A 288,358-nucleotide genomic window follows, 5' to 3' on the forward strand; every position below is an offset into this window, starting at 1 on the left:
AAAACAAGGTGACAATGAGTGTTAAATGTCGAGGAACTGTCGTTATGGTATTAGCTAGAAACTGCGGGGAGACCCGGGAATCAGGCACGCTCGATAGGGGGGCCTCGTCCCTCATCGGGCTAAGGCGTTTCCCGAAGTATCATCTGTAACAGAAGAGGAATCACTACAACCTATAACTTTTTTAGGTGTGGTTGGTTTAGAGGAGCATTCCCGAGCAAAATGCCCAGACTTTCCACAATACAAACAAAGTTTTAATCTACGTCTACGGTCTTTTTCTTCTTTTGACAACGGCCCCCTGATCCCACCGATTTGCATTGGTTCAACACCTTCAGAAGTAGAATGATTTACTTCTTTTCTTTCTTGCTTAAATACCAACACTCTAGGAGCATCGGTTTTGGTTTTTTCCCCTTTACGTTCTCCTAACTGATGATCTAATCGCACCACTAGGTCCATAAAATCGGAACAATCAGTAGGGAGATCGACAATTTGAGCTAAGACGTCTTTAAGGTCATCCCTAAGTCCACGATAAAACAAAGATGTTCTTTTTTCTTCAGGCCATTCAGTTTCAGCGATGAGACGATTGAAGGAAGTCATATAGGTCAACAAATCCTTCGACCCTTGACGTAAATTTAACAATTCGTTATCACTGGCCTGAATAAACTGATGTCGAGCAAACAACTTACGCAATTCAGTCCTAAAACGTGAAAAGTTGTGTAAAATAGGATCATCTCTATTTACAAAAGGAATTGACCAATTTGCCGCGACACTACCCAAATATGATAACACAAAAGCTACCTTAGCTTCATCATTTGGGAAAGCCGCCGGGCGACACAGAAAGTGTAATTGACATTGATTAAGAAAAATATCAAATTTGGAATGATCCCCAAGGAAACGTTCTGGAGGAGCTAAAGGAACAGACGGTGGGGTGGTGACAGAGACGTTAATGGGTGGTACAGAAGGTGTCTCAGAATTTGTAGTCTGCGTAAACCGAGGTGGTTGTAACACCCCTTTGGGCCGAACTGAAGAATCCCAAGGATTATCTCGTGGTTTATAACGTTGTAAGTCATTTCGTAACTGAGAATTTTCGTGTTTCAAATTAGAAACCTCTTGTCGAAGGTTCTGTAGAACCTTTGACACTTCCTGCATAGACAGGGTATTCTCATCAGTGGAAGACTCCATCGCTCAGGTCAACCGTTAATTTTATGGCTTGACTTTCTGTCGGATTGTCGAACCACTCACCTGAATTCCAGGTAGTTGACAGGAGCGATTGAGATGAATGTTCCCAACCCGTCTGGACTATTTCTCAACCTCACTGCTAGTAACAATGACGCTGTCAAATACTCCAAAAGGGAAGGGGATTGGGACCACAAACTACACAAAGAAAAGACACTGCAACTCTTCTCCAGGACCAGCCGGGCTCTTACTAGAAGATTGATTACATGCGTCAACAGCGAACTGAAGGAAAAACAATAACACACCCTTACTGAAGTGTATCAATATGACTGAACTATAATGTATCACTCCTTTTATCATTAATCACAATCACCATAAGAATAATACCTTTCACTCTCAGGTCTTTCACTTCCACGATGCTCAATCTTCCTTTTCTGTAGACAGCACTCTGAGGGGAAAAAACCTTACGTACACCCTAAAACATTGACCAGTAAATAATACCTCTCAAGCCCTCAATGAGTTCTTTATCTAAACACAAGCATAGTAAAATATGAAGCAACTATGAGTTTTTGCCTCAATACTTTTTTACCAACTGAGCACTGAGCACTGGGCACTGATTAAACACACATAAATGCAAGCGCTTTACAGAAACACTGATTACACATACATTAGTGCAAGCGCTTTACAGAAAATAAAACCTTTGTTTACAAACACTTGCACTTTTTTTAACTGAAGACTAGAAATCAAGCGCGCCTACAATTGGAAAATTCAATCTGTCCCTGAACGCTCCATGTCATTCTTTAACGCGTTTAACTCTGCACGCTTTTAAAAAAAAAAGAATCAAGTTCCATTGAATGCTCTACACGTTTACAACAAACAGTCTCTATGTACGCTCTAATGCGTTTACAACAAACAGTCTCGGTACGCTTTTAAAGCATCAAATGTTTAACTCCTCGTTGAGCGCTCGAAGCAGTAGAAATAAAACAAAAAACTCGGAACTTAACTTGGTTCCTCCTCACGATGCACGGAAGCTGACCGGTAACCTCTGTGACTGTAACGACGTCCCTGCTCTCGAGGAATCCAGACACCGAAGACTTCTATCCGCTGAGATGAAAAGACGAAGTCAAGCACAGGGAGACCTCGTGCGTGTTATTTATAGAAACACCTGGGCGTTCCCTGCTTACGCACGAGTAACTAAGCAAGTGGTAAACATTCCCCCGTGTGTCTGACAGACACGTTCCTGAACAACGTGTGCCTGATAGACACGAGGAACGTTTTCTACACATACTCTGACAACACGTGATTTAAGATGCCAATACTAATTAGAGTAGGTGCATGTACAAACAAGCATTGCTTAATGTAAGTCACAAACTAAACAAGCATTGCTCAGAGCAAACGATGTTTTCTAAGCAAACAGATTACTCAGGTTTTTCTGGTAAACAAGGAAGACATACATGATTGCAAGAATGACGTACAGAAGTACAGATGACACAGTTTGAAAAACCCCAAAGACCACAAGCCTGTTGTTTCCTGACACTGATATACCTGGTAGAAATCTAATAGAGCCCTGGCATCACAAAATGGATGCTGCAGCCACAGACACGGGTCTGGCTTCCTGCTGCTGATCGAAACTCCGGCAGGGGAGGCCTGGACAATAGGTTTCCTGTCACAGGGAAGTGTAACCACCTCCCAGTCAGGCTTATGTGTATTGGGGCTGGGTGGGAGCACTCTCAGAGTTCTTTGAAGTCCTGCACTGGGGGCACATTTGGTGTCCCTGTGCATAGTCCAGTTCAAACTGGTTCAGGAGCTTCCAGCCCCTTCTCGGGAGGCCAACCCGAGTCCCCAGCAATGCTGAGACCCGCAGCCCTCGTGAATAGCGTGGATCTGGAACTCCTCGTCACTGTGCACTTTTGCAAGTGCATTGACTTCTCAACGTCTCTTGAAGTCGTGCTTGGTGTTACTTGTAGCCCCCACCTCGAGCAGAGAATACACTGAAGATTGTCGGCCTAGTCAACCCGAGTGACCCATGGGCCTCCATTTTGTGTTTCCTCTTGAGGTCTCTTTGTGATCACTGTACCGTCGACTGGTGGGTCCCTGCGGGGGCAACTTTGATTTTCCTTGGGCTTCCCTGGTTGCTCCAGACGTGCAGCGACTCCCAACCAAGTGGTGAGTCCCTCAGTCCTTGCTGGTCTGCACCAAAGCATCTTTCTCCTTTCTGTGTGGGTGGCTGTTGCCAAGGCTTGTTGTTTCCAATCCGGGCACCGACACTGCAGCACTCAACATCATTTGTGGGACAGCTTGAATCCAGCTCCTGGTTGTCCTCGATGCCTCCTGGTCCTCGTGGCTGAAGAGTCAAGCTTCACCTTCTTCACCTGAAATTACCCGACATCGGTGGGCATCCGCCTATCATCCTCCTGGTCACTGGCAAGTGACCCAGACTCTGTCCCCTCTGCTTTCAGGTTCTTCTCGACTTCGATCCAGGCTTGGATCTCTTCGAACACTTCGCATCTTCCCGGCAGCAGCACTTCTTTGCCAGCTCCCATTGAAATTGATGACGCGACCCGACACCATTTGACACCTATACACCCGGCTTCCCTGGGTGAGGTAACATGAGTACTCCATTGTTCCTGTGGGTGTTGACCCTGGAACTTCCTAAGTCCTAAAGGGTTTGGTCCTGACTCATTTCTAAGTGTCCCTAATCTTTAAAAATCTAACCGCGATTTTCCCCATAGAAGCTAACGGGAGCTCGCGGCTGTGTTCTCACACTGCACACGGCCCCCGTGGGTCCCCTGTGTCACTACCTTGGTCGGTTCCTTGGGGTCCCAGCGATTCTACAGGCTCTAGGCCTTGTGTCTAGTTAAGTCGTGGTTCTTATACCACTATTTTAGTATATGGTTTGGCTTGCCCTTAGGGCCTGACGTGTATTTGTGCTATTTTATTGTCATATTTGAAGTGTAACTTATGTGTTTTGACCTCTAGTCTCATAAAGAGACTAGGAGGGTGTGTTTAGAAATAAATACATATATTTTATATATATACCTGGTGTGGTTGTCTTTCATTTAGCCATTCAAGAGATTATAGACTGGTAAAACAAGCTGCTTTACATTCCTTCAACACTTAGCCTGAAGGCTATTCTCTATAGCTACCCCTAGGATAGCTTTCAATAAAGGTTGTCTTTAACCTATAACCAATAAGGGGTTGTTTGGACTGGTACAGGGTGCCCACTATAACTAGTGGACAGCATATACCAGGCCAACTTCGGATGTATGACGTTACTACGCACATCTTTACAACGCATGCACTTACAACGCATTTTTTACAACGCATAATCCATTACAACGCATGATATTACAACGCATGACACTACAACGCATTTTTAAAAAATACCTTTACAACGCATTTCCATTACAACGCATACTACCTTTACAACGCATACCATTACAACGCATAATATTAAATTACATTTAAGGTAAGTATTAGATAGTATAGGGGTAAAAATTACTATTCTAACTCCAGGGGGTGCAACAGTGGGGTAAGTGTTGGATAGTATAGGGGTAAAAATTACTATTCTAACTCCAGGGGGTGCAACAGTAGGGTAAGTGTTGGATAGTATAGGGGTAAAAATTACTATTCTAACTCCAGGGGGTGCAACAGTAGGGTAAGTGTTGGATAGTGTAGGGGTAAAAATTACTATTCTAACTCCAGGGGGTGCAACAGTAGGGTAAGTGTTGGATAGTATAGGGGTAAAAATTACTATTCTAACTCCAGGGGGTGCAACAGTAGGGTAAGTGTTGGATAGTATAGGGGTAAAAATTATTATTCTAACTCCAGGGGGTGCAACAGTAGGGTAAGTGTTGGATAGTATAGGGGTAAAAATTACTATTCTAACTCCAGGGGGTGCAACAGTAGGGTAAGTGTTGGATAGTGTAGGGGTAAAAATTACTATTCTAACTCCAGGGGGTGCAACAGTAGGGTAAGTGTTGGATAGTATAGGGGTAAAAATTACTATTCTAACTCCAGGGGGTGCAACAGTAGGGTAAGTGTTGGATAGTATAGGGGTAAAAATTACTATTCTAACTCCAGGGGGTGCAACAGTAGGGTAAGTGTTGGATAGTATAGGGGTAAAAATTACTATTCTAACTCCAGGGGGTGCAACAGTAGGGTAAGTGTTGGATAGTGTAGGGGTAAAAATTACTATTCTAACTCCAGGGGGTGCAACAGTAGGGTAAGTGTTGGATAGTATAGGGGTAAAAATTACTATTCTAACTCCAGGGGGTGCAACAGTAGGGTGAGTGTTGGATAGTATAGGGGTAAAAATTACTATTCTAACTCCAGGGGGTGCATCAGTAGGGTAAGTGTTGGATAGTATAGGGGTAAAAATTACTATTCTAACTCCAGGGGGTGCATCAGTAGGGTAAGTGTTGGATAGTATAGGGGTAAAAATTACTATTCTAACTCCAGGGGGTGCAACAGTAGGGTAAGTGTTGGATAGTGTAGTGTAATATTATGCGTTGTAATGGTATGCGTTGTAATGGTAGTATGCGTTGTAATGGAATGCGTTGTAAAGGTAGTTTTTAAAAATGCGTTGTAGTGTCATGCGTTGTAATGTCATGCGTTGTAATGGATTATGCGTTGTAAAAAATGCGTTGTAAAGGTAGTGCGTTGTAAAAGTTGCGTTGTAAAGGTTGTTCCCCGCCAACTTCTCACAAGCTGGTCCCCTGTTGTGGAAACTCAGGAACATAAAAGTTTCCAACCGTGTCTCAGCGACGCTTGGTGCATGGTGCTTTTGCATGCACGAGACTGCCGTGTGGTCCGTGGTACTGTTTACGAGGTGCCCAGTGATCACATTGCCTCTGCAGCGTGAAACATCATCCACGCTGCTGTATTGCTATTTGTGGCCTGAGCCGTTATCGTAACTGAGGCTGTGAGTAAAGATCGCCGCTGGCAGCCCAAGCCGCAATGTGCTAGTGGCTGACTTGAAACTAAGGACTGTGTCTCAGTGACGCTGTGTGCGTGTGCTTTTTTGCATGCCTGTTACTGCCGTGTGGACCGTGGTCCTGTTTACGAGGTGCCCCGTGACCGCATTGCCCCGCAGCGTGAAACATCGTCCACACTGCTCCATTGCTGTTTGTGGCCCGAGCCGTCATCGTAACTGAGGCTGTGAGTAAAGATCGCCACCGCAGGCCCAAGCCGCAACGTGCTAAAGGATTTCTTGAAGCTAAGGAAGCTACAAGGTGAAATGGATCGTGTTTGTTGTTCGTCAAAAGGAATCTGCCCAAGATCATCAACGAAGGAGAAGGCAGTGCCGTAACCCGTCCGGCTACAGCATCATCTAGCAACAGACCCGCAATGTGATCAGGATCGCCCAGCAGGACGTCCGACGAGCGACGAGAGGGAGCGTACCCTCCCAGGTAAGACTTGGACTCCGGTGGGAGCCGCAAGCGTGTGGGGCCTGGGGAGGCATGCAGGAGGAGTACACCAGTGCTCCGCTCTCTCTCCCGCTGCACCGCGTTGGACACGCAGAGTCCCCGAGCAGCCCGTACCTGCCTAGCGGTACCGGGCCACCCCTGTAAGCTTACGACCATTGTCTCTGCTGGTGGGGCATAGTGGGGCCCGAGGTGACCGCGCTGATTGGCTTGCCGCATTATTATTGCATTACGAACCGCATTATTCTTGCATTACGAACTGCCTTATTACTACATTACGAACTGCATTATGAACTGCATAAAATTGCATTAGGACTGCATTAGAGATCGTGAATTGCTCATTAATACCGTAAGAACCTACAAGTGATTGCTGGCCTAATAACCGGCCAAGTGAAATATTACAAAGACGCATATGTTGGATTTCTATTGTTTGGTCTCATCGTATTCCTTTTTATAAAGATACTGCTATTTTTATGAAACCCTTGTGGTGTCCATTTTAGGTGTTATCACTGTGTTACTGGGAGTGTGGTTGCAAATACTTTACACATTGCCTTGGAGATAAGCCTGGCTGCTCGTGCCAAGCTATCAAGGGGTGAGCAGGGGTTATCTAAGGGTGTGTCCCTCCTTAGGCTGACTAGAAGCAAGGGTCCCTATTTGGACTAAGGTACCTACCTCAGCCAGCTAGAGACCCCCAGTTCTAACACTTACCATAACCATTTAGGGGAGAAAGCTGAGAGACTGGGGTCTTGATTAGCAGGATCCCAGTCAGACTAGTCAGAAACAGCATAGCACCAGGCAAAAAGTGGGGGTAACCATAAAAGCAGATCCTACAACATACCTTCTGTGGCACTTATTTGCAGGAATAGGCACGTGTTCTACACCTACCTCTACTACCAGCCAGACAGTCTCAGGACTAGGGATGTAAAGTAAACACACATACTCAACACCCCTCCTACACTCACCCTCTACTACATACTCTAACAGGACCAGGGACAAATACTACACATCCACCCTCTACTTCATATTCTTGCAGGACCAGGCACAAAGATTACACTGACCCTCTATTGTGCACTATCGCAGGACTAAGGAAATATTCTCTACACTTACCCTCTACTGCATACTCCCGCAGGAGAAGGAACTAAACACTCACCACCTACTGCATACTCTTTCAGGAGGGAACTAAACACTCACCCTCTACTGCAAACTCCTGCAGGACCAGGGAACTAAAACACTCACCGTTTACTGCACACTTTTTCAGGACTAGGGAACTAAACACTGGCCTAATAACCGGCCAAGTGAAATATTACGAATACGCATATGTTGGATTTCTATTGTTTGGTCTCATCGTATTCCTTTTTATAAAGATACCGCTATTTTTATGAAACCCTTGTGGTGTCCATTTTTAGTGTTATCACTGTGCTACTGGGAGTGTGGTTGCAAATACTTTACACATTGCCTTGGAGATAAGCCTGGCTGCTCGTGCCAAGCTATCAGGGGGTGAGCAGGGGTTATCTAAGGGTGTGTCCCTCCTTAGGCTGACTAGAAGCAAGGGTCCCGTTTTGGACTAAGGTACCTACCTCAGCCAGCTAGAGACCCCCAGTTCTAACACTTACCATAACCATTTAGGGGATAAAGCTGAGAGACTGGGGTCTTGATTAGCAGGATCCCAGTCAGACTAGTCAGAAACAGCATAGCACCAGGCAAAAAGTGGGGGTAACCATAAAAGCAGATCCTACAAGATACCTTCTATGGCACTTATTTACAGGAACAGGCACGTGTTCTACACCTACCTCTACTACCAGCCAGCCAGTCTCAGGACTAGGGATGTAAAGTAAACACACATACTCAACACCCCTCCTACACTCACCCTCTACTACATACAAATACAACACATCCACCCTCTACTGCATATTCTTGCAGGACCAGGCACATAGACTACACTGACCCTCTATTGTGCACTATCGCAGGACTAAGGAAATATTCTTTACACTTACCCTCTACTGCATACTCCCGCAGGACCAAGGAACTAAACACTCACCGTCTACTGCATACTCTTTCAGGAGGGAACTAAACACTCACCGTCTACTGTATACTCTTCCAGGAGGGAACTAAACACTCACCCTCTACTGCATACTCTTTCAGGACTCGGGAACTAAACACTCACCGTCTACTGTATACTCTTTCAGGACTAGGGAACTAAAACACTCACCCTCTACTGCACACTCCTGCAGGACCAGGGAACTAAAACACTCACCCTCTACGGCATACTCTTTCAGGACTAGGGAACTAAACACTCACCGTCTACGGCATACTCTTTCAGGAGGGAACTAAACACTCACCGTCTACTGCATACTCTTTCAGGAGGGAACTAAACTCTCACCCGTTACTGCATACTCTCTCAGGACTAGGGATGTAAAGTAAACACACATACTCAACACTCCTCCTACACTCACCCTCTACTACATACTCTAACAGAACCGGGGACAAATACTACACATCCACCCTCTACTGCATATTCTTGCAGGACCAGGCACAAACACTACACTGAACCTCTACTGCATACTCCTGCAGGACCAAGGAACTAAACACTCACCGTCCACTGCATACTCTTTCAGGAGGGAACTAAACACTCCCCCTCTACTGCATTCTGCTGCGGGACAAGGGAACTAAAACACTCACCGTCTACTGCACACTCTTTCAGGAATAGGGAACTAAACACTCACCGTCTACTGCATACTCTTTCAGGACAAGGGAACAAAACACTCACCGTCTACTGCATACTCTTTCAGGAGGGAACTAAACACTCACCCTCTACTGCATACTCTTTCAGGACTAGGGAACTAAAACACTCACCCTCTACTGCACACTCCTGCAGGACCTGGGAACTAAAACACTCACCCTCTACGGCATACTCTTTCAGGACTAGGGAACTAAACACTCACTGTCTACTGCATACTATTTCAGGAGGGAACTAAACACTCACCGTCTACTGCATACTCTTTCAGGAGGGAACTAAACACTCACGCTCTACTGCATAGTCTTTCAGGACTAGGGAAATAAAACACCCACCCTCTACTGCACACTCCTGCAGGACGAGGGACCTAAAACACTCACCGTCTACTACATATTCTTTCAGGAGGGAACTAAACACTCACCGTCTAGTGCATACTTTTTCAGGACTAGCGAACTAAACACTCACCCTCTACTGCATACTCTTTCAGGACTAGGGAACTAAACACTCACCGTCTACTGCATACTCTTTCAGGAGGGAACTAAACACTCACCGTCTACTGCATACTCTTTCAGGAGGGAACTAAACACTCACCGCCTACTGCATACTCTTTCAGGAGGGACCTAAACACTCACCCTCTACTTCATACTCTTTCAGGACTGGGGAGCTAAACATTCACCGTCTACTGCATACTCTTTCAGGACTAGGGAACTAAAACACTCACCCTCTACTGCACACTCCTGCATGACCAGGGAACTAAGACACTCACCCTCAACTGCATAGTCTTTCAGGACTAGGGAAGTAAACACTCACCCCCTACTGCATATTCCTGCAGGACCAGGGAACCAAAACACCCACCATCTACTGCACACTCCTGCAGGACCAGGGACCTAAAACACTCACCGTCTACTGCATACTCTTTCAGGAGGGAACTAAACACTCATCGTCTACTGCATACTCTTTCAGGAGGGAACTAAACAATCATCCTCTACTACATACTCTTTCAGGACTAGGGAACTTAACACTCACCGTCTACTGCATACTCTTTCAGGACTAGGGAACTAAACACTCACCGTCTACTGCATACTCTTTCAGGAGGAAACTAAACACTCACCCACTGCTGCATACTCTTGCAGGACTAGGGAACTAAACACTCACCGTCTACTGCATACTCTTTCAGGACTAGGGAACTAAAACACCCACCCTCTACTGCACACTCCTGCAGGACGAGGGAACTAAAACACTCAGCCACTACTGCATAGTCTTTCAGGACTAAGGAAGTAAACACTCACCCTCTACTGCATATTCCTTCAGGACTAGGGAACTAAAACACCCACCCTCTACTGCACACTCCTGCAGGACCTAAAACACTCACCGTCTACTACATATTCTTTCAGGAGGAAACTAAACACTCACCGTCTAGTGCAAACTCTTTCAGGACTAGGGAAGTAAACTCTCACCCACTGTTGCATACTCTTTCAGAACTAGGGAACTAAACACTCACCGTCTACTGCATACTCTTTCAGGAGGGAACTAAACACTCACCGTCTACTGAATACTCTTTCAGGAGGGAACTAAACACTCACCCTCTACTGCATACTCTTTCAGGACTCGGGAACTAAACATTCACCGTCTACTGCATACTCTTTCAGGACTAGGGAACTAAAACACTCACGGTCTACTGCATACTCTTTCAGGAGGGAACTAAACACTCACCCTCTACTGCATACTCTTTCAGGACTAGGAAACTAAACACTCACCGTCTACTGCATACTTTTCTGGAGGGAACTAAACACTCACTGTCTACTGCATACTCTTTCAGGACTGGAGAACTAAATACTCACCATCTACTGCATACTCTTTCAGGACTAGGGAAATAAAACACTCACCCTCCACTGCACACTCCTGCAGGACCAGGGAACTAAAACACTCACTCTCTACTGCATAGTCTTTCAGGACTAGGGAAGTACACACTCACCCCCTACTGCATATTCCTGCAGGACCATGGAACCAAAACACCCACCCTCTACTGCACACTCCTGCAGGACCAGGGACCTAAAACACTCACCGTCTACTGCATACTCTTTTAGGAGGGAACTAAACACTCACCGTCTACTGCATACTCTTTCAGGAGGGAACTAAACACTCACCCTCTACTGCACACTCTTGCAGGACCAGGAAACTAAAACACTCACCCTCTACTGCATAGTCTTTCAGGGCTAGGGACGTAAACACTCACCCGCTACTGCATATTCCAGCAGGACCAGGGAACTAAGACACCCACCCCCACTGCACACTCCTGCAGGACCAGGGACCTAAAACACTCACCGTCTACTGCATACTCTTTCAGGAGGGAACTAAACACTCACCGTTTACTGCATACTCTTTCAGGACTAGGAAGCTAAACACTCACCGTCTACTGCATACTCTTTAAGGAGGGAACTAAACACTCACCGTCTACTGCATACTCTTTCAGGACTAGGGAACTAAACACTCACCCTCTACTGCATACTCTTTCAGGACGGAACTAAACACTCACCCTCTACTGCATACACTTTCAGGACTAGGGAACTAAATTCACCATCTACTGCATACTCTTTCAGGAGGGAACTAAACACTCACCCTCTACTGCATACTCTTTCAGGACCAGGGAACTGAAACACTCACCCTCTACGGCATACTCTTTCAGGACTAGGGAACTAAACCCTCACCGTCTACTGCATACTCTTTCAGGAGGGAGCTAAACACTCACCGTCTAATGCATACTGTTTCAGGAGGGAACTGAACACTCCCCATCTACTGCATACTCTTTCAGGACTAGGGAACTAAACACTCGCCATCTACTGCACACTCTTTTAGGACTAGGGACCTAAAACACACACCCTCTACTGCACACTCCTGCAGGTCCAGGAAACTAAAACACTCACCCTCTACTGCACAGTCTTTCAGGACTAGGGAAGTAAACACTCACCCTCTACTGCATATTCCTTTAGGACCAGGGAACTAAAACACCCACCCTATACTGCACACTCCTGCAGGACCAGGGACCTAAAACACTCACCGTCAACTGCATACTCTTTCAGGAGGGAACTAAACACTCACCGTCTACTGCATACTCTTTCAGCACTAGGGAACTAAACACTCACCCTCTACTGCATACTCTTTCAGGACTAGGGAACTAAACACTCACCGTCTACTGCACACTCTTTCAGGACTAGGGAACTAAAACACTCACCCTCTACTGCATAGTCTTTCAGGACTAGGGAAGTAAACACTCACCCTCTACTGCATATTCCTGCAGGACCAGGGAACTAAAACACCCACTCTATACTGCACACTCCTGCAGGACGAGGGACCTAAAACACTCACCGTCTACTGCATACTCTTTCAGGAGGGAACTAAACACTCACCAAATACCGCATACTCTTTCAGGACTCAGGATCTAAACATTCACCGTCTACTGCATACTCTTTCAGGAGGGAACTAAACACACACCCTCTACTGCACACTCTTGCAGGACCAGGAAACTAAAACACTCACCCTCTACTGCATAGTCTTTCAGGGCTAGGGACGTAAACACTCACCCGCTACTGCATATTCCAGCAGGACCAGGGAACTAAGACACCCACCCCCACTGCACACTCCTGCAGGACCAGGGACCTAAAACACTCACCGTCTACTGCATACTCTTTCAGGAGGGAACTAAACACTCACCGTCTACTGCATACTCTTTCAGGACTAGGAAGCTAAACACTCACCGTCTACTGCATACTCTTTAAGGAGGGAACTAAACACTCACCGTCTACTGCATACTCTTTCAGGACTAGGGAACTAAACACTCACCCTCTACTGCATACTCTTTCAGGACGGAACTAAACACTCACCCTCTACTGCATACACTTTCAGGACTAGGGAACTAAATTCACCATCTACTGCATACTCTTTCAGGAGGGAACTAAACACTCACCCTCTACTGCATACTCTTTCAGGACCAGGGAACTGAAACACTCACCCTCTACGGCATACTCTTTCAGGACTAGGGAACTAAACCCTCACCGTCTACTGCATACTCTTTCAGGAGGGAACTAAACACTCACCGTCTAATGCATACTGTTTCAGGAGGGAACTGAACACTCCCCATCTACTGCATACTCTTTCAGGACTAGGGAACTAAACACTCGCCATCTACTGCACACTCTTTTAGGACTAGGGACCTAAAACACACACCCTCTACTGCACACTCCTGCAGGTCCAGGAAACTAAAACACTCACCCTCTACTGCACAGTCTTTCAGGACTAGGGAAGTAAACACTCACCCTCTACTGCATATTCCTTTAGGACCAGGGAACTAAAACACCCACCCTATACTGCACACTCCTGCAGGACGAGGGACCTAAAACACTCACCGTCAACTGCATACTCTTTCAGGAGGGAACTAAACACTCACCGTCTACTGCATACTCTTTCAGCACTAGGGAACTAAACACTCACCCTCTACTGCATACTCTTTCAGGACTAGGGAACTAAACACTCACCGTCTACTGCACACTCTTTCAGGACTAGGGAACTAAAACACTCACCCTCTACTGCATAGTCTTTCAGGACTAGGGAAGTAAACACTCACCCTCTACTGCATATTCCTGCAGGACCAGGGAACTAAAACACCCACTCTATACTGCACACTCCTGCAGGACGAGGGACCTAAAACACTCACCGTCTACTGCATACTCTTTCAGGAGGGAACTAAACACTCACCATCTACCGCATACTCTTTCAGGACTCAGGATCTAAACATTCACCGTCTACTGCATACTCTTTCAGGACTAGGCAACTAAAACACTCGCCCTCTACTGCACACTTGTAGCAATTGAAAACCCTTAAATCCAGTTGTATAAAAATAAGTTTGATTTATTGAAGTTTAGTTCCAGGTTAAGTTAATTATAAGAATTAAGTAGATGGAAGTAAATTCCCCACCAGGAGCAGTTTCCCTACTGCTCAGCCTGCCTGCCATCAACTGCCACTCCATACAAAAGCCACATACCAAACATTCCATGATGTCATCAGGCATTCTACTACACATACTAGCTGAGCAATAGGAAAGACATTGCCAGGGAAATGAAAGATACAAGTAAGATATAACAACACTCTCGCAGGACCAGGGACTCAAATGACCCGAAACATTGCATGCAACAAATGTAACACATTTTTCCTGACTATCCCTCTCAAAATGGGATTTTGGATACAGAAAGAGATTTGCCATACTATCAGTGTAATAATGATCCATTTTTTTCAAACCTTATACACATACACCCTTTCAACACACAACAGCACATCTGATACTGTCCCCAAAAACAAAAATAAAGTTGTCTCCATCGTCGAGCAACCTTTCAATTGACATAAATAAACAGCTAATATAAATAAAGTCATCACCGTTGTCTCCATCTAGGTAGCCGGAAATACACAGATGTCAGTCATAGAACAATTTGATGCCGGACTACTTCATTCCCCAAGCCATCATTGCCGCCAAATAACCATACTTCCTTACTTTATACAACAACTTAGAAGGATAGTCTGTTCTCTATTTCAACTATTCTTGTAGTTACTCCCAGGTGGCAGGCACAAACTTCGCTCCTCTTCAAGAAATTGATGGCCTGCGGGGGAAGTAAGGTCGCAGACCAGTCTTCCCCCAGGGTTTTTCACGCAGGAAGGACATGCTGTGGGGTCAAGGGGTGGTGTTGGGGAGGGGTATAAGGGTGCTGGGGAGCGAGGCTCTTCCTCTTCCTGTATGCAGCACCATCAGGGAGGGTCGTTAAGAATTAATTGGACCACCTGCCCACCCTGCAATTTGGGGATGAGGTGACGGGCTGGTTGGAGTATGCCAGTTTAGGACAGGATGTAGGTTTGGGGGCAGTACTTTGGAGGAGTGGGACAGTCACTGACGGGCACACCCACTGCTCGGGGTAGGAGGGGAAGGGTGAATGATGGGAGTATGGGATGCATGAGTGCGATGGCAGGATATACAGAGGAGGATGTTCGAAGATAAGTGAAGAAGTGGATGGAGAATTGAAAGGGGTCACGGATTGGAATGGGAAGAGAGATTTGGAGCAAGGTGAAATGGTTTGAATGAATGAAAAGTTGATGTTGGGGATTGTTATGGTTAATTGATGTTGGAGTTAATTATCGTGTTTATATAGCCTTGTCCTAATAAATGGCCGTTTACCCTTCAAGAACAGTGTGGAGTGTGTTTATTGCGTGATGAACCACACAGTAAGGATTCACCAGTTCTTTTTTAGGTCGAGGACTACCGGTCTGCCGAAGGCAGAACCGGAAGTTGGAGATTTAATGTTTTCTAGAGTGGCTATTTAGCCCGCCTCTCTTTTTGCTTCTCCTCCATTGGCTGGCTTCCTAAACGGAGGCCAGCCATTGGAGGAGAGAGCCGTCCCTCCAAATAGGGTCCGTCTTTTTCAGATTCGGGGGCGTGTTCGTGCTGTTCTTTCCACTTTTTAGCCACGCCCTTTTTCGAACAGCAGGAACACGCCCCCAAATCCGAAAAAGTTTGGAAGCTCCCATCCGCCATTTTTTATCGATCGTCTGGCCCTGAGGATCTTCTTGCTGTTGCTCTCTCGCGCTGCCCGCCTAGTTAGGCCCTGTATCTTAATTAGTAACCACGTTTCACATTTCCATCTACTACTCGTGTGTCGCCCCAGCGCTGTGTCCTCCTTGCTGCCCTGCACACCGGGTTTTCACGCCGTGCCTTTTGTTTGCGGTGAGTGTAGTTTCTTTTGGGCACCAAAGACCCCCTCCCCCCCCCCCCATGCATCTCGTACAAGGTGCAGCATTGAATAGTCCTCCCTATTTCGCCCCGGGCTCTCCCGGTTTAGCCGTGTGGCTGCTGGCAACGAGCTGTGGGTGTTCCTTCCTCCCTCCCTCCTAGCGGCAGGGGAGGAGTGCGCAGGACTCCGTGATTGTTTAAGCTCACCCTGGCATTCCCTTCTGCAGCTGCGGGGAGATTGCGTAGGACCAGCCCCTAGCGCCCTACCTCCCGGACGCGCACACCGGCAACAGAAACTGAAACTTCTCTATCAAGGGGAAACATCACTGCCAAAGTTCAGAGCTTGTGAAAAAGCGACCAGCGAAATCACTTGCTAGTTAATGTTCGGGGGGGCGCTAAGCAAAAATTTCGGGGGGGGCTGAATCTTTAAACAGTAGGCAGAGTGGCGCTGATTTCGGGGGTGGGGGGGCTGAATCTAGGCAGAGTGGAGCTGCGGGGGTTCTTAGAAGGGGTGAACCAACAGCGAGGCCTCATTAATATGCAAATGGTCTTTTTAAAGACCTGTGAAGTGCTCGGGCGCGGCTTTGTGTCTGCCCGGGAAGCGGTCTCATCCCGGGCTGCCACACACGACGGGGGGGGGCTGAAGCCCTTTGAGTTCAATGGGTGTTGCGCGCCTGATCACAGGTAAATGCGGGAGAGAACGGGGTTGTTGAGCAGGGCCGGGCTGACTTGCCCGGGCATCGGGCGTTTCCTGTAGCAAAAGTGCTTCACAGTTAACCTCCCCCATGACCCTCCAGCTGGTCCGACATAATTGCCAGGCCTACTTTGGGGTTCCAGTTCGGCCCTGTTGTTGAGTATCCTACCCAGGGCTTTAAGTGGGATAAAAAAAATGGGTGGGGGTGGGGGGCGGTGTTGCGCGGGGTCTATACGACTTGTATTTTGCTGTCTCTTTTGTCATTGCATCCAGGCATAATGATACAACAAGTAACATGATACCTACAACAAGTTAGGACTATTGGCTTTGTCAATCGTTGTTAGTTGCATAAGATAAATTAGCAGTAACTGTGGCTTGTATATAATATTGAAAAAGCATCCACTTGAAGCCCTAGTGACACCACGACAATGTTACTGCTCCTGAGTTTCAAAAAGAGACAACAATATAATCATGCAGTGGCTGAACTCGACAGATTAAGAAATATATCCCAAATTATATATAACAGTCGGTAGACGTATGCCTCTACTGTGTTCTCTTATATTTTGAAACCAGAATTGGTCAAGTTCGTATCCTTTCAAAGTTCCCTTTTCAAACAATCATTATCAACGCCAACTCTGGCCCTGGCACGATAGTGCGATTTTTGTTTAGTATTAATAAAATTTGACACTTCAGATAGCAGTTTCAGCAGAGAGGACAAAGAAGGAATGGGCATGGAATCCAAATACAGAAACTGAATCTTCTCTATCAAGGGGAAACATCACTGCCAAAGTTCAGAGCTTGTGAAAAAGCGACCAGCGAAATCACTTGCTAGTTAATGTTCGGGGGGGGGGGGCTAAGCAAAAATTTCGGGGGGGGGCTGAATCTTTAAACAGTAGGCAGAGTGGCGCTGATTTCGGGGGTGGGGGCTGAATCTAGGCAGAGATGATGCTGCGGGGGTTCTTAGAAGGGGTGAACCAACAGCGAGGCCTCATTAATATGCAAATGGTCTTTTTAAAGACCTGTGAAGTGCTCGGGCGCGGCTTTGTGTCTGCCCGGGAAGCGGTCTCATCCCGGGCTGCCACACACGACGGGGGGGGGGGGCTGAAGCCCTTTGAGTTCAATGGGTGTTGCGCGCCTGATCACAGGTAAATGCGGGAGAGAACGGGGTTGTTGAGCAGGGCCGGGCTGACTTGCCCGGGCATCGGGCGTTTCCTGTAGCAAAAGTGCTTCACAGTTAACCTCCCCCATGACCCTCCAGCTGGTCCAACATAATTGCCAGGCCTACTTTGGGGTTCCAGTTCGGCCCTGTTGTTGAGTATCCTACCCAGGGCTTTAAGTGGGATTAAAAAAAATGGGTGGGGGTGGGGGGCGGTGTTGCACGGGGTCTATACGACTTGTATTTTGCTGTCTCTTTTGTCATTGCATCCAGGCATAATGATACAACAAGTAATATGATACCTACAACAAGTTAGGACTATTGGCTTTGTTAATCGTTGTTAGTTGCATAAGATAAATTAGCAGTAACTGTGGCTTGTATATAATATTGAAAAAGCATCCACTTGAAGCCCTAGTGACACCACGACAATGTTACTGCTCCTGAGTTTCAAAAAGAGACAACAATATAATCATGCAGTGGCTGAACTCGACAGATTAAGACATATATCCCAAATTATATATAACTGTCGGTAGACGTATGCCTCTACAGTATTCTCTTATATTTTGAAACCAGAATTGGTCAAGTTCGTATCCTTTCAAAGTTCCCTTTCCAAACAATCATTATCAACGCCAACTCTGGCCCTGGCACGGTAGTGCGATTTTTGTTTAGTATTAATAAAATTTGACACTTCAGACAGCAGTTTCAGCAGAGAGGACAAAGAAGGAATGGGCATGGAATCCAAATACTAATCATGCATATTAGTCTGGGCCACTGGCATTTTGCGATGCTGCAGCGTTTTCCTCATAATTATGGATTTGCCAAACTTCCCAAATAATGCTCGCATAATAAATCTCGCTTTTGAGAGTGATTAAGCTATTGACATTGTAAATAACAATGCTGTTTCTTTAAATGTTTTAAAAACAAAAACATAAACAAAAAAAATTTGTCATGAGCAATGCCAATAGCTCTAACTTTAACAATGCCGAGACCGTGTCATTATCCACATCAAACCTCTCCTTGGTCGGTGATCATGGGTAGTTCAGACTTTATGGGGCAGATTTACAAGCCCCTTGCGACACTTGTGCGTCACTTTTTCCATGTTAAAAGTGATGCAAAAGTGGCAGAAGGGGCTTGTAAATATGCCCCTTTGTGTCCTACTATCTCACTACCTCACTCTCTATCACTACATCACTATCTATTTCTATCTCACTCTCACTACCTCACTATATCACAACACACTCTCTCAAAACTTCACTACATCACTCTGTCACTGCCTCACAACTTCACTCTCTCTTTCTAACTCACTAATTCACTCTCTCTATCTCACTACCTCACTCTCTCTCTCTCAAATACACTAAGTCACTTACACTCACTCTTTCACTACCTCACTCTATCTCACTACTTCACTACATCACTCTCTGTTTCTATCTTAATACCTCACAACATCCCTCACTACCTCGCTCTCTCTTTCACTACCTCGATCTTTCTCTATCTCACATCACTCACTGTTTCTATCTCACTACGTCAGAAAATACCTCTCACTCACTAACTCACTCTTTCACTACCTCACTCTCTATCTACCTCACTCTCTCTCACTACATAACTCTCTATACATCACTACTCCCCTCTATATCACTATCTCACTACTTCTCTCTCTAAAAAGATCACTACCTCACTCTCTCACTACCTCACTCTCTATATCACAACTTCTACTCTCTCTAACTCTCTACATCACTCACTCTCTATCTCTCTACCTCACTCTTTCTATCTCAATAACTCACTTTCACTGTCTCTTTCACTACCTCTCTCTATCTCACTACATCACAACACCACTCTGCTTACATCTCACTACCTCACAACATCCCTCTCCCTCACTACATCACTGTTTCACTACCTCACTCTCTCTCACTACATAACTCTCTCTACCTCACTACTCCACTCTATCTCACTACCTCACTATCTCACAACTTCTCTCTCTCAAAACATCACTACCTCACTCTCTAGCTCACAACCTCACAACTTCACTCTCTCTCACTCACTACCTCAATCACTCTCTATCTCACTACCTCACTCTTTCTATCTCACTAACTCACTTTCACTCTCTCTTTCACTACCTCTCTACCTCTCTCTATCTCACTACATCACAACATCACTCTATGCTTATATATCACTACCTCACAACATCCCTCTCCCTCACTACCTCACTCTATCTACCTCACTCTCTCTCACTACCTCACTCTCTATTTCAATACCTCACTCTCTCTATCTCACTACCTGACTCTCTCTCTGCTAATGCAATAGGCATCACATATGCAAAAAAAAAAGCTAATGCCAATAGAAATGACAATGCCATTTATTTAGGGATACAATAATGATAAAAAAAATAATGAGCAATACCAATAGCTCTACCTATAATATTGCCGAGACCATTGCATTGTAAATGCTTGTTTTCCTTTCAGATTGATGTTTCTCACTGCCACGTGTGGATCATTTCACGCATAAATTGACCACAGCCTTCCTCAACCGCATCTCGCCGCCGGGCACTGGCTGCCCTGCTATTTAGCTCAGTTTCGTTCTAGTGCAGCGCTCCTCAATCGCTGCACACTCCTCCCTGACAGCGGTAGTTGCCAGGAGTTGCGCTGCTTCACGCTGACATCCAGTGTCTCGCTAGTGGCTTCACGGTAGTCTCTATAGGACCCGCATCACTCTGTGTGCAGTGACCCTCCGCAGCCGCATTACCACTCGCTAGTGCCCGGATGAGCACCTCGGCCTCTGCCACACTCAGACCGGCCTCAACAGTGAGCTCAGGTCACCCTTCCCCATAATACGCCTTCCTTTCAAATCGTGATTTCGCCTGGTTTGAGATCGCGCTGCTTCGCACTGGTCCACTTGAGTCAGGCCGACGGTTGGCAATGAAGAACAATTCAAATTATCGATCTTGCTGTAGTTACCCACCTCCCCGAGGGATGTGCAGGTCTCCTTTCCCCAAAAGAGTCCTCACAAGCATCAAATGTAGGTTTTCTTGTCAGGACAAACAGGACGTCCAAAATGATCACCAAACTCCAGGACTTTCGAGGCCAGGGGTTGTGAAATTTGAACCCGGCACTAGGTCGATTATTATCTTAGTTTGAGTTCAGCAGCTTTTAGTTTATGGGTTCACTGTCCACAGACTGTCTCTTGGAAAAGACAGTGTCGGGGTACAGGACATCTCCTTTCTTTTCCTATGTCTTCAATCTGCTTTTTAGGTCTCGCCTGACCAGCGCTTTAGCGCTGCTCTGGCGAGACTTATAGTAAGCGCGTTTTGGAAGTGCAAACAGTGGCTTTGCAGGCCTCCAACTACAGTGCATGTGACCCGTCCGGGCGCGCGCACCATTTGGAGTCCTGCAACCACTTGTTTGCTTTCACTTTAGCCGTGATTCATCGCACCATTTGGCAGCCTGCGTGCCCGCCCCCACTCCCCCCTCCCACTTAGTCAGCTTCAGTGCGCGCTTGTTTTTTTTTGCACTCCGTTACTTGTTTTTTGTGTGTGTTTGTTTTTCTTTTTTTGGTCTTGGGCCCCGTTTATGCCGTGCTCTAAATTAAAATCCAAGACTAAATGACGGTCTGGTCTGGACACCTGGAGATCATGGCAATCGAATTGCGATGTTTATTTATGCTACGCACCAGCCGTGGTGAAACTGCTTATGCAGGCCTGCATGAAGGAAACCACTCTCTCTGCATTTTAAATGCTTTCCTGCAGAATAATCATTAAACAAAACAGTCTCAGCAGAAGGAATCCCTACAGTGATAGAAAGGCTCACTGTACCCACTGCAGAAAGTAAACAATTTGCCTTTCATATTGTGTAGTGTTTGCCTTCTGAGGGTGGGCAAGGACGGAAGCGCCCCCCCCCCCCTTCCCCCAATTGTTGCACACTAGTCGCAAACACCAGAAAGGGTCTAATGAACGCCTAATTGCATTCGAAACACAAATTACCAGGAGTGTGTGGAATGCCTGTCTCGCTGTTGGGGCTCGACACAGGCTTGAAAGACAACTGGCAGGCGGTGTCCTGCTGTGGGTGGTCAGCTTGCACAGACCCTCCAGTGTTCCTTACACTCCGCCCCGCCCCCACCCAACAACATTCTCCAGGCAAGCCCATCAACTTCAAAGACTTTGCAGTGTGCGTTGGATTCTCCGTAATCTACAAACCACTGGCAAGACACCAGTCAGTGTGGGGTGTGGCGTACGGTACGTGCATTGAATTAAAGCGCTTCAAAGCCTCGTCAGGGGCAGTGAGCGCTATGTAAATGCAATTACAATACATTTACGTAGAATCTGGTAGAACAATTCTACGTTGTTTCTGCCATTTTTACATGTACCGTAACGTCGGTCTGCGGATGTAAATTATAAAAAAAAAGTCTTTAGGTTACAGGGCACTTGTTTCCGGGTTGCGAGCCCTGTGAGAGGGCCTTTATGCTCGGGTTGGAAGTTAGCTGCCCAGTTAAACGAAGGTATAAAGTGAGGCCATTCATTCGATACTAGCGTGTTATTACCCACCTCGCGCCCACCGCCTTAGGCGCACAGTATAGTTGTGCTGGTGAGCTATCTGAAACATCTAAGCTAGCCACACACATGCTTCAAGAGTGGCTGCAGCGGATGTGAATTTTAAGCATATACTGATGGCCAGAACTGGAGTTGAGTTTTAGCCATGAAACACAAAACAAAGTCAAGTGGAAAATGCCTCATGGCTATATGCAAGGGTGAAATGGCCATTGCGGAGAAAAACCTGACAGATGGCTTCTATTAGTTTTAAATAACTCTGCTTTTGGCATTCCTTCTTCAAACCTGTTTATGTGCAGCAGTTATGCATTAATTAAACATGGAAACCATGGAATGCGCTATGCTATGTAAGGTTGTCCCTGGACTTCTAATTTTTATTTAATCATCGGTAAGAATCTGGTAGTAAAGGTTGATAATCCACTTTCTTTTCAGACTCCCCTGCCGCATAATTCCAGTGGCCCTGAGTAAACTGGCTCATAATGATGGCCGTTGTAAGTGGAGAAGGCAGTCAGATTGCTAATATGAAGCATGTTTATGAGGCATTAGCTGAAAAGTGGGAATTGTGCAAACAGTAAACCAACTTGTGTGCTCGAGGAGGTGAGCTGTATGAGCCAGAATAGGACTTAAATGCACCTAGAACTGAAAGAATCTGCAGCCCAATGATGAGAAATGAGATTCCATCATTCTATGGATCAGCTGTGTTCTGTATATAAACCGCTTCACCATTAAATGCAAAAGCGATTTGGAAAATAGTACATTTGTAGTTTATAGATCCACTGAGTTGTTAACAAATACTCAGCACTGTAACATACATGCCAACAGACACGATTCAGATGGGAGTCTCTCGATTTTTGAAGCAAAAATGCCTTTTTATTTTTTTATATTTTTTTAAAACTTTTTTCAGCTTAAAATTGTCCCTGCTTCAAAAGAGGTCAATGGAGAAAACACCCCCCCCCCCCGATTTGTCTTTCTTTTCTTCAAAGTCTCTTGCTTTTCAGTTCTAAAAGGTTGGTGTGTATGCTATAAAGTGATAGGAAGGGCACTTTCAAAGCCAGGCAAATCTACCAACAAATAATCCGAGGTTCTGGGTGTTCACCCTCGATTCTGTATTTGCTGTGGTTGACTTTTTGTGGGATAATTTGAAGATTTCCTGCTACAGTTCTCACTTACTAAGCGGTTACAGTGAAACGCAATTCCCTAAGACAGTGGGTTGCAAGAAAAGATTTAGGGTAGAGTTGATCTTGTCTTACCTGGATATTGGAGAACACTTTATGTATGTTATAAGCCTCAGCTCTGTTACAAGCCTCAGCTCAATGTGTATCCGCTTTTAAAGATAATTTAAGGTTCCTCAATGCTTTTTCATTGAATTGAGGAGATGTTCCAGAATTTAGTGGTATCTGCTAATTAATTAGGCTCTATATATATTCAGATCTGTTGCATTTCATCGTCCACTTAATTGTTGCAATTTCTGCTGTCATTCTGGGTGCATACAACTTAATCGGGCTGCTTAGTTTTTGCACCACTTTAATGACCATTTTCCCACACAGGCACCTTCTGCTTTTTGCTAGCATGGGGATTCTCTTATTCATTTGCTTTGGCACATTTGGTTCAAAATAGAGAGTTAACAAAGCAGAAGTTGTGCTTTCTGAATGGTGGATTTCTGTGCATGACAGAGTTCAGCATAATGTGGGTCACCTTGGTCTGTTTTTAGGTCAAGCCAGGGTAGCGCATGAGCTGTTCTGCGAGGCATGCTGTATTCAGTTAGGGAATTGAAGCTCTGCCCACTCTCCGCCCATATTTTTCATTGGTGTGTGTGATTGTCCACTATAAGCTGTGGCTGTTCATTGGTCAAAAGGCTAAGTAGTTCCTCCCTAGTACTGCATTGTCTCAATTTGTAACCTTCCATGGCGACACACCCTGTTAAGTGTGTTATTACTTACTTACACCCTCTGAGCACTATTTTTTCAAATAGCTTTGTCCTGCCTGCAAGCAGGACATGCTCTCTTCTACGACTGTTTAAAGATTTTTATAGCGCACATTTACAATGCAATAGGTCTCGCATTTGCGAGAGTTCAAGCTATTGACAAATGTCTTTTATTTATATGTTTTAAAAAGAACACATAAATGAAAGGCATTGTTATTTACAATGCCATTAGCTCAAACTCTCCTAAATGCGAGACCTATTGCATTGCAAATGCTTGTTCATCTTTGTTCTTCAGTTCCCCTCACATGTAGGTTCGCTTTGTCTTCAATCTATCTTTTCTTCTTTATTTTCATCTGTATTCTCTCTTCGTAGGCAGGAGTCAAGTGGCCAGTTCAAGTAGGATAGCAGGTTGTAGGTTTATTGAAGAAGTTATAGGTTAGGTTACAGGTTACATGGTAAGAACCCCACCAGGAGCAGCCTCCTTTGCTCAGCCCACTCTCTCTAACTGACACTCCTCCAGGTGCTCATCAGCATTCCATGACATCACACACTGGCTGAGCAGCAGGAATCAGAGAATCTATGAAGAGAATGAGTAACAACTAACAGCAGGTTATAACAAAATGTATATGTTTAAATATATATTAAATAAACTTTAAAAGAATACATGAAAAATATGCTAAACGTCTTTACTCTATGAAAATATGGTAATAAAAATTGTATTTATAGAAACATACAACTAACATATTTTTTAATTATGCTTCTAAACACCAATACTAATTAAATGACAAAAACTACTCCTACTACATAGAAATGCAATTTAACATAGGTATTTTACACCAAAATGCTTAAATTAAATATTCCCACTCCACCATATTCCGTTTTGAAGAAAGTGTTGGACACCAAAGGGGTCACACTTACTATTCACACTCTAATCTAAACAAATTTGTGGAAGGCGTTTGCGGGAGCCGGCCTCGTGGCGTGGTCCTGTTCCCCCTCGCCAAGCCGCACGAGGTCCCATGCACCTCGGGGCTCCTCCATTTTGGATTACACGTCACTCCACGTGAACACCTGCGTGACCCCGCTTCACCCGGCCTCTGTCCCAGCGAGGCCCGACATCAAGGCGCCAACCCCTGGCCCGGGGCATACCACGTGAACCCTTCCCACTACCGGCGGAGGGCAGTATCGATGGGACCCCCAACCGTCCTTCCACACCTAGGTGCGATCGCCCCAAAGCTCTCTGGGGCCTGGCGCCTCTCCTGCTGGGCGTCTGGCCGCTTCCTACCCGGCCTCTCCTCCCCCTCCGGGCGCAAGGGTCCGGACATCAAAGGGCTCCAGTCCTATATCTGGGGCGACCCGACAGCAGGACAGTAGTTGTATCCTGGAGTCAAGAGCCCTGCTGATCGGATCGCGGCTGACCCTACGGAAGAAGACTCATCCTGAAACCACCCTCTGAGCCCTGCTGACGACGTCGCGGCTCCATCGTGCTTAAAGACCTTCACGAACCTTTGGGGCCCTGCTGACGCTGTTGCGGCCTGACCTTGTTGAACTTTACCATCAGAGCCCAGCTGACCTCGTCGCGGCTCGACCGAAGCGGACCTACCACCGGAGCCCTGCTGACTGTGTCGCGGCTCGACCGAAGCGGAACTACCACCCGAGCCCTGCAGACGCCGTCGCGGCTCTCCACGTCCAAGCCGCTCCGAGACCAGCACTCAAGGTCTGGCGCAGAGCCTTCCCGTACCTGGCTGGTACTAAGACTGTCCCGCTACCTTATCCCTCTAAAGACATTGAGACTCTTATTGGATCCCTCGATCCCACTGTAAATATTGAACGTACTACTGTTGATAAAGAACCAAGTTAAGCAACTGATACGGAGTCCTGTGTGGTGGTATTACTGGGCCTAGTACGAACATAGGAGAAGGACCTCCCCTAGGGGGCTTCTCAGCGGCGCTCGGCTATAATTTTGCGGTAGGAAGGTGCCCCGGAGTAGTCTCCCCGACGCCCCGGTGGTCCTCCCTCCAACATTTGGTGGCCAGCGACGGGATCCGAGCCAGACGCAATCGTACAGGCCAGTAACGCACCCACTACCTAACCAGACGGAAAGAAAAGGGAACCATGGACGGCCAAGAGGCAACCGTGGCCGCAACCTTCCAGCCGGAAAGGTTGGAAGAATACACCCACAAAGAACTGAAACAATTCTGCAAGGACAAAGGGATCCCAACCACAGGATTGGGGACCAAGGAGGAAATGCAGAAAGCCCTGAAAGCCTGGGCAGAACCCGAGACCACTCCACCCCGAGCCAAAGGGACCTCGGCCCGGGACGGAAACCTGCCAACCCCAACCCCGACAGATGGGGGGCGAACCGTCCCAGAAACCAGCCTTTCCCCTGAAGAAATGCGAGAACGGGAGAGGGTCCGGACACACGAAATGGACCTCGCCCGACTCCGGCTGGACGGTGAGCTCCTACTGGCGGAGAAGAAAATAGCCTTGGAGCAACTACGACTGCAAGAGGAAATCGAGGAAAAGAAACGGCATCGGGAACTAGAGGAGAGACGGCTAACCCTCGAGCACGAGAGGAGCCTCAAGGAACTTGAACTAAAAGCTAAAACGGGGGAGACCAGCACCCCCGGAGCCCGGGACGCTCTGCCACTGACCGAGCCAAAGGTTCACATCCCCAAGGATGTCGTCAAGGAGTACTATAAAAATGACGACATCCAGCAATGGTTCCGAGCGTACGAAGTAGCCATGACCTCCCATCGGGTACCCCGGAAGGATTGGGGTGCCGGCCTATGGAGGAGGTTCCTCAGCGAGGGCCGGGATACCCTGCTGCAACTCCCCGACGCGGTGATGACATCATACGACCACATGAAAGAAGCCCTACTCACACGCTACGGACTATCACCCGAGATGTACCGGCAGCGCTTCCGGGACTGCAAGAAGCTCCCCGGTACCACGTGGGTCGAATACGTGGACTTCTTCAGCCGAGCATTGGAAGGATGGATCAAGGGAAGCAAGGTCACCTCATACAATGAACTGTTCGACCTCATTGTCTGGGAGCACCTCGCCAACAACTGCTTTGTTGAACTAAGGCAACACCTCCTGGACAGTAAACTGACCGAGCCCCGGAAGCTCGCCGCCAAAGCAGACCGATGGGTCAACACCCGGGTCCCCCAGAACCCCGTGGGGGACTACCAACGGAGTACCACGGGACCTCCCCGCCAGCGAGGCGGAGGAGGGGGGTCCCACCGCAGTCGAGAATTCCCGGCCGGGCCGCCCAGAAGCCCGCCACGAGGCCAAGCCACCAACCACACGTCCCCGACCATGGGCCGAAGGGGCACTCCTATCGCGCGGCCTGGACCACGACCGACAGTGACCTGCTTCGGCTGCCAGCAGACCGGCCACTATGCGAGCGACCCGGCCTGCCCCGTGAACCGACGGAACGGGACCGCTGGGCCCCCTCCCCGGCAAATAGCCGCCGCAGCCCTGGGGGAGGGAGAAGACGAGGAGGAAAACCACGATGGCGGGTCCCCCGAGTGGGAACCAGCTGCCATGTCGCTTGTCTGCCTGGGCTCCCGAGAAATGGTGCCCCGAGCTGCCATCCCAAGCAACACCCAGAAGTACCAACAGTGGGTCACCATCAATGGACGACGGGCCGAGGCCCTCCGGGACACTGGGGCCAGTGTGACCGCTCTCCGCTGCCACCTGGTGACCCCCAAACAAATCCTGCCGCATGTCCTATGCCCTGTCCAGACCGCGGACAACACCGAGAGCATGTGCCGGATGGCCAGGATCCCCTTCGAGTGGGGAGGAGTGTCCGGCACCCTAAAAGTGACTGTCCGCGACGACGCCCCAGTAGACTGCCTCCTGGGGAATGACCTAGAGAGCTCCCCCTGGGCCCAGGTGGAACGCCGAGAGCATCTGGGGATGCTAGGACTGCCCGAGTGGGCCTGCGCCACCACCCGGTCCATGACCGCCCAACCAGCCGCTGCCACGGCCCCCGACAAGCCGACGGGCCCCGAACTATCAACCTCCTCTGGCACGGAGGAACCTGACGAGGAGGCCGGGCCGTCCGAACTTATTACCGACGAGGCCGCCTCCCTCAGCGAGATCCCCGAGCTGGCCCAGTGGCGCCACGACGGGGGCCCCACCCGCGAACAATTCCAGCAAGAGCAGAAGGCCTGCCCGTCCCTCGAGGGGGCCCGACAGCAAGCGGCCGCCCAGGCTGCGGGGGACCCCACGGGAACCCACTGGGTCTATTGGGACAATGACTTATTGTATAGCGAGCAGAAAGTCGCCGAACTAGGGGCCGGCCGGGTGTTGGTGGTCCCCCTCCGTTTTCGAGAGTTCCTCCTGAACCTGGCACATGACGTGCCCCTCGCCGGACACCTCGGGCGGGACAAAACGTACAGCCGCCTAGTGACCCATTTCTATTGGCCCCGAATGAGAAGAGACGTGGACCATCACTGCCGGTCCTGCCCGACCTGCCAAGCTAGCGGGAAGACTGGGGGTCGAGTGAAAGCCCCCCTACAACCATTTCCAACCGTCAACACCCCGTTCGAACGAGTGGGGATCGACATCGTGGGGCCCCTCGACCCCCGAACCGCCCTGGGACACCGCTTCATCCTGGTACTGGTCGACCACGCCACCCGATACCCCGAGGCCATCCCACTCCGCACCGTGACAGCTCCAGTGGCGGGTCGGGCCCTGATGGGCATCTTCTCCAGGGTGGGGTTCCCCCGAGAAGTGGTGAGCGACAGGGGTACAAACTTTATTTCAAGATACATGAGATCCCTCTGGCAACAATGTGGGGTCACCTATAAATTCACCACCCCTTACCACCCCCAGGGGAACTGACTGGTCGAGCGGTTCAACAGAACCCTGAAGGGGATGATCAAGGGCCTGGAAGAGCCCCTGAGGAGGAGATGGGATGTGTTGCTGCCCTGCCTTCTGTTCGCCTATCGGAAGGTACCACAGAAATCACTAGGCTTCAGCCACTTCGAACTATTGTATGGGCACCCCGTCCGAGGGCCCCTCAGCCTGGTCAAGGAGGGCTGGGAGGCGCAAGTCCAAGATGCCCCTCCCGACGTCTACCGGTACCTCCTGACCCTGCGGAACCAGACTCGGAAGTTCCGGGCCCTGGCAGAAGCCAACCTCGAAGCCAGCCAAGAAGACATGAGACGCTGGTATGACGAAAATGCCTCAACCATCGAGTTCGAGCCGGGCCAGCAAGTCTGGGTCATGTCAACCGTGGACCCCTGCGCCCTGCAGGACAAGTGGACCGGGCCCTTCAAGGTAGTTGAGAGGAAGAGCCCCGTCACGTACCTAGTCGACATGGAGTCCCCGAGGAACCCCCTCCGGGTCCTGCACACCAACCGGCTCAAGCCCCACTTTGCCCGAACTGAACTAAGCCTGCTGCTGGCTACCGACGATGGGGGCGAAAGTGACTCCGAGCCCCTACCAGACCTCCTGGGGTCCTCGGGCCAAGACGGCTCCTTGGAGGGCGTCCGCCTCTCCGCCACCCTGACACCAGAACAGCGCCATGACTGCCAGAAGCTGCTGCAACCCTTCGCTGCCCTCTTCTCTCTCACGCCCGGGGTGACCCCCTGGTGCGTCCAGGACATGGATACGGGGGACAGCCCCCCTGTGCGACACCGCGCTTACAGAGTACCTGACCGAGTCCGAGCCTGCATACAGACCGAGGTCGCCAAGATGCTCGCCCTCGGAGTCATCGAGCCGTCCCACAGCCCGTGGGCCAGCCCGGTGGTCTTGGTGCAGAAGGCCGCCGCCCCCGGCACTGCCCCGGAACTCAGGTTTTGTGTCGACTACCGGGGCCTGAACGCAGTCACCAAGACCGATGCCCACCCCTTGCCACGAGCAGACGAGCTGATCGATCGCTTAGGGGCCGCCCGCTACCTAAGCACCTTTGATCTCACCGCTGGGTACTGGCAGATCAAGCTCACTCCCGGCGCCCAGGAACGATCCGCTTTTTCCACCCCCGATGGGCACTACCACTTTCGGGTAATGCCCTTCGGTATGAAGAACGCCCCAGCGACCTTTCAGAGGCTCGTGAACAAGGTCCTGGCCGGACTAGAAGCCTTCAGTGCGGCCTACCTCGACGACATTGCCGTCTTCAGCGACCACTGGGCCGCGCACCTAGGACACCTCGGGGAAGTCCTGGCCGCTCTCCAAAGAGCCGGACTCACCATTAAGGCCAGTAAATTCCAGATCGGTCAAGGATCTGTGACCTATCTGGGCCACCAGGTGGGGAGTGGCCAGGTGGCGCCCCTCCAGTTAAAGGTCGACGCCATCCAGGCATGGGAGCCCCCCGCAACCCAAACCGCTGTCCGGGCCTTCCTAGGCCTCACAGGCTACTACCGATGATTCATCAAGGATTATGGCAGCCTTGTGGGCCCCCTTACGGAGCTCACTTCCAAGAAACAGCCCAAGGTAGTGCACTGGACGCCCCGCTGTCAGACCGCTTTTGAGGCCCTCAAGGCGGCCATGTGCGCTGCCCCTGTGCTACAGGCCCCTGACTACAGCAAGGAATTTGTAGTCCAGACCGATGCCTCGGAGTACGGGGTCGGGGCGTTCCTCTCCCAGCTGGACGCCAAGGGCCTCGACCGACCTGTGGCCTTTATCAGCCGCCGACTGCTGCCGCGAGAACAGAGGTGGAGTACCATTGAGCGGGAGGCCTTCGCCTTGGTATGGGCTCTCAAGAAGCTCCGGCCCTACCTTTTCGGCACCCACTTCAGGGTCCAAACTGACCACCGGCCCTTGCGGTGGCTCATGCAAATGCAGGGCGAGAACCCCAAGTTGTTGCGATGGTCCATCTCGCTGCAAGGGATGGACTTCACTGTGGAACACCGGCCCGGCAACGACCACGCCAACGCTGACGGCCTGTCCAGATTCTTCTGCCTCGGCGAGGAGAACCCCCAAGGAGATGGGTGACTCTCCCTGCCTTCAGCTGGGGGGGACGCGTGTGGGAGCCGGCCTCGTGGCCTGGTCCTGTTCCCCCTCGCCAAGCCGCACGAGGTCCCATGCACCTCGGGGCTCCTCCATTTTGGATTACACGTCACTCCACGTGACCACCTGCGTGACCCCGCTTCACCCGGCCTCTGTCCCAGCGAGGCCCGACATCAAGGCGCCAACCCCTGGCCCGGGGCATACCACGTGAACCCTTCCCACTACCGGCGGAGGGCAGTATCGATGGGACCCCCAACCGTCCTTCCACACCTAGGTGCGATCGCCCCACAGCTCTCTGGGGCCTGGCGCCTCTCCTGCTGGGCGTCTGGCCGCTCCCTACCCGGCCTCTCCGCCCCCTCCGGGCGCAAGGGTCCGGACATCAAAGGGCTCCAGTCCTATATCTGGGGCGACCCGACAGCAGGACAGTAGTTGTATCCTGGAGTCAAGAGCCCTGCTGATCGGATCGCGGCTGACCCTACGGAAGAAGACTCATCCTGAAACCACCCTCTGAGCCCTGCTGACGACGTCGCGGCTCCATCGTGCTTAAAGACCTTCACGAACCTTTGGGGCCCTGCTGACGCTGTCGCGGCCTGACCTTGTTGAACTTTACCATCAGAGCCCAGCTGACCTCGTCGCGGCTCGACCGAAGCGGACCTACCACCGGAGCCCTGCTGACTGTGTCGCGGCTCGACCGAAGCGGAACTACCACCCGAGCCCTGCAGACGCCGTCGCAGCTCTCCACGTCCGAGCCGCTCCGAGACCAGCACTCAAGGTCTGGCGCAGAGCCTTCCCGTACCTGGCTGGTACTAAGACTGTCCCGCTACCTTATCCCTCTAAAGACATTGAGACTCTTATTGGATCCCTCGATCCCACTGTAAATATTGAACGTACTACTGTTGATAAAGAACCAAGTTAAGCAACTGATACGGAGTCCTGTGTGGTGGTATTACTGGGCCTAGTACGAACATAGGAGAAGGACCTCCCCTAGGGGGCTTCTCAGCGGCGCTCGGCTATAATTTTGCGGTAGGAAGGTGCCCCGGAGTAGTCTCCCCGACGCCCCGGTGGTCCTCCCTCCAACAGCGTTATACACTACAGGTGTGAAATTTGCTGTTCCCACTCCAAGCTAAACCAATCTGGGGTAGGTATTGGACACTAAAGGGGTGGCATTTACTATTCCCACTTCGATCTGCACCAGTTTCCCCCACAGTTCTACCCGCAAGACCATGTGCGGGCCTGTTTGCCCCAAATGATTAGATCTGAGGTTTTCAGACCTGACAATTTCACACCTGGAAACAGTGGGAAACTCATAGTTGCCCTTCACTTTATCCCCGCTGCGGATACAGCTCCTGGCAGCTCATAGTGGGGCCAAGATCATGATCATAGCACCACAAGACAGCCTAAAGGGCATATTTGTGAAAATGTCACCCAGTGCAGCAAGTCACCCTGCTGCGCTGCACTGCGTGGCAGGGAAAGGACAGGAATGCAACGTAGTCAAAAGAATACGGCACCTTTCTGCCTTTTTCCCTGAACTGGTGCCATTTTGGCTGCCTAGCGCCAACGCAGGCACCCTTGAACCGTGGTGCAAGAGCGACTGTGTTGAATGCAAGATTGTTTTTGTGCAGGAAAGGGGACCTTCCTGCACGACAACAATCTTGAGAGGTATATTCCTCAAATACGTGTGCTGCAGAATTTAGTACACATAGAAAGAGGAAGTAACGAGGAGAAATAAAGATATTTCTCCTCGTTACGCCTCTCCTAGGAAGGCGTATCTTTTTGGTGCATTCCCAGGTTTCTCAGTTTTGGAAAATCTGGGAATGTGTCAAAAAGCATGGGAGTTGTGTGGGAACATCCACGAAATGACCATGGAACGCCTCCCTTGCACAGATTAAGGCAACGCAACGATTTGCGCTGCGTTGCTTTAATCGATATTTATGAAACCATTCAGGGCCGTGCAAGGTGGCGTTGTGTGGCTTCATAAATCTCATTTTTGAGTTGTGTCGCTCTTGCACCCCACCACTTGCGTCATAAATATGCCTCTAAGTGTTTCTTGACACTGTGTCACAAGAAAGTGGATCAGGTGTAGGTGAGAGGAGTTGGCCTAACAGCTAGGGAGACGACTGAGGAACCGGGTTCGAGTCTCAGCAAGGACGTACAACATCCTGTGATTCTGGGCAAATCACTTAATCTCCCTGTGCCTAACAAAAAATATTGTGTCCTCATGCAACACAACTGGTGCTCATGTAAAGCGCTCTAATACCCAATACCTTCGGGTCAAGTTCGCGCTATATAAAAGTGTGCATGCGAATTAGAGAGCGCAAACCTAGCTAGACCGCAAGGGGGCGCTGTACAGAAGGATATTGCAACCAGCTCATATCCACAAGGGCATTAAATTCCCAGATGTGCGGGTGATGCAGGGTGGGGGGATGGGCTGCGGCGTAAAGGACATGAGAGGAGGGAGATAGCCAGGAAGGAGCAGTGAGGGGGCTTTGACTTGGGAGTGCGCTGTGTCTGTAATCTGCTTCTGTTTACATTGCCCATACCTTGTTTCTAGGACAGCACGGGCGCAGCAGCAGTCCACCAACAACTGTTGATATCTGGACTCATGACGTCACCTATGACGAGAGAAGGGAGTGCAACCCTCAGCAGAGCTGCCTGATTATCTCAATGCGGTTAAGTTATCTTCAGCAGTGGCTCGATTCCAGGTCCGGCCTCCCCTCCACCCCCTTTCCAGCCCCGGCCTCCCCACCACCCCTGTTCCAGGCCCGGCCTGCCCTCCACCCCCGTTCCAGGCCCGGCCTGCCCTCCACCCCCGTTCCAGACCCGGCCTGCCCTCCACCCCCGTTCCAGACCCGGCCTCCCCTCCACCCCCGTTCCAGACCCGGCCTGCCCTCCACCCCCGTTCCAGACCCGGCCTGCCCTCCACCCCCTCTCCAGCATAAGGCAGAGCTCAGCCACCCGATGCAGATTCACTCATTATTTTTTATATCAACCAGGTAATTCATCAGCTGTCCCAGAACCTGCAAAACAAGTTGAATCAAGTGTAAAATAAAAATTTCATTAGTAGAAACAGAATTCATGTTCAGTCTTTACATCTCGAATCCAGTACATTTTAATACACATGGAGGGTTCTGAAGGGTCTCATGGAAAAGTCCTGAGGCGGTTTTCCATTGGAGAATTACACTACAGAAAGTGCCCTGCTTATGAGGCAGGGGTAGGAAACTCCAGTTTGTGAAGGTTAACAGCCATGCCACCTCTGCCACCTCCCTGCTCTCTGGCTCTCCTTCTGTGCTCTTTGATCTGGAGAGTCGGTCAGGCTTCCTTCAACCTGCAGGGGTGTCCAACTTGGGTCCAGGCGGCCCAGATCGATGCATTATTTGCAGGATAACAGATGAGTATGTTACATTAGATCCAGTTAAGTTAATTGCATCTACATTTATCTTATGTCTTGAATGTGCCGAAAATCTAGCATGGATCTGGCTCTCTTAGACCTACGTTGGACATCTTGGCTCCAGAGAAAGAGTTTCAGTGTGGGGGCGGATAAGTGCAACTATAAGCAACCCCACCGATACGATTAAAACTGAAAATATGTGTGTCTGGAAAATTCACCCAGGACACAACAAGTTATGTTTGGAGAGCCGCAATCTGCACCCAAGATGAAAACACAAGTCAGCTGCTGGTGTCTAATCAGCTTTGTGGGAGAACTGATAATAGGGCTGGAACGGGATCAAACAGCCCCTCTGAGGCCGAACCTTGGCAACACGAAAGCATCTGATTAGGACGTGTCTAATATTTTTTTTAAAAGGTGCCTCAATGAAAAAATAAAACGATTTCTTTTTCTACACAAGGCATCTATGAGGGGAATAATTTAATGTGTGATGGTTCAATGCAGTTTTGAGATGTAATACTGTCCCTCGTGCACCGCAATGAAAGCACTCCCTGGGAGGTGGCATGAAACAGCAAGCGGCGATAGCAGAAGATGAGAAAAGAAATACATCTCTGGGAAGAGACAAAGCTCACTATGGGCCATGTCTGTCAAGGATCAGCGTCACTCTTGCACCATGCAACGTGGTTCAAGAGCGACACAACTCTTACGTTTGATTTATCAAGCCGGGCAAGGCCACATTACGCGGCCACATTACGTGGCCTTGCCTGGCATGATGACTCTAGTGTAACCCAATGCAGCACAATTCGCCGTGTTGCGTTCCTCTGCCCTAGGGAGGCGTTCCATGGGTGGAGCGTGGGTGTTCACACGCATCCACCCGTAGATTTTGCCGCATTCCCAGATTTACCATCAGTGGTAGTCCTGGGAATACGTATAAAACCTACACCTTCCCAAGTGAGACGTAACGAGGAGAAATATCTTTCATTTCTCCTCGCTACTTAATCTTTCTGTGTGCTCCATTTTGCAACACACACAGAAAGAGGAAAATGCCTCTCAAGATTGCTTTTATGCAGGATAGCGTCCCTTCCTGCGCAAAAACAATCCTGCTTACAATGCAGGCACCCATGCACCATGGCGCACAGGTGCCTGTGTTGGTGCACGGCAACACATTGTGGTCAGAGCAGGGAAAATACAGAAATGCACCATAAAATGTTAAGTACGGAGCATTCCTGCCCTTTTCCTATTAAACTTAGTAAAAGCACTTACCAATGAGTGTAAAACTCTAAGCATGCGGATCAACAAAACTGCGTCATCTGCGTAAAGTAAGGTTGGCCCTGTTGCTCCATCGATCCTAGGGCTGTCTAAGCAGGCTTCACTTAAATGGGGACTGAACTTGCTGATATGTAATATAACTAACAGAGGCACTAACACACACCCCTGCCGTACGCCTAAACACATTTTTAGGTCTCGCTGAGCCCAGTTCATGCACTGGCTCGGAGAGACATTTTGTATGTGAGTTTTTTAAGTGTTGCTGGCTGGCCTAGCGCTTGCGTGCACATGAGCGTGCATGCGCGCAGCCGCCATGCGCTAGGCCAGCCAGCAGCACTCATGAACGCCTTTCTGCGTCATCGCGATCACTTTTGCTTTCACAGCGATCATGATGATTTTCACTTTTACGGCCGCGCGGTGCTACTTTTACTGCCGCGCGGCCAATGCTTGTCTTTATACCGCCCCATTTCCTTTTGTTTCCTCCTAATGTCCTTCTGTTTTTACAAGCCATTCTTTTATTTCTCTCCACTATTTCCCTCTACTGCTCCACATCATTCTCAACGGTTGCCCTCCGCTATTTCCACTCATCTCCTTTTTCTCCTCAAATGCTCCCTTTATTTTTCCTGCTATCTCCCTCTATTTCTTCCGGTTCCTCTAATTTCTCCTGACTATTTACTGTTATTTCACGCCTCTGTACGCAATTCCTATTCCTCTCAGTTCCCCACGATTTTGGACTACTCTTGTCCCCTCCATTCACCTGGGTATTTTTTTTAGTTCCTCCCACCAATTCCCTCGTTCCCCTCGGCATTTTCACCTCTTCTCACCCATTTGCCTCTTACTTCCCAATACATTTCCTCTATAACCTACAACCCATAATACTTGTTTAACCCCACCACGACCTTCTATTGTTCCCCGTAACTCACCCGAGCCTTCACTTACGACCACCCTGGTGTTCTCCGTGGTGGCCAGAGGGCCTGTACCCCAGGCTGTGACTTCTCTTCACCGTAGTCAATGAAGCCATGGTTCCAGGACTGACGGCTGCTGGTGCCTCTATCCCTGGTGGTCACGTCCTCTGAGCCCCTTTAGGATCTCAGCCCAAGTCCCTGATGGTCTGACTCTTCGACTACCGGAATGTCAGCATCTAAACGGCTTCCGTCGCCACCGCCACCCGGGATGCCTTTCTGCCTGTGCATCTCTCTCGATCTAGCTCAATCTCCCTGTGTTTTCCAAGGTACGCACCGCCTCCATTCCCTCCTTGTTTTCGAGAGTCCCACCCCTCGCTACGACCGGCGTCATCTTAGAACTTTCATCTGGTTCTAGAATAAACGAGTCGTGACTGAATCAAATTGTAAGGTGCGGGTGTTATTTACAATCTCATGTGAAACAGTATTGGTTAAATATGAATGTATATTTTATTTTCCAAATTAAGAAGAATAAACGTTAAAATACAGGATTCTTGATTCTTTGGTAGGAGAAAAATAGTTTACTTGTTTTCTATGATTTCCTTTTTACTTAGCTGTCTTTAATACGTCTCAAAAGTTTGCAATAACATTCCAAGATCGCTGCGCCATTTCCATCGAGTTTTTGACTACAACTAGAGGATGTACTGCCCCTTCCATAGTCTGTCTTTTGGTCTAAGTTTATACATTCTAATCGATCTCGTGTGCAGTGTGTGAATTGATCAGTCGCTAGGCTGGCAGTTCGGGTTCGAGTCGAGGGTAAATGCCGTCCACACACTATCAACAGAGGGTAGACGCCGTCTACCCTGCTGCAAAGCTGGCAACTTTCAGTGGAGTGGCATGTTTCTTCCCTACTCTCACTGAGTAAGGTTTCACCCCCTCAAGCAGTAACCCAGTTTCCAACATCATATATTTAATTCTTTGTGGAATTCCAAATTCTATTTTTAGTAGCTAATAAGTGCACAAAATGTGCTGATTGTGTGCCTTAAAGCAAGACTGTCACATCTCTGCAATCCTAATGCCAACAAAAATGAGTTCAGCAAAAAGAGGGGAGTGAAGGGAAAGAATACGGGGGAACACCACACGAAGCGTGTCAGGTCTAACAATGCTCAAATAGCATTGTGAAGCCAGCGCATTATAACGTTTGGGCCTGTGATCAAATAGCATCTCAACATGTCTGCACAACCAGCAGGGTGAGGCAAAGAGCTCTCAATGTGCTGCATTCCAAAGGTGAGCGGTTTATCAAGTCGAGTTCTGTTTATGCTTTCGATCATTTGTCCAACCGTACCTTTGTAATTGTCGCTCTATTTCTTTTCCTCTCTGTACGTCTCCATAAATGGCGCTCTCTTCATATCTGTCAATATTTTTTTATCAGTAGTAGGATGCATTGAAGAATAGTTACATACTACCTGTATCATATGCACTTTCTTTGACTGAGGTTAGAAGAAGGAAGTGCACACATACAGTTGGATACTCACCATGTATGTGATACTTATATGAATCTTAGCTTACATTTATGCTTCCTTTGCTCCAAAAATGCTCTGAGTTTCCTAGCCCCAAAAGCATGGCAAAAGGATCATTATATATGAGAAAAACAGCTCTCAACTGGGATATAGCAATGATGGTTTTGCTATTCTTCATTCCCATTTCAGCACCGGGATACCCTTGATTAGACTTTCAACTTACTCCCATCTCATACTGCTCATTTTAGTGAACAGTTCTTGTGGTAATTCTGTTTGTTTGCTGTCCAGTTATTCAGCACCAGGACGTTGGTGGCTCTTGGAATCTGCATTGCAATAAACAGCAAACTTTCATCCATCCAACGGTCAGCTCTTACGAATGCGACCACAGTCACCTTCAATAGAACGTGCCTACTGTCTCTGCCAATGCTTTTTAAAAATGGTGGCCGCTTTAACCTATCAGCGGGCTCATCTGGAACAGGAGAATGGGCCGCTGTATTAGTTTAGAGACTGTGGGCTTCATCGGTAACCGCGCACGCTTCTTTATCGCTGTCGACCTTGCTTTAATGGAGCCAGCTTTGCAGCAAGCATGGGGATGCTTTGTTTTTGACAGCACTTGCTCAGCTTTATCCTGGGAAGTGGTGCATTCGACCCGCATTGTTCTCCTTTGCTGGCAGGATGGAAGGATGTAAAAAGGCAAGGTGAAGAGTGCCGGCTCAGTGGATCCTCACCAGCCAGATTATAATCAGCTGCTGGTAGGAGAACTGACCTGGAGTGACTCAGTCAATGGGATCCAGCTAAGAGCAGGACTCTGCTCGTCCACTTAAGGTCTGTACATTCTTATGTTTTCAATAAGCATAGAGACTTTTGTTGTTTCCCTGATGTCTTAGTGGTCTTTGTGGCTTGTACACTTTCTTTCTCCTTTGAGAAGAGAACAAAGGGAATGTATCCCAGGTTTGCATTCCTGCTTTTTCTCAACATCTTGGGATTCTGGGAAAATCACTTTACCTAATTGTGTTAAAAAACAATTGTAACCTACTCTGGCTCTGTTGTGCCGTGCTCTAGCGCCTTTTAGACTAATTTCCTGCTAGAAACAACAAGCATTGGCATAGCCAATAGGTCTCACCTTTGGGACCTTCTAAGTGTTTAGCCATGCAACAGTTGATGTTGTTGCACCAACGATATTGTGCTGCATAACTCAAAACTTATAAGGTCCCAAAGGCGAGACCTATTGGCTATGCCAATGCTTGTTAAGTCTCTGGTTAATTCTCCATTTGGCTATACCTAATTTTGGTGCTCATGCTCACATGGAGAGCCGTCAGGAAATGTACAAGCTCTTGTCCAAACCCAAATTGAAAAGAAAAGTCCACAGCTTAGAGTTAAAAGATGTGTTCTGGTTCATAATGCAAGGTTTAATGGGAACATTTAGCAATGGTGTACATACCGATAATTAAATTTAGATTTAGGCATTGCTCGATTGTCCCGACTCGTTCGCTGTAGTCACACTGGCATCTATGTAATATCGAGTCCTCAGCAGTCCATATACTAATCCTATTATAAACCCCCCTAAGATTTTAACGGAGTTGTCATGAAGCGAAATTGGGCAGTATCAACTGGGGTCTGAGCGATCCCCTTTCAAAATATCAGAACAATAGTAGAATGTCATCAATTAGGTATAGAAGTAAAATTCAGGCTATTGACGACGTTTGTCAATAAGGGCGGCCATAGGTTGGGATTTCAGGTTATCAGATCCATTGGGACACCGTCCGGCCCTGGTGCCTTCCCATTAGTGTTCTGCCAGATAGAGTCCTCAACCTCGCCTAAGGTAAGCCAAACACTTGATTTGGTGTTACTAGAGAAAGCAAAGTCATGAGTGGTGGAAGTCAGAGTATAAATCCCAGTGTTTGTCTTTTTCTCCTTCCTTTGATCATCTCGGGCGCCCCTGCACCATGGGTTTACGCCTATCCGATACTTACCGTTCCATGGAATCCCTCCAAGATGGCGATCTTTGACAGGGTTCTCTCTGCTGAAAGTGGTTGTGGACCAGTCAAACCAGACTGGACGGGTCATCCACCGCCATGTTGGACAGGGTTAAGTTCAGATATTGCCTGAGACAATTTCCATTACTGCTATGATCTAAATCAGGCCATGCTTCTCTCCACTTAAGTCACTTCTATGTTTTTTTACAGAATTGATCAGACACACATCACAGAGCTGTAAAAACAAAACCAGAATATAGAAAAAAACAAAATAAAATTCAACAGGGCAGGAGGATCTTAATGTTTAGCGATAAATAAATACCTAGCAACGTAATACCACATGCGAAGAAGAATTTTCCTAAAACTGTCACTCACAACTAATCACATTGTGGCAACACATCACATAGGGGGTTACACCCCCTGAAGGGGGTTACTCCCTTTTGTGCTTTGATAGGTATGAACTCACAGGATTGACTGTGTCCTGCTTGGTTGGAGAGATTGAGAAAGACGGTCAGTATCAAGACGGGAATTGATTCTGGGTGTGATTATGGTCAGCTTGGTAAGAATATAAAGGAGAGAGTGGTACAGAGTCAGAGAAAGAGTAAAGTCAGATTTGATTCCATAAAGAGGACCAAAATGAGGAGGTTTAAAAAGATGTTGTGTTGCAGATGAAGTTACCGAGAGCTAGGGTGAAGACAGGTAGTTTGAGGTACATCCCTACTTACAAAGTGGAGGATGTGAGCGAGGATGCGAGTGCTGTGAAGCTGGCAAATGGGCAGTGGTGGATTTGTGAGAGGGTTGTGAAGGTCAGTGGTGTGAGAGCAAACTAGAATTCAATCCTGTTCCGAGACGTCTGTGCTGTGGTCATCATCAGCCAGAATTGTGGTGTCATCACCCTGTTCCTTAAAAGCCATCAATTAGTGCTCAATACGAGCGGGGTCTGAAATCCCCAACGAGATATAAAGACTGTGTCGGGTGTACCTGGTGTGTGGGTGCTGGTTCCTATTCCTGGGATGTATAACTACTCCAGGTTTAGTGCTGTTGGAAGTTTTATATTTTGTTTGGTTTTTATCCTGTTATGTTTTACTTATTATTTTTATGTTTTCTTTGGTTGGTTTTGGGAAAAGGAGATGTGTTGTGCTGATTCCCCCATTCCTGCTGTTGTTGTGGGGGGATTCTAGATTTGAATCTGGCCGTATGGTGCGGTGTGAGAGGCCAGGTGGATTGCAGAGGCAGCGGTTGGCAGGAGCAGTGGCTCGGACACAGTGCTAATGTACAAGTACTTGTTACTACAACCTTGTGGAGTACAGCCTTTGATTTGTCACACGGCTATCACCTTGCGGTAGCCTCCAGGTGCGTTGTGGCAGAGACCCTGAGAGAGTCCCTAGTGATCTTGTTGATGGCTCAGTTACCCAATAGAAAGGCAGAGGGGTGGAGTCTGCTGGTGAGAGCCCTCCCCCAAGTGTGCTTATGCATGATGGCAAACCCTTGGAGCGGAACCGACACTGTCCTGGTGTGGTCAGTGTTCGGCGTCTGATTAGCTCGTCAAGTGGCTACAGCACCTTGAAGATAGCCAAGAGACCTCTTGGGTATATAGAAGTGCCTTTGTTGCTATGAAAGTGCAGTCAGTCAGTCCATCGAGAGGAGCACAGGCGGGTCAGTGTGGCCTCTGCTGTGCTGATCATATATCGAGGGTTTTGCAAGGGGCCAGTGACTGCTGTAGGCAGGACAGGTGAGCTAAAGAACAATGATCGATTCAACCTAGATCTGTGACTGGGGGTGAATGTCTGAAAAGTTTCAGCGCTCTGTCCATCATCTACGGACCTTGTATTTGCTTTGTTCGCCCTAAGTTGGCACTGTATGCCCAGACGTGGGTCCCTTGCTCACTTTGCCACTGGATTCAAGCTAGCCTGGCTGATGACGGCTGATTAGCCAGAAACAGGTCCCAGGATGCTTGTTTCCGGTCCAGGGAAGACATGGCTTGGCAGTTCGGGCTGGACTGTTCCCATGAGGTGGTGCAGATCGGAGCTTCCGAATCCCCTCTACTTCCACGGACGGAGTGATCTCACAGTCACACACGCACACACACATCACACGCTGGTGGGGCCCATTACACCAACATTCATCCTACCATTCTATCCGTGCCATGTATAAGGGGAAGCACTTTCAGATACCTAACCAATCTGCATGTACCCTGAGGTCAATGGCATCCACTAGTTGCTATAGATCTGGCGGAAACATTTCTTTACAATATGCAAATAAATTCAATAAACATGACAATAAAATAACCACCCGACACAGAGATTCAAACAGAATATTTGTTTATCTAAAATTGTAAGAAAAGCCAAATAAATGCAAATTCATTTCTCTCATATTACCTATTCTGGCTAAATGTCAGATCCTAAGTCAGAACCGGTCCTCAGTAAAGACAATCAAAGTTTCTAGCCGTCATGTAGAGTCACCGTCCTCTCCGTCAGCATCGGGACCTCGGATCATCAGTTCGGGAAGAAGTGGCGCTAGACCTCTCTAGTCTACTAATATTTATACTAAAGTTACATTCACAATTGTAACAATTATATGGTACAAAACGGATGAATGGCGGAAAATATGTCGTCTTGGTACATTGGGATACTTTAGAATATTTTCACACACATTGATCATCTCAAATAATGAATAGAAAATAAGGGGTCCACAACTAAATCGTTACTTTTACGGATGTCTCTTCCGGATAAATTGTATCCCCTTTGTGGGATCATTATAAGTTCATAACGTCAGTATTTTATTTAGCAACAAATTTTATGTTCAGGGGCACTTGGCATCACTCCTAAGTTTGTCGTCATGATCATGGCTTTTCAGTTCGTCAAGGGGACAAGGTCACAGGCAGCACGAAGCCTCCTTGCAAACAATTTCCATCAACTCGAATGCAGGCTGCGGGTGGTAGCCATCTTTTGGTAGGCCATATTGGTCAACTTAAGTGAAATAAGACATAAAACAGAATTACTGCACGGAAATGATTATACAGTGTTATTCCCCTGCTAATACCCTTATGTGTATGTATTTATCTAGCCATTTGCGACATCAAAAGCTATTAATGCATATTAATTATAAGCGCAAAACACAATAACATCACATAAGCAACATCTATTTCGTCAATTTGCTCACCAACTTAGTTCATTTATTAATTTAGCCATGCAATAGCGTTCCCACGTGTAATTCTTCTGTTAATAAGATTGATTAAACCAGACTCGACAAACTTTTAGTAGTTATTAATTAATCAGTAGTACTTTTAATTATAACATGCGGAAATGAAACAGGTATTCGGTTTAAAAGGAAAAACCCTGCTCCATCTGCACACTCAATTCTCCTCCACATATGGTATGTCTCCACTGATTTTCTCTCGTTCTCCATTGTGTTTCTCCTGCTCTCATTTCTGCCTGCTCTGGAGGAACAATCAATCTATTGCCCACATATGGTACTGTCAAACCACTTTCGCCCGTCCTCTGCTTGTCAAAAATCGGCATAACCGGACCTATTGTCACAGGCACCGTAACTGCCTCAAGATTCTTAGTCAGTTCCCTGATTTTCTCCGTCAATTCAAAGGTAGTCCTTGCTAGTTCTCTGGTCTTTTCATCCTCAACTTCATTCTCCCTTTCATTCTCTCTTTCTCTCTCTCTCTCTCTCTCTCTCTCTCTCTCTCTCTCTCTCTCTCTCGCTCTCTCTCTCTCTCTCTCTCTCTCTGTCTTTCTCTCTCTCTCTCTCTCTCTCTCTTTCTCTCTCTCTGTCTCTCTCTCTTTCTCTCTTTCTCTCTCTCTTTCTCTTTCCGCCAGAGAACAACTGCTTTTCAACCGAGGGGTGGTACCCTCTGTTTTAATAATTCGCAGGGTGTCTCTCATTGGGGTCACTGCTGTTCCTACCTCTGGTTCTCGTCTATACGGGGTGGTCTTTTGTAGAGCATGTCCTCTAGGACATCGTCATCAGACTCATTCGCCCCATATCTCCTTGTTTCTACATTATGTTCTTTTTCTGTACACTTTCTCCCTTCCATCTCCTCTGCTGTTCTTACAGGATATAATCCCTCAGTCATGCTGGCATCACGCCATCTTCTCATCCGGTCATGATGGGTTTCGCGATCATACTTCCGCCCAAACATATACCTGTAACTTCCCCCACCCCTCTGCTTTTCTCGTTCATGCATTTCATCTTCCCATTCAGTCAATGCCTCGAACTGTGTCGGCCTAGGCCGAGGCTCTAGACTCATCATCCGTTCCTGTAAATTCCTCAATATGGCGAGATTAAATGAACCATGTTCCGGGAAAGCTAAAACTCCATCCTCTTTGGTATACTTCACCCAGTAATCTAACCAAATACAGGTATGATACCCATACTTTGCAACCATGAAGGATGCGGGGGTCCTTATCGGGGGAAGTAACTGTCCTTCCCTAGTCACAATATCCTTATCCTTGTCAAACCAGTTCTTAACCTTACTAAACAAGGATTTCTTTTTCTTTTCCTCAGCGTGGTAATACATTTTCTTATTTTCTGCAAACTTTTTGTCCTTTCTACAACTGTACGATCTCCTGTCCAATTGCAGCGCGACTCACACTAACACACCAATCCCGGAGCGTCTACGTCACTGACTCAGTCCACGAATCCCAGCGTGACTCACACCAACGCACCAATCCTGGAGCGTCTACGTCACCCTGTATGTCTCCCAATCCAAGCGCGGCGTGCACTATCGCACCAATCCCCGTGCTTCCACTATTCTAACCCACTGTCCAATCACAGCGCGGTCTCCCTGACGTCAGCAGTCACTGCAGCAGCTCCTGCTCCTGTCTCCTGTCTCTCTCGTCTACCCCTCCTTTACAAAACTACTCGGTAGACTTTGTTTCAACTTTTACGAGTCTGTTAGTTACAACATACAAACATCTCCATTGTCTGCTTCGCTAGCCACAGAACAGTAAAAGATCTTTCCCACGAGAATTCTGCCTTTCCCGAGAGCAGCGCTTACCTCTGCCCTACTTCAGAATCGTTACTTCCGTTGATAAAGTAGCACATCCCTCTACTCTACCCTTCTAACAAGCACCAATTAACTGTTTTCTCCGGAATGCTCCTAAGAGTTTTACAATTAACCAGAATGCCTTCTCATTCATGCACTTCACACCAGAAAATGTAGTACATTCACACAGAATTCTGTCTTTCCCGAGAACAGCGAATAGTCTGTCCTACTACAGAATTATATCACACGTTAACAAAGTAGCGCTTACCTCTGCTCTGTCCTTCTAACAAGCTCAGAGAATACCTATTACCTTTCTAGTGATAAGCGATAACGGAATGCCATAAGGATCCCTGATACCTAAGACCAGAACTTCACAGATAACCTTCGCTATCATATACACCTCTCTCACACAGAAAATACGTTTCTAATGGCAACACACGGCGATGCTACCTCATCGAACCCAGACAATGCGACGCGCAACTTCAGTTGTCACACGTTTTTCCCTGTCTACATACAGGGCCAACAATACCGACTTTTCCGAGAGCAGCACTCCCTCTGCCCTACTACGGAACTGTCACCGACTCCCTACGTCCCAGAAGCCATACACAATACATAAAACTCAATACAACTTCGACATACAGTGTTAGTACAAATATCAATCAATAATCAACAAGCCTATATACACGCAAATTCGCCAGATCAAGACAATAGTTAACCATCATTCTGCTACCAAGAAACTGGTGCAGATCGGAGCTTCCGAATCCCCTCTACTTCCACGGATGGAGTGATCTCACAGTCACACACGCACACACACATCACACGCTGGTTGGGCCCATTACACCAACATTCATCCTACCACTCTATCCGTGCCATGTATAAGGGGAAACACTTTCAGATACCTAACCAATCTGCATGTACCCTGAGGTCAATGGCATCCACTAGTTGCTATAGATCTGGCGGAAGCATTTCTTTACAATATGCAAATAAATTCAATAAACATGACAATAAAATAACCACCCGACACAGAGATTCAAACAGAATATTTGTTTATCTAAAATTGTAAGAAAAGCCAATTAAATGCAAATTCATTTCTCTCATATTTACCTATTCTGGCTAAATGTCAGATCCTAAGTCAGAACCGGTCCTCAGTAAAGACAATCAAAGTTTCTATCCGTCATGTAGAGTCACCGTCCTCTCCGTCAGCATCGGGACCTCGGATCATCAGTTCGGGAAGAAGTGGCGCTAGACCTCTCTAGTCTACTAATATTTATACTAAAGTTACATTCACAATTGTAACAATTATATGGTACAAAACGGATGAATGGCGGAAAATATGTCGTCTTGGTACATTGGGATACTTTAGAATATTTTCACACACATTGATCATCTCAAATAATGAATAGAAAATAAGGGGTCCACAACTAAATCGTTACTTTTACGGATGTCTCTTCCGGATAAATTGTATCCCCTTTGTGGGATCATTATAAGTTCATAACGTCAGTATTTTATTTAGCAACAAATTTTATGTTCAGGGGCACTTGGCATCACTCCTAGGTTTGTCGTCATGATCATGGCTTTTCAGTTCGTCAAGGGGACAAGGTCACAGGCAGCACGAAGCCTCCTTGCAAAAAAATTCCATCAACTCGAATGCAGGCTGCGGGTGGTAGCCATCTTTTGGTAGGCCATATTTGTCAACTTAAGTGAAATAAGACATAAAACAGAATTACTGCACGGAAATGATTATACAGTGTTATTCCCCTGCTAATACCCTTATGTGTATGTATTTATCTAGCCATTTGCGACATCAAAAGCTATTAATGCATATTAATTATAAGCGCAAAACACAATAACATCACATAAGCAACATCTATTTCGTCAATTTGCTCACCAACTTAGTTCATTTATTAATTTAGCCATGCAATAGCGTTCCCACGTGTAATTCTTCTGTTAATAAGATTGATTAAACCAGACTCGACAAACTTTTAGTAGTTATTAATTAATCAGTAGTACTTTTAATTATAACATGCGAAAATGAAACAGGTATTCGGTTTAAAAGGAAAAACCCTGCTCCATCAGAGGCACAGGGTCAGACTGATTTGCATATGGCCATGTCTGAACTGGGGTGGCGGAGTGAGCTAAAGAATGATGATGGATTAAACCCAGATCAGTTGACTGGGGGTGAGTGCTTGCAATGTTCAACACTCCGTCCATCATCCTCTTTGGTTTTGCGATGTGGTTCTCACCCCAGCTTCTTGACAACAGAGAGGGAGTTCACCGGGAGTGGAAGGCCATAGGTGAGCCGTCCCAAGAACACAAGCACCGACACGGCCTGTGTGTCCATGTCACAAATGCTGGTGTCAGCTTCAGTGTGTTCAGATCTGTAAAACAGTCTTTTGAATTGGCTGGGAGGTGGCTTTTAGCGCTATATAAAACATCGTCACCACATCAAAAGGTAAACACTCGTGTGGATGTTGATCATCTAGGGACCCCCCTCCCAGCATCACTCCGATGGTGACGTAAATGTGTCATGATTTACAAGGGCGTAGCTGACTGAGTAAGGGAGATACAGTCAGTGTGAGCTCTCCGACCAACACTAAGGAGAGACCAGCTGAAACAAGTATTTGCAATGCAATAGGTCTCACATTTACACGAGTCTAAGCTATCGGCATTGTAAATGACAATGCCTTTTATTTATGTTTTAAAAAACAAAACAATGCCAATGGCTCAAACTTGTGAAAATGCGAGACCTATTGAGTACCTTTACTGGTGCAAAACGCATTGGTATCAGCATGATGCACAGAAGATGGACGGGGTTGGTTGTGATTGGTGTGCAAGGGGGGATAGGGGGCTTTAGACAACATGTGCTTACCACAAATTCGGTCCATTAAACCAACCATCTCTTTAAATAGCAGCAACCGAAATAAAAATAAAATCTCCCAAGTCGCACACGTATTATAGTCACAGCGTGAATCATGGCATTAGTAAAGCTGTTGCCAAGGGAGTATGGCTACTAACAGTCAACAAGCGCGAGTTTTTCGCTTTATCACTAGGAACAGCAATTTGCGAGAAAAAGTAATCACGTTTACAACTTTAACTGGATAACAAAACAGGCTGATTAATACTGAAAGCATTTCCGAGGTCGGGAGGGGGCTGCGGACGGCAGGTGCCATTGTTGTGTGCACATATCATGTTGATTTAAATTTAAAAAAAACAATGTTTAGGTGCCAGGTGCACAACAAAACAAAGGCGCGAGTGCGCCGTATTAAAGCTAAATCGCAAATCACGTTTACAACTTTAACTGAATAACGAAACAGGCTGATTAAGACTGAAAGCATTCTCAACATCCAATTCTGTACCGTGCAACCATGATTAGGATTCTGCTGAAGTAGAGCAAGGGAGAAAAGCAAACAACCAGATAAACTCGATCACGTCTAGAAACACAAGGAGTTACACCAGAGAGAAGCCAGGAACATTTCCCCATTGAGAACAAATGCCACTCGTGATGGCTCAAAGTGCGAAGTTTGATGGATAGCATTTAAAAATGTGCCCATTTCTAGAGCCTCCCAGCCATTTTAGTGCCTATTTAAAACAGTTCAATTCACACGTATACTCATGAGCAAAAAATCAAAAATATTTAAGGGCACAGCTGTCCTGAATGATATAATAAAACCGACAATAAACAATTCTCCCTCACGCTTTATAAATATTAAGCCGTTCCCTGTGCCCCCCACTCCGCAGTGCTCTATCAAGTGTTTTCTGTCCTGTATGAAGGTGAAATCAGTGAGTAAAGCACTGCTCCCGAGGGCGGGAGGGGGCTGCGGGCGGCAGGCGCCATTGTTGTGTGCACGTCATGTTGATTTAAATTTACAAAAAACAATGTTTAGGTGCCGAGTGCACAACAAAAGAAAGGCGCGAGTGCGCTGTATAAAAGCTAAAGTGCACAACAAAAGAAAGGCGCAAGTGTGCCGTATTAAAGCTCATTCGCATTGTGTAAGGAAAAAAAAGTATATTTTACTTACACTGCATCATCCGCTATGAATGTAACAAGCACTTGTATGACAAACACTGAGCGGCGGGTAGGTGGCGCTGGGGTGGGGATGACGACACAGACATGCACTGACACAAGCATAAAGCAATTCTATTACAGGACCGGAGGCTTCGTATTATGCTTCTCTTTCTATTTATTGCTACTCACAGCAGCCAATGAAAACTTTTCTTATGTAAAACAAACTACATTTCCCATGATGCATATACCACATCACTTCCTGCAGGGCCCCATAAGAGCCAGTAACACCGGAACCAGTCCTCTTTCTTTGCTGCTCACGCAGACAGTTAAGTTGAGAGCTCCGTTTTTTGGCATTATTGATGATTTGTGTTACGATTATGGCAATGTGATTGCGATGTATTTGCATTTTCAGACTTGTTGCGCAAGCGGTTAAAGTTGCGTAGTTACCGCGCTTGCTTACAGTCCCCGATTTCTCCCTTCGAGTGACGCGCTGAGGCGCTACGAGACCCCGGTCATAGCGGGAGTGTCAGGGGCATTGGTAGCAGCGAGGGCTGCTTGGTAACAGCACTTAGTCCTGCCGTTGTGAGTGGCGGCGCTCGACCGCATCGCCGGTCTCCCCGAGCAGCGCGTGAGCGCGCGCTCGGGATTAGGCATGTTTTCAGTTCTGGCACGGTACCGCCCCGCCTTCGGCGGGTGATCTTTCATGACAAAGTGGCGCTCAGGCTTCCCTTATCTGCCAGTGACGCCGGGAGCCTTAATTGTTTATTCATTTCGGTTTAGATCAGGTTTCCACGTGCGTAGGCCAATTGGGCTATTTTGGTAGGATTTGGGCTACGCATGTCGCAACTGTCCGGTTTTAGGTGTTTTGCTTTCGTTTTTTACCATTCAGGCTGAGTTTTTCATCAGAGAGCACTGTTGACGCCTGGCTGGCTGCAAAAACGACCTGGGCCTGGAGGGAGCACACCTCCTTGGATCTGATTCTTGCTCTTTGGCTCCACTACGCCCTGAGGGCTGTAATAATTGGTCTACAGCTGCTGCTGAGGAGCTAGGTACCGGTGCTGTTGTGCTGTGGGTTGGCTCCCCCTTTGGATCACCCCTCCTTGTTGTTGTCTTATGAGTAAATACATTTACAAGTTTGGTTCCACTATGGAGGATTGGGTGCATTACGAGGAAGATGATACCTTGTATGAAGAGGAGGTAGGGAGACCTGCCATTGAAGATAATATTGTTGAGGCCCTGGATGCTTCGGTACAGAAGTCGGTCAACAAGGCAGTTCCGGGAACTGTGCAGCAAGCTTTGGCGACTGCTTTAAAGCCTATTACTAAGCAGCTGGAGAGATTTGCAAAGAAGCATGGCTTCACTAACCAATCAGAGGGGACGTCAGGAGAACCCCGGGCTAAGTCTTGGCCGTATTCCGACCCTCTCGGCTAGGGAGCGTGAGAGGGTACAAAATACTGACTCGGAGTCTACCTCCACCTCTTCTGACACCCCTGACGACTCCCCTCCCAAGAAGAAGTCTCGGAAGGTTAAACATGTGGAGACTTCTCCCCCGGCTCCCACGCCCTTTACATTCAACCCCTCGGATATCGTTCACCCCTGATCCTCGGACTGGTTGCCTGCCCCGGAGGTGGCTGCGTATTTACACGAGAACTTGCGCAAGTGCTTCGATAAGGAGGTGCGCAACAGGCTGCGGTCCGAATGTCCCAGACCGGATATATCGGACAAGGTGGCGGAAACGCCGGACATTGATCCTAGTATGCTTACATTCCTGAAAAAGTTAGCCAAAGACCCCAAGAAAGGGATAGATCGCGCTTGGCGAGGGTGCCAAGATAAGCTCCTGGACGTGGTCGGACCCCTAGCGAAAATATTGGAGATGGCTCTGGAGGCACAGCAATCGGGGAGCACGATTGATTCCCATGTGCTGGCAGGCTGGACCCAACGGGCTATCTGCCTGCTCGGGAATGCCAACTGCGCGATTTCAACGGAGCGCAGGAAGTCAATATTGATGCGCATGGACTCTAACCTTACAGAGATGGCTGCGGCGGACCCTGGGCCGTTGGCGGACGGCAACCTTTTTGATGACCGATTCGTCAAGGACATTGCAAAGTACGTGGGCAAGTTCACGACCCTGGACAAGGCTCAGGCTGGGATCAAACGCGTTTTCCACGCCGGTGTTTTCAACAGGGCCGGACGAGGTCGGGGACGCTCGTTTGGCCGCCAACATTCCCAAGGTCCTCCGCGAGGAGATTTCGGACACGGCAGAGAAGACTGGGACTCCACCCGCGGTGGCACCTTCTACCCCACCAGGCAGCGCTTCAACAAGCGGCGCTTTAACAAGGGATCCTATCGTGGAGGATTCCAAGCCACCGAGTCTTCAGGTGAGCACTCCAGAGTTACTTCCTCTTCCCTTGGGGGGGGCGTATTCGGCATTTCTATCACAATTGGGTTCAGATCTCACAAGACGCATGGGTGTTAGACAGTTCAGGGGTTCCACCTAGAGTTCTTTCAGACTCCCTGTCAGGTACATCGTCCCAGACAGCTTTCTTTTTCCCAACTCGAGTGCGATTTTATAGATTCAGAAATAGAAGAGTTGCTGCGGAAACGCGCGATAGCTCCTTGCAACGAGGGCCCTCGCGGTTTCTGCAGCAATATTTTTCTGGTGCAGAAGAAAGGCGGTGGTTACAGGTTGGTACTCAATTTGAAAGATTTCAATCACTTTCTGACCTACAAGCACTTCAAGATGGAGGGCATCCATCTGCTGGCAGACTTACTAAAGCAGGGGGACTGGTTGGTCCGGCTGGACATGAAGGACGCCTATCTGTCCGTTCCCATATATCGCCCCCATCGCCACTTCCTTCAATTTCAATGGCGGAACCGATGGTACAAATATTTGGTCCTTCCTTTTGGACTTTCCTCAGCACCGTGGTGCTTCACCAAGGTTCTGAAACCGGTCGTTGCTTACCTCAGAGAACAAGGGGTTCGCATGATTGTCTATTTGGACGACATGCTCATCATGGCACAATCTCAGGAGTTAGTAGCGCTCCACTTGCGCATGACCATTCATAATCTGCAGAACCTGGGGTTTGTGGTCAACGAATCGAAATTGGTCTTGTCTCCCACACAGAAGATAGATTTTCTCGGGTTCGTCATAGACTCGCGGACGGCCCAACTCAGTCTCCCAACTTCCAAGCTTCGGGATATAAAGAAGGAGCTTCGCTCGTTCCTGACCAAACAGATGGTCTCGCTCAGGGGGATTGCCCGGATAGTGGTACTTCTTGCATCGTCCATTCAAGCGATATTTCCGGGTCCCCTGCACTACAGGGCCCTTCAACGACTCAAAATTCAGCACTTACAAAAGGACCTTTCCTACACGGACGTAGTCCCTCTTTCTCAAGAAGTGAGGGAGGAGATGCAATGGTGGTTAGCCCACGTCGAGGCATGGAACGGCAGAGCAATTTTTGGCACTCTCCCAGAGGTAGTCATAGAATCCGACGCCAGCCGTTGGGGTTGGGGAGCGCGCTGCGGAAATATTTCCACAGGGGGACGTTGGTCCCTAGGGGAGTTAGATCTTCATATAAATTGTCTAGAGCTCCTGGCAGGTTCGTTTGCGATCCGGACGCTGGCTCCCAAACGGATCTCATGTTGCATCCTTCTTCGGATGGACAACATATCGGCGGTACGGTACATCAACAAACTGGGGGGCACGAGGTCCTCAATGTTGGTGGAGATAGCGAAAGCCTTTTGGCATTATTGCCTGAACCAGCAGATCTCGGTGATAGCGGAATACATTCCGGGTCAGTCCAATGTGGTGGCAGACTGGAATTCACGCCACCTCAGGGACTACAGCGATTAGCAACTTCTCCCACGAGTGAGATTTGGGGGATTTGCGAGATAGACCTGTTTGCCTCCAGACTGAACCGTCAGATGACGCGTTTCTTCAGCTGGAGGCCGGACCCTCTGGCGCTGGCGACGGATGCCTTTGCGCAAGAGTGGACTCAGAAATTGAATTACGCGTTCCCACCATTCATCCTCATTCCGCGCGTATTCACTCAATTGATGCGCCAGAAAGCAGAAGTGATTTTAGTGACTCCCTTGTGGAAGTCGCAGCCTTGGTTCCCATTGTTGCTGGAGGCGAGCTGCGACTTCCCCAGGAGGATCCCATGGTCCTCGACGATGCTCCAGGGCCCTCAGGGGGAGAGACACCCGATGGTCCTATCGGGGCACCTGTCCCTGATGGCCTGGAGACTTTCAGGCAACGTTGGCAAATGCCAGGATTTTCGGACCAGGCTGCAAGCTTTATCAATCAAGCGTGGGCCCCCTCTACCAGGAAGCGGTATGCTTCAGCCTGGGGAGGCTGGGTTCGTTGGTGCATGGGACAACATGTGGATCCCGTGGGGGCAGGATTACCCTATATTGTAAATTTTCTGTCAGAAAAGGCGGCGGAGGGTTTGGCGTATCGCTCGGTTAATAACTTCCGTTCCGCCATCTCGGCAGGCCACTCTCAGATTGAGGGCAAACCTGTTGGAATGCATCCTTTAATATGTAAACTTCTAAAGGGTATCAGAGTAGCTAATCCACCTAAACCTAAGTACACTTCATTGTGGGATGTTTCACTGGTTCTGTCTCTGTTTAATAACTGGCCGGACAACAACAGGTTGTCCAGGAAACAGTTGTCGGAAAAACTGGCCATGTTGCTTTGCTTAGCGGCTTGCAGACGTTCCTCAGATGTTAAAGCACTGGATATTACAGGTAGAGTATTTACTCCGGAGGGAGTTTCGTTTTCTATTACGGCTAGGACTAAAACAATGTCACGTAGTGTTGATTATCATGCTTTTCCCGATAATACTAAACTTTGTGTGGTTCAATGCCTCAAGGCTTATGAAGATTGTACCAGGTCTATTAGGCCTGATGGTGTGGCGCAATTGTTAATAGCTCTGCAAAAACCGTACAAACCTGTGACTGCGGCTACCATAGCCAGATGGCTCAAAGATGTTATGCATGAAGCAGGGGTGGATACCCAAGTGTTTGGTGCACATTCTGTTCGAGGCGCCATGGCCTCTAAGACTTTCATACTGGGTTCTACGGTGCAAGATATTATGCATTCTGCAGACTGGTCGTCTGAATCAACGGTTAAGCAGTTTTATTATAAACCGGTGGGTGATATATCCTCTGTTGTTTTTAATCAGCGTTAAACTAGCATAATACGAAGCCTCCGGTCCTGTAATAGAATAAAAAATTAGCTAGCATTCGCGCCAAGAATTTTCAATTCTATTAAGGACACGGAGGCGAGGATTATCCCTCCCGGTTAAATTACTGTAATGTAATTTTTGCCCACCCGTTGTGTATATATTCTGATTATACAGAAGTTACAGGTTGTTTTATCTCTGTTCTTTCAGGATCTGACAAGAAGATGGATTAATCCGGTGTGCAGATTGACGTTCTTCCCAGCTGGTCTGGTGTTCTTCCACGTTGGAAGCTGTTGTTGAACTTTAATACTTATTGGACTTTTGTTCGGAGCAAAGAAAGAGGACTGGTTCCGGTGTTACTGGCTCTTATGGGGCCCTGCAGGAAGTGATGTGGTATATGCATCATGGGAAATGTAGTTTGTTTTACATAAGAAAAGTTTTCATTGGCTGCTGTGAGTAGCAATAAATAGAAAGAGAAGCATAATCCTCGCCTCCGTGTCCTTAATAGAATTGAAAATTCTTGGCGCGAATGCTAGCTAATTTTTTATTCAATACAAAGAAAAGAGCTCTCCAAATAACCGCCGTGTGCGCGTAAGAAAACTCTACTTGGTTCTGCGCTTGAAATAAAAAACTGAAGTGACGTTAACTGCCTAAGCCAGTCACAAGGCAGCAAAGAAGACAGACCCTGCGCTGAACAAATGGCGAGCAGCAGGCAGGAGCTACCTCCTTTTACTGAATACTACAGGTCTTCCAGACAGCGCATGCGCGCTGCCTAGGCTCGACCTAAAAAGATGGTGTGGGTGTGAGGCGTAGTTGAGGGGGGCGACCTGCGGTTACTGGGGTCATAGGGCTTTAGGTGTGTTCATGGCGCCAGTAGGAGGGGGGACAACATTCTGAAAAGTCAAGACCTTTTTTGAAGCCCTGCAGATCTATCCAATGATTGAGGTGTGTGTGTCTTATAAAAGAGTTTGAGGAACGCTGTCAGAACCTTGATGAGTTGAATAGTAGGCGTGAAAACAATTACCCGCAGGGTTCACAATCCAGTCCCTATGTGATAGCTCTGGGGGTTGATTGTTAGCTACAGTGATGTTATGTTATGCTACGTTATGCATGCTACGCTATGCTGGCTCTGCTATGTTATGCTATGCTATGTTAGACTCTGCTATGCTATGTAATTTTGTTTTATGTTAATCTGATTAACACTTATGTTCTGTTATGTTATCTTATGCATGTAATACTATGCTTGGCTCTGCTATGCTGTGTTACTTAAAGCTATGCTATGTTAGGCTCTGCTATGCAATGCTATCTTGTGTTGTGTTAATCTGATTTGCATGCTGTGTTATGCTATGCTATTTTATGTTTTATGTTATGTAATGCTATGCTAGGCTCTGCTATGCTATGTGACGCTATGCTTTGCTAGGCTCTGCTATGTTAGGTTATACTATGCTATGCTATGTTATATGTTATGCTATGCTAGGCTCTGTTATGCTATGTTATGTAACACTATTCTATGCTAGGCTACTTTATGCTACATTATGCTAGGCTCTGCTATGTTATTTTATTTTATGTTATGTTATGTTACGCTACGCTAGGCTCTGTTATGTTATTTTACGCTATTCTATGCTACGCCACTTTATGCTACATTACTTTATGCTTCATTATGCTATGCTATGCTATGCTATGCTATGCTATGTTATCCCGAAGGAATATCCTTGCCAGTCTAGTTTGATATGAAGAGAAAACAGACTCCAGAAGGGACAGGGATTTAGAGCTAAACCAGCCACGGTTTTAGAGCCCCCCCTGAAGGTGAGAAGCTGAGGACAAGTCTCAGCCTGGGGTTTAGATAATCCCCGAGCCTCGCTGCCCCCGGTTCTAGCTCTGCGGATTCAGAGGGGCTTAATAAGGGTGTTTTGTCTCTTAAGGCCCTCATGGGCTGATCATTTATGATTCTGTTGCTCATGTAAACAGGGCCGGTAGAAGGCACGATAAGGATTTGTAGCCTGCAGGTTACAGGTTCTAATGCACGTGAGATAGCTTGGTGGGTTAATGCAGGTACATGCATGTTTTAGGGGTCAGTTTCAATGTTAACCTAACTCCAAAGAGCTGTGGAGGACTGCACAGAGAACATTTTAATGTCAGCAGTAGTGTTTCAAGCTCGGGGTGCTGAACATAGCACGTGTGTGGGCTTCAGACAAACCCTGTTTACAAAGGGCAGAGAGTGACGAGGATGAGAAGACGGTGAGCAGTCAAAATATCGAAAATTAAGTATCTACCTACACTAATATCGAGTTGACAATATCGAAGGGACAGAATATCGCTGTTAATAATATCTATGGACAGAATATCGACCCTAAGGTAAGTAATATCGATTTTTTTTATATCGATGTTAGTAATATTGAAGTTAGTAATATCGATATCAAATATATTGATGTTACTAATATTGATGTTACTAATATCGATACTTATAATATTGCCATGTATTTTATTATGTATTTAATATGTATGTGTTATTTGTTTTTTGTTAAGTATTCTACTGGTTTTAAAATATATGTATACAATTTGTATATGTTAATAATATTTTTTTAAGTCAATTTTGTGTTTTAGTACCGTAGCGGGTTGTGGGTTTATAGGGGAATAGGGTGGGAAGTAATTTAATTATATGAAATTAATTATACATTTTTAGTAATTATAAATTAATTTTAATACATTTTTGCGTTTAAATTATGTAGCGGGTTGTGGGTTTATAGGGGAATAGGGTGGGAAGTAATTTAATTGTAATTAAGTAATAATTTATTTTCATTTATTGGTATTGATAATTATATTATTGTTAATTAAGTATTAATTGGTAATTAATTTTTATTAATTGGTAATTAGTTTTTATTAATTCATTAATTGATAATTATGTTAAGTGTATTATTTTATTATTGGAGTGTGTCGTGCGTTTATAGGGGAATAGTGTTGGAAGTAATTGAAATCTAATTAAGTAATTATTAAATTTGTTGTTGGGTATTGATAATTAATTAATTGGACATTAATTATTAATTGGTAAATATTTCGAATTATAATATTTTGGTTATGAAAAATAACTTATTGTTGATTAATCATTAATTGGTAATTAAATATGATTACATATAATTTATTGATATTTCTAACTAATATACTAATAAGTAATTATTAATTGGTAATTAATGTTTAATAATTATTATTTTTGGGTATAAAAAATATTTAATTGTTCAATATTTTTTAATTGGTAATTAATGTTTAATAATTATTATTTTCTGGTATAAAAAAAGTAATTGTTCAATATTTTTTAATTGGTAATTAATATTTATTAATTATTATTTATTGGTATTTATTATTAATGTAGTGTTAATTATTCATTGGTAGTTATGTTTTTAATAAATATTTATTGGTATTTGTAAATAATTTTGAGTTTTTAATAATTAAATCACTAATTATTTTAAATAATTATTTTATTTATAAGTATGTTATTTTTAACTTCTAAGCTATCCAACACTTTCCCTACTGTTGCACTCTCTGCAGTTAGAATAGTCATTTTTACCCCTACGCTATCCAACACTTTCCCTACTGTTGCACTCTCTGGAGTTGGAATAGTAATTTTTACCCCTACGCTATCCAACACTTTCCCTACTGTTGCACTCTCTGGAGTGGGAATAGTAATTTTTACCCCTACGCTATCCAACACTTTCCCTACTGTTGAACTCTCTGGAGTTGGAATAGTAATTTTTACCCCTACGCTATCCAACACTTTCCCTACTGTTGCACTGTCTGGAGTGGGAATCGTAATTTTTACCCCTACGCTATCCAACACTTTCCCTACTGTTCCACTCTCGGGAATGGGAATAGTAATTATTACCCCTACGCTATCCAACACTTTCCCTACTGTTGCACTCTCTGGAGGTGGAATAGTAATTTTTACCCCTACGCTATCCAACACTTTCCCTACTGTTGCACTCTTTGGAGTTGGAATAGTTATTTTTACCCCTACGCTATCGAACACTTTCCTTACTGTTGCACTACCTGGAGTGGGAATAGTAATTTATACCTCTACGTTACCCAACACTTTCCCTACTGTTACACTCCCTGGAGTGGAAATAGTAATTTTTAGCCCTACGCTATCCAACATTTTCTTTACTGTTGTTTTTTTTGGAGCTAGAGTAGTAGTTTTATTCTCTCTGCTATTTAATATTTTTTGTATTATTTTAGCTAATGTAATATATAAATAATTTTAACAATATTCAAATTAAATGCAATTTTTTAAATTTGTTATACATAATTATTTAATTTTTATTCATGTTATTGTTTTATGTGTATGATTTATTTGCAATTTATAATATTTTTAAATAATTTATAAGTTATTAAAATAATTATTAAAACATTATTAAGTAAGTATATATATTATATATTATATCTATATGTTTAATTAATGTTTTATTAAATTATATATATTGGATTATTAATTTAAAACATTATAAAATATATTTAATTATGTTTATTTTATTTATAAGTATTATTTGGTTTATTTTACATATTTGTTTAAACTGAAAAATACCCGATATTTTTAATAACGATATTTTTGACATCTATATATTTTTTTCGATATTTTTGTACTTACCATGTTGTAGATAGGATGTAGATATTCTTGACATCGATATTTTCGCTCCGATATTTTTGTAGGTCGATTTTTTGACCTTCGATATTTTGTCAGTGATCCTGAGAAGACACCCACATGGTATTGACACATTTCTCCAGCTAGGAGGCAGAGCGTTGGAGCCTGTGCTATGTATTCCACCACTCCAGTCTCTGACAACAGAAGTAAGTGCGACAGCGTTAGGCTGAGGGATTTTGTAGAGTAAAAAATGAGTGAAATATACATAATTCGGTCAAATGTAGTTTGGACGTTGCTGCAGAGGGACCGTTCAGAAGTATGAACAGATGTATGAGCAGATCCCAGCAGACCCCCTGCCTCCAGCAGCACCCAGAGAAAGACCCCAGCAGGCTGAGGATGGAGGACGTGCTCATTGACAGCTGCTCTTAAACATTCTGCTTGTTGGTACTCTCTGCGAACCAGAAGTGACATTTCTTTTGATCTAGCACATATATTGGAAACATAATATTGTAAAATGAATCCTTAAGCTCTGAGTTTATTTCACATTTTCTTAATGAGGGAGCCCAGTCCTTCCTGTGGTGGGTCGGTCTGCCTTGCTGCTCACTCAGTGCACTTAGCAGCCAAAATTAAAACGAGTTCCAGGGCTGGTTTTAGCTCACAGCAGTGAGTAATCTGTAAAACAGAGAGTGCCAGGGCTCTCCCCAGGAGGCCACTGCAGCTTGCACCATCCATTGCCCCTGACAGACCTGCCAATGGCAGCACCAACACAACTACTAACCATCCCACTCCTACAAGTGTGGAAATTCAGACTATTCCAGGCACCCAAAGCTGCAACAAAAGTTTGGGTGACTGGTATTAGCCATTTTATTGTATTTTGAATGATAAAACTGTTGTGCTCATTTCAAAATTATACAGACAGCACCACCATGTGGAAGATTGTTATAAGTGCCGATGCTGAGCACCGGAAACCATCAGCTCAAATTAGGCACTGACTCAGAGTGCTGGAGCCGTATCCTGCTGGGCTGCCCCTCTCAGCGTCCATGGGCCATATCATCCAAGGCAACTCTGCTTAGCATCCAGGGTCCGTATTATGAAAGGCAGCCCCTCTCAGTGTCAAGGGGCTGTATCATGATGGGTTGCCAACTCAGCTTCCATGGGTTATATCATGCTGGGCTGCCCCAGTGGCGCTTTGTGCTGGCCCATATTTACAAGGCCATGCAAAGCCACTTTGCGTGGCTATCCTCGGCCTTGTAAATATGGCCCTCTTTTATGCAGTACTCTGCATTAATGGGGTGTGTCATGGATGTTGCTGTGGGTGTTCCCAAACAACACCCATGGCTTTTTGACACTGCCCCAGATTTACAAGCATTGGTAGCTCTGAAGCTGTGCCAAAAACGAATGCCTTTCCAGGGGAGGTGTTAAAGTGCCACAATGAGGAGAAATAACTATATTTCTCCTCGTTTTTTACTCTAGGAGAAAAGTGCCATTAATGATTGTTTTTGTGCAGGAAGGTGCCCCTTCTTTCACAAACACAATCATCCCTGCATTACAGGCATCCCTGTACCATGGTGCAAGTGTGCCTGCATTGGTGCATAAAAGGGGGTGGGGATAGATATGGCAGGGTATGCTCAGACGTGAGTCCCTTGCTCACTTTGCCACTGGATTCAAGCAAGCCTGGCTGAAGACGGCTGAAATGCCAGAAACCGGTCCTAGGAAGCTTGTTTCCGGTCCAGGGAAGGCATGGCTTGGCAGTTCGGGCTGGACTGTTCCCATGAGGCACAGGGTCAGACTGATTTGCATATGGCCATGTCTGAACTAGGCTAAAGAACGGTGATGGATCAAACCCAGATCTGTTGACTGGGTGTGAGTGTTTGATTGGTTCTGATGCTCCGTCCATCACCACCCCCTTTTGTACTGCATTGGCGCATGGCTGCTGTTTTAGTGGCGGCGCAAGGGAGAGCACAAGGGGTGTGCTGTATTCCTGTAAATACGACGCATCCCTGCGTTTTTTAAATGACTCAGCTCATCGCAGTAAAATGGCTTGAGGCGCCGTGCCATTTCATTGTAAATATGCCCCTACCGGGCCAAAAAAAGCGCACGGCTGCAGTGCTCAATGACAAGCTCTCAGCTGTGCACTGAGCCAGAGCAGCTCTTCTTGATACAGCACTGCTCTGCCATATAAGGCAGGAAAGTGCAAGAAGGGATGTGGTTTTTTGTGCTGTTCTCCCACTCTTCACTCCCACAACAAAAGAACTGCCAAAAAGAGGACCATTGCTATTTAACCTGCACCCCTCTTCACCCCACAACAGAGACACTTTGACATTAAATAAAGAAGTGAAAACCTCTTCTCTTAGGGAAACAAACACTGACAAAGCCAGTAGGTCAGGCTTTAATATTCATACACATTTAAACACAGGCATGTACAATTGTACAGAGACTACTTTTGCAATGCGGTAGATTCCTCACCTATTCCACCTAACCTCTAATAAGGGCCTTTAAGTGGCGACGCTTCACATGAACTGATGGTTTTGTTCATGTCAGGACTAAGCCATAGTCCTGTGGTGAGCTCTTACAGAGGATGTTATCACTGTCACCATCGGTGATCCAAAGTGCAAAACTGAAGGTGCAAAGCTGAAGGAACCAGCAAGGTGCACATGGCCAGGGTGCAGGAACCAGCGAAGTGCACATGGCCAGGCTGCAGGAACCAACAAGGTGCACAACGCCAGGCGGCAGCAACCAGCAAGGTGCTCGAGGCCCGACTGCAGGAAATAGCAAGGTGCACATGGCCAGGGTGCAGGAACCAGCAAGGTGCACATGGCCAGGCTGCAGGAACCAACAAGGTGCACAACGCCAGGTGGCAGCAACCAGCAAGGTGCTCATGGCCAGACTGCAGGAACCAGCAAGGTGCACATGGCCAGGCTGCAGGAACCAGCGAGGTGCCCATGGCCAGGCTGCAGGAACCAGCGAGGTGCACATGACCAGGCCGCAGGAACCAGCGAGGCGCACATGACCAGGCTGCGGGAACCAGCAAGGTGCACAAGGCCAGTAATTCTGTAACACATTATGTGGAGGCAGTGGCATCAACGTGGACCACCAGAAGTGGTAAAAGAGATCCCTGCTTGGAATCCTCTTATCACCTTACAACTCCACACCTGCGTTTCATTTCCTTCTGTAAGGCTCTGGCGTTATTTATTCTTTCTGCACTTGAGTTATTTTATTGTACGTCAAGTTATTTAATCAGGGAAACAGTGTATTGAGATGGCATGGGGGAGCTCATGTATTATCCCTTCCTATGACGTCACCCGGGATTCAGAGGGTATGTCATATCACTTCTCCCCACCCCTTCCATTTCGGTGAAATGTGATCACTGTGGGTTCACGAGTTGCTTTAACCTATTCCATGTGGTCTACATGAACCTTAGATCCCAGTAGTGTTTTTTGATTAATATATAAAGAAGGATGCACAAAGCAATATGAGACATTTTTCATAAATCAATTCAAAATTCTTGGCATATAATGCATGATTGTATTCTGGAGGTGCTCAAAGAATTCCCAGTTTTCCCATTCAGTCTCTTTCCGGCTCTGTCCCTCTTCATTCAACATCTTACTCCGAAATAGGACCAATCGTAAAGGCCATGTATCAGACGGGAGAGTGGAGATTGAGCAAAGGCCTAAGGGAAAAAACTTCCCAGGCTGCATGAGTAGCCAATGACACGAGAGGGGAGTTATTACCAGGGGTTCCGTCACTCACTTGTTACAAAGTTGCAATATAAGGAAACCACTGTTGTTCAGCCATGAAACCCGCCTTGCATGGGTGGTTCACTTTTCTTGACTTGTGTGACTATGCGACTAAGCAATATAGGGTCTTTTGAATTCGCTGCTTCCAAAAGATTTTCCTCCAGACATTTCCCCATTTTGTCTTTTTATAGTAAAAGAGTTCTTTAGAGCTCTTCCTAAGTTCGGAAAACGTTGTCATCAGCGAGCCCTTGAGGACGCAGTGAGAGAAGGTGGTGGAGCCCAAGCCAAACGCTGTCTCCTTCTCTCCCAACAGCAATTGCTCCAATTACTTACGAATGAGGCTCAGCAGACGTGGCAAGTGACCCAATGTAGACCATATCAATGGGGAGACAAATCGAGCAAGATGCTGCACCGCCTGTGTCAAATGGTGTAGTCGCCAACCCCAATGCCGGCACTACAAGATGTGGAAGGGGGCCTATGTACTAACCCTCGCGCAGTTGCTCAGGCGTTTGCAACTTATTACTTGAGTATATATATGAAACGTTTAGTCCTGTCCCATGATCAAATTAGTGAGTTCTTAGGGAACATATAAATCTGTCCCTGATGGTATACGGGAACAACTCGACACACCGATTATGGTAGAGGAACTCACTAATGCCCTGTCAGGCCTACGCCCTGGCTGAGCATCGGGACCCATGGGGTTCCCTAGTGAATTCATAAGATTACATATGCCCCAACTAGGCGCACACTTGCTAAGAGCGCTCCAAGAAGTCCTTGAGCATCAGATCCTCCCATCGGACGGGCGACACGCAAAAATTGTGGCGTTCCACAAGCCGGGCGCCCTCCCGAGAAACCTTCCTCATATCGCCCTATTTCGTTACTGAAATTTGAAGCTAAACTCTTGGGTAAGGTCCTGGGGGATTGCCTTCTCCCACACATCTCTGACCTCATCCATTCTGATCAGCCTGGCCTCATGCAGCAGCGATCCACACGTCACAACATCAGGCATGTTCATAATGTCCTCGCAAAGGCGACAGAACTCGGTCGACCCACAGCCATTTTATTAGCTGATATTGACTCGCTCAACTGGGATTACTTATTTCTTCTCCTGCAAGCTCTCAACTTTGGCCCGAGGTTCCTGTCATATATCTGCCTTCTCTACACAGACCGCTCCGACTCGGTAGGCATGACTAGGGTTCTCTCAGACCAATTCCCAAACCATAGGGGTACCAGGCAAGGGTGCCCGCTATCCCCGCTATTAGTTGCACTTGCGCTTGAGCCATTAGCCACATGGGTGAGGCAGGACCTTCTAGTGCGTGGGTTCGAATGATCCACTGAGACGTTGGACAGGATTGCACTATACGCAGATGATACCTTATTCTTCCTTTCGGCCCCAGGGTTCACAGGTCCGTGAATCCTGCAAATACTTTGAGTATTTTGAGAAATCTCTGGATTATTCACTGACCCGTCGAAATCAGTGCTGTTCCCGGTTTGTGGGGATCAGGGTAGGGGTATGTGGGCAACTCATCAAGGTACTGGAGACCCCCCATGCCACGGGGGGTCTCCAGTACCTTGGTATATATGTATCACCCTACCTGACTCTCTTCTGGTCACACAACCTTAATTCCCTATTACCACGTATCCGAAAAGAGGTGAAGGCGTGGTCACCCTTACCCCTATCCTTATTCGGTCGGTCTGCCATTTTCAAAATGGTCTCATTGCTGCGACTGCTGTATCTGCTCCAGAACTTCCCCTAAGATATCCCACAATCGTGGATCAAACAGGTCAATGCAATTCTGAATCATTTCCTGTTTGGGGGGGGGGGGGGCTGGTCAGAGTCGTCCTTCGGACCAGTACACAGTCCACCTATTATGGAGGAATCGCTGCAGCGGATATATACGCCTACTACTCGGCTTCCCACCTACTTATTATAAACGAATGGTGGTACCGCACGCAGATAGACCCAGCATTTGCAGTTGAGAGAAGCGCGATGGGAAATCAATGCTATTAGACCATCTCTATAGTCAGGCAAGTATAGACCATCTACCCACAGCAGCCAAAGTAGTTATCCAATTATGGGGACGTACGGTCTGGCGGATGGGCTGGGGGGGACGGTTGACCCAGGCGACCCCACTGTGGCGTGGAACCTATGTTCGGCAGGTGGCTGCACTGCCTGTGTTCCGTGCTTGGGACCTCATTGGACTATCCACACTAGGAGACATTATGAAGGGGAGAGTGCTCAAATCCTTTCAACAGCTGAAGGAGGCCTATCCACTCTACCGTAGCTGGTTTTACAAGTAGTACAACTCAGACATGCATTGACACCTCTTATCAAGACTCTGACAGACCTACCCGTATTTAACCCACTTGAGGGGCAACTGTTAATGAGAGACTAAGGCGCCCACAAGATCAGGCAAGTTTACCAAACCTTAGTCATGCACAGTCAAACCACGCTGGGCATGCTGGGCACACTGCGAATGGTGTGGGAGGGTGGCATTATAGACGGAACTGATGTTAACTGGACAGGGGCCCTGGCAAGTCCTCGTGGTGCCACCATCGAAACATGGTACCATTAAATCCACTTTAAATACATCCACCGTGCATATTACACAAGGTCCCGCCTCTGGCGCATGGGCGGATATCGTCCCCCACATGTCTCAGGTGTGGCGGGGAGGAATGGACTTTCCTTTAAACAGTATGGAGTTGCGGCGCACTCTAGCCTTTTTGGCACAGGGTAACCTCTTGCCTGGCACAAGTTATGTCCTGGCAGCTCCCCTTCGAACCCAAACTAGTCCTCTTGCATAGCACAGACGGGATAGGGGGAAATAGATATAAACAACACCTCCTGTTTTTAGGGCTCACACTGGCCAAGAGAGAAATGGCCTGACACTGGAAAGGGACCTCTCCACCTTCGGTGGGTGGGTGGAAACGCACCATGAACAGATGCATGGGGATGGAATTGGCAGTATTCCAGGTGCGAGGATGCCCACAGAAACATAATAGAATTTGGAAGGGATGGGCTGAATACAGGGGCATTGATCTGTCCCCTGAGCAACCCCCAGAAGTCCTCATTGAGCAAGAAATACAGTCATGTAGGCATTGACCCACCTTTAGCTCGTAGCTCTTGCCGTTCAAATGCTTTAGTTTGATGTACTTTGCGGATCGCGGTGTTACTTTTGTTCGTGCCTGGGTTTTCTTTTGGTTTTTTTTTGTTTAAGGTCCAAAATACTGGTACTGCTCAGAAATGTACTGTATCTTGATGTTTGTGTATGGACCTTTTAGGCTGCGCTGTACCATCAATAAAACCTCAATAAAATTTGTTCTAAAAAACAAAAAGAAATCTTTGTCATGGTGGCTGCATAACCTAATGTAAGAAGGAGCTCTTTCTTGCATTCTCTACTGTCTTTCTCATACCAGGGACAAAGGTTTTGTCCGGGGAGTCTTGCCCATATGTGCCATGGAATAAATTCTCTTTGGATGATAGTCTGCTCAAAAGCCAGATAAAGTATTGAGATCACAGACTCCAAAATCTTTGGGATGGTACCTAGGTGATTTATAGAATCCTCTTTGGTCCTCAAGCAGCCGCCTCTAACCGGTCACCTTTGGGTACCATGAGCAGCAGGGGCAGTCACTACAAGTGAGACAAGTCACTACTCTTGGGGTCTGAATTACCCAAGGACGGTCCTTGCTCAAGTGATGTTCTTGCCTCTTGTTGAGACGGCTTCTTGCTTGACTTGCCCTTCTTCCCCTTGTCCGTTAGATAAACTTGAGAGAGATTAAAAAGTGGTCTGAGGACACCTGTGGACGTGTTGATATGTTCTTGGTTCCTATGTTATATGTGAAGACTTGGTCTACTGTGTGAACGACTACATGGGTTTGGTAAAGCATTGCTTGGGTGAAACCTAAGTCCTGCATAGTTTCAATGAAGTCCGAGACTGGTTTTGATTCTTGTCTGTCAACCCATGGGTTGACGTCAACCAAAGTTTGGTGAGGTACAGTCTATTATACAAGAAGATGGTGTTCCAACATAAAGTCAGGCACGTTGTAAACTGCAAGGTTATGCTTGCAGGAGGTAGAAAAGCATTTTAAAGCTGATAGGTGGGAGACCAGTTTGAAAAGTGTAGTTCTGCCCTTTAAGTTCATAAGGTGAGTCAGAATGCAAATTAATAAGCAACTTGGTACAAATATGGCAAGGAAGAAGCAGGTAACAGCAGTGTCAGATCACACCTAAATGAGCAAATCTTGCTCCTCTGCTGGAGTTGATGGGTTTCAGTGGGTCACTTTGCCTCAGGCTATAGAAATGGCTTTGTGGAAGTTTTACACTTCAACAAATTCAGGAGGCCGGTGTCATCTCAAAGTAGAGCTATACCATCCCCAACCCTTGTTGCAATTAGTGTACCATTTTACTTTCGATTTTGAAATTCCAGACTGGGTGATTCTAGAGCAACACCCGTAGGGTGGGGGAGTGGCCCACGAGTCCTCTGCATAGGTCACCTGCGACTAGATCAGAGGGATAATCCCATCCTGCCGGGATCCAGGAAAATGTGGACCCCGGCTCACAAAACCCTCAAACAAAATCTGAGCTCCCCTCTGGAACAATGCCGCCTACCCATTGCTGGCAAGACACTTAATTTGGGCAATATGGGTTTCGAAGACCATCATGTCCATCAACCATATGTTCTCCAATGGACTCTTTAAACCTTTCATTGACTTGTGAAGGAAATTCCAATTAGACTCCCCCCAAGGCTTGTGCTACTTGTAACTCAAGCACTGCTTGTTAGGTTAATTGGGTAATAGTCTATCCTCTCAGGGCCGGATAGGACTTTTATTCCACCAGGCATTTTCCCTGTAAGCGGGAGTCCTTGGAGGCTGGTTTTGAAAGCCCAAGGACGCTCTTGGTGCCTCTGCCACTTTCCCCATCTCTCCAAGGTTAATTGCAGCAGGCACAGGGAGGCTTCAAGAGAGAGGGAAGTATGGAGGCCCTAGAAAGAAAGCAAACATAGAGAGAGAAAAGAGAGAGAAGAAAAGGAGAGAGAGAATGGATGGATGGCTGGAAAGGAAGAGGCTGCGCAAGGCGACAAAAGAGGTGGGGAAGGTTTGAGCATTTTTGCCAGAGCTCGTTTAGATTCCCCAGTCTGGCCCTGTATCCACTCGGACACATTCTATTCTGTACTCTTACCTAGAGCATTGGAAAGCAAGAGAAAACTGGTTTCAGGCCTCTATGAGATGTTAATTACGGAAATGAACGTCAAATCAATAGCCACACATCTTCAAAATAAATGGCAATCACCCATTTACCAAACTTACACTAAAGCTGACTGGTGTGATCTCTGGGCTAGTCATGATAAAAGCCACTGTGAAGACAGACTGAACATCAGCTACTTTAAAATCATCCATAATTGGCATTGGTTGCCATATGAGCTACACAGAACACAGTTACTACCTAACTCGAGCTGTTGTAGATATGACCACACAGGACGAACCATGGTACATATTCTATGGTCTTTTCCAGCCCTGCAGGAGTTTTCGAACTCTATCTGGTGCCAACTGGAAGAGTACAGTGAATTAGTTAATAATTCAATGTAGGAATTAGCACTACTTCATGAAATGCAAAATATTATTCGATTTGCTAAACACAATAAAAGATGGTTGGCTTCGGCTCTCGCAGTGGCTGTGATCTGCATTTTAAGACACTGGAAACAATATGTACCTCAGACAAATGGTGAAAGGACAGATGGCATGATGAGAAATGCATCACATGTGCAAGTGATTTATAGACGAAGGCCTATAATTATTAAGGTTGTGCATCGACCTTGCGCCACGCAAGGGGACACAGTGTGATGCAAAACCTAAGTGAGATTTATCAAGCATACTTAGAAAGAGAGAAACAATTCTGAGGATTGGTTTGTGCAGGAAGGCCCTTCCTGCTCAAAAACAATCCTGTCTACAACCTACACCATAGTGCAAGGGTGCCTGCGTTGGCGCTGGGCAGATGTTTGTGCGCCAACGCAAGCAAAGAGCAGGAATGCGCCGTATAACGTTAATATGGCACATTCCTGTCTGGTCCCTGTCATGCAGCGCATCAAGGTGGCTTACTGCGTTGCGTGAAATATTTATAAATATAGACCTAAGTGAGCAGCTGCAAATATTTGAAGATATCTAGGGATCTTGTGTTTCCAAACTTCAGATGACTGCTGAAGGGGCCCTTCTGGTCAATTTGTAGTATGATCTTTTTGCTCATCTTCTTTTTCCTATCTATCGGACTGGACACAGGTGTACGCAAGAATCCAAGTTTGAAAGTCTAGTTATCCTCAGTATTCCCTGGTAGAGATGCCGGGGAGTTATTAGGCGCTGTTTGATGCGCTGTCAATATCATAACCTTCATCTTCTGTTTTGTTAAACTTGTTTTTGCTGTTATGCTGAGCAATGTCCCCTTCCTTGTGGGTAGGAACCAACCAATAAAAAGAATAAAAACGAGATACAAATGCATGCACAGGACCATGTTATTCTCAATAAATACCGGCTTTAGAATAAACTGAGTAGTACATGGGACTTACGTAGAGTACAAGAGGGCAGCTATGGGGCTGAAACACTGCACTACGCTGAATTATTGAAGGACCCATGGAACCCTTGAAGGGAGAGAACCTCTTCAGCCAATCAATAGTAGGAACACAATGTCAGCAGCCAATAACCTCTTCAGCCAATCAAAAGTAGGAACACAATGTCAGCAGCCAATAAGAGTCGAAAGATACCTTTCAGACACTTCCACGGCAGCTGATTACTTAACATGACAACAAGCACAATATGGAGTGATCTCTGACGATATCCTCCTTTCAGCCACAGGAAACATGTTTAAACCTGAGTTTTATAAAAATAAAAAAAAACCTTCATGAAGGGAGGGCCCAGATGTTGCTGCCAGGGTCATTAATTATTTATTTCTTCTTTCGAAGAGGACTGAGTTCACACACTAAAGATTTAGCGAATGTGGGCCTTGTTTAGGTTTGGGTGGTAATGGAACACTTCTCAGTGTAGTGAAGGTGGTACAAGCTCCTACTGGGAAATTCACCTCAACCACAGAGAGATCATTTGGAGGAGGGATGTGAGGACAGACTGCGGCAGAGGATTCTGTGATTGTGGATTTACCAATTCCTACAGAGTTTGCTTTACAACAAAGCCCTAAATCAATCCCTCTGTAGCCTAATTCGCCTCCCTTCCTACTGGGCGTTGTGTTAAACAAACTGTTGCCCATTTTGATTCCTGATTCAGACAGGACTGATGCCCATGTCATGTCGGCTTTCTGAGAGCCAGCCAATCACTGCTCAGTGAACACGCGAATAAAGTGCTTCTAACTGAATTAACAGATTCTAAGCACTAGGAAAACTTTCTTTGGTCTTATGAAAGGGAAAGAATCCTGCTCGTTTTTTGCGCACGTATCCTCAAGGCTGAGAACCGGCTAAAATACGTTTCTCATCCTCTTATGTTAAAAATGTAAGAGATGAGGGAACAGTGGACGAGGTTATCCGGCCTGTGGACGGATTTATGACATTAGCCTTGGGCAGTTAGATCTTTCGCATGGACCCGGAGTCCATAGCTCTGCGGAGATAGCCAGTGCTTGGCAGAGTCTCAAGACACGCGGCATCTGAAGAGTGCGCAGGCGCAGAGAACGAGTGACGTTGAACGGCTCAAGACCTGCAGATGGTGGAGAGTGCGCGGGGGCAGAGGTCCAGTAGCATCAAAAGGCTTAACACTTCAGTGCAAACTGCGCATGCGTGGTGTTCTCTTGGACCAGCCGTCCTCATGTACGGCCCGGGTGCCGCATTCGGCCTTCCTGACCTTTAAATGCGCCCCCCTGGTCAACCGCAGCACTGGGCTGCTGTTTTTTCTACTCAGCACAAACATTGAGAAATACTTTTTATTTTGTGGGGGCGAGTTTTATATAGCGCAAACTCGACCTGAAGGTATCAGAGCGCTTTACATGAGCATTAGTTGTAGCAGATAGACACATTAATTTTTGTTGGGCACATGATTAAGTGATCTGCCCAGAATCACAGGATGTTGAGCATACCTGCCAAGACTCAAACCCATTCCCCTGCTTGGTGGTAGACCTAGCAGTTGGGGCACATCCTTAAATGAACAGGCAGGACTTTATTTAACAGCTAATTGAAGTTAAAGAAAGGCAGTAACTAGGTTAACCTGCACCACCTAACTTTAGAAATACCTTTATTTTTAAAGACATCTTGCAGCAAAAGTGTAAAAATAAGATAAGGTCTCTTCAAAATTTAAAAAGCATTTCACCTTAATACATCACATTATATCAGTGCATTGGGAAGTATTTTCTTTTAAAGCAATAGTTTTCAAACATGAATTTACAAACATTAATTCTTCCCACCACCCTGACAATATTGTTAATAATGAAGGAAGATGCAAGTCAGTTGTTAAGTGCACTCTTTGGGCTGGGATCCTATTATACACGAAATACATAGTTTAATAAATCAAACACAAAGAAAGTTCTGTGCAATGCACATCCAGAAGGCATGCATTTTTACGTCAATTTATATATAATAATGAAGAAAAAGGAGGGAAAGTGAAATTAATCAGTTGCCCAGGATCACAATATTTGGTAGAGAGGGGAAGGCGGGATTAATCTCAGTTTTCTGATTTCACATTGTGCAATTCAGCCACTGGATATATATGCTTTGCTCGCTTCCCCTGGCACCACCCCTGGCACACCCCACCCTGACCACCACCCTGTTGGTATCAATGCGGTCCACAGTCACAACACAGCCAAAACCTTTTGGCCCCTGGGAAAATGTTTGTGAGTACCCATGTCTTGGACTGAGGAGCGGTGTCACTGCAGCTCTTTAGTGGGCTAACCTGACAGGAAGTCTTCTTGGTTTTATCTCATTATATGGATCTGTAGGCCTTTAACTGACTTGCCTCGCAGGTGCGAAGACCTGGCAGTAATTAAAAACTTACTTTTAAACGAGTTCCTACTGGGCCCTATATTCATATCTTTTACAGGCAAAAACAATGATCGATTTTTCAACCCTGACTGAAAAAACCCATAGGGTAATCCATGCCAGCGGTGCAGTGCTTGTTTACATTTCATGTTTCTCTTCATCTTGCTTTTTCCAGATATTTCAGTATTCTTGTAGTATTTCCTCACACATCATGACTTGTGTGGCACATACTGTGAAATGGTAACCTTTTGCTGTCTGGGTGATATCAGGGTGCGAACGGGTCTTCGTGGCAGCCACGACTAAGAGCACTGGAGTTGAGGCTGACATAGTGGTGTAGGTTCCATTGGTGCAGCAGGTGCAGGGGCACCAGTGCTCATAGACCTGAGAAGCCCACTCCACCCTGATTATTGCAGTATTTTTCAATTCAAAGAGCAGCTAGGGGCCAGTGGTGCTTGGTGTCTCTCGAAAATGGGGCATTCATAGTGTAAATTTTTGTTTTCCATTTGTTATGTACCAGGAACCTGTCACAAGCCCTTTAGAGGCATCATGCTGCTACATTAAGGTGCCGATTCCGAACCGGTAAAAATAATTTGCGTACGACCCGTATCCGTATTTTTTTACGTACGAGTCGTACAAGTACCGTACAAACTGGCAAGTACGATCCGTCCGTGACAAATAACTACGATTAGCGTCGGGAAAAGTCTATGAGAGTGCGTCGGAAAGTGTCCATGTCCAATATCGTCGGGAAAAGTGTACGAAAGTGATCCGGACAGTTTCACGTACAAATCGTAAAACACAAGTCCGAGCGCGCAAGTACGATCCCGACCGTCCGTCCAAATACAGAATCGCATGAAAAAGGCCAGTAAGGAGCCAACGCAGTAGCACACATGTACACGGGTAAACTCATGCCCGTGTACGAGCCGTACAGCCCCCCCCACCCCCCACATATGTCAGCACCGTACACCACCCTGTCCGCACTGCACACCAGCCCCGCAACTGTACGCGCCGTACCCCCCCATGTACGCACAGCACCCCCTCATGTACGCGCCGTACCACCACATGTATGCGCCGTTCCCCAGGGCCGTACGTGTACGCACCGTACCCCCACCACACGTACGCACTGTACCCCCAGCCCCCCCAACGCATGTACGCACCGTACCCCAGCACAGCATGTACGCACTGTACCCCCAGCCCCCCACCGCATGTACGCACCGTACCCCCACCGCATGTACGCGCCGCACACCAACACCGTACCCCAGCACCCTCACCCAGCATCGCGTATGTACGGATCGTACCTACGCGAAAAAGACTCATACAGAACCAGGACACTGTAAAACAGCACAAGGAGGGTCAATTCGACTCGCACAACACCACAAAACACGTCTACATGACAAAATACATCTCAATGACTGACCTGGCACGTCCAAACAGGCAAACAGAGGCCCCAAATGACAACCACCACTTATAACACACCCACCAAAATTCAAACACAGCCACACCCAAAAATGGACCAATAAAAAGGGCCCACACACACAACCCATGAGCCTTTGCAACAGACCCACTGCTGCCAGACCTCACTGACAAACAACTCCACAGAGAAACTACTCCACATCACTCATACCTCCACTACACCTTCACTCACACACCTTCACACAACCTCCTCCACAAACATCCCCCTCTTCACATTCACACACACCCACACCCCACACCATGCCCACAGACAAGAATCCAAAGTTCACAACGGCGTAGCTGGACCTCCTTGTCAACGAAGTCATCAGAGTCGAGCCACAGCTGTTTGGAACATTGGTAATACAGACCAGCATAGCTGAAAAATCTGCCATGTGGCAGAGGATTGTCGATAAGGTGAATGTTGTTGCGCCCATCCAAAGGACCAGGCATGAATGCCAAGCCAGGTGGTACGATCTGCGCAGGGCGGTCAAGAGGAAAATGAATGAAGAACATGCCCAGACTAACATCACTGGAGGTGGGCCGCCCCGCAGACCCGTACACTACCATCCCTGGGAGGAGAAGGTGATGGCCATGCTACCGCCGGTGGGAGTACACGGAGTCGAAGGAGTCACAGAGCCTGGTGAGTACACAAACAACTTCCGTAACATGGGGGCAATGGGGTCCACACCACATACACACCAAATGCAGGCACCTACCCCCAAGCACTCACTGCACACAACCACACTCAAAAACCATGCCCATGCCACTAACGTCACCATGCACCCTTCACAAATCAAGGCAAGGCCATGTCCAAGGCTACAACAACCACAAACAAAAGACTGGATGTCCGGGAGGCTGAGAGGGTGGGCCCCACACAACACATTGTGAAAATGAGACGCAGACAACAATGCCCTCAGCCCATATGGCATAGGTACATACCCATGCACAATGCACAGGGACTGGCAAACTACTAACAAGGTAGCTGACACTGGGCCCTGCTGTATGCAGCACAAGGCCCTCCTGGGACCACTGTACACTCAAACACCAACTCTACAAGCACAGGTATCTAGCACAGAAACTCACACTCACTGTCATGCCAGCATGCACCATGAGGGGACACACACATCACCTGGGACACCCAATGACAACTCACACTACACACAACAGCACGCCCGGTCACACCCCCCCTAACACAAGCACACACCCCCGGGGCAGGCAACGGATTCACACACTCCCACAATGGACATGTGACACAACAAGACCAATCCAGAGCCAAGTAAGCATCAGAGCCAACTATCTACAGGTCAAACACTCAGGAGAACATCCCAATCTGTCCCCCGCAACATACCCATCCCCAAGTAGACACTGAGAGGAATGCTAGGGACATCCAACTACCTGGAGGAACTGTGTCAACTTGAATATGTATGACACACGGATGTGGCATGAAACAGCATTAACATTGTCTCTCTCTCACACACAGGGCAACGTCGACGATCTCCCCCCAACACTGGGGGGGAATAATCACAGTCCCAGGCACCGCGTGAAGACGATCCCACCGGCAGCGACGACTCTCACCACTCCGTGGATGACCCCGACCAACCTGGCCCCTCCGGTGTCCAAGCCCCTGCAGCACCTGCGTCAGGTACATCTGTGCCAACCCCCACCCCCATTCCTGCTACATCCCAGGAGACACCCAGGAGCCCTGCTCTCACTAAACAACACAGCCAGTCTGACCAGGAGGGACAAGGTTCCTGCGGGCACCCAGGAGGATGCAGAAAACCCTGCAAATGCCATCCCTCAGGGGTCCCGTAGACCCGATGTGCCCACAACGGCAGGCCAGGCTCGTGTGGGCAGGGGTGGTGGGAGTGGAGGCAGGCAGAGGCGCGAACCTGACCAGCCAGCTCAGGACCCCGGTATGTCACACATACGCAACATCCTGGACTCATACCGGCGTGACACCAGAGGCATCGACCAGGTCGTGTCCAGACTTTCCGGGATGCAGGGGACCCTCGATGAGATTAAGGACCTGCAGGTCTAGCATCATGCCAGTCATCAACAACACCAAGGACGGATGGAGGCAAGACTGGCTGAGCTCCTGGCGGTGCACAGGGACGTGAGCCAATCACTCCGTCAGATCGCCCAAAGCCTGGCAAACCCTCCCTGTACCACCAGGCATAGACCAGCACCAGACACAGGGAGGGAGGAGGATTTATCTGACGGAGCGTCCCCAGCATTGTCAAGGCCTGCATCTGAGGGTCCCCGGAGGAAGGTGGGTCGTCCACGGAAAAGACCGTGAGAGTCAGCGGACCATCCCCATCTCCCAGGTCACCTGGCCTGGCACCTGGCCCTCTGGCGCAACAGCAGCACCTCATCCAATGACATTCTCTGCCACATGGACTTGCTGGTCACAGTCTGACCAATGATGACCAACACTGTGGTCTGGACTCTGATGACTCCATCTGACAAGGATGCCATCTCCCCCTGTGAACTTTGGATTCTATTCCCCCGGTAGAGCACCTTAGCACATCTACCAAAAGAATCACCCCACCAAAAATAAATTCTTATTGTTCTGCACATGAGATGTTGCTGTCATTTGGCATTATTCAACGACATATGTGTGTGGAAATGTCTAACTATGCCTGAGTGTTGAACTAACTCCAGCCATCCATACCCTGGGATCAGAGTCTGGTACAGGACACACATGGGTCACAAGGTATCATTCAATGTAGGCATGGAGCACAACACTCATCTGTGATGGCCTCTGGCTGCTGAGGGGGTGCTTGCTAAACTGTGCGGACAGACCTATTTGGGAGATCATCATCAAGGCGTAGAGGTCATGGCCCATGTGGAGGTACCCGGGGAGGGAGTCCCAGGTATGTGTGGCCAGGTGGGAGAACAATGTCCTGTATGCTGGAGTACGGTGGATGTGAAGAACGGTGGCCAGGGCAAGGTTGAATGCACAGAGATGGACCAACGGGTTCTAGGATGACAGACGTACAAGGTTGGTGTGGGGTCGGGTTTGTGGACTGCCTCCTGAGTGTGGGTGGGGAGTGTGGAGGTCATCCTGCAGCAGACAGTGATCCATTGCAGCTATCTATGGTGGACGGTGAGGTGGCTGGGGCGCAGGGTGTTGAAGCTGAGGTGTGCAGATGCACCCTGGAAGTGGACCAGTGTACTTGGAGTTTGGATGTACTTGCTCTGTAGAGGGCAGGGCAGTATATGAGACGGATGTTGTCATGGACCTGGGGGATAGTCTGTCGTAACTTGGAGTGGATCTATCTGTGGATCATGTGCATAATGCAGAAGGCGTTGCAGCATGAGGTCCAGATGCTGTGGACTAGCATGGCATATGTGAGCGAGCCAAACATGATGCACACCATCTTGTGTGTGTGGCCACTGGGTGCTTGTGCAGGGCCCGCAGCAGCAGGCGCCATCTCCCTGCAAAATGCCCCATTTTGCACACAAAGACTAGGATGTCAGAAGGACAACTGCAACAGGCGCGTGTGTAAAGTAAGGAGTGTCCAGTGTCACATGGCACACCCAGAGACAATGCATGCACAATCACCAAAGAGCCATTACACCGGATCAGGAAACTGAAGGGCGACCTGCGCACAGGAGACACACCCTCAGCAGCTGTTGATGGCCCATTGTGTGGTCGACCTTGCTAAAAAACATACACCACCATGTACTTCATGCCCAATAGGGAGCCTAATCCATGAGCAACTGCATGCATGTCGCTAAACTACACATGGACTCCTATACATAATCTACAGCAAGTATGCCAGAGATGCCGCATGCCAAGTGGCAAGAGACCTGCATTGACAGAGATGAGACACCTTGGAGTGTGACGAACACCTTTATTACTCAGCCTCACACTAATGGAAATGCATCCATTGGAACAGACTCACAGGTCATTTGGCTGAACATGTGTGACCTACACTGGACACCCCCTTCAACACACAGATGTGGTAAATCCTACTGAGCTGGCACACAAGTGAAGGGGTTGAGCCTCACACCCCTTGCTGCACACGAGAGGCTGCAATTCCCCATTGAGGCTGTCATGGGGATGTCCCACACCATGTCCACCATTGGCATCCCGTATGTTCCTGAGGGATGTTATACACACATTGATGCCTTCATCAGAATCCACAATCCATGACAGATGACTGTCAGGAAGGGTGACTATCAATTCATGGGAGCCATGCAACACGTCATGTGGCCCATGGTGAGTCGACATGTATGCATGGCAACACAACAGGAGCAGTCCCCACATATCACAAACACCTACCACCCACAAAACGCCTTGCTGCACTCCTTACCCAAAATGACTTTTCACCATGTCTGTGCATGTAACTCTGATCCAGCACACGTTGCAATACTCATGAGGAATAGCAGGAGGGCAATGATGACATGAGCAGACGACAGCCGCAGGAACCTGGGGAGGACAGACACACAACAAGTCAGCGAAGAGCTAGTAATCCGCAGACATGTACATGTACTCTACAGGAATGATGTTGTCACCACGCTATTAATGAATTTTGTGTTCCCGAAAAAATTGTGGAATGACATCATCACTTGAATGACACATCAGAACACACCTCCAAGTCACTTAGCACACAGTCAGCTCGACACACACATTGCAACACATGCCACACAAGGCTCTAAGCGTGCACACTCAGACACAGGGACTCACCATCATGAGAAGAAGTTGCGGATAAGCTGACTCCGGATGTCCTCATCCTCATCCTCACTTGCCCCGTGCCCAAGCCCTTCATCCTCCATGGGTGGATGATCTTGCTCATCCGGATCCACGATGAGTGGCACGGCCTTCTCCACTGCCATGTTGTGCAGCATGCAGCACACAAGGAAGATTTTGCAGACCTTCACCGGGGCATATGGGAGGGCGCCGCCGGTCTTGTGGAGGCACCGGAATCTGCTCTTCAGGAGTCCAAACGTCCTCTCAATCACGCGCCTCGTCTGCCCATGGGTGTCGTTGTACCGGTGTTCTGCAGCAGTTCTGGGGTTGCGGAGAGGCGTCATCAGCCATGGCATGTTGGGATAGCCAGCGTCCCCTACATGGAAACATCATGGACAGAAGTGGGTCAGGAGAAGCAGTAAGATATTAAGATACCGCTAAATACAGGACTAACAGAGTATACCCACCAACAAGACATGCACGTTCGTTGCGCAGCTGCAGCATCATTTCAGGCAACCTGCTACGCCTCATGATGTAGGCATTGTGTGCTGATCCTGGAAAACGGGCACAGACATGGGATATCAGCATGTTAGCAAGACATACCACAAGGGCATTGATGGAGTGGTAATGTTTGCGGTTACGGAAGGCTACCTCCTGTGCCTGTGGTGGTACCAAAGCCACATGTGTCCCATCAATGGCCCCAATGACATGGGGCATCCCTCCCAGGGCATAGAACTCACCCTTGACACCTGTCAACTGCTCACGAGTTGGAAAATGTATAAATTCATCCAGGTGTACCAACATGGCCTCTAACACATCATGCAGGACACAGCTGAACATGGTCTGGGACATGCCACCTACATCAGCTATGGTCAATTGAAACGTACCTGTGGCAAAGAAATGTAGGGCTGCCATCACCTTCATCTTGGGTGTCAGTGCAGTAGGATACCTGTGTAGCGGTTGGAGGTGTGGTGCCAGCCTTGCGGTCAAGTTGTCAATCAACGGTTGGGAGAAGCGGTAGCGGCGTATACAGCCACTTTCCCTCATGGCAGCCAAGACTGGCATTGGTCGGGGGAGAGGCGGTGCCCTGCAGAAATTTGGAAGGAATAACGAAGATTGAGTACAGCACTACACCAATGTCAATGAACTGAGCACATGTTCAACAGCTAATACACATATGCTACATACAGAGTCTGTTCGGTGCAATGCATCCAGGACACGTATGCCAGCCAGGTGATACCCCTACCAAGAGTCAGCTACACACGTGGGTGCTCAAGGTCAACATGACATGCCATGAAACTAGCTGTTGGCCAGTGTAAGTGAACAGGCAGACGCATTACAGGAGTGACAGACATCCACATATGTGCAGAAGAAGGATGTTTTATCATACAGACAGGTTGCGTAACACTAGAGGCACAGGTCACATGTCCTTGAAATAGGACAGTCCACACACCTTGCCATGAAGGGGTACATGTCAAGACTGATCACACATACATTGAGACTACGCAGATATGTCCTTGTCTCGCAAGTCCATGTGCAATGCATACATACACCCATTACGTCTGATTCCACATGTGGCCTGGTGTGCGTAATCGTGTGCCATGCCCATCGACACGCAGACACATGTTGGATGCAGCAACTGCAGATGCATGTCACGGAACAACTACAGCAAGCTCATGGGAACACATGACACACACATGACATAGTCACATCGTGCAACGCCGGTAGTTACATGTCAGGTGTCATTATCCGTGTCCCTGGCATCAGGGGACAGTTGCGGGTGTAGGTGACTGTGCCATGCCAGTGATGCAGTGCTCGACTGTCCCCAGAGAGTAGCTCCTCTGTATAAATTGATATCAAGTAATTTGCTGTTGTGACATACTCCCCATTGTTTCCCAGTGGCATGGTGGGTAAACCAACTGTGTGGTGCAGGGCCTACATATGTTTGTAGTATTGTAGATGTTACTCATGTTGCTGTTCATGCTATGCGCTGTGTCCTATGTAGTTTGGACTCATGTGTCATATGTATACAGGTGTCTGATCATTTCCTGTCTCTTCACCTTGCCCACATCATCGTCGGGGGAAACCGAGGAAGACACTGGCACGGACGTGGGGGAGGGATCCAGCACCGGGGCCACCAGTGCTGGGGAGTCTGGTGCAGCAAGTGGCACGGAGGCCGAGGGGAGTCAGGCGACGGACCTGTCCAGTCCCAACACCGACTATGACGCTGACGGGTCCGAGGCAGAGCTCCCAGAGGGGACGGAGACTGCTCCCAGAGCTGAAAGCAGCACTCCATCTCTCGCCACACCCTCCATTCCCATCACCACCCTCCCACTTGCTCGGGTCCCTTCTGTCCGTGCTAGGCGACAACAGGTGGGTGAGAGACGGCAAGGAGGCGTATTTAAAAGGTGAAGTCTGCACTTCCACTCCAGATCATTCTGTGGTGTGTAGGCACATTCAATTGCATGGTGCTTGTCATATACACGCTCATAATTTAGCTTGTATTCTGAAAGGGATTCGTGTGCCAGTTATGACCCCTACTTGTACGCTGCTTGCTAACGGTAGTTATGTGCTATTCACTGATGAAGCTTGCTGTGGGATGCTGGTAGGAATTCCTCACATCGTGACTGTATCACTACGAGTGGTTTTCTGTAATAACGTCCTTTTCCCACCCCCGCATGGCCGGCTCGATGTATCCATCTGGCCTTCCATTCCAACTTTGAAAGCAGAGTTCAACAAGATGAGCAGAATAAGGGCTCTATTGTCTCAAAAACAAGTCGTGTTGACTTCATCCCGAGAAACATTTGTCCTTCACGTAGCTAACACGCGCACAGAGGTGCAAGAGCTTTTGGACACTGATCTCCCACTACATTTTGGGACTCGGATTCAGACTATCTTTCATGCATCGTCAACAAGTGGCCTAGCTGTTTTTTTCTAAATTGTGGGCTCCGGCCTCGTGACCTCCTTCCAAACTCTGTTTGGCGTGATCCCCGCATTTCATCATTCGATATTCGTCTTCGGAGGTCTCCCTTTGCTTCTCGCCCTCGTAGCTGGGGTGCTATTATTGATCTGCGTACTACACTATGGCTGCACAACTTGCGTTACAAGACAGCATGCACCGGCTGCTCCATCTTCGGAAACAGATGCTTGAATTCTACGGCACTCTGCCGCTGGCGACCTTAAGCATTGCCTATGGATTGTCCTTCCGGTTTCCCTTCTTTACCTGCGTGCAACCTGTCTTTCATTGCCTAGATTGTCCAATCGAATGGGCTCTGGATTTGTGCCTGTCTAACTCGGTGTCTCCTGACCCGGATTATGATCGACTGATGAGCCCCTTAGTGGCTCATGAGTTGGACTGTTCTGGCGTCAGGATTATGGCCTGTGCTGCAGCACATGGAGTCCTAGGGAATTGGGACATCGGAACGGCTGCAACTGAATTCTTATCCAGAAGTTATCTTGATGTCCCCATCTGTTGTCCACAAATGGTGCTGGATGCCCCGATTTTTGAGGAATACGTGTGTTCTTTCCCCCTGCTGAACTGGATGGCAGATAATTTTGCGGAACGTTCAAATGATTTCCTCTTGGAAGCTGTTGCAACTTATTGTGTTTATACCTTGATGGATTGAATTTAGCCCTGCTCATTTCATGGTGCATCCATCGATGTTATATTTTTTGCCCTTTTACATGGTTAATTTCCCTGCAACATCGTTCATTATTGAAATTTCTTTTCTGACTTTTTCGCTTCCCTTCTATGGACTTCCAGTTCATGCCCTTGGTTCCGTTCTATCAAACTTGAACTCTGCGCCCCTAGTGGTTAGTGGTACGAACAAGGGGGGGTGTAGTGATGATTCCTATCTCCCTATGTACAATGCTAAATTGGCACCACCGCGTTAGTTGTTAGTAAGCCATCGTGCCAATTTTGCTGCTTTTGCACGCGACACTGTAGTTGCGTGTTATTAATTGTAAAATGCCTACTCGAGTTTGCTTCACATGAGGACTGTCTGTTGTTTGACATCCTTCACAGTGAGCTTGTACTGTACATTGTGTACACAAACAGTCTGGGTGACTAGACGGTGCATGTTGTTGTGTGCAGGTTGATCGTCCCACTATTTAGCCATTACATGCACGCAGCTGCAGATACCTGATAGACGAGTGCTTGCCATATTGCAGTGCAGCACGTTTTAGTTTCATTGTGATGGAGAACTCTCGCAGGAGACGAGACTAGATGATCCTGTGATGTGATTCCACTGAGCTGATCTGTACGGTGGGGGTCCCCCATTCAAGCCTTATGATTGCTCCTTTCATTGTCTATGATATTGCAACAATGCTGATGCTTCTGAGCTTAACCATTTGTCTGCTTATGTTAGCCACAGTACTGCATCTTAGGACGCGACGTTCATTGAATGAACTCTTTAAAATTTACTGTGTCTTTGTCTATTCTGTTGTGGACTGATCGGAGAATAATGACGAACAGGTATGTCTGATTCCCACCATTCCTGAGAATATTGTCAGTCGCTTGTTCTGGGTTGTCTATACATTGGGACCGCCGAGCTCAACCTCGGCTAACGAATGGGACACTAAGCTAGTCGGATAAGGGGTTCTGGGTTCTGAGGGGAGTTTGTGGTACACCAAACATGTCTCCTTCGTGCCAGGCACCGCACCCCCTGCCCCTGCCCCTGTCTCCCCTGCTGCCGTCAATGCAGAGTCTGTGGACATTCAGCGCCAGTTGCAGGTTGGTCAGACATCGCTGGTGCGTGTCCTCCATGGCCACACCAGACTGCTGACACGGATGGTGTCGTACATGGAGGGCATGTCATCAGCAATGTCTGACCAACGGATGTTGCTGAGGTCCATGGACTCGTCGCTGACGGCAGCAGTGGGGCTCCTGCAGCGCTCCGTCCCCCCCCTACCCCGGCACCATCCACACTTCCCACTCCCATGCCTGTCCCATACACACCCAGACGTCCCCATGCACGCACCCCACTAGACACAGGCAGCACACCACCAGGGAAGGCCAAGCGCACACCTCCTGTCACGCACACACAGGGGGAGAAGGCACAGCCACTGGTTCGGGGTGCAAACAGCAGCCATGCTGTCACAGTAGGAGTCCGCAGTCCTCACGACCCACTGCCTCCAAAACCACTCCCCTTGGCTCTCCTGCCCAACAGTCGGACAGAGAGTCCTTCATGGCCAGTCTGTCCCTCAGCCCCAGTGTGACACCACCCCGCAAGCGTTTGAGGGATTCCCCGGGCAGGGTAGTTGAGTCCCCCCCCTGTCCACACCCTCCCCCAGTTGCGCTGCGACCCATCCCTCCGACCCCCCCCCCTCCTTGGGGCCTGTGGTTCCTTCGGGTGCAGGGGAGACACTGGAAGAGCTTGCGGGCGTGTGCAGCGCCATACTGACCTCCTCCTTTGGCGCTGCCCCACCCCCTGTGGTGGAGTCGTCTGTCCCTGCACCCACGACACCTACCCGTGCCCCTCCTGTCCCTGCGGTGCCTGGTTCTTCCCCCCCACATGATGCCCCCCCTTCTGTGGATGATATGGTACAGTGAACTGTGCAGGCAAGCTAGGGGAGACGCGTCCCAACGTGTCCCCCCCCCAGGACTTCACATCTGGCGTGGCCTATGGGCTTGGTGAATAGTGTACTGTAGCTAATTTTCTTCGAAATGCTGAATGTGGTTTTATTTTTTACGTTTGCACACTATTGCTTTTCTGGTATTGCTGTTGGTGCTGCTGCTCCCTGAGTTGGGGTGGTGATAATGTGTTGGGTGTCTGGGAAATGTTGTAGTGTGCTGCTCATGGGGTGGACCCTGGTTTCTGCATGCCGTCACAAGGTGCCTGCATATATTCGTAGGTCATTTTAGCTCTTACTGCATGGTGACATTGTCCTAAGGTGTGTTCCTTCCTCTGTGGCACCTGACATCTTCCCTGCAGGGTGTTTCCCAATTGTTGTGCTGAGCTGTGTCAACATTTCCTCGGTGTGTGACACATCCCTTCGACTTTGGCCATGCATGCTCTGCAATGTCTCCACCTGCATCGTTTGTGGCATCCTTGCTGGACACTGTACTTGTGTATGGAGTATATTGACATGACTTCATGTGGACATTTTCCCTTTTACGCACTATGCATGTGTGTACTCCCTGCCTCACACACATGTGTTACGTGTTCTGCAGGGTATTTGGGCACCTGACTGACAATTCTGGGCATTGTATCTGTGTGTACTCCACCCTTTTCCTTCCATGGGAGGCTACAACTTGTTGGCTGCCCCGGCACCTGTACATTCATATCAGTCCTGGAATGTGGGTGACAGTGTGTGTTCCCTTAGGCTCTCTTAGTTTAGTGGTGTTTGACATGAGGATACAGTCTTGTTGCATGATCTCACTGTGTGTATTGTGCTGCCTCTGCCAGGGGTGGGTATGCATGTGTAATTTGTCATCACACCCACATGTGGTGTGTCATGCAGTGGGGGAAGGACATCCATCTTCATGGGAGTGGGACACTGCTGTCAGTGATGTGTTGTCATGGCACTCTCAACATTGTCACACATTGTGGATGCCTTCATGCACCCATGGAGTTTTGCTCATCGGAGGGTGATGTACACATCCCCATGTCCCTGTCCACTGCTGGGAGTGATAGGCACCCACCCCTCATATGTCTGGGCACTGCTGGGAGTGATAGGCACCCACCCCTCATATGTCTGGGCACTGCTGGGAGTGATAGGCACACACCCCTCATATGTCTGCGCACTGCTGGGAGTGATAGGCACACACCCCTATGTATCTGTCCACTGTCGTGGTACGAGCCGTACCCACACGCTGATGGCCTGGGTACAGCCCGTACCCCTACGGCACCCCAACTTTGGGGGTGCGGGCCGTACCCATGCTTTTGGGACGTGGGTACAGGCCGTACCGCCATTGTTGGTGTGACGTAGCGGTAGGCGTGGTATGTGCCGTACCCACATGCTGATGGCCTGAGTACGGCCCGTACCCCTACGGCACCCCAAATTTGGGGGTGCAGCCCGTATCCATGTCTTTGGGACGTGGGTATGGGCCGTACCGCCATTGTTGGTGTGACGTAGGGGTAGGCGTGAGGGGCGTGGGGACGTCCCGTACCACCATTGTGGTGGTGACGGGTACGCGTCCACGTCCACTTCCGTTGTGGCGGGACGTGGGATTGGTGGACACGCCCCCCGAAGTGACCAGACCATGGAGGTAATTAATGTGCAGGATGTTTTAGTGATTTGTGGGGTGTGGGTTGTGTTTCCTGCCCCTTGCACACACCCCCCCCCTTTGCCCCTGGGGGTTGTTCTGACCTTCTGCGGCGTCTGCGTCGGTTTCTGTACACGAGGTGGTAGGCTATGAGGGCCGGGATGATGCGTAGGTTGGGGTCCATCGCTGTCCGTCACATACCGGGCTCCTTGTTCGCGTCGTCTTCAATTTCCCGGCAGTTGTTGGCTCCCATAAAAACTGCTGCGTGCGGAGTGACGTCGGCACGAATCGTACTTGCTGGTCCGTAGAACGCTGCCTGACTTCGTCCGGACGTCGCGTATGCGCCGTCCAGAATCAGATTTGTATGTATTTTTTTGCCGGTCGGTGTTTTTTACGACTCGTACGGAAATGGTAGTTCTGTGCGAATCGTAGTTGCAAGTTTGTAAGGTGTTTTTCCCGGGTACGAGTCGGACGGAAAAAACGCTCCGTACGACCATTCGTACCCGGGTTTTACCAGATCGGAATCGACACCTAAATGTTTATTGGTGTTTGTCAGTATTTACATTGTGCGAACTCGACCTGACTGTCAGAGAACATTGTACATGAGCACCAGTTACATTGCACAGGACTGGATATAATAAAAAATACTCACTTTACTTCACCGGTAGATCTTCTTTGCACACTCGTCGGTCGACTCTTTAAAATCCATAGCGCTGTCTGCTGTACTGAAGAGCTGTGCATGCCAGGCACGGGTAAACTAAGCACCATGCACCACTGCCAATGAAAGCACTGCTCTCATGCTGTTTATAAGAGTAAACAGCATAAGAGCATTGTGAGGATTGGCTGGGACAGGTGACAAAGAGCTCCATCTGAGACCGATGGGGCTGTGTCTTAGGTTCCCAATCTTCCTGACAGCGATGACTGGGAAAACCTGAACTGTGCATATTGGGCTACAAGCAAAATACCGGTCAACCTGACATGCGCAGTTTAATTTCACAGCCCCAGCTGGTTGATGCAATAAACCACGCCTCGTAGCACTACACCTCCTGTCTGCTGGGATAATGTATGAGATGTATTAGCTCGCAATGGTTTGCAGGCTGGAGAACAACGCCACCATGCCTCTAAACTGACTCTGCTAAGGGGCTTTTCCTTCTTTCTACTGGGGCCCATGACCAGGGCCACTAGAATTATGCGATTCAGTGGCGATTTTTGCATAATTATACATTTGCTGCATTTGCTACATAATCCATCATCTGCTGCAATATCTGCAGATGTTGCCAAAAAAATCTGTTTCCAACTCAAATGGTTCAAAAGTTACTAAAAATGCAGCGGCATGTGTTGCCGTGTGGTGGAACGGCCTTTGCAAAGCTGGAATGGTCAACTTTCTGTTTCTTATTGCTAAGTTTGGGTGTTAAGTTGGTACTAATGGCTTGCAACCAATGCCCATTGTTACCAAGTTTGAAAATGGCAAAAAAATGAAGTAATACTATTACACAATGTGCCGCATAATTTGCCTTTTTGCCGCATAAGTTACTCAACCCTGACGCATAATTTGGCCCTCTCCTGCCGCGTAATTCCAGTGTCACTGCACATAACAAACTGGCTATGCCACTACCATTTTGTGTTAGAAGTGTGTGTAGACAGCTATGGAATACTGTCAACACCAAAGGAAAAGAAAATGCTGAGTTTGTAGGTGATGAGAGCATGTGAAAGACAAGGGCTGGTGAAGGGGAGGCGGCACAAATAGGTACAAGCAGAAGGCCCAAGGGAAAAATAAAGACGAAAAGGAAGAAGATAGAGTGTGAGACATGCAGAAGGAGGGACAACAGAAGCGTGGGAAGAAAAAGGGCTTAAGTAACTAACAGAGTAGGTGATTGCAGTGGTATGTATTGTGAAGGGGAGATCTGGGGCGATTGAACACTCAGAAGGCCACCACCCATTCCACAGACCTGAGTAATGTTTGATTCACAGTTTCATATTTTCAAAATTGAATCATTTACAGTTCTTTTCATTTTCTACACTGTCATTAATCATTTATCTAAAACTGCTATCAAACATTGCTAAAGAAAATAGTTCTGGCTTGTCTTAGGTGTATGTTCATTGTGTGATATGTCTGGATTCAAAAACAGAAAACTCATAGAGAGGCACCCAAATACTGGTCAGGTGGCAGGCTGTGTCAAGCACAGGATTATACTTCAGGGGCTTCAATCAGGCCCCCCCTTACAATTATTTAGCCCACCAACCATCTTTTCATAACCTTTAGCCACCCCCATAAATGTGTAAAGGCCACACCACACATTTTGCATCTCACTTTGTGATTGATTGTTACGTTGTGTAGGTGTACATAAAGGTATCTGTAAGAAATATGGCAAAGACAGTAGGACTCACCTTATAATGTGTTACCTGACAGTTTGGCTTTGCCATTGGTTTTTGCAAAAACAAAAAAAGCTTATTTGCAGATGCAATGCAAGGAACATCAAGCAAAAAGTCTTACCAACACGCTGAAGGTAGATTATCACCAAAGCGCTTTGAGGTCAAACATCAAAACAATATATCTGTGACAAAGAGTGTTGCAGAGAAGGCTACGATGGGCACTGAAGGGTGTAAGCAGTCTTAGGAGAGCTACTTACCAGTGCAGTTCTCCATAAGTAACACTGCAGCAGTGAACAGCAGCTTGAAAAGATGATGAAAGATTGTGAATGATATCGAAAGTGGGTCATGTCATCTAAGATTCTTGAGAGACTGGAGCAGCACCAACAACATGAATTATGATTTTTAGTTAAGGAAAACCTATTATATTAGCCTGAATCTCATAGAAACACTTGTGATGTATTTGTTCAAAACTAATTTCATTAAACAAATTACAGTCAAATTAATTTCCATATGTGCCTTAATGCTTGCATTTATAGTATGGAATTACAAATATGCATATGAGCCTTAATGTAGGCTGTTACATTTTATTGATCAATTGCTGTTTCATTTTTGTACTTGCCTGAAGCCCGCTAAAGCCTTTGGGCCTGATTACGAGTATGGCGCTCCATACTCGCGGTGGCGGTCCAAACCACCGCCATCACTGTGGCACCGCATGCTGCATTCTGAGTGTTTGGCGGTCGGACTACCACAGGAACGTTGAGCAGTGGCGGTCACCGCAAAAAATATGCAGCACTGCTGAGCATATTCAGAGTTGCCTTTCAGCGCCCTTTTCATGGTGATGAGCCTGCAATGAAAAGGGTGGTGGAGAGACAATTAAGTGGTCCCTAACAGTGTCCCCTGCAGCTCCATGGCCTGGAGGTGCATGCATGAGGGGGCATGTTGTGCCCCACTGTAAATTTGAACCCCAGTTCCTGCACGGTGCGGCATGAACCACATGGTGCTTGCTGCACCGTGCATGAAAATGCAGTCGGCTGACTTACGGCAGCGATCTGCATTTAAGGCTCTCTGATAAGCCTTACAGACCAGTGCCTCTAGAGTGCCACCGTGCCACCCTTTGCCAAGGATTACAATCGCAATCCGGTGGGTGGCCGCACTACGGGCTTGTCAGTCCTCCTGCCGGCACGGCAGTGGTGGGCCAGTAGGAGGACCGCCAAACTCGTAATCAGGCCCTTAGACTTATTGTGCACTTACACATATTTAAAACAAGTTCTCATTTTGTTAAACCTTGTGGACCATTCTGGTAAGCATAACTTAAATCAGCATCGAAGTGAGGATTTCAGAAAGTATTAGAGTCAGCTCTTGCTGGTGATACAGGTATCTGTTCTGTAAAGGTTTTCTTGCAGTCATCCTCTGAGATGAGTCTGTCACCCACTCATTAGTGGTTTTCTGTAGGTTTTGATTGTATCACGTCCTCTCACTTCCATTCACTTGCAGAGAGAAAAAGTGTATAAATTGTTCTGCTGACCAGTGTTGCTAGTTTTTGACCTCTGCACACTGGGGCACTGCTGTCCCTGCTATGACCCCTAAAACATGGTAACATTTGCTGATACCTAATTGACATAGTTAACTCCACAATACATAGTGCACAATAATACATAAACGGCAAAGAAGTTAAATGTTACCTCTGAACTACAGCACATATTGTGCCATCCAGTACAGGTACAAGAAAAACATGGTTTCAGGCCTACATGTTTAGCCTGACTGTTTCAGCTTTCAAACCTGCAGATTAACCTATCAAAAAACCTCTTCTCACAGGAAAGAACCCCACTTTTAAATATTAAACAATTCAACTTCAAATAGGCCTTTTTGCCCATAAGGTAGGGTGCTTAGTATTTAAAAGTCGTACATGCAAGAATTTAGAGACTCATTACGATGGCGGTCAGTCCACCGTGGCTGCGGTCCAAATCTGACCTCAGGGGCCGGGAAGCTCACCCTGCTGTATTACGATGCAACCGCTGCTGCTGCGGCGGTCGCAGCTACGGCGGAACATATATCCCCGAATATGCCACTGCAATAGCGTACAAAAGTCATAGAAAACATGTGACTTGTACACACATGCATGACATATGTGAGTATTTGTCTTGTGAACCATGTACCCCATTGCTGGGGTGTGATGGGATGTGTATAGTCCAGTCAATGTGGCTACATACCACAGAAGGACTTACCTGGATTCCAGTACCCACAGGATTGAAGTCATCGGTGTTCAGCTGCACAGGTGTACGGAAGACCTGGAGGAAGGGATCCACTGCAGAGACTGCTGGACAGACACGGATTTGGGTGTGTATGCACCCCAAATCCTCCATTTCTGACAACTTGAGGAAGGCGGTCAGACCGCCACGGTCGGGACTTCGGAAACCCACATCATAATCTGGATGGTGTTTGGCGTTCCCTGTACTGGCCTATGTATGCTATTTTTCTCAGACCGCCATCTCGACAGTTGGAGAAAGGCTGTCGGAGACTGCGGTATTTCAGCATTTGGTCGGAGTACAGGATGCATGTATAGTAATCTGGCAATCGGACCGCCTCCTACTGCAAAGACCGCAGCAGTCCGATCGCCTCCGACAGGACCGTGGAAGTCAGTCCGACCGCCATCGTAATGAGGCCCTTTGAGCCTGATTGATAGACCGCCAAACTCACGGTAGCTGCGTGAGCACCACTGCACTGGCGGCCTGACCACCATGTTATGACTTTGACGGTTAGACTGCCAGAGGATTGCTGCTAGCGCCAGGGATCTGTGATCTCTGGAGGTCTTGCAGCGGTCTGAGGCCCGTATTATGCTGGTGGTGCCCCTGAGGCACCGCCGCGCATATTACGACTTTCCTCACCACCACAGTTTCCATGGTGGTGAGCCCACCATGAAAATTGTGGTGGTGAGGAAGGGCCCCTGATGCCTCAGGGCCAGGGGATGCATGCATGGGGGCACATGCTATGCCGCCTGTCTGCATGCACCCCCAGTTCCTGCATGCCATGGACTTCACAGTCCATGCCATGCAGGAACACGCATTGGCAGTCCCACGGCGGTGCCTTTCAAAGGCTCTGCAATAGGCCTTACAAAGGCACTGCCATGGGACTGCCGGCCCAGGACCTCCCACCGGATTTTGACTCGTAATCTGGCCGGTGGTGTGCGGAAGGCTTTGGTGGTCTTTGAGTGGGGCGCTGGTGTGGTAGCCCCCTCCAAGACCGCCAAAGTCATAATCAGGCCCTTAGTGTAGGCATGTAACCACAGTGACTATCCCTAAAACCTATTTTCAATATAGGAGGCTGTATTTCTCCTATGAGAAAAACTAAAGTTCAGAATAATATCATAATACTGCTTTTTTTGGGTTGGGACAAGGTACCGGAATAATTTAAACACTATTTTTAATGTTTATTAAAAATTCAATTCAGTGGTGAAGCCAGATTTTTAATAACTATTTTAGGAAAACTGACTTATTAGACTTTGTCTGCCTGGACACCCAGTTGCCTACCGATAATGGACTAGCCTTTATGACAGTTTCACCTGGACTGTAGAGACCTTATGACCTTGTTATCTATTTTCACGAGTAGGATGTTTCTGTACAAGAAACTACAAAGATAGGCATATTGTGAAAGTTATCCCAATTCGAGACCCTCTTTTGCCTACCGGCCTGCTTGATACTCCGCATGTGGGATGTATAATTCCTGATCCAATTAAGCGCTTCACTCACTACAATATAAACAAGCAGACAGACCACCTTTGCTTGACCTTTCTTTTTTTCTGCTACTGGCAAAACAATGACTATAACCACATAAATTGGAATTGAAAAAGCCCAAGGCCTGCACGCTGCACAGGGGAGGAAACATGTGCTGGTTGGCCCAATATTGAACACTGAATTTAAAATTATTTCTGATTTCAATTCTTTTTTGAATATTTAAGATGTATCTTGAAATTCAGAACATTGTTATCTGTCTATCATACCCACCTAAAAGTGTTCTTCTCTGTTATGGGCTTCAGGGGTATCACCCACTTCCTGTATATAACAGTCTTCCTTTGAAATTCAACTATTTAGGAAAAGCGTAGTCCCCGGTTTAGTACCCCATTCTTTTTCTTGCTTATTAGCATTAGCTTGGTAGCGCTGGTCGATTTCAGTGCTTACTCCTAATGCAGCGTGAAAACTGCTCCCAGACGAGAAACAATGGCTTAAGTCTTTTTGGCAAGAAGATCGGTGTATGAGGTATGAGACTTCTATCAGCTCAGGAGGGCAGCTGGGGGTAGGGGGTTCAGAAACTTCATTAACTTGAAAAGGGGCACGTGTGGGACCTGTCCATTTATAGTCTAGTGTAAAGGGAGACCTGGAGAAGAGAAACCTTTTGTTTCCTGGGCTATGTGTAGTCTGTCTAGCGCCATCCCAGTGAGATGTAGAGCTGGTCCAAGAACTAGTTTGGTGTAACAGAGGACAATGGCACTGCTCATTTCCCTAAACATGCCTGACTGCCACAGCCAAAACCTCCAAGGGCAAGAAGGTGCTGCCATCTTGGAAGTGCCTCAGGATCTTGCACTGTGGGATCGTTTGACAAACTGGATGCACTGAAAATGTTGGAGGGGTTGCCCTTGGTAACTTACTTCTCATTAGTTTGCCAGTACCCAGGGGTGACTTCCACCCATTGGCTAGTGAAACTTACAAAAGTGGCACCTCGTCCACAGCTCATCAGAACACTCTGTACTTGTAGATGAACAAAAGAGGACTGGGCGTGTGGTTTGAGACGTGCATGTAGACCTGAAGTGCTGGACCTGCTCTCACTTGCACCCAGGACAAAGAAGTGGATTCCAGGGCTGACATCCTGTGAGTCTACAGAGACACAACAAGCTGCAAGAGATCATTTTTCTGAAGTGCCCAGCTGACTAGTAGCAACCGGACGGAAGTGGACCCTGCTGGTGGCCCCTTTTGGAATGAGTCCTTGCCTCTAGGTGCTGTCCACAAGGTCCCTCTTGCCTTAGAAGTGACTAATAGGAGTTGCCCTAGAATGTCTGAAAAGTTGGGACTTAGAAAAATTTTGAACCTCAAAGAACTCTGGAGAGTCAGCAGGACCTCACGATAAAGGCATCTAATTTCGAGTGGACTTCATTGGATACAGATTCAGTATTGACCTGCTGGAAGATTTTGAGCTCTATAAAAATGACTGTGGGCCTAATTTTGAATACGGCGGTCCGTAGGACTGACATACTCAATGGTGGCGGTTCAACTACCGTCACACTGCGGCATCGTGTGCCGCATTCTGAGTGTGGCGGTCAGACCGCCACAGGACCACCACCACCGTTGGGATCTAGGATCCAGCAGGGGATGAGTGGCGGTCATCACAAAAAATATGCTGGCGGTGCCGCTGCGGCACTTTTCACGGCGGTGAGTCTGCCATGAAAAGTGTGGGGGAGAGGCAACTAAGAGGGCCTGCTCCTAGGCCTGGGTGTGCATGCATAGGGGACACATGTTATGTACCCCTGTAAATTTGCACCCCAGTTCCTGCACGGTGCGCCATGCACCATATGGTGCATGCACCACCACGCAGGAACATGCAGTTAGATGTTTCATGGCAGCGGTCTGCATGTAAGGCTCTCCTATGAGCCTTACAGACTGCCGCCGTGAGAGCACTGCAGTGCCACCGCCTGCCACAGATTACAATTGTATTCCGGTGGGGGGGTTGCACTGGGGGCATGGCAGTCAGCCTGCTGGTGCGGCGGTGACTGGCCGGCAGGAGGACCGCCAAACTCGTTATCAGGCCCTAAGCCCAAACGTTGAAATTTTGACCAGGTGAAGGCATGAAAAGTATCCATCTGAAACTAGCACTTTGATGGGAGTGAAATTTGAATTTCTCCCTCTTTGAGCTTTTCCCGCCAAGAGCAACAGCTTCACCATGACCTTGTCCAATGAGAGCACTTCATCAGATATGTAGCGGCTACCCCAGCCTGGGTACCCACTAATGAATATGCCACACACGGAGCTTATATTGCACATCATTATTCTTCTGTGTGTAACCACTAACTCAACATTCTAAACCAAGCTTTCAGTGCATTTTGCTCTGACACCTACGTCACAGCTCTACAGAGTCCAGTAGGAACCAAAAGGGTTCCATCATAAAAACTCATAACACCCCACAGGATACAGCCTGTAACCTTGTCCCACTGAAGTATTTCATCTTCCATTTTAGAAACTGCCAGAAAGTAACATTTTTGCAAGGGATGATCTGCTTGGTGTATCTGACCCACACTTCATCGTGGTCGGCTGGAAATCACACCTAGGCCATGGTCAACCATGAAGAATTACTTCTGATTACCGCTTTACTTTTTCTTGTTTTTGTTTGCCATACACCTTTAAAAATTGGTATCTCTGATTCCCTTTATTGGATTTTTGTCCGTTTTGTGTCATTTTGCTTATTACATTTTATCTATTTTTAAAAACTGGTTGTGGGATTTTTATTATGTTGTGTTTTTACTTTTTAACTGTTTTCTTACTGCTAAATACTTTAGATGTTTTCCTAAATTAAGCCTGTCAGCACTGAGCCATAGCTACAGGGGCACTGATCCTGGGTTTAAATGATTGAAAGTGTGTTGTGGAAGTTTGTTGCCTAATTCCTCGTGGTGGATTTTCATCCACCCATATTATTATCCCCCTTTCTTACAAATGCTCTAACCAATCAAGGACAAAGCTCTGGTTTGTTGAATAAGCAATTGCATTGCTTATTTTGAGTGCTTGCTGACTACTTTTGCATTAAACGCATGTCAGATCTTTAAGTGCTAACCCAGGTGTCCGTGTTTTCTAGTGCAGTGTTTGCTGGGAACCATCTCCATTCAAGCAGGTTGGGCCCTGGACCTGTACTAAACTTCACACGACGAACCTAGGCACCAAAGTTAAGAAACACATTTCTCCAGAGGAACTGGGGAGGACGACAGATTGGGCTAGACAGTGTACGCGGGTTGAACCAAATTTAGGTGAACTGTGTTTGCTATATTTTGCTTACTTGTGTTGCATTAATTGTCCTTCATTATTAGTAATGTGAAAAAAATGCATAAAAGATGTTGGGGTAGGAGACAAGGGGAATTTGGACTGGTTGGAATGGGAAGAATCCATGGTATAGACACTTTAATGTTTAACATGCTTGAGAATGAGGCCCCCTGATCGGGCCACCCAGCTCTTTCGTTAGCCCATCCGGGCACACATCCGACGGACAGCCACACACTACGAGATCTCTAGGTGTGAGTGTATGATACCTTCTTTCACCCCCCAACCCCTCAAAATCTTTTTGAAATATTTAACTGAGGGAGCCTTTACCATATTTTCCATTTCCTTTCTGCCCTCCCTTCATGGGGTAAGCTGCAAGCACAAGGCAGGCAGACCCTTTTGTGGTTTTCTGTGTGAGCAAAGAGCAGTGATGGGGGCTACAAAATCTAAGCACAGCAAACTCCCACTGAAAGAGATTCCTGCCCACACTGTGTTCCACCACCATGGGGAAACCTTCTATAAGTATCTGAAACAGTGGGTGGAGCTCACTAACAAGGATAGGAAGAAACATTTTCATGAACATGGTACCTCTAGTATATGGAGCCTAGGGGACTAACTAAGGAAGTTAAAGGAGTCTAGGTACAAGATGTGTGCTAAACAGTGAACACTGTTTTTGCAACTGCACCTCCTCCTCCATATCTATTTCTCCAGAAGACTGTAAAACAAGAGAAAGAGAGCGAAGACCCAATGGAGGAGGATCTGTTAGACGGTTTTCCCATGCTGGCCTATGGCGGTTGTGGGCGCAGCCGCTGATGCACCTGGAAACGGATCACTGACGCAATATTGTGGTAAAAAATACAGTTGACAAAAATATTGTGTTCCGATACTTAAAATGGTAAGTTAAAAAATATCAGAAAAAGATATTGTGGACACTAATATCATCCAAAAACATAAAAAATATCAATTTTAAATATTTATACAAATTATAGTAGCACATCTTTAAATTTTATAATATATAACATTAATATAATGTACATTAAATACATTCCATTATATTAAATACTGTATATCATATATATACTTTTATTTACACTTATAGGAGTTGGCCTAACGGCTAGGGCGGTCGACCTCAATTCTGGGGAACCGGGTTTGAGTCTCGGCAAGGATGCGCAACATCCTGTGATTCTGGGCAAATCACTTAGGGGCATATCAGCAAGGCGAGGCGATAAAATTATCGCCGCTTTTGCGTCCGTTTTCGGCCGAAAAGCAGCGATAATTTTATCGCCTAATTAGCAAGCTCACGCTAACGCGTGAAAAATTGCGTTAGCGTAGGAATTTCTAACGCCCAGCTTTGCATCTCTAATGAGATGCAAAGTGAGCGTTCCTGACCTGACATGACAGGAGAAATGTCGCTAAGCGACATTTCTCCTATCATCAAGCCCCACGCTATGAAGCATAGCGGCAAGAAAAGTAGCGATAACCCCTGTTATCGCTACTTTCCTTACGCCTGCTTGAGTACTGACTTAGCCATAATATCCTATGGAAGGTGGATATCATGGCTAAGTTTGTGAATCCCTATCATCAATCTAACGCCACATTGCGTGAGATTATATCTGGGTTTCCAGCGATAATCTCACGTTAGGCAGTTAGCGTGAGGATTTTATCGCTTTTGAGATAAGCATTGCTGATAGCACGCTATCTCAGCGATAAAAATCCACGCTAGCCGGCGATAATTATCCTAGCGCTAAGTGCGCTTAGCGATAATTATCGCCGGTTGTTGCTGATATGCCCCTTAATCTCCCCGTGCCTAACAAAAATGAATGTGTCCTCATGTAACGCAACTGGTGTTCGTGTAAAGCGCTCTGTTACCCGATATCTTCAGGTCAAGTTTGCACTATATAAAACTCTGTTAAAAAAACAATACACACACATCTGTATGTTTATATATAAATAGATATAGATATACACAATTATCAATAATATTGAATATTGATTTTCCATTACAATATATAAATATCTTTTCTAATATTTTACCTTTTTTTCTACTATAAAAAGCATGTATATTCATAATGCAGAGTGGCAGTAGCCACTCTGTAGTTATAGCTAGGATTCCCAGGAATTCCTCTGATATTTACTCACTAATAACTTTGCTCCCGTGAGATAAATCTCTGTAACACTGTGCGGACCTATTGCTTCTATATTGGCAGGCAATGCAAAGTTGTGCTCTGATTCGTCAATGAGGTGTAAAGAAAAAAGGAGTGTCCCAAAACACATTACCTGCCAATGCATTTTTGTACTGTTTAGTCAAATGTTGCGCCAAAACATCTGAAAGTATTTTCATGTAATTTGGCAGGAATGTAGATTATGGTTTGGAAAGGTCCTTATTTGGGTTTAATGTCAATACCTTCAGCTGTTTTGAATTTACACGGCACTAAAACTTAGTAATTTACGGGCTGCTGTATACCGGGATGGTGGACCTTTGTTCTGCCTTCTTCTCCATCCCTATATACTTGGAGAGTCAGTTCCTCTTCACGTTCTCATTCGGTGGGTCAAAACTTTCATGCTGGATATTCCCTCAAGGCTTTCCAGAATCCACGTCAATCTTATCTACAGCTTTAATTAAAGGTATGGGCATTTTGGTCTTTCCGCAGGGGTCTACTCTGATGCAGTACATTGAAAATCTAATTTTGGCATGTGTTACTTTTAAATCAATGCCAGGTTGATTCTCTCTTCCTCCTCAATGAAATGGCCAAGAATAGGTACAAGGCTTAAAAGGAGAAACTGCAGTTTGTTTTCCTTTCTTGAGCATGATACATTGGTGATGAACTCCCAGCTGGTGAGTGCCAACTGTCTTGAAGCCATTCGTAAGTTGTCCCGTCCAGGAACCATCTCCAAGGTTGGGTATGGCTGGGTACAGGAGACATGGGATCCTGGGCTATGCCACTATGGGAATGCCCTTGTACGATTATGTCAGAAAAGACACCCCTGAGCAGTTGCAGTTGGATAAGTGGCCACAAATGCATTTGTCAAAATCAAACACTGACTTCTAAACCCACTTCGGAACTCCCTGGTTATGTCAAACCCATGGCTCTGTATTGTCAAGAACGTGTTTTGTTCCTCGGTGTATTGGTCCAACATCACAGGAATCAGAAAAAGCCTGTAGCCTATTATTCCTGAGTCCTGGACACAGTGGTGGCTGGGCTCCCAACATGTCTCTGCCCTGTAACCGTTGCTGCCCATCTTGTTGAAGCCGCCGAAAACATTGCACTGAGCACCACTCTAATTGTTGTCATGGCGCATGCTGTTATTGCTCTCCTTCTCACTACCAAAACTCAACACCATTATACCTAAGATTGCCTAAATTTGAATTTGTTATTGTCTGCCTCCTATATTACTCTCGTCCGCTGTCCCACTTTGAACCGTGTATCTCTGATGCCCAGCCTCAAACAAGGAGGGCCTCATGATTGTCTTTTTGGAACCACACAAGTACTGAACCCTGTGATGATTTCACTGACGCACCCACACCGAACTGTGAATGAATGTATTTTGTGGATGGATGATATGTCAGAAATGATGACCGTGTTACGCCGTGTGTACTGTAGATCACATTGGTTAAAGCTGCCTCCTGCCCGATGTTAAGGCTGTTCAGGTTGCTGAACTCATTGCACTCAATCGAGCTTGTATCCTGGCAATGGAAATGAATGTAATCCTGTACATGGACTCAAAGTGTGCGGTTAGAGTGATGCCAGACTCTCTCTGGATAAAAATGGGACATCTGCTGGAATGCCAATCAAACAATGGCCAATATGTACAGAATGTATTGCATCCTTGGATGTTGCCCAACACGGTCCCATGGTCAGGTGTGCTGGCCACCAGTACCCACATGAGGAGGTGCTCTGGGAGCATGCCCCTGCTGACTTGGTTACCAGAAAGGCAGCGTTGTCACAAACCTCTGATTCTGCTATGTATGTTGCACAGACTGACTTGTGAGAAGAAGCCTCTGATAGCACAATTGCACCAAAGAGGGATCAATGCACTTGACAATGAACAGGACAGGATTGTACACATAATAAATACATTTCCAACCAGCGCTTTGTCTTATATTAAGAAACGTACATTGTTCTACCCACAGCAGAATATTTCAGAACCACAGATTGACTCAATGGCGGCTCAAATTGGGCAATCAGAGGATTGAGGCTAATGGCAGTGGCCATTCACAAATGGTGTGAAGACGTCCCTGCCTCTGTGAGAACAGCTCTGCTCTGTTTTAGGACTGTCTTGTTTTGGGGAATGTGACGTCCCTTCTCAGGAACTGCTCTGCCATGAATCTATTGACCTCCAGATCTTATAGGAAAGGAAGGGCCCTGTCAGGGGAGATTAGGACAAAGGCTCAAATGAAGAGCTGTCCTTCCCTACCTGACCACTACAAATGACTGTCAGCATCACACCTCTGGGGAAGAGGGGAAGCAGACAGGGGGCTGTGTGCTCCATTGAAGTTTAAACAGAAGAGGCCAGTCAACACTTCCCCTGTAAAGGAGAAAGGTGTGCCCTTCCACTGTGATCAAAAAGATGCCATCACATCAGCCATTTACATCCACAGCACATGACAGAAGCAACTCTCCAAAATAAAGTCTGCACTTTGGGTGCCCTCCAGGCCACAGAGAAACACTCTGTGTCTCAAGCCATTTATACAAGATGCTAACAGTGAATATACATGACACAGTAATGCACGCTGCAGCGAGAACCAAATTCCTATAGTGAATTTGTATAAAAGAGAGCTTAGGGTGGGGTGCACGCTTCCTGAGCCATGCAAGGGACCTTCCCCGACTATGGACACTTCTCTGGGCCAAGTATCAGATTCATGGTCAGTCCCTTTCTTCAGAAGGAAATTATCCACATCCATCTCAGGAAAATGGCCCTAACACCATTGCTGAGCCAAAGGCACCGCTGCTCGATAAATAAATAGTGGCTCTACCCATTATAAGGAACATACCGTAGAGGATATTCAGCATCCAACTGCATGAGCACCCGAACTTTTAGGGGAACGCAGCTGGTCAGATTTGCAAATGGGCTATCGGACCGAGCTCGATGTCTTGTATTCTGTGGACTTTATCTGTATCACAGCGATGAAGGAGGCCAGTGCCTTGTGACGCTCCTGGAGCTGCCGGTGGCATTTGACATGGTGGATAATAGAGTGCTTCTTGCATACCTGGCAGAGATGGGAGATATGAGGGCATCAGGATTATCCCTGTGCCACTCTTTCCTATCTGTGGGGTTTTGGACAAAAGAAGCGGGACCCTATCAATCAATCAATCTGGATTTGTAAAGCGCGGCTAATCACCCATGAGGATATACAGGTGCTGAGAGTGTTTCTGCGGAGGCTTACCTCAAGGTATTTAAGATGTGGGGTTCTACTGGGCACACCCCTTTAATAGGTATTGTTTAATTTATATATCCATCCTCTCCTAATTATGATTAGATGCTGTGGACTGTAATTTCAATCAATAAAGCATTTCCCCTAAGCAATTGTCCAGTTCATTAGCAAGTCCACAAATATACTCTCGTAGAGGTCTACTAAAGTTTTAAATCTTGCTTTATTCCAAGTTTTCAATCTTGCTTTATTTCAAACTCAGCTTTATTACAGCCAGTCCATGAAACCAAAACTTCATAACATGTGTTTCGTCTTGTGGAAAGTTTCCCACCGACTTCCTCAGGGCAAAACAATCATAGTAAGGAAAAGTTCTCAAAACAACTCCGAATTATTATCTCATAATCATCTTCCTAATCAAGGTTTGCAACAAACAGAGCAGTAGTGCATTTGCTCAAAACTTCCCGGGAGACAGCTCCTCGTAAATCAATGGCGTTTCGTATATCCAGTCCTTTGCGGGTTATGCTCAGCTATAGATCGAAATGAATGGTAAGAGGGTCCATTATGAAAGTCCCAAAAATGCCTGACCCAAATCAGCTCCTGCATGAATTCCTGCTCGCCTCGGTTGAATGGAGCTAGGATAGAGATCACATTCTGCTTCCTGAAAAATAGAGTCTTCAGTCAGATGAGTAGAGGCACAAGACCTGACCTACTCGGCCAGTCACTTGACTCTAGCAAAAATGTTTCGAATATTGATAGTAAAGCCAGATACTGTACATACCATGAATGGTGGAGCCAGAGAAATCATACATACTATTTGCTTCCAGCAACCTTTACTTTGATGTGCAGACAAAATATCAGCGAAAAATATCATGTGGACAAAATATTGTGTGAAGAATATTGGGGGCAAAAATATTGTGAAGCTAAGTTTCTGTAGGTATGCAAAGTTTTACCACACGTAAGTCTATATATATGTACCTTGATGATATAAATATCTTCAAGTTATGTATATGTGGCTTTATGAATAGTAAATCTATACTTACCTATTTGCACTTACCTTTTCGATATTTTGGTTCTCAATATTCTTGGCACAATATTCAGTCCACACCATATTTGTGTTTCCAATATTCTGTCAGTGATCCCTTTACTACGGATGATTATTCTCTTCCTTATCCCACGTTATTGGCAGATGGTGGTTGGAGCCATAGTTAACTCAGGGTTGGACTATGCTAATGCACTTCTCACAGGAATTTATCGCATCTTATTGATAACTTGCAACTGGCTCAAAATGGCGGGGGAGGGGAGATGGCCTTGGTCATCATAAACCTGCCCATATCTCACAGTGATGGCGATACCTACACTAGATCAAAGTTGAAGATCATATTAATTTGAAAAATTCTGCATTTGGTACATGAGACCTTACACTGTAAAGGGCCTAAGCACGTCACTACTGAAATCCATCCCCTGGCCCACACCAGCCAATCATGTTCTGTAGAGAAAAAAACCTACTGACCACTATAAAATGTCAGAGAACGGAAGGCAGGGGGTTTTCCTACATGTGGCCAAGATATTGGAACGCACCACTTGAGGCTAACAAACAGGAGGACCATTATTTAAAGTTTCACTCCACTGTTGAAACACTAAACTTCAAATGATTGATTTGTTTACGGAGCACTGTCACTCTTCATCTCCCTCCTGAAAACTCTTGAGGCAACTAGTGATCACAGCAGCAAGAGACACAGTGTGTGGTGTGCACTGTATTAATGCACAACCATAACTAATCCATCCAGCCATCAAATGTAAATGAAGAATGTCAATGTGTCAGTAAGAAATTGGGTTTCTGGCTGAGGAGGTGAAACTTTTCTTAAGCAACAACTAAAATTCTTCTTAGGGCGAAGTCACAAGCAAATGTTAAATTATCTTGTGTGCAACCCTCGGGCAGCTTGACTCAGAACAGTCAGTCTTAACAGAGGCACTGGGTAAAGTATTTATGCAACACTTCAATCAGTAACACAGTGAAAACACACCACAAAAGGATCCCACACCAGTTTAGAAAAGCAGAAAACTTCTTAATGAATAAAACAACACCAAAACGACAAAAATCCAATCAGCAGAACGGGAAATATGCAGCTTTAGAGATTTAAGTAACAATAGCGCCAGAAGGTCAAAGCACCAACTGTAGATATCTGGTCACACCGGACTGGGACAAAGTCACAAGTTGAACCTAATTGCAATTGAGCGCAGGCTGGCTTTAGGGACCCACTTAGGCCAGCTGAACAGAGTACCTTAAATCCTGGTTTGGGGAGAGTTGTGAGGATCCACGTTGAAGATGCATCATGCAGCCAAAGAGATGCATCGGCTCTGAAATACGACGAGGCTGTGTGCAAGGTCCTGCATCGGCGTAGAGGATCCTGTTGATGAGGACTTGTGATGTGAAGTCCGGCATCGAGGATGTGTCGCACAGTCACAGCAATGCATTGGTTCTGAGGAGCTGTGAAGCTGAGATGTGGAGTCCGGCGTTGTTGTCAAGTCTGCCGTCGATGAGTGATGCGAGGGCCTGTACTGAGGATACGTGGCGCAGCGACAGTTCAGATGTGGCAATGGGTTGCGATGTGATGCAGGTTTTTATGATTGTTCTGATTCACCCAGCAGCGGCAATGCATCCGGTCAGCTCAGGGTTGCACCACGCAGCAGAGGAGATGCTTCAGTTCTGCTGGATACACAGAGGCTGACAGAGCACCTTAGACCCACTCCCAAGGGTCCATGACAGAGGTGGCACTACTTGGTAGGGTAGACTCACAGATGGCAGGATCCAGGTGCTGGGTTCAAGATTGTTGGAGCCTTCTGACCCTGAGGCTCTAGTCAGGAGGCAGCCAATAAGCCCTTGGAGTCACTTTTGTGTCCTGGGTTCAATGGGTGCAGATCCAGTCCTTCTCACCCAGGCAAGAGGGCAACAGGTAGCAGGTCAGCACAGCAAGGGAAAAGTCCAGCGAGGCAGGAGTGCAGCAGGGCAACAGTCCAGCAGAGTGGCACTCCTTCAGCAGCACAGCAGTCCTTCTTGCTGGTGGAGTACCAAAGGTCCAGAATTGTGCTAAAGAGTTGGTGTAAGAGGTCTAGTATTTATGCCCAGTTGCTCCTTTAAAGTGGGGTAGAAGCTTCTAGAGGTTTCCTTTTGAAGTCCCCAGGTACCAGGCGTCCTGCCGTCATTGTGCTGGCTCCAGACTAACTAAAAGGAGTATGCAGCCCTTTGTGCAGGGACAGAACCCACCCTATTCAGGTGTAAGTAGGGCAGGGCCGAGCTCCTCCCTCCCTTCCTGACAGTGATGGCCCATCCAGACACACCTTAGCTCTCTATTGTCTATGGCTGTCTATGAGGAATACACAAAGCCTAACTGGCAGCTAGCCCAGTCATGTGACCCAGGGACAGGCTATAGGCACTAAATGGCTATGGCATTAAAATGACAACTTTCTAAAAGTGGCATTTTCAAAATTGTAATTTAAAATCCCCTTCACCACAAGTTAGGATTTTTCATTAGAATCATTAGCATTCCAAAGACCCACAATGAGCTGGTTACCTGCTCCCATATGGAAATTACAGCTTATTAAATGTAATAAGGTAACTCCAATGCTATCCAATGGTAGAGGTAGGCCTCGTAGTAGTGAAAAACTAATGTAAGAGTTTTTCACTGCCAGGACATGTAAAACTTCAAAGTACATGTTCTATTTTTTAAATACACTGCACCCTGCCCTCTGCATTGTCCAGGACCTGCACCAGGGGTGACTTAGATTTATTAAAAAGGAAGATTTGGGCCCAGCAAAAGGTCTATTTTTTCAGGTCGCTGTGGCAGTTTAAAACTACACACAGAGGGTGCAATGGCAGGTCTGAAAAATATTTATAGGGCTACTTAAATTGGTGGCACAATCAGTGCTGCAGGCTTAGTATTAGCATTTAATTTGCAGACCCTGGGCACATGTAGTGTCACTTTACTAGGGACCAACATGTAAATTAAAGATGCCAATTGGGTTTAAGATAATGTTACCATGTTTTAAGGAGTGAGCATATGCACTTTAGCACTGATTAATAGTGGGCATAAAAAAAACACGTATATCATTCTGTTAGGAACACATGTAGTTCTCTATCCACATTTATGCCCTTTTCTACTGCACACAGTTTAAGCTTTAAGGAGCTTATCATGGTCCCCACTTTGGCTTATAATACGGTTTGACTACTTAGTCTCTCACCTGGTAAGATATCTGTGAATTTGATGTCCTGATTAACACTCCATTAATTACCTTGCACTCAGGAATGACTATAAGTCCTAGCTTAGCCAGCTGCTTGGAACGTGTATGTCTCTTCATTTTTCATTGACATCTTTGTAATTTACAATTTTTCCGCCTCACTACTATCAATCTATGATTTTTTTAGTCGTCCATGTCATATAGGACATGGTTAGTCTTATGTGTGCTACATCGATTTTGTTTCATACCTTATGTATTTATTTAAACGAGAACTTTTATCTTAATAATTTTTTTCTTAATTTCCCATGATAGTTATTGTGACTTCCCCATTACTGGTACCTTTTCTTCCTGGAATTTTTATCGATATGTACTTATGTGCTCTTTTTCTTCTCATCAGTTGTCCACAACACTTTGGAGCCGTTTTATTTTACTTTTATCAGAAGATTTGCTGTCCACTGTAGATTACGCACCTTTTGCCTAGTTTATACTGTTCTCTGCTGTCTACATGTGAGTGTTCCAGTCATTACCATATTGGAAGTACACAGGAGGGACCATGGGCTTTTACTACTAGCATCAGTCTTAGTATTTATGAGGCCTGTCTCTTTTTGTTTCTTCCTTAATACTGGCTTTTTTCATCACAGCAGCCTATGGCCATCCACCAAAGTGCTGCCCTCCGAAATACAAGAAATACCTGTTGCTCCTTGGTACGACATGCTCTCCGAGTGCCAGGAGTCTCAGTACCAGTCAAGCTTGGACACTACATTGTATCCACTGTGCACAAATGGCCACTCATCTTTGCATGCTTCGAATCTAATTTCTAGGATTTGTATTTATTTTACGCTGACATCTATTAATGCACTATGGGTCTTGTATCATACATATATTTTTTCTGATACAGGGTTTGGGCAAACTTTCACTGCGTACTTCTCTTTTTTAAGTACATTTTCTTCTTGACCTATACTTACTACAGGTACAGGTCCAGTCATGTACTACACATGTTTACTTTGGATCCAGCAGTTCAGGGCAGCGTCACCTTCACTCTCTATCAATGAAGTTTAATGGGTATCTCTTTTTGAGGCCTGCCTCTCTCTCTTTAGGTCTCGCCTGACCCAGTGCATGCGCTGCTCTGGCGAGACTTATTGGGAGGGCTCCAAAAAGTGCTACCAGGCCAGCCTAGAGCTACAGTGCATGTGCGCGGGCGCGCGCACCACGCTTTACCGCAATTACTTTCACTTTCGCTTTGATGTTTGATCGCAATCACTTTCGCGGCCGCACGGCCGCTTGGCATAGCCAAAAGGTCTCGCTTTTGGGAGCTTATAAGTATTTAGTTATACAACTGTTGCATGGCTAAACACTTATAAGGTCCCAAAGGCGAGCCTTATTGGCCATGCCAATGCTTGTTTTCTTTGATATTGTTTTCTCTTTCTCTAATGTACAATTCTGTTTACAAATGTTTCACAGCCTTGAAAGAGTCACTGCGCCATGAAACACGTGTCGGCTGTCATCACCCAGTATTAAGAACTGAAGAATTTGAATTATTGAAACATGAATGTACTGGGGAACACTTAAACGTACGTATTTCTACAGTAAAAAAAACTTCCTACTCAACACAAGTCCCTACTGTTTGGACCTTACATGTTTTCTTGGAGTGCGATGGTTTTCCCTTAGTTTTTTTTACGTTGGTTCATTATATCTCTAGGTCCACCGTGAACTTACTCCTTTGGGAGTAAGGTGTGGCATAACCTCAAAAGCACCATCCCAAATTAATTTTTGGTAAATTGTACTCATTACTGTATGCTCACTACAACTTGTACATTAGTACGAGGTGCGATTTTTAGTCCACCCCTACCCTCTTATACCAGGGCTCGTTTAATAGTCGAATGCACAGGCCTAGGTTTGCACAACGACAGTTATCAATTGTTTGAAACAAGTCTGTCTTGGTGCGGGTCGGTGAACGGCACGGGCGCTACCACCGCAGGTCTGGGAGGGGTACCCTTGGGAGCCTGTGCACAAGTGGGAGGTGTCTTTGACAAGCCTGGTTCCAGTGCTCGAGTCCGGATAAGTGTGGCGTCTCATTGAACAGGCTGGAGTAGCACACCTCGTAGGTAGGGCCTGCCCAGCGCGCACAGTGCCTCCCCCAGGGGGTTGCACCTGCCAGGTGCTCCCCGGTTCGACGGTGAAGCAGTTCTGGCTCCTTTATCTCTGGGCAGGCCTGGTTCGTCATCCCTCCCAGAGGCCAGAACCGCTGGACGATGCAGGCCGGAAGCGCATGGGAGAGCCGGTTATCTCTCCACCTCGCTCTTCCACGTGCAGCGCCAAGAAGAGGGCGTTCCGGTAGCGTGGGATGGCTCCCCGGACGAGCAACAACCACCCCTCGTTCCCTCATTACGCGTCTGGAGCAGATAAGGCGTTATTACACGGCGCTCTCGCCTCTCGCTACCCACCGCCCGGAGGTGCCGTAAATTATCCCTCTGGAATCCTCTCGGAGTCAGTTGTTTTCCGTTCCTAATGAGCACACGAGGATGTTTGGTTGCCGTGGGATGGTTTAAAGGGCCCGCTCCGGGACGGTGCGCGGCCACTGCCTGGGACCCCGTGCGTCGAGCGCACCATGGATGGGGGCTTCGGAGCCGCGGGCTGCGGAGGCCACGTGGACCTGCAAGGATGGGACATCTTCGCCAGCCCACCTGGGTATCCTGGCGAGGACAGAAGGGAGCGAGGCGGCCAGGACCGAGGCCTGCAGCCCCAAAAGAGCCAGAAGAAAGCGGTGAGCGAGCGCAGGGTCTTAAGGTCAACAACTCCCTCTCTCGCAGATAACACGGCCTCTGCGGGCCAGCAAGGAAGGCGGGCTCTAATGTAACGTTTTCTACTTTCGGTATCACCATAGCGTGTCAGCAGGGTCTTCGAAGCACACACGAGGCGGCAACCACCACAGTATGTGTCCAGATGCAGGGCAGCACCTGTCACGTGCTTCTGTAGCGTGCGCGCTGTTAACACCTGTACAGCAGATCTGCGCGTCACTAGCGTGCGTACACCATCGACGCACCGTGCCCCACATCACTTATATATAGCATGCTTCTAGTACAGTTGCCATCGCTGAGCATGCGCTCGTCATGCGTGGTCGCTGCCATGAACGAAGTTTGTCTCTTACAGACTTTAAAAAAACACGTCATTAATGTGTCTAAAACATGTCACAAGCTTCTATTGAACATATCACTAGCATCTGTGGAGCATGTCACTATCATGTGTGGAACACGTTCTGAACATCTGCACAGAATGTTACTTCATCTACAGAAAATGTGGCTAAAATGTCTAGAACATGTGAATAGGACACGTGGAGCGTATCAGAGATAAATGTGTAGGCTGTCCCCAACATCTGTATAACATGTCGCTAACATCTGTAGAACGCAGGATGCCACAAGCCCGCGTCCATGGCCTGTAGAGTTTATACTAGTGTTTCTAAAGCATTTCACAAGCATGGGTGGAACACGTCACTAGCATCCTTAGGGTATATAACTAGAATTTGCTGCTATTGATACTGACGCCCCACAGCACCATGCTGGTATCTGTACAGTGCCGTACAGCACCAGTGTCTGGAGGGCACACCACTAACGCATGTAGTGCACAGTACTTCGCTAGTAACAGTGCAACATGCTCATGGCACCGGTCCTGTTCAGTACGTCACTAGCATGTGCAGGGCTAGCCGTTTGTGTATATTTGATGTATGTCATTACTACTCTCTGGCATATGTGGTTGCCATTTGTCAAACACATAATTAACATGTTTAAAACGTGTGTCTGTGAAACATATAATAAAAACCGCAAAGAATGGCATATAAATAAGGCACGTGCGGCGAGTCACTAGCACCGGAATAACATGCCCCAAGAATGTTCAGTGCATGACACGGATATCCGTAGACAACAGTATGTGACTAACTTCTGTAAAGAATGGATTGACAGCCTACACTACCATGTGCCACAAGTGATTCTAGTTTTTTGAGCAAGACAATGGTCCTTGATGGAGGAAAGATAGAGGCAAAGAATAAATATAGAACGGAATCAATTCTATATGGCTTCTATCCAGCCGGATAGTAAGATTTAATCACAGACATTTTTAAAGAAAATACCATCAGAACACGAATATAATACACAGTGGGACACAGTCCTGTATCCAATTAGCACATAAATAACCAAAAGAGTGACAAGGTGACAGTTTTACAAAAAACACAACAATCAGGCGAAACAAAAGGGGGTTGCTTGTACTGAATTGTGAAAGATAAGACAAGCGTGATAAATGACAACCGTTACACTTTGTATCAAAATAGTTTGTGTGCACGGGGTTTCTAGAGCACGTGGTTAGCACTGGGCAGTACCACTTGTCATGAGTGTGTCTAGAGCATGCGGTTAGCACTGGGGCAGTACCACTTGTCATGAGTGTGTCTAGAGCATGTAGTTAACACTGGGGCAGTACCACTTGTCATGAGTGTGTCTAGAGCATGCAGTTAGCACTGGGGCAGTACCACTTGTCATGAGTGTGTCTAGAGCACGTGGTTAGCCCTGGGGCAGTACCACTTGTCATGAGTGTGTCTAGAGCATGTGGGTATCACTGGGGCAGTACCACTTGTCATGAGTGTGTCTAGAGCATGCGGTTAGCACTGGGGCAGCACCACTTGTCATGAGTGTGTCTAGAGCATGCGGTTAGCACTGGGGCAGTACCACTTGTCATGAGTGTGTCTAGAGCATGCAGTTAGCACTGGGGCAGTACCACTTGTCATGAGTGTGTCTAGAGCATGCGGTTAGCACTGGGGCAGTGCCACTTGCCATGAGTGTGTCTAGAGCATGTGGTTAACACTGGGGCAGTACCACTTGTCATGAGTGTGTCTAGAGCATGTAGTTAACACTGGGGCAGTACCACTTGTCATGAGTGTGTCTAGAGCATGCAGTTAGCACTGGGGCAGTACCACTTGTCATGAGTGTGTCTAGAGCATGCGGTTAGCACTGGGGAAGTACCACTTGTCATGTGTGTCTAGAGCCTGTGGTTAGCACTGGGCAGTACCACTTGTCATGAGTGTGTCTAGAGCACGTGGTTAGCCCTGGGGCAGTACCACTTGTCATGAGTGTGTCTAGAGCATGTGGGTATCACTGGGGCAGTACCACTTGTCATGAGTGTGTCTAGAGCATGCGGTTAGCACTGGGGCAGCACCACTTGTCATGAGTGTGTCTAGAGCATGCGGTTAGCACTGGGGAAGTACCACTTGTCATGAGTGTATCTAGAGCATGTGGTTAACACTGGGGCAGTACCACTTGTCATGAGTGTGTCTAGCGCATGTGGTTAACACTGGGCCAGTGCCACTTGTCATGAGTGTGTCTAGAGCATGTGGTTAGCACTGGGGCAGTACCACTTGCCATGAGTGTGTCTAGAGCACGTGGTTAGCACTGGGGCAGTACCACTTGTCATGAGTGTGTCTAGAGCACGCGGTTACCCCGGGGCAGTACCACTTGCCATGAGTGTGTCTAGAGCACGTGGTTAGCACTGGGGCAGTACCACTTGTCATGAGTGTGTCTAGAGCATGTGGTTAACACTGGGGCAGTACCACTTGCCATGAGTGTGTCTAGAGCACGTGGTTAGCACTGGAGCAGTACCACTTGTCATGAGTGTGTCTAGAGCACGTGGTTAGCACTGGGCAGTACCACTTGTCATGAGTGTGTCTAGAGCATGTGAGTATCACTGGGGCAGTACCACTTGTCATGAGTGTGTCTAGAGCATGCGGTTAGCACTGGGGCAGTATCACTTGTCATGAGTGTGTCTAGAGCATGCGGTTAGCACTGGGGCAGTACCACTTGTCATGAGTGTGTCTAGAGCATGCGGTTAGCACTGGGGCAGTACCACTTGTCATGAGTGTGTCTAGAGCATGTAGTTAACACTGGGGCAGTACCACTTGTCATGAGTGTGTCTAGAGCATGTGGTTAACACTGGGGCAGTACCACTTGTCATGAGTGTGTCTAGAGCATGCGGTTAGCACTGGGCAGTACCACTTGTCATGAGTGTGTCTAGAGCATGTAGTTAACACTGGGGCAGTATCACTTGTCATGAGTGTGTCTAGAGCATGCAGTTAGCACTGGGGCAGTACCACTTGTCATGAGTGTGTCTAGAGCACGTGGTTAGCACTGGGGCAGTACCACTTGTCATGAGTGTGTCTAGAGCATGTGGGTATCACTGGGGCAGTACCACTTGTCTTGAGTGTGTCTAGAGCATGCAGTTAGCACTGGGGCAGTACCACTTGTCATGAGTGTGTCTAGAGCATGCGGTTAGCACTGGGGAAGTACCACTTGTCATGTGTGTCTAGAGCCTGTGGTTAGCACTGGGCAGTACCACTTGTCATGAGTGTGTCTAGAGCACGTGGTTAGCCCTGGGGCAGTACCACTTGTCATGAGTGTGTCTAGAGCATGTGGGTATCACTGGGGCAGTACCACTTGTCATGAGTGTGTCTAGAGCATGCGGTTAGCACTGGGGCAGTACCACTTGTCATGAGTGTGTCTAGAGCATGCAGTTAGCACTGGGGCAGTACCACTTGTCATGAGTGTGTCTAGAGCATGCGGTGAGCACTGGGGAAGTACCACTTGTCATGAGTGTATCTAGAGCATGTGGTTAACACTGGGGCAGTACCACTTGTCATGAGTGTGTCTAGAGCATGTAGTTAACACTGGGGCAGTACCACTTGTCATGAGTGTGTCTAGAGCATGCAGTTAGCACTGGGGCAGTACCACTTGTCATGAGTGTGTCTAGAGCATGCAGTTAGCACTGGGGCAGTACCACTTGTCATGAGTGTGTCTAGAGCATGTGGGTATCACTGGGGCAGTACCACTTGTCTTGAGTGTGTCTAGAGCACGTGGTTAGCCCTGGGGCAGTATCACTTGTCATGAGTGTGTCTAGAGCATGTGGGTATCACTGGGGCAGTACCACTTGTCATGAGTGTGTCTAGAGCATGCGGTTAGCACTGGGGCAGTACCACTTGTCATGAGTGTGTCTAGAGCATGTGGTTAGCCCTGGGGAAGTACCACTTGTCTTGAGTGTGTCTAGAGCATGCAGTTAGCACTGGGGCAGTACCACTTGTCATGAGTGTGTCTAGAGCATGCAGTTAGCACTGGGGCAGTACCACTTGTCTTGAGTGTGTCTAGAGCATGCAGTTAGCACTGGGGCAGTACCACTTGTCATGAGTGTGTCTAGAGCATGCGGTTAGCACTGGGGAAGTACCACTTGTCATGTGTGTCTAGAGCCTGTGGTTAGCACTGGGCAGTACCACTTGTCATGAGTGTGTCTAGAGCACGTGGTTAGCCTGGGGCAGTACCACTTGTCATGAGTGTGTCTAGAGCATGCGGGTATCACTGGGGCAGTACCACTTGTCATGAGTGTGTCTAGAGCATGCGGTTAGCACTGGGGCAGCACCACTTGTCATGAGTGTGTCTAGAGCATGCGGTTAGCACTGGGGAAGTACCACTTGTCATGAGTGTATCTAGAGCATGTGGTTAACACTGGGGCAGTACCACTTGTCATGAGTGTGTCTAGCGCATGTGGTTAACACTGGGCCAGTGCCACTTGTCATGAGTGTGTCTAGAGCATGTGGTTAGCACTGGGGCAGTACCACTTGCCATGAGTGTGTCTAGAGCACGTGGTTAGCACTGGGGCAGTACCACTTGTCATGAGTGTGTCTAGAGCACGCGGTTAGCACTGGGGCAGTACCACTTGCCATGAGTGTGTCTAGAGCACGTGGTTAGCACTGGGGCAGTACCACTTGTCATGAGTGTGTCTAGAGCACGTGGTTAGCACTGGGGCAGTACCACTTGTCATGAGTGTGTCTAGAGCACGTGGTTAGCACTGGGCAGTACCACTTGTCATGAGTGTGTCTAGAGCATGTGAGTATCACTGGGGCAGTACCACTTGTCATGAGTGTGTCTAGAGCATGCGGTTAGCACTGGGGCAGTATCACTTGTCATGAGTGTGTCTAGAGCATGCGGTTAGCACTGGGGCAGTACCACTTGTCATGAGTGTGTCTAGAGCATGCGGTTAGCACTGGGGCAGTACCACTTGTCATGAGTGTGTCTAGAGCATGTAGTTAACACTGGGGCAGTACCACTTGTCATGAGTGTGTCTAGAGCATGTGGTTAACACTGGGGCAGTACCACTTGTCATGAGTGTGTCTAGAGCATGCGGTTAGCACTGGGCAGTACCACTTGTCATGAGTGTGTCTAGAGCATGTAGTTAACACTGGGGCAGTACCACTTGTCATGAGTGTGTCTAGAGCATGCAGTTAGCACTGGGGCAGTACCACTTGTCATGAGTGTGTCTAGAGCACGTGGTTAGCACTGGGGCAGTACCACTTGTCATGAGTGTGTCTAGAGCATGTGGGTATCACTGGGGCAGTACCACTTGTCTTGAGTGTGTCTAGAGCATGCAGTTAGCACTGGGGCAGTACCACTTGTCATGAGTGTGTCTAGAGCATGCGGTTAGCACTGGGGAAGTACCACTTGTCATGTGTGTCTAGAGCCTGTGGTTAGCACTGGGCAGTACCACTTGTCATGAGTGTGTCTAGAGCACGTGGTTAGCCCTGGGGCAGTACCACTTGTCATGAGTGTGTCTAGAGCATGTGGGTATCACTGGGGCAGTACCACTTGTCATGAGTGTGTCTAGAGCATGCGGTTAGCACTGGGGCAGTACCACTTGTCATGAGTGTGTCTAGAGCATGCAGTTAGCACTGGGGCAGTACCACTTGTCATGAGTGTGTCTAGAGCATGCGGTTAGCACTGGGGAAGTACCACTTGTCATGAGTGTATCTAGAGCATGTGGTTAACACTGGGGCAGTACCACTTGTCATGAGTGTGTCTAGAGCATGTAGTTAACACTGGGGCAGTACCACTTGTCATGAGTGTGTCTAGAGTATGCAGTTAGCACTGGGGCAGTACCACTTGTCATGAGTGTGTCTAGAGCATGCAGTTAGCACTGGGGCAGTACCACTTGTCATGAGTGTGTCTAGAGCATGTGGGTATCACTGGGGCAGTACCACTTGTCTTGAGTGTGTCTAGAGCATGCAGTTAGCACTGGGGCAGTACCACTTGTCATGAGTGTGTCTAGAGCATGCGGTTAGCACTGGGGAAGTACCACTTGTCATGTGTGTCTAGAGCCTGTGGTTAGCACTGGGCAGTACCACTTGTCATGAGTGTGTCTAGAGCACGTGGTTAGCCCTGGGGCAGTACCACTTGTCATGAGTGTGTCTAGAGCATGTGGGTATCACTGGGGCAGTACCACTAGTCATGAGTGTGTCTAGAGCATGCGGTTAGCACTGGGGCAGCACCACTTGTCATGAGTGTGTCTAGAGCATGCGGTTAGCACTGGGGAAGTACCACTTGTCATGAGTGTATCTAGAGCATGTGGTTAACACTGGGGCAGTACCACTTGTCATGAGTGTGTCTAGCGCATGTGGTTAACACTGGGCCAGTGCCACTTGTCATGAGTGTGTCTAGAGCATGTGGTTAGCACTCGGGCAGTACCACTTGCCATGAGTGTGTCTAGAGCACGTGGTTAGCACTGGGGCAGTACCACTTGTCATGAGTGTGTCTAGAGCACGCGGTTAGCACTGGGGCAGTACCACTTGCCATGAGTGTGTCTAGAGCACGTGGTTAGCACTGGGGCAGTACCACTTGTCATGAGTGTGTCTAGAGCATGTGGTTAACACTGGGGCAGTACCACTTGTCATGAGTGTGTCTAGAGCATGCGGTTAGCACTGGGGCAGTATCACTTGTCATGAGTGTGTCTAGAGCATGCGGTTAGCACTGGGGCAGTACCACTTGTCATGAGTGTGTCTAGAGCATGTGGTTAGCACTGGGGCAGTACCACTTGCCATGAGTGTGTCTAGAGCACGTGGTTAGCACTGGGGCAGTACCACTTGTCATGAGTGTGTCTAGAGCATGCGGTTAGCACTGGGGCAGTACCACTTGTCATGAGTGTGTCTAGAGCATGTGGTTAACACTGGGGCAGTACCACTTGCCATGAGTGTGTCTAGAGCACGTGGTTAGCCCTGGGGCAGTACCACTTGTCATGAGTGTGTCTAGAGCATGTGGGTATCACTGGGGCAGTACCACTTGCCATGAGTGTGTCTAGAGCATGCGGTTAGCACTGGGGCAGTACCACTTGCCATGAGTGTGTCTAGAGCACATGGTTAGCACTGGGGCAGTACCACTTGTCATGTGTGTCTAGAGACTGTGGTTAACACTGGGACAGTACCACTTGTCATGAGTGTGTCTAGAGCACGTGGTTAGCCCTGGGGCAGTACCACTTGTCATGAGTGTGTCTAGAGCATGTGAGTATCACTGGGGCAGTACCACTTGTCATGAGTGTGTCTAGAGCATGCGGTTAGCACTGGGGCAGTATCACTTGTCATGAGTGTGTCTAGAGCATGCGGTTAGCACTGGGGCAGTACCACTTGTCATGAGTGTGTCTAGAGCATGTGGTTAGCACTGGGGCAGTACCACTTGCCATGAGTGTGTCTAGAGCACGTGGTTAGCACTGGGGCAGTACCACTTGTCTTGAGTGTGTCTAGAGCATGCGGTTAGCACTGGGGCAGTACCACTTGTCATGAGTGTGTCTAGAGCATGTGGTTAACACTGGGACAGTACCACTTGTCATGAGTGTGTCTAGAGCACGTGGTTAGCCCTGGGGCAGTACCACTTGTCATGAGTGTGTCTAGAGCATGTGGGTATCACTGGGGCAGTACCACTTGTCAGTATCTGTACTCCTGAGGCACAGCCGGGAGCTTTGCTAGAAATTGGTTCGTTTTTTATACTTATTTAAAATTGTTTTAAAACTTGCGTACTTCTCCCTTACCTGTTAGGCTGGTTGGGGCATCTATCCGGCACCTAATTACCCGCGCAGCCCATCTGAACGCTGCCACGGGGTAGGGAACTCGCAAGCACCACCATCAGCGACCGAGCCTGTTCACAGGCCACGCCCACTTCTCCAGGCCACGCCCCCCCCTGACTATATAAGCACCGACGCCCAGCCCTTCTTAGTATCTGTACTCCTGAGGCACAGCCGGGAGCTTTGCTAGAAACTGGTTCGTTTTTTAAATACTTATGTAAAATTGTTTTAAAACTTGCGTACTTCTCCCTTACCTGTTAGGCTGGTTGGGGCATCTATCCGCCACCTAATTACCCGCGCAGCCCATCTGAACGCTGCCACGGGGTAGGGAACTCGCAAGCACCGCCATCAGCGACCGAGCCTGTTCACAGGCCATGCCCACTTCTCCAGGCCACGCCCCCCCCCTGACTATATAAGCACCGACGCCCAGCCCTTCTTAGTATCTGTACTCCTGAGGCACAGCCGGGAGCTTGCTAGAAATTGGTTCGTTTTTTTAAACTTATGTAAAATTGTTTTAAAACTTGCGTACTTCTCCCTTACCTGTTAGGCTGGTTGGGGCATCTATCCGGCACCTAATTACCCGTGCAGCCCATCTGAACGCTGCCACGGGGTAGGGAACTCGCAAGCACCACCATCAGCGACCGAGCCTGTTCACAGGCCACGCCCACTTCTCTAGGCCACGCCCCCCTGACTATATAAGCACCGACACCCAGCCCTTCTTAGTATCTGTACTCCTGAGGCACAGCCGGGAGCTTTGCTAGAAATTGGTTCGTTTTTTATACTTATTTAAAATTGTTTTAAAACTTGCGTACTTCTCCCTTACCTGTTAGGCTGGTTGGGGCATCTATCCGGCACCTAATTACCCGCGCAGCCCATCTGAACGCTGCCACGGGGTAGGGAACTCGCAAGCACCACCATCAGCGACCGAGCCTGTTCACAGGCCACGCCCACTTCTCCAGGCCACGCCCCCTGACTATATAAGCACCGACGCCCAGCCCTTCTTAGTATCTGTACTCCTGAGGCACAGCCGGGAGCTTTGCTAGAAACTGGTTCGTTTTTTTAAATACTTATGTAAAATTGTTTTAAAACTTGCGTACTTCTCCCTTACCTGTTAGGCTGGTTGGGGCATCTATCCGGCACCTAATTACCCGCGCAGCCCATCTGAACGCTGCCACGGGGTAGGGAACTCGCAAGCACCACCATCAGCGACCGAGCCTGTTCACAGGCCACGCCCACTTCTCCAGGCCACGCCCCCCCTGACTATATAAGCACCGACGCCCAGCCCTTCTTAGTATCTGTACTCCTGAGGCACAGCCGGGAGCTTTGCTAGAAATTGGTTCGTTTTTTTATACTTATGTAAAATTTTTTAAAACTTGCGTACTTCTCCCTTACCTGTTAGGCTGGTTGGGGCATCTATCCGGCACCTAATTACCAAGGCAGCCCATCTGAACGCTGCCACGGGGTAGGGAACTCGCAAGCACCACCATCGGCGACCGAGCCTGTTCACAGGCCACGCCCACTTCTCCAGGCCACGCTCCCCCTGACTATATAAGCACCGACGCCCAGCCCTTCTTAGTATCTGTACTCCTGAGGCACAGCCGGGAGCTTTGCTAGAAATTGGTTCGTTTTTTTTTAAATACTTATGTAAAATTGTTCTAAAACTTGCGTACTTCTCCCTTACCTGTTAGGCTGGTTGGGGCATCTATCCGGCACCTAATTACCCGCGCAGCCCATCTGAACGCTGCCACGGGGTAGGGAACTTGCAAGCACCGCCATCAGCGACTGAGCCTGTTCACAGGCCACGCCCACTTCTCCAGGCCACGCCCCCCCCCCTGACTATATAAGCACCGACGCCCAGCCCTTCTTAGTATCTGTACTCCTGAGGCACAGCCGGGAGCTTTGCTAGAAATTGGTTCGTTTTTTAAATACTTATGTAAAATTGTTTTAAAACTTGCGTACTTCTCCCTTACCTGTTAGGCTGGTTGGGGCATCTATCCGGCACCTAATTACACGCGCAGCCCATCTGAACGCTGCCACGGGGTAGGGAACTCGCAAGCACCGCCATCAGCGACTGAGCCTGTTCACAGGCCACGCCCACTTCTCCAGGCCACGCCCCCCACGTCCTCTTTCTGCATAAAACTATGCACAGTACTCGGACACGCAGCGGACGTGCGCAGCGGGCGCCATCAGCGCGCCGAAGGCGCGCCAAAGGCAAGCCCGTCTGGGCCCGTCCGGGCCCAGCCGGACCCAGGCCCAGGAACCCTGCGGGATTTGCTGCAGGATCGCCTGGTGTACACAAGTGACATGCTTCGGGCCCTTCACCAGAAAAAAACTCAGGACTGCCACTATGTCCAAGCCGAAGGTAAACCCTTTGTCAATTGCGCACGATGTAACTCAGCCGAATACGGCCCGGGAAAGCCGGGACTACAGATGGGCCTCCTTAACTGCCGCTCCCTCCCTAAGCATGCGCACGAAATCAATTTGCTGATACAGGATTATGGCCTGGCCGCTCTGTTTCTCACAGAAACCTGGCTCTCCACCAGCACGGACTCGGACATTGTCAATGCCCTACCCCCAGGATATCTCATTCAAACCTTACATAGACCTAAAGGGAGAGGAGGAGGGCTGGCAATCATCTACAGAGAACATCTGGCCTGTAGGATTAGCAATGCCAACATTGAAGACTGCGAAAGCTGCTACTTTGCCCTTCAAATTTCCCCGGCACACTCCCTTTCAGGACTGTTGCTCTACCGCCCTCCGGGGACACTAGGGAATTTCCTCAACGCCCTCACTGATATCGCGTCACAATCAGTCTCCTCCGCCTCGAACTTTCTCGTCGTGGGCGATCTTAACCTTCACCTTAATGACCCCACAGATTCCTCAGCTTCGGATCTTCTTCAGGACCTTAGATCTTTCAATATCCGACTGATCAACAACGAACCTACCCATGACAAGGGTCACCTTTTGGACCCCGTCCTGACCAACATCAGGGATATCACCTCGGGTCCCCCCATCCCTCTCCCCTGGTCAGACCACTTCCTTGTTCCCTTTTTCTGGCACCTTACCATTGCACGTCCCCAACCCCCCAAAATACGAGTGACAGACCGACGTTGGCACAAGCTCGAACCGGTGGAATGGGCCAGTTTGCTCTCAGATTCTACACCTATCCTCTCCACGGACCCGGTCACGGCCGACGAACAGTTCAATTTTTGGCTCACATCCTCACTGGATAAACTCCTCCCCAATACTATCACCCTTAAACATACCAAAAGAGTGACTCCTGCCCCTTGGTACACTCCGGCACTCAAATCCCTTCGACAGGAATGTAAGAGAACAGAACGCTCCTGGAGAAAGGATAAATCTAATGAAAAGAAGGCTGCCTATCACACCGCCTTACAAAACTATAAAACCACCCTCCGCAATACCAAAACTCTATTCTTCCAAGAAAGAATAGAACAATCCGCTAGCTCCAGTAAGGAATCTTTCACCATCTTAAACGAACTCCTCAAAATCCCGGACCCGAGACCGAGAGACCCCCCAGATCCCAAAGTTGATGAGGAAAAGTGCTACAAATTAGCGAATTTCTTCAAGGAGAAAATCCAAAAAATACGCGACTCCATTCCATCCATAAGCTCGAGCGAGGAAAAAGAAGCCCACAACTCTCTTACCCCCCCATGTCTCACTTCCTGGGGACAAGTGACGGCAGAAGAGGTCATAGATACGCTGAACATCATTAAAAGCGGGTCTCCCAGGGATCCGGCCCCCTTACGTATTCTCAAAAAGGTAGCACCCACGATCGCTCGCTCCCTTACCCACCTTATTAACGCCACCCTTCAACAAGGAATCGTCCCCCCCAGCTGGAAGGCGGCAGTCGTCAAGGCACTTTTAAAAAAACCTTCCCTGGATCCTGCCGACCTAGCAAATTATAGACCAATCTCCCTCCTCCCGGGAACTAGCAAGATCGCGGAAAAGCTCGTGAACAGAAAACTTTCACAATTTCTGGAGTACAACAACCGTCTAAAAAGTTCGCAGACGGGATTCCGCCCCGGGCAGGGCACCGACATCGCCCTCCTCGTGGCGGTGGAAGAGGCCAGAGCACTCTTAGACGAAGGAGGATCAGTGGCAGTGATCCTCCTCGACCTGAGTGCGGCCTTCGACACCGTCAATCACCAGCTTCTTATCCAACGACTCAGGAGCGTCGGTGTTGAAGGAACTGCCCTGTCCTGGCTATCGTCCTTTCTGAGTCAACGCTCCTTTCAAATCTGGGAGAATAACACCCGCTCGTCCGACACTCCCCTCCAATGTGGCGTGCCTCAGGGCTCCTCCCTTAGCCCCACATTATTTAACATATACATGTCCCCATTGGAGGAGGTTGTTACTCCATTCGGGGTGAGCATCGTTAGTTATGCTGATGACACACAGTTAGTGGTGTCCCTTTCACATCCCAGACAACAACCTGCGGACCTGTACAACTGTCTTACACAGATACAAGGATGGATGAACAGATCGTCTCTGAAACTTAACGGTTCAAAGACTGACATTCTCCTCCTTGGTCAGAAGGGACCCTCTCCACTACTTAACATCTGGCCACCCAGTTTAGGCCCGCTCCCAGACCCCAAACCAGAGGTAAAAAGCCTGGGTGTTTGGCTTGATAAGGACCTCTCATTTGCAACACAAGCAAAAAAGGTAGCCGGGACGTGCTTTGGGCTGCTCAGATCAATTCGAAAGATCTTGCCCCTGCTCCCCCACAAATCCCAGAAACTGTTGATTCAAGGCCTGATACTCTCCAGGCTCGACTTTAGTAATTCCATCTACTTAGGGGCCCCAGAGGCAACCATGAACAAACTACAAAGGGTCCAAAATGCAGCTGCCCGGATCCTCACTAACACCCCTGCCAGAGCTTCGGTCAAACCAGCTCTGAAGCGTCTCCACTGGCTCCCGGTGAGAGAACGTGTGAAGTTCAAGGCCCTCTGCCTGGCACATAGACTGCTCCAAAACAATGGCCCCCCAAGCCTGGAAAAATTTATCAAACCCTACAAAGCCCCTAGATCCCTCCGCTCCGACCAGGAACGTCTTATCGTCACCCCCAGAGTGAAGAAGGCACGAACAGGAGGAAGACGCTTCTCGGTTCACACCGCACGCCTCTGGAACGCCCTACCTCACCTCCTGAGAACTGAACCTAATTACCTACGGTTCAGGAAGCAATTGAAAACCCACCTTTTCCCCTAACCAACCTCCTTCCCTGCCCCCGCTGACCCCCCAGTTGTACTGATCTTAGCGCTGGGATACCTACGGGTGACTACGCGCTCTATAAAAATAAATAATAATAATAATAATAATAATGAGTGTGTCTAGAGCATGCGGTTAGCACTGGGGCAGTACCACTTGTCATGAGTGTGTCTAGAGCATGCGGTTAGCACTGGGGCAGTACCACTTGTCATGAGTGTGTCTAGAGCATGTGGTTAGCACTGGGGCAGTACCACTTGCCATGAGTGTGTCTAGAGCACGTGGTTAGCACTGGGGCAGTACCACTTGTCATGAGTGTGTCTAGAGCACGTGGTTAGCACTGGGGCAGTACCACTTGTCATGAGTGTGTCTAGAGCATGTGGGTATCACTGGGGCAGTACCACTTGTCATGAGTGTGTCTAGAGCATGCAGTTAGCACTGGGGCAGTACCACTTGTCATGAGTGTGTCTAGAGCATGCGGTTAGCACTGGGGAAGTACCACTTGTCATGAGTGTATCTAGAGCATGTGGTTAACACTGGGGCAGTACCACTTGTCATGAGTGTGTCTAGCGCATGTGGTTAACACTGGGCCAGTGCCACTTGTCATGAGTGTGTCTAGAGCATGTGGTTAGCACTGGGGCAGTACCACTTGCCATGAGTGTGTCTAGAGCACGTGGTTAGCACTGGGGCAGTACCACTTGTCATGATTGTGTCTAGAGCACGCGGTTAGCACTGGGGCAGTACCACTTGCCATGAGTGTGTCTAGAGCACGTGGTTAGCCCTGGGGCAGTACCACTTGTCATGAGTGTGTCTAGAGCATGTGGGTATCACTGGGGCAGTACCACTTGTCATGAGTGTGTCTAGAGCATGCGGTTAGCACTGGGGCAGTACCACTTGCCATGAGTGTGTCTAGAGCACATGGTTAGCACTGGGGCAGTACCACTTGTCATGTGTGTCTAGAGCCTGTGGTTAACACTGGGACAGTACCACTTGTCATGAGTGTGTCTAGAGCACGTGGTTAGCCCTGGGGCAGTACCACTTGTCATGAGTGTGTCTAGAGCATGTGAGTATCACTGGGGCAGTACCACTTGTCATGAGTGTGTCTAGAGCATGCGGTTAGCACTGGGGCAGTATCACTTGTCATGAGTGTGTCTAGAGCATGCGGTTAGCACTGGGGCAGTACCACTTGTCATGAGTGTGTCTAGAGCATGTGGTTAGCACTGGGGCAGTACCACTTGCCATGAGTGTGTCTAGAGCACGTGGTTAGCACTGGGGCAGTACCACTTGTCATGAGTGTGTCTAGAGCATGCGGTTAGCACTGGGGCAGTACCACTTGTCATGAGTGTGTCTAGAGCATGTGGTTAACACTGGGACAGTACCACTTGTCATGAGTGTGTCTAGAGCACGTGGTTAGCCCTGGGGCAGTACCACTTGTCATGAGTGTGTCTAGAGCATGTGGGTATCACTGGGGCAGTACCACTTGTCATGAGTGTGTCTAGAGCATGCGGTTAGCACTGGGGCAGTACCACTTGTCATGAGTGTGTCTAGAGCATATGGTTAGCACTGGGGCAGTACCACTTGCCATGAGTGTGTCTAGAGCACGTGGTTAGCACTGGGGCAGTACCACTTGTCATGAGTGTGTCTAGAGCACGTGGTTAGCACTGGGGCAGTACCACTTGTCATGAGTGTGTCTAGAGCATGTGGGTATCACTGGGGCAGTACCACTTGTCATGAGTGTGTCTAGAGCATGCAGTTAGCACTGGGGCAGTACCACTTGTCATGAGTGTGTCTAGAGCATGCGGTTAGCACTGGGGAAGTACCACTTGTCATGAGTGTATCTAGAGCATGTGGTTAACACTGGGGCAGTACCACTTGTCATGAGTGTGTCTAGCGCATGTGGTTAACACTGGGACAGTACCACTTGTCATGAGTGTGTCTAGCGCATGTGGTTAACACTGGGGCAGTACCACTTGTCATTAGTGTGTCTAGCGCATGTGGTTAACACTGGGACACTACCACTTGTCATTAGTGTGTCTAGCGCATGCGGTTAACACTGGGGCAGTACCACTTGTGATGAGTGTGTCTAGAGCATGTGGTTAACACTGGGGCAGTACCACTTGTCATGTGTGTCTAGATCCTGTGGTTAACACTGGGACAGTACCACTTGTCATGAGTGTGTCTAGAGCATGCGGTTAGCACTGGGGAAGTACCACTTGTCATGAGTGTGTCTAGCACATGTGGTTAACACTGGGACAGTACCACTTGTCATGAGTGTGTCTAGCGCATGAGGTTAACATTGGGGCAGTACCACTTGTCATGAGTGTGTCTAGAGCATGTGGTTAACACTGGGGCAGTACCACTTGTCATGAGTGTGTCTAGAGCCTTTGGTTAGCACTGGGACAGTACCACTTGTCATGAGTGTGTCTAGCGCATGCGGTTAACACTGGGGCAGTACCACTTGTCATGAGTGTGTCTAGAGCATGTGGTTAACACTGGGACAGTACCACTTGTCATGAGTGTGTCTAGCGCACGTGGTTAACATTGGGGCACTACCACTTGTCATGAGTGTGTCTAGAGCACGCGGTTAGCACTGGGGCAGTACCACTTGTCATGAGTGTGTCTAGAGCATGTGGTTAACACTGGGCCAGTACCACTTGTCATGTGTGTCTAGAGCCTGTGGTTAGCACTGGGGCAGTACCACTTGTCATGAGTGTGTCTATAGCATGTGGTTAGCACTGGGGCAGTACCACTTGTCATGAGTGTGTCTAGAGCATGTGGTTAACACTGGGGCAGTACCACTTGTCATGTGTGTCTAGAGCCTGTGGTTAACACTGGGACAGTACCACTTGTCATGAGTGTGTCTAGAGCATGTGGTTAGCACTGGGGCAGTACCACTTGTCATGAGTGTGTCTAGAGCATGCGGTTAGCACTGGGGCAGTACCACTTGCCATGAGTGTGTCTAGAGCACGTGGTTAGCACTGGGGCAGTACCACTTGTCATGAGTGTGTCTAGAGCATGCGGTTAGCACTGGGGCAGTACCACTTGTCATGAGTGTGTCTAGAGCATGTGGTTAACACTGGGACAGTACCACTTCTCATGAGTGTGTCTAGAGCACGTGGTTAGCCCTGGGGCAGTACCACTTGTCATGAGTGTGTCTAGAGCATGTGGGTATCACTGGGGCAGTACCACTTGTCATGAGTGTGTCTAGAGCATGCGGTTAGCACTGGGGCAGTACCACTTGTCATGAGTGTGTCTAGAGCATGTGGTTAACACTGGGACAGTACCACTTGTCATGAGTGTGTCTAGAGCACGTGGTTAGCCCTGGGGCAGTACCACTTGTCATGAGTGTGTCTAGAGCATGTGGGTATCACTGGGGCAGTACCACTTGTCATGAGTGTGTCTAGAGCATGCGGTTAGCACTGGGGCAGTACCACTTGTCATGAGTGTGTCTAGAGCATGTGGTTAGCACTGGGGCAGTACCACTTGCCATGAGTGTGTCTAGAGCACGTGGTTAGCACTGGGGCAGTACCACTTGTCATGAGTGTGTCTAGAGCATGTGGTTAGCACTGGGGCAGTACCACTTGTCATGAGTGTGTCTAGAGCATGTGGATATCACTGGGGCAGTACCACTTGTCATGAGTGTGTCTAGAGCATGCAGTTAGCACTGGGGCAGTACCACTTGTCATGAGTGTGTCTAGAGCATGCGGTTAGCACTGGGGAAGTACCACTTGTCATGAGTGTATCTAGAGCATGTGGTTAACACTGGGGCAGTACCACTTGTCATGAGTGTGTCTAGCGCATGTGGTTAACACTGGGCCAGTGCCACTTGTCATGAGTGTGTCTAGAGCATGTGGTTAGCACTGGGGCAGTACCACTTGCCATGAGTGTGTCTAGAGCACGTGGTTAGCACTGGGGCAGTACCACTTGTCATGAGTGTGTCTAGAGCACGCGGTTAGCACTGGGGCAGTACCACTTGCCATGAGTGTGTCTAGAGCACGTGGTTAGCACTGGGGCAGTACCACTTGTCATGAGTGTGTCTAGAGCATGTGGTTAACACTGGGGCAGTACCACTTGCCATGAGTGTGTCTAGAGCACGTGGTTAGCCCTGGGGCAGTACCACTTGTCATGAGTGTGTCTAGAGCATGTGGGTATCACTGGGGCAGTACCACTTGTCATGAGTGTGTCTAGAGCATGCGGTTAGCACTGGGGCAGTACCACTTGCCATGAGTGTGTCTAGAGCACATGGTTAGCACTGGGGCAGTACCACTTGTCATGTGTGTCTAGAGCCTGTGGTTAACACTGGGACAGTACCACTTGTCATGAGTGTGTCTAGAGCACGTGGTTAGCCCTGGGGCAGTACCACTTGTCATGAGTGTGTCTAGAGCATGTGAGTATCACTGGGGCAGTACCACTTGTCATGAGTGTGTCTAGAGCATGCGGTTAGCACTGGGGCAGTATCACTTGTCATGAGTGTGTCTAGAGCATGCGGTTAGCACTGGGGCAGTACCACTTGTCATGAGTGTGTCTAGAGCATGTGGTTAGCACTGGGGCAGTACCACTTGCCATGAGTGTGTCTAGAGCACGTGGTTAGCACTGGGGCAGTACCACTTGTCATGAGTGTGTCTAGAGCATGCGGTTAGCACTGGGGCAGTACCACTTGTCATGAGTGTGTCTAGAGCATGTGGTTAACACTGGGACAGTACCACTTGTCATGAGTGTGTCTAGAGCACGTGGTTAGCCCTAGGGCAGTACCACTTGTCATGAGTGTGTCTAGAGCATGTGGGTATCACTGGGGCAGTACCACTTGTCATGAGTGTGTCTAGAGCATGCGGTTAGCACTGGGGCAGTACCACTTGTCATGAGTGTGTCTAGAGCATGCGGTTAGCACTGGGGCAGTACCACTTGTCATGAGTGTGTCTAGAGCATGTGGTTAGCACTGGGGCAGTACCACTTGCCATGAGTGTGTCTAGAGCACGTGGTTAGCACTGGGGCAGTACCACTTGTCATGAGTGTGTCTAGAGCACGTGGTTAGCACTGGGGCAGTACCACTTGTCATGAGTGTGTCTAGAGCATGTGGGTATCACTGGGGCAGTACCACTTGTCATGAGTGTGTCTAGAGCATGCAGTTAGCACTGGGGCAGCACCACTTGTTATGAGTGTGTCTAGAGCATGCGGTTAGCACTGGGGAAGTACCACTTGTCATGAGTGTATCTAGAGCATGTGGTTAACACTGGGGCAGTACCACTTGTCATGAGTGTGTCTAGCGCATGTGGTTAACACTGGGCCAGTGCCACTTGTCATGAGTGTGTCTAGAGCATGTGGTTAGCACTGGGGCAGTACCACTTGCCATGAGTGTGTCTAGAGCACGTGGTTAGCACTGGGGCAGTACCACTTGTCATGAGTGTGTCTAGAGCACGCGGTTAGCACTGGGGCAGTACCACTTGCCATGAGTGTGTCTAGAGCACGTGGTTAGCCCTGGGGCAGTACCACTTGTCATGAGTGTGTCTAGAGCATGTGGGTATCACTGGGGCAGTACCACTTGTCATGAGTGTGTCTAGAGCATGCGGTTAGCACTGGGGCAGTACCACTTGCCATGAGTGTGTCTAGAGCACATGGTTAGCACTGGGGCAGTACCACTTGTCATGTGTGTCTAGAGCCTGTGGTTAACACTGGGACAGTACCACTTGTCATGAGTGTGTCTAGAGCATGCGGTTAGCACTGGGGCAGTACCACTTGTCATGAGTGTGTCTAGAGCATGTGGTTAGCACTGGGGCAGTACCACTTGCCATGAGTGTGTCTAGAGCACGTGGTTAGCACTGGGGCAGTACCACTTGTCATGAGTGTGTCTAGAGCATGCGGTTAGCACTGGGGCAGTACCACTTGTCATGAGTGTGTCTAGAGCATGTGGTTAACACTGGGACAGTACCACTTGTCATGAGTGTGTCTAGAGCACGTGGTTAGCCCTGGGGCAGTACCACTTGTCATGAGTGTGTCTAGAGCATGTGGGTATCACTGGGGCAGTACCACTTGTCATGAGTGTGTCTAGAGCATGCGGTTAGCACTGGGGCAGTACCACTTGTCATGAGTGTGTCTAGAGCATATGGTTAGCACTGGGGCAGTACCACTTGCCATGAGTGTGTCTAGAGCACGTGGTTAGCACTGGGGCAGTACCACTTGTCATGAGTGTGTCTAGAGCACGTGGTTAGCACTGGGGCAGTACCACTTGTCATGAGTGTGTCTAGAGCATGTGGGTATCACTGGGGCAGTACCACTTGTCATGAGTGTGTCTAGAGCATGCAGTTAGCACTGGGGCAGTACCACTTGTCATGAGTGTGTCTAGAGCATGCGGTTAGCACTGGGGAAGTACCACTTGTCATGAGTGTATCTAGAGCATGTGGTTAACACTGGGGCAGTACCACTTGTCATGAGTGTGTCTAGCGCATGTGGTTAACACTGGCACAGTACCACTTGTCATGAGTGTGTCTAGCGCATGTGGTTAACACTGGGGCAGTACCACTTGTCATTAGTGTGTCTAGCGCATGTGGTTAACACTGGGACAGTACCACTTGTCATTAGTGTGTCTAGCGCATGCGGTTAACACTGGGGCAGTACCACTTGTCATGAGTGTGTCTAGAGCATGTGGTTAACACTGGGGCAGTACCACTTGTCATGTGTGTCTAGATCCTGTGGTTAACACTGGGACAGTACCACTTGTCATGAGTGTGTCTAGAGCATGCGGTTAGCACTGGGGCAGTACCACTTGTCATGAGTGTGTCTAGCACATGTGGTTAACACTGGGACAGTACCACTTGTCATGAGTGTGTCTAGCGCATGAGGTTAACATTGGGGCAGTACCACTTGTCATGAGTGTGTCTAGAGCATGTGGTTAACACTGGGGCAGTACCACTTGTCATGAGTGTGTCTAGAGCCTTTGGTTAGCACTGGGACAGTACCACTTGTCATGAGTGTGTCTAGAGCATGTGGTTAACACTGGGGCAGTACCACTTGTCATGAGTGTGTCTAGCGCATGCGGTTAACACTGGGGCAGTACCACTTGTCATGAGTGTGTCTAGAGCATGTGGTTAACACTGGGACAGTACCACTTGTCATGAGTGTGTCTAGCGCACGTGGTTAACATTGGGGCACTACCACTTGTCATGAGTGTGTCTAGAGCACGCGGTTAGCACTGGGGCAGTACCACTTGTCATGAGTGTGTCTAGAGCATGTGGTTAACACTGGGCCAGTACCACTTGTCATGTGTGTCTAGAGCCTGTGGTTAGAACTGGGGCAGTACCACTTGTCATGAGTGTGTCTATAGCATGTGGTTAGCACTGGGGCAGTACCACTTGTCATGAGTGTGTCTAGAGCATGTGGTTAACACTGGGGCAGTACCACTTGTCATGTGTGTCTAGAGCCTGTGGTTAACACTGGGACAGTACCACTTGTCATGAGTGTGTCTAGAGCATGTGGTTAGCACTGGGGCAGTACCACTTGTCATGAGTGTGTCTAGCGCATGAGGTTAACATTGGGGCAGTACCACTTGTCATGAGTGTGTCTAGAGCCTGTGGTTAACACTGGGGCAGTACCACTTGTCATGTGTGTCTAGAGCCTGTGGTTAACACTGGGACAGTACCACTTGTCATGAGTGTGTCTAGAGCATGTGGTTAGCACGGGGGCAGTACCACTTGTCATGAGTGTGTCTAGCGCATGAGGTTAACATTGGGGCAGTACCACTTGTCATGAGTGTGTCTAGAGCATGTAGTTAGCACTGGGGCAGTACCACTTGTCATGAGTGTGTCTAGCGCATGTGGGTATCACTGGGGCAGTACCACTTGTCATGAGTGTGTCTAGAGCATGCGGTTAGCACTGGGGCAGTACCACTTGCCATGAGTGTGTCTAGAGCACATGGTTAGCACTGGGGCAGTACCACTTGTCATGTGTGTCTAGAGCCTGTGGTTAACACTGGGACAGTACCACTTGTCATGAGTGTGTCTAGAGCACGTGGTTAGCCCTGGGGCAGTACCACTTGTCATGAGTGTGTCTAGAGCATGTGAGTATCACTGGGGCAGTACCACTTGTCATGAGTGTGTCTAGAGCATGCGGTTAGCACTGGGGCAGTATCACTTGTCATGAGTGTGTCTAGAGCATGCGGTTAGCACTGGGGCAGTACCACTTGTCATGAGTGTGTCTAGAGCATGTGGTTAGCACTGGGGCAGTACCACTTGCCATGAGTGTGTCTAGAGCACGTGGTTAGCACTGGGGCAGTACCACTTGTCATGAGTGTGTCTAGAGCATGCGGTTAGCACTGGGGCAGTACCACTTGTCATGAGTGTGTCTAGAGCATGTGGTTAACACTGGGACAGTACCACTTGTCATGAGTGTGTCTAGAGCACGTGGTTAGCCCTGGGGCAGTACCACTTGTCATGAGTGTGTCTAGAGCATGTGGGTATCACTGGGGCAGTACCACTTGTCATGAGTGTGTCTAGAGCATGCGGTTAGCACTGGGGCAGTACCACTTGTCATGAGTGTGTCTAGAGCATATGGTTAGCACTGGGGCAGTACCACTTGCCATGAGTGTGTCTAGAGCACGTGGTTAGCACTGGGGCAGTACCACTTGTCATGAGTGTGTCTAGAGCACGTGGTTAGCACTGGGGCAGTACCACTTGTCATGAGTGTGTCTAGAGCATGTGGGTATCACTGGGGCAGTACCACTTGTCATGAGTGTGTCTAGAGCATGCAGTTAGCACTGGGGCAGTACCACTTGTCATGAGTGTGTCTAGAGCATGCGGTTAGCACTGGGGAAGTACCACTTGTCATGAGTGTATCTAGAGCATGTGGTTAACACTGGGGCAGTACCACTTGTCATGAGTGTGTCTAGCGCATGTGGTTAACACTGGGACAGTACCACTTGTCATGAGTGTGTCTAGCGCATGTGGTTAACACTGGGGCAGTACCACTTGTCATTAGTGTGTCTAGCGCATGTGGTTAACACTGGGACACTACCACTTGTCATTAGTGTGTCTAGCGCATGCGGTTAACACTGGGGCAGTACCACTTGTGATGAGTGTGTCTAGAGCATGTGGTTAACACTGGGGCAGTACCACTTGTCATGTGTGTCTAGATCCTGTGGTTAACACTGGGACAGTACCACTTGTCATGAGTGTGTCTAGAGCATGCGGTTAGCACTGGGGCAGTACCACTTGTCATGAGTGTGTCTAGCACATGTGGTTAACACTGGGACAGTACCACTTGTCATGAGTGTGTCTAGCGCATGAGGTTAACATTGGGGCAGTACCACTTGTCATGAGTGTGTCTAGAGCATGTGGTTAACACTGGGGCAGTACCACTTGTCATGAGTGTGTCTAGAGCCTTTGGTTAGCACTGGGACAGTACCACTTGTCATGAGTGTGTCTAGAGCATGTGGTTAACACTGGGGCAGTACCACTTGTCATGAGTGTGTCTAGCACATGCGGTTAACACTGGGGCAGTACCACTTGTCATGAGTGTGTCTAGAGCATGTGGTTAACACTGGGACAGTACCACTTGTCATGAGTGTGTCTAGCGCACGTGGTTAACATTGGGGCACTACCACTTGTCATGAGTGTGTCTAGAGCACGCGGTTAGCACTGGGGCAGTACCACTTGTCATGAGTGTGTCTAGAGCATGTGGTTAACACTGGGCCAGTACCACTTGTCATGTGTGTCTAGAGCCTGTGGTTAGCACTGGGGCAGTACCACTTGTCATGAGTGTGTCTATAGCATGTGGTTAGCACTGGGGCAGTACCACTTGTCATGAGTGTGTCTAGAGCATGTGGTTAACACTGGGGCAGTACCACTTGTCATGTGTGTCTAGAGCCTGTGGTTAACACTGGGACAGTACCACTTGTCATGAGTGTGTCTAGAGCATGTGGTTAGCACTGGGGCAGTACCACTTGTCATGAGTGTGTCTAGAGCATGCGGTTAGCACTGGGGCAGTACCACTTGCCATGAGTGTGTCTAGAGCACGTGGTTAGCACTGGGGCAGTACCACTTGTCATGAGTGTGTCTAGAGCATGCGGTTAGCACTGGGGCAGTACCACTTGTCATGAGTGTGTCTAGAGCATGTGGTTAACACTGGGACAGTACCACTTGTCATGAGTGTGTCTAGAGCACGTGGTTAGCCCTGGGGCAGTACCACTTGTCATGAGTGTGTCTAGAGCATGTGGGTATCACTGGGGCAGTACCACTTGTCATGAGTGTGTCTAGAGCATGCGGTTAGCACTGGGGCAGTACCACTTGTCATGAGTGTGTCTAGAGCATGTGGTTAACACTGGGACAGTACCACTTGTCATGAGTGTGTCTAGAGCACGTGGTTAGCCCTGGGGCAGTACCACTTGTCATGAGTGTGTCTAGAGCATGTGGGTATCACTGGGGCAGTACCACTTGTCATGAGTGTGTCTAGAGCATGCGGTTAGCACTGGGGCAGTACCACTTGTCATGAGTGTGTCTAGAGCATGTGGTTAGCACTGGGGCAGTACCACTTGCCATGAGTGTGTCTAGAGCACGTGGTTAGCACTGGGGCAGTACCACTTGTCATGAGTGTGTCTAGAGCATGTGGTTAGCACTGGGGCAGTACCACTTGTCATGAGTGTGTCTAGAGCATGTGGATATCACTGGGGCAGTACCACTTGTCATGAGTGTGTCTAGAGCATGCAGTTAGCACTGGGGCAGTACCACTTGTCATGAGTGTGTCTAGAGCATGCGGTTAGCACTGGGGAAGTACCACTTGTCATGAGTGTATCTAGAGCATGTGGTTAACACTGGGGCAGTACCACTTGTCATGAGTGTGTCTAGCGCATGTGGTTAACACTGGGCCAGTGCCACTTGTCATGAGTGTGTCTAGAGCATGTGGTTAGCACTGGGGCAGTACCACTTGTCATGAGTGTGTCTAGAGCATGCAGTTAGCACTGGGGCAGTACCACTTGTCATGAGTGTGTCTAGAGCATGCGGTTAGCACTGGGGAAGTACCACTTGTCATGAGTGTATCTAGAGCATGTGGTTAACACTGGGGCAGTACCACTTGTCATGAGTGTGTCTAGCGCATGTGGTTAACACTGGGCCAGTGCCACTTGTCATGAGTGTGTCTAGAGCATGTGGTTAGCACTGGGGCAGTACCACTTGCCATGAGTGTGTCTAGAGCACGTGGTTAGCACTGGGGCAGTACCACTTGCCATGAGTGTGTCTAGAGCACGTGGTTAGCACTGGGGCAGTACCACTTGTCATGAGTGTGTCTAGAGCATGTGGTTAACACTGGGGCAGTACCACTTGCCATGAGTGTGTCTAGAGCACGTGGTTAGCCCTGGGGCAGTACCACTTGTCATGAGTGTGTCTAGAGCATGTGGGTATCACTGGGGCAGTACCACTTGTCATGAGTGTGTCTAGAGCATGCGGTTAGCACTGGGGCAGTACCACTTGCCATGAGTGTGTCTAGAGCACATGGTTAGCACTGGGGCAGTACCACTTGTCATGTGTGTCTAGAGCCTGTGGTTAACACTGGGACAGTACCACTTGTCATGAGTGTGTCTAGAGCACGTGGTTAGCCCTGGGGCAGTACCACTTGTCATGAGTGTGTCTAGAGCATGTGAGTATCACTGGGGCAGTACCACTTGTCATGAGTGTGTCTAGAGCATGCGGTTAGCACTGGGGCAGTATCACTTGTCATGAGTGTGTCTAGAGCATGCGGTTAGCACTGGGGCAGTACCACTTGTCATGAGTGTGTCTAGAGCATGTGGTTAGCACTGGGGCAGTACCACTTGCCATGAGTGTGTCTAGAGCACGTGGTTAGCACTGGGGCAGTACCACTTGTCATGAGTGTGTCTAGAGCATGCGGTTAGCACTGGGGCAGTACCACTTGTCATGAGTGTGTCTAGAGCATGTGGTTAACACTGGGACAGTACCACTTGTCATGAGTGTGTCTAGAGCACGTGGTTAGCCCTGGGGCAGTACCACTTGTCATGAGTGTGTCTAGAGCATGTGGGTATCACTGGGGCAGTACCACTTGTCATGAGTGTGTCTAGAGCATGCGGTTAGCACTGGGGCAGTACCACTTGTCATGAGTGTGTCTAGAGCATGCGGTTAGCACTGGGGCAGTACCACTTGTCATGAGTGTGTCTAGAGCATGTGGTTAGCACTGGGGCAGTACCACTTGCCATGAGTGTGTCTAGAGCACGTGGTTAGCACTGGGGCAGTACCACTTGTCATGAGTGTGTCTAGAGCACGTGGTTAGCACTGGGGCAGTACCACTTGTCATGAGTGTGTCTAGAGCATGTGGGTATCACTGGGGCAGTACCACTTGTCATGAGTGTGTCTAGAGCATGCAGTTAGCACTGGGGCAGCACCACTTGTTATGAGTGTGTCTAGAGCATGCGGTTAGCACTGGGGAAGTACCACTTGTCATGAGTGTATCTAGAGCATGTGGTTAACACTGGGGCAGTACCACTTGTCATGAGTGTGTCTAGCGCATGTGGTTAACACTGGGCCAGTGCCACTTGTCATGAGTGTGTCTAGAGCATGTGGTTAGCACTGGGGCAGTACCACTTGCCATGAGTGTGTCTAGAGCACGTGGTTAGCACTGGGGCAGTACCACTTGTCATGAGTGTGTCTAGAGCACGCGGTTAGCACTGGGGCAGTACCACTTGCCATGAGTGTGTCTAGAGCACGTGGTTAGCCCTGGGGCAGTACCACTTGTCATGAGTGTGTCTAGAGCATGTGGGTATCACTGGGGCAGTACCACTTGTCATGAGTGTGTCTAGAGCATGCGGTTAGCACTGGGGCAGTACCACTTGCCATGAGTGTGTCTAGAGCACATGGTTAGCACTGGGGCAGTACCACTTGTCATGTGTGTCTAGAGCCTGTGGTTAACACTGGGACAGTACCACTTGTCATGAGTGTGTCTAGAGCACGTGGTTAGCCCTGGGGCAGTACCACTTATCATGAGTGTGTCTAGAGCATGTGAGTATCACTGGGGCAGTACCACTTGTCATGAGTGTGTCTAGAGCATGCGGTTAGCACTGGGGCAGTATCACTTGTCATGAGTGTGTCTAGAGCATGCGGTTAGCACTGGGGCAGTACCACTTGTCATGAGTGTGTCTAGAGCATGTGGTTAGCACTGGGGCAGTACCACTTGCCATGAGTGTGTCTAGAGCACGTGGTTAGCACTGGGGCAGTACCACTTGTCATGAGTGTGTCTAGAGCATGCGGTTAGCACTGGGGCAGTACCACTTGTCATAAGTGTGTCTAGAGCATGTGGTTAACACTGGGACAGTACCACTTGTCATGAGTGTGTCTAGAGCACGTGGTTAGCCCTGGGGCAGTACCACTTGTCATGAGTGTGTCTAGAGCATGTGGGTATCACTGGGGCAGTACCACTTGTCATGAGTGTGTCTAGAGCATGCGGTTAGCACTGGGGCAGTACCACTTGTCATGAGTGTGTCTAGAGCATATGGTTAGCACTGGGGCAGTACCACTTGCCATGAGTGTGTCTAGAGCACGTGGTTAGCACTGGGGCAGTACCACTTGTCATGAGTGTGTCTAGAGCACATGGTTAGCACTGGGGCAGTACCACTTGTCATGAGTGTGTCTAGAGCATGTGGGTATCACTGGGGCAGTACCACTTGTCATGAGTGTGTCTAGAGCATGCAGTTAGCACTGGGGCAGTACCACTTGTCATGAGTGTGTCTAGAGCATGCGGTTAGCACTGGGGAAGTACCACTTGTCATGAGTGTATCTAGAGCATGTGGTTAACACTGGGGCAGTACCACTTGTCATGAGTGTGTCTAGCGCATGTGGTTAACACTGGCACAGTACCACTTGTCATGAGTGTGTCTAGCGCATGTGGTTAACACTGGGGCAGTACCACTTGTCATTAGTGTGTCTAGCGCATGTGGTTAACACTGGGACAGTACCACTTGTCATTAGTGTGTCTAGCGCATGCGGTTAACACTGGGGCAGTACCACTTGTCATGAGTGTGTCTAAAGCATGTGGTTAACACTGGGGCAGTACCACTTGTCATGTGTGTCTAGATCCTGTGGTTAACACTGGGATAGTACCACTTGTCATGAGTGTGTCTAGAGCATGCGGTTAGCACTGGGGCAGTACCACTTGTCATGAGTGTGTCTAGCACATGTGGTTAACACTGGGACAGTACCACTTGTCATGAGTGTGTCTAGCGCATGAGGTTAACATTGGGGCAGTACCACTTGTCATGAGTGTGTCTAGAGCATGTGGTTAACACTGGGGCAGTACCACTTGTCATGAGTGTGTCTAGAGCCTTTGGTTAGCACTGGGACAGTACCACTTGTCATGAGTGTGTCTAGAGCACGTGGTTAGCACTGGGGCAGTACCACTTGCCATGAGTGTGTCTAGAGCACGTGGTTAGCACTGGGGCAGTACCACTTGTCATGAGTGTGTCTAGAGCACGTGGTTAGCACTGGGGCAGTACCACTTGTCATGAGTGTGTCTAGAGCATGTGGGTATCACTGGGGCAGTACCACTTGTCATGAGTGTGTCTAGAGCATGCAGTTAGCACTGGGGCAGCACCACTTGTTATGAGTGTGTCTAGAGCATGCGGTTAGCACTGGGGAAGTACCACTTGTCATGAGTGTATCTAGAGCATGTGGTTAACACTGGGGCAGTACCACTTGTCATGAGTGTGTCTAGCGCATGTGGTTAACACTGGGCCAGTGCCACTTGTCATGAGTGTGTCTAGAGCATGTGGTTAGCACTGGGGCAGTACCACTTGCCATGAGTGTGTCTAGAGCACGTGGTTAGCACTGGGGCAGTACCACTTGTCATGAGTGTGTCTAGAGCACGCGGTTAGCACTGGGGCAGTACCACTTGCCATGAGTGTGTCTAGAGCACGTGGTTAGCCCTGGGGCAGTACCACTTGTCATGAGTGTGTCTAGAGCATGTGGGTATCACTGGGGCAGTACCACTTGTCATGAGTGTGTCTAGAGCATGCGGTTAGCACTGGGGCAGTACCACTTGCCATGAGTGTGTCTAGAGCACATGGTTAGCACTGGGGCAGTACCACTTGTCATGTGTGTCTAGAGCCTGTGGTTAACACTGGGACAGTACCACTTGTCATGAGTGTGTCTAGAGCACGTGGTTAGCCCTGGGGCAGTACCACTTATCATGAGTGTGTCTAGAGCATGTGAGTATCACTGGGGCAGTACCACTTGTCATGAGTGTGTCTAGAGCATGCGGTTAGCACTGGGGCAGTATCACTTGTCATGAGTGTGTCTAGAGCATGCGGTTAGCACTGGGGCAGTACCACTTGTCATGAGTGTGTCTAGAGCATGCGGTTAGCACTGGGGCAGTACCACTTGCCATGAGTGTGTCTAGAGCACGTGGTTAGCACTGGGGCAGTACCACTTGTCATGAGTGTGTCTAGAGCATGTGGTTAGCACTGGGGCAGTACCACTTGTCATGAGTGTGTCTAGAGCATGTGGTTAACACTGGGACAGTACCACTTGTCATGAGTGTGTCTAGAGCACGTGGTTAGCCCTGGGGCAGTACCACTTGTCATGAGTGTGTCTAGAGCATGTGGGTATCACTGGGGCAGTACCACTTGTCATGAGTGTGTCTAGAGCATGCGGTTAGCACTGGGGCAGTACCACTTGTCATGAGTGTGTCTAGAGCATATGGTTAGCACTGGGGCAGTACCACTTGCCATGAGTGTGTCTAGAGCACGTGGTTAGCACTGGGGCAGTACCACTTGTCATGAGTGTGTCTAGAGCACGTGGTTAGCACTGGGGCAGTACCACTTGTCATGAGTGTGTCTAGAGCATGTGGGTATCACTGGGGCAGTACCACTTGTCATGAGTGTGGCTAGAGCATGCAGTTAGCACTGGGGCAGTACCACTTGTCATGAGTGTGTCTAGAGCATGCGGTTAGCACTGGGGAAGTACCACTTGTCATGAGTGTATCTAGAGCATGTGGTTAACACTGGGGCAGTACCACTTGTCATGAGTGTGTCTAGCGCATGTGGTTAACACTGGCACAGTACCACTTGTCATGAGTGTGTCTAGCGCATGTGGTTAACACTGGGGCAGTACCACTTGTCATTAGTGTGTCTAGCGCATGTGGTTAACACTGGGACAGTACCACTTGTCATTAGTGTGTCTAGCGCATGCGGTTAACACTGGGGCAGTACCACTTGTCATGAGTGTGTCTAGAGCATGTGGTTAACACTGGGGCAGTACCACTTGTCATGTGTGTCTAGATCCTGTGGTTAACACTGGGACAGTACCACTTGTCATGAGTGTGTCTAGAGCATGCGGTTAGCACTTGGGCAGTACCACTTGTCATGAGTGTGTCTAGCACATGTGGTTAACACTGGGACAGTACCACTTGTCATGAGTGTGTCTAGCGCATGAGGTTAACATTGGGGCAGTACCACTTGTCATGAGTGTGTCTAGAGCATGTGGTTAACACTGGGGCAGTACCACTTGTCATGAGTGTGTCTAGAGCCTTTGGTTAGCACTGGGACAGTACCACTTGTCATGAGTGTGTCTAGAGCATGTGGTTAACACTGGGGCAGTACCACTTGTCATGAGTGTGTCTAGCGCATGCGGTTAACACTGGGGCAGTACCACTTGTCATGAGTGTGTCTAGAGCATGTGGTTAACACTGGGACAGTACCACTTGTCATGAGTGTGTCTAGCGCACGTGGTTAACATTGGGGCACTACCACTTGTCATGAGTGTGTCTAGAGCACGCGGTTAGCACTGGGGCAGTACCACTTGTCATGAGTGTGTCTAGAGCATGTGGTTAACACTGGGCCAGTACCACTTGTCATGTGTGTCTAGAGCCTGTGGTTAGCACTGGGGCAGTACCACTTGTCATGAGTGTGTCTATAGCATGTGGTTAGCACTGGGGCAGTACCACTTGTCATGAGTGTGTCTAGAGCATGTGGTTAACACTGGGGCAGTACCACTTGTCATGTGTGTCTAGAGCCTGTGGTTAACACTGGGACAGTACCACTTGTCATGAGTGTGTCTAGAGCATGTTGTTAGCACTGGGGCAGTACCACTTGTCATGAGTGTGTCTAGCGCATGAGGTTAACATTGGGGCAGTACCACTTGTCATGAGTGTGTCTAGAGCCTGTGGTTAACACTGGGGCAGTACCACTTGTCATGTGTGTCTAGAGCCTGTGGTTAACACTGGGACAGTACCACTTGTCATGAGTGTGTCTAGAGCATGTGGTTAGCACGGGGGCAGTACCACTTGTCATGAGTGTGTCTAGCGCATGAGGTTAACATTGGGGCAGTACCACTTGTCATGAGTGTGTCTAGAGCATGTAGTTAGCACTGGGGCAGTACCACTTGTCATGAGTGTGTCTAGCGCATGTGGTTATCACTGGGGCAGTACCACTTGTCATGTGTGTCTAGAGCCTGTGGTTAGCACTGGGCAGTACCACTTGTCATGAGTGTGTCTAGAGCATGTGGTTAGCACTGGGGCAGTACCACTTGTCATGAGTGTGTCTAGCGCATGTGGTTAACATTGGGGCAGTACCACTTGTCATGAGTGTGTCTAGAGCATGTGGTTAACACTAGGCAGTACCACTTGTCATGAGTGTGTCTAGAGCATGTGGTTAACACTGGGGCAGTACCACTTGTCATGAGTGTGTCTAGAGCATGCGGTTAACACTGGGGCAGTACCACTTGTCATGAGTGTGTCTAGCGCATGCGGTTAACACTGGGGCAGTACCACTTGTCATGAGTGTGTCTAGAGCATGTGGGTAGCACTGGGGCAGTACCACTTGTCATGAGTGTGTCTAGAGCATGTGGTTAACACTGGGGCAGTACCACTTGTCATGAGTGTGTCTTGCGCATGCGGTTAACACCAACGCTTTCCCTACTGTTGCACTCTTTGGAGTGGGAATAGTAATTTTTACCCCTATGCTATCCAACGCTTTCCCTACTGTTACACTCACTGGAGTGGGAATAGTAAATTTTACCCTCCCGCTATCCAACACTTTCCCTACTGTTGCACTCTCTGGAGTGGGAATAGTAATTTTTACCCCTACGCTCTCCAACGCTTTCCCTACTGTTGCACTCTTTGGAGTGGGAATAGTAATTATTACCCCTACGCCATCTGACGTTTTCCCTACTGTTGCACTCACTGGAGTGGGAATAGTAAATTTTGCCCTCGCGCTATCCAACGCTTTCCCTACTGTTGCACTCTCTGGAGTGGGAATAGTCATTTTTACCCCTATGCTATCCAACGCTTTCCCTACTGTTGCGGTCTCTGGAGTGGGAATAGTGATTTTTACCCCTACGCTATCCAACGCTTTCCCTACTGTTGCACTCTCTGGAGTGGGAATAGTAATTTTTACCCCTACTCTATCCAACGCTTTCCCTACTGTTGTACTCTTTGGAGTGGGAATAGTAATTTTTACCCCTACGCTATCCAACGCTTTCCCTACAGTTGCACTCACTGGAGTGGGAATAGTAAATTTTACCCTCCCGCTATCCAACGCTTTCCCTACTTTTGCACTCTCTGGAGTGGGAATAGTAAGTTTTTACCCCTACGCTATCCAATGCTTTTCCTATTATTGCACTCTCTGGAGTGGGAATAGTAATTTTTACCCTCCCGCTATCCAACGCTTTCCCTACTGTTGCACTTACTGGAGTGGTAATAGTAAATTTTACCCGCCCGCTATCCTACGCAAAAAATATTGAATATTTTATATTACGTTAAAATATGTATTCATTTTTTTTAACTTAAATTAATTATTTATTAATTTTAAAGTTATTTAAGTATTTTTAAGTATGTTTTAGTTAATTATATGTATTATTTCATTAATTTTACATTACTTTTAAGACATTTAAAAAATTCGATATTTTGACCAACTATATTTTTTACAACGATATTTTGGATTCTATATTTTTGTACTTACCTGGTTGTAGATAGGGATTCAATATTTTGGCATTCTATATTTTTTCCTCGATATTTTGGCAGGTCGATATTCTCCTTCTCGATATTTTGTCAGTGATCCACTTGTCATGACTGTTTCTAAAGCATGTTATTTTAGCATTGGTGCAGTACCACTTGTCATGACTGTTTCTAAAGCATGTTATTTTAGCATTGGTGCAGTACCACTTGTCATGACTGTTTCTAAAGCATGTTATTTTAGCATTGGTGCAGTACCACTTGTCATGACTGTTTCTAAAGCATGTTATTTTAGCATTGGTGCATTTTCATTTGTCATAAGTGTGTCTACAGCACGTGGTTAGCACTGGGGCAGTACCACTTGTCATGAGTGTGTCTAGAGCATGTGGTTAGCACTGGGGCAGTACCACTTGTCATGACTGTTTCTAAAGCATGTTATTTTAGCATTGGTACAGTTCCACTTGTCATGGCTGTTTCTAAAGCATGTTATTTTAGCATTGATGCAGTACCACTTGTCATGACTGTTTCTAAAGCATGTTATTGTAGCATTGGTGCAGTGCCACTTGTCATGACTGTTTCTAAAGCATGTTATTTTAGCATTGGTGCATTTACTTTTGTCATGAGTGTGTCTAGAGCATGTGGTTAACACTGGGGCAGTACCACTTGTCATGAGTGTGTCTAGAGCATGTGGTTAGCACTGGGGCAGTACCACTTGTCATGACTGTTTCTAAAGCATGTTATTTTAGCATTGGTGCAGTACCACTTGTCATGACTGTTTCTAAAGCATGTTATTTTAGCATTGGTACAGTACCACTTGTCATGGCCGTTTCTAAAGCATGTTATTTTAGCATTGGTGCAGTACCACTTGTCATGAGAGTGTCTAGAGCATGTGGTTAACACTGGGTCAGTACCACTTGTCATTAGTGTGTCTAGAGCATGTGGTTAGCACTCAGGCAGTACCACTTGTCTTGAGTGTCTAGAGCATGTGGTTAGCACTGGGGCAGTACCACTTGTCACGAGTGTGTCTAGAGCATGTGGTTATCACTGGGGCAGTACCACTTGTCTTGAGTGTGTCTAGAGCATGTGGTTAACACTGGTGCAGTACCACTTGTCATGAGTGTGTCTAGAGCATGTGGTTAGCACTGGGGCAGTACCACTTGTCATGAGTGTGTCTAGAGCATGTGGTTAGCACTGGGGCATTACCACTTGTCATGACTGTTTCTAAAGCATGTTATTTTAGCATTGGTGCAGTACCACTTGTCATGACTGTTTCTAAAGCATGTTATTTTAGCATTGGTGCATTGCCATTTCTCATGAGTGTGTCTAGAGCATGTTGTTAACACTGGGGCAGTCCCACTTGTCATGAGTGTGTCTAGAGCATGCGGTTAGCACTGGGGCAGTACCACTTCTCATGAGTGTGTCTAGAGCATGTGGTTAACACTGGTGCAGTACCACTTGTCATGACTGTTTCTAAAGCATGTTATTTTAGCATTGGTGCATTGCCATTTCTCATGAGTGTGTCTAGAGCATGTTGTTAACACTGGGGCAGTCCCACTTGTCATGAGTGTGTCTAGAGCATGCGGTTAGCACTGGGGCAGTACCACTTGTCATGGCCGTTTCTAAAGCATGTTATTTTAGCATTGGTGCAGTACCACTTGTCATGAGAGTGTCTAGAGCATGTGGTTAACACTGGGTCAGTACCACTTGTCATTAGTGTGTCTAGAGCATGTGGTTAGCACTGAGGCAGTACCACTTGTCTTGAGTGTCTAGAGCATGTGGTTAGCACTGGGGCAGTACCACTTGTCACGAGTGTGTCTAGAGCATGTGGTTATCACTGGGGCAGTACCACTTGTCTTGAGTGTGTCTAGAGCATGTGGTTAACACTGGTGCAGTACCACTTGTCATGAGTGTGTCTAGAGCATGTGGTTAGCACTGGGGCAGTACCACTTGTCATGAGTGTGTCTAGAGCATGTGGTTAGCACTGGGGCATTACCACTTGTCATGACTGTTTCTAAAGCATGTTATTTTAGCATTGGTGCAGTACCACTTGTCATGACTGTTTCTAAAGCATGTTATTTTAGCATTGGTGCATTGCCATTTCTCATGAGTGTGTCTAGAGCATGTTGTTAACACTGGGGCAGTCCCACTTGTCATGAGTGTGTCTAGAGCATGCGGTTAGCACTGGGGCAGTACCACTTCTCATGAGTGTGTCTAGAGCATGTGGTTAACACTGGGGCAGTACCACTTGTCATGAGTGTGTCTAGAGCATGTGGTTAACACTGGGGCAGTACCACTTGTCATGAGTGTGTCTAGAGCATGTGGTTAACACTGGGGCAGTACCAGTTGTCATGAGTGTGTCTAGAGCATGCGGTTAGCACTGGGGCAATCCCACTTGTCATGAGTGTGTCTAGAGCATGTGGTTAGCACTGGGGCAGTACCACTTGTCATGAGTGTGTCTAGAGCATGCGGTTAGCACTGGGGCAGTACCACTTGTCATGAGTGTTTCTAGAGCATGCGGTTAGCCCTGGGGCAGTACCACTTGTCATGAGTGTGTCTAGAGCATGTGGTTATCACTGGGGCAGTACCACTTGTCATGAGTGTGTCTAGCGCATGCGGTTACCATTGGTGCAGTATCACTTGTCATGACTGATTCTAAAACATGTTATTTTAGCATTGGTGCAGTACCACTTGTCATGACTGTTTCTAAAGCATGTTATTTTAGCATTGGTGCATTGCCATTTCTCATGAGTGTGTCTAGAGCATGTGGTTAACACTGGGGCAGTCCCACTTGTCATGAGTGTGTCTAGAGCATGCGGTTAGCACTGGGGCAGTACCACTTGTCATGAGTGTGTCTAGAGCATGTGGTTAACACTGGGGCAGTACCACTTGTCATGAGTGTGTCTAGAGCATGTGGTTAACACTGGGGCAGTACCACTTGTCATGAGTGTGTCTAGAGCATGCGGTTAGCACTGGGGCAGTCCCACTTGTCATGAGTGTGTCTAGAGCATGCGGTTAGCACTGGGGCAGTACCACTTGTCATGAGTGTGTCTAGAGCATGCGGTTAGCACTGGGGCAGTACCACTTGTCATGAGTGTTTCTAGAGCATGCGGTTAGCCCTGGGGCAGTACCACTTGTCATGAGTGTGTCTAGAGCATGTGGTTATCACTGGGGCAGTACCACTTGTCATGAGTGTGTCTAGTGCATGCGGTTAGCATTGGTGCAGTACCACTTGTCATGAGTGTGTCTAGAGCATGCGGTTAGCACTGGGGCAGTACCACTTGTCATGAGTGTGTCTAGAGCATGTGGTTAGCACTGGGACAGTACCACTTGCCATGAGTGTGTCTAGAGCACGTGGTTAGCACTGGGGCAGTACCACTTGTCATGAGTGTGTCTAGAGCATGCGGTTAGCACTGGGGCAGTACCACTTGTCATGAGTGTGTCTAGAGCATGTGGTTAACACTGGGACAGTACCACTTGTCATGAGTGTGTCTAGAGCACGTGGTTAGCCCTGGGGCAGTACCACTTGTCATGAGTGTGTCTAGAGCATGTGGTTCGTATTGGTGTAGTACCATTTGCCACAAGTATTTCTAGAGCATGTCGTTAGAATTGGTGGAGTAGCATTTGTCATGAGTGTTTTCAGAGCACATGGCTAGAAAAGGTGGAGTACCATCCGTCATTAGTGTTTCTAGAGTATTGGCATTGGTGTAGTACCATTTGTCATGAGTGTGTCTAGAGTATGTGGTTAAAATTAGTGGAGTATCATTTTTCATGAGTGTGTCTAGAGCATATGGTTAACATTGGTGCATTGCCATTGTCATGAGTGTGTCATAGAGCATGTGCTTAGCATTGATGCAGTACCATATGCCACAAGTGTTTTAGAGCATGTGGTTAGCATTGGTGCAGTACCATTTGTCATGAGTGTATCTAGAGCCTGTGGTTAGCATTGGTGTAGTGTTATTTGTCATAAGTGTTTCTAGAGCAGGTCGTTAGCATGGGTGTAGTGTTATTTGTCATGAGTGTTTCTAGAGCAGGTCGTTAGCATTGGTGCAGTGTATTTTTCATGAGTGTTTCTAGAGCAGGTCGTTAGCATTGGTGTAGTGTTATTTGTCATGAGTGTTTCTAGAGCCGGTCATAAGCATTGGTGCAGTACCATTTGTAATGAGAGTATCTAGAGCCTGTGGTTAGCATTCGTGCAGTTCCATTTGTAATGAGTGTATCTAGAGCCTGTGGTTAGCATTGGTGTAGTGTTATTTGTCATAAGTGTTTCAAGAGCAGGTTGTTAGCATTGGTGTAGTGTTATTTGTCATGAGTGTTTCTAGCGCAGGTCGTTAGCATTAGTGCAGTACCATTTGTAATGAGTGTATCTAGAGCCTGTGTTTAGCATTGGTGCAGTACCATTTGTCATGAGTGTATCTAGAGCCTGTGGTTAGCATTGGTGCAGTGTTATTTGTCATAAGTGTTTCTAGAGCAGGTCGTTAGCATTGGTGTAGTGTTATTTGTCATGAGTGTTTCTAGAGCAGGTCGTTAGCATTGGTGTAGTGTTATTTGTCATGAGGGTTTCTAGAGCAGGTCGTTAGCATTGGTGCAATACCATTTGTAATGAGTGTATCTAGAGCCTGTGGTTAGCATTGGTGCAGTACCATTTGTAATGAGTGTATCTAGAGCCTGTGGTTAGCATTGGTGCAGTACCATTTGTAATGAGTGTATCGAGAGCCTGTGGTTAACATTGGTGTAGTGTTATTTGTCATAAGTGTTTCTAGAGCAGGTCGTTAGCATTGGTTAGTGTTATTTGTCATGAGTGTATCTAAAGCCTGTGGTTAGCATTGGTGCAGTACCACTTGTAATGAGTGTATCTAGAGCCTGTGGTTAGCATTGGGGCAGTACCATTTGTAATGAGTGTATCTAGAGCCTGTGGTTAGCATTGGTGTAGTGTTATTTGTCATCAGTGTTTCTAGAGCAGTTCGTTAGCATTGGTGCAGTGTTATTTGTCATGAGTGTTTCTAGAGCAGGTCGTTAGCATTGGTGTAGTGTTATTTGTCATGAGTGTATCTAGAGCCGGTGGTTAGCATTGGTGCAGTACCATTTGTAATGAGTGTATCTAGAGCCTGTGGTTAGCATTGGTGTATTGTTATTTGTCATGAGCGTTTCTAGAGCAGGTCGTTAGCATTGGTGTAGTGTTATTTGTCATGAGTGTATCTAATGCCTGTGGTTAGCATTGGTGCAGTACCATTTGTCATGAGTGTATCTAAAGCCTGTGGTTAGCATTGGTGCAGTACCTTTTGTAATGAGTTTATCTAGAGCCTGTGGTTAGCATTGGTGTAGTGTTATTTGTCATGAGTGTTTCTAGAGCAGGTCGTTAGCATTGGTGCATTACCATTTGTAATGAGTGTATCTAGAGCCTGTGGTTAGCATTGGTGCAGTACCATTTGTCATGAGTGTATCTAGAGCAGGTCGTTAGCATTGGTGCATTACCATTTGTAATGAGTTTATGTAGAGCCTGTGGTTAGCATTGGTGCAGTACCATTTGTCATGAGTGTATATAGAGCCCGTGGTTAGCATTGGTGCAGTGTTATTTGTCATGAGTGTATCTAGAGCCTGTGGTTAGCATTAGTGCAGTTCCATTTGTCATGAGTGTATATAGAGCCCGTGGTTAGCATTGGTGTATTGTTATTTGTCATGAGTGTATCTAGAGCCTGTGGTTAGCATTGGTTTAGTGTTATTTGTCATGAGTGTATCTAGAGCCTGTGGTTAGCATTGGTGCAGTACCATTTGTCATGAGTGTATCTAGAGCCTGTGGTTAGCATTGGTGCAGTGTTATTTGTCATGAGTGTATCTAGAGCCTGTGGTTAGCATTGGTGCAGTGTTATTTGTCATGAGTGTTTCTAGAGCAGGTTGTTAGCATTGGTGCAGTGTTATTTGTCATGAGTGTTTCTAGAGCAGGTTGTTAGCATTGGTGCAGTGTTATTTGTCATGAGTGTTTCTAGAGCAGGTCGTTAGCATTGGTGCAGTGTTATTTGTCATGAGTGTTTCTAGAGCAGGTCGTTAGCATTGGTGTCGTTCCAATTGTAATGAGTGTATCTAGAGCCTTTGGTTAGCATTGGTGTAGTGGTATTTGTCATAAGTTTTTCTAGAGCCTGTGGTTAGCATTGGTGTAGTGTTCTTTGTCATGAGTGTTTCTAGAGCAGGTCGTTAGCATTGGTGCAGTGTTCTTTGTCATGAGTGTTTCTAGAGCAGGTCGTTAGCATTGGTGTCGTTCCAATTGTAATGAGTGTATCTAGAGCCTTTGGTTAGCATTGGTGTAGTGGTATTTGTCATAAGTTTTTCTAGAGCCTGTGGTTAGCATTGGTGTAGTGTTCTTTGTCATGAGTGTTTCTAGAGCAGGTCGTTAGCATTGGTGCAGTGTTCTTTGTCATGAGTGTTTCTAGAGCAGGTCGTTAGCATTGGTGCAGTGTTATTTTTCATGAGTGTTTCTAGAGCAGGTCGTTAGCATTGGTGTAGTGTTCTTTGTCATGAGTGTTTCTAGAGCAGGTCGTTAGCATTGGTGCAGTGTTATTTGTCATGAGTGTTTCTAGAGCCTGTGGTTAGCATTGGTGTAGTGTTATTTGTCATGAGTGTATCTAGAGCCTGTGGTTAGCATTGGTGCAGTACCATTTGTCATGAGTGTATCTAGAGCCTGTGGTTAGCATTGGTGCAGTGTTATTTGTCATGAGTGTATCTAGAGCCTGTGGTTAGCATTGGTGCAGTGTTATTTGTCATGAGTGTTTCTAGAGCAGGTTGTTAGCATTGGTGCAGTGTTATTTGTCATGAGTGTTTCTAGAGCAGGTTGTTAGCATTGGTGCAGTGTTATTTGTCATGAGTGTTTCTAGAGCAGGTCGTTAGCATTGGTGCTGTGTTATTTGTCATGAGTGTTTCTAGAGCAGGTCGTTAGCATTGGTGTCGTTCCAATTGTAATGAGTGTATCTAGAGCCTTTGGTTAGCATTGGTGTAGTGGTATTTGTCATAAGTTTTTCTAGAGCCTGTGGTTAGCATTGGTGTAGTGTTCTTTGTCATGAGTGTTTCTAGAGCAGGTCGTTAGCATTGGTGCAGTGTTCTTTGTCATGAGTGTTTCTAGAGCAGGTCGTTAGCATTGGTGCAGTGTTCTTTGTCATGAGTGTTTCTAGAGCAGGTCGTTAGCATTGGTGCAGTGTTCTTTGTCATGAGTGTTTCTAGAGCAGGTCGTTAGCATTGGTGCAGTGTTATTTGTCATGAGTGTTTCTAGAGCCTGTGGTTAGCATTGGTGCAGTGTTCTTTGTCATAAGTGTTTGTAGAGCAGGTCGTTAGCATTGGTGTAGTGTTCTTTGTCATGAGTGTTTCTAGAGCAGGTCGTTAGCATTGGTGTAGTGTTCTTTGTCATGAGTGTTTCTAGAGCAGGTCGTTAGCATTGGTGTAGTGTTCTTTGTCATGAGTGTTTCTAGAGCAGGTCGTTAGCATTGGTGTAGTGTTCTTTGTCATGAGTGTTTATAGAGCAGGTCGTTAGCATTGGTGCAGTGTTCTTTGTCATGAGTGTATCTAGAGCCTGTGGTTAGCATTGGTGCAGTGTTATTTGTCATGAGTGTTTCTAGAGCCTGTGGTTAGCATTGGTGCAGTGTTCTTTGTCATAAGTGTTTGTAGAGCAGGTCGTTAGCATTGGTGTAGTGTTCTTTGTCATGAGTGTTTCTAGAGCAGGTCGTTAGCATTGGTGTAGTGTTCTTTGTCATGAGTGTTTCTAGAGCAGGTCGTTAGCATTGGTGTAGTGTTCTTTGTCATGAGTGTTTCTAGAGCAGGTCGTTAGCATTGGTGTAGTGTTCTTTGTCATGAGTGTTTATAGAGCAGGTCGTTAGCATTGGTGCAGTGTTTTTTGTCATGAGTGTTTCTAGAGCAGGTCGTTAGCATTGGTGTAGTGTTCTTTGTCATGAGTGTTTCTAGAGCAGGTCGTTAGCATTGGTGTAGTGTTCTTTGTCATGAGTGTTTCTAGAGCAGGGCGTTAGCATTGGTGTAGTGTTCTTTGTCATGAGTGTTTCTAGAGCAGGGCGTTAGCATTGGTGGAGTACCATTTTTCAGTACCGCCTGCAGAGTGCCATTTGTCAAACGTTTCTGTAGAGCAAGTCAATATCATCGGTACACTAGCATTTCTGATGAGTGTTTCTAGAATTGTATTGTTTTATTTTGCAATGCTATTACGTAACCAATCAATAAAGAATCTAATCATTCATTCATTATGCCTCTTCACCAAATATATGCACAGGTAGCTATGAAACCCAAAGAATAACCATGCAAAATGTTATGAAGCCTGTGTTTTAAGGCTGATTTTGAATTCGTATTATTTATATGAAATGTCCTATTTTATGCCATGTAGTTCAAAAAATCACAAAACATATCACCCACCTCATAACGTTTTGCTCTCTGACAACTATTGTGCGTGCGCCTTTTAAGGAAAGGGACGCCTCAGGTAATGTGCAGTTGTTAAATAGCAGCCTGTTGTGTTCTGATTCAAAGTTGTCACATATAAACCTGGCAAAACAACAGCCTTTCCCAAACTAATAACAGGAGGTGATGGAAGGAGAACAATATTCGACAGAGACTAAAACCTGCGCTACCTCCAAATAAATACCACAATCTGTAAACAAGAATTCACAAACAATCTATACACCGTTCTCAATCACATTTTATAAATATCAAAAATACACCTTCATTTTTTTTTTATTATTTGATTCCTCCCAAAACACATACAATTCTTACCACTCCAATCCATACAAATAATCAAAGCAAACTCCTACGCCCTGTCAATCACACTCATACACTTCTATCATACAAATTCACAGAATGCAGCTGACAGTTATTCCCATCAGTACACCCAGTACCTTGGCGTAATTGAGTTTATTGCAGGCTATATGGGATCCTAGGAACTAACTATATTAATTTGTGCCTATAGTTTTGAGCTTTCAACATTTGTTTACCACTTTCCAAATAGGGGTCCAACTACAGTTTTCTGTAATCCAAAATATCGAGGAGTGAAGCGATTGACAATTATAATTCTTTTAACTGTTTCAAGATGACGATTACAATTTAGTGAATTAAGAGAGTATTTACATGGTTTAAGTGAGTTTGTGGCATAGCAAGTGGGATTCTATGATAGTTACCTTTAACAAAGTTGTGTTATATTCTTTCTTTGGTTTGCCGTATCCACCGGCACTGAGGTTTGTACATAGCCTTTGCTATTCAGATAAAGTAGTCCCTCAGATTTCAAAGATGGTGACTGGTAGTAAATTCGGGTGAAGGGCCTCTCCACCAGTAGCAGTGTGTTCATCCCACTTTGGCGCAGCAGTTTCCAAGCATGGGATAAAGGTTGAGTCAATATTAAGCTTGGTTTCTTTATATTTATTTATTGTCTCCATTGGAGGCAGCCATGCGGCAGAACAGGGGTAGCTCTCAAAGAAAGGAGAATAACAGGTGATTATTTAGTTGGTGTCTAGTCGGAATAGTATTGATTTTAAATGAAACCAATTTGATCCCCAAATAAGTGCTAGTTAAAAAATGAGACAGACCACAATCAACAAAGAGTAACCATGCGTATTTGTGTTTCTACTCCAGTAGTAATAATATTGGGATAAAAGTAATGGAAGAAGTATCATCTGCCCATAAACAAATCCCTAGCTAAATGAGTTTTTTAATAAGGTATATTAGTTTGAATAAGATGATGGCAGCTACCTTAGGATGTGAGTGTTTTTTTTCAAGGTGCCAGGATGAGGTAAGCACGACAGATTGTCATATTAAGCAAGTGATATTTCGTTTTGTCGAGCGGAAATAATCCCTGTACAATTGACAGGTAGAAGCGCAACTAGAGCCAAATTTCGGGTGGGGGTACTAAAAATTTCGGGGCGGGGGCTAATTCTTCCAGCAATAAACAGAGTGGAGATGCAGGTGCTCTCACAAGTGGTGAAAAAACAACAAAGCCTCGTTAACAAGTAAATGGTCTTTTAAAGACCTGTAAAGTACTTGGTGCGGCTGCGATAAGACGGACGCCAGACCAGCCAGCCCACAGCAGCTCAAAAACTGTGTGTGTACCAGGTAAGCTGTCTCAGCCCGGGCTGACACACACGATGCGGGGAAGGGGGCTGAAGCCCTTTGAGCCCTCTGGGCATTGCGCGCCTGTTGCCAGGTAGGTATTTTTCTTAGCTGAGGTCCAGATAGGGTCCTCACCCCCGTCCCATAATCAAGTTCCAAAAAGTTATGTTCTGGACATTTCTTGTTTTTAGAACTATCAGTGAAAACTCAGGGCCTTTGACATGTAAGCCAAGATTATTTAGAAGAAAGTAATAATACATGAAGGAAATTACCCTATTAAAGGGGAAGGATAATAGAGTAAGGTCCTATTCTTGAATTGTTGTAAGGGTGCACATGAGGTTTAATAGACAGGGGAAAGGTTTCACTTGATATGATCATGTTTCTTTTAGGTTTTAATCGGTATGACACGTGGTGATGGTTTTGGTTTCACATGCAGACATCCATTCGAAATAGTGTATTGTATGGAAATTGATAATACTCTATATGCCCAATGGCTTAGTAACTTGATAAATTAGTTTCTTTGTTGATATTTTCTGATATCCTTTTTATAATGAAATTGTCCTTAAGATGTTGGTCCTGAGGAAGGTGTTTTCTAATCAGCATAACACCGAAACGTCCATCAACCGACTTACTCTCTATGTTCAGACAGACCTCATGTGTATTGAAAGCCATAACTGCACATGTTAGAGGACTGATTAGGAATTGGCAAGAACACTTTTTAATTGCATGTTGTGGATTTGTATGATAGAAGTGGATGGGGTAATTTATAGGATCAAGGAGTTTGTTTTGGTTATTCATATGGATTATATTGGTATGTTTTTTATGTGTATTTTGAGGGAAATAATGTATTAAAATGATTGTAGATGTATTTTTGAAATTCATAAAATAAATGTGAATAAGAAATTCGTATGGATTGTTTGCGAATTATTGTTCAAATTAAGCTGGCACCAGCACAGTTTGTTGGGAATTCTGTTTCAAAGCATGCCGTGAGTGCATGGGATGTCCTTGTGAACCCCCCGTGTCCACCATTTAGGCTTTAAGAAGTTACGAATGTTTTGCCTCCAGCGTTTATGGGACTAGAGATTAGAATGCAAATTAAATTCCTTCAAAATATTAGAGAAGTAACAATCTATTGTCCCACTCGGGTGACAAATGCAAAAAGAACAATTGATGAACAGAATGCTGCACAATGTCAAACATTCACCCCAGTACAGAGATCTGGGCCTAAATCCATTGTTTTATTGCTCCCCATTCCTTTCCAGTTCCTACCCAGCCATATGCAAATCAGTCTTGACCCTGTTCCCCATGGGAACAGCCCAGCCTGAACTGCCAGGTCAGGTCCTCCCTGGACTGGAAACAAGCGTCCTGGGACCAGTTTCAGGGCATCACCCCTCATCAGCCAGGCTAGCTTGACTCCAGTGGCATGAAGACCACGTGACCCACATCTGGGCAAACCCGTCTCGCTGGGGGTGACAAATGCAAGAAGAACAATTGATGGACAGATGCTGCACAATGTCAAACATTCACCCCAGTACAGAGATCTGGGCCTAATTCCATCATGTTTTTGCTCCCCAGGTTTGAAACATAAAAATATATACATTACATATCGGTTAATTGCAAGCATTTTGCCACATTTACCACATTTACATATTCAAAGGAATCAACACTACCTCTGTCTCACCTCGAATATTCCAATTCATTTCCATATCTTTAGTGGGTGAAGTACACAGCTCCCCCCGATACATGTTCCAGTTGCCCCTTTTTTTATCCCACTTCTTAAGACAGCCCAAGGATTTGAACATCTCCTTTTCCGCTATCATATATTTGTCTAGGTCCTTTGCCTAGCCTCTCGGCAATGGCTCCATCCCCACTCCCCACTTCATTGCTATTGCTGGCTTTACTAATGTGTATCCTACTGTATGCAAATCGGTCTTGACCCTGTTCCCCATGGGAACAGACCAAACCCGAACTGCCAGACCAGGTCCTCCCTAGACTGGAAACAAGCATACTAGGACCGGTTTCAGGGTATCACCCCTCATGAGCCAGGCTAGCTTGACTTCAGTAGCATGGAGAGCAAGGGACCCATGTCTGGGCATACCCATCCCACCCGGGGTGACAAATGCAAAAAGAACAATTGATGGACAGAATGCTGCACAGTGTCAAACATTCACTTCAGTACAGAGATCTGGGTCTAAATCCATTGTTTTTTTGCTCCCCACGCCTTTCCAGTTCAGACGAAGCCATATTCAAATCAGTCTTGACCCTGTCCCCATGGGAACAGTCCAGCCCGAACTGCAAGGCCAGGTCCTCCCTGGACTGGAAACAAGCATCCTGGGACAGGTTTCGGGCATCACCCCTTATCAACCAGGCTAGCTTGTCTCTAGTGGCATGGAGAGCACAGGATCCATGTCTGGACATACCCATACCACTCTGGGTGACAGATGCAAAAAGAACAATTGATGGACAGAATGCTGCACAGTGTCAAACATTCACTTCAGTACAGAGATCTGGACAAAAATCCATAGATTGTTTGCTCCCCATGCCTTTCCAGTTCATACACTGCCATATGCAAATCAGTCTTGACCCTGTTCCACATGGGATCAGTCCAGCCCGAACTGCCAGGCCAGGTCCTCCCTGGACTGAAAATAAGCATCCTGGGACCGGTTTCGGGCATCACCCCTCATCAACCACGCTAGCTTGACTCCAGAGGCATGGAGAGCACGGGACATACACGTCCCACTCGGAGTGACCAATGAAAAAAGAACAATTGATGGACAGAATGATGCACAATGTCAAACATTCACCACAGTACAGAGAGCTGGGCCTAAATCCATAGTTTATTTGCTCCCCATGCTTATCCATTTCAGACCCAGCCATATGCAAATCAGTCTTGACCTTGTTCCACATGGGAACAGTCCAGCCCGAACTGCCAGGCCAAGTCCTCCCTGGAAACAAGCATCCTGGGATCGGGTACGGGGCATCACCCCTCATCAGACAGGCTAGCTTGACTCCAGTGGCGTGGATAGCACAGGACCCACGTCTGGACATATCCGTGCCACTCGGGGTGGCAATTGCAAAAAGAACAATTGATGGACAGATTGCTGCACAATGTCAAACATTCACCCCAGTACAGAGATCTGGGCCTAATTCCATCATGTTTTGCTCCCCAGACCTTTCCAGTTCAGACCCAGCCATATGCAAATCAGTCTTGACCCACTTACCCATGAAAACACTCAAGCCCGAACTGCCAGGCCAGGTACTACCTACACTGGAAACAAGCATCCTGAGACCGGTTTCGGGGCATCACCCCTCATCAGCCAGGCTAGCTTGACCCCGTTGGTACGGAGAGCATGGGATCCACGTCTGGGCATACTCATCCCACTCGGGGTGACATATGCAAAAGGAAGTTGGCAGGGTATGCCCAGATGTGGGTCCCTTGCTCAGTTTGCCACTGGATTCAAGCTAGCCTGGCTGTAGAAGGGTGCTACCCCAAAACCGGTCCCAGGATGCTTGTTTTCGGTCCAGGGAAGACCTGGCTTGACAGTTCGGGCTGGACTGTTCCCATAAGGAAGAGGGTCAAGACTGATCTGCATATGGCTGTGTCTGAACTGGGATGGCGAAGTCAGCTAAAGAACGATGATGGATTCAACCCAGATCTGTGACTGGGAGTGTGTGTCTGAAAAGTTTCCGCACTCCGTTCATCATCTCCTTGTGTTTTCTTTGTTTGCCCTAAGTTGGCAGGGTATGCCCAGACTTGGGTCCCTTGCTCACTTTGCCACTGGATTCAAGCTGGCTTGGTTTATGAGGGGTGTTACTCCGAAACCAGTCCCAGCATGCTTGTTCCTGGTCCAGGAAAGTCCTGGCTTGGCAGTTCAGGCTAGACTGTTACTATAAGGAACAGGGTGAAGGCTGATTTGCATATGGCTGGGTCTGAACTGGGGTGGTGAAGTGAGCTAAAGAACGATGATGGATTCAACCCAGATCTGTGACTGGGAGTGTGTGTCTGAAAAGTTTCCGCACTCCGTTCATCATCTCCTTGTGTTTTCTTTGTTTGCCCTAAGTTGGCAGGGTATGCCCAGACTTGGGTCCCTTGCTCACTTTGCCACTGGATTCAAGCTAACCTGGCTGGTGAGGGGTGTTACTCCGCAACCGATCCCAGGATGCTGGTTTCAGGTCGAGGAAGACCTGGCTTGGCAGTTCGGGCTGGACTCCCATAAGGAACAGGGTCAAGACTGATTTGCACATGGCTGGGTCTGAACTGGGGTGGAGAAGTGATCTAAAGAACGATGATGGATTCAACCCAGATCTGTGACTGGGGGTGAGTGTTTGAAAAGTTTCAGCACTCCGTCCATCATCTCCTTGTGTTTGAATATAAATTGTAGCCAGAGGACAAAAAATATTTAGTGCTCATAGCAACAATAGCGCAACTCCACCTTTTATTCATGCACTATCTTTAAATGACATAGACTACTATAAATCAAATCAGAGCTACATATTATTCTGAAATTGTAATGATGACAGGCTTGGTGGGCCCATCTGAGGTTCAGACTTTTTACCACTACAATGAATAAACCTTCCGCCAAGTAGTTAAAACAAATAAGCCATCCAAGTATATGTTCCTTCTTATCCTGTTTTTCCAGTGGCCAATCGCCACTCACTAAATATATTTCAATGTTTAAAAATAGTTCAAAATTGCATTTCTTTTTAGTTTGAACAGACTTGGAGTTCAGGTCAAAAATGTATTGTCAAGATGCAACACATTTTCAGTGCCATACTCTATTATCCACTCACTAACTGGTCATTCAATAGAGTATTTAGTTGAACCAAAAATTTCCTCAGTCACAGTTTGTAAGAAAAAGATTTTTATTTCATTACTATTTCTGATTTGTTTTTTTTATATACTCTACATGAAAGGTAAACATTTTTAACTGCTAGTACAGAACTACTGCATCGGAAAAATACAAATTCTTTATACATTTATCTCAACCCTCCTTCTCCTCCTCTAAAGATTCTGTCCACTCCGGACGGTCTGATGCGTCCTGGCACTGCTGGTATTCTGAAACCAGATCGTTCATGCTGCTCTCGGCCTCCACGAACTCCATCTCATCCATCCCTTCCCCCGTGAACCAATGGAGGAAGGCTTTCCTTCTGAACATGACCGAAAACTGCTCAGCGACCCTTTTGAAAAGCTCTTGGATTGCTGTGTTGTTCCCAAGAAAGGTGGCAGCCATTTTCAAGCCCCGCGGTGGGATGTCACAAACCGCAACTTTGACATTGTTTGGGATCCAGTCGACAAAATAGCTACTGTTCTTGTTCTGTATGTTCAGCACTTGCTCCTCAACCTCCTTCATGGACATGCGTCCTCGAAAAACAGTGGCCGCTGTAAGGTACTGCCCATGTCTTGGATCACAGGCCACCATCATGTTTTTGGCATCAAACATCTGGAGGATGAGCTCTGGCACAGTCAAAGGCCGATACTGTTGGCTACCTCTGGATGTCAAAGGAGCAAAACCAGGAATGAAGAAATGGAGGCGTGGAAATGGTATCATAGTGACAGCTAACTTTCGGAGATCCGTGTTGAGCTGGCCAGGAAAGCGCAGTGAGGTAGTCACGCCGCTCATGGTAGCACTCACTAAGTGGTTCAGATCACCGTATGTTGGACTGGTCAGCTTCAAGGTTTGGAAACAAATATCATAGAGAGCCTCATTGTCAATGCAATAGGTTTCATCAGTATTCTCAACCAAGTGATGAATTGAGAGAGTGGCATTATAAGGTTCTACAACAGTATCTGAAACCTTTGGAGAGGGAATGACACTGAATGAACTTGTAATCCTGTCAGGGTATTCCTCTCTGAATTTATCGATGAGCAGCATTCCCAAACCGGAGCCTGTTCCTCCTCCAAGGGAGTGCGTGAGCTGGAACCCTTGGAAGCAGTCACAATGTTCACATTCTTTTCTCACCACGTCCAGGATGGAATGTATCAGCTCAGCTCCTTCTGTGTAGTGACCTCTGGCCCAATTATTTCCTGCCCCTGTGTGTCCAAAGATAAAGTTATCTGGTCTAAAGAGCTGACCAAAGGGCCCAGATCTCACACTGTCCATTGTTCCTGGCGCCAGGTCCACTAGTATTGCCCGGGGAACATATTTACTGGAGGACGTCTCGTTGTAGTAGACATTGATTCTCTCCAACTGAAGATCTGAGTCGCCAGCATAGCTTCCCGTTGGGTTAATGCCATGCTCATCGCTTACACCTTCCCAGAACTTGTATCCAATTTTGTTCCCACACTGGCCAACCTGAATATGCACAATTTCCCTCATTTTGATGTTTGTTTATTTTTTGAGTTATTAACTTGTATTCCTTTGAATCCCTAGTTCAATGTATCAGATGTAACTTGGGTTGATTGTCTTCAAAAATGTCTTGGGTGATCTACAGGGCACTATATCCTTTTAAACAAAAGCATTCTAACTGCTTTGCTTCCTGTCTCTCCACTTGCTCAGTCTGGAATGTTGGATTGTGTGAGGTCAGATTGCCAGAAGCTTATCTTGGAGAAACCTTTCCTTGTGAAATTCAGTGAAGTTGTCACTGTTCTTAATTTCTGGAGACACTTTAATTACTCCACACCAAAGTAGCAATCACATCAACTGATACCACGCTGATGGCAAAGGATATATAATCTAGTGACAGCGGTCTCTAACCTTTTCAACAGTGAGAACTACTTCTGATCAATGAAACCCACCCTGAGCTACTGCCTAATGGTAACTTAAAGCTCTTGATAAAAGGAAGGAGAGAAAGAAAGAAAAAAGAAAGGGGAGGAGGAAAGAAAAAAGAGTGAAAAGTGGAAGAAAGGGAGGTACACAAATCAATGAACAGAGGGAAAGGAGTGAAGAATCTAAGGCAAGAAGGGAAGGAAATTAGGAATAAAGGAGGAGGAAAGGAAAGCAGAAACAAAGGAGAGGAGGCGGAAAGAAAATAAGGACCAAAAAAGAAGGGACAAAGGTGATATGGAGGCAATAAAAGAAAAGGGGAGGAAAGAAAGAAAGGAAAGAAAGAATTGCGGAAAGAAAAATGTAGGAGAGAAAGAAAAAACAAAGAAAGAAACAGCAGGTATGAAGGTGAAAAAGAAACAAACCATACATGAAAATGAGAGGTAACAAAAAGACAGAAAGGAGACTTAGAAATAAGTGGAGACAAAAAAAAGAAAGATAGAAGCAGAAGGTAAGAAGAAAATAGCAAGAAAAGTTGAGACGATAAGAAGAGAAAGTAGAAGAAAAGAAAAATAGAGGACGGAAAAAAGAAAGAAAGGGGAAGGTAAAGGGAGAAGGAAAAGCGGAAAAAAAAGTAAAGGAATGAAGAAAAAAGGAAAGAATGGAAGAAAGAAACGAAGAAACTAGGAGATAAAGGAAGAGAGAAATAAATTGAGAAACGAGAAAAAAGAAGAAGGAAATGATGAAAGGCAGAAACAAAGGAGGAAAGGAAGAGAGAAAGGAAGAAATGAAGCAGGAGAGATAAGAAGAAAGGAGGAGAGAAAGGGCAGAGAGTGACAGAGAGAGAAAGGGTAGATGAGGGAAAATATGGGAAAGAAGAGAAAGAAAGAAGGATAGAGGTTAAAGGAAAAAGAAAAAAGAAAGGAACAGCAAAGAAAAGAAAAGTAAATGTAGTGCAGCCGTGAAAAGTGCATTTTGGGATGTTATCTAATAATCCTCCGAATATTTTACATTGAGTTTAACAAAATAGACGTTCATGTAAGGTAATATGTTTCAGGGTGAAGGCTTTCAAAATGTATGGTTGTATTCATTCTTCACAGGCAGCAGCATGGCATTGTTTATTTAAGGTAAGGGGCTGTGCCTGTCATCTTTCACTAGTGCACAAGTTTTAGAAGGCAGCATCTGCAGGGAGGCAGCAGCATGGCATTGTTTATTTAAGGTAAGGGGCTGTGCCTGTCATCTTTCACTAGTGCACAAGTTGTAGAAGGCAGCATCTGCAGGGAGGCAGCAGCATGGCATTGTTTATTTAAGATAAGGGGGCTGTGCCTGTCATCTGTCACTAGTGCTCAAGTTTTAGAAGGCAGCATCTTCAGGGAGGCAGCAGCATGGCATTGTTTATTTAAGGTAAGGGGCTGTGCCTGTCATCTGTCACTGGTGCACAAGTTTTAGAAGGCAGCACCTGCAGGGAGGCAGCAGCATGGCATTGTTTATTTAAGGTAAGGGGCTGTGCCTGTCATCTGTCACTGGTGCACAAGTTTTAGAAGGCAGCACCTGCAGGGAGGCAGCAGCATGGCATTGTTTATTTAAGGTAAGGGGCTGTGCCTGTCATCTGTCACTGGTGCACAAGTTTTAGAAGGCAGCACCTGCAGGGAGGCAGCAGCATGGCATTGTTTATTTAAGGTAAGGGGCTGTGCCTGTCATCTGTCACTAGTGCACAAGTTGTAGAAGGCAGCATCTGCAGGGAGGCAGCAGCATGGCATTGTTTATTTAAGGTAAGGGGCTGTGCCTGTCATCTGTCACTAGTGCACAAGTTGTAGAAGGCAGCATCTGCAGGGAGGCAGCAGCATGGCATTGTTTATTTAAGATAAGGGGGCTGTGCCTGTCATCTGTCACTAGTGCTCAAGTTTTAGAAGGCAGCATCTTCAGGGAGGCAGCAGCATGGCATTGTTTATTTAAGGTAAGGGGCTGTGCCTGTCATCTGTCACTGGTGCACAAGTTTTAGAAGGCAGCACCTGCAGGGAGGCAGCAGCATGGCATTGTTTATTTAAGGTAAGGGGCTGTGCCTGTCATCTGTCACTGGTGCACAAGTTTTAGAAGGCAGCACCTGCAGGGAGGCAGCAGCATGGCATTGTTTATTTAAGGTAAGGGGCTGTGCCTGTCATCTGTCACTAGTGCACAAGTTGTAGAAGGCAGCATCTGCAGGGAGGCAGCAGCATGGCATTGTTTATTTAAGGTAAGGGGCTGTGCCTGTCATCTGTCACTAGTGCACAAGTTGTAGAAGGCAGCATCTGCAGGGAGGCAGCAGCATGGCATTGTTTATTTAAGATAAGGGGGCTGTGCCTGTCATCTGTCACTAGTGCTCAAGTTGTAGAAGGCAGCATCTGCAGGGAGGCAGCAGCATGGCATTGTTTATTTAAGGTAAGGGGCTGTGCCTGTCATCTGTCACTAGTGCTCAAGTTGTAGAAGGCAGCATCTGCAGGGAGGCAGCAGCATACTCCCAAACTCAAGTTACAGGCAGCCAGTGACTACAAGGCAGACGTCGAGTCACTGATAGCTCGCGATCAGCCTGTTGGAGAATCAGTGGCCTATTTACTAAGATTTAACGCCGTGACTGCGTCGGAAAAGGGACGCAATACGAAGCAAAATCTTTTTTACTAATTTACTTTCCAGCGCTAAACTTGCTTAGCGCGGAAAACCCCATGAAAGTAGTGCAAAGCAGCAGATAGCGCTGCTTTGCATTACTTAGCGCCAAGAGGCTGTACCATGGGTGGTGCATGGGCATTCCATGCAACCCCCCAAGGTTTCGATGCTAAACCCATATAATTAAAAAAGGTAGACAGGGTTTAGCGTGAGAAAATAGCGCCCATTTCAATGGGTGCTTGTAGGAGAACTGCTTTCATTTCTCTTTTCTTTTCCTACTTTGTATGTGTGCTGCACAGCACCGCACACATACATAGTGGGGAGAGGTTTCAAGTGAGTCAAGCGTGGTATTTTGTACTGGAAGGGTTCCCTTCCGGTACAAAGCCTATGCTAGACTCACGGAGACACCCTTGCACTATAGTGCAAAGGTGTGTCCATGGCGCACGACCGCACGTTTCTGCGCCGGCACTAGGGAGAGGGGAGGAGAGCGCCATATTTCTGTGTAACGCTCGCCTGCTCTCTCCTTCTAACAGCGCAACATTTGCGGCTGCTGCCCTGCGCTGCGTGATAAACGAGTAAATCTGCCCCTCAGTGTCCAGTGGTCAAGATAAACTTTGAACCTTCGGACCTAAGTGAATATCGCCCTGGCACCTGAGCCAAAATTGTGGTATTCGGAGGAAATCCCTTATGGGGTCACTTAGATTTTTGGGGAGTAGGAGTCCCACTGTAAATCAATGCTGTTCAAGCCCTACCAAACTCATGGGCCCCCTGCTCCGGTCATTGTCACGCTAAGCAGAGGGGTTTTACCCTCAGAGGCCCTGCTGGGCTGGACCCTCAACATGTGCTCGCACCGTGTAGATTTGAAACCTGTGAGGTCTCAGTGATGGTCACCCAGCCTGTTTAGACAAGGAAAACCCTCACTTACTTTTTGTACCCAGAAGCACCATGCAAGGCACTGTGGTCCCAGGCAGGGAAACCCTACAAAAGCCCCCACATGCGGGGCGCAGCTTCAAGTCAATGCCAGTGTTTTACTATTTTGTTGTCTGAAAACAAACTACTCCTTCAGGAGGTTTTTCTAAGGAAACGAGACCCTCTGCCCAATGGGTGCATTAAACGTCGCACCCGCTCAGCATGTGACCAGCAGTGCACTGGAAGCTGCACTGGAGGGGGGGTCTCTAAATATGGAGGGTGGTCCTCCTCCTGGTGAGGGGATGCAGTGCCCTCCATTGACCGGGCAGGCTGGGGAGCACCCACTAGGCTGTAAGTGACCCTCCTAATCTCTTGGGCCAACGAATGTGACATATAATTGCGATTTGCCCCTCTTAAAAATGGCGCCCACAATTACTTTCAAACCAGAGTTGTGGCATCTCACTTCTTTGTTTCTAAACATGTTCTAATGTGCTTTTCCTCGGGCTTTGGGTATTTGAGATGTCCTAGATTGTTCTTAAAGTTGGCCTAAAGAATATCCCAGTGATTCTAAAGGGCATGCTAGTGGTGAGATGTATAGGGCCAAACAGGCCAACATTCATTGCCTTGCATGTGACACATATTGGTTTACGTCAGCGTTTCCAGTTCACATAATAAATATTTTGGTATACATTTAAAACATATCGGATGCGCCTCTGTGCACGCTCTACTGGGTCACACGATGTATGTTGGTTTGTAAGCAATATGCTGGATTCATGCAACAATGCTGGTTTGCATTATTGACACATTGGTTAATGCATAGTTAAGCTCTTGGTACGCATATCAAACCAATGGAAGTGTGTGAGAATCATATGTTTCTTAAAGTTTATGGGCCATATGTAGGAAGCCAAATACCGGTCGGTAACGGCCGATTTTCGGTAAATATCCCGTTACCGACCGGTATTTAGGCCTTTGCTATGTAGGGGGCATATTTCAGGATTCGGTAATTTACCGAATCGGTAAAATTACCGAATCGGTAAATTTACCGGTTCGGTAAATACCAAATCCTGAAATGATATGTAGGTAACACTCAAATGAGTGATGACTAGGAAAAAGAATTCGGTATTTACCACCAAATATAGGTTGGTGATAAATACCGAATACTTAGCAAAACGTGATATTTTGCTGATGTCAAAGTGCCATGTGGCAGACATACATGCCCTTAGGGCATGTATGTGCGCCACATGTGCACACATGGACGAATCAGGGGTGCAACAGGGTGTCAATGTGACACCCTGCCACCCATGATACTGCCTCCCCCATTACCGATTCGGTATTTACCGATTCGGTAATGGTAACTGGCTTCCCATTCATTCCTATGGGCCTCCTGGCCCTTAGGAATCAATGGGAAGGTATGCATCATTACCGAATCGGTAAATACCGATTCTAAATTACCGACCCTTTCCGAATCGGTAAATATTACCGATTGATTACCTACATCACATTTACCGATTCATAAATACCGAATCGGTAAAATTCGGTATTTATGAGTCAGTAAATGTGACCCTACCTACATATGGCCCTATGTGTTTTAAATGCAATCGTGCGGGTTTTGTTTCCAGTATACTAGGTACTCATCATCATCATCAAGCTTTATTCGGACACAAAGACCATAAAAGCACAACAAAAACACAGTTTAAAACCATCAAATCGCAATAAAATCATGCACATTTCAAATGTCAACCGTCCCCCACTTTTAAAAGAAAAGTAAGAGTACTTAAAGAACCCTTGTAAAATACCAGAGAATTACAAGATGTCATGATAGCTTTTTGGGCTCACATTTAAAAAAGTCTTTACAAACTCATCACCTTGAGCTAAGTGCGTATCTCCTTCTCAGTTTCAGTGCTTTTAAGACTGCGCAGCATATAGTTTTGGACTCCAAGCGCTGGAGGAAGCACACCCGCTCCTGGTGATTATTAAAAAATCTCCCTCTTAAAAATGGGCACAGAAACCGTAACCTGAGAGAGGAATATAGCGTGCAGAGAGCATAAAGTGCTTCATAGATTGATGATGTGATTTCCCTTGCAGAGCATAAAGTGCTTCATAGATTGATGATGTGATTTCCCTTGCAGAGCATAAAGTGCTTCATAGATTGATGATGTGATTTCCCTTGCAGAGCATAAAGTGCTTCATAGATTGATGATGTGATTTCCCTTGCAGAGCATAAAGTGCTTCATAGATTGATGATGTGATTTCCCTTGCAGAGCATAAAGTGCTTCATAGATTGATGATGTGATTTCCCTTGCAGAGCATAAAGTGCTTCATAGATTGATGTGATTTCCTGTCACACGAACAGTAAGTCAATGATGGAAACCAAGTACCCGGCAATGGGAAAGGCGACATAAAGGGAATCTTATTCCCGCATAACCTAGTCAGGTAGAACCTTAGCTCGGGTTCATTTACTCACGTCAAATAGGGCTCCATACCCTTAGATGGAGAAAGTGACACATATGATTGAACCGTGACCAGGTCTAGTACCGTCATGAGTTTAGCTTCCTCACTATATGCAATATAGTTTTCTTATAGTAAATTCTTTGCATTTAGGGGTATTTTATCTGGTTCTACAAAAAAGACACTCAGTCCCAGGTCACAAAAAGTGTTCTTAATGTACTTGAGCCGCGGTTTTGCAATCATATTACTCTGCACAAGGCAATCTTTTATTATATGACGGGTTAAGCCCAGTTCCTGTGTGTTCCAAATTTTGCACCATAATTGAAGGGGGGCCATGCCTACCTTATCTTCCAAAAAACCCATGCCCAGCTCATTATGAGTAATAAAACTTGGGGTGGTCTTTGGGGTCCCTAATAATCTATTAAAAATATATGTTCTGCTCCTTGTAGGGCCTTAGGAAGAGAATATCCCCGTACCCCCGCCCCGGATACCAGGTATAGTTCGTGCATTGGTGTGCGGAAACTAAATACTGGTGTGCATGAATGACACAACGGTGCCCTCGCACAATGTATCAGTTTGTAAGCACATCCTATTGGTTTTCTCTCATAATATATTGGTTCTTAAGCATAATGTGCCTGTTTGCATGCATACCCTGCTGCTCTGCATGCATACTATACTGACACGCATGCGACATATTAGTTCACACCTATAATGCATTGCTTTGCCCTCATATATCACTGGTCGCATGCAAAGGTCGCCAGTTCGTGTGTATAATTACACTACTTTGTGTAAGTAACACACATATTTAATGTACCAATTACTAAGCGTAATGTGTTATTTCATCTTCGTAATGAGCTGATTTGCATGTTTAATATATTGGCCCAAATCTACAGCCCATGGATGTAAAAGTATTGCTGACGTGAATGCATGATGCACTGGTTCCCATGGTCGACTTTTGCTTTGCATGTATACTATACTGATTTGCAAGTACAATCTATAGGGAGTCATGCATAATTCTATGGTTTGTGTATACAGTATGCTATTTTCTGAACACTTCCTATTGACTTGTACATATAATATACTTGGACATATTTTTTGTAAGGCTGTTTGTATTTATGCCAATCAAACTGGTTAATGAACCTTAAACAACACACAAAAGCCACCCGAGTGAGTTACTCACTCAGGTGGCTTTTGTGTGTGAGATATGATTTGATTGGAGGCCAGCTCATCCTTGAGGGCCTATAGCCTCTAGTGCCCCACCATGGAAAGGAGCCATGGTTCTTGTGGTTTAATGAACCCTAAAACCTTGGATTGGGTGGGTTTTAAAAGAAGCCTGCAGCATGCATTGATTGCCTTCCACAGTGCATTGACTCGGGGCAGGGGTGGGGGGTGGGGAGGCAATGGCAGGAGCGACAAGGTCTCTGGGGCTAGAGGCTCTCTTGTCTTGGTAGAAGCTACTTTCTGTCAAGTGCTTGCTTTTAGTATTCCATACAGAGACTAGACCGGCCCACAGGGAAAGGGGGCGGATAGCTATTATCTATAAAAACTGTTTGACCTGTCGGATGACTAGCAGCTCTGTTCCAGACTGTGAGAACGCTGTCTTTTCCATTGAATTTTCCCCAGCGCTCACTTTCTCAGGTATATTAATCTATCGGCCCCCGGGTCCCGCAGTGGAATTTTGTAACTCCCTACCCGATCTGGCAGCTAATCTGGCTAGTACATCGGCCAATTTCACTTTAATGGGGGACTTTAACCTCCACTTTGATGACCCTCTGCAGACGGCGGCAAATGAAATTACAGAGGATCTTGCGGCCTGTCAGCTCCAACAAAAAGTCAGTGAGCCCACCCACATAAAAGGGCATCTACTAGATCCCATCTTCTCAAACCTGGAGGACCTAATGGGAGAGAAACCTACCCCTGTCCCATGGTCAGATCACTTTCTCATACCATTTACCTGGTCCCAGTCCCCCATGGTCCTACACACGAAACCCATCTATTCAAAATTGAACATTGGACCACAATATTAGAAGAAACTAGACCGGTGTCTTCTTCGGATGTTGTCACTGCCAATGAAAACTTCAATAACTGGCTCCAAGAATCACTAGACTCGCTCATTCCCGTAAAAAGGACTCAAACTAAAATAGGAAGTAACCTGAAACCATGGTACTCAGCCAAACTTAGGGCCTAAAACAAACATGTAAGAAGAGACTGGAGGAAAAGTGTCTCTAGTGATAGGAAACTTAAATATAGAGAAGCTATCAATTTATACAAAGCCGAAATCAAACTACCCCAGGCAGCCTTCTACGAAAATAAAATCTTATCAGCAGCTATCTCGGCCCGTGAGATCTTTCGTATTGCCAAAACTCTCTCCAGAGTTCCCCCTCCACCAGCTATCCCTGACACCTCAGGCGCACGTTGTAACAACTTAGTGGAATTCTTTTTCAATAAAATTGAAACTATTTTAAACCTCATTTCCCCCCATTAAAGATTGTACATTATCCCTCCACACTCATAGCAATCAGCCTTTTTTGGAAACTATTCCGTTGATGGAAATGCCAGTACTAGAAAGCCTCCTGACTCAGGTAAAAAGTGGGTCGCCCAAAGATCCAGCCCGTCTAAAGATACCGAGGCAGGTGGCAGGAGTTGTTTCCCCTGTCATTTTAGAATTGATTAATACCTCATTTTCTACTGGAGTGGTCCCTCCCCTATGGGAGGAAGCTATTGTAAAGGCACTTTAAAAAAAACCTAGCCTTGATCCTTCGACTCTGGGAAACTACCGCCCCATATCACTTCTCCCGGGGGTCAGCAAAATTGCTGAAAAATACTTCAATTCGGTACTGTCCTCTTTCCTAGAGACCCACAAACCTCTCCACCAGTTCCAGACATGCTTGCGACCTCTCAAGGAAACTGAAACAGCTTTGCTATCAGTCATGGAAGAGTCAAGAAAGATAGTGGACTCCGGAGGCACCGCTGTGGTCCTTCTCCTTGACATTAGCGCAGTCTTCGACACAGTAAACCATCATATCCTGGTCCATAGACTCAGAAAACTGGGAGTTACCGGAACTGCTCTGTCATGGCTACAGTCTTTCCTGAGTAACAGATCCTTTCAGTTCTTTGACAACGAGGTGAACTCTAAGCAGATGCCCCTTTGTTGTGGAGTACCGCAGGGATCATCCCTGAGTCCCACCGTATTCAACGCTTACACGTGCTCCCTAGCAGAGGTGGTATTACCTTTTGGGGTACACATAGTCACCTACGCAGATGACACACAACTTGTGATTGGGCTTAATAGAGCCGAAAGTTCCCCCCCTAGTCTGCGCCCATGCTTAGAAGAAATTGCCAACTGGATGAATGAGTCCTTTTTGAAAGTGAATGGGGAAAAAAACGAGGTAATGATCTTGGCTAATCGTTCCCCCCTTGATCTAAACTCAATCTGGCCGACTACTCTCGGTTCAGCTCCCACCCCTAAGACCCAGTTAAAAAGGCTGGGTGCCTGGGTCAACCAAGACCTCACCTTTAAGGTACAAGCACGGAAGACGGCGGCCACGTGCTACGGTATCCTGAAAATGATTCGGAAAGTTATTATTATTATTCTGAGTTTTATATAGCGCCTGGTTACCAAATAGGCATCCCAGCGCTTGCCGGCACATACCACTACTGCAGGAATATAGGGACTACACGAGAAACAGAAAAGTTTTTAAAAGTTTACGGAACCGAAGAAGACTGGCTTCCGCGCGCAGTTGTAAGGGCAATGAATTCCACAGAGAGGCCACATTTATAGAGAACCTTATGCCACCGGTTCTTGCCTTTTTCACCCTGCCGACCTGAAGGAGATGTTGATGGTCAGAGCGGAGAGAACGAGAGGCCTTGTAAGGCTGGACCATTTCCTCCAAAATAGGTGGACCTACCCCATGCAGAACTTTGTGGGCGATGCAAAGTGACTTGAATTTCACCCTGTCCCTCACCGGGAGCCAGTGCAATGCCCTCAACGCCGGGCGGGCAGATTGACACCTAGGGAGACCCGTCAGAAGCCTAGCAGCCGCGTTCTGCACTTGCTGCAGTTTATTCAAGGTAGCTTCGGGAGCACCCAGGAAAAGCGCATTGCTGAAATCCAGCCGCGAGATGATAAGTCCCTGGATGAGAAGCCTACGAGTGGCTACTGGGAGTAGAGGCAGAATCTTCTGGGCTGAGCGGAGCAGGCCAAAGCACGCGCCAGCAGTCTTTTTGGCATGGGTTTTAAAAGATAGGTCCTGCTCCAGCCATACCCCCAGGCTCTTGATCTCCCGCTTGGGGGGGGGTACCGGTCCCAGACAGTCTGGCCAGCTGCTGGGGGACAGAGATGGAGAAGAGTTCCCCAGCAGCATCAATTCCGTCTTGGAGCCATTTAACTTTAGGGCTGAGCTGCACATCCACGTGTAGATCTTTTCAAGACACGTGTGCAGCCGGTCGGGATGGTGCGCCGACTGGGAAAGGCCAACCACCAGCTGAGTATCATCAGCATAACTGATGATTTTAATACCCAGCGGCAGTACCACACTCTCCAGGGGGGCCATGTAAACGTTAAATAGGGTAGGGCTCAATGAAGAGCCCTGTGGCACACCACACTGGAGAGGGGAAGAAGATGATTTTTCCTGGCCTTCCCATACCTCAAATGAGCGACCTTCCAGGAAGGAGGCGAACCATTTGAGGGCCAGACCCGTGATCCCCACCCCCGAGAGCCGTTGGAGAAGCACCTGATGGTCCACGGTGTCAAAAGCAGCGCTGAGATCCAGGAGGATCACTGCCACTGAACCTCCCGAATCCAGCATGCTCCTCGCATTCTCCACAACCACCAGCAGGGCGGTGTCAGTCCCCTGACCAGGGCGAAAACCCGTTTGGGAGTCGCCCAGAAGGGAATTGGTTTCCAGAAAGTCCGAAAGGCGGCTGTTCACCAGCTTCTCAGCCACCTTACTGATACCCGGCAGCAAGTTCTTCCCCTTCTTCCTTTCCAGGCAAGAAAAATCATGGTCCAGGCCCTTTTCCTGTCCCGGTTGGACTATGGGAACCCCCTTTATCTGGGTACTCCTATCGCAACCCTCTCTAAATTGCAGACTATACAAAACTGGGCAGCAAGACTTCTACGAGGCACTCCTAAACATCACTCAGCTAAACCTGCTTTGAAATCACTCCACTTGCTCCCCGTCCGGAAGAGAGATAATTTCAAAGCTTTATGCATTGTCCACAAGTCCCTACCTGGAATAGGCCCCGCGATTCTCCACACCACCATTCAGTCCCACCGGCCCAACAGAAGTCTTCGCTCTGAGACTTTGACCCTTTCACTGTCCCCAGGATCAAGAAAGCCAGAAGCAGGGGTCGGCAATTCTCATTTAATGCAGCCAAGCTCTGGAACTCCCTCCCTCCCCATCTACGAAAAGAAACCAACCACCTAGCTTTCCATAAACTGCTAAAAGCTTTGTTATTTCCTTAGTTGGTGAAACTCCCTACAACTGCTGCTACTAGCACTGGGATGCCTCCGGGTAGCCATGCGCTATACAAATGTTTTTTTCATTTCATTTCATTTTACCTTGCAGAGTCAAACACACTTCTATCTTTAATTCATGATATTAGTTGCCAACAGAACTGTCATTGGGGTCATCACTTGCCCGCAAGGTTTGAATCCTGTAGCTCCACTCAGCCTTGCACCACCGACCTCAATAAAATGAGTGACATTGAGTACAAATGCATTATGTTATGTAGCAGATATGCATTCGTCACAGCTCAATACGAGCGACGCACCATGATTTTTTTACAAAGTATTATTTTGAGTTTTAGTAAAAGCTCTCAAGGCAGAGTCTTGCTTCCATCTGCCCATTGTTAGTTTTGTTTTCCATTCCCAGGAACCGTTTTCAATGCCTCAGGCATGGAAAATCAATGATGGTGGCCCTGCCCTAAAAAGTGGGGCCACCAGTAACCCTGTGGTTTTTATATTGGTGGATTACATTTAAAACTGTTTCTACTGTTGACATATGCTTTAGCAGATTGCAAAGTACTTAGATGCAAACCTCATTTTAAAGTGTAAAATTTCTCATTGGTTTCAGAAGCATTGAGCACAGGTGGGTGGAAATGTCATAAAACCTTTTTCAGCTAACTCACAAATTCAGCACCCTTCACATTCTATTGCTTATAACTGTTCCTTCTCAATTGTGTCAACTTGTTTTTAGGGTCTCATGATATGTTTCAGCTCAGTAGCTCTTAGGATAGTCTTAATTCTGTGGTTTATAAGTATAGGGAATAACAATCTTCCTATTACTGGTTGAACATATGCCACTTAACCTTTGGACTTTCAGTAAACTGCAGGCTATAAAAAGCCAATACAACAAATTTAATTTAAATTTACACAAAGAAGTGTTATTTTTTGTTTGAAAAAAACAACAATCATTTGCTGTACACTTGATTTGTTTTACAACAGTGCTGCCAAATGTGCTTCTATTAGACAGCCACTAATCCGGAACCTGAAGTCAGAAAATTTTAATCTTTCAGTCCTTTCATTACCCTCTTAAAAGATCTTCCGAATGCATTCCCATGGACTATTGAACCCCATATCCTTTTCTAACAATAAATGCCCCTCATTTGAAAATGTTAACTTTCAGATTTGGCTTAGCGCATAACCCTGGGCCTGATTCACAAAGGTAAACTTAAGACGGACTTATCTTTTTGTGCGTGCAGTTCTCCACCCCTCTGTAGAGTCTCCGCAGTCGTAAATTTATATTAAACAATACTCTGTGAATACCGAAAAAGAGTAAAGCTACACAAAACTGTACGTTGACGTTTGTGAATCAGTCTGTCTTCTGTCTCTGTTATTCACTTTAATGATCTGCTTCTGGTGCAGATCGGAGCTTCCGAATCCCCTCTACTTCCACGGACGGAGTGATCTTACAGTCACACACACACACACACATCACACGCTGGTGGGGCCCATAACACCAACATTCATCCTACGACTCTATCCGTGCCATGTATAAGGGAAACACTTTTCTATACTCAACCAATCTGCATGTACCCTGAGGTCAATGGCATCAACTAGTTGCTATAGATCTGGTAAAACATTTCAACATTCTATAAATTCAATAAACATGACAATAAAATAACCACCCGACACAGTAATTCAATCAGAATATTGTTTATCTAAACTTTGCAGGAAAAGCCAATTAAATGCAAGATCATCATTCTCATATTTACCTATTCTGGCTAAAAGTCGTTTTCTAAGTCAGAACTGGTCCTCAGCAAAATAGTTAAAGTTTCTAGCCGTCATGTAGAGTCACCGTCCTCTCCGTCAGCGTCGTGACCTCTGATCATTGGTTCGGGAAGAAGTGGCGCTAGACCTCTCTAGTCTACTAATATTTATACCAAATTTACATTCCAAATGTTGCAATCATATCTTTCAAAAACAGTCAAATGGCGGAAATTATGTCGTCTTGGCATAATAGGATACACTGATGAATTCTCTCGCATATCAATAGTTTCAAATAATGAATAGAAATTAGAAGTCCATGCCTAATTCGTTACAACTACGGATGTTTCCTCAGGATAAATGTATCTTATTGGTGGAAATATTAAGTTCATCAGGTCGGTTTTCGGATTTGCAACAAATCTTCATATTCAGGGGCGTTTGGCAGACCTCCCAGATCTGTCGTCATGTTCATGGCTTTTCAGTTCAAGGTAAGGACAGGGTCGCAGTCAACGCAAAGCCTCTTTTCAAACTATTCATCTACTCGAATGTAGGCTGCGGGTGATGGCCATTTTATAGCAGGCCACAATGGTCAACTTAAGTCAAAGGAAACACAAAACATAATTACTGCACAGAAATGATTATACAGTGTTATTCCCCTGCTAATTCCCTTATGTGTATGTATTTATCTAGCCATTTGCGACATCAAAAGCCATTAATGCATATTAATTATAAGCGCAAAAACACAATAACATCACATAAGCAACATCTATACTGTCAATTTGCTCACCAACTTAGTACACTTATTATTTCAGTCATGCAATTGCATTCCCACGTGTAATTCTTCTGTTAATAAGGTTGGTTAATCAGGACTCAACAAATCTTTAGTAATTATTAATTAATCAGTAGTACTTTTAATTATGACATATGGAAATGAAACAGGTATTTGGTTTTAAAACAAAAACCCTGCTCCAGCAATCCCCCCTTTGGTGATATATTATCACCACAAAAATCAAAACCCAAAAATCAATTTAATTCCCCTTTTTGAGGAAGTTCAAAATGTCTTCTTGTTCATTTTCAAACTCTTGCTTCCATATCATCTTCTCTCTTAGTTTCTATATACATGCTCTCCCTCAATTCTTCTAATTCTATTTCTTGTGGATCTCTTTCTGGTTTCTTTTGTCTCTTTTTAACATTTTCTCGTGTTATTTTCTTTTTATTTCTTCTATATCTACAACACATACACCCTAATCTAAGAATCAATAATGCAACAATTACACAGGTTAATGGAAATAATACCTTACCAAATATGGTACTACCTATTTTAGCTATAAAATTCTTAATAGCAATCATCTTATTAGCCATTTTAGTCCAGATACTTTCAGCTTCCAGTGGTACTAATTCTTCATGCAAATCGGTAATATTTTTGATATAGACTTTTAGATCTTTGCTTTCGTCAGGAATGTAAGTGCAACAATGTTGAACTTTCAGCATTCCACAGACTCCACCCTCTTTTGCCAAAAGAATGTCAAGGGCAAGTCGATTTTGCATCGCCATAGCGCGTAAAGCAACCATTTTAGTATTTACCAAAAGAAAGCCTCCAGCGGTGCTTGTTGACAAGCGATCCACTACTGTTGACAGCTTCCGAATGCCAAATACATTCAATGAAATTCCCACTGCTGGTATCAAAGCTCCAAAAATATCTCCTACAATTTCTGTCCATGTTTCTCTTCTATAGCGTGTTAATGGATTAGTATGTTCATCATTTTCTACTCTATCCATATGGAAAATCTTTGGAAAGACCAGGCCAACATAACATGTGCCAAACCAATGGTCAGGCAACCTATAATAAGCCTTATTCCCACAAATATAATACACTCCCGGAAAGACTGGATCTTCTCCTCCTCTAAATCCCCATCCAGTTGCAATGAAGTATGTATCATGGCACTCACTAGTCCCTATGAAATAATAATCATACTGGGATTTCTTCCTGGTAATGCATAGTTTACCCTTCTGTGGTGCATCTATAGCCATAGTTGGACTGGCTCCATTTTTCAACTCTTTTTCTTTCTCAATGTCCCACATCGTTTCACTCATTTTATGTTCTTCTGCTCTCTTATGCATGTTCAATCTTCTTCTCTCAACCATGTCTAGAAAAGATTTCTCTTCTTCCTTCAAACTACAGGTTAAATTGTTTCTAAAAACATATTCTAATGTTAATTCTCTTGTTTCAATAAAAATCTCACCTAAAGTGTTAGCTTCTTTAGCAGGATTCAGTTCTTTATTCATAGGCAGTTGCCCAAGAATATTATCTACATTAGACATGTTATAATCTAATTTCCCTAATTGATAAAAAATACTAATCAATACACTACATGAAATTCCATACGTAGCCGGAAGGTGATGATAAGTCACCCCTTCTGAAACAGAGGCAGGTAATTGCATACAGACGTAGCAATCCCTTACATCCATTGTCTTTACATATTCGTACAATAATTTTGAAAACACATTGCTAGAAAAATCATTAATAGACCTATCCTTCTGTATATATACATTGCTAGTTCTAGTTGGAGCTATCTTCTGTGTACTTTTTCTTATGTTAGTCATGTTCTCAGTATGTCCTCCTAAAGTGTCTATAGTTACTCTAAAAGAGATCAATAGAGCAAGCACGCTCCAAAGTAGCATTAATAATCCTGTACAGCAGCAGCACATCTTGCACCATCTTCTCATGAAGGTACATTTACTTTGATTATTCTCAGTGTTAGCCATTTTGTTAATTTGACCGTGTCTTTTGACTTAGCCTCTTCTACTCCACTACCGAACTTTTCAGGGCAGCAAGTACCCAACAGATTATTATAATCTATTAGTCCTTAATTTACTCTTCACTTTCTTCTTCGAGTGACTCCTTTGGATTTACTCAATTTGGGTTTTCATCACTTTTCACTCTTTCCTCATCATCATCATCATCATCATCAAACTGGATTAAGTCCTGAACATCCGCTTCTTCTCCAATGTCGGACAAGATAACTCTCAGGATTCCAACTGCTTCTTCTTCTTCAACCACTTTCAGTAAAGCCTCCTCTGGATTTCCTTGACTGTCTGCCTCTTCACCTTGTTCAGGCAGTGCCACATACGTCCATTCTGGCGACTTATACTTCTGGTTCGGTTTTCTGATTCTTTTAGTTCCATCAGATATCTTTGTTTCTTCTCCTTTTGTCTGGTTTTGATTTGACACTTCGTTCACCTGCTCAGCTTTCGAAGAGTTAACTCGTGTCAGTCGATATCTCAGTCTCTTTATCTTGTTGGGCCAAAGATCTCCTTTAGCATTTATTTTTTGTTTTCCTTCTTTTCTGTTTCTCTCTCCAATCCAAGTTCTCTTTCTCAGAACTCGACCTTCATGTATCTCATTCTCACTCTCATCAGATTCTGTCTCAGTTGCCTCTTGTTCATCAACAATTTTCTCTTCCTCGACAACTTTCTTTTCTCCAACAGTCTCTTTTTCCCCCAATTGAGATTTCCCTACTTCTGTCCCTCCTCGGGTCTCCGACACGCAATCTTCTTGCTGTCTACTTGTCCCTTCACCTAGCTTTTTGCTGATGTTCCCTACACCTCCTCCGGGTTTTTCCGCAATCTGTCCCTCTCTTTCTTTTTCTGTCCCTTTTTCTTCAAGACTTATCTCAGGTGGAACTTTTCCAATTTTCTCATTCGATTCAGGTGTCACTTCTGTTGGAATGTTCTTTTCTTTTCTTTCTTTCTTTTTGTGTTCGTCACTGTTAGTTAGAACTTCAGGCACTTCTTCAGAATCTGGACTTGTCTCTGAAGTCTGCAATGTTTCTTTCAGAATTCCTTCTGGTGGGTCAAAAGTTGCTCTTGATCCACTTTCCCCCCTTTGATTGGACAGTGGGTCCCCCCTTTCAGGATTCTTTTTCCTTTTTACTGTCTCACTGTCCGCATCATCACTGGAATCTGATTCTTCAAAGTATTCTTTTCCAGTACCGTCACTTGGATTGGGAACTCTCAGAGTGTGACTTGCATGTATCCAATTTTTCACTCCAACACACTTCACCGCAGTTGTTGTGGTCAGAATGACTTGCCTTGGTCTTCCCCACCTTGGAACCAAGCAATTCCTTCTTCTGTGGACTTTTATTCTTACCCAGTCCCCTGGGCTCAGATCATGGGCTGGTTTTTTTTCAAGTGTGGTGGCGTCTTCTCCAACCTGGTGAAACACAGAATGAACTGCGTCAGCCAGGCCTTTACAGTAATCCAAAATCATGTCATCAGTTATAGTCATCAGCTTGTTGACTGGTACAAATGCATGTCTCATAGCACGTCCCATGATAATTTCATGCGGACTCAAACCTGTTGTTCTGTCTGGAGTAGACCTAATTGTCATCAGGACTAGAGGCAGGACATCAGGCCATTTCATTCCTGTGGCCAGGCACATTTTGCCAATTCTGTTTTTGATGGTACCATTCATTTGTTCAACTACACCAGAAGCCTCTGGTCGGTAAGCACAATGTAACTTCTGCTGTACACTTAATGCTTCACAGATCAAACCCATGATTTCATTATAGAAGTGTCCTCCTCTGTCTGATTCAATGGTCACTGGAAACCCATACCTTGGGATGAATTCTCTTAACAGTAGCTTGGCCACTGTTATTCCATCATTTCTTCTTGTTGGAAATGCCTCCACCCACCTGGAGAACAAACAGACTACCACCAGGACATACCTTAATCTATTGACTTGTGGCATCTCAATGAAGTCTATCTGCATTCTGGTAAAGGGTCCTCCCTCTCTGCCTATTGTACCTAGGCTCACCACTGTTTTCTTTCCGGGATTGAATTGTTGACATATCAGGCATCTCTGACAGAGACTCTCTGCTACCAGCCTGAATTTTGCATTGTACCAGGTCTGCTTAAAAGCCCTTATCATAGCATCCCTCCCCAGGTGTCCCTGGCCATGATACATTTGTGCCATTGTTGACAACATGCTATTGGGCATGAATGGTCTTCCATCCCTGTAAACCCACACATGGTCTTTTTCTCTTGGTGCACAACCTGCTTTCACCCAATCTTTCATTTCCTCATCTCCTGCCTCATCCTGCAACTGCTTCACTTCCTCCCATGTTCCCACTTCATTAGTAAACATTAAGGAACAAGAAGACATTTCCTTTTCCTTACACCGATTGATGGACTGATTATTCCTTGCACAATACTGTGCTATGTCATTGGCAAATTTGTTCCCAAGGGTGACGAAATCATCACCTTGACCATGAGCAGCACATTTTACTACTGCTAGTTCTTTGGGCAGCTGTATCGCCTCAAGCAATTTTCCAATCACTTCAGCATTCTTTATGGGAGTTCCACTTGAGGTCATGAAACCTCTTTGTAGCCATAACTGGCCAAAATCATGGACAACTCCGAAGCCATACTGGCTGTCAGTCATCACTGTCACTCTCACATTCCTTCCAATCTTGCAAGCTTTCGTTAGTGCCACCAATTCTGCCACTTGAGCGGATTTAACTCCTTTCAAAGGGGACGCTTCCACAACTCCTGAAACTGTACACACAGCATATGCGGCACTCAGCATTCCTTCATCAGTTCTCAGACAAGATCCATCCACAAACAACACATGATCACTTTCAGGCAGTGGCAGATCTTTTATATCTGGTCTTGGTTTTGTACAGTAATCAAGCACATCCAGGCAATCATGATCAACATCATCTCTCACTCCCACACTTTCAGCATCAGGCAACAGTGTTGCTGGATTCACATTCACGCATCTCTCAAGAGTCACATTTGATGCACCAAGAATGACCTTCTCATATTTGGTCAGCCGACTATGAGACATAAATTGAGTTCTGCTCCTCGTTAAAAGGATTGCCACATCATGAGGTACGAATACCCGTACAGGATATCCCATTATAATTCCCTCACTTTGTTCCAGACTTTTGCATGTAGCAGCTACTGCTTTCAGGCAACCTGGTAAACCCACAGCCACTGACTGGGTCAAGTGTTGATGAGAAGTACGCAATTGGCCTTCTCAGTCGTCCATGTTTCTGGATTAACACTGAAAGTGCACATCCATTCCTCTCACTGCAGTACAGCTCAAATTCTTTTTCATAATCTGGCATTCCTAGGGCAGGAGCTTCACATAACCTGTTCTTCAACTCTTTGAATGCTGCCATTTCTTCTGGGTTTAATTCCAATGGGTCTTTCACCTCACTTTTAGTCAATTTAATCAGTGGCTTGGCAATTAATGAAAAGTTACTTATCCACTGATGACAATAACCAACCATTCCCAGGAACATCCTCACTTCTCTTTGTGTCATTGGGGCTCTCATCCCTCTGATGATTTTGATCCTGTCAATGGTCACTTTCCTTAGGCCTTTCTCAATATTATGTCCCAGATAATGGACTTCCCTTTTGAAGAATTGCAATTTGGCTGGAGATACTTTTAATCCTCCATCTGCCAAGTGATTCAGTAAAGCAATGGTGTCTACTTCACAGGCTTCTCGTGTTTTTGATGCCACAAGCAGGTCATCAATGTACTGGACCAAAACTGCATTTTCAGGCAATGTTAAACTCTCCAGAGATTTCTTCAGCAATTGATTAAATAGAAGGGCTCTCTGTATACCCCTGTGGAATTCGGCACCATGCCAAAATGCGCTCTCCAAACCTAAATGAAAAAATCGGTTGGCTGTCATGATGCAACGGGATTGAAAAGAAAGCATGGCACAAATCAATTACTGTGTACCATTCTGCATCATGGGGAATCTGATACAAAATTACTGCTGGTTTTGGCACAATAGGACAGCATGACACAACAATCTTGTTGATCTTTCTCAAATCCTGTAATATTCTGAACTTCCCATTGGGTTTCTTCAGTCCCATTATAGGGGAATTACATGGGCTGCTCAATAGTTCCCTTAACACCCCCTGCTGGATCATTTTCGCAATTATGGGTGTTATTCCTTCTATTATTTCAGGTGTCAGTCTGTATTGTGGGATATTTGGGTAAACCACTCCTTCTTTTACAGTAATGTTTACTGGATCCACATTTCTCATCAGACCCACATCTTCTCCAGTGAAATCCCAAACAGCTGCTTTTACTGTCTGTTTTAATTCTGGGGGTAATGCATCCAGATTAAACACAGCATATGTCCCCATAGCCTCACTTTCCCTGTTATCTAGGGTCATTCTGTATAGAACATCCTCATCTGGTGTCTCAAAGGTTATTCCATCTGGAGTACAGAAAATAGTGCAATTCATCTTGCACAGCAAATCCCTGCCTAGCAAGTTCACAGGACTAGTGTCACACACCACGAATCGGTGCATGTCTGAGAATTTTCCTATTCTAACCCTTACTGGTTCAGTAAGATGAGTTTTGATCTGTGTGTTGGATACCCCAACTACTTGGATTGCTTCATCCGAGAGAGGAAGATTCTTTATATCAGCTGACCTGACAGTTGATCTCGTAGCTCCTGTGTCAACTAGAAAAGTAACACTTTCACCATTGATCTTTCCATCTACAAAAGGTCCTGCCTGGTCTATCTCTAGAGTTGCGCCAAGTACGCACCCTTCTTCCTCTCTTCGGCGCCGTCAGAAGTCCCCCTCAGAATCACTTCCCTCATTCCTTAGCCAATACTGTGATACAGTGCTTGCGGGTTTTGGTTTGTTTACCTGTTCTTCGTTGTAGAACCCGGAATCTTGGCTGTACTTCTGGGATCCTCTGCTTTGTGGCAAGGGCGGTTTTGGCACCTGATTCTGCTGCTTAACAGCCTTCTGCTGTTGCTGCTGCTGACCACACCCCTCACTCTGCACCTGTGGATTCAATGATGGATTGTCATCGTTAGTAGATGGTGGATTCTTACACTCGGATTTTAAGTGCCCTAATTTTCCACAGTTGTGGCAGGGAAACCTTTTCTTTGCTTCCTCAATATTGCCTTTCCCTTTTCCTGGGCCAAATCTGGGTTTATTTCCTGGATTATTTGCTTGTTCAACCAACTGTGCTTCCTGTCTTTCTGCAACTTTCACCTGTGCCCACATTGCTTTTTCTTTCAGTTTTCTTTGCTTTGCCTCAATCTCATCACTGAAGTATTTTGCATGTCTCAGGATCTCATCAATCTTCTTACTCTGCCAGTCCACGGTATGCTGCCTTATCATCTCACTGATTTCAGGTCGCAAGCCATACACAAATCTATATACAAAATGGCTCAGATCCTTGTCACCCAGATGTTCATCTCCACTGAACTGTTTGAAAGCTAGTATTAGTCTTTCATAGTAAGCATGGACTGATTCCTTCACTTCTCGATGTGTTCGATCTATTTTAACCCAGTCTGTTTCCTTGGGGGGTACCTTATTTTTCAGGAAAACCATAACCTGCTCATACTTTTTCATGACCTCCGGGTCTGGAGCTCCTGTCTTTGGATCTCTCGGGTATTCTTTAGTGGACTAGTCTATGACTATCTTACATTCTGCCCACAAGTCTGCTGGTACAATTATATCAAACAGACTATTCAGGTCAATCCACAGCACTTTTGACAACTTCACAGATCTGTCGACCTGTCTATACCACTCGACGGGCTTCTCTCTCAGTCGAGGGAAATCATTTGTAAATGACAAAATATCTTGTCTGGTCCATGGGACATGTACGTACCCTCCTCCTGGAATCTCCCTCATGGGATAGGCTGTCACTGCTTTCTCCTTTTCTTTCATAGGGAATGTTGAGTAATTCCTGTCTGCTGCATCTTCCCGTTTTCTATACCATCTATCTTTCCATCTCTCCACATCTCCCCATTTTCTCAGCAAAGCAATCATCTGCTTAATCTGCCCTGTTCGGCCTGCATTATTCAGATTCTCAATGTCCTTATCTGTAAAGTCCACTCGGTAAGACTTTTGTAAAGCTTTTACCTTGTCCATGTCAATCCCCATTTCACTAGCTATTCCTTTCAATCTGTCATGTATGTTCTTTGCTCTCCATGTGATACTTTTACATAGAAACAGTATTTCCCCCTCCTGATAACTTTTCAGCGTTTCTGTAGGGATTGTTCCCACAATCAACTCCTCCATTTCCATACGTAGTCTAGCTACATCAATTCCCTGGGACTCCTTTTCTTTCCTCTGCAAAGCCTTCAGCCAATCATTCAAATCTTCAGCAGTTATCCCCATGGATTTTTCTGTACCCACTGGTTCTGTCACTCTTTGTGGTTCTAAGATCGATCCTCTGTTCCCTTCCACACTGCCAGTGTTCAAACGTGAGTTAGTCTGCACATTCAACTCTCCTCCACATATGGTATGTCTCCACTGGTTTTCTCCTGATTTCCACTGATTTTCTCCCATTCTCATCTCTGCCTGCTCTGGAGGAACAATTAATCTATTGCCTACATATGGAACTGTCAAACCACCTTCACCAGTCCTCTGCTTATCGAAAATTGGCATAACCGGACCTATTGTCACAGGTACCGTAACTGCCTCAAGATTTTTAGTCAGTTCTCTGATTTTCTCTGTCAATTCAAATGTGGTTCTTGCTAGTTCTCTGGTCTTTTCATCCTCAACTTCATTCTCCCTTTCTCTTTCTCTTTCTCTCTCTCTTTCCCTCTCTCTTCCTCTCTCTTTTTCCCTCTCTTTTTCCACCAGAGAACTACTGCTTTTCAACTCAGGAATCATAACCTCTGTCTTTATAATCCGCAGGGTGTCTCTCATTGGGGTAACTGCTGTTCCTACCTCTGGTTCTCGTCTATACGGGGGTGGTATTTTGTAGAACATGTCATCTAAGACATTGTCATCAGACTCATTCGCCCCATACCTTCTTGTTTCTACATTATGTTCTTTCTCTGTACACTTTCTCCCTTCTGTCTCCTCTGCAGTTCTTACAGGATATAATCCCTTAGTCATACTGGCATCTCGCCATCTTCTCATCCGGTCATGATGAGTTTCACGATCATACTTTCGCCCAAACATATACCTGTAATTTCCTCAACTCCTCTGCTTTTCTCGCTCATGCATTTCATCTTCCCATTCAGTCAATGCCTCAAACTGCGTCGGCCTAGGCCGAGGCTCTAGACTCATCATCCTCTCCCGTAAGTTTCTTAGTATGGCCAGATTAAATGAGCCATGTTCCGGGAAAGCTAAAACTCCATCCTCTTTGGTATACTTTACCCAGTTGTCCAACCAAATACAGGTATGATACCCATATTTCGCAACCATGAAGGATGCGGGGGTTCTTGTCGGAGGAAGTAACTGTCCTTCCCTAGTCACAATATCCTTATCCTTGTCAAACCAGGTCTTAACTTTACTAAAGAAGGATTTTTTTTCTTTTCCTCAGCGTGGTAATACATTTTCTTGTTTTTCCGTAACCTTTTAGTCTTTTCTACAACTGTACGATCTCCTGTCCAATTGCAGCGCGACTCACACCAACGCACCAATCCTGGAGCGTCTACGTCACCCTGTATGTCTCCCAATCCTTGCGCGGCGTACACTAGCACACCAATCACCGTGCTTCCACCGTTCTAACCCACTGTCCAATCACAGCGCGGTCTTCCTGACGTCAGCAGTCGCTGCTGCAGCTCCTGCTCCTGTCCCCTGTCTCTCGTCTACCCCTCCTTTACAAAACTACTCGGTAGACTTTGTTTCAACTTCTACGACTCTGTTAGTTACAACATACAAACATCTCCATTGTCTGCTTCGCTAACCACAGAACAGCAAAAGACCTTTCCCACGAGAATTCCGCCTTTGCCGAGAGCAGCGCTTACCTCTGCCCTACTACGGAATCGTTAATTCCGTTGATAAAGTAGTACATCCCTATACTCTACCCTTCTAGCGAGCACCAATTAACTGTTTTCTCCGGAATGCTCCTAAGAGTTCTACAATTAACCAGAATACCTTCTCATTCACGCACTTTCACACCAGAAAATGTAGTACATTCACACAGAATCCTGTCTTTCCCGAGAACAGCGAACAGTCTGTCCTACTACAGAATTATATCACACGTTAACAAAGCAGCGCTTACTTCTTCTCTGTCCTTCTAACAAGCTCAGAGAATACCTATTACTTTTCTAGTGATAAGTGTTTACGGAATGCCATAAGAATCCCTGATACCTAAGACCAGAACTTCACAGATAACCTTCGCTATCATATACACTTCTCTCACACAGAAAATAAGTTTCTAATGGCAACACGCAGCGATGCTGCCTCATCGAACACAGACAATGCGACGCGCAACTTCAATTGTTACACGTTATCCCCTGTCTACATACAGGGCCAACAATCCCACCTCTTCCGAGAGCAGCGCTTCCCTCTGCCCTACTACGGAACTGTCATCGACTTCCTACGTCCCAGAAGCCGTACACACTACATAAAACTCTATACAACTTCAACATACAGTGTTAGTACAGATATCGATATCAATCAATAAGCCTATATACATGCAAATTCACCAGATCAAGACAATAGTTAACCATCATTCTGCTACCAAGAAACTGGTGCAGATCGGAGCTTCCGAATCCCCTCTACTTCCACGGACGGAGTGATCTCACAGTCACACGCACACACACACATCACACGCTGGTGGGGCCCATAACACCAACATTCATCCTACGACTCTATCCGTGCCATGTATAAGGGAAACACTTTTCTATACTCAACCAATCTGCATGTACCCTGAGGTCAATGGCATCAACTAGTTGCTATAGATCTGGTAAAACATTTCAACATTCTATAAATTCAATAAACATGACAATAAAATAACCACCCAACACAGTAATTCAATCAGAATATTGTTTATCTAAACTTTGCAAGAAAAGCCAATTAAATGCAAGATCATCATTCTCATATTTACCTATTCTGGCTAAAAGTCGTTTTCTAAGTCAGAACTGGTCCTCAGCAAAATAGTTAAAGTTTCTAGCCGTCATGTAGAGTCACCGTCCTCTCCGTCAGCGTCGTGACCTCTGATCATTGGTTCGGGAAGAAGTGGCGCTAGACCTCTCTAGTCTACTAATATTTATACCAAATTTACATTCCAAATGTTGCAATCATATCTTTCAAAAACAGTCGAATGGCGGAAATTATGTCGTCTTGGCATAATAGGATACACTGATGAATTCTCTCGCATATCAATAGTTTCAAATAATGAATAGAAATTAGAAGTCCATGCCTAATTCGTTACAACTACGGATGTTTCCTCAGGATAAATGTATCTTATTGGTGGAAATATTAATTTCATCAGGTCGGTTTTCGGATTTGCAACAAATCTTCATATTCAGGGGCGTTTGGCAGACCTCCCAGATCTGTCGTCATGTTCATGGCTTTTCAGTTCAAGGTAAGGACAGGGTCGCAGTCAGCGCAAAGCCTCTTTTCAAACTATTCATCTACTCGAATGTAGGCTGCGGGTGGTGGCCATTTCATAGCAGGCCACAATGGTCAACTTAAGTCAAAGGAAACACAAAACATAATTACGGCACAGAACTGATTATTCAGTGTTATTCCCCTGCTAATTCCCTTATGTGTATGCATTTATCTAGCCATTTGCGACATCAAAAGCCATTAATGCATATTAATTATAAGCGCAAAAACACAATAACATCACATAAGCAACATCTATACTGTCTATTTGCTCACCAACTTAGTACACTTATTATTTCAGCCATGCAATTGCATTCCCACGTGTAATTCTTCTGTTAATAAGGTTGGTTAATCAGGACTCGACAAATCTTTAGTAATTATTAATTAATCAGTAGTACTTTTAATTATGACATATGGAAATGAAACAGGTATTTGGTTTTAAAATAAAAACCACGCTCCAGCACTTCTTCTTACTTTCAGCCTTCACAGCTTATAGTTTTGATTTTGTTCTCATTGTTTGTTGCAATCTTGAACCTCCATGAAAAAGGCTGGGTGAATGTGAATATGTCACCTACACTATGTGTCCCACTTTAAGAGGTTGATTTAGAGTTGGATGCAACCAGTAAATCCACCGATATTTGGAGAAGTGGTAGTTCTGTGTTGGACAACTCTCTGCCAGTGCACAATCCCTTGGCTGATTTATCTTGGTTATTCTGCCCTTATGGTTGCAGTGATTCTTCTTGTAGATTTTTCATTGGTGGAAAATCTTCCAAAGGAAGTCTCACCGTTTGCTCTGTTACTAACCAAAATTAAGTAAACCTCAGAGCTTTTGGATTCTCGTTTAGTAGTTAGGGATCTTCCCCTAGCCTTAACACAGAGGTGTAATAGATGCCCAAGCAGCGCCTGCGACGTGGGAGCACCAACACCTTCCATTTCAGGAGACAACCCCTGCAGCTCCTGCTGGCCGGCAACAAAGGAAAAACAAAGGCAACCTAGAAGTTGCAGTGAGGCGATCTGAGACTTCTACTGTGGGGTAATTTTTAGGTCGAACATCAGCGTGCATGCGCTGTCTGCAAGACCTGCAGTAATCACTCTTACTGAGTGTAATCCTGCCTGCTGCTTACCATACGCTGACTCCACTGTCACTCATCTTTCCCGCCTCTTAATTGGTTAACACACCCGATAGATCACTTCCATTTCTACCCGAGGAGCACCGCTCAACTACAAATCTATTCTCGTTGAGAAGTGGCAGTCCGTGTTAATACAGGTACTATTTCTTTTACACCACCATGTAAACATATACACGTTACTCAGGTACAGAGTACTTACTATTTGAGCACATATATTTCAGTAAACAGGTTGTGAAAAACATCGTGCAGGACATTTTCAGGACATACATTCGCAATGTTCCATATGGGCACTATGGGGCATATTATCAAGCCAAGCGATAAAATTATCGCCGCTTTAGCGGCAGAAATCTGCCGCAAAATGGCGATAATAAGCTTGATAATATGCTCTATGGAATTCCAATTGAAGCACAGGTTAGATGTCCTTCACATCTAACATGGGCTTCAATTGGAATTCCATAGAGCATATTATCAAGCCCATTATCGCCATGTTAGCGGCAGGTTTCTGCCGCTAAAGCGGCGATAATTTTATCGCCTGGCTTGATAATATGCCCCTATGTCTTTTAGAACGATATTACGATTTTAGGCCAATTTCTCTCCGACCTCCTCTTCACTTTTTTTTTTATATAACTGGTTAACCAACCTTCTTTGTGTGTGAAATAATATCGGACAGCCGTGTTGTGTTAACGTTAATATACAACACTGGAAATGTTGATCATTTTGAGGCTTCTCTATAGAGGGACCACGGGAGATGGAAGTTTCCTTCTGTAGATTTTAAAATTTTAAATGCTTTGTGCACAAATATGTCATTGAAAATATGTTATTTTAAATATCCGACGATAAATACGATCAAAGGTGCGCTTGTTTCTGTTTATGATTAAAACCGCATTGGCGCTGCCTTGTATACTGTGGCACTGCGTCTTATATTTACTGGATTCACACGGTGAACGTTGTGTGAGTTTACAATTAACTTTGCTCTTAAAATATATGGCAGGCTTTGGCAGAGGCAAATCTTGGTGGCCTGATGTATGTTGGTAAAATCTGCGCTCCAAATTCAATTCACCTTCCCGGTGATGGTTCATTCACATCCTCATCACTGCTTTTAGGCACTTTACTCCTTTTTTTACTAAATTACATGTGCCATCTCATACATTCTTCCAAAGATTACGTTAATCAATCTCCATACTGTGAGAATTCGTAATTGTATTTTCCATTTTTAATAGTACTCTCTTCTCCTCATACTCATTTCAATTTCATTCTAATATGATACCCACTTTCCTCCCCTTTTCTCCTGTTTCAGAACTGATGCTGTTGCTCATCTACACTTGTTCCTGTCCTGATGTTGGCCCGTTCAAGTACTAGCGTAGAAACGCCCTTGACGCTTCGGACTATTGGAAAAAAATAATAGTTTTCGCATTGTCAGATTACTGAGCTTTGTACTTGTATGAAACATTGGGCCTCATGTGTTTCTGCTGTAGGTCAGCGCCGCAGTCCTTCCTGCAGCGCTGCCCACAGCAAAAGAAAAGGGCAGGAATGTGCCATAGCTATCAGATACGGCGCATTCTTGTCCTTTTCCCCTGTGCCATCGCACAATGGGCTGCCGTGCGCCAATGCAGGCACCTTTGCACCATGGTGCAAGGGTGCCTGCGTTGCAGGGATGATTATTTTTCTGCAGGATGGTATTTTTGCGCAGGAAGGAAACCTTCCTGCACAAAAACAATCACAAGAGACTTTTTCCTCTTTCTATGTGTGCTGCAGAATATGAAAATATGTATTACTCTAATTTCAACGTTCACCTTATCCTTATCAACAACACTATGTCTGCACCTACCGCTACGTCTATACCTACCTCTACGTCTATACCTGCCTCTATGTCTGCACCTACCGCTACGTCTTCACCTACCTCTACGTCTAAACCTACCTCTATGTCTGCATCTATCTCTACATCTGCACCTACCTCTACGTCTGCAACTACTTCTACATCTGCACCTACCTCTACGTCTGCAACTACCTCTATGTCTGCATCTACCTCTATGTCTGCACCTACCGCTACGTCTTCACCTACCTCTACGTCTAAACCTACCTCTATGTCTGCATCTATCTCTACATCTGCACCTACCTCTACGTCTGCAACTACTTCTACATCTGCACCTACCTCTACGTCTGCAACTACCTCTACGTCTGCACCTACCTCTAGGTCTGCACCTACCTCTTCATCTAAAGCTACCCTACCAAGTCTGCATGGGGCATATTCTCTCCCATTTTAGGCCTGGGTTCTGGAATATCCCACTTTCACGTGCGCCAATGGGTGCCCATGACCTTAATATACAAACAGCACGTGTAGTTTGCAACACTTTAGTGTGCCCACAAAGAACATTTAATTGAACTGTGAATGTGCTATTGTAATGCACATGTTTTGTATTCTTCTGTATCTCTCTCAGTCGTGCAGAGTTGCAGACGCGTATAGACCCAGCCCTGAAAAGTAAGTGCCGGTGCTAAGTGTTGCTCAATCCTAAGCGCTATAGTTATATTGGGAAATTGGCACCACAGAAATAACCACACGCACTCTTGGTATACAGTGTGGGCCGAAAGTCCCGTGTGACCTCCGCCCATTTATTAATGCTCTCTGGCCACGCCTGGCCAGAGAGTGCTACAATGTGTGGGTGCCCTTCCGGGCTATGGAGGCAGTCTTTAGGGGAACAACTAGACCGCTACATCCCATCCCAAATTAGTGTTCAACGGGGATTGTCAATGACGAATCAACATGCAAAGTCTGCCAGTCTCTGTCTTGGCCTAGGATTTCGGCCTTAGGCTGTACCGGCATTGCGCATCTCGTTGACTTCTCATTGTGCTGACGGCTGGTGGTGTTTCCATGACACTGGGTTGCCCACCTTCCGTGGCTGGAGTGACAGTTTCGGGAACTGTGCCCTGAGTGCTGTCAGTTCGTGGTGACAGACTGTTGCTTGGAGGGTCCCCATCTTCTAGTCTGCCGCGGTGTACCAGGTCAGCCTCGTCCGGTTGTACTTGTTTAAAACCAGGAGATGTTCTGGGTGATGATCTCTCCTCCTTTCTTAGCGGTGAGGGCCGTTCCATTGATGTTTAGCACTGTCCATAGTCCAGGCTCATATGCTGTGCGGAATTTCCCTCCGCTGCAACAATGGCGCACAAGGACAGTGCATCCAGGCACTATGACTCTCCACCGTGCTCTTCTCCGGCTGCTTGCTTTGTTGTTAGTGGCTTTTTGTCGAATTTGCGCATCAACAGGATTGTATGGTTCAGGCATCCAGTTATCGGCCACTGGAATTCTATCTCGCCAGGGACTGGCTAGCATTAGTGCCCACGGCGACCGTTGTGTAGTGCAGTATGGGGTACTGCGATACTCTCTCAAGAATTGGTGAAGTGACATTTCAGGGTCAGATTGTTCGGCTACCGATATTCGAAGGATCTCAATTAGTGTTGGCATGCTTCACCATTAGCTTGAGGCCATTGTGGAGCGATACGGTGGTGTTTGATTCCTAGTTGCGTTAACAGCTCCATAAATTTTCCTCCTCGGAACGGAGGTAAATTGTCGGTTTTTACGACTTGAAGGCAGACCGAAGAGCGCAAACGCTTTCTCGAGCACTGGCTGCAAATGGTTGAATGATGTAGACTGTATGACCTCTACAATAGGATACTTCGTGTAACTGTTGACTAGGACAGCGGTAACTCCCAAAATCTAGGCTCACCCACGACCACGGGGAGGGTGCTAGATCTTCTGTTATCACCGGTGCTGGTACTTCTGGGTTGCTGGTGAGCTGGCAGGCCCGGCAGTTCCTCACAACGGTGTCCACAGCTGCCTCTAAGCCAGGGAACCACACCTTCTCTCGCATTCGTGACTTCATTCTCACTGTACCTTGATGGCCTTCGTGCGCTAGAACTGTTGCTCGTTCCTGGAGGTCTATCGGGATAACGATTCGTGACCCTCGTAGTACAACACCACTATTAGATGTGCTTAGTTCGTCGTGGACTCGCCAAATTTTCCCCAGCCGGATTCGGTCTGGTTCGTTCCATCCTGTGATGCCTTGGAGGAAACCTTCCCATGACCTACTGCGTATGGCCTCTGGTACTTTTTGAAGTACTGCGTCATTGTCCGTTTCCGCTTTTATCTCCTCTACCGTAAGGGCTCGTGGACAGGCCCATTGAGACAGCATGCATACGTATTCTTCGATACGTTGTTCTTGTCTAGTACTTCCTGGGAGTACGTCTAACGGGTGCCTTGACAGGAAGTCAGCAGGGTTCTTGGCTCCGGGTCTGTACTCTATGTCCATTTGGTAATGCTGTAGCTGTATTGCCCACCTTTCGATCCTGGGAGGTGGATGCGGAGGGGTGCCTCTGAACAGCGGAAGTAGTGGCTGGTGGTCAGTTACGATTTTGAAAGGATGTCCGCTGATGTAGAGATAAAAGTGGTTACAAGCCCACTTGATGGCTAGCGCCTCTCGTTCAATTTGGGAGTAACGAGCCTCGGTTGGTGTGAGCGCTTTGCTCGTGAATGCTAGGGGAACCCACTTTGCTGGCTCTACTTCTTGGCCGAGGAGTGCTCCTAATGCTACGGGGCTGGCGTCCACTACTACTTCCATACGTTGTGCAGTGTCAAAATAGGCCATGGTGGTTTTGCTCAACTGTGTCGACTTGACCTTTTGGAATGCTTCTTCTTCTTCTTTTCCCCATTGACACGCTGCATCCTTCTTCGTGAGAGCTTTTAAAGGTTCAGCCACCGTAGCCAGGTTAGGTATAAACTGTCCGCAGTACGTGGCCATGCCCAAAAAGCTCCAAACTTCTGATGCTGTGCTGGGTGCTGGTGCTTGCTGAATGGCTTGTGACTTCCTGGGGTCCACCTGCACTCCGTCTTGGCTGAATAAGTAGCCAAAGAACTCAATGGACTTGTGGACGAATTGGCATTTGTCCCGGTGGAGTGTCACACCATGGTCAACTAAGCGTTGCAAAGTGGCTCTGAGATGACGATGGTGCTCTTCAAGTGTTGCTGAGTGAATGAGTATATCTTCACTGACGTTGAGGACTCCCTGGAGCCCTGACTGCATTTCCCAGACTGCATTTTGAAAGATTTTTGCTGCCGAAGATATGCCAAATTTTTGTCTTTTGTAGCGGCGTAGCCCCAGGTGAGTTGAGACGGTCAAGATATACCTGCTTTCCTCCTCCAGCTTCAGCTGGTGGTACCCCGCGTTAAGGTCGAGTTTGGAAAACCATCGCGATCTGTTTATATCAGCTTATATGTCGTCGACCGTTGGGGTAAGGTGTCTCTCCCGCTTTATTGCTTATTCAGCATGTGCATGTCGATGCAGAGGCGTATCTTCCCTGGCTGTTTCGGTTTCTCAGCGATGACCATGGGCGATACCCATGGCGTCAGTCCCGTGACCTTTTCGATCACTTCCTGCTGCTCTAGGTTCCGCGGCTCTTGCTCGACGAGTGGCCTGAGATGAAAAGGTATGCAACGGTGTCGTAGGGCAACTGGTTTCACTGCCTTGTCGATGTGCAACTTCCCGGGATTTCTCCTCATGCATTCAAGGCCTTTAAAGAGTTGTGGGAACAGCTCGAGTATATCGTCGGCCTGTAGAGTCTTGACAGCGTTGGCAAATGTCACCAGCCCCAGATCTTCCGCTATATGGCTGCTCACTAAGATGTCTGCTTCTCGGTCTATGACATGGAACGTCGTGGTGACCTCGTGAGTGTCCGACTTGACTTGCACCATCATCTTTCCTTTTGAGAGGTAGTGACTCCTGGCTTCCGTACGTCAGGATTTTCACGTTTGACGGGGTTAACACAGGCTTCGGCTTCAGTTGTTTGTACTGCTGGCAGCCCATTACATTTACGGACGCTCCTGTGTCAATTAGAGCCGTCACTGGTGTTCCAGCAATTTCGATGGCGCACGTCGGTTGGGGTCTCCGTCTTCTTTTTAGATAACTTGCAAAGGATATCATATAGGCTTCAGCCTCGTCATCTGTGGATGAATCCGGTTGGCTGGAGTTTTCACCATTTTGGAGTTGTCCGCTTCATCGAGCGATAACTGCCGTACTGCCTTGGACAGCGGACGTCTTCCACGAGCTCCTCTACATCGGGCCCCTCCTCTGCAGACGCTTGCATAGTGATTGGGGATGCCGCATTTAGAGCATGTCCGACCTTGTGCAGGGCATTCCTCTGGTGGATGTTCTTTATTACCGCAGTAGCCACAGCGTGACCCTCGCGGGTTTCTGGTTGGCCATTGTCCTCGGGTGCCTCTGGATGGAGTTCGTATTGCATCCGCTCATTCAGTCTTTATTGTTACTGGCTTTTCTGCTTGCTGGGTAAGTGCGGCGTCCATGACCGTGACTCTGGCATCGGAAAGTATGTGTGACCTTGCTAGGATAAGAATGTCTTCCAGGGTGATTCCTGGTTGTTGCAGTATGAGAGTCCGAAGATGTTTGTTGCGGCACCCTTGGATTGGGCTCTTACTTCCTTATTCTGGTCGTCGTCCATGCAGGTACTGGCCAATTCTCGCAGCCGGGCGTGGAAAGCGTCCATGGTCTCACCCTCTCTCTGACGCGCTTGCCGGAGCTTGAAATGCTTGTAATCTGGGTTAAGTTGTTGGTCAAAATGGGCATTTAATGCCCTGACTGCTGCGTCATAATCGGTAGGAGCAGCGGTGTCTGGGAGGTGTGCAAATAGTTTGTATATTTCTTTCCCTCCAAAATGGAGTAACAGCGACCTTTTCACTGCGCCGTCTGTCTCACGAGTGGCGGTAAAATAGTTGTTGAGCCTGCCAATCCAGACCGTCCACCTCGGTGAAGCTGTCGCAGGATTAATGAGCTCGCTGAACGGGGGCAGCGCTGTGATCTGTGCGTGTTGCGAAGTGGGCTGTGCCACTAGCTGTGCTGGAGGCGCGTTCTGTTGGGCCGCAGGCGCGGCTGCCGCAGGGGGGAGCGACATGGAGGTGCCTGGGCCGTGTCAGCACAGCGATGGACTTCTGCTGTGACCGATCAAATCCCCTCCAGCTAAGAGGTGTTGCGCACTGGGTCTGTTATGCTACTTCAGAGTTTCCCACTTCCGGCAGTCCTGGACCAAGCTGTTTGGTGATGAGCTGCATCTGCAGCAGGCCAGTTCTCTCTCTTCTCCACCGATGACAGTGGAGGGTTGCGCAAGGCTGCACAGTCTGTAGGCAGCAGGGCCAGTGGAGGGTTGTGCAAGGCTGCACAGTCTGCAGGCAGCAGGGCCAGTGGAGTGTTGTGCAAGGCTGCACAGTCTGCAGGCAGCAGGGCACACGCAGAGGACTTCCAGCACTAACCTCAGCCCAGACACACAGCGTGACTGCAGCACGCAGTTATTTTTGAAGCTAGCAGGTGGCGCTGCCTATCGCTGCAAGGCAGAGCGGGACGGCCAGAGAGTTGTGGCAGAGTGATGCGCGCGTGAGCGCAATGTATATGCAGCACTGAGCGTGAGCGTAGATCCGCTCAGCAGCACCAGCGGGCGAGACGCGGAGAACAGCTGGGATACCTCAATCAAAGGATGCGGCTGCAGACTTCCACCACCCACATGCGGTCTCCGGCGTAATGCGGCGATCTCTGGTGCAGGAAACAGTAGTGTAGATCGGCTGCACAGGTAGGAGGACAGTATGCGAGGGGCAGAAGCGCCCACCCTCGTCGCCAGTGTTGCGCGCTACTAAGCGCTATGGTTATATTGGGAAATCGGCACCATAGAAATAACGACATGCACTCTTGGTATACAGTGTGGGCCGGAAGTCCCGTGCGACCTCCGCCCGTTTATTTATGCTCTCTGGCCACGCCTGGCCAAAGAGTGCTACAATGTGTGGGTGCCCTTACGGGCTATGGAGGCAGTCTTTAGGGGAACAACTAGACCGCTACACTAAGCACTGGCACAAATCAAGCACTGGGTAAAACTGCATCATATGCCTTTTCACTACCCATCCCCACCCTCCGAATATGCCTGTTGTTCCCGCAGCCTTTCACCCCGCATGTTGTTACAACGCGATCGTTACCACGAACGCGTTGTAACAACGCATACCATTACCCCTCAAGTCGTAACAACGACTTGCGAAGGGGGGCGCTGGATGTTGGCATAGTATAATTTACTATTGCAAACTCCAGTCCGTGCGGACAGTAGGGAAGGTGTTGGATTTTAAATCGAACACATTCTCCCCTTCCCAAGTCGTTGTTACGGCTTGCGGGGTAATGGTATGCCTTGTTACAGCGTGGTAACGACCGCTTTATATCAACATGCGGGGTGACGGTTTCGTGGTGAAGGTTGTTCATCCCACCCTCCCATCCAGATCAGGACCACGTAAATACAACCACCATTCCCATACCGTGCACCAGGACCGGACTGAGAACTGAAACCGGCCCTGGCAAAGTGCTCGGCCGCCCCCCCTGGGAGCGAGGGGGGATGCAGCCGAGCTGTTTGCTAGGGCCGGTTTCGGCTGATTTAGTTGCAGGGGACCGATATTGCCAGCCCCCGGTAACAAAAATAGCCGCCTAGGGGCCCAAAATCGTCCCCCACCCTGGCGGCCCACAGGGGAAACGCCCGGTGCCCACTACGGGCAGTCCGGCCCTGCAGTGCACAAATCTATCCTCATATACATCATGCCAACCACTAAGCAGTCATAGAACACCAGTACACACCCCAACTCATGCTCATTAAAACAGTCTGTATGCGACACTCCAGATAATGTGGATGACGTCACAGGCCACAATCTGAATGCACTCTTCCTCTTGGGAACAATATTCAGAATGCAGTCTGTGCACACAAGAAAGGGAAGCACTCAGCGTCATCACAGATCCTCCCTGGCCCGGAATCCTATCAGTGACCTGCACTAGCCTTAAGGTGAGTAACCGGCATGCTCCTAGGAAAAAGGAACAATTGTTGGATGACATCACTTTAACGTCCTTTCACTGTGTGTCCAAGAAAGGCATGGGCACGACGCTTACTCACCTAACACTCTGTGAAGACAATATATTTCTCAAACTACTTTCCCATCATGTAAAGCGCTGCGATGTTACAAGCTGCTAGTTACCAAAATTCGGATCTGACACTCATTTCCCTCATAATAAAAATGCTCAAGTGTTGGTGATGGGCAGAGCAGCAATCTGAAATTCCAGCTGCAGCATGAAGGGGTGTATGGATAAGGTTTTAGCAAAAAAATGGTTCTTTGTAATTCTGTAGAGGTCTGTAGAATCCCCTCATTCAAAGCCGGAAATGCAGGTGGTGAATAGTGAATCATCAGTTGTGAGCTGAGAGTGTAAAGGCTGAGTGGCTGACTTGTGCACCTGGACACCTGGGCTCCAATCGTGGCCTCTGCACTGGACCTTCTGCATTTCTGAACACATCACTGTGCCTCCCTCTCTACTGAGCTGCAGCTCTCCAGGCTCTTGTCACATCCTGGTTTCTGTGGGCTCGACTGGTCCTGCACACTGATTCCTGTACATCTCCTCTGGTTGGAGGAGCACCTGCTACAATAAAAGTGTTCTCTCTATGCACTGCCGTGATATCAGTAGAAATGATAGGTCGGCACTTCATCAAACTCTAAAAAGACACGGATCACGCGATAGAATGTCATTCCTGATGAATAACATTGAGTTAATGGAGGCAGCGACGAGGGGAGTCATGGAAGGAGGGAGTTACAGACAAGGCTCATATCCGAAATCATGGAAGCTGACAGACGTGCACAGAAAGAGACATGCGCGCACATGATTGGAGGAGACAGAGACGTGGGAGACATGGGCAGAGGGAGACACAAAGGCACAGGAAAAGGCAGCTTTCAGATTTACTACTCCCTCTTCAAACTTAACAACACTGGGGAAAGTGTTGGATTTTGGGGGAGAAGGAGTGCATATTAAAAATTCCTACTCCGACCTTGAAAACGTTGGGAAAAAGGCTGGACGTTTACATTTCAAAGTTAACTAATCCCACAATCGTATAATAATAATTACAATAAAAAGAGTACATTCCGGAAATGCATTTTAATTATCTCAAAAAATGCACAACATCAAAAAGTATATTGAAATAACTACCAAAAAACTAGACAATAACAATTATTTATTTTCCAAGAAGTCGTTATCCCAGGCTCCAGAATAACTCTCAGCGGCACACCAGAGGACGAGTTCAATAAAGATTTATTGCCTCAAAAACAGAACAGTACGACGTGTTTCGGCGAAGCCTTTGTCAAGCAGTTTGACCTGTGCCCAATTCCCCGTAGAAATAGGGGTTACAGTTTATGAACAGAGAAACAATACTTCCCAGTGAAAGCGTTATAGGAAAACAGACTGAAAGTAATATTGCACGGGATTTTTCAATTCAAGAAAAAAGGAAAATATGCGTTCTATAACAATTCTAGGCTAAATGCTGATGCACCAATAATTTTCGCAATAACAAAGTTATCCTTGGAATAACACAATTCGTAACATAATTTATACTGGAGAGCAGACAGCTAGTCAATCCTATTCTGCTGGCGGTTGCAAAACTAATATGCAGAATTTTTGCTTGCCACCATCTCACATGTATTATCAATATATGTCAATGTTACCATGAATAAACGCATTATAATCAAATCCAATATCACTAAATGGTAATGTACCTATTATATCGTCTGGGTTATGTTAAAGCGACATCACTTTGATTCGAAATAATGCATCCTGATTGCCTAGAACCTAATGAAACAAAATGTTACATTAATGTCCTAAAATTTAAGGGTAATGTACCCTGTGCATAACGTGCAAGAATATAATTAAACTTATACAAATGTTCATCACACAAAATAGGCCTACAACATATAAAATCAATAAAGGATGCATATTAACATTTCATGCAGGGCAGGTAATGCAGGAAATATATCATTCAAACATGAATAAGTGGACCAATGCACCATGTGTAATATGCCCAAATCAAATTAACCGTATTCCCAGTAATGTATTGTCTCAAGGCGCATCCACTAGTACTGCGTTCCACTGCCATTCAAATAAGCTTAAATGTTTCTCTGTGAAGGGCAAAGGTGTACATTTGTTCGTGATGAGAGTATTTACAGTGATGCTACAATATGTGAATCGTGGAGTGAGAAGTGTATGGTAAATATTAAAATAAACAACATTGAAGGGTGAAAAGAAGAGTGACCGCAGATAAAGCCGAATAACCAAAGATAACGGCATTCAAGCTTTCTACACTCTTCATGGTGCATCGAGCATTGGGTCTTGGTCGCTATTGTTAGACCTCTCAGAGCCTGCCCTTCGGTACGGTCACTATCAAAGACACCCTGCATTAAAAGTGCAATCAAGTGAATTGGAGCAGCAAAGCTGCTCATACATACAGGAGAGGAGAGAAAAAATTGGAGGCACAAGATGTTATTAATTATGACCTATGTGGGTTGCCAGTTCTTCTCCATAATTCATACCATATGGTATTTTCGTATTCAGATCTATAATGTATTTAGATTCCATGATACGTAGGAGTTTCTCCCGGTCTCCACCTCTAGGGTGAGACAGAATCCTATCTATGCCGAAAAATTTGAGAAGATCTGAATTACCTTGATGTTTTTCTTGAAAATGTCTCGCGACAGGGTAATTCAGATCAGCATTGGTTACTGCCCTCATGTGTTGTAGCACACGCATTTTAAGTGACCTTCGAAAAACAATTATTTATTATACATTTCAAAAATAATAACTATAATTAATATTAAAATGATCAAACAAATTAAAAACATAAACACGTTTTAATCTTAAATTTAATAAAACAAATTACAAAAACACCTTCAATTAAAATCAGTAAAACATTACATTTAATTAAAATACATTATTTAAATTAATAAGAAATACATATATTTTAAGTTATTAAGGAATCAAATTATGGAGCAAAAACAATTATAACATTTAAAAACTATGATAATATTAAAGCCACATTTTAATTAAGAAGCATTAAATATAAAAATGTGACTTTACATAACAGTGAAAAAATCCGAAATATATTGTTTTAAAATTATTTTTATTATGAATAAAAATGTACGAATGTAAAATAGAAATTTCCACAAACATACACATGACAAATTATAAAGTATTATTTTCAAATTTCTTTTCATCCTGTTACCTTATAAACCCAACATCACACTCCTAAAATTATTGTACCAAAAATACAATCAATTTAAAAAATAAATGAAACAATTTTAAAAACAAATACACAAAACACACCCCAAAAATATAAATTACATCAATTATGTTATAACACACAATGATATTTGTAACAAGGAAATTAAAAACTATTTTAAAAGACTAATCTTTCCTGAGATATTCTGACCCTCAATATTTTTGATATCACAATATTTAAGACACAATAGTTGTGTCTCAGTATGGGGCATATGTACAAGGAGTTAACACCGCCGTAGCGTCAATTTTTTGACGTTATGGTGGCTTTTTTTTTATCGTCGTATTTACAAGTTGCTGCTAACCACCGTTAGTTGCTGTTTTTCTGCATAAACGTGAAGTTTTAGGATGGCAACTTCTGACTTAACGAAAATGAGATGCAAGGTAGGCGTTCCCATGCAAAAACGGCCGCTAACCCCACTTCGCAATATTTACAAGGAATTCCTTGTATGGTGCAAAGCCAAAAAAACTGCCTCTACCTACAGTTAGAGGCAGTTTTTTAAGACCAGAAAAAAGCTGGTCTTAAAAACGGTGCAAACACTTGGGGCCTTATTTTCCGAAGGTTTTGGTGCTGGACAGCGCTGCAAGTAATGTTGCTGTACTGCCCTGTGACAAAACTACAGGGCAGGGTAGCGCACCATCAATAAAATAGGGCGCATTCCTGGGCCTCATTCATGAAAAGTGTTGCATGGTTGCGACGAAACAGCGGTGCAACACTTTTCACTATGCCCTTCTTGCGACACAATGGATGCTCTGTATTCACTGTACTGCGCTCCATGTCACAATTAATGACAGATATGTCTGGAATCCTGACATATCTGTCAGTGCTAAACTCACGCATTGCTGCAGTTGCATGGGGCCAGCCTAACCCTGTGGCACTGCGTCACACTTATGCCTGCCATGAGGCAGGCGTAAGGTACTGACGCAGTGGCGTCCTACAGTTGTTGCAGTGAAATCTGATGAATTTGCCACTCCTATGAGGCTTTGTTGCGTAGGAACGCTCACCCTGCATACATCATACCTGATGCAGGTATAATGCGGCACAGTGCTTCAAAAGCTCACGCATATGCCTAGATGCGTCGTGGTGCAAGAATCACCCTGCAAGTACGTCAAGAAAATGACACACGGGCGGGGTGAAACTGTCAGAAGGGGCTCATGAATAATCCCCCCTGTCTTTTTCCCCTATGTTGGTGCACAATGGCTGCCATGTGCCAACGCAGACACCCTTGCGCCATGGTGCAAGGGTGACTGTGTTGCGGAGTTGATTGATGTTGTGGTTCCATCTCTTCTCAAGACGTCTACAAGTGGGGCTGGACTAGTGGAGGGCCGAAGTGAATCAGTTGGCCTTCTTGGAGTGTTGTTTGCCTGGTGTTTTCTTGAGGGGAGCCAGGGTGTCAGCGCAGTTGGAGATCCATCGGTGGAGGTTGTGCGCTGCGGTGTTGGCGTCTGTAAGCGTGGGCGGAGTGGTGGTGCTGATGGAGTTGACGGGAAGTTCTTCGGGGGCCTTGATAAGGGCCGGACTGGGAACCAAAACCGGCCCTGGCAAAGTGCTCAGCCGGCCCCCAGGAGCTTGGGGGTGCCGCCGAGCTCTTTGCCAGGGCCGGTTTTTGGCCGATTTTGTTACAGGGCCGATTTTGCAGCTGTGCTGCAAAAGCGGCCCTGTAACAAATATGGCCCCCAGGGGCCCAAAACCGGCCCCCACCCGTGCGGCACACCTGGGGATTGCCCGGTGCCCGCAACGGCCAGTCCGGCCCTGGCCTTGATCCAGCTGCAACGGGGGGAGGGGTGCAATGATGGGGATGGTGTACGGTATGCGTGCTAACGGCGTGATGTAAACAATGATGGTCGGTACAGTAGAGTCCTGTGGTGTGGCTGTAGTTGCAGTTCCCGCTGGTGGAGAAGACAGACTGAAGCGTGTGTCAGGCTATGTGAGTCGGTGCTTTGACTAGCTGCTTGAGTCCGATGTTGGCGCGGTTCCCCAGGATGGGAGTGGTGTTCTGGTCACTGGGGTTGTCCAGGTGGAACAAGTCAGTGTAGTCAGTGGATGGGAGAGCTTGGGGTGCGATGAGGTCTACAATGGCATCGGTGAATTAGGGTTCATGACCCGGTGGGCCTGTAGATGAGGGTGCCGCAGAGGGTGGTGTTGGGGTTGGTCCGGATCTGGAAGTGGAGGTGTTCCATGGTCACTTTCGGGTCATCAGAATGCGTGGTCAGTCGGAGTGTGCTTTTGTAGACAATCGCAATGCCTCCTCCTGGGTGCTCGGGGTGGTCTGTGCAGGTGAATTTGTAGCCGTCGTGGATTGTGATGGCGATGTCCGGTCCATAGCAGAGGTTGGTCCAGGTTTCTGTGAAGAAGGGGATGTCTGAAGAGGTGGCGTTGAGGAGGTCCCAGATTTCTGTTGCATGTTTGTGGAGGGACCACAGGTTGAGAAGGATGCAGTTGAGCCAGTCGGCTGCGCTGTTGGTCAGCTGGGCGGCAGGAGGCACTGGTGTGCTGATGTGGCAGAAGGTGCTTTTACAGTTTCCACAGGTGCAAGAGAATTCTACAGTGTTGCTAGATGACAGGCGGTGTGGCGTTCAGGGTTGATGGCGAGGAGGATGTTGGCGTTGTAGCAGTTGGGTGTCCGAGAGGAAGGGTCCTTTGTGCTGGGTGTGATCCAGGGGTGGACGGATGCATATGGGCTTGCCTTTGGCTTGCCTTTAGCGCACCAGTGGGATGGCCGAGGCACATGGCGGCACAGCAGCCGCAATTAAGAAGTGCGAGGGGGACTGGACAGCTGGGAGGTGAAAAACACGGGAAGGACACTTGAGGGGGCTGGGACACTGGGGGTTGTAAATATATATTTTTTAAATTCTTACCTTGAGGCCTGGTCCTGCGTCTTCTGTGCTCCTACTCTCCTGAGTCTGCTTCTAGGAACAGGAAGCAGGCCGCCAGTCTCCCTCCCCTAAGCCAATCACAACGCTGCAATGCAGAATTGTGATTGTTCTTGAAAGCTGTGACATGGCGTTCAGCCAGGGGCTGAAGGGATGGGAATGTACTCCATGCAGCAAACAGGGAAGTACGCATGACTGCTTTGGGCAGCCTGAGAGGACCAACCAAACAGTCATTGCACAATTGAGTGGGCATACCACTCCTCCTTTGCCCTGCTCCGTGAATAGAGCAGCCCCACCCACCCTCCCGTCCGCAAAGGAAACATAGCATGAGTACATCAGTAAGCTATCATCATGTTATGTTTCCTCTTCTTGCACTACATGAAAGCAGTGGGGCGATGCTCTTCCACCATAGCAGATGACCCGCCACTGGGGGTGCGTCACCTACAGATGCTAAGCCTGGGCCCGACTCGACCCCGGGGCCTCCTCTGTTACGCGTCCCACCTTCACCTCACCTGGACATTGACACCGTGGCGCAAACCGCTGCACTCTCTCCAAATCTGTGACTTGGCCAGCAGGAGCCTCAGCCAGGTGGGATTTTACTAGCTTGGGTACAGCAGTCACCGCCAAGTCCAATGGGGAACCTCCTGATGCAGGTGATGCAACAAGGCCCCCTTAAGCGTGAAGTTGCAGCGCTCCCGCATCACAAGTTCGGCGCAGCTCAGGGGCCTTACCCACAGCGTCCGGCCTGCGCAACATCCTCTGGCCTGTGATGCAGAGAGGCGTGGCCCACCTTTGGTAATCTCCTCTGTGCACTCCGGTGTAGTGGTGGCGCGTGGTATGCGATGCAGACCTCCCTACGTTGGTGTGCAAGAGCACCTCCACCATTCACAGCTCCAAGGGCCACCAGGCGGTCTTCTCACACAGGTCAGCAACGTGTCTCTATGCGACCTGGCAGACTTCACCACCAGGTAAGGGTGATCGCCAACATCTCAATGTCTACCACCACAGGTCAGCAACTCCACAGCACCTCTGCATCCCTCTCCTGGTCCAAGAGGCAGGCCCAGCGAGGCCTTTGGGCCCCGGGGACTGTCCGCGCTTTCAAGGTTTTGGATGCCATGGTATTGCAAGGAATGCGAAATGATAAGTGATGCATCACTGGTTTTGCCCAGCGATGCGCCTCTTTTCATGATTGTAGCCCTGAATTTCTGCTTCCCCATGGACTCTGGCTGGTCATCCTGGCTGTTGGGGGGCTTAGGGGGGTTTGTTGATCTGTGCCGCACTTGGCTATGGCTGCTCCATTCGGCATTCTATTGGGGTTGTTTCCTATTTTTCATTGGAGGTGGACTTATAGGCTATTTTTGCCTCTAGAGGCAAAAAAAGTCACGTTGGGCTGACTAATGTGAGTTTTTTGCCGCTAATGGGCATTTTGTCAGTTTTTGCCCACTAACGTTAGAGTTTGTATTGCCTTCACGCTAGTGTTAGCAGCAGTCTTCACTGCGCCTACCTGAAACTATCGCCATGTAGCGACGTATTGTAAATACATCGCTCACACGGCAATAGTTTTTGATGATAGGCCGCGTTAAGAAAACTGCCACTAACTATCATTAGCATTAGTTAGCAGCAGTTCTTGTACATAAACCCCTATATTCTTTCCACTATATTTTGCCGCAACACCATGGGTAGCACCACTGAAGGAGTCAAAGGTGAAACAATGAAATAAAACTTGCAATGAAAAAAGTGTGAGCATGATTAGCTCATTCAATAGTGTGGCTGGCCTGTCCAGGAAAAGTATAGCAAGTGTGTGGTTCATGCTGCCCCCTTAGAGGCATGGAAAAGCTCTTGACAGTTCTTTGCACTGTGCTATTACAATTATGGCTGCCCTGTGGCATGTGTTACTGCTGTCAATGAAAGGTACTTTGTGTATGTATTGTACTTAAGACTGGTAGAAGTAGTGCGAGCTTCCCTCACACATACAACAGGTACAGCACAGGCAGCAGCTTTACACAATACCTCAGAAATATAAGGGATGTACGACTGGCAGAAGTAGTGAAAGCTTCCCTCACACATAAACAGGTACAGCACAGGCAGCAGCAGTATACAATTCCTCGGACATAGAAAGGATAGAAGAAGGCAGAAGTAGTGCAAGCTTGCCTCACGCATAGAACAGGTACAGCACAGGCAGCAGAATTACACAATTCCTCAGCCGTAGAAAGCATATAAAATAACAGAATTAGTGCAAGCTTTCCTTAAGACTGGCAGAAGTAGTGCAAGCTTCCCTTACACATAGTACAGGTACAGCACAGACAGCAGCCTTACACAATACCTCCGACATAGAAAAGATATAAGGTTGACAGAGGATATAAGACTGGCAGAAGTAATGCAAGCTTCCATAACACATAAAACAGGTAAAGCACAGGCAGCAGCATTACACAGTACCTCAGAAATGCAAAGGATGTATGGCTGTCAGAAGTAGTGAAAGCTTCCCTCACTCATAAAATAGGTACAGCACAGGCAAAAGCATTACACGATACCTCAGAAATTGAAAGGATTTAAGACTGGCAGAAGTAGTGCAAGCTTCCCTCACAGTACAGCACAGCCAGCAGCATTACACTATACCTCAGACATAGAAAATATATAGGATTGACAGAGGATATATCACTGGCAGAAGTAGTACAAGCTTCCCTCGCACATAAAACAGGTACAGCACAGGCAGCAGCAGTACACTATACCTTAGACATAGAAAAGATATAAAACTAACAGAAGTAGTGCAAGCTTCCCTTAAGACTGCCAGAAGTAGTGCAAGCTTCCCTCACACATAGAACAGGTACAGCACAGGCAGCAACATTACACAATACCTCAGACATAGAAAAGATAAAAGACTGGCAGAGGATATAAGACTGGCAGAAGTAGTGCAAGCTTCCCTCACACGTAGAATGACATATCGTGTAATGCTGCTTTCTGTGCTGTAAATACCCAGGCCCAGATGTATTAACATTTTGCATTGGGGTTGCCTCATTTTTTTAATGCAGCCTGACGCAAAATGTATTTCTGGATTTACTAAGCCACGTAAAGCCCGAAATGCGTGGCTTTGTAAAAACAAAAAAGGAGTGCAATGCAGCTCATAGCATTGCCTCGCGTTTATTTGCATTGAGGAGGCATTCTATGGGTGGAGCATGGGCATTCATTCCCATGCATCCACCCATGGAGTTTGATGCAAACCCAGATTTACTAAAGGTGGTAAATCTAGGTTTGCGCAAAATGTCGCCCGAGGCTGGCGTAACAAGAAGAAATATCTTTATTTCTCTATGTACTTTCTTTTGCTATGTGTGCTGCATTCTGCTGCTTCTGCAGCATACATAGTAAGAGGAATATGCCGCTAAGGATTATTTATGTGTAGGAAGGTGTCACTTCCCACACAAAAACAATGCTGCCCCTAACACAGGCACCCTTGCACCAGCGCAAAGTGCACCAGCGCTGTGAGAGAGCAGAAGTGCAGTATATGGCGTATTTCAGCTCTTTCCTTTTCATGTAATACAGCACAGCAAATTGCGTTGCTGCGTTGCGTGAAAGGGTAGTTAATCTGGCCACAGTGCCGCTATTTGCCTTTGGCCTGTGGATAGCAGGGTCAGCACAGCGTTGTATCCATGCACTCTCAAGGATTTGAGTCTCATAAAAGAAGCAATAGTAGTAATAGTAGAAGCAGGAGTAATAGTAACAAAAGAAGTCATAGTTGTAGTAATAATAGAAGTAATAGTAACAATAGAAGTAGTAGTAGTAATAATAGTAGCAGTAGTAGAAGTAATAGCAGCAGTAGTAGAAGAAATAATATAAGTAGTAGTAGTAGTAATAATAGTAGCAGTAATAATAGAAGTAGTAGAAATAATAGAAGCAAGAGTAATAGTGATAATAGAAGTAGTAATAATAGAAGCAGTAGTAATAGAAACATTACAAGTCGTAGTAGTAGTAATAATAGACGTAATAGTAATAATAGAAGTAGTAGTAGTAATAATAGCAGCAGCAGTAATAGTAATAATAGAAATAGTAGTAGTAATAATAGAAGCAGTAGTAATAGTAATACTACAAGTAGTAGTAATAGTGATAATAGAAGTAGTAGTAGTAATAATAGAAACAGCAGTAATAGTGATAATAGAAGTAGTAGTAGTAACAATAGAAGTAGTAATAGTAATAATTGAAGTAATAGTAGTAGTAATAATAGAAGCAGTAGTAATAGTAATAATTGAAGTAGTAATAGTAATAATAGAAGCAGTAGTAATAGTAATAATAGAAGTAGTAATAGTAATAATAGAAGCAGTAGTAATAGTGATAATAGAAGTAGTAGTAGTAGTAATAATAGAAGCTGTAGTAATAGTGATAATAGAAGTAGTAGTTGTAACAATAGAAGAAGTAGTAATAGTAGTAGTTATTATAGAAGCAGTAGTAATAGTAATAATAGAAGTAGTAATAGTAATAATAGAAGCAGTAGTAATAGTAATAATAGAAGAAGTAGTAGTAACAATAGAAGAAGTAGTAATAGTAATAATTGAAGTAATAGTAGTAGTTATTATAGAAGCAGTAGTAATAGTAATAATAGATGTAGTAATAGTAATATTAGAAGCATTAGTAATAGTAATAATAGAAGCAGTAATAGTGATAATAGAAGCAGTAGTAATAGTGATAATAGAAGTAGTAGTCGTAATAATAGAAGCGGTAGTAAGAGTAACAATAGAAGTAGTAGTAGTAATAATAGAAGCGGTAGTAAGAGTAACAATAGAAGTAGTAGTAGTAATAATAGAAGCGGTAGTAATAGTAACAATAGAAGTAGTAGTAGTAATAATAGAAGCGGTAGTAATAGTAACAATAGAAGTAGTAGTAGTAATAATAGAAGCAGTAGTAAAAGTAACAATAGAAGTAGTAGTAGTAGCAATTATAAAAACAATAATAATAATAATAATAGATTGTTTTTCAGTCCAACCTCGCATTTTAGTTGAAAATAAAGAGACAAACCATGAGATTTCGTCTTGTACATCCAAACGTTCAAGGGTGTTGCAGTTAATGAGAGCGAGCAGGCGCTTTGTCGAGCAGCCATTGGATTCTCTTTCCTCTTGAATAATAGGTGTTTAGTAGCAGACAATTCTAGGATGGTCCTTTCATTGACCCTGGGTGGATGAAGGACCTTGTGCCCTGTAGGACTCTCCCACAGGCGCTCAACCCAATGAACTTGGCGTCCGTTCTTCATCATTAAAAGTACTTGGAACATATGGCATGTACGATGGAGTACAAAGTAATGGATGGCGTTTGCTGTTCACCACGTGACACACCAAACCAGTCACTACTCATTTGAATAAAAAATACAAAGTAGATTCTTACATTGTAACACACGCGATCCTTTAATACACAACTCATCTCTAATTTCATTATTACAGGCGACTTGTGATGCACCTGGTTGCCAGTAATAAAGAAATGATGCAGCTGCTTAACTCTAATAACTTCTTATAGTTGAAGTCTAACATCACAATACCTGCTGCTAGAGAGGCAGCCAAGGTGAAAGAAGTTCAGAGGGATTATTGCTATCCAAACTTTGGCTGAGTCACTTATTCTTTGGCCCCTCATCTAGAAGAAAAGTAACTTCTTCTCAGATTCTGAAGACGAGCCTACCACTTGAGTGTCACTTTTGACCTTCTTGGAAGGATGGACCTGTATTTTCCCATTTTCTGGTTCACACACTGGTACATGTATGTATGGGTGGAAAGCTATTTTGGTGGTTGTTCCAAAGTGGAGTTCACGTCCTCTGAACTCTGTGTGCAGTTCAGCTGCCCGGATTAGTAGGTGTGCTAGGAAGTTTGTTTCAGAAATAGAGATCCCAGGGATAAGAACATGAGCTATCAGTGAATAAATACTAGACAGTGGTGTACTGCTGGGGTACAGAGTCGAGAAAGAGGATCTCAATGTACCTTTCTCTCATCACAGGAGATCACTGCCGGTCATGGAATCCTGAAGCTACCTCCAGGGAAGCAGTGTCCTGAAAATGCTGCTCGTGAGAGGAGTCGTGTCCGAACCCTACGCCAGGCGTTCCTTGCCCTTCAGGCTGCACTCCCTTCGGTGCCTCCGGACACCAAGCTCTCCAAGCTGGATGTGCTTGTTCTGGCCACCAGCTATATTGCCCACCTCACCCAGACCCTGGACCAGGACCACCAGCGACCCGAGGACAGCCACATACTCAAGGGACCCGGCTATCTGCACCCCATGAAGGTAAAAGAAATTGTAGGCTACTGGGATTGCCTGGGACAGAATGTGTATTTGTGCAGAATGTATACAACCTTTTACCTTGTCTTCTGTATTTATTGGTCTCCAGAATTATAAGGAGGGTTGTATCATTACAGTTCCTTCAGCAAATATCATTTGGAGAGATGACTGCCTCTGCTTCGCATAGTTATTTAGAGTTTTTTCTACAGTGATGCTGCAATTGTGGCCTTACACAGATCACAATTGATACATAGGCAAGCAAGTCAATAACATAAATTGTGACATGGGAGGAAAGAGCAGCCAGAAGAAGACAATAACGTTTGGAGAAAGGAACATGAAGGGAAAGACGGGAGAGGAGCAGTTATGGCATCCAGGGGCAATACAGCAGAACGTGGACTCACTGTAGTAAAAGAAAATAACCTGAACACCACAACAAGGAGATGCAACCATAAGCGGAAATAAGACCATCAAAACATAGTTACTAGAGACTGGTTCAAGACCTGATTCACTTAGGTACATTTTGAACAGGTAAGTCTTTAGAACTTTTTAGGAGGAAAGGTTGTACAGTGCTAATCACAGCTGAAAAGAGAAGTAGTTTCCTGAGGACACCGCAGAACCAGAGAAAGACTGTTTTAGAGCATGGGAAGTACAGAGTTAAGGTGCTTCCAACAGAAGCAAATTCTTGCACCTGAGACATCTCATGGCACGGTAAATGTTCAAGAGGTGAGCTAGGTATCTTGGGCTGTTGGAGTGAAGCGCCTTGAATGCAGGACAGCAGATTGTAATCTTTATAGGCGCTTCCAAAGGAAGTCAGTGCAGGTTTCTCAGAATGGGGGTGAGGTCATCCGATTTAGTTGAGCTGTCAGGCCTTGAGGTGGAACTGGTTCTTCACTTGAAGGCCTGAGAGGATAGCGTTGATAAAGTCAAGTCTATCCTCAGTTGTCGCTGGAAAATTCATGTTCTAGGAGTGGAAGAAGTTCTGCAGGTCGTCAGAGTGGAACTTAGACACAAGCGATAGGGTCTCAAGAGAGAGATGTACTCAAGAGCTGTGCAGCCTTTTTAGTTGTGTCAGAATGGATTATGTTGGGGGAATTATAGAGCAATTGTTTTGGGAGTTTACCATTTGATCTAGTAAGAGGACCTAGTCTGGGCCTCATCCTTTACAGCTGGACGTCAAAGCAGAGCTGGACATATGGCTAGCAGCAGGGTCCATGCTGAGAGGTGACCGGTGGGCAGTGAGAATCCAAAAGAGAGCGGATTACTGGCGCTGTCCAAATGGATCTAAGTGAAAACGAAAAATGCTATAATGAGAAATACAACAATGAGGATTACAAAAAGGTTGTCATTATTGAAGAACCCATGATAAAGATTGTATAAATATGAAAATATGTATCACCCTAACTTCAACGTTCAGCTTATCCTTAACAACAACACTATGTCTGCATCTACCGCTACATCTAAACCTACCTCTACGTCTATACCTACCTCTACGTCTGCACCTACCGCTACATCTAAACCTACCTCGGCGTCTATACCTACCTCTACGTCTGCACCTACCGCTACATCTAAACCTACCTCGGCGTCTATACCTACCTCTACGTCTGCACCTACCGCTACATCTAAACCTACCTCTGCGTCTATACCTACCTCTACATCTGCACCTACCGCTACATCTAAACCTACCTCTACGTCTATACCTACCTCTACGTCTGCACCTACCGCTACATCTAAACCTACCTCTGCGTCTATACCTACCTCCACATCTGCACCTACCGTTACATCTAAACCTACCTCTGCGTCTATACCTACCTCTAGATCTGCACCTACCGCTACATCTAAACCTACCTCTGCGTCTATACCTACCTCTAGATCTGCACCTACTGCTACATCTAAACCTACCTCTGCGTCTATACCTACCTCTACATCTGCACCTACCGCTACGTCTTCACCTACCTCTACTTCTAAACCTACCTCTATGTCTGCACCTACCGCTACGTCTTCACCTACCTCTACGTCTAAACCTACCTCTATTTCTGCATCTATCTCTACATCTGCACCTACCTCTACGTCTGCAACTACCTCTACGTCTGCACCCACCTCTTCATCTAAAGCTACCCTACCAAGTCTGCATGGCGTAGATTCTCTCCCATTTTAGGCCTGGGTTCTGGAACATCCCACTTTCACGTGCGCCAACGTGTGTCCATGACCTTAATATACAAACAGCACGTGTGGTTTTGCAACACTTTAGTGTGCCCACAAAGAACATCTAATTGAACTGTGAATGTACTATTGTAATGCACATGTATTGTCTTCTTCTGTATCTCTGTTTGTTTTCTATTCTTTGTCTCATGTTGTGCATTACTGTACTGTACTCATTCCAGCCTTGAGAAGGTCCCAGGTTTTGATGTTTGCTGAATGCAATTCCACTTATCAATATGCATTTATGATGCCATCATGTAAAGTTTTGTGTAGAAGGAGGACATACGTGTGCATGATCAAATGTCCAACATACTTGAGCTTTGCTTTTTCACTTGATCACAATTTCACAATGATGTTTACGCAGTTTATGTTAATGAGATATCTTGTAATTAATGTCATTAAACCACAGAACCTGAGCATCTAAGCACTCTCTATTTAGAGCGCCAGACATGTTTTGAGGATGGCTGAAGCATTCTTATATTACATTCTTATTACTATTCCTGGGTGTAAGGGCTTTAACCCAGATAAATGCTTGGCTTAGCCACTGAGCATATTTCATATTTAAATTGGGTATTATTAGGGAGTGGTCGAAGAGCAAACAGCCCTTGTTTCTCTTAAAAGGATTGCCTCAGAACTATTGTACCCAATCAAGCGTAAACAACGGTATGGAAAATCAGAAACTTTAGAAAGCTCAGATTTAATTTTCACTAGGCTAAATTGATATAAAATGAATTATATATATATAAAATAAACATAAACTATAGTTCTATAATTAAAAAAAGTATTTTCAACATTATATAATTTAAATAAATTATTAAGAAAAAAAACACAGAAATAACCCAAAAAATTATATTAAAAAATTATATCAACTAAAAGTTTCAAAAATACATTTAAAACACTTCCCACTCCATTAGTGGATAAACTACCAAAGTGAGAGCTTGTTATTGAAAAGCTAAATTACTAATGGCCACACACCCAGGGAGTGTTCTTCCATAGGTGAGGGCTCATTATTAGTTTTTTCTGCCCCTCTTTGCCAGGTTTAAAATAGACATCATGCTGTCTACCCAGATATAGGGTGGGTGGTGTAATGCCCCTCCGCCGATGGCCCCTGCTCTGTTGGGCAATTAGAGGAAACTTTCTACTGAAGGAGCCGAAGCAGGCTCCATCGATGGAAATCTGACAGTCCTCTCGGCTCTAAATAGGGTGGGCGAACTGTCATTGGTACTGCATCGCTTTTGCTCCACAAGGCTGGATATCTTTTTCCTTGCTGAACCACTTGTCAGCTCAGCAAAAAGTTCACAACTAGTTTTCTTGGGCACACTTCAGCACCTTGTCCTGATCCTCTGTAGATTAACCCCGGGCGTAGTACTCCGCTTCGCCCACGTAGTGTACGTAGCGCTGCCTGCTTCACAGTTTTCGAAGTAGGCGTAGCAGGCAGCGCTACGCACACGCCAGGGCGAAGCGGAGCTGCCTGCTGCCCGCCACCCGCCTCCCGCCCGCCCTCCTTTTAAAATAATGTCATGTATGATAAAAAAAATTCAATATAAAGACTTACCTGCAGCGCGGCGTCTCCGGGGCTCCCTGTTCCTCGTTCACAACTTCTTGTCACAAATGCGCATGCGCGGACACCCGCGCATGCGCATTTCTTGCAAGAAATTCCTGGGTTGGGGATGCGTTGCTCAGTGGTAGTTTTAATGCAGAGCTGCAAGGCGATGCGTTGCACTGCGTCTGTTCTGCTTGGACCACAGTAGGGCTGGTACCTTCAGGGTCACTTCCAAGGGTCCAGGACTGGGGTGCCAGCACTTGGGGGCACAGCAGATAGAGTCCAGGTGCTGGATTCAAGGTGGTTGGAGCCTTTTTTGCCTCAGAGGTTCTGATCAAGAGGCCAGTCAACTAGACCTTGGAGTCACTCTGGTGTCCCTGTGACCAAGATGCAGGTCCAGTCTATAGGAAATTGCCTCTTTTTGCATGGCTACCCCCTAACTTTTTGCCAGATATCTGATGCCAACTTGACTGAGTGTGTCCTGGGTCCCTGCCAATCAGGTTTCCAGTGTTACAGCAAACAAATGATGGACAGAATGCTGACAATGCAAACATTCACCTCCAGTCAAAAGATCTGGATTAAATCCATTGTTGTTTTGCCCACTACGCCACCCTAGTTTAGACCAGGCCATATGCAAATCAGTCTTGACCCTGTGCCCCATGGGATCAGTCCAGACCGCACTGCCAGGCCAGGTCCTCCCTGGACCGGAAACAAGCGTCCTGGGACTGGTTTCAGGGTATGTCACCCTTCTTCAGCAAGGCTTGCTTGAATCCAGTGGCACAGTGAGCAAGGGACCCACGTCTGGGCATACCCATCCCACTTAGGGCGAAAAGTGTTACAGCAAACAAATGATGGACGGAATGCTGACAATGCAAATATTCTCCCCAGTCAAAAGATCTGGGATAAATCCATTGTTCTTTTGCCCACTACGCCACCCCAGTTTGGACCCAGCCGCCATATGCAAATCAGTCTAGACCCGTGGGTCCCGTGCTCTCCATGCCACTGGAATCAAGCTACCCTGGCTGAAGAGGGGTGAAACCCCTAAACCGGTCCTAGGATGCGTGTTTCCAGTCCAGGGAGGACCTGGCTTGGCAGTTCGGGCTGGACTGTTCTCATGAGGCACAGGGTCAAGACTGATTTGCATATGGCTGGGTTCAAACGGGGATGGCATGGTGAGCAAAAAACGATGGATTTAGGCCCAGATCTCTGTACTGGGGTGAATGTATGACATTGTCCTGCATTCTGTCCATCAACTGTTGTTTTTGCATTTGTCACCCTGAGTGAGACGGGTATTCCCAGACGTGGGTCCCGTGCTCTCCATGCCACTGGAATCAAGCTATCCTGGCTGAAGAGGGGTGAAACCCCGAAACCGGTCCTAGGATGCTTGTTTCCAGTCCAGGGAGGATCTGGCTTGGCAGTTCGGGCTGGACTGTTCCCATGAGGCACAGGGTCAAGACTGATTTGCATATGGCTGGGTTCAAACTGGAATGGCATGGTGAGCAAAAAAACGATGGATTTAGGCCCAGATCTCTGTACTGGGGTGAATGTATGACATTGTTCTGCATTCTGTCCATCAACTGTTGTTTTTGCATTAATCAGGTTCCCAGGGCAGTATTCTTTCCTGAACCTGTACCTTTGTCTCCCCAATTGGCACACCTCTGAGCCACCTGTAAATCCCTTGTAAAAGGTACCCCTGGTACCAAGGGTCTTGTGACCAGAGAGGGCCTCAGGGGGCTGCAGCATGCATTATGCCACCCTCAGAGACCCCTCACCTGAACACTCGCACACTGCCACTGCAGGCTGCATGTTCTGGTGCAGACTAAAACAAAAGCATTGGCATGGCACCCATTTCCGAGGTCCATACCTCCCAACACTGCCTGTGGCATGGGTAAGTCACACCTCCAGGAGGCCCTACAGCCCTAAAGGCAGGGTGCACCTATACCAACGCTGAGGGAATAGCTGTAGTACCAGTAGGCCCCTACAGTGTTGGGGCCATTCACAGGCATTGTAAGTGCAGTGAAGCCATTTTTAGTATAGGGGCTGGGGGTTTGTTATTATGGACTCCACAACCCCATAATGGTTGCACTGAAAACTGGGAAGTTTGGTACCAAGCTTCTCAGCACATCAAACACACACTGATGCCAGTGTGGGATTTAAGGTAAAATGCACTCAGAGGACATCTTAGAGATGCCCCCTGAAAGATGACGAGCCCTGGTATGGTTCCTGACTGGCTACCAGCCATCTGCATCCACCATACAGGTTTCTGAACCCTTGGGTAGAGAGGCGCAGCTCCCTGGGTCTGGAAACTAAGTCCACCCTGGGCAGAAGTGTAATTTCTCCTCCCCCAGGATGGGCATGGCCCCGGAAGAGGAAGCTTCAAAGGCCTGCCGCATTTGTTAGCTTCCCCCAGCCTTTTGCTGCTATCAGAAACTGGTCCCCACATGTTCTGACCCCCACTTTGGGTGGGAGAATCGGCAGGAAAACCTACCAAGAAAGGGAGATGTGCCTAACTTTGCCAACCCCACCCCTCAGGTGGGGAAGGTGAAGTGTAGCACACATCTCAGTCCCCTCCGTCTTGAAGATGAGGGGTCTCACCCAATTAGGGAGAGGCCTATGACCCCCCTCCCACTGCAGTGTGGCATAATAGGGAGTGTAGACACCCCAGAGAAGGGACCCATTGGTCCCAACCTGCACACCTCTGTAACACCCCTAAATCTAGAACCCTGAACCTTGCCTCTTCCGATTCAATGACCGAAGAAGAATAAGCACAAAAGAGCAGTGCCGCAGTAGAGAAGAAGACAATGACTGACAAGGCCCCATCCCTACCAGCCTGTCTCCTCCTCCAGTGACCCTGCTTCCCGAAATTGGCATCACCCGCGGCCAGCAACCTCAAGAACTTCAGAGGACCTGTGCTGTCTTCAACAAGGACTCCAGTGTCCTGTGGACAGCAGGCTTGTCCTGCAAAGAAACTAACACTAGTTTCTGGACCTTTACCGAGTGTCCCCAGGCTCCATAGCACTAAATTGGGACCAGCCTCTCCTTTGACCTCTGCACCCAGCCGTCCCTGTACCACTGTGGGTGCACTCTCGTGACCTGTCTGACCCCTAGCCTGTGTAAGTGCTGCCAACCCGAGACTAAACTACAAAACTGTTTACTTACCTGCAACCTTAACACTTTGTTTTCTCCCAGAGGATTACATGGTGGGTTTTTCTCTGAAAAAATGTCTGTGTTGACCTGTCTTGTAGTTCAACAAAGTAACTTAGTGTCTTCAAAAAAGTTAACCTGCTTACTGATGTACTGCAATGCTTAAACTGTGTTATTAGTTTTTTTGCCCTAAGTTGGAAAAGTAACTACAAAATACCTAGAAAGTAATCTAAAGTATTTAAAAGTATTCTTAAGAGCTTACAACCTGTACTGCAAAGTAACTTGTATGCTTCTACAAAACTAGTGCACAATGTATCTTGAAAAGTATTATTGTATGGAAAGTATCACTTACCTGCTCCTGAGTAATTCTTGGTTCTAGTAATAAAAATAAAAAGTAACAACTTTTATACAAACAATTGTCTGGATTCAGTCTGTTGAGTGCGTGACATTATTTCTTCCTGTGTGTGTACAACAAATGCTTAACACTACCCTCTGATGAACCTGACTGCTCAACCACACTACCACAAAAGAGAGTATCAACCTTAGCCTCTGCTATACCTCTGGGGATCCACTGGACTCTGTGCACACTATACCTTACTTTGGTAAAGTATATATATATATTTGCAGCCTATTTGGGCAGTTTTAAACTGCTGTTTTGACCTGGTAAAATAAACCTTTTACCAGGCCCAACTATTCCTTTTTAATACAAATAAGTCACCTCTAGGGTAGGCCCTAAACAACCCATAGGACAGGATGCAGCGTGTTTTAACAGTTGGATGTGTACTTTAAGGTTTTACATGTCCTTAACAGTTATGAACAACTCTTACATTTGTTTTACAGTACAGCAAGGCCGATTTCTGCCACAGGATAACATTGGATTACTTTATTACATTTAAGTGATTTACAGGCCCTGAGTAAATGTAGTACCACTGTACTAGGGACTTACAAGTAAATTAAATGTGCCAATTGGGTGTAAGCCAATGTTACCATGCTGAAAGGAGAGAGGGCCAGCCCTTTTAGCATTAGTTAGCAGTGGTAACGTGTGCAGAGTCCTAAAGGCAGCAAAAACGAATTCAGTAAAAACAGATTAGAAGGCAAAATGTTGGTGGAAAACCACACCAAGGATGCCAGGCCCAACACATTTCTATAGATGTGTATTTAGATAGATTTATATAAATATAAACACATACACATACAAAGTCAGGCTCAAACAGTGCTTTGTGGTGAAAGGTAGTTAAACAAATGAATATCTGTCGCGAGGTACAGTGTCTGTGTTTTCTTGAATTTCCTGCCAGTACATTTGTCAGCTATGGTGATGGGGCACCAGGACAGAAAGATCTGTGGCACAGGCCCCATCTGGCCCCCCTCTTAAGACGCCACTGCTCAGGAGGAACTTGCCAGCAATCCTTTGCTCATCCTCATGGCATTTCTAAAGGTCTCTATCTTCTTCACTTCAGTGTCTGGGGCTCAATTCCCCAGCGCCAGGAATGATTGCAATACACGTCCAGTGCGTGAGGAAGGTATCCTCACCAGGGCTGGACTGGCTGTAGCGGGCACCGGGCATTTCTCCAGTGGTCCGCCAGGGTGAGGGCCGGTTTTGGGCCCCTAGGGGGCCGTATTTGTTACAGGGCCGTTTTTGCAGCATAGCTGCAATATCGCCCCCTGTATTAAAATCGACCGAACCGACCCTGGCAAACAACTCATCCGCTCCCCCAATCTCCCTGGGAGCCAGCCGAGCACTTTGCCAGGGCCGGTTTTGGTTCTCAGTCCGGCCCTGATCCTCATGCTCCATCTTGTGCCAGGCTAAGCCTGGGGTATGCACTATCAATCCCACTGGCTCCATTACTCAGACTTGTACAGCACAGCACACAGCCCTACTGCCACATCTGTGAAACAAACACACACTGCACAGACACACAGTCACTCACTTCACAAACACATAGAATGACAGGTACGTTTCCGGGTCCCACATATCACTTGAACTTCATGTGAGAAAGGTCAAAGGACTACTCTCTCACTGACACAAAGAAAAAGCCACACTGTAAATCCAAAAACACAGTGCGCTGTGCCAATGCTTTATGTAATTCTCCCACTGCAGAGATAATACGAGGCACTCTTGGTGTGCTCTTCACAGCCACAGGGCAGCTCCTGGACAAGCAGTATCAGGAAGAGGCCTATTCCTCTGCACACGCTGGACTAACGTGACGTCAGGGCCAAAATAAAAGTCAGGATACCAGTTTCAATACTGCTGGGCACTCAGGACCTGTCTCTACATCCTATTGCAATTTTTACCCCTTTTTATATAATGCCTCTTTGCTAGTTTAAATAATCTTAAACATTTATGTTACTTGACTGGTTGTTATATTTGTCCATTGTCCAAATAAAACAATCTGCATTTTCCACACGTAGGACTTGATTTAGGGCCAGATGCATCAAAGGGTTTTGCCCATTCTGTGTCTATGGGAAAATGTGTTCATGCGTAAGGCCCATAGTGTTTTGAAGCTGGGTTACTTTACTACAGAGTCACTGATATCAAATCCACCTTCTTACAAGTGCCTTAGGATGTGGTGCGCTTGTAATCCGTCACGTTGTGATGAAGTATCCCATCAGATAAACTCTAAATCTGGGCCTTCCTCCGTTATTATTCATTATGGCAGTTCTTTAGTTTGGGTTCTCTAACTTTACATTATGCCCTGGAGACCATACGGTGGTGAGGATAATAATAAAGGTCCATTGCTCACTTCCGGTGTGAATCTGGAGGCACCAGAACCATCACCCCCACGAAGGCACCAGACTACACGAATGAAAACAATTTGCTAGACTGTCACCCACTTTGTATTCACAAAGGGAAACTGCTCAAGGATGCACATGGGAGAGATGGTCTAGATCACTGGTACCCCAGGTGATAGAGATAATGGCAGATCAGTTTCAAGATGCTGAGATCTGTGGCTGCCATGGCATCACATATGGACCTGCCGCTCCGATCACACTCATCAATGCAAGGTACATATGGTAGGGGATACCAGGTATTCAGTAGTCTGTGTCCAGGGGCCAGCATACAGTTCATAGGAGAAAAGATGACAGTCATTTTTAATCCAGAGAGTATTGGTGTTGAAAAAGGGCTGGTACATCAAAGTATGCCACCTTGGGATATCAAATTTGAGACACTTATTTTCTCTCCACATGGAATTTGGAGCTAAACTGTGAATTTAATAAGTGATATCTCTGTTAATACAGAGAGTATTGGTGTTGAAAAAGGGCTGGTACATCAAAGTATGCCACCTTAGGATATCAAATTTGAGACGCTCATATTCTCTCCACCTGGAATTTGGAGCTAAACTGTGAATTTAGTAAGTGATATCTCTGGACCGTAAAGGCTAGAACATCGGTAACAGTAGTCCAGAATTAGGCTTACCAGCCTCAACCAATGGAAAGGAAGCCTCAGGAGGAAGAGAAAAAACATCAGTGCCCTTCACAGGCTAGGGTGGGTCATATATAGGCTTCCCCAACCTCAGGGCTGATACATGGTAGGTGAGGGACAATGCAGGATCAGCACACGTACAGTTGTGGAATGATATTTGTAGGCTTTCGACCCTTATAGAAGATGTTCATGCCCGTGATTTGGATCTGGACAACAGGCCTACAAGATCTTCATGGTTCTTGAGTGAATCCCATCCTCAAGACAACCTATGCACAGGTTTGAGTCCACTGTGCCTTGATTATGCCCAGAGTGTCAGGGGCCTGCTTATCTCCACATCAGGCAGTACAGTCCTCTTCCAGTGACAGCTTTCTTCTTGAGCACTAGACCTCATCCTGGCTTTGAGGGGAGATGACGCCTGGACCAAAGGTGGTAAACATCTCTTTTCTCTTTGGGCAGGTACACAGAGCTCGTTCTCAAAGTCTAAATGAAGTATGAACTACCTACTCAAGGGGGACATGATTTTGTTTATTTTGGTGATGCTGCCAGAAAATAATGGCTGCCAAAAACCAATACCCAACAGTTTGAAATGCCAGACAGCCCCATACGAGGGCCTATTTGGAGGTTTTATCCCTGGGCTTGTGCAAGGCAGGGAGGGGCAAGCACACACTGGTCAGGTATGGAGAATCTAGACTGTCCAGGCCTGTCTGTCTGTCTGATAGACATTATAAGCTCAACACAGATGGAAATGGGGCTTGTGTACTGTTGAAAGGGCTGAGTTCAGGTTGAGCTAGCTGAGAATAGCTAGTTTCCTCTCTGGTGTGAGGTGGCTGCATAAGGCGGTGTAGCAGTGGTGCATACTTGAGACGGGCGCAAGGACCAGTGGGTCATAAGCAGGTGGCCCAGCACATGCACAGTTCCAATGCAACATTGCGCACCTTACTGAGGCCAAGCATGTGCAAAGACACACCCAGATGAATACACAAAGCACAAACAAAAAACAAGCACCAACAGCCAGGGCGAGGCTCTTCATCTGACACCTTTAAATGCACCCTCTAAATTATATATATTTTCTACATTCAACATCCACCCTCTGAGGACAGACAGACAGATTCTACAATCACTGCATTCCCTGTTGGCCTGCACAGTGATTGAAAAATGCTCAATGTGTTTAACCAATAGACCTTAGAAATCACTACCGGGCAAATTTCAGACTTGTATAGTTTCCTGTAGCTTCCCCAAACGTACAAAAAGTTCTTACCGTTTTTTTGAAAACATAAAACTTACCCTCCTCCTTGCTGATAATTTACTCCTTTCCTCCTCTCACTCAGGCTGTATTGACCTATGGGTATTGATCAAGTGCTGACAATCTACCTATTCCTATTTTTCAGAAATGGCCGATGAGGTCGCGTCTGTATGCCGGGGCCATGGGCGACGACTTCCCTGGAGTTCCCACTGGCGGGAAGGAATAGCAGGAGTATCAAGATGTCTTCTGCGGACCAGAGCGTCAGTGTTGTGCACTGTGAGCTTCCCGCTCACCCTTCTTCTGCTGGTGGCGTCCCTTCCATGGACCGCGCCCTCGGTTTGTGTCACCACCCACGTCTCAAGGACTTCCTTCAACTACACAATCCCTTCAAAAGCTTCACACAACTAATAACGCCATTGCACGCTAAAGATATTACGCTTATTGACAAATCAGGGTTATCTGTGGTTTCTCCAAGGTGGACCAAGAATGCTCGAGTTTGGCCTTGGTGTCTACCATGATCATGACAGGGGCCACTGTTCTGGATGGTATTTATGTTCAACTGTTTCAGACACTTCCTGCTGTCTGAATGAGACATGTTCCACGCTGACCTTATGATGAGACACAGTTTCGCTACCAGCGGTATAAGAATTTGCACTTTATGTCTGTATATCTTTTTTCATAAATTCAGCAAACGCTTAAATCCCACTCAAAGGGGGCTGAACTCCGGCGTCATCACTTTCAGTGCTTTGACATTTCCACAATTCCATTTTATGGTATCAAAGAAAGGTTTTTAGTCCAGCATGTTATCCTGTAGGTGTCTCATGCTCAGGTTGGTATTCTGTTGGTGGGAACAGAGAGACATATGACAGAACTGATAGTGAGCCAAAGCCTCCAGGCAGGTTGGTTCTCCTCGTTGAGTGGATCTTCGCTTACCTGGTTGGCTGACATCACATAGGCTCAGCCAATATCCCAAAAATGCTTGATCACACAACATGCCTTACAGAGCATCTATACAATAAAATGCAGTTTCTATGATTCCTGGGTTTTTTCACTGTTTGTTACCTGACTCCTTTAATGTTCTCTGAATTGCAAATTGCTTTTCGATACATTTTCCAGTTGAGGAACCATACATGGATTTTACTGGTTCCTTTTCTATAGTGAAGATTGAGCTGAAAATATAGTGCTATGGAATTTCTTAAGAAGTGGCTTGCAGCTTATTGTAAAGCTGCCTGGGCTGATGCCTGCATATGGGACACCAGAGCTATAGTCCATCATTCAAATTGTGCAAACATTGCAACCTCTAGCCAGTTGATCATTAAATGTGCACAGCACCACATACCCTGTAAACATTCCGAAAATCAAACACAACAATATATATATATATTCACTGAAAAAAACAGAGATGTTATAGTTAGAAATTAGCATTTAAAAAACCTTAGAAATTCACAGAAAAAAACATAGGTTTCAGGGGTGTTATAGTTAGCTGGCCATTTCACTCGTACAAAACCATAGAAATTCCTCTGTTATAGTTAGTTCTGCTAACTATAACTCACGCGCCCGAAATGCCCTGCTGATGATGTCACATATTGCATCATTCATGACATGGTCAGTGACATCACTGATGACATCCCTGATGACATCTCAAATGACATCACTGATGACATCACTGATGACATCATCCAGTGAATGTGGTTTACTTTGAAATTTAAATATGTATTATATACATACCAATCTGTATTGAAGATTGAGTGGATATATAACTGTCTGGATGGAGGATTTAGTAGCTGTCTGACTGTCTGTTTAAGTGAGTAATTAAAAGTGTCTCACTTAATACATGGATTAGTAACTAAACTATGTGAATGTGTGCAGCACTGTCTCTGTTGTTGTATAACACGCTGCATCAGTTGGTCACTAACTACATGAGTGTGTATATTAGTTATTGATTAGTTGGGTGAGTATTTGTATGGGACACTGAGTTTGTGTGTGGTTGGATGGGGTGTGTGTAACTCTATGCATAGATGTGTGAATGGTTGATTGACTAGGTGCATAGGTTTTTAAGAGTGCATGTGGAAACAGTTGTTTGGGTGACTGAGTGTATTTATTTGTGTGTTGGTGAGCGAATATATGTTTTAGTTGTACATCTTCATCAAAGTAAAAAAATAAAAGGCATTGTATGTGAGAGTTGGTGTATATCAATAAGTATGTGTAAGAGTCAGTGATTGTGAGAGTAACTATATGAATGAGTGTATAATTGTAATGGTGATTTTTTAACATATTAACTGTGAGTTACTATGTGGTTGAATAAATGAGGTGTTGTGTGCAATGTTCCCTCTGTGTGCGGCAGTGTAAGGTCTATGTGCGCTGCAACCCAGGCTGTGTGCGCCAGTAACCAGGAGTGCATGTGGGTGCAGTGCTAAATATCACTCCAAACTTTTGCTTAAAAAAGTGAAAAGACAGTGAATTTCCTCACATACAGATCCACGTGAACGGTGTTGAGGCAGGTTTGAAACCGTCCCAGATAGCAATTTGAAACCTTAGCAGCTATGTTGCTGCATTTCTTTTCTTAACAGAGCTGGGCTGCGGGGTGATTGTGTGCATTTGTTCAAGTTTTCATGTTGATTTCAGCTCATGATGGGCGCTGCGATTAACATGAAAACTTTAACAAATGCTCTCTTTGAGCAGGAAAAATAAAATTATAATAACGATATTATAATTTTAGTTTTCGCAGTTTCAGGGCTGGGTTAGGGTAGGGCCGCATCAGGCTTTTGACTAACACATTTTAATGCTAGTGTCCGCATCACCGCATTAAAATGCATTATTCACGTATTCTAGAGCCCCTCTGACAATACTGCAATTGAGGCACACTGCCAATGAGGCAACACCAGCATGCTAAAATTGTCTAACATTTGAGAGCATGCAACTGCGCCTTCAAATTTAAAATGCTATTCGTCAGAGATATAATATTCATGAACAGCGCTGAGCAGGCAGGCCAGAATTTAACAGATCAATTAGCCGTGCTCCAACCAGCCTTCCTGTGAGTCTACTTCTTTAATTTGATAGATTCCATTCCCCTGCTTTTTTATTTTAAACATGTGTCCCAGGATGGCAGAAATAGCCAAGGCCCACAGATAAGGCTCGGAGTTCGGGGCAGGGCGGGTAGAGAAGGAAAAGGACTCTGTCTCTTCCTTCTTGCCCAGAGAAGACCAGGACAGTGTCCACTTCTGCTCTGCCACTGGCAAAAGCACTCACTGATATCTGAATAATTAATGTAAAAGCATCAAGGTAACCATGTTGTTCCTGCTTTCATTTCACATGCTTTACTTAAACTTGCATTTCCTATGAGTGTTTGCTTTCTCCATGATTTTGTAACTTTTATTTTAGGCAGCATATTACTCTCGTCTAATGCGTAATTTGAATTGTGTGGCATCCAGGAGCTGAAGGCAGTGCAAGTTTCTCTCAGTGGGGCAGTATGGTGTTTAGTGGAGGAGAGGATGTGGCACTATGGTCAGAGCTGCTGAGTTTGGAACTTGGGAACCAGGTTCAGCCTTCATGACCAGTCCACCGGACCACTCTCCTGAGGGAGCACATTCCCTTGCTATACCTTAGAAGACCTGGTGTCTTTGCACCATCATGCGTACCCTAACGGTGGCAACTGTGGGTCAACCGTAAAGGTCTGTCAACCACAATCCATACCGAAGTTCACCTCCAGTCTTGCAGGCAGGCCTATGAAGCAGCACACCCTAGCGCAACAGTCACTGAGGTCACAGGACCCTTGAGCAAGGGGGCTCTAGGGTGGTACGATCGCACCGGGCGCTGACTTCGGGTGGGGTGACATGCTAGCAGAAAAGTTTCAGATTTGGGTGCAAAGTAGGAATCTTTTCACTTGCTGGCTATTCCCTTGTAGGATCCTCCTTGAGGAAAAGTCTTGGGACAATGTGAGAGTGTGTCCAGAAAAAAAACTCATAAGAAAAAAGCTGAAGGCAGAAACACCGAAGTCCTAAGATCCACTTGTAGAGAAGATGGAAAATAACCCACTAGATCAGTTAACTGAAAAGCTGCTTTGCGCAGCAGCCTATGGCAGTATGCAGTCAGTGTGTGTCCCGGGCCAGCCGACCGGACCGAAGCGGTAACTTAAGTTTTACTTGACAGTTACTGCAACACAGTAACACAGTAGTTAAGCAGTACGGAAGAGGTTAAATTAGTGAAAGTAACTACTATTAGAACATTGGAACGTTGGCAGCTCCATTGAAGACAATGGAGTGCTCCGGGCTTATAATGGCTGGTATAAGCCCGGAGCACCAACATTCCAATGTGTCTTTGTTCACAGCTCTGGCTGTGAACAAAGACTTCAGGGAGCCTGAGGGGATTTGAATCCCCTCGCGCTCCCTGAAGGGCTTTGTTTTGGTAGAACATTCTGCCCTCTAGTGGCAGAATGTTCTAATAGCCTTATAGCCCTTCGTAGCAGGGCTATACCGCTGTTAATGGCCCGCTGCTGTTGTTAAAGTCCCTCGCGTTCGGCTCGGGCCTTTAACGCTGCAGCGGGCCATTAACAGCCGGTATAGCCCGCTACGGCGGGCTATAAGGCTATATTAGAATAATGGCAGCCGCCATGCCACCATCACCATGGTCATGAATATGCCGCCCGTGGGTGACGGTACCCTGGCGTGGTAGCCCAAGCCATACCAACAAATGCTGATTTTTGTTTGGGTGCTGTAGTGAATCCCTGCAACAGTGCGTGACTCCACAGTCCACCCTCGGAATCCATCAGACTGTTCAGAGAAACAAACTCCTGTAAGAACACGGGGGTTTGGACAAGATGTCTGCCTGCAGTGCAGTTTCATTTCTCTGGATCGCTTCATGTAACTGACTGCCTGGAATCAACGCGTCTTCAGTTATCTTGAATAATGAGATCATAAAAATAACTTCTCTCTCGGAACTGAAGAAAACAGATTGTGGTGTGCAATTCATCGTCGGCTGCCTCAAGCCACTCCCCCTGTGCAGACTGTGGCTGGGCTCTTAATTGCCATTCAGCCTTTAATTTTGCAAATGCGCATTCGAGTTGTGTATCACTTGATGCATTTATTTAGCATATTTATAAATACATAAAAAGGTTAAAAACACGCCGGAAACGTGAATAGCCGACATAGTGAACAAAGGCACAATGTGGACAGAATGTGGCCTCACGGTTATGGTGGTAGAGGTAGGAACTGGGGAACGGTGTTCGAGTTTCCGCAAGGACGCTCAAAAATGTGTGTTTTGGGGCAAATCAGTCAATCTCCCTGTGCCTAACAAACATGATTGCGTGTGTATTTAATGCAGCTGGTGCTTATGTAAAGCGGTTTGATACCTCTGGGTCTTGTTAGCGGTAGATAAAACTCCACATATAATGTGAAAGTGAAGTGTAAAAGGTAGATATAGTAGTGAACAAAGGCAGAATGTGGCCTTACGGACAAGTAACGAATAAAAAGCGAGCTATTCAGGAAGGTGCCTTACAATTTGCAGGGACTTTAGGCTATAGTCCAAGTTGTAGCGCTTTAAAATGCAAACGTAATGGTTGTGTTTGATGTTACAGTATTGTGCAGAAGACAGGTGTGCTAAATAAATAAAAAAATGTATTTGTACGATTTTGTGCAAGTTATTCCTGAAAAACATTTTGTGTAAAGCTTGCCATATGATAAAAGCCACGGCGCCTGTTTTCTTACAAATTAAGCAGTAGCAAAGCGGCTCTAGGTAAGCCACAAACAATAAGGAGCTGCAGCTGGCGGGGTACATGTGCATTGCGGGGAAAGTTGCCTTTGAAAGTAAAATAAACGCGAGTGCTGACAAAGTAGATATGGCCATTGGGGGTACATATGGATGTGCGTAAAAGGCACGTCTGGAAGCGGATGTATGTATGAGTTGTAAGTCACATACTATGCTGTTTATTAGGAAGGCAAACAACAAACATTTTATAAAAATCAGCCGCCTATTAAGAGCCCCTGCACCTCTTTAGTGACAAATTAAGCACTGGTGACCTGGAAGCAAATGCAGCGTTTGTAAGCTTGCTGCATTTCTTCTCATAATAGACCGCAGCTGCAGGGTGATTGTGTGCCTCTGTTAACGTTTTCATGTTAATGGCAGCACCCTTCATGGGCTGCAATTATCATGAAAACTTTAAAAAAGGCACACTATCACCCCACAGCCCAGCTCTATTTAGAGAAGAAATGCAGCCAGCTTACAAACGCAGCCTGTGCTTTTAAGTGATTCTAAAACCACACGCTGTGTTTCTGCATTTCTTTTGTTTTCTAGAGTTTGGCTGCGGGCAGATTTGTGCTTTTGTTTAAAGCATTAATGTTAATCGCAGCTCGTGACAGGCTCTGCAATTAACACAATGAACCCCACAGCCGCACTCCAGAAAACAAAAGACATTTAGCAAGAGGGAGCACTTGCTAAATGCAGCGGCGGCACGAATGGTCTCGGGGATGTGCGCGCCACAGACACAGCAGTGCGCGCTCCGGGTCACGGAGGTGAGCGGGAGCGCAGGCACGTGCCTTCGTGGGAACACTGGTTGTGTGTATAATTGTGTAAGTGAGTAAATGTAAGTGTGATTAATTTTTTTCATGAGTGAGTACGATGACTGCATAACCAACTAAGATGACTGCTGATGTGTCAATGTCTATAAGTGCATTTGATAGTGTTCTATTAATTAGTGACTGCATGTATAAGTGATTCTGTTGTTGAATGGGTAGTTGTGTGTGTAGACTTAGGCATCAGTGAGTGGGTACGTAGTAACTGGTATTGGTGTGTCAATGGTTTCAAATATGGCACTCTGTATTTTACAGTGAGTGATGAAAGGTTATACTAGTGTATGATGAGGTGTATTATTATTATTATCAGATTGTCACGTGGATGATGTCATCAGTGATTTCATCAGTGATGTCATTTGAGATGTCATTAGTGATGTCATCAGTGATGTCACTGACCATGTCATGAATGATGTAATATGTGACATCATCAGCAGTGCATTGTGGGCGCGCGAGTTATAACTATAACGGAGGAATTTCTATGGTTTTGTATGAGTGAAATGTCCAGCTAACTATAACACCCCTGAAACCTATGGTTTTTTCTGTGAATTTCTAAGGTTTTTTAAATGCTAATTTCTAACTATAATGTCTCTGAAACCTATGTTTTTTTCAGTGAATTGCAAAGGTTTTTAAATGCTAATTTTTAAGTGTAGTAGTAGTTATAGCTATTTGTTTGTAATGATTTTCTACAGTTTTTTAACTGTTTATTTATAAATATTTTATTCATTAAATAACATTATATATTTTTCTGAAAATTGCAAAAAAAATTCAAAAATTAAAACTGAAATATTGTTTAATTTTTTTGTTTTATTTTTTGATTTTAATATATTTATATTATTTTCTTTTTAAAAAAAAAAAATTGCGCACCCAAAGCATACACATCACGGTGGGTGCGTGGATTCTAGCCACCATTTCAGAAATGTCGTGAAGGATTCGCGTACGGTGTGCGACGGCTGCGTGTTTTTCAGTTACATCATATACATTTAATATTACGTGATGTGCGCGATTGGTATGCGACCAGTCTGCAACTCCTGCTCCTCCGCATTCGCGACACATGCGCATTATGGTACGCAATGCTTGCGCGGTGGCGGGTCCCACGTAACATCATATACGTACTGGGGCGTGCTGGGTGCGCAACTCCCCCGAAAAAAATGTATGTTCTAAAATGATATGTATGTGTGTTTAATATACATATTAGGGCAAGAGACTATCTAAGATATTCAGAAAAATAATATATTTGTACTTATAATAAACATATTATTTTTAAATATATTTTTGCGAAGTCGCGTCGGGTGCGTGCTTTGTGAGCGCAGAGTGCGCGGATCCCATGTGACATTAAAAAAAATGATTTCATTGGTTCAAAACATTTCCCACTGTAACTATTGAAGGACCCCACCCATTTTAATCATTCTTGTTGGAGCATCTTTAGAGAGACATCTCTTTTCCTACAAGAACCCTTTTTGCTTGGTTTTTTTGGTGTTTTTCAAAAAATATCAAACAAAATGGCATCTGGACAGCAGCAGGAGGAAGTATCTTCTGAAGAAGAATCCTTGCAGGAGGCACCACGTCCACAGAGGCCGGAATCTGTCGTGTGGAAATTCTTCACTTTTCTACCTGGAGAGAAGAAAGTAAATGCAAGAAAGGTGACGTGCAAAATTTGTGACCGAGTCCTGTCAAGAGGCAGTGAAAAAAAATACTCTTGTGGCACTGCTTCTATGTACAAGCATCTCCGGACCACACATCCTCTCAATCTTGCACGGGAGGAAATGAGGCTAGCTGCTTTGAACCCCTCACCTGCTGTGGCAAGTACATCTGGAGCGTCCTCAGGAACACCTGCAATGGACATTAGGCCAGAATTCGCCTTTCTCGAGCAACACTGCGTGACGTGTAAGAAACTTATATGCTTCGGTGAGCAGTCGGTGGATGCAGTTTGTGCTGCGCAACGCAACCATCGTTGTTAATTTTTTTGTTTTTTTGTTTTTGGAATGATAAGTAATTCCAAAAGTTTCCTGTTTTATTCATTCTTTTTTTGTTCATTTTTTGAAAAATTGTTAAAAAAAATAGAAAAGAATACAAAAGAAAAAATAAGAAAAAATAAGGTCTTAGCAGAACTACCTTATCTGGTTAAAGAAAGACCTATAATTGCAAGGCAATGTGTGAAAGTTTGGTTGAATATATGTATACAGCATGATTGACTGAAAGAATGCATTAGTAGTGTATGGTGAATTTATAGGTAAAGATTTGTGAGGAAGTACTGCAGCGTGATACTGCAAGCTCTTTAGCTGCACTGCACTGCGGCACTTCCGCAGCACAGGGATGTGACATATGTACATGAATATGTTGCAACTCTGTGCTTCCCTCTGTACTGCTGCACAAACTGCAGCCATGCGGTGACACAGGCAACCTTGCACCATGGTGCAAGGATGTCTGTGTCGTGTGGAGATTGTTTTTGTGCAGGAAGGGACACCTTCCTGCACAAAAACAATCAGTAAAGGCATTTTCCTTTTTCAATGTATGCTGTGCAATGCAGCATGCATTGAAAGAGGAAAAAATGAGGAGAAATGAAAATAATTCTCCTCGTTGCGCCTTGCTACACCAACTCTAGGATGGTGCAGCATTCACACACATCTCCAGATTTACGATTTCTCATAAATCTGGAGATGTGTCTTGTTGTATGGGTGTTGCGTGGGAACACCCACAGCAACACCTATGGGACGCCCCTTCAACGCAAAGTTCTGTGTATGAAGGGTCATATTTACAAGGAGAGGAAAAACCACGCAGGGTGGCTTTTCCTCTCCTTGTAAATATGAAGGGGTGCCTGGTGCCATCACTACGTTACAAAAAGTGATGTACTGGTGGCGCAGGGTGCTTGTAAATCTGCCCCATAAGTGCCTAGGTATTGGCAGACTGATACAATAAGAACAGAGTGCTGGATGGGTGATTGAAGAATTGCATGAGACTGACAGGAGGTATCCTACGCTGCATGGGTACTACTTCAGTATTTAATGGAGTGGACCAATAGTATGTATCTGCTTAGAGATTTGTAGGGATTATGCACAGAATATTTTATGTGTACTAGTGTTGGTGCCTAGGTCATTTTATAAGAATACCACTAGTAACTGGAATGATGACAGTGCTGCAAACAGAGTGAACACTGAATGTATAAGTGCTTACGTATTGGTGGAGTGATAGGATAAGTAGATAGTGGTAGATAAGTGATTAAAGAAGTGAATGGGACAGACTGGACGATTCCTACATTGCATGAGTACTAACTGGGTATTTAGAATTGTGTATCAATAGTATGTAGCTAGTTAGAGGTCTGCTTGGATAGTGCACAAAATATTATAGATGTACTTGTGTTAGTAGTTAGGCCATTCCATAAGTTCATGACTAGTAACTAGAATAATTACAGTATTACAAACAGAGTGTATAGTGAATTTATAAGTGCTTAGGTATTGGTGGAGTAATAGGATAAGTAGATGGTGCTGGATGGGTGATTGGAGACATGCATGGGACAGAAGGGAGGATTCCTACACTGCATAGGTACTAACTGGGTATTTAGGAGAGCGTATCAATAGTTTGTAGCTGGTTAGAGGTCTGCATGCATAGTGTGCAAAATATTGTACCTGCACTTGTGTTTTTGACTACGCCATTCCTTAAGTATACGACTAATAACTGGAGTAATGTCAGTGTTGCAAAGAAAGTGCGTGCTGAAATTAGAAGTGCTTAGGTATTGGTGGAGTGATAGGATACGTAGATAATGTTGGATGGGTGATTGGAGAAGTGCATGGGACAGACAGATGGATTGCTAGACTGCATAGGTACTAACTGGGTATTTAGAAGAGCGTATCAATAGTATGTAGCTGGTTAGAGGTCTGCATGCATAGTGTACAAAATATTGTACCTGCACTTGTGTTAGTAGCTAGGCCATTCCTTAACTATATGACTAATAACTGGAGTAATTTCAGTGCTGCAAAGAGAGTGCATGCTAAATTTATTAGTGCTTAGGTATTGGCAGAGTGATAGGATACGTAGATAGTGCTGGATGGTTGAATGGAGAAGTGCATGGGGCAGACAGAAGGATTCCTAGACTGCATAGGTACTAACTGAGTATTTAAAAGACTGTATCAAAGCTATGTAGCTGATTAGAGGTCTGCATTCATAGTGCACAGAATATTGTAGTTGTACTAGTATTGGTGTGTCTATGGTTTCGAGAATGGTAGTCTGTATTTTAGGGTGTGATGAGGTGCATCAGAGGATCACGTAGATGATGTCATCAGTGATGTCATTTGAGATTTCATCAGTGATGTCACTGACCATGTCATGAGTGATGTAATATGTGACGTCATCAGCAGTGCATTACTTTAATCCAAAAACCTGGCGGCCATATTGGCCTGGTCACGATGTGAAAATTCAGGAATTGATACAATAAAGAAAAGAAAACAAGTGTTAATATGCATACAATGTCATTTCAGCATATCTTGCCCCTTGTCCGCCATACCTATATGTTCGTCAACGTGACTTATTCATAATAAACATACTTAGAATTGCAAACATCAACATAAACAATGGACTACACATTACTTTAAAGTGAAAGGCTGTCGGCCATATTAATCTGGGCACGTTGCGTATTATAATGGTTCTTACACGAAAGAAAAGGAAAAAAAGGGTGTTAATATACACACACTATCCCTAAATAAAGTTCTAGCGATTCTTGTTCCATTCCATTCACAGCTCATTAGAGATCTCATGAGTGATGTCATGAGTGATGTAACTGACCATGTCATGAATGATGTAATGTCTGAGGTCATTAGCAGTACATTGCGGGGACGTAAGTTATAGTTAGCTCAGGTACCTATAACTGCTGAATTTCACTGGTTGTGTATGAGTGAAATCTGAGTCTAACTATACCGTCCCTGTAATCTTTGTTTTTTTCAGCAAATTTCTAGTTTTTTTTAACGTAAGATGCATATCACAATGGATGGTGGGGGGTTGGTAGCAGGGCCTGGCATTGTGCTGCCCCCACCCAAGCTTGCTGCTCCTGCCTTCCCTCCTTCTAGCCATCCATTGTCCAAGTCCATGTCCCTGCTCCCTTATTACAGCCCTGTGTGGCCGTTGTTCTGCCACTGGCGTTCCCGCCTTCTCTGAACAGTTAGCTTGCTGCCCCATCCACCTCCTCCCTAGCATCTGTTGTCTGAATCCATGGACTAGCCTCCTCCCTCCTGCCATGCATGGTCTGATGTGCTGCCACGGCCCTCCATTTAACATGATGTACCAGTCCCTTCCTCCTGCCCTCCATTGCCTAATTCTATGGCCCATCATTGACCTCCTGCTTAGCCTCTGTGCTTAGCTTGCTGCCCCTATTCTCCTTCCCCCTGCCCTCTGATGTCTTTGTGCATGCCCCTGCTCCATCCTTTTTACCCACCATGTTCCATGGACCTGCCACTCCTATCTACTCTGAGTGTTCTGTTGAGCTGCCACTCCCCTCCCACCTGCCTAGCATTGTCAGATGACTGTAACCTGTCCCTGCCACCTACACCCTGCCTGTCCACATTCCATGCCCCTATCCCCTTCCTCCTGTCCTCCATGGTCCATTTTACTGCCACACCCTTCTGCCCTCCCTGGTCTGTTGTGCTGCAACTGCTCCTCCTGCCTGCCCCGCGTGGTCTGTTGTGAGGCCCCTTCCCCTGAACACTCTTGTCTGTGCCCAGGTCCTGACCCTCCCTTCTATCCTCCATGCTCCTTTGTGCATGCCCCTGCACCCTCCTTCTTACCCATCATAGCCATTGTGCTGCCACTAACCCTCCCACTTGCAATGCATGGTCTTCTGTGCTGCCACGGCCCCTCCCACCTTCCCTGTGTGGTCAGCTAGCTGCCTCTGACCCCCTCCCACCTTCCCTCCATGGTCTGTGTGTATGCCATCATAGTCTCACTGTTGCTCTCCATGGTGTGTCTTGCTTCTAGTTCCCATCCTGCCTGACCTCCATGGTCATCTTGCTGCTCCTGCCCTGCCCCTTGCCCCTAGCCCTCTGTTTCCATGTGCAGACCCCTATTCCTTCCCTCCTGGCTTGTCTGTTCCATTGTAATGCCCCTGATCCGTCCCTCCTGCCCTTTATGGTCTGTTATGCTGCAGCTTTCTCTCCTGTCTGTCCATTATGGTCAGCTAGCTACCATTGCCTCTTTCCCCTCTGTTCTCTGTTGTCCATGTGCATGGTCCAGTCCCCTCCCTATGGATTGTTGTGCTGCACTCCCGTCCCGCATGCCCTGTGTGGTGTATTGTACTGCTGCAAACCCTGATGCCTGCCCTGTAGGGTCAGTTTGGTGCACCTCTCCATGTCCCTCCTGTCCTATGTTATCCGAGTCCATGTCCCTACCAGAATTTCTCCTGCCTTCCATGATCCAATGTATCATACTTGCGAACATTTTGAACTTGGTAAGAGGGAGATTTTGAAAAAAACTGGGGTATTGATTTTCCCCTTTGAGTTACATTTGAGCTTAAAAACATTGGACGATTCCTGGCTGAATCGGGTCGGTTGGCATGTGTGGTTGTACTACCACTGCCTCTTCCTTCTGTCCACAATGGTATATTATATTGCCACAGCCTCTCTTGCCAGTCCTGTATTGTTGGTTTGTTGTCCCTGCCCCCCTTTCCACTGCCCTCCATAGTCTGTTGTGCTGCCACTGCCCTTCCTGCCTGCCCAGTGTGGTCAAATTGTTGCCTCTGCACCCTCCTACCTGCCTTAAATTTTCAGAGTCCATGCCCCTGGCCTCTGCCTCTCAACAGTATCCTAATGAACAACTAGATTGCTAACTTTCTATATTTATTACACAAGTGTGGAACGCCTGACGTCATCTTGATGTAATCAAAACTGTAATACCTAGAGCATTTCCTTCAGAAATTACATATATGAGAGGGTCTCATTTGCATCAAAATTATGGTTAGTGCTCTAAAAAACTAAAATGAGGACATATTTTCTGAGTTGGCAAATAGCGACAAAGCACTTTTAAATTATTTGTTATCTAATGTTTTTTTATCCAGTTGACCACTTGATTAAATGTTGCACTTAGGGGAGAGGATGTGGTGTTACTTCCAGAGCTGCAGACTTTGCAACTGGGGAACCAGGTTGGAGTTTCTGCTTCAGCTTGACATTCTGTGATTCTGGTCAAATCACTTAATCTCCCCATGTCTACAACCAAAATGAATTTGTTCTTGTGTGATGTAACCAATGCTTATGTAAAGCACTCCAATACCTGACAAGTCTGCACTATATAAAACTGCAAAAACACAAAAAATAAAAAGTGTTTTGCACACTTCTGTCATTGGGCTATATGTGGGCAACATCTGGGTGATATTTGTGCTGTATTTGGGCTCTTTTGTCTCTGGTGGCCATCTTGGGAGATTTATTTGTTATGAAGTTTCCTAATTTCCTCATTTACTGCAGTCTCCTCAGTAGGAAATGCTTTCAGTTTTTTACTTTGATTCCATCAAGAAGGTATTCAGATATGTCACACATTTGCCATAAATGCTGAATGTTAGCACTCTAGTTGCTCATTAGATCACTGTAGTAAAGCTACTGCTCACCAGGGAAGTCTGCTGCTGGTATTAAAAGTACATGTTTCAGTCTGCATGTCAGAATTTTTTAATGAAATAGAAGAGGATTTGAGAAGTCACTTAAAATGTGCCCTAATTTTTCTTTCTTCAGCACTAATCATAATTTCTATGGCAAAATGAACCCCCTCACCGTGTTCCTTTTTAAATTAAATGTTTTAAGTGTTACCAGTTTATTCCAATCAAGATGGCTTCAGGTGTGCCATACCTTTGTCATAAGTATGACAGTAAGCGCTCTAGTTCTTCTTAAGAACACTCTGGGGCATTCTGTCATTGGGCTGTAGTTGGGCTACATCTGGGTGATATTTGTGCTACATTTGGGCTCTTTTGTCTCTGGTGGCCATCTTGGGAGACTTATTTGTTATGAAGATTCCTAATTTCCTTATTTACTGCAGTCTCCTCAGTAGGAAATACTTTCAGTTTTTACTTTGGTTCCATCAAGAAGGCATTCAGATGTGTCACACATTTCCCATAAATTCTGAATGTAGCACTCTAGTTGCTCATTAGATCACTGTAGTAAAGCTACTGCTCACCAGGGAAGTCTGCTGCTGGTATTCAAAGTGCATGTTTCAGTCTGCATGTCAGAATTTTTTAATGAAATAGAAGAGGATTTGAGAAGTCAAAATGTGGCCTAATTTTTCTTTCTGCAGCACTAATCATAATTTCTATGGCAAAATGAACCCCCCCATTTTGTTCCTTTGCAAATTAAATGTTTTAAGTGTCACCATTTTATTCCAATCAAGATGACTTCAGGTGTGCCATACTTTTGTCATAAGTAAGACTGTTAGCGCTCTAGTTGTTCTTTAGAACACTCTGGGACATTCTGTCATTGGGCTAAACTTGGGCTACATCTGGGTGATATTTGTGCTACATTTGGGCTCGTTTGTCTCTGGTGGCCATCTTGGGAGACTTATTTGTTATGAAGTTTCCTAATTTCCTCATTTACTACAGTCTCCTCAGTAGGAAATACTTTCAGTTTTTTACTTTGATTCCATCAAGAAGGCATTCAGATGTGTCACACATTTGCCATAAATTCAGAATGTTAGCACTCTAGTTGCTCATTAGATCACTGTAGTAAAGCTACTGCTCACCAGGGAAGTCTGCTGCTGGTATTGAAAGTGCATGTTTCAGTCTGCATGTCAGAATCTTTTAATGAAGTAGAAGAGGATTTGAGAAGTTACTCAAAATATGCCCTAATTTTTCTTTCTGCAGCACTAATGATACTTTCTATGGCAAAATGAACACCCTCATTTTGTTCCTTTTTAAATTAAATGTTTTAAGAGTTATCACTTTATTCCAAACAAGATGGCTTCAGGTGTGCAATACGTTTGTCATAAGTAGGACTGTTAGCACTCTAGTTGTTCTTTAGAACACTCTGGGAAGCTGCAGTAGAACAGAAAGGAATCAACTGACAGTCTCTGCCCTTGTTGGATGTACATGTTTTACTGAGAATGTCAGACTTCATTCTCACATGACCGAGAAAGATAATGTGAATTTACAGAAAATATGCTCTCAGTTTAGCTTATAGATCACCTTCCAAACCTCTGTGGGAAAAGCATGAGAAAATAGTTTTCTCTCAAACATGATTTATGATATCCCAGCAGAAAGCTTTTTCACATGGTAAAATCACCTTAGAACACACCACAATTCCTATAATGAGTATGGTACCATCAACAAATGATTTATAATGTAACTAAAGTCTTAAAACCTTCTATTAACTGCATTGCTTTTTAATGAGGTGCTATCATGTATATTGGTCCCAAGATGGCTGCCAACACTTCTTGGATGAAGTGCTGACAGCCAATCAGATCTCACGATGAGATGTGTGGTTAGGATCCGCCCAGATATATATGTGATTTTACTTTTGATTTTCTCAGGAACTACTGAACGGATTCACACCATTTAACCAAAAGGCACGACTCTGAACCAAGGGCTAATTTTTTCCAAATTTGGTGTAATTCTGTTTAGCAGTTCGGGCTGTAGCTGCGACTAAAGGTTCCTATGGAAAATTGCATGGGGAAAACATGTTTTGGGACCCTCTTTTTTCTCGGCCCCTGCTTGACGACCCACCTCAAGACTTTCAGGATAGGAGCGGACCGGAGCTGGCCAAAAGTTTTGAAAATTTCGCGAAGATTCGTCAACCGGCGCCAAAGTTATTGGGAATAGAATGTTGCGATTTCCTATGGAAAATAGGTCCTAACAATAACTACCTACTGGCAACTGCCAGTAGGTAATATATATATATATATATTCAAGTTTCACATTGTCCAAGACTTTAAGGTGCACTCACCACCAGTACATAATACGGCTGCAGCGCAATGAGCAGATTCAAGGTTCTAATAATTTTGCCTTACGCGTTTCCGACTGACACAGTCCTTGGTCACAGGCAGAGTTGCTGCAAACAAATAGAAAAGACTGCTGCTAAATATCCCCAGCGTTCTTTTATTGCCAATTAATAGGCCACGTGATAAGGCTCAATGCATGCTGGTAACAGTAGTCTCTATCTGCATATTACTTCCTCATACAATAGCACACACAGTTCGAAATGTCTCTTGCATTGACAACTCCCAATAGTAATAATATTCAGCCATAAATGTGCTCCCAGAAAACTGCTTCTTTCGTTTGCACATACCAATTAACGCCAAAACTGGTGGTCCGATCAGGGCCTCGTGAATCCAAAGCCCCCGGCATGCGCAAGATTACGCTGTGGTGCATCCTCATGGCTGGACCGCCGTATTTAACATTCAAGTTTCACATTGTCCAAGACTTTAGGGCGCACTCACCACCAGTACATAATACGGCTGCAGCGCAATGAGCAGATTCAAGGTTCTAATAATTTTGCCTTACGCGTTTCCGACTAACACAGTCCTTGGTCACAGGCAGAGTTGCTGCAAACAAATAGAAAAGACTGCTGCTAAATATCCCCAGCGTTCTTTTATTGCCAATTAATAGGCCACGTGATAAGGCTCAATGCATGCTGGTAACAGTAGTCTCGATCTGCATATTACTTCCTCATACAATAGCACACACAAGATAATGTGAATTTACAGAAAATATGCTCTCAGTTTAGCTTATAGATCACCTTCCAAACCTCTGTGGGAAAAGCATGAGAAAATAGTTTTCTCTCAAACATGATTCATGATATCCCAGCAGAAGGCTTTTTCACATGGTAAAATCACCTTAGAACACACCACAATTCCTAAAATGAGTATGGTACCATCAACAAATGAATTATAATGTAACTAAAGTCTTAAAACCTTCTATTAACTGCATTGCTTCCTATGGAAAATTGCATGGGGAAAACATGTTTTGGGCCCCCTTTTTTCTCGGCCCCTACTTGACGACCCACCCCGAGACTTTCAGGATAGGAGCGGACTGGATCTGGCCAAAAGTTTTGAAAATTTTGCGAAGATTCGTCAACCGGCGCCAAAGTTATTGGGAATAGAATGTTGCGGATTTCCTATGGAAAATAGGTCCTAACTATAACTACCTACTGGCGACTGCCAGTAGGTAATATATATATATATATATATATATATATAAGTTTTGGTTTGCAATCAATTGCAAGCAGAACAGCCAACCAAACCATAACGTGCACACCAAATGCAGTGCTCATGACCGCACCCCTGATTTGGCTGATGCTATTATAAATGCTGCTAAGAATCTTACAGATAAGACTACATATCACTTTACACTTAACAATATGATGTAGTTTTACTTAGTGGTGTGAGTATATGTTGTTAGTTCAATATATTGCGATTTTAGGTCCTGTCATTTATTGGTATAAATATTGTGCGCTCACAAGCAGTGCATTTAGTGTGGAAGCTATGGTTTGCATGACTGTTGTGTGAGTTATAGATTACGAAGCAGTAGCATGTAACAGCATCTTCTACGTGGTAAGTGAAGGAAGCTTGAGGAGAAGGTTTGGATGTTTTATACACAATCCAGCTTGACTTGTAGTCTTCGAGTCGTGTGAGTCATAATTTGGGAATATCCAGGTCCTCATAGCATTTCTGAATTTTATGTGGTTGTTGATGATGCTCATGCTGTTTGGAAGTGTCTTCAAGGGTTTGCTTGTCTGCACTGAGAAAGAGCTTCCCACCATTAGGTGTTTTATTTGCAAAGGGGGAATAATCAGCAGGGCTGGACTGGGGAACCAAAAGCCGTCCTGGCAAAAATGCTTGATCCAGGTCCGCTCCGTTCATTTCCTTGTGCCACCTCTCCTCTCCTCGCCCCTCCCCTCCCCTCCACCCCACCCCCCCCTCCTCATCGTCTCTTCAGAATCCTGGTTCGAAGCAGGAAGCACACAGGCTCCCATAAGCCAATCACGATGCTGCTGTCACCATGACAGCATGTAGTGATTGGTCTACAACATTCTTCTGCACTTGTTTTCGGTGTTGGTTCCGTTCTCTAATATAAGAAAGTTGCTGATGATGAAAGAGTGAATACGTTGGCGAGAACCTGCCAATCGCTCTGTGGTGGTTGCTTACGTGAGGCCCTTCCTATAGACACTTAAAAAAACTGCTTTCATCTCATATGTCGGATTCACTGTGATGCTTGGGACCTGTTTCCTTTTTTATTAAAATACCCATAATGGGGTGGGTCATTGATATGCACTAGAACCTCCTCTGCTTGAAAGTGAAACGTGGGGGACCCAAAAAGTATCTACTTGATATGTGACACATAACAAAGGATTCGTTTGTGCTGCCGCTTAATTTTCAGCCAGTGTTCATTCATCCAGAATTTAAAATCCTACTTTAAGAGCATTGCCATTTATAGAATCAAGCTGAAACAATATTTGTGTATCATTGGTGGCTTAAGTGTAGAAACTGATGTCGTGAGACTGTACAAGTGCCCTCAATGGCTGGACATCAATATTAAATAAATATGTAGATAGAGCAGACCCTTGAGGTACTCCCCTTTGAAGAGAGAGGGTTTTTGACCAATATGTACAGTTTGACTTTCTGGGTGTGGTTTGAAACAGGAAGAGAACCACTGGAGAACCGTACTTTTTTATACCTCCTGAAGCTAGTCGGTCGACCATGATCTTATGCTCAATGGTGTCCAAGGCAGCCAATAAGTGTGCATTAATCAGTGCACAGAGGCCATCGCTACCTGCTGCTGATCTCCACCTACTCACCACCCATCCCCTCAAAGAAGCCACACTTATCCATGATTATTCGTTCACAGATTCAGGCTTCCATGTGTAAAGGGTTCATCATAATGTGTGACTTGCTGTCCATAAGCCATATTTCAAGATCTCTAAAATATTCATGACGACCTTGCTCGAACCACTCTTATTGACAAATTAAGTTTTAGTTTGTAGGGGAGAATCAGAACTATTTGAAGCAGCAACGTTAGGTGTATAGATATTTCACTCAGTCTGTGGCTCAAGATTAGCACTAGGTGTAAAATAAATTATCTTCCCATGAGTAGCATTTGCTGTTGCACCAAAACTGTAAAAATAAACCTTTAAAACTGAGCACATATGTACTCTTGGTCTCAATGAAAGACTGAATCACATTTGTAGTGCCAACAGTTATTGTGCTTTGAATCCCATCACCAACCTCCACTGCTGTTGACTATGCCCTAACTGTTCTGTCTGTGTAAGCGAAGCTTTCACTGATACAGTCTGAATTACAACTGTCCTGTGTAAGCGAAGCTTGCAGTGCTGCAGTCTGATTACAACTGTTCTCTGTAAGCGAAGCTTGCACTGATGTAGTCTAATTACAACTGTTCTGTCTCTGTAAGCGAAGCTTGTACTGCTACAGTCTGAATTACAACTGTCCTGTGTAAGCGAAGCTTGCAATGCTGCAGTCCGAATTACAACTGTTCTCTGTAAGTGAAGCTTGCACTGCTGAAGTCTAATTACAACTGTTCTGTCTGCATAAGCGAAGCTTGCACTGCTGCAGTCTGAATTACAACTGTTCTCTGTAATCGAAGCTTGCACTGCTGCAGTCTGATTACAACTGTTCTGTCTGTATAAGCGAAGCTTGCACTGCTGTAGTCTGAAATACAACTGTTCTGTGTAAGCAAAGCTTGCACTGCTGCTGTCTAATTACAACTGTTCTGTCTGTGTAAGCGAAGCTTGCACTGCTGCAGTCTGTATTACAACTGTTCTGTCTGTGCAAGCGAAGATTGCACTCCAGCAGTCTGAATTACAACTGTTCTGTTTAAAAAGACAAGCTTGCACTGCTACAGTCTGATTATAACTATTCTCAGTAAGAAAAGCTTGCACTGCTGCAGTCTGATTGCAACTGTTCTCAGTAAGAGAAGCTTGCACTGCTGCAGTCTGATTACAACTGTTCTGTGTAAGAGAGCATTGCACTGCTGAAGTCTGATTACAACTGTTTAGTGTATGAGACGCTTGCACTGCTGCAGTCGGACTACAACTATTTTTTTCAGTAAGAGAAGCTTGCATTTCTGCAGTCTGAAGTACAGCTGTTCTGTGTAAGTGAAGCTTCCCCTCCTGCAGTCTGGATTACAGCTGTTCTGTGTATGAAATGCTTACACTGCTGTAGTCTGATTCAAATGTTTAGTGTATGAGACGCTTGCACCGTTGCAGTCGGACTACAACTATTTTCAGTAAGAGAAGCTTGCATTGCTGCAGTCTGAAGTACAGCTGTTCTGTGTAAGCGAAGCTTGCACTCCGGATTACAGCCGTTATGTGTATGAAATGCTTGCACTGCTGAAGTGTGATTACAACTTTTCTGTGTATGAGACACTTGCACTGCTACCGACTGGATTAAAACTGTTATTTGTGAGAAGCTTGCTCTGCTGCAGTCAGTTACAGCTGTTCTGTGCATGAGAAGCTTGCACTGCTGCAGTCTGATTACAACTGTTCTGTGTAAGAGAGGATTGCACTGCTGCAGTCTGATTACAACTGTTTAGTGCATGAGACGCTTGCACTGCTGCAGTCGGACTACAACTATTTTTTTCAGTAAGAGAAGCTTGCATTGCTGCAGTCTGAAGTACAGCTGTTCTGTGTAAGCGAAGCTTCCACTCCTGCAGTCTGGATTACAGCTGTTCTGTGTATGAAATGCTTACACTGCTGTAGTCTGATTCAAATGTTTAGTGTATGAGACGCTTGCACTGTTGCAGTCGGACTACAACTATTTTCAGTAAGAGAAGCTTGCATTGCTGCAGTCTGAAGTACAGCTGTTCTGTGTAAGCAAAGCTTGCACTCCGGATTACAGCCGTTATGTGTATGAAATGCTTGCACTGCTGAAGTGTGATTACACCTTTTCTGTGTATGAGACACTTGCACTGCTACCGACTGAATTAAAACTGTTATTTGTGAGAAGCTTGCTCTGCTGCACTCAGTTACAGCTGTTCTGTGCATGAGAAGCTTGCACTGCTGCAGTCTGATTACAGCTGTTCTGTGTATGGGACACTTGCACTGCTACAGACCAAATTAAAACTGTTTCGGTGTGAGAAGCTTGCTCTGCTGCACTCAGTTACAGCCGTTCTGTGTGTGAGAAGCATGCACTGCTGCAGTGTGATTATAGCTGTTCTGTGTATGAGACACTTGCACTGCTACAGACCGAATTAAAACTGTTCTGTGTGAGAAGCATAGTCACTGCCAGCTTTTTTGTGAGTGAGGGGGGCTTACACTTCTGGTGGCTGTGACATTTTTTTCTCGGTGTTAGGCAAGCTTGCAGCGCTGCAGACCATGCTATGACTGTACTTTATCCTTTAGTGAAGGTTGGTAAAATATTTTCAATAAACGAAAACAAGGCCGATGGGATTTGACAGTATTTGTTTCTGTTCTTACAAAACGTGCTGGCTCAAAGTCGCTGGAAAATAACTTTCGCAGCCAGGGCCTAGGGTGGCAAAAGGGGGAGGGCGGCAAAAAACATGAGTTTGGGAATCCCCTTGAACGGCCTTCAACCTCGAAAGAGCATTGGGTAGCGCCTTCTAGAATTCGACATGATGTGACGTCACATTCAGCACCACGGGCGGGGGCTGTGCGCGCCAATTTCCGACTTCTGATTCGCTCTCGACCCGATCGGAATTGTACCTCTGTGCTTGCACAGTCGCACCGTTTGCTGACCCCAAGGTGCCTGCCTGCTTCTAGAAGCATCCGTTCTTCTGAGAGGTAAAATGACCACCTTATATGAAATCAGATCTACTCTCGCGTGTTTCTCCGGGAACAAAGTAAAAGATTTTTAAATTCGCAAGACACTTGCTGGGCGTAGAGCAATGTTCACCATACAGTCCTTCAAATGGGCAGATACTTACAGGCACTGAGTACCCACACTTCATTAATTCGAAGGAGAGAGCACCTGCACTTATTAGCAGTAATGCAATGCTTTTAGCACAAGAGTACCTGCACTTCTCAGAAGCAAACCGGTACTCTGAGATACCGAGTATCTACACTTTAAGATTCCTTGGCTATTTCAAGAACTGAGCATAACTCAATGGTGCTCTGCGGGTCCCGGTAGGAGTCGCACTGGTCCCACTGCAAGTCACCGGTTTCATTTATCCGCTGCCTTTTAAGGGGCTGGTGGGGAGGGCATGGGCGTGACAGCACTGACTATTTACGACTTGGTGTCGATGCCTGCTTCATCCGAAGGATCATCAAATAGAAGAACTATACTGCTTGCGCTGATCCGACAGTAAATCCTCGATACGTGTATTTGGCACCACAGCAACACAGTGAAACACTATTATACCAAACTCCTCCGTGGGTTCTAGTTCCAAACCAAGTACTGTGGCACCTACGTATGGTAACCTTCCTGCCTCACCACCCCAGACTCAAGCATCTACACCTCAGTTAAAACTTCCACAGTCCTGTCCACCCTGCTCCCCTGGACCGGCAGTGCCCTCTTCACCAGCACTCCCCACGCCCCAATAGTAAGCATGCCCTGCTGTCCTCTCTTCCATATTATCCACCATGTATACCTGGCAGGAACGGGAAGATAAAGTTTGCGTATGTACTCATCTCATGTGAGCCTCATAGCGAGACCATGGTATGGGGAACATGGGTGTAAATAATGTAACTTATCATTAGGGGTGCATTTGTAGCGACTACACACATTGGTGGAAATTCTGCCATAGACTTTCAGCCATTGCTAGAAATTCCGCAGGCAGGTAGGTTTGCTCATTTTAGCAGGAATCCATCTGGGTGATTTACGCCTTCCTAGGGGGCATGTCAAAATATGGCAACATTCTCTCTGCCGGCATGCAGAGTTGAAAAATCTGCAGCGGAAGGATGATACTTCTGCCGCTCAAACTCTGAACCTGACCCTTGTTGTATTTGCGTCTGTAGAACAGGTCTGCAATATGAACAATCTTCAAATCCCATACTACGGTTCAATACCGCATTCATACTAACGCCTCTGCAGAATGATGAATTTGCAGCTACCTCACATTCTGCTAGGGGCAAACCCTCTACTTATCTGCTGCAATGGTGAAAAAGCTAGTGGTTAAATGTGTTTCTAATTTTGATGCTGAATTTATTTTTACCGATTTTCAACCATTACCTATTATGATCACACATATTACCTCACCCGTGGCTTACCAGCTTGACATTAGAGAGATCTTAAAAAAATTGCTAAAATAAAGGCATGGAAGGTACCATTGGATTAAGAGAAAGAACCCAAAACACCATTGAAGTTAGAAGAGAGAAATTTAAAAACGAAATAAAATATCATGAGCAGTGCTTATTTAGTTATTTAATGTTTGATGATTTTTATTGTTAAATGTTGAATACAAGTTCTTTTATATCTAATGCATTAATTCTTCTAGCCTGGATGACAGGGGAGGGAGCGATGGTAGTAAAAGGGAGGGGGCGGCATTTTTCAATTTTCGCCTAGGGCAAAACAACTAGAAACGGCCCTGTTCGCAGCTATGTTTATTGAGTACTTCTGTGAAAGCTGTGACTGGCGTCTATATGTAGTTTATATCTGTTCTGCAGCGTCATTTAATAAGCAGGGATACCCAATACAAAGTGACCTTGCCAGGGCACTGTGAAAGGCTCTACAGCCATCCATAAAACATCTTGTCAACTCATGCTTGGTGGAGGAAACTAAAACAACTGGCCTTGCATTTTTTTTATGTTAATGACCAGATTTGTGGGCGCACGTTTCTGAGTCCTCCAAACTTAGAAGATTATGGTTACGAGTCACGAGAACATGAAATCATTTGCCCAGTGTCACACAATTTTCACCGATTGGGAAACTGGGATCATAACTGGTGTTCAATAGTCCACTCTAACTGGTGCTAGCTGGATGATGGTGAATCGATTTGTATAGCGCCGTGCCACCCAAGGGTTTCCTGGTGCTAAAGACAGGACATGAAAGACGACAAGAATGGATGAGGTGAACATAGCGCTTGGAAGAGAGTCACAATACTTAGCAGCTAGAGAGGCTGCGGCCTCTTGGCCTGCAGCATTTAATCCAAGAAATGATCAATATATTGCTGGAAGCTGATAGGAGAAGACTAGGAAGACGATAACGATTGATTTGTTTTCTGAGGTATTCATGGCCAGTGTTATTGACAGCTAAATATGTAAAACATAAGGCTTTAACAAGCATGTGCAATGCAAATAGGTCTCGCATAGGCGAGAGTTTAAGCTATTGGCATTGTAAAGGACAATGCCTTTTATTGATCTGTTTTGTTAATTAACACATAAATAAAAGGCATTGTCATTTACAATGCCAATAGCTCAAACTCTCGTAAATGGGAGACCCATTTCATTTCAAAGAAGTGTCCAACTTTGTCCCGGGCCGCTTGGAAAGTGAAAGCACGCATGTTATGTTATGTTATTATACTCTGATAAGGCGCACAGCTACCCAAGGGTTTCCCGGCGCCGCCCATCAGGAACAGAAAAGAAAGGAGAAAATAAAGATAATGAATTCTACATATCAAACAACCAGGTTTTTAGGCACTTACGAAAATTCTCATATATTGTTTCGGTCCGAAGTGACATAGGCAGGGAATTCCACAGAGAGGGACCTAGACAGGAAAAGGACTGACCACCCATACGTGACAGTCTGGTCCTGGGCACCGTAAATTTTGCCTGAGTGGCAGAGCGTAAGGAGCGTGACGGTAGGTAGGGGTGATCTAAGGCATTCAGATATAGGGGTGCTTTACCAAATTTGATTTTAAACATATAGCTCAGGGCTTTGCACTTTATGCGACTCTCAACCCTGAGCCAGTGAAGGTCTCGGAGAAAGCCTGAGATGGGAACTGTTTTTGAGACCTTGCAAAGCAACCTAGCCGCCACATTCTGCACCAACTGTAATTTCCGTACCATGTCTTTATTGGCTCCTAGATACAAAATGTTGCCGTAGTCCAGTCTTGAAGTAACACGAGCATGGACTATGGTTCGTTGCGTGGACAGAGGCAACATCCAAAGAATTTTCCTGAGCCATTTAAGAATAGTAAAACAAGTGGAAGACACTTTCACTGCTTGTTGCCTCATTGATAGCCGGTCATCGATTATAACGCCTAGGTTCCGGACCTGCTGATTGGGCTGGGGCAAAGCGCCCATTTTAGGCGGCCGATGTTGGGGTCCCCACAGATCTTTATTCTTTCCCAATATCATCACCTCCGACTTTTCACCATTGAGTTTAAGCAGGTTGGCTTGCATCCAGCCTGTTATATTCCTCAGCCCCGACTGAAGGGAAGATGATTTTGATGCCCTTTCAGCAGATAGAGAGAAGACAATCTGGGTGTCATCGGCATAGGAAAAGAGAGACAGCCCAGAGACTTCAGCAATTGTTGCCAGAGGCCTGGCATAGATGTTGAATAAAAGGGGGCTAAGGATTGAGCTTGAGGTACCCCATAGTGAGAAGAAGGGGAACTTGAAGTGGGAGAGAAGACTTGGAACGTGCGACCCACCAAGAAGTCCTCAAGCCAATTAAGTGCCAAGCCAGTCACTCCCAATGATTGCAAAGCTTGCAAAAGCACGGTATGAGAAACCGTGTCGAACGCGGCGCTTAAGTCCAAAAGTATGCTGGGGCCCAATTTTCTTGTTTACCATTTATCTACAAGAACCCAATTTGGCCAATTGAACCTTTTTACCTGCCCAATAGCGTGGAGGGAGCAAACACAATTATCAGAGAATACTTTCCACAATTTGACATAATTAAGGACTCGAGACCCAATCTCTAGTGTTCTCGGGATTTTATTATCAACATAAACATCTGCAGATAAAGGCACCTCAATACAAGGCACAACAGGTAAATGGGCACTAACACAAATGCTACTCTTCGAAGAATCCGCATACGACTAAATATAAACAAAAGTACAAATTCTAAAAGCATGAGGTAGATAACTACCAAGCCAATGTCGATATTAGGAATCATGAAACCAAAGCATCTCTGTCCCTACTCTATGCTAGATGACATCCCTACTTAGCGTTCCCTTGAGACCCAAGAAACCATGAAAAGGTGTCAGAAGTGAAACTCCTTAAGAAGTCTTCACTTAGTGAGAGTTCGATCTAAAGTATTCCTTCTGGCTCCTCGCCCACCTCTTCTCTCTGCTCTGGGCTACTCTGTTCTGCTTGGGCTGCCCTACTCTCGACTGCCCAACCCTCGGGGCGCTGTCCCTAATACGAAACCCCAAACATAGACCACGCCCTCTGGCACACCTCCTCGATCAGGTCTTCTTCCAGTACTTTTCCGTCCCGTGCTGTCCATCTTCCATCGTCCATCAGCTTGGCCTTGAGTCCCAGACAACGTCGGCCCGAGGAGTTGCGATTGGCACATTCCAATGCACTCCCATGTCTGGCTTTCTCCATAATTCAACTTTTAGACAAAGACCTTTTCTACTAACGAACCAACTGTCCTTGAACCTGCGGTGAGATCATGGGATGGAGAAATACTTCGCATCTTTTAACTTTTACAATTTACTGCGGCCTAAAACTTCTAACAAAATGAATCATTGCGGCCAACCGCATTCAGCTAACATAAGAAAATACCAGGCCTCTTCTCTAACGATATATGTGCATTCAGGCCTCTACCGGGTTAAACACACTATTAAATCACATCCTAAGCCTTAGTACTTTTACTTTCACATACATGAATAAACGACCTACATGAGTTACTTCAATCAGGTCACACGTTAGCCTAATACATTACATTAAACAAGAAACTAATCATTATGCATTTCACCGAATATATTCACAATGTAGTTTCACATTTCTAACACTTCTATGTTACGATATAACTGATACATTTGCTTAATACATTGTATGCGATACATCTGAATATGCATTGATTATGTGCGGGTGCCGACTAACAGTGAATATAATGCACCCCTACAATTTTAGAACCTTTAGGCGCTACATCAGTTCCCCCCTTTGATGACAACTGTCATCACACCACCATTCTCATTCCTCCTGGAATGAAGCTGATCTAAACTGCAGTTGCTACCATCCCACCATGTTGGATCCCTTCCATTCTTTTAAGATTCTGATATTGACGGTCCTGTAATCTCGCCATTCTCTGCTCATTCGCTCTGAGGGCTCTTTCGGATCTATTCCCTCGGTACCATTTCCATGCTCTTATGAATCCCCACAAACAGATCATACCACTGCAATTATGATAGGCTTCAACACAGATCCAAGAAATCCCATTCCCAAATTCGCAAACCAAGTTCCCACGCGACCAAATCCTTGACCAATCTTTTCCCACACATTCTCTTCTGTCAGATCTTGTATCTCTTTGTGAATTGTGGTGATATTGACAATGTATTTCTCCAGATCCTTACTATTGTCTGGAATATACGTGCACCATTCTTGAACCTTCAACAATTTACAGACTCCGCCCTCTTTTGCCAATAACACATCTAACGCAAGGCGATTCTGCAAAACCATATTCCGTATCAATAACATTTCTCCATTCACCAACAACAGTGACCTCGCCAAATTCATTGCCAATTCATCCACTACTGTCGCCAACCTTCTTATTTTCACGTCATTCAGGACCACGCCCAAACTAGGTATAGTCGCTCCATATATATCACCAATCACTACTCCTGCACTCACAGCTCTACGCACTTTAGAATGACATCCCGTCTCTAGCATCTTCAAATCCTCAGCATGATAAATCTTTGGGAACATGATAGCCAAGTAACATGAACCATACCAATTTCGAAGGCAATCTCACATGGGCATTCTTCCCACATACAAAGTACGCGGTCGGAATCACCTGTACCGGAGCTTGCAAGAAATTCTTAGCAGAGTCTTCCATGGTAAAAGTATGATCACACGTACTCTGTCCCACTGGAACCTTCTCATAATAGGTTTGAGGACGAGCAATACACAACTTCCCCTTCTGTACTTCATCTAATGCAATTGGTCCATAACTTCCCTTAGATTTGTGCAATCTCTCCTCATCCGTCCAATCCACTGGACTATCTCCTGTATTTCGTGTCTGAGTCAGCTTTCTGTACCTATCCTCTATCTGAGCTATGAACTTCTTTTCTGTCTCGGACAACCAGCATGTCAAATTATGTCTATGAGCATAAGCTGTATCTAGCTTCACAGTCGGTATGAAATACTTCCGAAGCCTATCTTCTGACTTGTAGTAATCATACCTATTCAAATGCTTGTATGCCGGTACTTCGGGAAGTACTGTATCGTAATTTGAAAAGAAATACTCAAAGTGTCTTCGGTCATAAAACAGACTAAGCAATAAGCTACAAGAAATCCCGTATGTCAATGGAAGATGATGATACCTAATACCTTCGTCTACTGAAGCAGGCAACTGCATGCATACATAACAATCCTTCGCATCCATCGCATCAACATACTCATACAACAGCTTCGCATAAGCATTGAGTTTGAAATCAGCTCGAGACAAGTCGATATGAAACATACGATTCTCCTCAAGCGTCTGAGCTCTCTGATCTCTTCCAGTGACCCCTCCCTGTCTCGGAGTGGTAGGTGTGGGTGTTCCCTGAACCTCCCCCTCCTGTCTATGGGCCACCATGTATGAAGTTACTACTACTGCAAATATAACGGCTATCACTACCCCTAACAATGTGCCTATCGGGGGGGCGTGGCCAGGCGCCGTGTGTAATGGCCGCCTGATCCCGGAGCTCCGCCGGGGCCGTTGGTGTCCCCGAACAATCCGCTACATATCCGCGCTGGGAGATCGCCTGTGAGGTCCCCCCCAGTTCCCCCTGGCCCGGTGCCCACCTGGTGGCTCAGCTGATTCCTGCAGACGCCGCACGGCGCTGGGAAACGGCCGCGACGGGCGGCGGCAGTCCGGCGCTTCACCTCTGGAGCTCCGTTGACGCTCCTGCCACCACCCGAGGCCCCGGCTTGGGCATAGACAGCGCTGCGCCTGGAGGGGTGCTGGCGAGGAGGGGAGTGAACCCGCCGCGGCGGCGGACCGCTGCTGGACCCTTGGCGCCCGTCTGCACTGGTGTCCGGACTCCGACGCCCTGAGGGTGGGTGCGCTCACACAGCGGGGGCCGCAGCTGCAAGGACGCCCATAGCCGGGAAGGAGGCGACTGCATCGTGCCTGGCCGCCGGCGGAACGAAGTGAGGGCCCGACTGGAGCCGCAGCTGTGAGGTCCCCTGCGCAGCTCGCCAGGTGAGGGCCCGCAATTGTGGCGGTGAACTAGCAGGCCGTTTGGTGTGTGGCGACGCGACTCGCGCCCGGCGACTGGACTTCTCGTTGGCGGCGAGGGCCCCCTTCTCCGTGCTGGTCCCTGAAAGGGGCCTGGGGGCCGCGGACGCGCCGCACGACCCGGGTTGGAGCTGGCGCGAATTAGACGACATTCAAGGGCTGCGGCAGGCGGGGGCACAGCCGGCCCACGAGCTATCCGATACGCCATGCGGCCTAAAGGCGGCTCCACGACCCAGACCAACAAACTGGACCAGTACACAGTAGCCAAGGCGCCGCCGCAGCTGGAAGGGGCCGCAAAGGAAGCCGCAGGACCGGCAGAACCCTCCTTGACGTCCATTATGGCCGCAATCCAATCCCTGGGGGCGAACTTGGAGACCAAAATGGACAAGATCACGATTGAGGTAAACCTGCTCCGAGCCGACCTGGGGAAAACCGCGGACCGTTCCAAGGCGAACGCGGTGGATATAAAGGCCCTACAGGATTCGGAAAAGCGGCTCGAGGGCAGGGTGAATGACCTGGTGCATCAACATCGGCTGATGGCCCAGCGGCTCGACGACCAGGAAGGTAGGGCCCGGAGAAGCAACATCCGAGTCGTAGGTGTGGTGGAAGGCCTTGAAGGAGACTGCATGGAGCTCTTTCTCGAGGAACTGATCCTTAGGCACCTGAAACCCAAGCGCCTCTCGAAGCTCTTCACAATCGAGCGGGCGCACAGGGCCCCGATCCCGCGACCCAGACCTGGGGCCCCACCACGGACGATTCTAGCCAAAATACTGAATTTCCGCGACCGGGACGCAATCCTCCAGGCGGCGAGACAGCACGGTGATTTACAGTATGAGGGGGCCACGGTCCGCTTCTTCCCTGATTTCACGCTACAGGTCCAGCGGCAAAGGCGTTCCTTTCAAGGGGTCAAGGCGGCGTTACGGGATCGGGGGATCCGGTACATGATGTTCTTTCCCGCCAAATTGAAGATTATAACTGGTGGCAGATCCCTCTTCTTCACCTCGCCGGCTGCGGTGCAGGAGTGGCTAGATGCGGACGCGACGGCGGAAGCTTCCCGGCGGAACGATGATCAACGGCGGAGCACCGGGCACCCCTCCCCGGGGTCAGCTGCAGAACGTGCGGAGGGTGGTGAGCTGAGTCAGCGGTCCTGGCGATCCAGGTCAAACAGCCCCCGTTGGGACTCGCCCAGGGACGATGCAGGGAGATGAGACCATGAGAGCTGAGAGAAGACGCCGGACTGTAAAGTATACCATGGGGTTCCTTTGAAGGTTGGGGTTGCTGGGCCACGAGACATTATGCCTGCCTGGCCTTTCGGGGCTGGCTCCAGTTTAGGAGGGGCGCTGTGGCCTTAGGGGTGGCACAAACTGGGACACCACGGACAGGCGGCTAGGAGGAGGCTGGCCCACGAACTTCCCTAGTCGAGTTCCCCCGGGTCCACCGGGGCAGGGTTGGGCGACAGGCGCTCTGCTAATTGGGGTGGTGGGCAGTTCAAAGCCCACGGAGCAGGGGGCAGGGAGGGGGGTTTGTTTATGCACGGGGGGGTAGGGATGTTGGGGTTGGATTCAAAGGAGAGGGGGTGGATTGTACTGTTTGCCAGGGCTGTTCTGTTTGATATTTGGTGCAATTACGGGGGGGGAACCAGGGAGGGGTGGGAATTGGGGATCCTCTACGGTCCCACGAACTATGACAGCAAGTACGCAGCCGGGGTAGTGGGACGGAGCACCCTGACAAGGCACGGCTATGGCTAGGAGATGGGAAAAAAGTTTGAAGGTCCTTAGTTGGAACGTCAATGGTGTGGGGGACCGACTCAAACGCACTATAGTCCTACAATTTCTCAAACGGCACCAACCTGATGTGGTGTTCATGCAAGAAACGCACTTGATGGGGAACGTATGTCATGCCCTGAATAGATGTGGTTATATTCTAGCAGCACACTCAGGTTTCACCTCCGGATCGCGGGGGGTGGGGATACTATTGCGTCGCTCGTTGCCCCTCCACATAGACCTCACCAAGACGGACCCGCAGGGCCGCTTCACGGCTATATCTGGGCGGTGGGAAGGCCGTACAATTAACCTACTCTCAGTGTATGTCCCGCCGGGCCTCCAGGCCCGGGCCTTCGCAGACCTGGGCACACTTCTCCTTTCACTTCCAGAGGGTCAGTTAGTACTGGGAGGGGACTTCAATGCAGTGGCCTCAGGATCCCGAGATAGGCAGCCCCCCAGAGACCTGCCCCAGGGGCAAAGGTGGCTGGCGGACTTTCTTGAGGCCTTCGGGCTCACAGATGTCTGGCGCCTGCTCCATCCCACCGACAGCAAATTTACGTTTTTCTCAGGGGCGCATCACTCGTTCTCACGACTGGACTATATCCTCACCCTGCTGCAACAGGATATGGTAGTGCTCGAGGCAGAGCTCCTCCCTAGAGGCATTTCTGATCATTCACCGGTCCGGACACATATCACATTTGGGAGCGGTCGGGAGGGCTTCTTACCCCCAATAAACGCCTGGCATCTGAAACATGAGGTCACCAGGAAGCACATCTCCACCTCCATCTCACGCTACTTCGAGGAAAACGCTGGGTCGGTTGACTCCCCGGTCACCCTGTGGGAGGCATTTAAACCTGTGGTGAGGGGTGAGGCGCTCTCGGCCATAGCGGCCAGGCGGCGGGAGCGGGGCCAGCAGGTCGCGACACTGGAGGCAGAGTTGGAGGTCCTGGAGAGGGAGGCGCCGGAAAGCGGCGACCGGGAGGTCAGACACACAATGCAATTAAAGGCGGCTGAATACAAAGCATTGGTGACCCAAGAAGCTCAGACTGTGACTAGCCACCGGCTGGGCAGAATATACGACCAGGGCGACAAAGCCGGGAAGCTTATTGCCTGGCTCGAAAGGAAACAACGGGCCGGCAGGGTGGTGCCTGAGCTATGCACCGAGTCCGGGAGAGCGATTACAGAGCCCCGGGAAATAGTCCAACAGTTTGCCACGCATTACCAACAGGTCTACCAGCGTGAGTCGGATCGGTCGGAGGAGGACTCCGTGGACCTCCATACCGACATACGCATGCCCACCCTATCGAAGGCAGACCGTGAGGCCCTGGATGGCCCGCTCACCGAGCACGAGCTGCAGCGAGCGATAGGGGACCTCCGCACGGGTAAGGCGCTCGGCCCCAATGGCATCCCAATAGAGATTTACAAGCTCCAGCCGGACGTCACCAGTAAGCATTTGAAACTTATGTTCGATCACAGCAGGGCAGTGGGAAAGCTGCCCCGGGATCAGCGTATAGCAACTATAGTGGCAATACCAAAAGAAGGTAAACCCAGAGACTCCTGTGCGTCCTATAGGCCGATTTCGCTTCTTAACGCGGAGCCCAAGATACTGGCGAAGACGCTGGCCAATAGGCTTAAGTCGGTGCTCCCTTCGCTGGTCCATCCCGACCAGTCGGGGTTCATGCCCCACCGCAACACGGCCCTCAATATCAGGCGACTGAATGGGGTATTGGGGCAGCGCCACAGACTGCAGGAGGACGCGGTGGTGGTCTCTTTGGACGCCACCATGGCGTTCGACACCCTGGAGTGGCCGTATATGTTCGCGGTCCTATGTAAACTAGGCTTTGGGCCTCAATTCATAGCGTGGGTGCGGCTGCTGTACGCTGAACCCCTGGCGCGGGTGCTGGTAAACAACAAGCTGTCCGAAGTTTTCACGCTGGAACGGGGGACACGGCAGGGCTGTCCCCTCTCTCCTCTTCTTTTCGCCCTCTCCCTTGAACCACTCGCGGCCTGGATAAGGCAGGATGCCGCATTAAAGGGCATAGCATGGGCGGAGGGGTGGGAGGATTGAATATCCCTATACGCTGATGACATACTCCTTTATCTCTCCAGGCCGCGAGGGTCGATAATAGTGGCACTTGACATTCTGGCTAGTTTCGGTCGCAATTCCGGATTCCGGGTCAACTGGGCCAAATCGCATCTATACGTCCTGCGTGGGAACCCTCCGAGGCTCCCGGACACTTGTCCTATTACGGTGGCAGAGGACGGGTTTAAGTACCTGGGTGTCTACATCACCGCTGATAAGGCCAAGCTATACGAGCACAATCTCAAGCCGCCATTGCAGCGGCTCCAAAGAGAGGCTAAATCCTGGCAGCACCTGCCACTGTCCTTGCTGCTCTGTTTAAGATGCTAGCGCTTCCTAGGTTCCTATATGCGCTGCAAAACTACCCGGACCTGGTCCCGAACAGCTACTTCGCGGCCATCGAGGCCGCTCTCCGCGACCTCCTCTGGGCCGGGACGCCCCGAATCTCGCTGGCTAAGCTCACCCTGGGGTGGTACGATGGCGGCATAGCCCTCCCCGACATCCGTAAATATTATTGGGCGGCCCATCTATCCGCAATAAACCAAGGGACGTATGGGGACGGGAACGACCCAGCCTACGGCATGGATAGATGGCTGCTTCCCGGAGGGAACTACGAAATAGCGCTTTACTCGAGACGAGGTCTGCGTGGACTTACCGGACCCACGCTCCACTCGGTACAGATTTGGCGCACCGCGCATAAGAAGCTCGGCTGGTCGGGAATCCTCACAATGGCCACACCACTTTGGGCCTCCGAAATATTGGGCAATCTGGGACGCACCAAGGGGTTCCGAAACTGGGACCTAATTGGCATCTCTCAAATTAAGGACATCTGGGGCCCTACAGGGATCCGCACGTTTAAGCAAATGCGAGAAACATATGAACTGGCGCAAACCGAATACTTTAGGTATTTGCAGGTGCGTCACTCCCTACAGTCGAACATCCCTCCTGAGACCAAACTGCCGCCAGCTTCCCCGCTTGAGGACAGGCTGCTGGACGGACACCTCCCGGAACACGCCATATCCCTCACCTACAAAAAACTTATTAACAATCCCCCCGATATGCTTCTTCCCCTCAGAGATAAATGGGTGGCCGAAGGCCTAGAGATAGATGATGAGGAGTGGCTTTATGCCTTGGGTTCCCCGCGTGAGGTCGCAATATCATCCCGACTGCGGCTTATCCAATTGAAGATTTTACACAGAGTATACATCTCCTGTACGAGACTTCACGCGATGGGGAGGGTGGACACAGCGCTCTGTAGGAGGGGATGTGGTGGCACAGGTACCTTCTTCCATGTGCTGTGGGGCTGCCCGAAGGTTCAGAGGTACTGGCGAAGGGTGGTGCGGTGTATGGAGGAGGTGTGGGAGGTGGAAATTCGCCTGGAGGCTAAGAGGTGCCTCCTCAATATATGGGAGCCAACGGACCTGCCACCAAAGGGGAGGCTCTGGGTGACGCTCGGGCAAATGGTGGCAAAGAGGAACATAGCTAGACTCTGGGGAAGTTCTATTCCGCCCGCGTTGTCAGACTGGAACAGAGACATGGACTGGTGCATGCTGCAGGAAAAGACCGTCTATGTGGCGAGAGGGTGCCCCCGTAAGTGGGTCGAGGTGTGGTCCAAGTGGAATGATTTCAGAGGGGGCATCTGTGTGCCTCCATCTGTCGAGCAGGCAGACCCCGGGGATGTGTAATGTACCACTGCTCTTGCCGCTCCAAGGGTTAAGATAGTGATGCGTAGGTCGCACCACCGGGCAGTAAGGTCTACAGTGCGTACAGTGTGGACCGTTAGTTGGGAAGGGTGGGGGGGGGGAGTTTTGACTGTTAGACACGTTTACGCCTGTTGGGGCACATGCTTGTGTTAAAAGTGGTTCTAAGAGAAAATAAGACCTGAGACATTTGTCCTTCTTCCCTACAATGTGATACACCTGTTTATTCACGCCGCCGTACCCCCGGGTTGACGGCATAGGGCTGTGTTATTTGGCTACACATATAAGATTACTTCCGCTGCCGGCCCACTGGGTTGTAGGTGGTCAGCTGTGTATTGTGTATCTCTCAATAAAGATCTTTAAAAAAAAAAAAACAATGTGCCTATCACTATTTTAGCCCTACGGTGTGTATTTCCAGGTTCCGCCATCTTGGAAATGTTCTCAATGTTCAGTACAGTCTCTGTTGACACAAGTCTCTTTCTCATCCAGCAATGTTCAGTTCAGCTACTCCCTTTAACTTCTAGCAAAGTCCAATTTCTTATCTTTTCTGTCTGGAAGGCTCCCCTAACTCTTCTTTGCCCTCCAACGGAAAGTCCCTAATTTTATTCTTCTTCCACTTGGGCCTAGGTTATCTTCTTTTCAACTATACACACCAAATTTTCAATCAGTCCAGAATAACTGTGGGTCCCAACAGCTGTAGGACCCCTTGCAAGATTTCGAGTTTAAGGGTTGTCAGTTCTTGGGGAGCTGGTATAACTGCAAAAGTCGGGAAGTCCAGCGTTTCCAAAATCAGACCACGCATGATGCTCAGAAGTGGCGGATTCGGAATATTGATGGTCAAGATTCCTTTGATCTCCAATCCTGGGATCTTCAACAACACTTCTACTCTCGGAAACGGAGAATTGCTGACCAGTGTGATCGATCTCAGCCGTCCCGTGGTCAGTAAACCTGTCATCAGTCACTGAATATGCCCACTCTGGTGAGGCGTACTTCTGGCACGGCACTCTTGTTCTTTTCGATCGCCTCAAAGCACCTTGGGGTTGATCTTCGGCACCCTGTTCTGCTTCCGATTCTTCAGAAACTGGGGCGAGATCTGTTCTTGGTGCCGATCTCAAGTTTACCCGTCTCTGACTCACAGGCCAAACCCTTTCTGCTTCGGTGGCACCCCCAGTCTCCCTACTGGTACCCTGTGCACTACTTTCTCCTTCTGCAGGATTTGACTCGGCACTGCCCTCTGCAGCTCTTTCTTCTTCTGCTTCCGAGTCAGCTTCTGTGTTACTTTCACGTTCTCTTTCGGCTTGGTTTAGTGCACAACCAGCTGCGTCAGCAACCCCTACAGCTTGACCTGCCCTCTCAGATGGCTCTGCCACCTCAGCTGGGTTTTCGTTCTCGAGAGGGGCTGTTTCTTCCAAGGGTGCTGGAACTCTACGGGTATGGGAGGCGTGTATCCAGTTCGGAAGTCCTCCACACTTCACTGCTGTATTCGTGATCAATATGACCTGGAATGGTCCGCGCCAGCGAGCATCCAGACAACTCTTCCTCACGTGTTTGCGCACCAGTACCCAATCTCCTGGGCACAAGTCGTGGCACAGGTCACTTACAGCTGGAACCGTTGCTGTCTGCACCTGCTGAGACACAGAACGGACCACGTCAGCCAGGCCTTTACAATAGTCCAGTATCATATCATCAGTGATATTAATCAAAGCAGTAGCAGGTATTGCTGGCAAGTGCATCGCCCTTCCCATAAGTATTTCGTGGGGGGACAATCCGGTTCTCCTATCTGGCACACTACGGAGACTCATAAGAACCAAAGGTAATGCATCTGGCCACTTCAGAGATGTCGAAGAACACACTTTTGCCATTCGGGCCTTCAGAGTCCCATTAACTTGCTCCACAATCCCAGAAGCCTCTGGTCGGTAACTATAATGCAATCTTTGATCTACATTCAAGGCAGCACAAAGCAGCTTCATAATTTCACTGTGGAAGTGCATTCCCCTATCTGATTCAAAAGAGGTCGGGAAACCGTACCTCGGGATTAGTTCCCTCAATAGTAACTTGGCTACAGTGAGTGTGTCACACCTACGTGTCGGGTAAGCCTCCACCCACCTGGAAAAGACACGTACTATTACAAATATGTACCTCAACCCATTACACTTCGGCATCTCAATAAAATCGAGCTGCATCCTATTAAAGGGACCACCTGACCTACCTATGTGACTCAACGTTACAGCGGTCCTCTTTCCTACATTCATCTGTTGACATGTGACACACCTCTGGCACACAGCTTCAGCCACTGTCCGAAACTTCGGATTGTACCACGTCTGACGAAACACTCGCATCATTGCGTCCCTGCCAAGATGCACAGCACCATGTATCAACCTCGCCATGGGGTTCAACAAACATTCCGGAAACCCATACATCTACTGTTGGAGGGAGGCCCACCGGGTAGTCGGGGAGACTAATCCGGCACCTTCCTACCGCAAGGTTATAGCCGAGCGCCGCTGAGAAGCCCCCTCGGGGAGGTCTTTCTCCTATGATCGTACTAGGCCCAGCAACACCACCACACAGGACTCAATAGCAGTTGCGAGATTAGGTTCTTTATCAGCAGTAATACGTGCAATATTTACAGAGGGATCGAGGGATCCGGTCAGAGTCTCAGTGTTCGTTCAAGAGGATAGGGTAGCGGGACAGTCTTAGTGCCAGCCAGGCACGGGAGGGCTCTGCGCCAGACCTTGGATGCTGGTCCCAGAGCGGCTCGGACGTGGGGAGCCGCGACGTCGTCTGCAGGGCTCGGATGGTAGTTCTGCTTAGGTCGAGCCGCGACGAGGTCAGCTGGGCTCTGGTGGTAAGGTTCAACAAGGTCGGGCCGCGACAGCGTCAGCAGGGCCCCAAAGGTTCGTGAAGGTCTTTAAGCACGGTGGAGCCGCGACGTCGTCAGCAGGGCTCAAGGGTTGGTTCAGGGTGAGTCTTCTTCCGTAGGGTCAGCCGCGATCCGATCAGCAGGGCTCTTGACTCCAGGATACAACTACTGCCCTGTTGTCGGGTCGCCCCAGATATAGGACGGGAACCCTTTGAGGTCCGGACCCGTGCGCCCGGATGGGGGGGGAGAGGCCGGGAAGGGAGCGGCCAGACGCCCAGCAGGAGAGGCGCCAGGCCCCCGAGAGCTGTGGGGCGATCGCACCTAGGTGTGGAAGGACGGTTGGGGGTCCCATCGATACTGCCCTCCGCTGGGAGTGGGAAGGGCTTCACGTGGTATCCCCCGGGCCAGGGGTTGGCGTCTCGATGTCGGGCCTCGCTGGGACCGAGGCCGGGTAGAGCAGGGTCATACAGGTGGTCACGTGGAGTGACGTGCAATCCAAGATGGAGGAGCCCCGATGTGCATGGGACCTCGTGCGGCTTAGCGCGGGGAAACAGGACCACGCCACGAGGCCGGCTCCCACATCTACATCGCCCTTCTCACATCCAGCTCTTATCCAGCTGTCCCGCTCCTGTTTAGAGACTCCATCTTGCAACTGTTTCAGTTCCTCCCATGAGTCTGCCATAGCTAACATCACATCATAATCTGTTATCTCTTCGCTTTCCACAACATAGCTCTCGGTAAAATTACATCCCTGCTCTGCACAAAATCGAGCAACTTCATCTGCATAAGTATTACCCAATGACACAAAATCATTTCCTTTAGTGTGTGCAGAACATTTAACAACAACAATTTCATCTGGGCCTTGCAATGCTTCCAACAATTGTCGTACATAGTCCCCATTTCTGATGAGTGAACCAGAAGATGTCATAAACCCTCTCTGGGACCATAGCTGTCCGAAATCATGAACCACACCAAACCCATATTGGCTATCCGTGTAAATCGTTACACGGATCTTATCAGCGGCCAAACAGGCACGAGTCAAAGCAATAAGCTCAGCCACCTGCGCGGAGTATACTCCTTCTAGACAAGCAGCTTCAACCACCCCTGTGATGGTGCACACAGCAAACGCTGCTTTCAATCGACCAACACTGTCTCTTAAACATGAACCGTCCACAAAGAAAATCTCATCTGAAACTGGGAGCGGTTCATCGACAATGTCAGGTCTCGGTTTGGTGCATAGTTCAGTCACATCGAGACAATCATGGTCCTCACAATCTTCATCTACATCTACATTTGGAATCGGCAACAGTGTAGCAGGATTTAAAACAGAACACCTCTTCAGTGTCACATTGTCTGCAGCAAGGATAACTTGTTCATAACGAGTCAACCTATTATTCGTGAGGTGCTGGGTTTTAGTCCTAGTCATCAACAATTCAACAGAATGTGGCACATGAACCGTAAGCGGATGACCCATCACAATGCTCTCACATCTTTCGATACTGACACCTCTTGCAGCAACGGATCTGAGATATCCGGGCGACGCAGAAGCTACTGGATCTAAAGTAGCTGAAAAATAGGCAACTGGTCTATGGACACCTCCGTGACTCTGAGTCAACACTGCTAATGCGCAACCTTCCTTTTCGCAACAGAATAAAGCAAATGCCTTGTTATAATCTGGCATTCCCAATGCTGGTGCACTGCATAAAGCTTCTCTCAGCCTCAAGAACGACTTTAAGCAGTCTTCGTCCCATGGTACCGGATCATTCACATCCTTTCGCGTCAGCCGCTGTAAGGGCTTCGCTTCAAAGGAAAAGTTCGGGATCCACTGGCGGCAATAGCCCACCATTCCCAGAAACATTCTGACTTCCCTCTGAGTCGAGGGAACTGGCATTCTCAGAATCGCATCAATGCGATCTGGTGACACTTTTTCAATTCAGTGCCCCAAATACTGTACCTCACTCAAACAGTATTGCAGCTTGTTTGGAGACACCTTGTGACCATTCTCTCCTAGGTAGTTCAACAGAGCAACAGTATCAATTCTGCAGGCGTCTTCCGTCTCAGACGCAACGAGCAGGTCGTCAATGTATTGCACTAAAACAGAGTTTTGTGGCAACACCAGACCCTCAAGGTTCTTCTTCAAGATCTGATTAAAGATAGATGGGCTCTCTGTATACCCCTGTGGGATACGACACCATGTTAACACACGACTTTCCAGTCGAAATGCAAAAAGAAATCGGCTTTCTTCATGTAGGGAATCGAAAAAAAAGCTTGACACAAGTCAATCACTGTGAACCATTCAGCTTCACAGGGGATCTGAAATAGGATCACAGATGGATTCGGTACAACTGGACAACATGGAACAACTGTTTCGTTTATTTTTCGCAAATCTTGCACAATCCTAAATTTCCCACTTGGCTTCTGTAGTCCCATGATAGGCGAATTACATGGGCTACCCATAATCTCCATTAGTATTCCCTGCCTGATCATAGATTCAATCACAGGTTTAATCCCTGCTATAGTTTCAGGAGATAACTTATACTGGGGTGTCCTCGGGAACTCTACGTTCGGTTTAATCTGGATTTTCACTGGGTCTACTCCCTTGACTAAACCGATCTCCTCTCCACTAAGGTCCCATACGTTAATAGACACTGAGTCCCTCAGGTCAAGTGGAAGCTCCTCCACCGTCAATGCTGGGTACATTTCCACACACACGCTGATTTGCAACCTTAAAGGTCGCGTCATCGTCTCTCGTTTCTACCTCCACTCCTTTTGGGGTACAGTAGATCATGCAGCTGAGCTTGCACAATAAATCTCTCCCTAGCAAACAAACCGGACTAGAATCGCACACTACAAACTGATGTCGATCACTAAAGTTTCCTATCCTGATCGGGATTGGCTCCGTCAGTGGACTAATCGGTTTCTTATTTGCTACACCAACAACCTGGATGCTTTGTCCGGAAAGAGCTAAACCCGGGACCACTGCCGATCTTATAGTCGATCTAGTAGCCCCCATATCAACCAAAAAGGTTGTAGGGTGACCGTCAAGGTCTGCCTCCACAAAGGGTCCTTTCTGATCCACCTCTAAGATGGCTCTAAGGATGCAATCCTTATCTCCCTTTGATGCCAACAGACTAATATCGTTTTCCTCGCTCACTTCAAACATTGGCATTTGCAAATACGTTCGAGCTCCTTGCTGTACGTTCTGTATTCTGGGTGGCTGGGGAACTTGCACCTGCGGAACACCAGTCCCCCCTTTTACCATTCTAGGTCTAGTCACAGTCTGTATCGCCTCCGTCCCAGGGACCTGAACTATCTCCCCTTCCGACTGTATCTGATTCCATGGGTTCAGGGGACACTCGCGTCTCCTATGTCCGACCTGGTGACACTGATGACATGCTGTAGTCTTTTTCAATGTCGCCACATCCATGCCTGTTCTAGGGTCTATTGGCCTTGGCCTTCCCTGCCCCTGAACATTCTGATTTCCCGCCTGATAATTTCCCTGTCTCCTCACCAACGCTCCCCCACTAGGCTGTCCCTGAGCGGTTTGCATTTGAACAAGCAGCAAATTATCTTTCAACTTCTTATGTTTTGATTCGATCTCATCTGTGCAATATCGGGCGTATCGCAAAATCTCATCGACGGGCTTGTTCTGCCAACAAATCAAATGCTGCTGTATCATGAGACTAACCTCTGGTTTCAATCCCAACACAAATTTTGAGACGAACTGTCCCATATCCTTAGTTTCCAACACATCTAGGCCACTATATTGCTTAAAAGCCTGTAAAGGTCTCTCGTAGAACTCATGTACCGTCTCCTTAGGTTCCTGCACTGTCCTGTCTATCTTTACCCAATCAATTTCTTGGGGTGAAACCTTCTCCTTCAACCAGGCTATCACCCGCTCATACATCCTCATTACTACTGGTGACGGGCCATTTGTGTATGCATTTCTCTCAGGCTCGTAAGTCGGCCAATCAACGGCAATCTTGCATGCTGCCCACAAATCTCCCGGAACTACAATATCAAATAAGGTATTCAGATCAATCCACAATACCTTTGAAATCTTTACAAAGCGATCAACCTGCTTGTACCACTCGGCGGGCTTCTCCCTAAGCTGGGGAAAATCATTCGTAAACGCCGCCAAATCACCCCTGCTCCAGGGTACATGCACATATCCTCCATTCTGCACTTCCCTCAAAGGGAAGTTTCCTATCTTTACCTGCCCTCCACCCGGAGGTGGGGTCCCTCCTATCATTCCCCTAGAGCTTTTCTTCCTGGACCATTTTTCTTCCCATTTATCGAGCGTCATCCATATATGCATGGCTAGGATCAACTCTCTGCTATGGGCCCTCAATCCGACGACCCTTTTCTCCTCCAATTCCTGGTCACTATACTGAAACCTATGGTTTCCTTGCAAAGTTTTAGTTTTAGACAAATCTACCTCATATCGCCTAGCCAATTCTGACAATTTCTCATGTGCAACTCGTGCTTTCCGAGTCACATCCTTCGCTACAAAAAGTAATTAATCTGGTCCGTATTTTACCACTCTCTCAAGGGGTAAGCTTCCACTTATTATCTCGTCCACTTCTGCCTTTAACCTTACTACATCTATCATCCCAGCTCCTAGGGCTCCTTTCAACACCTCTCGACAGACCACCCTTCCTCTACCGTCATCCTCACATTCCTGGTCCTGCGACCTCCTTTCTTCTGACATATCCCTGGGAGTGGGTCGATCTCCGAAAATATCCGGCTCTCTCTCTGCTATCCTTACTCTGGGGTCTTGGCCCCTCAGGGGTGGTACCCACGAACGTAAATCTGACCCCGACTCTCTCAGAGACCTCGATCTCTCCGATCTCTGTTCTCCTTGTCCCCTAGATGAATCTGACATGGCTGGCAATGGTGTACTCCATTCTATAGGGTTCGGAGTCCGGGCCATTGCACCCGCTAGGCCACTTTCCGCGTCCTCTCTCCTAACCCCCTCGGCTGTCTGTTCTGGGTTTTCGCCCTCCTCTGTATCTGGGTGGTAAATCGAAACAATGGGTCCAATGGTAACCGGTACCTTGAAGGCATCCGGTAACCTCGCATCTCTCTCGACCCTTACGCTTGCCTCAGACGGGCTCCTTGTACCCTCTGTTCCTATCGAGAGTCTTCCTTCTACTCTCATCTCTGGGTGGACTGTTACTCCTCTGGTGTCTTCTATCTGAATCAATGTCCCTTCTGGGACCTCTGGGTTATACGGAGGTGGTCTCTCTGACAACAATCTTTCCAATAAATCATCATCTATCTCACTCTCATCCTCTTCTTCTGGCTTTACATTCTTTACCCCCTCCGATGTGATCAATAAGGGGTACAGTCTATCTCCTTCTATCGCCTGCACTCTCCACCTTTTCTCCGCTGCGTCCCATCTGGCATCCTGGTAAGCCCTGATCGACTTTTTCACCCTCTCCTGATTCCTTCCTCTATCCCTGTCATGCGCTGCTCTAATCCACGCATGTAATGCTTCGAACTGTGTTGGCCTTGGCATAGGTCGTAACCCTGCCATCACAGATTTCAACTGGTACAACACTGCTAGCCTGAACGAGCCATACCTCGGGAATGCTAATTCTCCTTCACCTTGTGTCATTTTATGCCAATTCTCAAGCCAAATTATCGTATGCAATCCCACATTCTTTGCCATATAATGTGCTGGTGTATCCTCAGGAGGAGCCTCTTCTCCCTCCCGAGTAACCACATGTTTGTCGCCCCTACACATTTCTCGAAAAACCTTAAAACACTACATGATTAACAAAATTCGATTCCACTCACTGTTTTACCTCTTGGTGTCAAACCCTCCAATAACAGCGCGACTAACACCAACCGGCCTATCACAGCGCGGCACTCTCTGACGTCACCTTCCTTCATTCGCAGCAGTTCCCTGTCCTTACGCTTATGTCTCACGCCTTCATTCGTCTCCATTCATACACTGAAATAACCGTTTGTCCCAAACAAGTTACTTCTCTGGCTGTCCGTCCACAGCCTCTCGAAATTGTTGACCTCGGTTGGCAACTGTCTGTCTCTGTCCGACCAGACAGATCGCCTCTGATAGGTTACAAGTACTCAACTTCACATACAGCAACCCACGACCAGCGTCGAGTTGTCATTCACTCGCACATTCGCTCCCCCTATCTCGGTCCAGGTGATCGATGGTACCTCACGATCTCCTTTGGGTGGTCAACAAAATCTACCACGGGTGTCTTCTACACCACAATTCCCGGGCTGCACGCGCTCACAACCTGATCTCACAATCGCTCAACATTCACTCCAACTCCGCAAGACATCACACAACGAATCAACACCGCAATCTACAACATCTCATCCTATTCATACTCACTCCAAGGACTGCTGCTTCCTGCCGCACTGCTACTCGCCGTCAATGTTCACCATCTGCCGCCGTCTGCTGCTCACCATCTGATGATTCACCATCTCTTATCATATATGGGTCTCAAGGATCACTTATCTTAATGTAATCGTCCCTCGCTCTCGGAAGTAACCATCTGTCTCTGCTACCAACTGCTGGGGCCCAATTTTCTTGTTTACCATTTATCTACAAGAACCCAATTTGGCCGATTGAACCTTTTTACCTGCCCAATAGCGTGGAGGGAGCAAACACAATTATCAGAGAATACTTTCCACAATTTGACATAATTAAGGACTCGAGACCCAATCTCTAGTGTTCTCGGGATTTTATTATCAACATAAACATCTGCAGATAAAGGCACCTCAATACAAGGCACAACAGGTAAATGGGCACTAACACAAATGCTACTCTTCGAAGAATCCGCATACGACTAAATATAAACAAAAGTACAAATTCTAAAAGCATGAGGTAGATAACTACCAAGCCAATGTCGATATTAGGAATCATGAAACCAAAGCATCTCTGTCCCTACTCTATGCTAGATGACATCCCTACTTAGCGTTCCCTTGAGACCCAAGAAACAATGAAAAGGTGTCAGAAGTGAAACTCCCTAAGAAGTCTTCACTTAGTGAGAGTTCGATCTAAAGTATTCCTTCTGGCTCCTCGCCCACCTCTTCTCTCTGCTCTGGGCTACTCTGTTCTGCACGGGCTGCCCTACTCTCGACTGCCCAACCCTCGGGGCGCTGTCCCTAATACGAAACCCCAAAACATAGACCACGCCCTCTGGCACACCTCCTCGATCAGGTCTTCTTCCAGTACTTTTCCGTCCCGTGCTGTCCATCTTCCATCGTCCATCAGCTTGGCCTTGAGTCCCAGACACCGTCGGCCCGAGGAGTTGCGATTGGCACATTCCAATGCACTCCCATGTCTGGCTTTCTCCATAATTCAACTCTTAGACAAAGACCTTTTCTACTAACGAACCAACTGTCCTTGCACCTGCGGTGAGATCATTGGATGGAGAAATACTTCGCATCTTTTAACTTTTACAATTTACTGCGGCCTAAAACTTCTAACGAAATGAATCATTGCGGCCTACCGCATTCAGCTAACATAAGAAAATATCAGGCCTCTTCTCTAACGATATATGTGCATTCAGGCCTCTACCGGGTTAAACACACAATTAAATCGCATCCTAAGCCTTAGTACTTTTACTTTCACATACATGAATAAACGACCTACATGAGTTACTTCAATCAGGTTACACGTTAGCCTAATATATTACATTAAACAAGAAACTAATCATTATGCATTTCACCGAATATATTCACAATGTAGTTTCACATTTCTAACACTTCTATGTTACGATATAACTGATACATTTCCTTAATACATTGTATGCAATACATCTGAATATGTGCGGGTGCCGACTAACAGTGAATATAATGCACCCCTACAATTTTCGAACCTTTAGGCGCTACATCAAGTATAAGAGCCACAGTGTCCCCGGAATCAACACGATTACGTAACATTTCTGTGACTCCAAACAGAGTAGTCTCCGTTAAAAAACCTGGTCTAAAGCCAGACTGGGAGCCATGCAAGAAATTTTGGGATTCAACAAAAGATGTCAGTTGGGTAGTGACATGTTTCTCCAAAATTTTTGAGAAGGCCGGAAGCAAAGAGATGGGCCGGAAGTTAGACAGTTGCGCGGGGTCAGCATTAGCTTTTTTTAAAAGTGGGAGAACCATCACGTGCTTCCAAGCAGGTGCCACCTTTGCTTCCTTTAAGGAAGCATTAAGCAACTCCATAATTAGCAACAGAGAGGACTGTTTGAATTTCTGGAGCACAGTGATGGGAACCGTGTCAATAGGAGAACCGGATCTAAGACTGTCCAGAATTCTCCGAAAGGAATTTTTATCTAGGTGCACCCAAGTTTCTAAATTGCTAATAGGTGTCAAGGACGACCTGACCTGTGTTTCCATACTCTTAATTGACTGATGAGGATTCTTGATTTGCTGTTTTACGTATACCGGTCGCGAGTCATTAAGTGTGGAATATATACTTTCAACTTTATTGAGAAAGAACATAGCGAGATCATCACATTGTGATTCAGTGAAATCAGGAGATTTGGGTAGGCAGGCCACGCAGATAGTGTTTTAACAATCTTGAACAACGTCTTAGCGTTATTCTGTGCCTTAGAAATGGTTGAGGTCACATGCTCCGCACGCACAGCTTTGCAGAGTTAATGGTAGTCTCTTTTTGTCTTCTTATAAGCTAGTTTGGTATCTGGAGCGTAGTTCTTTCTCCAACGTCTCTCTGATGCTTTGCATTTACTTTTCTCCGCTTTTAAGCTCTCGGAAAACCAAGGAGCAGGTGTCGGGTGGTTGTTCACCTTCTTAACAGATGACGAAAGGCAAACATCAATGGTATTAAGTATCCAATTATGCATGACCTCTGCGTCAGCTATAGAAGTTGGACAGGAAATGGGGGTACTCTTAGATTAGAGCTTATTAAAAGTTTCCATATCCAGTTTACCCCAGTTTCTTGAATTTGACTTAGGGCCAAACACATTAAAGACTGGGCTAAATGAATCTTTTTTGACCCGAAAACCCACCAAAAAATGATCAGACCAGAGTACTGGAAGAGCAGGGAGGCAACTGATATTAGGCAAATTAGAAAAGATGGGGTCCAATTAGTGGCCAGCAACGTGGGTGGAACCCGAATTGCAAAGCAGAATGTTCATAGCTGCTAGATCTAAAAAAAAAGTGCAGCACTAGTCGTACATGACGGGTCATCAAAATGCAGGTTAAGATCACCCAGAATGGTGAAATTTGTGGCATCTAGGAGATAGGGAGTAATTAAATCAGGAAAAGAGGCAGCCCATATCCCAGCAGGCCCAGGGGGGCGATAAATCAAAATGCCAGAAAAAGTGACCTGTGGGGTTATGGTCAGTTTAAACAAAAGCCGCCTCACAGCCCACAAGAGAAAGATCTTCAAATTTGCATGTATAGGAGTTGTTATAAATGATTGCAATACCTCCTCCCATTTTGATTCTCCTGTCTCTCCTAACTATCGTGTAATTTGATGGTAAAGCAAGCGCAATATCAGGCCCAGAACACTCCTGCAACCAGGTTTCTGTGAGAAAAATAGCATCAGGCTGCTCATTGATCAGAATGTCAAAAATGTCAGACTTGTGCTTAGGGAGTGAGCGACAGTTTATATTAAAGAATGTATAAACTTTGTCAGATATTTTGCAGTGCCTTATGGGAACATTGCCCTGGATCTTCTCAATCCTTAGTTCAATGAAGATGGTAAATGCGACACTTTACTCTCAAAGTACCTTGGATGCGTAATGCAATACAAACAAAAGGGTCGCAGGGAAGGTGATGCGTCGGTTACTTACCGGAGAGGAATTGGTGCGTCGGGTTCTTTACCACGTGGGGAGGTGATGCGTCGGTTTCTTACTGCGGTCCAGTTATGATGCGACAAGATGGCGCCTCGATGCAATGCGATTATCCGGTGCGATGCGACAAAATGACGTCTTTGATGCGATGCGACAACAATGGTTGCGATGCGTCCACGCCTAATGGCAGTGCGGCGAACTCGGTAACCTCTGAGCTGCGACAGGCACTGCAACACGCTACTCGGTGAAGCGACAGTGACCTCTGCGGTGGCAACACGCTTCTCCGGTGATGCGGTGCGCTTCGTCTGTGATGCGACGGTGAACAGCTGCGGCAGCGGCATGCTTCTTTGGTGATGTGACGGCAACTGCTGTGGTAGCGACACGCTTCTCCTCGTTGCGTCGCGCTGCCAGCTCCCAGCAGCAAACAGTCTCCAGAGGTCCTGAACAGCTGCAGGCACCTGTGCCACGCTGAATGCTGCAGGAAAGCATGTCGTGCCTGTAGTAGGAGATACTCATTAACTTGTTGCGTGCTCATGACGAGCTCAGCTCGTAATAACGGCCGCAGCCCGCCCACGCGCGATTAATTCCCCACCTGTGCGGGAGAATTAATCAGTGGGCAGGGTCGTGATGAGCTCAGCTCGTCATGAGCACAGCTCCACTGTGAGTCATGACGAGCTGAGCGCGCCGTGAGCACAGCGGCGCCGCAGGCCCCCCCCCCCGCACCGCAGAGGAATTACCCCCGCAGGGAAGGGGTTAAAGAAAATAGTGCTTACAGACTAAAGAAGACATACCGTGTAACAGCCGAAGTAAAAGGGCCAGTCCTCATGGGAGGTTACAAATGAAGACAAGGCCGTACTAAGGAGGGACTAGCAAGCCTATTAACGAATCAGAAGTCAGCATTTACGAAGGACAATGACACAAGCCAATGACAACTATGGGTGGAGAGTAGGGGGGGCTTTAAGTCCATACTCGAATAAATTATGCCTCGCAGAGCAGCGCATGCGCTGCCCAAGCTCAACCTAAAAATTATTGTTTTTTGGGAATTGGTAACCAATGAAGGTTTGCAAGATATGAGGAGACAGGGGCATGAGTGGGGAGACCCCGGAGCAGACATGCAGCAGGATTTTGTCAAACTTGAAGGTGGTGCAATAGATATTGGGGGGCGGATAGTTTCCATTGTAGTGCTTAGAAGTTGTCAGCTCTTGAATTGCAGGTTTACGAGATGCCGTGGGAGAAATGGGAGGAGCCGGCACTGCACTCTTAGGATTTGAAAACAGACGGCGGCTCCATGGTTAATTTATGCAACAAATGAGAGCTTATCATTAAAGAATATGCCTAGATTTTTTGCACACGCTCCCAGGCAAAAGGCAGTGCCCTAATAATCATATTATTTATAAATTAATGGGGTAACCCAACCAGCCTTAGGACCTGGGTAGCATATAGTACATGTAACAATGTGGTCCTACTAGCATTCATTGGACAGGAAGCGCAATATTACTTTGCAATGGCAGCGTGCGAGAAATACATAGAACAGAACACACTTAGAACTGTTTCAAATCATAAAACAAAGGTATATGTTTTCAAAGTCGTTTACAACCTATACACTTTTCATGAAGATTCTTTGAATCATGGATGCTCCAAAGAGAGTGCAAGAAGAGGTGTACATAGAAGTGCTCTTTTGAAAAGTGATCAGAAAAGAAAGAAAAATAAATAATGGTAATTCACATCATTTTTTTTAGTTTTCACCAATGGCTATGGAAATCTCAATTTAGCCAAATCGGTACCCTATCTGAAAATAATCAAATATCAGTAATCCTTATTTCAAGTGGTTTGTAGATGAATCTTAGCACACCCCTCACAGGGATGAATATATTCAATTCAGGCTTAGAAAATCATTGTTGACGTTTCGACCCGACTGCTGCTTGAGATGAATTTCACCCTTGCACGCGGGTCTTCATCAGGACGGTAAAAAGGGGATAGGATAACCTAAAGCGATGCTGCTGCACCATTGATAGATGTGAGTGTTCAACCTAGATACATCCCCTTTCCAGCTGGAGTCTCATAATCCAAGTAGTCCATCAATAAAATCTCCTCATGGGGAGCTGGTCTGAGAGATTTAGTGTAGTCTATACCAGGTACACAGATTAAAGTGTCCATAAAAGCCTCCTGTTACTTAATCAATTATCGATAAGTGGAATGCACCTGCAGGCCACTGCAGGGAGATTGTTGGGAGGACCACTGGTACCCCTGTGCACCTCTCACGAGGGTTCCTTGACAGTCTCTTTGCCTCTGACCCACATCTGGATTGTGGCGTGGGTGCAATGGCAAAGGACTCCTTTGTTCACATAAGATCACTCCCTCCTACAAATGAGAGCGCCTCCCTAGGGATCTCACAATAAGCACCGGTGCGATTCATGTTACAGAAGTGGCCACACAAGCATCTTTGGCTCTTTCTGTAATACTATAGTGCCCTGGAGGCACAAAAAGGAGTCCCCGGGCCACTATTCACAATACGATCTTCCAGTGCTGAAGCTCAGGTACCAACAGGGCAAGGTATGCTGGTACTCGCTTGACTAAATCCCTGACTGAACCCCTCATCTCTTTGACCTTGATTAGACCCAGAGGCAATATTTGCCACTTTCTGGCTATCTGCCCGCTTGAGCGGTTGGCGTTTCTAGTCGCCCCTCTAGCTGTGCCATGTCAGATCCATTTTTTATTCCCACATTTTCTCATTTCACCTCAAACTCTTAGAAAACCATAGATCTGGACCACTTAAAATGCAGACCAATCAGATGGGGCTTTTTGGGAGCAGGCTGGACTAGCGGTGATATTAAAGATTTGTCACACTGTTTCCCAGAGGCGAGGAGGTACTGATATTTTACTGGCTTTTTCCCAGGTCTACCTGATAATTCCAATGGTACAAATGTCCTCTGGTGCCCTCAAGGACACGTTGAAACAAGCTGATGCATTCTCTTGTGGCAATGCCTAATTTTGTAATGCGATAAATGCCAGGGCCCTCGCTATCAAAGGTCGGAGTAAGTGCTTGATTTGAGCCAGTGGTTTCTGGCGCTCTGCACCGGCACTTAATTTTCAATACCGGCACTTTAACTTCAGCCACATGGTGGCGCTGCTTGTCTAATTTTGGGATGAAGGCAACAACCGTGTTTAATAATTCTATATACATTAAAAAATAACCAATACATACCACCCAAAGGATAAAGAATAGCTTGGGCTGCAGGCATCAGCCATTTTTAATATATAAAAAGCGTGAATGGTCATTAGTAGCGCAGACATTGGAAATGGGTGGTGCATGCAGCAGTGGTCTCCAGAAAATGGCCCTGGCACTTACGTTTTTTACCAATTAAATACTGGTCGGGGTGCTGAATACCAAGGCGGATTAGTCTTGATTCCACCCCATACCTCTTTATTCCACCATCAGGCACTCCCTCGCTCTTTATCTCACTCCATCTCACACCTGCTTACTCCCTTTATCACAGTTAGTTTTTCTTTCACTTCCTCTTTCTTTGCCCCATGTGTGTTTTTCTCTCTCCTGTTTGGATGAATGTCTAATATAAGGAAAATGAGCGACAGTGGGCCCCACCGGCTGAAATTAAGCAAAGTTTGGTGAATTTTCAGAAGCACCAGCGAGTGGCACGTGCATGCTGGCCAGTGGCGTAAGTAACGAAACGTGGGGGGAACTGCAAAGTCACCCAGTCAGGAGCTCAAAGGCACAGTGACTGGAACCCCCCCCCCCCCCCCCTCCCTCCCAGGGGCTGCGGGGGCTAATGTTACGCCACTGATGCTGGCACTACTAGAACAATGGGACGAGCAGCCGAATAAACCCGGCCAGCTGAAGTCATGCGGGTGCAGGCGCTGTGACAGGTACGTTTCGCATACTCTGGGATCCGAAAAGCTACATTCTCCCCACTGCTTTTTTTGGAAGCTGCGCGGGGGCATGTTGGTGCCAAGGAGAGGATTTTCTTCGCTGTGCGTTTCATGAATTTGTATTTCAAAGACTCGCCAAATGTACAGATGCAAAATAAATATCTACACGCGGGCCAAGGCAAAGTTAACGACACAGCCAGCTGGCAAACACCATATAGCAGCTCTGTGGGAAAACATGGAGCAGAGCTTATTTGCACACATCTTGTCTGCCAACATCAGGTGAGCCGGGATTTGAAGCGCCTACTTGTCCCTTTCAGGCCCTTTCTTCAGAATGAGTCAACGTTAAGAGTTGTGAAGCTCAAAAGGTTTTCCTCCAAACATACTGAGAATTTTTTTTTCCTTTATTTAAATTTGCTTTTGTTTTATTAATAATTATCACACGAAAAGGTATAACACATGTTGTTAGATATATAATCTGGAAATATTTTCAACTTGAAGGTTAGCTCAGAGAAGAACTACACCATGCTATACATTTTTTAACATGCCAATTACATATTTCAAATTCGAAATTAATTTGCTCCTTAATCTGGAACTATCAGTGTTTATACATTCGTGCAAAAGTATGCAATATTCATGAAATTCACGAAGGTTGCAACTTTTTTGTTTTAAATTTGTGAGAAGAATGTCAGGTAAAGGTACTTTTTAAGGGGAAACATCAGTGACAAGCGCAGGTTTAAAAAAAAGTCTTTGCAAAAAATGTTTCTCCTGAAGCCATAATCCACATCATCATCTTTTTAGAATTAAATAGGTTTTTATTAGCAGAGCATATATTGAAAACAATACATCGCATATTGCCTACAACCCAGTGAGGCGGCTGCGTTAAGAGGCACCAAAGAAATGAAACAAGTAACTATAGCCTTTGCTTATGCAAAATAAATACACAGCAAGCCACCTATAACCCATCCTGGGCCGGCCGCATCAACAGAAAAGCGGAGTGAGGCTCGCTGCATTCTAACGTCAGGCCTTGAGGCGAACAGCAGCCAACTGTGCCTGGAGCCCTCGTAGGGCAAACCTCAGGCGAAAAATCTGCCTTTTCTAAACAAATAAACATCAACAACAAAAAACCTCTAAATCACACACATGGAACAACAAATCTCCCTCCCACCCCTCTCCAAATGAGCCAAGATTCCTGGAAAAACAAGCATTGGCATAGCCAATAGGTCTCGCCTTTGGGACCTTATAAGTGTTTAGCCATGCAACAGTTGCATAACTAAACACTTATAAGGTCCCAAAAGCGAGACCTATTGGCTATGCCAATGCGGTTTTAACTGCTGTAATCTATTGAAGCCTCACGGAGAACATGAAAGCGATCGCGATCAAACATCCAAGCCGCGAAAGTGAAAGTAATCGCGGTAAAGCGCGACGCGCGCACCCGCGCACATGCACTGTAGCTCTAGGCTGGCCTGGTAGCACTTTTTGGAGCCCTCACAAAATGTCTCGCCAGACCAGCGCATGCGCTGGGTCAGGCGAGACCTAAAAAAAGAAAAGCAAGGTGAAAAACCCCTCAGGGAGACACCTCGGCAACACCACTCCCATGATCCTCACCCAGAAACAGAGGTCTCGGTCTCCCCCTGCAAATCCAGTCTCAGTTTCAAAATGCACAGATAGGCGGGACAGGTCAGTTCTCGAAATTCGCAGGAGAGTGTAGATATAAAGGGGGCCCAGATCTTCGTATAGTCAGACTTATTCCCCAGGGCGGCCATTGACAATCTTTCCATTCCCACAAGGGACCACAATTGGTGGAGCCCCTGTGTGTGCTCCGGGATTCTCTCAGTCTTCCAACAAGATAAGAGCCCCCGGTGGGCGGCATTAAGTGCTAGGGTCATCTGTCTGCCTTTTATTGAGCATAGAGGAAAGGTCAGTGTATTTGGCAAACCCAGTATTGTATAAGCGGAGAACCTAGGGATAGCAGTGTCAAAGGCCTTATCTATTTCATCTAATATTTTATCCCAATATCTAGTGAGTTTTGGACAATTCCATAGAAGATGGAGCAGAGTGCCAGGGCCACCACAACCTCGCCAGCATAGCCCGTCACATTGAGGATTCCACTTCATTATTAGGGAGGGAGTGTAATACCAATATGAAATGATTTTGAAATATGTTTCGGTATGTCCCATGGTATGGGCAGTATGGTGAGTCCTATAAAAAATGTCCTTCCACTCTTTGTCCGAGAGCGTCCGGCCAATTTCCACCTCCCACCACTTCTGACCCGCAGATCTGACCTTGCGAGTGGTCCGGGAAAGAAACAAGTATATTTCAGAGATTAGTTTTTTGTCGACATTCTTAAGAAATATCCACTTTTCCAATGGGAACATTGGCCTGCCTACAAGGGGACGAGTGGACGCACCCAACGCCCAATGTAGCATTTGTTAGTGGAGAAATTGATCTGAGGTAGATAAGTCATAATCAACCTTGTGTTGTGTAAATGGGATAGGGCCATTATGATCAAAAAGGCAGCTCCCTCCCCTTACCCAGTGGGCATCTATCCCCTTGGCCATGCCAGGAGGGAAGTCTGGATTCGAGAATATGGGGGACATAGGCGACGGGAAATGTTGGAAGTCGGACCCCGAGGAGTCGGCGAGACCACCAAGGGGGGCCCTCCCACTGTATGAAGTAGCCGAGCGCTGCCGAGAAGTCTCCTGGGAGATCCTTCTCCTATCACGTACTAGCACAGTAACACCACCACACAGGACTCAAGGAGCTTGTCTCAAGACAAGAAATGCTTTATCATCAATAAGAAGGTTACGAGATCAATATTTACACGAAGGGATCGAGGGATCCACCAAAAGTCTCAATGTCTCTTTGGAAGGGTAGAGGTAGCGGGACAGTCTTTGGCAGGGATGCGGTACGAGGGTACCTGGGGCCCCGTTCTTCTCCTCAAGCTGGAGGACCTCCGACCTCGGAGGGGTCGAGCCGCGACGGCGTCAGCAGGGCTCTGGCGTACAGTTCGTGGAGAGCCGCGATTCAATCAGCAGGGCTCTCAAGGTGGTTTCTGCTCAGCTCGAGCCGCGACGTCGTCAGCAGGGCTCCGAGGAAGGTTTCAGCGAGGGTGGGCCGCGACGGCGTCAGCAGGGCTCCGATGTTCCGGGTGGCTTCAAAGTGTTCACAAGAAGGAGCCGCGACGCAGTCCGCAGGGCTCGTGATGGTTCCGACAAAAGTTCTTCTCAGTAGGGTCAGCCGCGATTCAATCAGCAGGGCTCTCGACTCCGGGATACAACTGCCGATCTGTGGCGGGGTCACCCCAGATATAGGACTGGAGCCCTTTGATGTCCGGACCCAGGCGCCCGAGGGGGGCGGAGAGGCCGGGTGGAGGTGGCCAGACGCCCAGCAGGAGAGGCGCCAGGCCCAAGAGATTTGCAGGCCGATCACTCCTAGGGATGGGAGGACAGTTGGGGGTCCCATCGATACTGTCCTCCGCCGGGGGCGATGAATGGTCCCTGCGGCACCCCCTGGCCAGTTCGTGGTGCCTGGATGTCGGGGCTTCGCTGGGGTCGAGGCCGTGTTGAGCGGGGACGCGCTGGCTGGTGCATAGTGTGACGTGGATGCCAACAAGATGGCGGAGCCACGAGGAGGATGCGACCGCGTGCAGCTCCGGGTGAAGGGCCTTGGTGCAGTTCAGACGGGTGGCCCGTGAAGGCCGGGGCAGGGAACGGGCACAATCCATAGGGTTAGGGACCACGCCACGAGGCCGGGTCCAACAGGCGTCCCCCCCAGCCGAAGGCATGGAGAGTCACCCATCTCCTTGGGGATTCTCCTCGTCAAGGCGGAAGAAGCGGGACAGGCCGTCGGCGTTGGCGTGGTCATTGCCGGGCCGGTGTTCGACGTCAAAGTCCATCCCTTGTAGCGAGATGGACCACCGCAGCAGCTTGGGGTTCTCGCCCCGCATTTGCATTAACCACCGCAAGGGCCGGTGGTCGGTCTGGACCCGGAAGTGGGTGCCAAAGAGGTAGGGCCGGAGCTTCTTGAGGGCCCACACCACAGCGAAGGCCTCACGCTCAATAGTGCTCCAGCGTTGCTCTCGGGGCAGTAGTCGTCGGCTGATGAAGGCCACTGGTCGGTCGAGCCCCTTTTCATCGGCTTGGGACAGGACAGCCCCGATCCCATACTCGGAGGCGTCCGTCTGTACCACGAACTCTTTCTGGTAGTCCGGGGCTTGCAGCACCGGAGCAGTGCACATGGCTGACTTTAGGGTGTCAAAGGCTGTTTGGCAGCGGGGTGTCCAGTGCACCTTCTTGGGCTGCTTTTTGGACGTTAGCTCTGTGAGGGGGCCAACAATGCTCCCATAGTCCCGGATAAACCGCCGGTAGTATCCGGTGAGGCCCAGGAATGCCCGGACAGCGGTCTGGGTAGTGGGGGGTTCCCAGGACTGGATGGCATCTATCTTTGCTTGGAGGGGGGCCACCTGCCCGCCCCCCACTTGATGGCCCAGGTAGGTCACGGATCCGTGGCCGACTTGGCATTTGCTGGCCTTGATTGTGAGCCCGGCCCGCTGGAGGGCGGCCAGGACGGCTTTCAGGTGAAGGAGGTGCTCTGCCCAGTGGTTGCTGTATATGGCAATGTCATCTAGGTAGGCCGCGCTGAAGGCCTCAAGCCCGGCCAAAACCTTGTTCACCAGTCTCTGGAAGGTGGCCGGGGCGTTCTTCATTCCGAAGGGCATCACCCGAAAGTGGTAATGGCCATCCGGGGTCGAAAAGGCGGATCTTTCTTGGGCGCCGGGGGTGAGCTGGATTTGCCAGTACCAGGCGGTGAGGTCCAGCGTGCTCAAGTAGCGAGCGGCCCCCAGGCGGTCGATGAGTTCGTCGGCCCGGGGTATCGGGTGGGCGTCGGTCTTGGTTACAGCATTCAGGGCTCGGTAGTCCACGCAGAATCGCAACTCTGGGGGGTGGCCGGGAGCTGCGGCCTTGGGCACCAGGATGACAGGGCTGGCCCACGGGCTGTCGGAGGGTTCGATGACCCCCAGGGTCAGCATCTTCGTTACTTCGGCCTGGATGCAGGCCCGCACTCGGTCAGGCACCCGGTAGGCTCTGTGTCGCACGGGGGGGCTCTCCCCGGTGTCGACGTCGTGGACGCACCAGTGGGTCACCCCCGGGGTGAGGGAGAAGAGGGCTGCATAGTCCCGCAGCAGTCGCTGGCAGTCATTGCGCTGTTCTGGAGTCAGGGAAGAGGCGAGTTGGACCCCTTCGATCGATCCATCCTGAATGCTGGACTGCAAGAGGTCGGGCAGGGGTTCGGAGTCGTCCTCGCCCCCCCTCGTCGGTCGCCAGCAGCAGGCTCAGTTCGGTCCGGGCAAAGTGGGGTTTTAGCCGGTTCGCATGTAAGACCCGGAGGGGGTTCCGGGGGGACTCTAGGTCGACCAGGTAGGTGACGGGACTTTTCTTCTCCACTACCTTGAAGGGCCCGGTCCACTTATCCTGGAGGGCGCCGGGTTCGACCGGGGCCATGACCCATACTTTCTGTCCGGGCTCGAATTCTACGGTAGAGGAGTTCCGATCGTACCACCGCTTCATGTCCTTCTGGCTGGCCTCGAGGTTGGCTTCGGCCATGGCTCGGAACTTGCGGGTCTGGTTCCGGAGAGTCAGGAGGTATCGGTAGACGTCAGGAGGGGCGCCTTGGGGCTTCATTTCCCAACCCTCCTTGACTAGGCTGAGCGGTCCGCGGACCGGGTGTCCATACAATAGCTTGAACGGGCTGAACCCCAGGGACTTCTGCGGGACCTCCCGATAGGCAAACAGGAGGCACGGCAGCAGAACATCCCATCTCCGCCTGAGGGGCTCTTCCAGGCCCTGGATCATCCCTTTTAATGTTCGGTTGAACCGCTCAACCAGTCCGTTCCCCTGAGGGTGATAGGGGGTCGTGAACTTGTATGTGACCCCGCACTGCTGCCACAGGGACCGCATGTACCTGGAGATAAAGTTCGTGCCGCGGTCGCTCACCACTTCGCGGGGAAATCCCACTCGGGAGAAGATCCCCATCAAGGCCCGGCCTACCACAGGGGCCGTTATAGTTCTGAGCGGGACCGCCTCCGGGTACCTGGTGGCGTGGTCCACGAGGACCAGGATGAAGCGGTGGCCCAGGGCGGTTTGGGGATCCAGGGGCCCCACAATATCGATTCCGACCCGTTCGAACGGGGTGCTGACAGCTGGAAAGGGCTGGAGGGGGGCCTTGACCCGACCCCCCGTCTTCCCGCTGGCTTGGCAGGTTGGGCAGGACCGGCAGTGGTTGTCCACGTCTTTCCGCATCCGGGGCCAGTAGAAGTGGGTCACCAGATGACTGTACGTTTTGTCTTGCCCCAAGTGTCCGGCGAGGGGCACATCATGCGCCAGGTTGAGAAGGAACTCCCGGAAGCGGAGGGGGACCACCAACACGCGGCTGGCCCCGAGTTCTGCCACTTTCTGTTCGCTGTACAACAGGCCCTCGGCCCAGTAGACCCAGTGGGTGCCGGTCTGGTCACCGTTGGCTTGCGCGGTCGCCTGTTGTCGGACCCCTTCGAGAGAGGGATAGGACTGCTGTTCTTGCTGGAACTGCTCTCGGGTGGGGCCCCCTTCATGTCGCCATTGTGCCAGTTCTGGTAGGGCGCTCGGGGACGCCATCTCTTCGGGGGAGGATTCGCTGGGTCCAGGGTCGGTGTCCGCCTCCTCCTCGCTGCTGGTGGGAGGGGGTGTGAGCCCCTCGGCTGGGGCGGCCCCGGAGGTCGAGGATGAGCTGGAGGCCCGGGCGGTCATGGACCGGGTGATGGCGCAGGCCCAGTCAGCCAGTCCCAACATCCGGAGGTGCTCCCGTCGCTCCACTTGAGCCCAGGGGGAACTTTCCAAGTCGTTCCCCAGGAGACAGTCGACAGGGGCGTCGTCGCGCACCGTCACTTTCAGCAGGCCCGTCACCCCTCCCCACTCGAAGGGGACCAGGGCCATCTGGCACAGGCTTTCACTGTTGTCGGCCGTCCGTACGGGGCACAGGACATTCGGTAGAATCTGTTCAGGGGTCACCAGGTGGCAGCGGACAGCGGTGATACTGGCGCCTGTGTCACGAAGGGCTTCGGCCCGTTGTCCATTGACCGTGACCTGCTGCCGGTACTTCTGGGTGTTGCTTGGGATGGGGGTGCAGGGTACCATTTCTCGGCTACCCAGGCAGACCAGGGACATGGCTGCAGGCTCCCACTCAGTGTTTCCTCGGTCGAGGGCCTCCTCTTCCTCTTCTCCTTCTCCCAGGGCGGCGGCCCCGTTTCTTCGGTTCAGGGGGCAGACCGGATCGCTGGCATAGTGTCCGGTCTGTTGGCAGCCGTAGCAGGTCACTGGTGGCCGTGGTCCGGGTCTGGCCGGGGGCGCCCCCCTTCGGGCTAGGCTCGGGGAGAGTTGTTGCTGCGGTGGCCCTCGAGGGGGGCTCCTGGGGGCCCCGGCGGGAGGGTCTCGGTTCCTGTTCGGCCCTCCCCCTCCACCGCGCTGGCGGGGGGGTCCGGTGGGGTTCCTCTGGTACTCCCCCATTGAGTTCCGGGGGACCCGGGAATTGACCCATCGATAGGCCTCGACGGCGAGTTTTCGTGGGTCGGTCATTTTGCTGTCGAGGAGGTGCTGTCTCAGTTCCACAAAGCAATTGTGGGAGAGGTGCTCCCACACAATGAGGTCGACCAACTGCCCGTAGGTAGTGACTTTGCTCCCTTTGATCCACCCTTCTAGGGCCCGACTGAAAAAGTCCACATATTCCACCCAGGTGGTGCCCGGGATTTTCTTGCAGTCGCTGAACCGCTGGCGGTACATTTCCGCGGTGAGCCCGTAGCGGGTGAGCAGGGCCTCCTTCATGTGATCGTAGGAGGTCATCACCTCCTCCGGCAGCTGGAGCAGCGTGTCTCGACCCTCACTCAGGAACCGCCCCCACAGGCCCGCGCCCCAGTCTTTCCGGGGCACCCGATGAGAGGTCATGGCCACCTCGTAGGCCTTGAACCATTGCTGGATGTCGTCATTCTTGTAATACTCCTTGACGACCTCTTTCGGGATATGTACCTTGGTCTTGGGAGGCGGTAGAGTGTCTCTAGTACTGGGGGTGTTGGTCCCTCCGTTCTTGGCCTTGATCTCGAGCTCCTTGAGACTGCGCTCGTGCTCAAGAGTCAGTTTCTTCTCCTCCAACTCCCGGTGTCGTCTCTTCTCCTCGATCTCCTCTTGCAGCCGTAGCTGTTCTAGGGCCAGTTTCTTTTCTGCCAACTGGAGTTCGCCGTCCAGCCGCAGTCGTGCGAGCTCTAGCTCGTGGCTCCGGACCTTCTCCCGCTCTCGTATTTCGTCTTCGGAGAGGCCGGTTTCTAGGCTCTTCCTTCCTCCGGTTGCCGGAGTCAGTGCGGTTGCTGTGGTCTCAGTCAGGGGCAGGGGACCTTCTTCCTGGGAGGGGCCTGCCCCGGCCTCCCACCATGCCCTTAGAGCCTTCTGCATCTCTTCTTTGGTACCTAGGCCGGTGGTTGCAATGCCTTTGTCCTTGCAGAACTGTTTTAACTCTTTGTGCGTATATTCCTCCAGCCGTTCGGGCTGGAACTCCATTGTCGCGTTGTTTTCCTGGCTGCTCATGATGCTGTTCGTTTGGATGGGTAGCTAGTGGGTACTGGCTGGTACGTATTGCGTTCGGCTCGGATCCCGTCGCTGGCCACCAAATGTTGGAAGTCGGACCCCGAGGAGTCGGCGAGACCACCAAGGGGGGCCCTCCCACTGTATGAAGTAGCCGAGCGCTGCCGAGAAGTCTCCTGGGAGATCGTTCTCCTATCACGTACTAGCACAGTAACACCACCACACAGGACTCAAGGAGGTTGTCTCAAGACAAGAAATGCTTTATCATCAATAAGAAGGTTACGAGATCAATATTTACACGAAGGGATCGAGGGATCCACCAAAAGTCTCAATGTCTCTTTGGAAGGGTAGAGGTAGCGGGACAGTCTTTGGCAGGGATGCGGTACGAGGGTACCTGGGGCCCCGTTCTTCTCCTCAAGCTGGAGGACCTCCGACCTCGGAGGGGTCGAGCCGCGACGGCGTCAGCAGGGCTCTGGCGTACAGTTCGTGGAGAGCCGCGATTCAATCAGCAGGGCTCTCAAGGTGGTTTCTGCTCAGCTCGAGCCGCGACGTCGTCAGCAGGGCTCCGAGGAAGGTTTCTGCGAGGGTGGGCCGCAACGGCGTCAGCAGGGCTCTGATGTTCCGGGTGGCTTCAAAGTGTTCACAAGAAGGAGCCGCGACGCAGTCCGCAGGGCTCGTGATGGTTCCGACAAAAGTTCTTCTCAGTAGGGTCAGCCGCGATTCAATCAGCAGGGCTCTCGACTCCGGGATACAACTGCCGATCTGTGGCGGGGTCACCCCAGATATAGGACTGGAGCCCTTTGATGTCCGGACCCAGGCGCCCGAGGGGGGCGGAGAGGCCGGGTGGAGGTGGCCAGACGCCCAGCAGGAGAGGCGCCAGGCTCAAGAGATTTGCAGGCCGATCACACCTAGGGATGGGAGGACAGTTGGGGGTCCCATCGATACTGTCCTCCGCCGGGGGCGATGAATGGTCCCTGCGGCACCCCCTGGCCAGTTCGTGGTGCCTGGATGTCGGGGCTTCGCTGGGGTCGAGGCCGGGTTGAGCGGGGACGCGCTGGCTGGTGCATAGTGTGACGTGGATGCCAACAAGATGGCGGAGCCACGAGGAGGATGCGACCGCGTGCAGCTCCGGGTGAAGGGCCTTGGTGCAGTTCAGACGGGTGGCCCGTGAAGGCCGGGGCGGGGAACGGGCACAATCCATAGGGTTAGGGACCACGCCACGAGGCCGGGTCCAACAGGAAAGTTGTGAGGTTCGCCAATGAAGCCACCCTATCCCAGACCTGGAAGGTTGGTCGCGTTACAGGAGAAGAGTAAAGCCCCCAAGCTCGGGAAGACCAAGGCAACCATACCTCCCTTCATTCATGGTGCCCAGCAACCGTCTGCTTCATAAATACCCTGTGTTTCTCCGTATTCAGATGGTTCCATTCCACCAAGTATCATTGTAACAACGCCTGATAATAGCAAGTCACGTTTGGCAACGCGAGGCCACCTTCCCGCTACGGTCATTGCAACAGATGTTTCTGCAACCTAGGGGATACCCATCCCCCAATGAAATGCTCAATTTCTCTTTGGATTTTAGGGAGTACCCCCGGGGGTGGCAGAAGCGGAAGAGTCTGAAAAATATACAGTGCCCTTGGTAAGACGTTCATCTTCACAGCAGTGTGCCTGCCTAGCCACGACAACGGTAGCCGCAGCCATTGTGTTAAATCCCTACGCAGGCGTGCGAGTAATTTGAAATAGTTTGCTTTGGCGGTTTTTGCTAGGCTCTTATTGAGGACCAGCCCTAGATATGCTATCTCCTTTGTAACCCAATCAAAGTCAAACTGATCACGCAAGGTACCCACGGTATTCGGAGAAGAAGTCAAGTTCAATATTTGTGACTTTTGCAAGTTGATCTTAAAACCAGATACTTGACCAAAGGCATGCAAGTCCTCCACAATAGCTGGAAGAGCGGTCAAAGGGTGAGCGACGGAAAAGATAACGTCATCCGCATAGAGACTGATCAGAGGTTGGTCGGCGCCAAACAGAATGCCCCTAGCGTTTGGGTTGTCCCGAAGTCTTTGGGCGAAGGGCTCCATGGAAAGGACAAAGAGCAAAGGTGATAAGGGGCAGCCCTGTCTCGTACCTCTGTCGATTGCGAAACCACAAGATCGCACTCCATTCACCCCGACGGAAGCGCTAGGGAAGCTATATACATAATCATCTTTTTGAAGGAATTTTCAGGCAATTTAAAGTATGCACATCCAAAAAAATGCGAGGGTGTATCCAAAAAAACACATCAGAGACAGACATGACCCAGAAGTGTGTTTCAATAGCCATTCATGAGTCCGCTGCTTTCGACAAATTTGGTATATATTTTTGTAATCACTCCACCTTTGACAGCCAACACCATGCATCTTACTCGATGTATCATTTTTAACATTTAGGTTATTTTGCTATAAAATGGCTGCCATGTCTCATAATGGAATTATAAACTAAATCCACTGACAAATATTTCAGTTTCTTGAGTATAAATAGTTTACATTTACATTTTCATGTTTATCAAATCGTCAAAAATATATTTCAAACTTTGAATTATACGAGACATGTTAATTGCACAAAAGTTTTCATTTTCCCATTAGGAATGCTAAGCCTCTAACTGGACCTACCCATCTCATAAACGGAGAGGGTCGCCCAATCAAAGTCCTGTGCAAGCTGTGTCTGACCCTTCCCAGAATCCTTTGAGCAAAGCACGAGTGGTTTAATCCAATGCAGCAAAAATATCTTGCAGGGTCTCTTGTTCCTGCCACGTAAGCTCCACCCTCATTGGCCTCCACTGTATCCACAGGGAGCAGATGATTTCTTTTTGAAATTATTTTTTATTAGGTTTACAAATAAAACAATCTAGCAATGACGTCACTCTCGGTGTATTACATGGTATCCATGACAATTATCGAAACTGACAGTGAGAGGGTCATATGCTTTCAAACCTCTTTAACCTGATTAAAAGAGGTACCCAGGGGTATGGGTGGCAGGACATGGCAGTAGATGACGTTGGGGGGAGTGACATGAGCTGAGTCCAGCGAGGGACACCCAGAAACAAACGGGGAAGGGTAGGGAAGCCACAAAGTTGTGCTGCGTACGCGATGTGTGGGTGTGAGATACTGGGAGTGGCGGAAGTGGGGGAGCCGTGCCGTCACTGGGGGAGGGTCGTTGTTCTTGATGTTCTTCGTAATGAAGGGCGTGTTCCTCTGCTATTGGCCATTTAAGCACTGCGCCATACCAGGCCTCCAGTGACGGGCGGTTGGAGAGCGCCACTGTAAGGTGAGTGCCCATTTGGCAAAAAGGAGTGAAAAGAAGGCAAACCGACTACGGGGCATTTAACAACGGCCAGCGATAATTATCGCTGGCCGTGCTTAATGATAATTATATTATCGCAGGCTATCTCTGGTATTTATCGCCCTGGTAGAGCGTTATTAACAACGCGTTACTGCAGGGCGATAAAAATTCCAGACATAGCGAGGTTATCGCCTTTTTGCATGGAACATCGCTGGTTTTCCAGCAATGTTCCCTGCAAAAGGGCGATAACCTTGCTCATTCGACCCACAGGGTCGTATCAGCATAATCCACCCCTTATGTTCGGGATGGCTTTGTCAGTATTTTAGCAGACGTTAGGTTTTGGCAAAAACGGCCGTTTTCGCCAAAATCTAATGTGTGCTAAAATCATGTGGGCTGCCTTGTAAATATCGCAATGTAAACATCAGCGATATTTGCAAGGTAGTCCATCTTGGGTACGTCGAGTAACGCCCACTTTGCATCTCATTGGAGATGCAAAGTGAGGCGTTGGGAAAAAGGGTGCTAACATGCGATTATGCATGTTAGCACCCTCTTGGAAATAGGGCGCTGGTTTTAGCTCAGCTTTTTTGGCTTTGTTAGCCAAAAAAGCGGAGATTAAGCCCTTGTAAATATGCCCCTACATACTTTATTTTGCTTACAGCATCTCAAGATGCCCAGGAAAAAAAGAACAGATGATGGATGGAATGTTATGTTATGTTACTGAGTATTTCTAGAGCGCACGTTCACCGGAAGGTCTCTTGGCGCTAGGTAGCTGATACATCGTTAATCCATCGTTACTGGCAAGCCTGTTTAAAGAGCCCTGTCTTCTAAAGTTGTCTAACTCTGACGCAGTTGGAGGTCTGCCTAATCTCCAATGGTAAAGTATTCCATACTCGAGGGGCAGTAACGGAAAGCCTACGCCCTCCAGTGCTGTGTTTTTTTTTGGTTGGGGATGATCAGGTAGTGTAAGTGACTTGATCTCGGTTCTTTGGTGGGGCAGTATGAGATTTTATAAAGGCAGGCCAGCTCAGATATAAGGACTTAAAGACCGTATAGCATACTTGAACCTAGTTCTCTGCGTCACTGGCAGCCGGTGGAGGTCCTTGGTCACCCGAGAGATGTGCCCCTCTCCGGGCAGGTGAGCTATCAGCCGAGCGGCATGATTTTGAATTAACTGGAGCCTGCGCAAAAGAAATTTCGGGAGATCCAGATAGAGAGTTAGCTTAGATAATTCTAGACAAGACTAATGCTATGATTACTTGAACCAGACCCTCCCTCGTAAGGAATTTTTTATGCGTCGCCGAGGTCACTGCGCTGACCTGCTGCTTGAGTGAGAGATCCTCATCAATAATGACCCCAAGGCTTTTTACTGCCTTTTTGGGAGTGGGAGTGTGGGTGGAACCCATCTCACTGGGCCAAAAGGTGGGGTTCCAGCGAATGCTGAACAAATCAAATATTCACCCACAGTCACAGATCTGGATTAAGCCCATCATCTTTTTGCACATCAGGCCATTCCAGTTTAGATCCACCATATAAAAATCAGTCTTGACTCTGCTCCTCATGGGAACAGTCCAGCCCGAACTACCAGGGCAGGTCCTCCCTGGACCAGAAACAAGCATCTTGGGACCGGTTTCGGGGTATCACCCCTCATTAGCCAGGTTAGTTTGAATCTGGTGGTGTAGTGAACACAGGACCCACGTCTGAGCATACCCTTCTCACGTAGGGCGACAAATGCAAAATGATGCCCAGTGAGCATGCTTCCCAGGTGTGTATATCAGTAGGTTCTGTGACTTCTTGTAGAGTATCGTGAACATTTTGCCAGGAGTGTTCAATGGTCAGGTCAATCAATCAATCAATCAATCAATCAATCAATCAATGACACTTATAAAGCGCGCTACATACCTGTAGGGTCTCAAGGCGCTGGGGGGGGGGGGGGGGGGCGCTACTGCTCGAACAGCCAGGTCTTCAGCTTCTTCCTGAAGGAGAGGTGGTCTTGGGTCAGGCGCAGGTCGGTCGGGAGGGAGTTCCAGGTCTTGGCGGCCAGGTAGGAGAAGGACCTTCCTCCTGCAGTCGCTCTTCGGATGCGGGGGACGGCGGCGAGGGCGTGGTTGGCTGATCGGAGGTGGCGTTTGGGAGCATAGAAGTTGACTCGGCTGTTGAGGTAGCTTGGGCCTTGGTCGTGTAGGGCTTTGTGTGCGTGGGTGAGGAGGCGGAAGGTGATTCTTTTGTTGACGGGGAGCCAGTGAAGGTCTCTCAGATGTCCGGAGATGTGGCTGGTTCGTGGGATGTCGAGGATGAGTCTGGCTGAGGCGTTCTGGATCCGCTGGAGTCTCTTCTGGAGCTTGGCGGTGGTACCGGCGTAGAGGGCGTTGCCGTAGTCCAGTCGGCTGGTGACGAGGGCCTGGGTGACGGTTTTCCTGGTCTCGGTGGGGATCCACCAGAAGATCTTCCGTAGCATGCGTAGGATGTTGAAGCACGCCGAGGAGACGTTGTTGACTTGCCTGGTCATGGAGAGGGAGGAGTCCAGGATGAAGCCCAGGTTGCGTGCATGGTCTGTCGGTTTGGGTGCGGTGCCCAGGGCGGGAGGCCACCAGGAGTCGTCCCAGGCGGAGGGTGAGGGGCCCAGGATGAGGACCTCCGTCTTGTCCGAGTTCAGTTTCAGGCGGCTGGTCGTCATCCACTCGGCTACCTCTTTCATCCCTTCGTGCAGGTTGGCTCTGGCGGCGGTGGGGTCGTTGGTCAGGGAGAGGATCAGCTGGGTGTCGTCGGCGTAGGAGATTATGCTGAGGTTGTGTTTGCGTACGATGGCCGCGAGGGGGCTCATGTAGACGTTGAAGAGGGTGGGGCTCAGAGATGATCCTTGAGGGGCGCCGCAGATGACTTCGGAGGCCTCTGACTTGTACGGTGGTAGGCGGACTCTCTGTGTTCTTCCGTCGAGGAAGGAGATGATCCATTCCAGCGCCTTGTCCTGGATTCCGATGTTGCTGAGGCGCCGTACTAGGGTGCGGTGGCAGACCGTGTCGAATGCCGCGGAGAGGTCTAGGAGGATGAGGGCCGCTGTTTCTCCATTGTCCATCAGGGCTCGGATGTCATCGGTGACGGCGATGAGGGCGGTCTCGGTGCTGTGATTGGCTCGGAAGCCGGACTGTGAGGGGTCGAGGGATCCGTTCGTCTCGAGGAAGGCGGCCATCTGCTTGTTGACGGTCTTCTCGATGACTTTGGCTGGAAACGGGAGGAGCGAGATGGGGCGGTAGTTCTTGAGGTCGGTGGGGTCCGCTGTTGGTTTCTTGAGTAGAGCGCTGAGTTCGGCGTGTTTCCAGCTCTCAGGGAAGACCATAGCATGTGCGTTAAGTCTGTGTCTACCACCTGACAGCGTGGAAAGATCTCCTACACACAGGGGAAAAGACGGTTTATTTGAGCTGGGGTGAGATATGCCATAAGGAGGTGAAAGTATTCTTGAAATAAGCATTCCGAGAAACTTTTCAGGGGAATTCCAGGGCTTGTGTCCATCCCTTGTCATGTAGCACTCTCTCATAGTCATCCTCCCATTTCTGCCGAAGCGAGTCTAGGGGAACCAACGATAAGCCCTGAATGGCTTTGTAGAGCCAGGTAATGAGATGCCGTCAATCTCACGTTGTAAGGATAGTCTGCACAAATGAATGGGTGGTAGGTTCCTTGTCTGTAGTACCGCAAAGGACATGCAGGTGTGAGTCATCTGTCTGAGGAGTAGAAATTGGCCGGGGAAAGGTTATAGTCTGACATCAGCTGGTCGAATGAAAGCAGATGTCCATCTGCAAACAGGTCTCCTTGGCATGAAGTGACTTAGCTTTCCAAGGCGTCATGTCTCTATGTGTGTAAGTACTGGGGAAGCGTGGAAGACCTACGAAGAGAAATGCTGGGGTGCAAGCCCGAGTGCTCTTCGATGAGTGCTCAAGATATGCACGTCCGACCCACTGCCACTTGTAGCAGAAGCAAGAAGCTGCGAGTTGTGGATGAGGGAAGGACTCCCTTCTCATCGCTTGTCTCTCCCATATACCATCCGGTGGTCCATCGTAACAACCATTGTATTTGAGATTCTAAAAAGTAGGCTTCAAACGAGGGAGCGCCCAGACCCCTGCGGTCCACCGGTAACTGCAGTTTCCAAAGAGCAACTCAGTGCCGTGAGGTGCCCCAAATAAAGTTGCCTAATATGGGTGTTCCGATCCTTGAAGAATGGACGGGGTGGGACAACTGGCTGATTAGCAAAATTATATAGTAGCCGAGGTAAAAGGATCATTTTAGCGAGGGCTGTCTGGTCTATAGGGGCTAAAGAAAGGGACTGCCAGAAATGTATTTGTGCTCTGATACCAGGCAAGGCAGCACGAAGGTTACCCTCATACAAGTACAGCAGGTTGTAGCACAGCCGTATTCTCAGGTACCGGATTGCTAGGCAGGGGTAAATGAGGGTGAAGAACCATGGTATGGCTAATAAGGAAATGAAGAGGGGAGACATATACTTAGAGGTCTATGGTAGAGTGGGGTGTGACCAGGCTTAGGTGGCAAGACCATGGGTCTATGGCTCAAGGGTCTATGTGTGTTAAGAGAAAAGAAGGGTAAGGGCTTCCTGTTGGCAGACGCCAGAGGGGTCTTCAGATGGGATGTCCAGAAAAGAGGGCAGGGCAGCGTGTTGTTTAACCCGGAAGATGGTAATTTGGCGGGTTCGTGGAGGCTGCATGCATGGAGAGCCCAGGGGGCGCCCAGGAGGAAAAGTGATAGTATGCGCCTGCTGGGAGCCGGAAGAAGGCATTATATGTAAAGGTTGAGTGGATATGTTACAGTAAATCACAACATCATAGCAGGACAAAAATAGGAGAGTGTATACATTTCAGGTACATTGGGTAGGCCGCACCCAGCCGATGCACTTAAATGAGCGTGTTTGCTGTTTGCGGGGTTACACTCGGAGAATTCAGTAAGCTCTGCTGCGTGATGTCCGATATGAGAGGGTCATCATCTGTGGTGAAGATGTGGGGGCCCTTATCTTCATCAATGTCAGTGGTAGTAGCGTCCAAGCCAGCAGCAGCTTGAAGGGCCCGACATTTCGCTTCTATGATCTGTTCCAGGTTCGGGGGTGTCATCGGAGAGGATCAGGATGCAGAGGTCTGTTGGGTTTTCCTCTGCCAGTTCCGGCTTGGCAACTGGTGAGGGCTGGGTCAGACGATGTGTGACCCCTGTGCCAAAAGGTTGGTCTGCCCAGTTCCAAACCTCTTTGGGTTCTATGAAGAAATGAGAGGTGCCACCAACCATGATCTTGACGAGCGCTGGGAATAGGAGTAAGTATTGACTCCTAATTGCCGCAAGTGACGTTTGATTTCAAGGAAGGAGGCTCGTTGTCATTGAACTGCTGTGATGTAATCAGGGAGCACCATGATCACTTTGTCCTCAATCCAGAGAGTGCCTTAAAGGGAGGCAACTTTGCAAATATTAGATGTGGAGAGGAGCCAGGAGGGAGTTGCCTAGTTGGTACGCGGTGCACTCTCACCAGTGTGAAGTTTTTCTCGCCCTCCATTACTTTGTCTGAGAGTTTTCGATGATTGTCGCGAAGGAAGTTGAGCTCAGTAGTCAATGTGCCAAACCGTGTCTCCATTGTGATGCAGGAGTGTTCAATGGCAGCCAACACCTGGTCAAACCAATCATAAGTGGACATCTTCAGGGTGGGATCCGCCATTGGTCTTTCTGGGATGGCTTATCATGGAGCTGCACAGGTGGAAGGTGGGCCTAGAATAGTCAACCGGAATCTGCCAATGATGAAGAGCAGAGAGTGTCTCCATGCTCTGGCAATCTTTGAATACCAGGGTGAGTCCTGCAACCCCCTAGTCCTATGAGGGCGATGAAGACCGTCTTGGGTGATCGTCTGTTGAAGTCGCCAAGGGGCTGGTAGAACGTCATCAGTGTCTAAGGGAGTCTTCCCCCGCTAGGCTTCAAGTAGACCTCAAGGGCAATTCTTGGTTGTTGATGCGGTCCCTCCTTCACTGATACACACCGATTGAGTGCTGAAGTGGAGGGGAGAGTTCCTGGGGAACTTAGATTTTTGCAGTGTAGCAAGGCTGGTAGAAAATTCACACTTCATCAAGGAGGCTATTCAGTTCCTGGGTGACAGCTGGAAGCTCTTGCAAATGGCCCCTTAGAGGCTTTATGCAAAGAAAAAGTGACATTCTAAATGTACCTCTTCCAAAATATGTTTTACAAATCAGTCTTCGCCAGTGAATTGGACTTGTAATAAATATTTCTAAAAGTCCGAGAATGAACTTTGTAACTGTTTCCAAGGCAAAGATAATATTGTTAGATGTAATATTGTATCCAAATGCTTAACTATGGAACAGCTAACCCTTCTACAATGAAAATGTATTTTGAGGCCTTTTTACTATAAAGACATGTTTAACATCAAACGTTTACTTGTCCTACTTTTAACCACCATGCACCCTGCATTAATGGCATTAAGGGCTACTTAGGGATACCTTAATAATATTTAAAAGGAGGGTTAGGGCCTGTCAAAAGGGGTTATTTTGACAGATCCAATTTGCAGTTTTAAATATGCACAGACAAGCTGCAATGGTAGCATAGTTACTGTAGTGCATGGCATAACGGGTGCTGCAGTCCACTGGTGACATTTAACTTACAGGTCCTGCATACACTTGCCACCATATACTAGGAACTTATAGCTAAGTTTAAAATGCCAATTAGGAGTATAGCCAATTTTGACATGTCTTAGGGGCCAAAGCACATGCACTGTGGCTGTTTAGCAGAGTCCCAGAGCGTCACTCCAAAAAAAGAGGCATTTTCATAAAATCCCTATAATTTATGACGGCGTACTTTATTCCTTATGGCCAACTCATCCCACTTCCCACAAACTGATTAAATCCGTGGTGTGTTGCTCTTTTATATGAAAGTGATAGTATGTCTGCAATCATGAAGGATAAAAGTAGAATCAGTAGGGTATATTTAAACACACCAAAAAGCAGTTGATATTTGCTGCAAAAAAAATCTAAATGAGTTTAATACTTCAAATTTAAAGAGAAAACAATGCTGTAGCTCAGAATGTGAAGAAGGATCCAAAAGTTCTATATTTCCTATAAGTACATAAAACATGCAAAAAATTAACACATTGCCAGAAATAGCTGCCTATTGCTGATCACTTTTCATCTAGAAAAATAAGCCAGAAGAAGGAAGCGCCATGTTTTATTTTCACTGCTTAAACTGCAACTTGAATTATTCTTCATGTCCTGCCTTTCCTGGTGACTGCAAGCTCTGGCAGCAGGCATTGGTGCTTCAAAACTCAGCTGTAATACGTTATTACAGTTGAGCAGCTATGTCATTTCTTTATTACATGCAACTGGAGTTGTCGCAAATCACCTGTAATAAGGAAATAAGGAAATTACAGGCAGACTTATATAAAGCTCCCTATGTCAAATAGTTTACTATATAGGCCCTTCAATAGTATGGTCCAAATATACAAAGCATTTCACAAATGGCTCAATCTGCAGTAATGTACAAACACTAAATTGTGATTCTGTAACTTGTTTCCAAATCACAATTTGGGTTTGGGAGGATATACTGATTTAGTACTTGGAAGGGGCGTCCTCCAAATATCTCAAACTTAATCCAGGCAAGACCGAACTGGTCTTGCCGGGACAGAGCGCCCTCAGCTGGAACCCTAGCTTCTGGCCCACATGCATGGGCGCCCCCCCATCCAAATCATCCTCGGTCAAGAGCCTCGGCATTTTCATCAGTGAGGATCTCTCTCTGAAAAAACAAGTTGGAGCTGTTGTTTCCTCCAGCTTTTTTCAGCTGAAGAAAATAAAAAAAATCGCCCGCTTCTTTTCCCAAGCTGCCCTCACTCAGATCATTATCTCCCTGGTTTTGTCCAGATTGGACTTTTCCAACAGTCTATACTTTGGGCTCCAAACTGGAGAGCTTAAACGCCTCCAGCTGGTTCAAAACCAGGCAGCCAGACTCCTCTTGAACATTCCTAGAAGGCAATCAGTCAGACCTGGCTTGAAACAACTGCATTGGCTCCCGGTCGAGCAACGTGTGGCCTTCAAAGCTGGTTGTATCCTTTTCAAATCTCTACACGACATCGGGCCCTTTTTCATTAGAGACCTATTTAAAAAATATAGTCCCCCCCGTAATCTCCGGTCTGCTCATAAAGCCCTTTTGACTATCCCTCCTTACAAGAAAAAGCGTCTGGGAGGCAGCTGCTTTGACCATCTTGCCGCTGTCCTCTGGAACTCTTTCCCTCTTCACCTGAAACTTAGTGATAACATCCTCAGCTTCAGACATGCTCTGAAGACCTGGCTCTTTACCCAGGCGCATCACTAAGCTGCTTTATCCTCACCCACCGATGGCCACGCCTGTTCCTTACTACAGCGCCATGAAGCCTCCGGGCGTACGAGCGCTTAACAAATGCCAAATAACATTAACATTAACATAAGGCATGCATTACTGTTTTGCAACCTAGTTGTGGTTGCAAAACAGTATTACTTTACCACTTCCTTAAAAGAGGTGATAACCCATTTGCAAATGGAAAGGGGTCCCCTTGAGACCCCTTCCACTTTGAGAATGTTAAAAAATGAAACTTTAAATTCTCGTTTCTCTTTTTAAAAACACATACCGTTTTCCTTCAAGAAAAACAGGCTGAATTTAACAAAAAAGGATTGCTTTATTTAAAAGCATCACAGACATGGTGGTCGGCTGACCCCGGCAGGCCACCATCCCTGTGCTCTGCTGCGATTCCTAATGTGTCGCATATTGTGACCTACCTTATTAATAGTCATGAGATAGGTTGATTTGCGACCTACTACAAATCACTATGTGGGAATAAAACATTTCATACATTAGGGATACAGATTTCCTAAATGCAGTTCAGAGGCATTCTCAATTAGAAATCCGGCATTCCTAATGTTAGTGCTCCTGGTCC

General features: G+C 47.1%; 1 protein-coding gene and 1 pseudogene across 2 annotated transcripts; one reads left to right on the forward strand and one right to left on the reverse strand.

The window, feature by feature from the left end:
* Nucleotides 1-106,636: 106,636 nt before the first annotated feature.
* LOC146822095 (transcription factor 23-like) lies at nt 106,637-216,680 on the forward strand. Of its 2 annotated transcripts, XM_085609426.1 has the most exons (4): nt 106,637-107,046; nt 162,583-162,627; nt 203,821-204,102; nt 215,792-216,666. In XM_085609426.1, the coding sequence occupies exons 1-4, from the start codon at nt 106,891-106,893 to the stop codon at nt 215,870-215,872; spliced, it is 564 nt and encodes a 187-aa protein (XP_085465552.1). In that variant the 5' UTR covers nt 106,637-106,890; the 3' UTR covers nt 215,873-216,666. The 2 variants fall into 2 exon arrangements, with proteins under 2 accessions (XP_085465552.1, XP_085465554.1); XM_085609428.1 differs by lacking the exon at nt 162,583-162,627 and having other exon boundaries at nt 106,642-107,046; nt 215,792-216,680.
* LOC146822096 (tubulin beta-5 chain pseudogene) lies at nt 154,415-155,749 on the reverse strand (annotated as a pseudogene).
* Nucleotides 216,681-288,358: the final 71,678 nt, after the last annotated feature.

This window comes from Triturus cristatus, chromosome 6 (assembly GCF_964204655.1).
Source record: "Triturus cristatus chromosome 6, aTriCri1.1, whole genome shotgun sequence".
NCBI lineage: Eukaryota > Metazoa > Chordata > Amphibia > Caudata > Salamandridae > Triturus > Triturus cristatus.

Excerpts from the sequence above, each read along its gene's own strand:
- LOC146822095 (XM_085609426.1), top strand. The coding sequence starts at position 106,891 with ATGGATGGGGGCTTCGGAGCCGCGGGCTGCGGAGGCCACGTGGACCTG. Across the intron at positions 107,047-162,582 it reads AAAAGAGCCAGAAGAAAGCG|GGCCTTAGGAAGAGAATATC; the intron begins GTGAGCGAGCGC and ends TGCTCCTTGTAG. Across the intron at positions 162,628-203,820 it reads ACCCCCGCCCCGGATACCAG|GAGATCACTGCCGGTCATGG; the intron begins GTATAGTTCGTG and ends CTCTCATCACAG.